This window comes from Triturus cristatus, chromosome 4_1, assembly GCF_964204655.1.
Source record: "Triturus cristatus chromosome 4_1, aTriCri1.1, whole genome shotgun sequence".
Lineage (NCBI taxonomy): Eukaryota > Metazoa > Chordata > Amphibia > Caudata > Salamandridae > Triturus > Triturus cristatus.
In genome coordinates, this window is record NC_140585.1 from 913,793,948 (window position 1) to 914,012,341 (window position 218,394).

At 46.8% G+C, this 218,394-nt stretch overlaps 1 protein-coding gene across 2 annotated transcripts; it reads left to right on the forward strand.

Moving 5' to 3' along the window:
* The first annotated feature begins 3,688 nt into the window (after window positions 1-3,688).
* On the forward strand, window positions 3,689-211,709 carry LOC146855790 (uncharacterized). 2 transcript variants are annotated; one of them, XM_085653699.1, is made up of 11 exons: window positions 3,689-3,932; window positions 9,018-9,107; window positions 17,417-17,514; window positions 26,524-26,684; window positions 27,444-27,542; window positions 45,394-45,552; window positions 76,592-76,776; window positions 83,978-84,096; window positions 125,737-125,826; window positions 138,264-138,384; window positions 209,817-211,709. In XM_085653699.1, exons 1-11 carry the CDS (start codon window positions 3,930-3,932, stop codon window positions 210,066-210,068), a joined length of 1,377 nt encoding a protein of 458 aa, XP_085509825.1. In that variant the 5' UTR covers window positions 3,689-3,929; the 3' UTR covers window positions 210,069-211,709. The 2 variants fall into 2 exon arrangements, with proteins under 2 accessions (XP_085509825.1, XP_085509826.1); XM_085653700.1 differs by having other exon boundaries at window positions 3,771-3,932; window positions 9,018-9,217.
* The last annotated feature ends 6,685 nt before the right edge of the window (window positions 211,710-218,394 follow it).

The window sequence follows — 218,394 nt, forward strand, 5'->3', positions numbered from 1 at the left end:
CAATTGGGCATACTATCCAGCATAATACCCAGGTAATTAAAACTCTCGACATATTCCAACTTCTGGTTGTTTAGGGCCAAGTTCTTTCTAAAGGATTTCTGAGGATTTATGGACATGTACTTTGTTTTGGATGAGTTAATTTCTAATCCCTTTTCCACACAGTAATTATTAAAAGTGTTTACTAGGTTTTGTAAACCTTGCGGGGTTTGCGAGATGAGAATTGTGTCATCGGCAAAAAGCAATGCGGTGACTACCTCATCTGCTAATTTCGGGGAGTCATGTTTACAATCTTTTAGATAATTAGGTATATTGTTAACATATAGAGAGAAGAGTGTGGGCGCCAGCACACACCCTTGGCGGACGCCCCGATCCACAGGGATCTCCTTTGAGATTTCTCCTCCCTTACCCCATCTAACTCTAGCATAGTTTCCTGTGTGGAGTCTAATTATTTCCTTGAGTAGCTCACTGGGGACTGCCATATCATTGAGAGTAGACCAAAGTAATTTACGGGGTACAGAGAGTTCTCTACAGTACCCTCCTACCAAGAATCCTACAAGATTATAGACCTCTGATATGACTTATTTACCAACAGGCAATTCCAATATGGTGGCCGAGTGCCAAAGTTCAGAAAGACTCCACAAGATACAGGCAACATCATTCATAGCCGCGAGCACCGACCCATGCCAGCTGAAGAGGCACATCCCTTCAAACACACACAGGACAGCACAACAGCAAAACTCCAAATGCTTCCCAATGCGGAACACTCGCCTCAACTCCATCCTCATCGAGATATCTGCACTCGATTATTGGCTGGCTTTATTCCCACCCAGGTTTTGTTATTGAATTTTCTATCCTGAATTAAGTTTTCAAAAGATATCTCACCCCTTTTTATGAGCAAATTTCACCTGGATGTATAACTGCTTTTTTTTTTTTTTTAAACAAACTCTCAGTAGTACATCACCTCACCGTGTATTTCTTTACACCGCAGTAATGAATTGCAATGTCATGTTTGCCGTGCCAGTGACAACCACTGTGTAAACACCAATGAAATTATTTTAAAGTATTCATTTGGGGATATTTGTAATTACTTTCATGGCCGTATACTTTCAGCCTTGAAATGGGCCATGGTGCTATCCCCACAAGTGCGAAATATGTGTTGGTTGATGCTTTCAATACGTTTGGTCGAGGATTATCAGGATCAATTACACGAGGTCTCCAACATTTTACTCGTACCACAGCAGTAGCAGTCTGTTTGCCCTGGGGTACCCTAGTCTCTTTATAACTCCAACGTGCCTTCGGGTAAATCCTCTCTATCAGTATCTCTCGCGTCAACTTTTTACCCAGACACAAAATTGCCTCCGACCCATCTCCTCCTACTCAACCACTGCTTTCAATGTTTTCAGGTGCAAGCGCGACTTTGCATTTAGGCTGAATTTTTTCTTTACATTCTGGGGTTTGCAGTCCCAATAAACTACACCTATCAGACTGTGAGGCAACCAAAAGTGAAATGGACGATTTACTCGTGCATGGACCTGGGAAAATTGACTGCTCTGCTTAGAAGTGCTGCCACCACGTGACTGTGCCATGCCCCTCGAGACTTCCCTCGTCATAAGTATACTGCAGGATCTTTAGCATCTAGTTGCAGGGCACAGAGTTCAAAGAGACATTATGTTGACAGGGGGCTTAAAAAATAATGATTTCTTAATTAAACAAATGAAATAACATTCAGGAAAGCGTAAAAAATAAAGAGCGAGGAGCTAGAATAAAAAGATAAAGGGAAAACGAAAGGGAAAGTGAGCTGAGAGGTGCGGGCGTAAAGAGGACAGAAATAGTGTGGAATTCAAAGTCTAACTATAAGGTTAGGCTCACCTGGAATCGCCAATTAATAGCAGCTTGAAAAGATGGTCATAGTCCTTCCAGGCCTCCATCCCAATTCCATTCTTCAGCTAAAGATGCCCCAGAGGCGGGGAGAAGTCCAGAAAAAAATGTAATGCTGCCAATAAGAAAGGGATGTCGTGCCAAAGATATACGCAAAAACGAACACAAAAATGGGAAGCCTGGCAGATCCGCCTCCAGCCGCAGAGGGTATTAGGGGGCGTAAACACGAGACCTGCAGTCTGCTCTCCCTCATGGGGGTCGCCCACTTTCAAGGAAGTGGGATGTCAGGATTGAGAACCGTGTGAAGAGTGCAAAGGCAGCAACCATGGAAGGATGATGGGACGCAATGACTGCCGACCACGAGAAATAGCCAATCTAACTGAGAAGCACACAAAGTTAAATATAATAAAGGATAGTTGGATGAGCTCTTTTAGTTTGCTGCACACGAAGACAACGGACCCGGAAAAAAGAATGAGTACGTTTGACAAAGAACAACGCTCCTCTCACCCAACAGCTGGCCTTCTCCGACAGAGGCATGCATGACCACCCACTGAGGTTGTAAATGGTAGCAAATCAACGCGCTCCACAGAAAACAGAACAGCTGTTGTTGATTTTAACACCGTCTTTTCAACATCATTGCAAACAAAATGTTAAAACAAACAGCATACGCAGGGGTAGATGGGGAGGGCATGCAGACATGGAAGGAGAATGTCGAATTGTGCTTTTAAAATGCTTCACATACCTGTGCTGATTAAATAAGAGGCCTGTTTTCCATCGTGCTCAAAATCAAAAGGCAGAGGGATCAGCTGTGCAACCAGAGAGCCTTATCATGCCTGTTTACAGAAAGTCAGAGCTCAGACAAGACCATAAAATGCAAGCAGCTATAGCACTGAGCAGGATCCCAAGAAAGAAATAGTCCCCCAAAGAGCATAAATACAATCAAAGTGTAATGATTCAGTACTTAGTCCCCGCTGCCTGGGAGAAATGAAAGAGAAAAAGGAGGGACAAAGAGGCAGGACTGACCACTAGCATGCAAGGATTTTTAAAGGACATGAAAACAAACAAATGGATGGCAGGGGGATGGCTTTAAGTCCACAAGAGAAGTTACAATAAGTCTCGAATGCTCGACCTACAAAAGGAACACTAAATGTATTCCCTCCAACCATTTTTAAGTTACAAATTGCTTTCTTTTAGCGGTCTCATTTAACTGAAATTGCATATCCTTCAACAGAAGTCAATTGGATGAATACATTCTCCTGAGTATTATTTTTTTTATCTCCTTTTTTCCTCTTCTAAAATGTTGGCATATATGCGGTTCTGTTGTGTCAAAAGTTTTGACCAATCTCTTGAGTGCTGATTTCATTACAACAGCTTCTTTGTGGGTTTCCATACTAGTTTCCCATTAACAGCTCTGCAGGCATAACACAGGCGAAATTGTAAAGGAATTTTATATAGACTCTGCGTTTGCCCTGGCAATAATACTACCTGTCTTAATCCTCATTCTACAGGAGGAACCACGCATTGTACTGTTTTCCATTGGATAGCGATACAGAGACAAAAGTCTAATGATTCAAAGTACCTTTCATCAAATGTGTACGGTAGTCTTCACTTTAGACGCATTTAATCAGAAACTTTTTAATGTATTTCTTGAGTCTACCGCGGTCACAGCTTTGTTTTTCAGACCAGAGAACCAATAATGTGTTAAAAGGGCAGTCTACCGTTCTTAGATGGCGGCCAGAAACGTCGCTTCAATATTTGTCCTTCTTCTCTTTCAAATGCATGTTTCGTTTTATGTTTTCACCTCCTTTTCACATTGGTCCAAGGATAGGAATACGTGAGGTGGTCACGTGCGTACCCCCTTGTTTCCATGGCAAAGACACCGTTGTTTGAACATAGAGCGGGATATAGAGAAGTGGAACGAAGCTTTCGGAGAGAACTGTGGGGCTACAGCCTTCTCAGCAAGGAATGCCACTACTGGGACAGTGGGCTAGGAAGTACAGCGCCCACCATAACCGCCGTGTTTACAGCCTCGGAGCGACTATTTGGTGACCATGGTAGGTAACTACTAGTCAAGTTTGTCGTAGTGAGTTGGGTTAGGGTCGGGAGAGCTAGAAGTGGGAGGGCTAACCCATTAGAAAGGAGAGCCGAGGTGGCTCTAATGTGATAGTTTTTAAACATTAATGTATTTATGTTTGTCTTCACGACAATACTGTTCGCGCACTAAGAGATTAGTCAGTTTGTGGTCTAGATTCTATATAGCAGGAGCAATGTTAAAGCCAACACAAGGTTTCCTGTAGAGTCACAACCTGAACTGACGAGCTTGAAGGTGCCTCGTATGTGATAATAAAAACACAGGATTCTCAGTTAAAGAACATATTTGCGTAGGATCACACAGTTTGGCATAGCAGGAAATCGAGAATTCCTATTTTCACATTGTGCAAATCTAGTACTAGTTGTGTGTCTCTTTTTCGCGCTTTTTTGCATCTTTAGTTCGTGGTGCCTGAAGTTTGGCTCAATTTTGGGCTCGAAGGTCCAAGATCTTGGCTCTCGAGCTGAGCCTGGCTCAAACCTTTAGTGGTTCGACTACCTTTGTGGAGAACTGTACAGCTGAAGAAAGTGAAGTTGGGGTTGATAGATGTGGTTGCAGGGAGGTATGGGACTTCATGAAACTTTACAGGGATTTAGGTGAGGAGAGCTTTAGTGGTTGTGCAGGGAGTTATGAAGGAGCATTGTAAAGTGTAGCCGAGGGTACTTATTTGTTTACGTTTTTATATAGTGCGTACCACTTTAGGGTGGCAATGTCCTGCCACGGGCTAGTACAAATTGATATTACATAGTCATGTTAGGAAGGTATACATGGAATAATGTAGTTAGTCTTGATCGCAAATAACACATGTACAAAGAAAACGTATTTAAATCAGACTTGTTTTCCTTAATTAGATAACTGGACTGTGTAGCTGTTTTCAATTTAAGGTTAGATCGAAATTCTTTCATACTTCCATTCAATGTGATGTATGAAGGGACGAACAAGCCTTAGTTTCTCCAGAGCCTTGGTGTGCCTTGTAGAATATTTGAGTGTGTTATTCTTGTTGGATATTAAGATTTCAAGCACTGATCCTTCTTCTCCAATTTCTATACACACGATGATGTGCTTGCAGTTTCTGCTTGAGGCATGAAGAGTGTTACAGTGCACAGCTGTTTCTCAATTTTGATCCTTATGGAAAGGTATTGTCTCATGCGGTGTATGAGTCTACATCCCTGTCCTGAGGGCCTGACAGCATGTGAGCCTGGTATCTTGACTTTTATTTTTTCCATGCCATCACTAATCTAGTGTGGGCACAGAGTCCGAGGTCTGTCCCTGACTCTGTGAAGTCCAGGCCATGTCCTGTGACCTGAAGGGGCAAACCAAGTGACTTTCAGGGGTGGTGACAGCAAACCGTGTTTTCTGAATCTTGAGTGTGACCAGACACTTTCCCCTGTGTTAATTAGAGAGAGTGACCTCCTAACCCCTCTCGTGTAAAGTTCAGCTAGTATGTGAAGCCCAAACCGTACGATGACGTCCTGTGTTCATGGTGGGTGTGTGTGCGTAAAACCTATCACACGGGTGGCAGTAGGGCTCATTGCATGTGCAAGTGAGTCTGACTACTGAAGCCAGTGGGATAAATTTTGTATGGCCATGTTGTTGCATGGCACAGGGTGGAGGCTAGGGGTAGCTCCTCCATAAAGTATAAGTTTATCGTCTGCATTCTTGCGCCTGCAGGGTTGAGATCCAGACACTGAAGTGAGGAGGATGGAGACAGGGCTACCTTTGGAAATTCCATGAAGATTTATTTAGCAAGGGGCTTCAGATTAATTCTTCCTGAGCATTGCAATTTAGTAGATGCTCTGGGTGAAGGAATGGGACTTCATTTTCTGTTGTTCAAGGTGAGGATGTTTCTAGGCTAGAAATGACCTTTTGTCTCTAATTGCTGCTTCAGGAAGGCTGTTGACCACCAGGTGCAGGAAAATAACACATCATTATGTCATTGTTGTCAAGGCACCTGCTAGATGTCCGCACCAGTGCTACCAGCTGTGAGAAGCATTACTTTACACAAAGACTGTGTCTGGAAGGGTACCCTGAGAAGGACACTTGAAAGAGAAACATCCCAAACTGGTTCTAAAACTAGACACAGTAGACACACATCCTAGAAAATGTCTATAAAAGTGGGATCACACTACCTCATTTTTTCCATTCCCAAGTTCTTTTTGAGCAAAGAAGGGAGTGCTCCACAGAGTACTCAAATAGCAGGGGGTCTGTCTGATGAGCCTAGAAGCCTGTCTGCTGAGAGAAGGAATGTGTGTATTTAGCCCTGCAGGAGGAGAGAATTGTTCAAGAGGAGAGGCATGTGTGCTTTCCCAGTGAGGTGAACCCCTGAGAAACAGATGTTCCAAGAAAGTGTGCCTGCAGAGGCTCCTTGCAGTGAAAGGGTCTCTCTGCACAGTTACTGGAGTGAGCTGTGTCATGTTTATCAGAAGCATACTTAATGGCAGCCCACTGCGGGTTTGATCATCTGTTGGTGCGATGCCAATTAGGAGTTCAGGACTGCATCCCCGCTAACTAAAGAGTTGCATCTGCCCAGGTGCTGCCACTGTGTAAGAGATCACATTCAGAAGATTCAACCTGGAGGCTGCAACTACTCCTACTAACACCCAGGGATTTGGTTTTACTGACAAAAGTTGGTTTTCTTCCTGATGTGTTTCATTCCTGTATCTATGTTTGGATAAGGCATTGGGGAATTCTGTTTAATCGGGGTTGAACTTTAGGAAGTGTTTGGATAGTTAAGTTTGAGTTAGTTCGTCAACATTTTTTCAGAATTGTAGAGTCTGTTTGAAAGGCTGCACTGACCTAAAAAAGATCAGGATGCAGGACTTTCCCTTGTCAAGTATCTTAAGAGTGTCATCAGTGACTGAAATCGTTGGAGTATCAGTTCTGCACCCTTCTCTCAAGCATAATTTCTTTTTTTGACTGCAGTCTCTAGTGTTTTGCCTAAAAAGGAAGTTCGTTTACCGGTTTAAAATTGCTGAGTTCCTCTATATCTGCTGAGGACGTTTTCAAATGGGGCTTAATTTGTCCTTTTTTTAATACAGCCATTGAATATTTCATCTTCTAGAGGTCATTGTATGAGTTTGGTCCTGTTTGCTATGTTTTCCGGTTACGGTGGCTGGGATGTGTCGTCATTTTGCAATGATGGAAGCACACATTTTTTATGGGTATTATTTCCCTAAGGTGCCAGTTGAGATCAATTCAAAAGATTATCATTTGAACAGCTCTTGTACGTCTGAGCTTGAGATACTATCCTAAATTAGTAGGATGTAATTTCTTATCTTTTGTGTCTTTTGGTGCAAGGATTTTCCAAATTGTTCTAATTTGTTTTAAAAAGTGTCCTGAACGGTTAGTTGGGGGAGGTTTAGTGATTTGTATTGACCATGTCAAATAATGTTTTTGGTATATTCTTGGCTTTATTCAGTTCTTGTTAGATGAAGAAACCTTTACCTTGAGAATTTGTTTTTATATGCCTTCCAGGCTAAATTCAGGGCATCTGAGTTGGGAAAAGATTGTTGTAAATGTTATGGGGTCTCAGACCACTGCGGTTGCAGGTAGCTGCAATGCTTCCAAGATGTTCTTTTGTTTGCTGGGACACTGCAGAGTGTTGACGTCTTTGAAAGCAAAATACTTTTTGATGGGTAACACAAAAGCTATAGAGTTACATATTATTGTGGGTCTGTTTATAGATTTGTAAATGGTACAGGTAAGTGTGTGATATCCCAAAGCATTGGAGGCCATTCAGGGAAGTTTGGGGTGTAGTGATTGGTAGGGTTGCACATAGATGCTGTGGGTGTATCAGGGACCTGTGGTGGGTGTAGGGATATAAAGAGCTGTTAATGGTGCAGTGAGTTGGGAGAGTAGGCGGGCTGTTGAGTAGGGAATGTTGAAGGGGTGATGGAGAGCATCACGTAGTGTAGAAGGCAGGGGAACCTTGGAGGAGAAGTGAACTGTAGAGATAGCAAGCTGGGACATTTTCGTGGACCGATAATTTTGAATAGCAAGAAGCCCTGAGGATGTAGAGCAAGTACTGGAGGCTTTACAGGTAGCTATAGGAACTCTATTATGACAGGACTCCCTGTTGCCAGTCGCATACTTTTCTGTTAGAAACCATTATTGTTTGAGTACGTTAATCCATTAACACCACCAAGGCTACAATTCCTGAAACACATTAAGTTGTCAACTGGAATACCTAAATGAAGGGATCTGGCAAACTTAGGGTTCTCTGCATGTGGCAGGAAGCTGTGGCCAGTGGTGTGCTCTGGTTAGACAGTGAAGAGAACTCTAGATGGCTTTTGGCTGATGAAGACTTACAGAAGACATGAGGCTTTTAGGAAGGTGCAACAGTTCTAGGGGCTCTATGGCTATAATGATGGGTGTGGATTGCACTTAGAGGATCAATAACATTCTCAGGGAGTTGTGGAGTAAGATGCATGGACCTCTATGGAACGTTGAGCCTTTTTGTAGGTTGTGTTAATAGAGTAGGTTGAAGGGTCCAGCCAAGGCATCTGGGTTAGTATTGAGGGCTGTAGATGTCACAGCGAGCCAGTGCTGTTTAATTGCAGGGAGCTGTAGATCTTGAAAAGAGACAAGGAACAGCGTTGGCCTGTGTGGTGATGGTGCAGACTTGGGTGTTTTGTGAGGAATGCAGAGGCCAGGATGATGGTGGCGTAATTTGTGCTATGTGGCTTTAAGTATGCATGCGTGAGTTGTTGGGGGACTGGTAGGGGTCCAACAATGGTTGCATCAAGACCTCCCAGAGCCTGTTGGGGTGCAGCACTGGATTTTTGATTTGGGGTTCTTGGACGACAGTAGCTGAGAGTGTTGCTGGAACGTGTGTGCTGCAGAGATGAGGGCAGAGATCTGTTTGCAAACATGATGGATAGACTTTTACTAGGCAGTTCTCTTTCCTGGCAGTAATTAGAGGGCTAAGACATCCTAATAATGTTGACGTTCTGAAATTATAAACAAGTAGTGTCTTGTTCTCTCTGACTCAGGCTTTTGAGCTTTCTGAAAATGTGCATTTTTTAAAGACCCCCTTTCTCTCTAATTGTAGGACAGTGGCGAAGAAAGCAGCCCTTGGGACAGCCCCCTGACTAGTGCACGGGATCCAGTAAAAAGGAAAGAGCACAGTGCCAAGAATGCTGTATGTATGCAAATGGATGACCTGGCAGCGGTATAATAAGCATTGTATTAATGCAGAGGAAAAATCAAAATCCTGATTATTTTTTCAATTTTACCAAAATCTGGAAAGGAGTGAGTGGAAACAAACACTTTGTGGTGGAAAATATTGTACCGCATAGGATATTTTATACTGTTGAGGCATTGTCTCCACTTTCACAATTTGAGTCTTTAATGGTCATATGGGGGAAGTTCTTTTCTATTGCACTGTCTGTTGCCAGTTTTAAATGGAGCAATCCAGTGCATGCTGTTTTTGTTTTAAATGGGAAAAGCGTATTGTGGTAAATGTGTGACAGTACTAATCCTATTCCTTTCAGGCTATTTTACTTCCTTTGGAAGAGACAAATCTTATCTTGACCAATAACTTCGAACTGCTAGTTAAATTGTTCAGTCTGTCCATTAAAGTAGGATCCAAAGCTCTACAAGTACTGGAGTATACCTGTACTCAGGGTGGTGGGGTTCCACCCTGAAACTTGCTATACACATTTGTCAAGATGGGTACAGCTCTTGTATGACTGGTATGAAACGGGTGATATGACAAAGCTGAGTAATTGTAGATAATGATCTAAACTAAGCCCCCTGAGCAAAAAAACTGGTTGAAGTCTGGCCCACTTAAGTGGTTGACTGGGCAGATAAGAGCCAAACATTGCCGATTTGCCCACCAGGATTCTGTAAGCATCATTCTAGTCTTCACAGCAGCTTTACTTAAAACAGCTTAATCAGGGAAGGCCCCACATATGCTTGGATTTGTAGGTCTCGCCTGGTGTTAGCAGCACGCAGCGCTGCACTCGCCATGCGAGGGCCTTTTGTAATCGATTCAAGATGTGCACGCGTTCGGAGGGACAAAAAAAGCACGCGCATGTGGACAGCCCTACGCCATCTTTGTTTACTTTAAATGGACTTGCAGGCTCTCGTCCACTTTTCCGGCATTTCTCGATACCAAGTACTTATTGTGTCTTGTCCCTACTTGAAAATCAGTGTCAGAGCCAGCCTTCTCCAGGTCCCAGGCTAAACGCACTGAAGCATAGAGATCCTGTGCATTAGGTTGTTTCCATTGCAGTGCCTCCCCGGCCACGGACTTTCTTTTGTTCTGCCTGGTGCTACACTACCTTCTTCCTGGCTTAGTGCGGCTACGGAGCATGGCCAGCGTCCGGCTTGGTGCAAAGGGTGAATTTCGGTCTGTGGAACAGGATAAGTTGATATTTAACCCCTTCAGGAAGCCATGTCCATGACTGGGGCTTCTGCATACAGAGCGAGAGTTCAGGCTGAAGAGATGTTTACTGTAATTATGACGGCTGTGTCTTTCGCCAGGCTTTGCTTAACTTTTATTCTTGTTTTTCTCTCTCTCTCTCTCTCTCTCTCTCTCTCTCTCTCTCTCTCTCCACAGTGCTTGTATCCGTGTCCCACCTTTCTGTTCCTTGCCTGTTCTTGCTTAACTTTTATTCTTGTTTCTCTCTCTCTCTCCACAGTGCTTGTATCAGTGTCCCACCTTTCTGTTCCTTGCGTGTTCTACCTTTTCTGCTGTACCATCCCCTGACTCTCCCCTCTCTTTGCCCCTAACCCTCTCTTCACCCACTAACCCTCTCTTCGCCCCTCACCTCAACTAACCCTCTCTTCGCGCTATTAGTGACAGTCATGTACTGTATGGCAGGCAGCCTTCGTAGCACCCTCACACAAGCCCCGTGGTATGGACAGCGCCTTGCTGTAATGACAGCTGCACTCTCGGCGCTCCACAAAGCGTCACTACCACAGTGTGCAGTGGAAGCCACAACACTCACTCGACAGTGTCTAGAGGCAGTGACCAAGTACACTGTGCAGTGGCAGCTACTCTGTCACAGTGTGCACTACCAACTTACAAACGCACTGCAGCCATCAAGGAGACCGCTAGTCACAAAGCACTGCGCTGCTGCTGGCTTCGAGGCACCTAGGCGTGTGCACATGATGTCACTCAGTCACACTCTTCCTCCCATTTTCTGCTCAATTGTCTTCTCTTCTTCTCCATTTCAATCTCTTCTCTCTCTATTCCTCCTGCCTCTTGTGGCCCCCCTCGGGTTCGTGTGTTTTCTCGTTCGTTTTTTTCTTTCTCACCATAATGGTTGTATCTGTGTACCACCTTTCTGCTAATTCTGTGTTCTCCCTTTTCTGTTCTACCATCTCCTCACCCAACCCTTTCTTCACCCCCTAAACCTCTCTTTGCCCCCTCACCCCACCTAACTCTCTCTTCATGCTATCTCCCCATCTTCCTTTCACATAAATCTGCCCTTCTCCTCCGTCCCCAAGCTGAAGACAGTAAACGGGGGGGTCCTCACTCCTCACCAGGCAGATGTCTGAAAATAACTAGCACAACAGTAGCCTCCCCACACGGCCTCCTGGCATCGCTAAACAATTATAACGTCCCAAAGGCCACGGCACTCCAACCAAAACGAATAGGTAAAAGACATTGTCATTTACAAAGCCAATAGCTCTAACTTTAACAAATACGAGACTTGGCACTGCTCGCACTGGAAATTCTGCACTTCGTGTCTGCAAATGTGGTCCTTTACTGTACTGTCTTACCCCTCATGCAGGCCGATCCAGCTGCGCTCTGGTGTGTCTGAAAACATGGGCATATGGGGAGTACAATTACAGGCGTTGGAAAATTTGGTAAAACCACATCCGTCGTTTTCAAAATGGAAAACCGTTCCGCTGGGCGTTCCCAAACAATAAATGGCTGGGAACGCTGTTCTGTCACCGACATAGGTCTATCATGGGGTCTTAATAAATGCCCTGCTAATGCTTGAATTGGTAGACATTATGCACATTAAAATGCATTACGACCATGGTGTTCTAGTAAAGAGCTAGTGCCTCATTTATAAGGCCCCTTGCGCCACCAGAACGTCACTATTTGTGACTTTCTGTGGCGCAGGAGCCTGCGTGATATTTATCAGGCAGCACTAAGCCACTTTTTTTGACTTAATGCTGCCTGATAAATACCAGTCTCTTTAACCCCTTCAGCGCTGCGCGGATTCCCCCGCGGTGCTGAAGGGTTCGAGCGCGGGCAGGGCCATGACGGAACGGTTCCGTCATGAGCACAGCTCAACCGATGCTCATGACGGAATCGTTCCGTCATGAGCATAGAAGGGGTTAAAGGGCCGTGCATTGGGTGTTGCTGGGGGTGTTTCCAGCAACATCCATGGCCTTTTGACACTGCCCTAGATTTACGAGAAATCGTACCACTGAGGTAGTGCCAAAAGCTTACGCCTCCCCAGAGGAGGCGTAAGGGAGGCACAACGAGGAGAAATATCTTTATTTCCCCTCGTTTTACCTTTTTCTATATGTGTTTCATTCTGCAGCACACAAATAAAGAGGAAAAAGCCTCTTGTGATTATTTTTGTACAGAAAGGTTTACCTTCCTGTACAAAAATAATCAGCCCTACAACGCAACCCTACAACGCAGGCACCCTTGCACCATGGTGCAAAGGTGCCTGCGTTGGCTCACAGCAGCTCATTGTGCGCCGGCGCAGAGGAAAAGGACAGGAATGCGCCGTATCTTATAGATACAGCGCATTCCTGCCCTTTTCTTTTGTCGTAGGGAAGTGCAAGGCCTGCTGCGCTGCCCTACGGCAAAACCTCATAAATGAGGCCCTTAGAGTTCATGACATCCTACCTCCAAATGAACGGAGTCAGGAACTTCCTAGGAATGAAAAAAATGTGGAAGATAAGGCGGGCTACGGGCATGCCTACGTGCAGTCTGCCAAAGTATATTCGGCAGAACAAGCAAGGATCCATACCATCATGCAAAGCAGCAGCAGTTCCACTCCATTAGCCCCCAGTATCTAATACTAGCCCGCCCCGGTTTGCAGGGCTTCTTATATGCGTTTTCTTCATACATACTTCAATAAAAACAAGCATTGAAAATGCATTAGGTCTCGTCTTTTATTAAGTTAAAGCCATTTGCTTTGCTAATGGTATTGTATAGCAAAGCAAACGGCTTTAACTTAATTAAAGGCGAGACCTATTGCATTTTTAATGCTTGTTTTAAACAGCCTTCAATATAATTTCAATTCTATTATGGAGGAAGCATTGACAGTTGGGTTTACCTGAAAGCCGGCAAGGCACCTGCAATCATAAGACATGGGGACTAATATTGTGCATGCTTCCCATTATCCCCCTTGTAACACTGGAACAATAGTAGAATATCCATGGAAAACGTAACCAGTAGGACAAGTTTAAACCAGTTGCCCTTTCCACTATCTTCCTTCTTTAAACATTATACTATGACAAAACCTAACATCCCCAACCCAGGCATTGCAATGAAACTGATCATTCTCATTGCCCATCATTTGAATTCTTCCTTCAGTCTTCACAGTCATCTCTGTTTGCCCCTGGTGGTGCCATCACACTGAAATCAATCCAAATGACATATGAAAGGGTGGGTGTACAGATGGGTGGTGTAATATCAACCTCTGTGACTTTAATAAAACCATGATTTTCTATCTTCTATAATGTGGAAAATCTGCATTTTGTTGCAAGCCATGGAGGTCAATACTATGTCTTTATAAAGTCTTCCTAAAACGTTTTGCACAGCTCTCTATATCGGTCTGAAATAGAACTTTTTATAGGTGGAATCACTTGACCAATCCGGACACTTGAAAATGTCCTGCAATTCTTCCCCCACTATAATTTTGCTTCTTTTTTTTTTTGTCAAACCATTTTTATTGCAGGACCAAGTACAACGTACAGTAATCAGGATGCATGTGAGTAATGCAGGTTTCCCGTCCTCCCCTTAACCGTTAATCCGTGCAGCATATACAGCCGTACTGCCCACATCCCGGAGGCCGGGCGGCGTCACATAGACATATGGCACATTGATACAACACTGTCAGGAACCAACTTCCGGTGGGGAGACCCGCTGCCCGCTTTTGATCACTGTCCCCCTGCACCCCCAGATACGCACAGAACTTACAATCTACTTCCAGAAAACCTTAAACTGGTAAACTCCCCCACTATAATTTTGCTTCTTGTAGAGAATGAGCATCACAATCATTAGATCAGCCTCTCTCAACCATTTAACCAAAGTGGATGAGGATGCAGGCTCATGAGGTTTTCGCAATGAAATCAAGAATTGTGTTATCCCAGATCCCCTTAAATTGTGTTACTCTCATATATATTCCTTCAAACACTTCATCACACAACTTCTAAAGGCCTGGAAATAATGGGTAAAAAAACTAGAAGCCATGTTTTTTTTTCTCCTAGTCAAAAAGAAAAGCAATTTCTCTCCCTCGTTCCCCGCATCACAGGTTAAGAACCACTGTCATGGACGACACCGCCCCCAAAAATCTCATGCACGCTCCATGTTTCCCAAAACTGTAACATCTTATTTGCATCCCACAGGGGAGTATATTTTGCAGCAGAATCAAACCGTGATGAGCAACTCAAAATGACAGTCACTTCCTGAGGATATATCCTCAGTCACACACATATGGCATATTTTCACAACATTTCCCCTAAATGAGGCTTATCTTTTGCTTTTCTGGGCCTTTGATGTGCTCAATTTACAACATGCCTCCTCAGCAGCTCTCCCCTTCCAAGTCTGTCCTATGCATTCCAGTTCCTCTGATTTCTACGTTTTCCTTCTCACTGTTACCTTTTTGTCTACACTTGCAGGAACCTACAGTATTGGGTCATAGTATCTGCTGCAGACCACTATCTCTAATCCTTTGCATTTACGCACCTCTCACCACTACTTCCATATGAATTAATGTGCATTAAAAGGTGCTACTTCTCTAACAATCTGTCAACTCTTTCCCCAACGTTTTTCTGCAAGACCTATAGCCTCATTCCCTCTAAAATCCTTCTTGATCAGCCATCTCAAAGCGCAACTGATTGAAAAAAAATCAAAAGAAATCTCACTTTTGTATAACATTTCCTTTTTCCTGTCCTTTGTCACCAAATGCCCCTCGATATCAAATTATCTTGGGGGGTTTCGAACCCTGGAGCTACAAAAAAAGCCCATACCTATTGATGCACAATGGGTGTTGGATACTTTCTAGTGTCATATCTATGCCATCTCTGTCATACAATCCTCATTTGTTCCTTCCCTGAAAACACAGCTCTGACCAACCTGTTCAATGCACAAACCTCCTCTCACAAACCTAGAATCATCATGGATGAAGAGATTCGCCCTATGGAAAGTTCTCTGCGATACAGGTTTTACTACATCTAATTCCAAGCTTTTGGGCAAAGCAAGGATGAATGCTTTCATGAACAAGATTTGTTCTATATGCCTTCAAAATCGTTTTATTTATATATGGAACACACACACACCATGGTCCATCCCAGACATGTGCTTTTAGTGGGTGTTCAATCAAACAAAGGTGTAATAAATAAATGAAATATAGCACTTTTTATTGTGAATGTCTGAATGTAACTAGAGATGTGAATTTTTGTCCTGTCGCTAATTAGAGGAAATTTAATTCACCCTCTGAAGCTTCAATTTATATAATGGAAAGAAAATTGGTATTAATGTACTAAGTTTTATACTCATGTTGATGTGTAATCTGTTTTTGAATTATTTTTTATGCCGTATGCGTTGTAAGGTTTGTGCTACACCTAAATTAACACTTAAAAAACAAACATACAATTAGTAAACAAAATGGTTGTTATTCCAGATCAGGAATGCACAGCTTGAGAAGGCTTCTCTCCTGATTGTTTCTGTGGTTTCTTGATTTCAAGGCACACAATCGTATGGCTCTGTGGCCCAGTGACCTAGACATTACATCTTTGTAGATGTTGTAGCAGGTTTGGAAGACAATGTGGGCTTTGAGGTTAATGCGTGCAGGTCTATTAGACTGTAAGGGATGCTGTCCTATTTCTTTAGCCCTCCCTTTCAGTCTATCAGCAGTGTCTAAGATGCTGTTTAGTGTGGTCAGTTGGTATCCGTAGACAATAGCGAGCAGGGAGTTGCCACTCTCTAGCTTTATTTGTTAATGTGAGTTTTTAAGTAGACTTGCTGTCTTCTGAATTCAAACAATATTGCATCACTGGAGAGTTGGGAAGAAGCTGGACATTTCTTTTTATTGTTGCTAAGAGCTGATAGTTTATTATTACAGTGTCCTTCCTTTGTAATTTGACAATCCGTTTGTTGCTATAGAAGGAGATGAGCACTTCTGAAGATTATTATGCTTTTCTCGTGGAGATAGGTTTTGAAGTGCATATCCAACTTACAAGTAGTTAGATGTGAAATAACCATTTTCAATTAAAGTAGAAGATATGCAAGTAAGTAGTTGCTTGCCTTAAATATTACAGCCCAGCTCAGTTGGGCTTCTGAGTTTCACCGAATTTGTAGTCTTCATACCATCCTTGCTTTTATGTTGTGATAAAGGGCGTTGAAGTAATTCTGTTTCAATCAAAGGCAAGTAATGTCTGCGGCTGTGAATTCTGGTTTGAGGAGTACTTTTTTATTCTGCAAATGCCCAAGAATTTGCAAAACACTGTTAAGATATAAAAATTCGCATGGGTTTCCAGGTAGAGTGACAGGTCTAGTATGACCCAAGACTCTACTTTCTTTTGTATTGTGCTTTCCTGACTCTCTGCAGAGGTTTTTACAGAAAGGAATGGGGGAGGGGCAATGAAACCAAGAAGAACCCCTGATGTGAGTTTTTTTTTTTTTTGTGTGTGTTCTTTTAGGCAATTGGCTTTAGTTCATCAATTTGCAGATGCTGCAGAGACTTGCTTTATTAACATACATTGTTCTTTTTATGCTGAAGCTAGTTAGAGCTGGCTCTCATTCACGTGTTTGTGATATCCGGCTCCTGATGTTTATAGAGTGTGGCACATTGTTTTTTTGTCAATATTGAGGAGTGTTGGTGGTAAAGGGGTTCTGTATTGGGGCGCATCACAAGTGACAGGAGCTGCGGAAGCTACCCGTTCTCCGTAGATGACTGATTGTGCGCTTGGATTGGAAAGAGGCAAACTAATTGCAAAAACATGCTCTCTTGTTGTTGACTTTGTATCTGGAGCAGCATTTATTGGTAAAGGTTATAAAACCCCTCTGATTAGTCAAGATTAATCGGCATGATGAAGTGGCACTATCATATCACTCTTCGCTGGTGCTGTTGCTGACTGATAGTAGGGCAGTTTCTTTTCATGTGAGTGCACTTTCTTGTCTTGTGTTTTCAATGTACAGCAGATTACTATTGCTCAGACCCCACCATTACCTACTTTAACACTACATCTGGAAAGTATGTAATCACACCTCGCTTATCGTCTGTGTGTTATTTACTATGTCAAAAGGGCCTTGTTCCTGAATTGCGCACAGACAACAAAGAAAATAAATTGGAACAGCCGAGAAGTCCTCAGGAAAATTCTGATTCTACTGTAAAAGGGATCGGGTAAGAAGATTTGCAAAATGTACCGCATTATATGTTCTTTGCCTGAGATTGTATTTTGGCAGATACTCAGACCATCCAGGGCTATTGGATTGGAATGTCAGTTTTTACTGTTTGAAAGCAAGGGGCTTGATGTACAAAAGTGGTGTGCCAATTTCAGGGCTTCGCGACCACAAAACACAGAATTACAATGTACAAAGTGTACTTTGTGATTGAGAAATGTTTTTCCAAAGCACACTTTGCACTCCCTTCAGAGTTAGAAGGTGGGATGGGCTTCAGTAGGGCATCCCGCTCCTCCTTCCAAGTTGCTGTATGATGTATCAGTGGTTTGCTACTGCTAATATTATTAAGTTCGTTCAGTACACAAATTGCTGTTGTGCTCTGTACTTATACAAGCAGCTATAATGTGTTCACCAGCAGAGAATACATTTTATGAGCTATCATTCTTTAATGCAGTGTGTTTCAAGTCCTATGCTTGGTGGCCATTATTTCCTCTGGGGTTCTTTAAAAAAAAAAAAGAAAACAAATCTCCAGCAGTTTGTTTTAACCCCTTCAGTGCCCATGACGAGCTGGACTCGTCATGGGCCGCGGTGGCGCTGTGCCCATGACGAGTCCAGCTCGTCATAGACCCCGCCCGCTAATACAACGGCCGGCACAGGGCGGGGAAAGGGGTGGGCACTGAAGGGGTTAATGCCTCCACAAATAAGTAAAAAGAAGAAATAATGGACGGAATTCTGATCAATGAAACATTCACCCCCAGTCGCAGACCTTGGTTTATTCAGTCTTTTTTTACTCACCACGCCACCCCAGTTTGGACCCAGCTATATGCAAATCAGTCTGACTCTACTCTTCATGGGGACGGTCCAGTCCAAACTGTCAAGCCATATCCTCCCTGTACCGGAAACAAGCATCCTGGAACCGGTTTCGGGGAATCACCTCTCATCAGCCAGGCTAGCTTGAATCCAGTGGCAAAATAAGCACAAGACACACGACTGGGCATACATACCCTTCCCACTTCGGGTGACAACAGCAAAAAAAACAGATGATGGACGGAATGTCGAACAATGCAAACATTCACCCAGTCACAGATCTGGGTTTAATTTGTAGATTTCTTGCTCAACACGCCACCCCAATTTGGACTCAGCCATATGCAAATCAGTCTTGACCCTTCTCCCCATGGGAACAGTCCAGTCCAACCTGGAGGGTTAGCATCTCAACACTTGGAGAGATGGGGCTGACCTCTTGGAACCACAGTCACCTCCTCCTGGCAAGGTGCTCCCTCAGTGGGCCTGATGGCCTGCAGAACAAAATACTGGACACGTGCCGGAGGTGCCTGCAGATGCATAGGGATGGCTCCTCCACCCCAAGGGAGATGGTAACTGGTTGTTGAAGCGCTGGACAGACCTCCTAGATTTTGGGGAGGCTGTTCAGCTTCTGGACAAGTTGGTCTCACAATTGTCAAGGTTACCAGCAGCCAGGTATGGTTTGCTGCCAATTTTGGAGCAGGTCCTCTGTTTTTGGTGTGTCCGCTCTTCTTTGGTTCCCAGGTATTCGAAACTGAAGCTCTGCTGTCAGGGGGACCCAGAAATACTGAATTTAGGGTTGTTAAGGGGAGTGTATGGCAGTAGCTAGTGGGCTACCTACCCCTGGGGTCACAACACCCCCTATGTGACTACTTCCTGCTAGGAGTGGGACTAATCTTGACTCAGAGTTCCTAGTTTCACCAAACCTAAGATGGTGAAAACCTTCTTCCATTGTCCTCTTCAGGTGGCCCTCCTTTGCGGTGTGCCTCACCTGTGGTGTGACACGCCTTTTGACTGTATAATTTCCCTCCTGCTCTGGTGTCAAATGGGCCTCAGGGCAGGGGGTAGCATTCCCCAGGTCTGGTGGGGAAGCCATGATCTAATTTCAAAGGTGGGAGAAGCTTTGAAGCCTCTGGTCTTGAGATGCTAATCTGTTAGCCATGCTGTTGGAGTAGGTGTGATCACCTAGTGCCAGACAGGCATTGTTTATGGCCTCCGAGAGCGCAGCTCTTCCCTGCAGGGATCAGAAACTCACCTGTCATGGCAGGCTGGATGATACCATTCAGCCAGCACACTCTGTGACTAGTAGGGTTTATGAGGGTACCTCTAAGGTGCCCTCTGGGTACATGTCATAAAAATCTGGTAGTGGCATCACTACGGATTTATTAAGACAAGATATTTGATACCAAACATCAGTATTTTCAGTGAATTTAGCTGGGTAACTTGTGATGACTAGTGCCCAGCACAGACCTTAAGATGGATTCCTTTTCACTTGCAATGCTTAGCAATAAAACTATAGAAAAAACACAGGTGTGTAACCCATAAACCAAACTGAGATCAGGGTAAGTACATTATAATTGCAACAATATCTCAGCAGGGATTATTGAGACTATTTATAATTGTATGTACAAGACATTACAATCAACAAACAAAGGACAAGAGGCTTCAAATAATTCAATTGATGCGCCCATAGGCGTCATATATTTCGAGAAGATCAGAAAAATATAAATTGGTAGTTAAAGCACTGTTAGGTCTAAGTACCGAGGCAACCCTAAAAGAAAAAGTGTACAAAGTGCTCGTGACAATGAAGTGACGGCGCAAGTGACAATGTGACAAAACCACAGCAAAAGGCGCAAGAGAATTTGTACAATATATGCAGGATAAAAGGTTCAAACATCAGATTATTCAATTGCTCATTTGATAGTTTTCAATATGTTAAAGAACCAGAAGGTCAAAAGGCGCCAAGGGAGTTTGGAGCTGGTGGGCAGAGGTCGACAGCGTTTCGATCCTATTTGATTAGGATCATCTTCAGGACCAGGGTCGCCTATTCGAGAAGTGCTGTGTAAATAAAGGGGGGTATCAGAGCGGTATGGAAACAGGGCATTGAATGAAATGCGAGCGGGAGGGAGGACCAACTGAAGCCTACCTGAGGACCGGAAGAGTGAGCTCTGGTGTGGAAGGGAATTCCAAGAGGACGTGAAGACTGGCCACGGAATGGTTCCAATTCAATTTGGACTGTTCATCAAGGGTGATATAACCTAAAAGGTCTCTGGGAGACAAGGGCAAAGGAACATAAACTAGCGTAAAGGGGAGGGGAGGGAAGGGAGGAGGAGGGAGGGAGGGTTTTAAGGAGACCTTTGACAACAACGGGAATGACTCAAAAAACTTACCGCTTGAAGGTGTGAAGCGGGGGAAGGCGCAAGGATGCGCTTCAGTTTAGTGCCTGGTGACGGGGGCAAGGAAAAGGGGAAGGTTAAAAAACAATCCCTACTGCGAGCGGGATGTCAGCGGGATACAGGGGGAGAAACTATCAGAAAGCTTACTGTTTGAGCGGGTCAAGGAATCGGGCGTCAGAATGAATCCACGGTAAGAGGTCCGCTGAACCGCCACAGTTATGTGCGGTCCACGATCAATGCCTGGAGAGAAAGTCACATAGCCTTCTACATAAGGCGCCGCACGCGTCATGGAAAGGATCGGAGGACAATGATAGGCTAATCAAGGCGGGGGGTGGGGCTGTAACTAGGGACGCTAGGGTATGTGCCAATGAGAGAGCTGTACTGGGTGACAGAAGACCTTGATAGGATCCTAGCGTGGGGGGGAGTGGGGTAACTAAGGACGCCTGGAGCCGGCTGCAAAAGGACGGAAAGGGAAAAGGTGCGCAGGCAGAGAGGGACTAAAGGGCAGTGTACGGCAACCTGTGTGAACCGTAGCAAGGCAATGTAAAGGCCTCGTTGTGGGGTATTAAATGAATCTTATCACTCGTATCAGAAGTGGGGCAACATTGAAAACAATTAACAAACCTATTAGCCAGAATATTAGAGGAAGGAAAAATGCATCGTTTAAGGAATGAAAGCAATGCACAGTATTGAGTTCAACAGGTATATATCACATGAATACGGAGTAATTAACAAAGCGTTAAATGATCCTGTGGAAACGGTTCGTCATGAAAACTGTAGTCTGAATATATACTACATGAACCACTTACATCAAGGGTTACGGAAGATATAACATGAGGGAGCAAGAGTCCATAGAGACTGTGTGGATCAGGTGGGGAACTGAATTGTGCTGTTCCACTCATCAATGGTGTTCAACCCCTGATTAACAGAATTGCAACGTGTGATCCATTTGCATTCACTTTTGTTCAGAAGCGATTGCAGATTGCCTCCTCGGGGAGGGAGTCGAGGTTGATCTATTATTTGCCACTTAATGTCAAGTGCATCATGGTTCTTTTCCAAGTAGTGTGTAACCAGAGGGGCTGTGGTGATCTTACAATGTATTCTGCTTTTATGCTGAATAATCCTTTGCTTTACCATCTGCGTCGTCTCTCCAATGTAGATGAGATGACATGGACATTCAATGGCGTAGATCACATTTTGTGACCGACAATTAGTCAACGTCTTCTGGGTATATGATTGGTTGTTGAATTTGAACTCCTTCGTGTTGACAGTAAGATCACAGACACTGCAGGACTGGCATTTGTAATGGCCCAGTACAGGTGGCAATCCCCATGTAGAGGTGATGGTGTTGGAATTTGTAGGTTTGATGGGCCAGGTGATAGCATAAACCAGGTGGTTAGATAGATTATTGCCTCGTTTGAAGGAGAAGAGAGGTGGCTCCTGGAATGATTTATTAGTTCTCAGAAGTGTCCAATTTCGTGAGATGATCTTCTTCACTTGGTTGCTGCTGGGACTGAATTTGGAAACAAACGGAATTCGAGAATTGGTTTTCTTGGGCTGCGGTGTAAGTAGAAGATCACGGTGGCAGTACCAAGCCCTTTTACGTGCACGTGAAACCAATCTGCGTGAATAACCTCTGTCGGTAAGTTTCTTGAACAGGACCTCAGATTCCCTGAAATAGTCCTTACGCCATTTGCAATTCCTGCGAATACGAAGGAATTGACCGTAAGGTAACCAATCTTTGAGTCCACGTGGATGGTAGCTAGAATAGTGTAGCAGAGTATTCCTCTCCGTGGGTTTTCGATAGAGTGATGTTCCAATCATTCCTTCCTCCGCATGTATATTCAGATCTAGGAAGGGAAGGTCATTGGTTTTATATTCAAAGGTGAATTTCAAATGGGGTTGAGAGTTGTTCAGCCATTCGACAAATGATGTTAAAGTCTCGGCACAACCGTTCCAGAGTAAGAGGACATCATCTATATATCGTCGCCATAGGGAGATTTGAGGTCTGAATGGATTGTTCGGACTGAGTATGAGGCATGTTTCTAGTTTGTGGACAAACAGGATGGCAAAGTTTGGGGCAAAGCAAGTGCCCATCGAGACACCTTTAATTTGGAGATAGAAATCGTCCTGGTACAGAAAATAGTTGTTCTCCAAAGCGATGTGCAAAAGGTCCATGATGAATTCTGTAGGAATGCGGGTCGGTCTTGGTCTGCTTTCCAATAGTTCGTGGATGGCTAGAAGGCCTTCATCGTGCGGGATATTCGTGTATAGGGATTCTATATCCAAGCCAGCCATCAGTTCGGTCTCAATATCATAAGGTCTGTCTTCAATGGTCTTGATCAAATCCATACTGTCTCGTATAAAGGTGTCAGTAAGGGGGACACATTCCTTAATCACAGCATCTATGTATTTGCCCTGGGGCTCCAGAATGGAACCGCAACCGGACACAATAGGTCTGCCTGGGGGGTTCTGGATGTCCTTGTGGATCTTGGGCAAAACGTAAATGACCGGTGTTCGTGGGTGTGCATTATTAAGAAAAGTAAGTTCTTTGGAAGAGATGATGTTTCTGGTTTGTGCTTGCTTGGTGATGTGATTAATTCTGTTTTTTAGATCCGGGAGGGGATCATGAGTGAGTTTTCGGTAATGGGCAGTATTTGCCAGTTGTCTTTTGATCTCCAAGTCGTATTTCTCGTTATCCATGACAACAATTCCACTGCCCTTGTCTGCTGGTTTGATGGTTAAATCAGATCTTTTCTTCAGGCTAACTAAAGCCTGTTTTTCGACAAGTGGGAGGTTGTAGGGAACATACTAAAACATTTTCTGTACATCTGCAATCTCAGTGAGCACTATTCGCTCGAAGGACAGTATTTTGGGAGGCATGGTATGCGAGGGTGGATTGAAAGTGGATGGAGGATGAAAAAGGATTGAGTTGGAGCGGATGGGGTCTGGTTTGTCCGCAAAAAATTGTCGTAGTCTGATTCGTCGGAAGAACTGTAGTAGATGTGCATGAAGTTCAAAGAAGTTGCTGCGTTCAGTGGGTACCAAACTTAAACCTCTACTGAGTAGTTTAATCTCATTTGCGGAGAGATTATGTTTAGAGAGGTTGAATATGGGAATCAAGTCCGAGTTGGTATTAGATACAGAGACGTTGGAGTCCGGGTCAATGGCAGGATCATTCAAAGAAATCGTGGGGGTGATTATTGTTGAGGCCCCCATCGGTAGAATTTGTTTCTTGTTTGTCTCTCTCCGGAGTATTGATTTTGGTAATTGTTGCGTGCACGTGGACGGTTCTGGCCGCGTCCGCGGCCTTGTTCTAAAAAAACGGGGGGTAGCAGGGATGGAAGCCTGTTTGTATTTCTAGAAGTACTGGGTTCCTCGTTTGAGTCAGATTCTTCGATTGAGGTGTTTGAGGAATCAGAAAAGGTGATGTGTTGATTGTTCCGGAATCTGCCCCAGTTGCGTGTTCTTGGCGGATTGTAGGGGGTGTTGTAGAACTCGTCCCTTCCACACCAGAGCTCACTCTTCCGCTCCTCAGGTAGGCTTCAGTTGGTCCTCCCTCCCGCTCGCATTTCATTCAATGCCCCGTTTCCATACCGCTCTGATACCCCCCTTTATTTACACAGCACTTCTCGAATAGGCGACCCTGGTCCTGAAGATGATCCTAATCAAATAGGATCGAAACGCCGTCGACCTCTGCCCACCAGCTCCAAGCTCCCTTGGCGCCTTTTGACCTCCTGGTTCTTTAACATATTGAAAACTATCAAATGAACAATTGAATAATCTGATGTTTGAACCTTTTATCCTTTATATATTGTACAAATTCTCTTGCGCCTTTTGCTGTGGTTTTGTCACGTTGTCACTTGCGCCGTCACTTCATTGTCACGAGCACTTTGTACACTTTTTCTCTTAGGGTTGCCTCGGTACTTAGACCTAACAGTGCTTTAACTACCAATTTGTATTTTTCTGATCTTCTCGAAATATATGACGCCTATGGGCGCATCAATTGAATTATTTGAAGCCTCTTGTCCTTTGTTTGTTGATTGTAATGTCTTGTACATACAATTATAAATAGTCTCAATAATCCCTGCTTAGATATTGTTGCAATTATATTATATAGCAATGAAACTAGACATTACAGATGTAATATAATGCACCCTGTCTTAGGGCTCTAAGGCCTGCGGTAGGGATGACTTGCATATAATACATGCATTGTACAGGTGCATGGCACACCGGGAGTGTGCCATGCTGTGTTTTCAGAATGGTTTGCACCATTTCACACATCCTGCATAGGCTGCATGCAGGTTTGGTGTGGGTCCCTCAGGGTGGCATAATATATGGTGCAGTCCTTGGGGACTCTCTTTAGTGCCCATGCCCTGGGTACCAGGGGTGCCATTTACAAGGGAGTTACAGGGGTGCTAAAGTCCTTGCCATTTGGGTTACAATTGAACATTTGTCTTGGTTTTAGAGAAATAGCACTGGCACTGAGGCCTGTTTAGCAGGGACTTAATGCACTACCAATCAACAGCATCTGTACCAGTGAGCAAAAAGTGACGTGACCATGCCAAAATGTGGCACTTTCCTACAACAGCCAGCCTTGCTACAGTGAAAATAGCCTCTGTAGCCTTTTCACTGTAAGGAAGTACGTAATTTTAAATTCCTACCTGTCCTATATCATGCACCATGCCTTATGGGCAGTAATACTTCCTTAGGGGCGATGTATTAACATTTAAATGGAAAGTTTAGACCTGTCCGAAGGGTTTATTTTGACAGGTCCAATTGCAGTTTAAAAGCTGCTTTAGTCAGGCTACAATGATAGGCCTGAAGCCATGTTTTGAAACTGTCACTGTACTGGTTGGTACAGTGGATGCTGCAGTCCACTTGTGATATTTAGCGTACAGGCCCCGGGTGCATTTTGCACCATATTTTAGGTAAGTTTCATATGCCAATTAGAGCCATACCAATTTCATGATCTTGAAAGGAGAAGAACAGACACTTTACCACAGGTTAACCGGATTCATTGTTCTACGGCCAGCAAAAACAATTAATGTAGAAATATGTGGGTACACCATGCAAAAGATGGTAGTGTCCTACAGTGTTGTTCTTTAAACGTTATGCACTTGATATAGCTTAATGTGAACCATCTTACTTTTTTAAAAGTTGTCGCCTCATTTTTCGTATTGGTGTTCTATTTTGCCTTTCAACCATATTGGAAATAGCTGCTTTTTGATATGGTAACAACTGAGCAGCTCCATACAGAAATGTACACTAATCTCAGTCTGTATTGGTTTTTGTTTCACTGTCAAGTTAAATAAACTGTTCTAAACAATGTTTCTGTGGTCGATAAATTTAGTGTACCTATTATACAAGAGTAGGATTTGTTTTCTGACATTCCAGGAAATTTGCTCATCGTGTGGTTGGCTATTCAATTCTTGAGACATGGGTGAATTTACTCTACATAATATGGCTTGCCTGATCTGTTTTGTGCAACAAGTTCATCATCACAATATTTAAAATTGCTTTATGATCTGGTGCTAGTCTGTGAACTCATTCACTGCTGCGATTTGTGTGTAAACTATTGGTCTGAAATTGATAGCTTACATTATTTTCAGCAAAAGAAATCCGAGAGACTGCAATTTCTACTGTTAACTAACACAAATCACCACCATTCTCCCTGTAATCTCTCAAGGGCAGCTAAGAGCACTTCAGTGGTTTTTTATAACAGAAGGCCTAATAATCATTTATTACAATTTACAAACGGTATACTTTTGTATAACTGCCTTATTCTGATTAAATGTTTTTCCACCCCCTAGGTCATGGGGTGAGTTTGAGCAAACTTGTAATAAGCCCTCGCCTCAGTCTGAAGAAGTGGTCCATCAGACCACTCCCAAATCACCCTCAAGAGTAACATCAGAATATAAAATACCTCCATTTGAAGACTTCAGGTTGGCGTTGAAAAGTACCCCTAAACAAGGTTTGTATTTGATTAGGAGATTAAGTTATATTGGGTTGTTTGCAAAGCGTGAGTTTGAAGTTCTTGCCCTCCCCTGAGAAAGTCTTTATGGAATTGTGTAGTTTTCATTGTGGGAATCTGCTCAGACCACCAACTTATGTCCCGTAGTCCTACTGCAGATGAAAGGCCTCTATGCTTTAGAAGTATAGTTTGTTTGCAAATATGCCCAATACAGCAGGCAACTTTTAAACATGGAGCAGAAAGCAGGTTTCTGTCAACCAACCTGCTATTGTTTCTTGTCACTGGAGAAACCCAAAGAAGTCCTTCATTTAAGAATAAACTCAGATAAGCATAATACTGCTGAGATATGCTCCTAACTTAGGATTCACTAGCTTTTCAAATGTAGCATAGCTGTATTTTGTAAAGAATTTAGGACAGATACATTGCATAATAAAATTAATTCGTTTTTTGTTCGTTTTTTGAACAAGTGTTTCTTCATGGTAGTTCTCGATTTTTTTAAGTGTGGTCACAATTTAAATTTCTGAGAAATGGTGTCAGTGTTGAGGACAGTATACTGGAATACAGCTGAACGGCATTCACTTGTGGTATGCTAGCAACAGCAAATAATTTGGGTTTATTTCACATAGTAACCTGGTAAAGTATGTGTCTACGTGCAACATGACTTGAAACTCATTACCCTTTTCCTACATTACCCAAGCCACGCAACCAATGTGGGTCTTTTTAATCTGCTTCTTATTTGTCATCTTTTCTCCATTTTAGTGGACTCTGATGAGGATTATTTAGAAAAGCCATTTCCTCTTCCTGTGAAAAACACAAAGGGAGCAGTTTACAAAGTCAAGTCTCCCAAAACGTCTTCAGGTAAGAAGTTGACTAAACTGACACCTCATTGCTAAGACACTGATATAACTTGGTAAGGTGGATTTGAGGTCCAGGTATTAGGTGTAAGCCACAGAACAAATATTTCTTCATGCTGAGCTGTCTCCAAGTCATCCGCCAACAGAGCTACAAATTCAAATTTTATTAAGCATTTTATCTCGTTGGGCTTAGGTTGTCATAAAAAAAAACACAAACCAGCTAGGTATTACAAGTCATATTTACATGTTGCTAAGGGTTCTTCTCCCCCCATCTCCTGGCTTCTTGTGAGAAATCATGTGATCTATACACAATAGCTTTCTCCTTTACTTACCTAGACTGCTTCTACCTGGCCATCGCCCCTGCACGATCTCTCTCTGAAGACTTGGCGCCTTCTTAATTGAGACAATTACAAACATTCATGGAGAAGTCAACTCTTTAGGGCAATGCTCCAATAACATCCCTCCAACTGTCAGTCAGTACTTTCTGAGTTGCCACAACTTTTTGACTGACACTGACGCCTGCTGATGTCAGTAAGACCCTGTGATGCCTTTAATTAGGCTTCACCTTGACTCCCGTCTGATACCATTTTTAAAGTTGCTTGTTCCTAGGCCTGTTCTAATTGCCCGTGCCATCAATGTTTACTTCTCAGGTTAAGTATGTTTCTGAATTCTGTAAGAAAAGTGTTATATTATCTCTCCGAAAAAAAGCGAACCTTGTCCAAAGTGACCTGAAAAACGACACGCCCATTCCTCTATAATCTACACTGAATTCAAGGAACAACATTTATCTAAATGGTTGGCTAACATTCTTGAAACATAGGGAAGCTTGCCTGGAAACAGGAAAGTTTCCACATAGGGGACAGTACGAAAGCAGTGTTATTAGCCACACTTTGCACCATGAGAGACCTTAATCTCCCTGTTGGTATCTTGATCCTCAACTGTGTACAGCATGTGATACGTTCAACCACACCATTCTTGTTGATTGTTTGACAGTCATGGGTTTATGAAGCCAATGACTCCACTAGTTTAAGTCCTTTACCAATGAATGCGTTCAGGTGGTCTTGCTAACCTTCTTCCCCACACCCCTCCCTAAAAATGTGTTCCAAAGAAAAAATGGTAGAACGTTATACCCCCAGGGCTTTGCTGTTTTACCTGTTCTTTTTGAAAGCTATGCCCAAACCTTGAGGGAGTTGATTGGGTTTTTTAGGCCATGTTCCAAGTGAGCAATATGCAATTGCTTTTGACGTTAAAATGCCCTAATTGATTCTTTTAGTAGATGCTGTATGCACCTATCTTATGCGGTGCCCAATCCTTTCTCCCCTCTTGGCCACAAAACCCAGAATGTTAGGTCTGCCTAGAGCAAACAATCTGCCTTCCAGGTTCCTCAGAGGTGATAAAACAGGGTTGCCTTTTTTCCAGTTCATATATTTCTTTCCAAAGAATTCATTTGATTTTTGTTGTTGTTGTGCTATGTGTATTTGTAAAGCACACCATCACCCGCAAGAATATCCTGGCGCCTTGTTTTAATGACACTCCGACTGCTCTGCCCTCAATCTAGATTTTCTTTATAGACAATCCAAAGATTCATGTCTGCATTATAGCAAGGAGCCTAGATATGAAACAATATAACCGAATATTTAAAAAATGGAAAAAACTAAAAGCTATGCAGGAAGCAAAATAATGATAGTGGGTTATAGTTGCTCTTCTTGATGCGTGTTGCTTTCCATTGGTAAATTGCTTGGCTCATTAGAGCCTCACCGTTGATAAAACATCTCCTGGTCTCTGTAGATTCTTTATGCATCACACCTCCAAATGTAATGACTTAGTGCTGTTACCAGCTCTTGCCATCAAAGTCACTTAGTCTATGAAAAAAAATGTGTATGGCATAGCTTCCGGCGAGGCCAGTATCTCAAACTCTTTGGGGAAATTATTGCTAACAGTAAGATGCTTTAAAAGTAAGTCACTTGATCTAACAGCTGTGATGTGGAACAAAATTACGTCAACCTCAGCTTGAGGCTCCACTGACCTGTAATGTAAGACTTTGGGGAATCCCTCTTTACCAAACACTACAAAACTAGATCTCAAAAAGATGAGGCTCAACGGGTTTCCTCTTTCAGATGGATCAACTTGATAGATTACCTTGAAAGTGATACTTGTAAAATATACTGAAGTCAAAGCTGTAAATGAAATGAAAGTTTAGAACTTCAGACAATGAAGGTCTAAGTGGATCCAGATGACAACTGCTTAGGTTTCACCTCGAAAACCTCAGCTGCCTCTTCCTAGATCCTTTCACAATAATTTTACACACTAACAATAATTCCTTAACATAATAGATCACATGTCTTAGACTGTTAACTTTCCTTCTTTTGGCAGTGAAGATTCTGCAAGGGTTTGTTTATGTCAGTTTTTTTTTCTCAATCCTATTACTTGAAATCTTTAGTAATGATTGATATTAGATACTGAAAATGTTGCAATTGACTGGGTCCTGGACAGCAATCGTCGCCTCCTTTGATTTTTTCAGGTGTGTTTTAGTTACCCCCCCCCCCCCACCCCTCCCCCCCAATTTGCGTGAAGCGTATGTTGCCATTTAATCTTATTTATCCTCAAATATGACTTTACTATCCTTACGATTTTATACTACACTTCTCAACAGACTGAAGTATGGTCCTGCTGGACAGATTTGTTTTTTATATGTACATTTTCACATTAATCATGCTAGATATGAGACCCAGCAAATTTGCTTGTTTGTTTTAACTGCCTTTGAAAGAACCTCAGCTAACTAAATTTCAAGAGATGCCCTTTGATTTTCCATGTGGAGTCCACCATTAAATTGCATTTCTCATCATGGCAATCACCCCCAACAAATCTCAAACTCTTAGGAGCCAAACCTACAATTCCAAACTCTTCAGGTCCCAATGAAACAGCTGCAACAACAAGACTGAAAGTGTGACCCTCATTCTATTTGGGAGCAGCTGGGGATCGCATCCTGAATCCTTCTGGATGAGTTTGGAGTCACCAGGATCATTGTTCACTGAAACTTCGTGTATCTGTTCTGATCCAATGGAATGACAAGTAGGAAGGCATAAGCTGAATCAGAGTATCAGCAGACATGAATTGCATTTCCCAAAGCATCCCTCCTTGCAAACTCCCAAGAACCAAATAGGCACTTTCTATTCTAGTGCATAGAGAGAGATCATCTCTTTGTCAGCCCATCATCTGAAATTCATTCATTCCATTGAGGTGGAGACTCCGTTTGTGTAAAGATGTTTAAAGCCAGTGTAAACATAAATCTAAATGAATTTCTCCTGTTAAGTTCAGTAACAAGATGATTTGCCCATTAAGTTCACTGAACCACGTCCAGGATCTGAATCTTCTGTGCATGTTGATATTGTTCATGACAGTTATTTTTGTCAGTCTTAAAATCAAGAGGAGAAAAGTCAACATAAATGTGTGCTACTGGTTGAAATGTTGCTATTTAAAATAAATAATTCAAAGCATAGCCCTACTGGTTGTTGTTTGCACCATGTTTTTTTATTATCATGGAGCGGAACAGTCTCTCCTATATAGTCTTATTGTACAGGGAGGGCTGTCATGGCCGTATTTTTGGGTAAGCACATTACAAGCCTGGAATTACAAGGCTGGCACAGCTGCTGCAAAGAAACATTCTGCAGTTACTACTTTGCTGCTGTGCCAATATCCAAATGGGCCTTACAACTCTGAGGTAAAAGACCATACTCTGGTAGAAAAATACTTGATAACCTGTTAGTGATAAATGCGACTCCATGGAAGTTATAGTGCTGTGAAGTAGAAACAATTACTGCACTTGCAAGTAAGTGATATTACCTTGAATTTAGAAGGTATGAAGTTGCCATAGGGGCTGGTGGAGGACAGCAAGCCCTCAACATGGCGAATGTATTGAAAATGTTCTCCTTACCTGCCGTATCCTTGAAAATATGACACAGAGTCTGGTTAAGCCCCTCGAGAGCTGCTCCCTGCTTCCTGAATGTGTCAGCACCAGTTTGGAGCCCTGACACGGCAGTAGAGATGATCTCGGACACCGAGCAGCACACGCCGGGCGGCAGTCTTCATCAGCAGTGGGTACGGCCCTGCCTGCTCGTCGGCCTCCCACCTGTGGGTATGTAATTCTTGTTGGTCTTTGTCTTGTCCGCTGGATGGAATAGTGCTTGTTGAAAGCCCTATGGCGGCAGCACAACTGGGATATCAGCTCCAAGCAACACACAAGGCAGCCAGAGGCCTTCACCCGCAAAAGGCTTGGTCGAGCCCACAGGTGGGCCCAGCACCCTTGGAGCGTGGAACATTGGCGGTTGCAACAAAGGGTCAGTGACGAACTGGTGATATGCTCCCCCCCCCCACTGCCTTTTTCGCTGCTCCCTCTCGAGAGGGTCCTATTTGAACAATATGACTCGACCTCATCTGTTGGACCAGCCTGAACATTGTTGAGTGAGAACCTAAACTCTCTAATGAGATTTGGACGCTGCATAACACTGCAATTATTTCTTCCAGTCTGTGTAACATAGTTTGCTCTTCCACATTAGGGTGGTGGAGACTAGTGGAGGTACTTCCCAGCTCCTCTTGTTAACATAAAGCTCCAGATCTAAGAGTCTGATGAAGTCACTCCTCGTGGTGATAGTGTTGGGGCAATCTCAGGATGCCACTGTCTATGCCGTAGACAAAATACTGACAAAATACTGATTGCTACAGGGGACACACATTCTACGTTGGAAACGAAAATTGACAATGTGCCCAGAGACCGTGTATTACTCTGGGAAGATCAGCGAAAGTCCAATGCAATGAAAACATGTTACATGACCTCCTCATTCTAATCACACCACTGAGCAAGCAGGTCTCTGACATCACTGAGAGAATCCGATTTCTTAAAGGAAGAGCTGAGGAGGCGGATAGCTGCAGACGACATATATGCACGTTGTGAGTGAATACAGATGGCCCTAATGTTACTCACTACATCTAAATGTGAATTCAGCAGGTGGTATCCCCGCTGGGCCTCTCTCCCTGCTTCGCGGTGGAATGAGCCCTCCGAGTGCCTGCAAAACGCCCTGCTCACCAGGAGCTTCACCTGGACTGATGTATTGCACAGATTCTAAATTTCTGATGGATACATCTGCCTGAGGATTCCTCACCTTTTGAATTAACCCATGCGGATTATTCCATGGAAAATCTTCTCCATAGCTCTCCCACGTCGACGAGGATGTCATAATGGAACGGCTCCGCACAGGACTCTGTGTGACGACATTGGAGTCATGAAGACCTCGTCGGCGTGCTGACGTCAGGTCCCTTTTATCAACACTGTTGACGAGTAAGGTTTTTTTTTTTCAGGGCTCTCCATTTCTGGTGTTTCACTGTTGCAGGTTCTTCCTGATATTGTAGCTGTGATATGGCTGCCCAGAAGAAGTCCGGTTTCAAACCTTGCAGGGAATGTGGGGGTCCTATGTCCAAGGCTGACCCCCATGAAGATTCTTTGGTGCCTCTCGTCGGACCACGACGTCGAGTGGTATTCTCCATACCAATGCATGAATCCGAAGGCCATGAACGAGGGGAGGCCAAACTGTTTATGGCCAGGGCGAAAAACAGAAGAGGGGCCTGAAAAGAACGAGGTCCAAGTCGCCGACTCCGCATACCTCGAAGTCGTCGAGGAAGCACAAAAAGAAGTGGTGTCATGGATCCATACGTCGTTCGTCTAAGGATAAGTCACCGAAATCAGGGTCCCCGGAACGTCGGTGTCACTGCAAGGATGAAGCCTCATTTTCCTCGTCGCCTCAGGTCATTCCGACACACTCTCTGGCTCCGAGAGTCTCTCCGGAGCCCAGAGAGGCGTCACCTTTGCCTCAGGCCTCTCCATCCCTGGCTCCTTTCTCACCAGCGCCACAACCGGAACCGGTCAAACTTTTTCCTCGAGCTGTCTCTGAACCGGTGGTACCAGATCCGTACCTACCCTTTCCGTCTCCTGGTACGGATCCTGTGCTTTTCTTGAATGCGATCTGCGGCATATTTGCCAGGGCAGCTAACCCTGCTGGTGCGCCTGTTGGCCCCATGAGACTGCTTTCATTCAACCTAGTGGGTTTGCCACCTCATTTTGCACAGGCACCATTCATGCCTTTCATACCGATGACCCCGGGAAGTTGGCCTCTCCCAACGCCAAAGGTTCACGACGCCAGTGCATTCCATTGAGGGAAGAGTGCAGTTGGAGTCTTCGCCGGAGCCGACTTGGCCTCACCCGGCGCCCTCAGCTAAGCCTGTGGAGCCTCCATTGATGCCGGTCCTGAAATTACCGGCGCTGCGCCTGGTGCAGCAATGCCAGTACCTAGGATGAGAGCCCGAAGGGAGGCGCAGAGACTGCTGGAGGAGGAAGAATTTCAGGAGCAGCAGGAAGAGGCTGAAGAGGGGTAAATTATTGACCCTATGCAGGAATTTGAGTGTTGGCAGTAGACTAGTGGTTTGTAAACATCTCCAGAGTGGGAGCTCTCTTAACCGAAAGGCCATCCATCGCAAGAGGTTTCCTCATACCATTCCATAAAAAGGAAGGCAGCTGAACTGCTAGACTTGCCTTTACCAACTGCAGAGAAAAAGTCAAATATTTTAACAGAGGTGCTTCATTCTCCTTCTTCTTCATCGGAACCTCTGCTTCCATTTAATGAGACTTTAACCAAGCCCATTTTAGAAGTTTGGCAGAAGCCAATGACTGCCCCTGCTGTGTCCAGATCAGTTGCAAGGAGATATAAGGTGGCGCCTTTGAGATCCAGCTTTCCTTTCCACACACTTGTTTCCTGAGGGCTTGGTAGTCCAGGCATCATGCTCTACAAATTGGTCTACAGGCTCTTTCCCAAGAGGGGATTGAGTATCTATGAGGATGGAGCAATTGGCTAAAAAGGTGTTTTCTTCAGCCAGAATGGCTCGGAAATCCACAAATGCAACGTGCCTGCTGGGTCGATATATCCATGCTCTGATGGATTCTGCAAAAGAGGTGACCCCCAAGCTTCTGTTGAACGTTCAGGGCCATTTTGCGGAGGTGCTATCGGACACGCAAGCTGCGGCCCGTCATCTTGGCTGGATACAGCAGACCTTGTTGCTAGAGTTATGGGTTCCTCATTGGCAACCAGGAGGCACGCCTGGCAAAGAGGGTCTCTGTTTTCATCAGATGTACAGGCCACCCTATTGGACTTGCCTTTTGATGTCTCTCGTCTCTTTGGTACCAAAGCAGACTCTGCGCTACAGTGGTTCAAGGATAGTAGAGCCACAGCGAGATCGTTGGGTCCACAGTCCCAGCCCAGAGGTTTTGGGTACCGCAGATTTTGCGGGTTTGGCAAGACTCCTTCCTTTCGGGTCAGGCAGCAGCAACAGCAGCAGCAGGCAAACCCTCTGTGTAGGTCGTACAGAGGAAAGGGTAGAGGTCGCCTACGAGGCACAGCTCAGCAGCAAGTCTCCTCCCCCACCTCCTCCTCCTCCTCCTCCTCCTGTTTCCCCAACTGGTACCACAGGGAAGCAGTTCTAAATCGTCCATCCTGGAGCATGTTGGCCACGTGGGAGGCTGGGTGTCCCAATTTCTACGAAATTGGAGATCTAGTACATCACATCTCTGGGTTTCAATCTCGTTGAAAATGGGTATGCCCTTCCCTTCTGGGAGTTTCCCCCTTCTTTCCCTCCTTGTCCGTGCTAGTGCTCAGAGGACCACCTGTTTCTTCCGTAGCAGGAGGTTCTGTCTTTGCTACAGAAGGGTGTGATGGAGGTTGTTCCGGAGCAGGAAAGGGGTCAGGGTTGCTCCTCCCGATACTTCCTGATCCCCAAGAAGAACAGACGATTGAGGCCGATCCTAGACCTCAGGATCTTGAATCTGTACCACAAGCAGAAGAAGTTTAAGATGTTGACCATGGCTCAGGTTCTTCTGGTGCTGCAGCAGGAAGACTGGGTGGTGTTGATCGATTTGCAGGATGCATAATTTCACACTCCCATCCTGAAGTCTCATCGGAAATATCTCCGTTTTACATGGGATCTTAACACTATCAGTTTGCAGTCCTTCCTTTCGGTCTTCCATCCGCACCACAAGTCTTCACAAAGGTGATGGCGGTGTTAGCACATCTCAGAAGTTCAGGGATTTCTGTTTTCCCCTGTCTGCACGACTGGCTGCTCAAGGCGAAGTCACCAGATATGGTGCTGCGTCACTTGCAAGTAACAACGTGTCTGTTGTTCGATTTGGGTTTTTCGATAAACAAACCCAAATCTCACCTGGTGCCCTCTCTGCGCATCCTGTTCATAGGGGCAGTACTGGACACTACTGTGAGTCGTGCTTTCCCGCCTCCACAGAGGATTCTAAACTTCCAGGCTCTGATTCCGGTTTTTCTAAATACAGCTGCTCTTCCAGTTCTGAAGGTCCTGCTCCTGCTCAGTCTGTTCGCTTTCTGCATACTGTTGGTCAACCATGCACGCTTGCACATGAGAGCACTCCAGTGGTGCCTCCGCAGGCAGTGGTTTCAACACAACGGAGATCTCAAGGAGGTGGTCCGACTCTCCAGAGACACTGCTGCGGAGCTGTCATGGTGGAGTGTTCCGGGCAACCTGTCTCAAGGGAAGCCGTTTCAACCTGCTTTTCAGGTGGCCACAGTGATAACCGATGCCTCCACGGGAGCTCATCTGGGGGATCTGGAGGTCAAAGGCCTTTGGTCTCCAAAAGAAAGATTGTTTCACATCAATCTTCTAGAATTGTGGGCGATACGTTTGGCTCTCAAGGCCTTTCTTCCATACCTTCGCGGTCAGTTGGTTCAGATCCTGACTCCCAACACTACTGCAATGTGGTACATCACAAACCGGGATGAGTAGGGTCATATTGTCTCTGCAGAAAGGCTCTTCGACTCTGGTTCTGGGCTCAGGACCATCAGATTTGCGCGATTGCAAATCATCTGGCCGGAGTGCTGAATTTGCTCGCGGACAGTCTCAGTCGTCAGTACTCAGCCGATCACGAGTGAAGTAGTCATCCGGAGGTGGTCCTTTATATTTTCAGGATGTGGGGGTTTCCTCGGTTGGACCGGTTTGCCACTCACGAGAACGCACACTGCCCATCGTTCTGCAGTCTCCAATATCCGATGCAGGGAGTGTTGGGGGACACATAGTTAGATTGGGGCTTACAGCTTCTTTACGCATTTCCTCCCATACCCTTGATTTCTCAGGTTCTGAGGAGGGTTCTCCAAGACTGGGCCCAAGTTATATTGATCGCCCCCGAATAGTCCAAGAAGGGTGTGGTACACAGACCTCCTTACCTCGCATTGCACCCTCCGCTCCGTCTCCCCCTCAGGGCAGACCTCCTCCAGCAGTCGCAGGGGCTGGTTCTACACCCCCACCTTCATGCCTGGCGTTTGAACGGGGCAACCTGAGCTCTTTCTCTCTCCCTCCAGATGTGGTGGATGTTATTTTATCGGCCAGAAGATACTCCACCAAATCTGTCTATTCTAGTAGGGGGCTAGGTTTGTAAAATGGTGTGGAGAGAGATCGATTGATCCCTTAAGAGCCCATTTGTCTGATATTCTCAGTTTCTCTCTATCCCTAGCATAGCCGGGTTGTGTAGTAGCAATGGTCAAGGGCTACTTGTCTGCTTTGTTGGCCTTTCTCTCCTCACCATTACCAGACCAACCCTCTTTACTTAAATCTCCCATAGTCCTGAGGTTCATTAAGGGCCTCACTAATAGGTTTCCTCGCACTCCCTTTAGCATGCCTCGTGGGATTTGAATTTAGTTTTAACTTTCCAGATGGGGTCTCCCTTTGATCCCTTACATAGTTGTCCCTTAAGATTCCTGGCATTTAAGACAATATTTCTGGTTGCAATTAATTCCGCCAGGATGGTTAGAGAGCGGCAGGCCCTTAGCTTCAATCCCCCATTTACCTCATTTCATGTGGATAAGAGGGTTTTTAGGACCAGAGCTGCTTTCCTGCCTAAGGTGGCCCCTCCATTCCACCTCGGGCAATCTATCACGTTACCCACATTCTATCCTCTCCCTCACCCTTCAAAGGAGGAGGAGAGACTTCACCGCCTGGACCCTAAGAGGACGGTCACCTTCTACCTGGACAGGACTAAAGACTTCAGGTTGGACGACCAACTCCTTATTGGTTACGTGGCCAAAATGAAGGGCAAGGCTGTCCTCAAGAGAACGCTTTCCATGTGGATCATCCTCTGCATCAAGATCTGCTACGCCTTGGCCAAGAAGGAGCCTCCTTAGGTATTCGAGCTCATTCCACCAGAGCTAAGTCTTCTTCTTCTGCTTTAGCTAGAGGTGTCCCTTTTGTGGACATCTGCAAGGTGGCAACTTAGGCCTCTTTTCACACTTTTGCGAAGCATTATTGCTTAGACTTGGAGGTGAGGAGGGACGGCCACTGTGCACTTTCTGTGCTGCAAGATTTTTTGGTATAAGTAGGGGGCACCCTTCTCCGAGAGAGGGGCTGCTTGGGGATTCAGTTCAAAAGGTGAGGAATCCACAGGTAGATGTATCCATCAAACAAACAAGTTACCTTCGGTAACGCTTTTTCTGGTGGATTAAGTATCAGCCTGTGGACTCCTCACTGACCCACCCGCCTCACCGTTGTCTGCCTGTTTATACCAAAAATAATTGACGTGATTCATGCATTTCATTATGATATATTGGAAAATGATGTGGTATTCGTTACTAGGAAATGTCTGTGTTTTAGAATATCCAGTTTCTTTCTTGAAAGAAGGCACAGAAAAAATGGGTGGAACTGACGTCGGCACACCAACAAGGTCTTCATATGGCTCTGATGACATCACGCGGAGTCGTGTGCAGAGCCGTTCCATTGTGTTGCCCTCGTTAACGTGGGAGAGCTATGGAGAAAAGTTTCCGTGGAATGCTGCGCATGGGGTATTTTAAAAGGTGAGGAATCCACAGGCAGATACTGTATCCACCAGGAAAAGCGTTACCGAAATAAAAGTAACTTGTCCTTTCGCGCTCATCATGAGATCTTACAAATAGCTTGGATGAAACCGCTGTAGAAAATCAATGCACCAGAGCAACAATTTTTTCTAATTATAGTATTATGGTACAACACCGCAGATCCTCCTTCTTACAAGCAAAGAAGAAATCGAGGGATGTAGGATTGAAATATTCTCTATTGTTCCAAGCGAAACTGAAAGCAATTGCCAACCAGTTCACATACTTTTTAGGTCTCGCGCCTAGCGTTGCACTGCGAAGCAGTGCTCGCGCAGCGAGAGTCCTTTTGTCCGGGGTTCAGAAATGGACCCTGGAATCGTACATGCTCGTGCGTGTGTTTTTTGTTTTGTCTTCTATTATTGGGCTTTTAGTGGCTGTATTTTTTTTTTAGACAGAGCATGCAATAGTCCAAAGGCGGGCGCATTGCTCCGCCCACGGCCTATTGGTGTCTGTTACGCGCACTAAAGCCTATCTGGTTTCAATTATCGTGCCCAGACGCGATAATTGAAAGCACATGGCTGTCTGTGGCGCGCGCGCACCATTGGCGGCTGCCTCTGCTTCCAAAAGCGATTGCTTTCGGTTTCGCGATCGCTTTACTTGTGGCTTTGCTTTCAGTTTTTCGATCACTTTACTTGTGGCTTTGTGGCTGCAGTACAGTTTGTTGCTTAATTGGGAGGAATGCGTGGCTAATCTTTACGCGGTTACTAGGTAAAATAAATGAAGGCGGTTACAAGGCAAAGTAAATGAAAATGCGCTGCAAATATTTACTTCGTTACAAGGTAAAATAAATGAAGGTGGTTACACAGTAAACATTTTTAAAATGCGCGGCAAATATTTACGCGGTTACAAGGTAAACAATGCGTGCCTAATAATTGCACTATACTTCTCTTTTTCTAATGTCGCGTCAGGCTTGCTGAAATAATTGACTGTATCTGCTTAGCTACAAAACAAGGACTCGTTGGGGCTAAGTCATACTTTCTGACTGGACTGAAAACGTGTGATTTTGGATAGAGTTCTTTCTCTTTCCATTACCCGATTCCCTTAAGTTGTGTGTGGTTGTGTGTGTTGTGTGGGTGTGTGTGTGTGGTTGTTTTTGTGTGGTGTTGTGTGTGTGGTTGTGTGTGTGGTTGTGGTGTGTGTGTGGTGGTTGTGTGTGTGGTGGTTGTGTGGTTGTGGTTGTGTGTGGTGTGGGTGTGGGTGTGGTTGTGTGTGGTTGTGTGGTTGTGTGATTACACATCACATAATTACACTGTATTCAATACAACCTAAATACACTCCACAGTACTACATAATTGCACATCACATAATTACTCTCTACTTAATGCAAGATAAATACACTCCACACAATACCACTCTGTGCCACATAATAACACAACACATAATTACACTGTACTCAATGCAACATAAATACACACCTTTCACTCAAGTTCGTGCTATATAAAACAAGCATTTACAATGCAACGGTCTCGGCATTGTTAAAGTTAGAGCTATTGGCATTGCTCATGACAATGCCGTTTCTTTAAATGTTTAAAAACAAAAACATAAACAAAAATAATGTCATGAGCAATGCCAATAGCTCTAACTTTACCAATGCCGAGACCATTGGTGGGGGGGTGGCGGGGGGGGGGGGGTGAATGCACCACATCAGCACAGAACAGCAAGGGGTGGAGGGAGTTTAGACGGACCAATGACGCTCGTCAGCACAGCTGGGGTGGGCACGACTGCACCGATCAGATGTCGTCCGCACAGCTGGGCTGGCTACAGGGAGAGAAGAGCGGCAGAGCTCACAGCACCGCGAAGGAGAGGAGGCTGCGCGAGGCCACACGGTGCCACACCGAGGCGCTATTGGGGGTTCTGAAGATAAGTTCCTGACCAAACCGAGCTCCTGGGGAGCAAGGGGTCAGTATGGATAAGGTGGCTGAGGCCACGCCCCCTGGAGGACAGGGTACCCATCCAACTTGGCAAGAGAGTGGGGTTACTGTGCAGGGCATTTGTGGAGGGCAGGGCACCAAACACAGCATGTTCTGGGGTGGGGGTACGAAACAGGGCAGCCCCCGTAGTGCGAGGCACCAAAAAGGCACCTGTGGAGGGTAGGCATGTATTGAAAATGGGGTGAGGGTACCAAACGGAGCATTAATCCTGCGCAGGGTACCACTGGGGCAGAGCCACTCGAGGAACGGAAGCGTGGGCACCAGCCCGAGCCTATGAGTGGGGACAGAATACCGAATCTGTGTGGTACCTGAGTCGCTGTTGGAGGGGGACAATTCTCTCTGGGGGCAGAGTGCCTCACTGCCTCCAGTGTGGGCGCAGTGCCTGCCTCGATTCTGTAAAGTCATCTCGTCATTTTGTGGGCAGTTAAAAGGAGGAGACACCTTTAAGAAGTGAAGAACCCCAGGGTGCGAAAACACGGAGTCCAGTGCGTATCACAATGATGAGGAACACGGCTACCGCACTCACAGTACAAACTAGTGTCCACATCGTGGTAAAGCAGCGGTTTGACTGGTGTCCAATCAAAGGAACCTTCACAAATAGATGACGGGCGGGCGGTGTTGGGCGCTTATTCGACTCCTACCCCAGACAAGTGCGCCCTCATTTCAGAAGCAACAATCTTTAAACTACGCTTTCTCCTCACAGGACCGAGGACACCCAGCTATAGCAGCGCGCACCAGCACAACACACAATAGCATACCATGCTATTCCCTAACACCTTGGAGCGCTACGAAGCCACCCAGCTAGCAGCAATGCACAAGAAAAAAGCGGGCAAACATACCATTAGTATAACACACAGTTGCACGCTGTACATATCATAACATAAAATATGACGGCTGAATAAATAAATAAACAACACTCAGCATTGTGTAATATAACGTTGCATACCGGAGCAATTAAAATCTGATTTGAAATCACTTTCGTTTTGTTAGGTCTCGTAAAATGAAATGGCAAGTGTTTTACTCGAGGACAGCGTTTGTCGAAGGACAGACCTGTGTATTTCTCTTCACGTACAAGGAATGCCTTTGAAGAGGGTGGCTAGAGTCTTTACACACTGATCAGAGCGGGCGTTGGCATCGGGCAGAAAGGCAGCGTCTTTTTCGGATTCGGGGGCGTGTTTTGCTGTTGTCTCCTCCTTGAGACTTCTCGCAAAAAACACGCCCCCCGATCCGAAAAGGACGGGGCCTGTTTGGAATGACTGACCTCTTCTCCAGTGGCTGGCCAGTATTTACGAGGCCAGCCAATGGAGAACAGGGGAGAAGAGGGGCGGGTTAAAGCCCCTCTTCTCCAAGTCATAAAATCTCCGACTTCCGGTTCTGCCTTTCGGCAGACCGGTAGTCCTCGACCTAAAAAAAACAACAACAAAAACAATTGCAATGCAATAGGTCTCACATTACTGAATCTTTGAGCTGCTATTGGTGTTGCATTACTATTAGCAATGCCAACAGCTCAAACTTTAATAATGCGAGACATATTGCATTGAAAATGCTTGTTTTTATAGAGCCCAACAAGGCCAGAAGTTGGGAGGAAGAATCCAAATCTGAAGGGGTGGGGGCCCTCCTCTACCTTGCTTGGTAGAGGCGTCTCTATAGCACCTAAGGTTACACCACAGACTGCCAAAAGGCATTATTTAATTTTTGGTTGTCTTCCCAAAAACAGTAGTATTGTAAAAGTTGTGACAACGAATCCTTTAGAAGATTTATCCATTGGGAAACGTCCTTTACAACGAAGGCCTAAGAACGACAAGCCTTTACAACGGATTTTGACGCAGGCATCACAACGCTGGATGTTTCAACGAATAAAGCATTACAAAGAAAATCTTTAAAAATGAAAAAGAATTGGCCGCATATCACTGATTTAATAGAGACCTCTTTGAGTGTTGTTGGCAGTGCACATTAGGGCTCAGAGCTGGGGAAGGGGCGGTTCCTTCATTCCTCCACTACAAGGTAGAAAAGAGACTTCTATTAAACTGGGTGGCATTCTTAGATCTCCGTCTTCCCAAAACGGTTATACAGCGTATTATCTGTGCTGCACAGATGCCCGTTCTCTTCAGAAAAACTAAAAGGGGCTGATTAGTGTGTAAATTGATACCATCGAGCTCCCTATCGAGTGATGCCCAAATATTATGCGAGTACGTTTTATGGCGAAGAACCAAGGAAATTGCACCGTAGGATTGATGCTGCTGAGATCTGTACATGAATGGATCAATACGCTTAAAAGCACCAGCATCCATGCGCTACCATTATGCAACAGACTTAGTGCCAGCTCTACTCGTTGCTACTTTTCAACTTCTTGAGTTCAATTAAATGATTACCATTAGTCTTGGTGGATAAAAAGCCCACAATTCATGGCACTTCGAGGCGCTGTAAGCCACGTGATAGAAGCATTGGTTGGGAAATATCATATAGCTCTTAATGCCTCCGCGCAGCCTGACTCCAAATACATTACTGTGCCAGAATCCAAACTTTTGCCGTGCTCTCACATGTGGCTTATGTTTGAACAGAAGTAGGAAAATAATATAATAATCTCATGCAGGCGACTTAGGGTGGCTCATCCGAAGGGGGTGTGGGGTACTTACCTGACGCTGGCTATCCTCAGCAGCACTGTCGAAATATTGTATAAACATGAACAGGAAAAAGAATGGCAGGAAAGCAAGGTAGAGGTGCCGAAAGCAGAGTTGAGTCAACGCTGCTTAAGGCTGTGGGGGGACGATGGGGGGAGGTGAGAGGTGCACCTTGTGTGGGTCTTAGAGCTCAGAGCTTTGCGTGGGGGGGGAGAAGGGGTGCGTCCCGTAAAGTATTCAGTTTTCCTCACAGCAGGAAACAAAACACTGCAGCCCTCAACATTCAGCATATGCTCTACTCGTTAAGAGCAGTTAACTGTTCACTAGTCAAGCACAGTGAAACAGAAAGCGGAGCCTTCAGTACGCATAAAAAAAAAGACAGGTATTATTATTATTAAAAACCATTCAGCATTTTACTGTTAGCGTTGTATAAGTATGGGTGATGTTGCAATTCGTGGTAATGGCAAATTCCATGAATACCTATGTGGTGGCGTGAAAAGTGTTTTGTAGAAAACACTGCCGTTGTGAGGGAACTGCCGTTGTAACGCAAGCGTACTAAAAGCCTTCATTGTAAAGGCGTTCATTATTCTGTCATGCATTTATTACCCTTATTAATATTTATCAGCCCCCAAGTCACTGATTTGTTAACTTTTGCCCGCATTTAATGGAGTCCCAGCTTAAGTGCCTCACTCTATAACTGGGAGCCTCATTATGGTTTTGTTTTTGTTTTTGAGCAGGGGTGGGCATGGAGCCACTCACTGGGTGCCTAGCTCTTTAACCTCCCTCACTTCTGCAGTCCATGCTGCTCTTGTGGGGTGTTCCAGTAGGTATTTACAACTCTTGATACATTTTTGTTGTATTCTCCTTTCTCTTATTTGTTTGGATGAAGGATGATTTTTAACTTGTTGGTTTGGGAGTTGGGGCGCAGCTAAGGGGTGATTTTGGTCAGGTGAGTACATGGTGATGAAGGGGTTAGGATGGCCTTCCATACTAGACCAGATAGGGAAGCCTCTGTGAGTATTGTTTGATGCCTTGCAGCATTATAGGTACCTATGTGCTTAACGTTATGCATCCACTGAATAAGAATGTTTGTGGCTTGAAACATCAGCTGCATGTGGGCAACATGAATAGCATAAAAGAGGGATAAAGAGTTAACTTGATTTTTGTATCAAGCCCTGCAGTTAGCTAAACAAAAGGTTCCCATTCCTGGAATTCCCCTGCTGAAGAGATGAAGTGGGGCCCTGTTTCGTTAGGCAGAAAGTCAGGCACTACAACAAGAGGAGAGGAGGGGATTGTGGAAGCACCCTACACCATTGCAATGGGATGAATTTCCATTGGCCCACACAACCGTGTGCTAAAGTGACTAGTCTCCCCGGAGTAGTTCTAAGGTTATAAGTGGATGGAATCTCTAGAGTTGTTTATATCTACACTCCTCTCCAGTATTTTGAGATGTGTGTAAGGGGGGGGGGGGGCACACTTCCCTCTCCACTTCTTTCTTGCATTAGCATAAGGCAAAACCTGTTTAAATATACCTTGTATTTAGTGTCTCGAAACACAACCCATGTTGCTGAAATTGTTTCACTGCCCGACTCTATGTGGTCTGTCGTAATGACTTGTATTTTCATTATTGTCTTCCGTTACTATGGTTAGCCAACATCAGTACTGGACAGTCCTGACCTGTCCGAAGTGGGCTTGGGGGTCCAACTGTGCTTTGGCAAATGATATCAGTTGCTGTTTTGCCATCCTCACATTGATTAGGTAGAGCAATTGGATGGTGTCCACTATTGTTATCGTAAGCATGACCTACTGTTATTACACCTAGTGAAAATGCATACATCTAAAATATAAAAACTCAGTACAGTTGTGTTTATAAAATAAAAAGATGAAGGTGGCGCTTGGGAATAATTTTGCACCATAGGACACAAAGCTGTCTAAATGTTTTAGAGGCCATCTGAATCTGTGGAATTTAATGATAACAGGGCAGTACAAATACATGTAGGTGTTCGATCTGCAGGTTATGAAAGGAACGGGGGGGGGGGTAACGCTTTTCAGGGGTTCTTATTGCTCTGAACTGGGTGGGTCGTCTCAGTCTTCCATGTAGTTTTAGACCAGGGTGGAAGGGCTGTATTGTGGAAGAAAAATTGCATGGTTACTACACTTGAAGTGACGGCTGTCTTGTGTTCCTAACCTTCTGAAAAGATGAGAGACACCGTTGGGGAAGGATGGCTGGTGAATCTAAATGAAGCTTAGTCACACGAGCAGCCCTTTAATCTTTGCTTCTGTTGCTGGTTTGAATCACCATGTAGGTCTGATGAAGCCTTGTTGCACTTGATTTTCAGTGGAAGATTTGTCTTTGTGGTCTAGTAATACCACTGAGAATGCTCAACGCAGCTCACAACTCAGAAAGAATGATCCCACAGAGGCAGGTTTGAAGGGTAAAGGCCAGATCACAGAGCAAATGCCTGTACATGTCAAACAGAGAAGCAGGAAAAACAGAGGTGAGTGATTTCTGTTCTGAAATTAAGTGACTAAACCAACCTAAATAAATAGACATTAAGTATCTTTTGTACCGTGACATGCTTGGGTTATCGTTCCTCCATTAGAAGGATCATTAGTAAATATTATTTTTTAAAGAAAAACTTGTATTTCTTTGCCATTCTTGAGCTGCCAGTTTTGTTTAGGCCCATTTTATGATTACTGGTGGAAGCACGTAAAAGCATTTCTGTTAGAAATATAGCATGCTGCTATGATATAATACATAATAACATTAAGGTTGTGTGAATTTCGTTCAAAATGATTCTTGGGAACAGCTGATCTACAGTGGGACACATGTACACACACACACACACCTGATTGCTGCCAAGGTGTACATTGCACAGAAGACTATACATTTAAGTAAAGCGATGTACGTGATTCTAATTTCTAGGAGAAGGACTGGATTACAGGGGTCTTTGGAGGGAAGGCATAGCTGTTATAGTTCAGCCGGAGAATGTGAGGTTTGAGGGTGATTTTAAATGCTTGGAAGTTTTGAAATGATGTACAGCTTGGGTCAGAGCATTCGATTGTAAAGGCCGTGTAAGTGGGGGCTGTCAACTGAGGCACAGCATGTGGATGGCTTATGCATTGCTGGGAGATTGTTGGATGCAGAGAGCAGTATGCACATCTGTGTGACTATCTGGTGACATACTGAGGATGGGAGGGTGTGCTGTAGAATGAGATGTCCAGACTGAGGAGTTTGTAAAGAACTTGGTATTCAGCTGCTAGATGCCCAAACTGAATGCAGTATTGATACATGAGGAGCTTATGGGAAAGACTAAATAGGGTCAGTGTTGCAAACCTTTTTTGTTAAATTACCAAGCCAAACCAGAGAATGTTACTTTATTCCCTCTTCCTTCTAACTGGGTGTTAGACCTACGTCTAAGGGGGTAGCTTGGCTCAGGTCACTTGGCTCATCACTCCATTTGGCTTTTCAGGCCTGCATCCCACTCAGCTCGCAATCCTGCGCCACATCACTCAAAAAGAACACTACACCGATTTTTGTAAAAGAGTTACTGTAAACTTTATAACATTTCTTTTCTGATCAAGGTTCAGCTTTCAATTTGACATTACAATTGGAACCAGTTCATTTCATTTGCATTAGAACCTCTCTCTATTGTCTAAGGTCAAACCTGTACGTTACGGTACTAGATAAACTTGTCTTACTCTACAAGAATCCTCAATTCCACATGACAACAATGTACCTTATACTTGCAGAGAAAATGACAATTCACTCCAAACAATACATTTCATACAGTAGTCTTGGAATCGCCCTTTGAGCTTCTCCCACCCCGGATAGGGAGACCTAGTCACATTTCTCCATGGCGTACTTCAAATTGCCTTTCAAAAGAGAATTTAGTCCCCTCAAAATATTCGATCCGAGGGTTTCCCTCACAGCTGTACCCCGGGGCTCTTATTCTGCCAAACCTATCCAATCCCCGCCTTCTTTCTTATTAATCAACCCACAACAGTTTCATGAGCATGGGATACAATCCCCAATTATCACTGGCTGAGAGATTTTCCCTCCCCACACTGAGCAACAGGACTGTATCCCCCAATAGTCAGATCCAGTAACTTTCTTCGTGCTAGTCGCCGAGTGCTGGTGTTCCCCAGGAACTGAACCCCCCCGGGATACCCTGCTTACTGTAATCGCGCTGACCGACCTGCGCGTAGTAGGGCACAATCCTGCACAGGAGGAACCAGTTCCCGGGTGGCCGTCCTTACAACCTCCGATGGGGAAATCCTGTCATACGGTTAGAGGGCGTCTCACTAGGCCCCTCCCCGCTGAAATACCTCACCCGGCGCTCACTCATAAAGCGGATGTCCTCTGTTGCCACGGCCTTCCCTCGACGCTTCCTGGCTTCTTACACTCGACAAGCGCTCCCGCCACTGCCGACTGCAGCGCGACTTGCGGGGGCGCGGCCCTGACTCTGTCAGGCTCTTTCACCGCTGCGCAACTCGTGGGGGGTGCGGCCTCATCACACGGCTGCTGGGAGGGGCGGCACTTCTCTGTTGGCCCGGCTCACGTGACCCGGGTGACAGCTTCAAAGCCAGTTACGATTCAGCTTCCTGGCCGCCGCTTCTCCAAGCAATTGATCGGCGCGATGACAGCTCTCCACACAGCTGACGCGCGCGATGGACGCAAGCCCCACCAGAGAGTCCCAGCACCCCACCAGCCTTCACTGATCCCTCAGGACTCCACCGGGGTCTCGCAGATAGGCCCACGCCTCGAATCCACAAAGGTGAGGAACTTGGATCGGCCAGTGCGGGCAGGCAGAGATTAAGGGGCTTGGCTCACAGCAGATCAGATGGGCAGAACCGCTAGCCCGGGGAGTATTTAGCACAACTCCCTGCCCTAAAGTCCACGATGGGGCGCTGTCGCTGACGCCACTGGGGGGAAGTTTTGGATTCCCAAATGACATCCAGGGAGGTCTATGCAGTCCCAACGGCAATTCCCGCACGGAGTCCCTCTTCAGGCCTCCAGGTTACGCTAGGGATCCTTAACCAGAACACAATGCCTCCCAGGGTCGATGGCTGAGTTCAGGGATTGGTCAAATGATAGAGGGTGATGTCAGCTGAGTCGGGGGTTCGCGCAGACCCTAGGGTCTGTCCTCTCCCAATCCCGCGCAACCACCTCACCACTCAGGTGCCTCACTCCTGACTACTCCACAGCCCAGCTTGATTCTAAAATGGCCGCCCCCCTGTCACCTCTATTTATCACCTTGGGCTGGACTTGCCAGAGGGGTCCAGAAGGTTCTGGAACCTCCCATGGCAGTCATGGCCCGGGTGCTGAGGTGACAGTTGGAGCCACCATTTTGTGAATCCTACCTTCCTCCTCTATCTACCTCAGTGGAGCACCTTGCGCCTTTTCCTCATGTGAGGAGGAAAAGGCGCCCAGAACCTCTACATCAGCACCCCAAAAAGTTTGGTAGACAGAAAAAATGAGAAGGGGACAAGGGATAAAAATAATAAAATGAGGAGGGAACTGCCAAAGGGCTGACAGGTCTAACACGCGTCCCCCCCCAGCTGAAAGTGGGGAGAGCTACCCAACCCCTTGGGAGTCCTCTTCACTAAGGCGGAAATACCTTGAGAGACCGTCAGCATTGGCGTGGTCCACTCCTGGGCGATGTTCCACCCTAAAGTCCATCCCCTGTAGGGAAATGGACCACCTCAACAGCTTGGGATTCTCGCCCCTCATTTGCATCAGCCACCTGAGGGGCCGGTGGTCGGTCTGAACCAGGAAGTGCGAGCCAAACAGGTATGGCCGCAGCTTCTTCAGAGCCCACACCACCGCAAAAGCTTCCCTCTCAATTGCACTCCACCTCTGTTCCTGGGGGAGTAGTCTCCTAGAAAGGAAAACCACCGGTTGGTCTAGACCCTCATCATTGAGTTGCGACAGCACTGCCCCAATACCGTGCTCCGACGCGTCTGTCTGGACAATGAACTCCTTGGCAAAGTCAGGGGCCCTGAGAACAGGTGCCGCACACATGGCCTTTTTCAAGGTGTCAAAAGCTTGTTGACATCCCTCGGTCCAGATCACCCGTCGAGGGTGCTTTTTGGAAGTGAGCTCAGTCAAGGGGGCCACGATGGTTCCGTATCCCTTGACAAAGCGTCGGTAGTAACCAGTGAGGCCCAAGAAGGCCCGGACCTCCGTCTGTGTCTTGGGGGGCTCCCAGGCCATGATGGTTTCGATCGTGGCCTGGAGGGGTTGCACCTTACCCCGACCCACCAAGTGACCGAGGTACACTACCGACCCCTACCCGATCTGGCACTTACTGGCTTTGATCGTCAGATCTGCCTGCTGCAAAGCCTGAAGTACAGCCTGAAGGTGACACAAATGGTCCTCCCAGCTGCGGCTGAAGACAGCAATGTCATCCAGGTACGCAACTGAAAAGGCTTCCATTCCAGAGAGGACCTGGTTCACCAATCGCTGGAACGTAGCAGGGGCGTTCTTGAGCCCAAAGGGCATCACACAGAACTGGTAGTGACCCTCGGGTGTGGAGAAGGCTGACCTTTCCTTGGCTCCATCCGTCAGGGAAATCTGCCAGTACCCAGATGTGAGGTCAAAGGTACTGAGATATTGGGCAGCTCCCAACCGGTCAATGAGCTCATCCGCCCTCGGGATAGGATGAGCATCCGTCTTCGTCACTGAATTCAGTCCCCTATAATCCACACAGAACCGGAGCTCTGGGGTAGTGCCCGGTGGGGCAGATTTGGGTACCAGTACCACCGGACTGGACCAGGGACTACTTGAAGGCTCAATCACTCCTAGCTCTAGCATCTTGGTAACTTCCTCATGGATGCTAGCCTTCACCTTATCTGACAGTCGGTAGGACTTGGACTTCACAGGTGGGTTGTCTCCTGTGTCCACATCATGGGTACACAGATGAGTCCTTCCCGGGATAAGGGAGAACAAGGACCCAAACTGCTCCAGAACCTGGCGACAGTCCTTCCGTTGTTCAGGAGTTAGTGACGGTGAAAGGATCACTCCCTCCACCGATCCATCCTTCTCTTGGGACGCAAACAGATCGGGAAGAGGTTCACTTTCCTCTTCCTCTGACCCATCAGTCACCATCATCAACGTGACCTCGGGTCTCTCTTGGTGAGGCTTGAGACGGTTGACATGGAGCACCCGATGGGGCTGCCTGGGGGTCTTAAGATCTACCACGTAGGTAACCTTGCCCTTTTTCTCAACCACCTCAAAGGGGCCTGACCAGCGATCCTGGAGGGCGCTAAGCTCTCCAGGTTCCATCACCCACACCTTCTGGCCAGGCTCCAGCTCCACCGGGTGAGCATTTCGATCATACCATTCCTTCATGACCGTTTGGCTGGCTTCTAGGTTTTCCGAAGCTTGCTTCCACAACCTAGCCATTTGGCTACGAAAGGCCAGCATGTAGCTCAACACATCCGGGGGAAGTTTTCTGGGAGTCTTTTCCCATCCATCCTTCACCAGGCTGAGGGGTCCACGCACAGGGTGCCCGTACAACAACTCGAAGGGGCTGAAGCCCACTCCCTTCTGTGGTACCTCCCTGTACGAGAACAGCAAACAAGGTAGGAGGACGTCCCATTTCCTCCGCAGGCTCTCGGGCAGACTCCGGATCATGCCCTTTAAGGTTTTGTTAAACCTTTCCACCAGACCATTAGTCTGGGGGTGATAAGGGGTGGAGAACCGGTAAGTAACTCCACACTCCTTCCACATAGCCCGCATGTATGCCGACATGAAGTTGGTACCTCTGTCCGACACCACTTCCTTGGGGAATCCCATCCGGGTAAAAATTCCCATAAGGGCCCGTACCACCGCAGGTGCAGTAATGGTCCTCAAAGGGATAGCCTCTGGGTACCGTGTGGCATGATCCACCAGAACCAGGATAAACCTGTGACCGGCCGACGTTGGTGGATCCAATGGCCCGACAATGTCGATGCCCACCCTTTCAAAGGGGGTACCAACGACAGGCAGTGGTTCCAGGGGAGCCTTCAGCTTCACCCCTGTTTTCCCACTAGCTTGGCAGGTTACACACGTCCTACAGAAAGTATCGGACGTAATCCTCATCTGAGGCCAGTAAAAATGAGGGACAAGTCGAGCAAAGGTCTTGTCTTGTCCCAAGTGTCCTGCCAAGGGTATTTCGTGAGCCAGTCCTAATAGGAAGGCTCGGTAACGCTGGGGAACTACCAAGGCCCGGGATGAACCATGCACCGGAGCCTTGGGTTCGCTATACAGGAGTCCATCTTCCCAATATATGTGGAAGTTCCCCGAATCGTTACCCGCTGCCTGGGCCTCGGCCTGCCGCCGTAAACCCTCAAGGGTAGGGCACTCCTTCTGGGCCCGACAAAACTCTTCCCTAGTAGGTCCTCCCTCCACCTGCCAGTCTGCAGGGGTAGGCAAGCCCTCCAGGGATGTTACATCCCCCTCCGTAGACTCCGGGACCACCTCAGTTGCCCCATCCACCTTTGGAGGGTCAGATGCCGGGGCAGGCTTTCCCCATCCCCGTCTACCCTTTCCGGCAGCTGGTTGGGCCTTTGTCCCAGGCTCCAACCTCTGTGAATCCCTTCTTCGGGTGGTCACGGACCGAGTGTGGGCACACGTCCACTCAGGGGTCCCCAACATTTCCATGTGGGCCCTGAACTCAACCTCCTTCCATGCCGAGTGTTCAAGGTCGTTTCCCAACAGGCAGTCGACCGGCATGGCAGGGCTGATCGCAACTCGTAGAAGACCCGCCACCCCTCCCCACTCAAAGGGAACCTGGGCCACCGGATAGTGACCCTCTCGGTTGTCAGCCATCACAACCGGGTGGACTACATTGGGGACCACCTGCTCCGGGGACACCAGCTGACTCCTTACCATAGTCATGCTGGCTCCTGTGTCCCTCAGAGCCTCCACCCTCTGGGCATTGATGGTGACCCATTGCCTGTACTTAGTAGTATTCGAGGGCATCTGGGTCTTAGGAACCATCTCACAATCCCCTAAGGACACTAAGGTTAGCCCTGCCCACTCACCTCCCTTATCTAGGGGCAACTCCTCCCCGAGCACTACACTCGCCAGCCCAGGGGTCTTTCCTCCAATGGGAGGGTGTGGTCTCTTGGGACACTTGGCATCCCCCTTATAGTGCCCAACCTCACCACACTCGTAACATCGGACAACCCTAGGCTGCTGACCACGGTCAGGATAAGGGGGTTTGTGGGGACCAACCTTAGGAGGGAATCCTACTCCCTTCCCTGGTGAACTCCTTTGGGGGCCTTTAGAGAACTCCCTCTTTTTGTCTTCCCCCCCTTTCTTCTGTGGGGCGCCCTGTCCAGCCCCTTGGAAATTCCCTCCAGTCCCTTTTGAGGATACCCGGGTACTTGCCCAGATATCTGCCTCCTCTGCAAGCTTCCTGGGATTAGTGAGCTTGCTGTCTACTAGGTGCTGACGCAGCTCTGGAAAACTTTTCTCGAGGAGATGCTCCTTTAAGATTAAATTGTACAGTCTCTCATAGTCCTTGACTTCACTACCCTGCACCCAGCCCTCTAGGGCCTTCCTGGCATAGTCCAAGAAGTCCACCCAATTCTGAGTGGACAACTTCTGACTGCCCCGGAACCTCTGCCTGAATTTTTCAGGGGTCAGCCCAAATTTCCTCACTAGGGCTACCTTCATAACGGGGTACCGGGTCTGGTCTGGCTGTTCTAGCGCTAACCAGGCATCCCTCCCCACCGGAGGCATATACCTATACAGGCCACCCCCCCACTGGGCTTCGGGGACCCCATGGGCTCTTAGAGAGACCTCATAGGCAGCCAGCCATTTTACAATATCATCCCCTATACCATAGCTAGCAACCACATCTTTGGGCAGGTAGGGCCTGGACTCTCTCGGGACTTCTCTCGGTATGCTGCCACCATTAGGACTGCTGGGGGTTCCAAGTTGAAGGGCTTTGAGCTCTAACTCTTTTAAGTGAAGCTCATGGAGGAACCTCCTCTCCTCCCTCTCCTTTTCCAACCGGGCCAGATCCATTCTAAGCTGTCTCTCTTCCCTCCGATCAACTAGGTCAGCAGAGGACAGGCTCCCCCCTGTGGCGCTACTTCCCACTCTTGATGGGGCCCTAGACCCAACGTCCATATTACCGCTCCCAGGGGGAAGAAGGACTTCCGGTTCTTCTAGGGGATCTAGTCCTGGTTCTTCCTCCCGTTTCCCGCTAGGGTGGGGCCATAACCCAGGCTCTTAAGCTTGCCTGGAGCTCTGTCTTCTTCGCCCCCTGCTTAAAGAATACCCCCCGTTCCTGGCAGAACTCCTTCAATTGGGCCACTGTATACTCCTCCAGCCTACCCAATTCGAATTCCATCCTGCCAGATGGGACCCCAACACAGTTAACAAGAACTTTACTCAAGAAAGGGAATATACACAGGACAATTTCAAAAATCCTCCAATTAGAAAACAATCTGGAGAAAACTCCAGTCAAAACAATCCAGTGTAGGTGGTGATGCACGCTAAATTGCCACTAAGCGGATGCAAGCACTGAATAAGTCATCCCACCGCTGAGCACCAATCTGTTAGACCTACGTCTAAGGGGGTAGCTTGGCTCAGGTCACTTGGCTCATCACTCCATTTGGCTTTTCAGGCCTGCATCCCACTCAGCTCGCAATCCTGCGCCACATCACTCAAAAAGAACACTACACCGATTTTTGTAAAAGAGTTACTGTAAACTTTATAACATTTCTTTTCTGATCAAGGTTCAGCTTTCAATTTGACATTACAATTGGAACCAGTTCATTTCATTTGCATTAGAACCTCTCTCTATTGTCTAAGGTCAAACCTGTACGTTACGGTACTAGATAAACTTGTCTTACTCTACAAGAATCCTCAATTCCACATGACAACAATGTACCTTATACTTGCAGAGAAAATGACAATTCACTCCAAACAATACATTTCATACAGTAGTCTTGGAATCGCCCTTTGAGCTTCTCCCACCCCGGATAGGGAGACCTAGTCACATTTCTCCATGGCGTACTTCAAATTGCCTTTCAAAAGAGAATTTAGTCCCCTCAAAATATTCGATCCGAGGGTTTCCCTCACAGCTGTACCCCGGGGCTCTTATTCTGCCAAACCTATCCAATCCCCGCCTTCTTTCTTATTAATCAACCCACAACAGTTTCATGAGCATGGGATACAATCCCCAATTATCACTGGCTGAGAGATTTTCCCTCCCCACACTGAGCAACAGGACTGTATCCCCCAATAGTCGGATCCAGTCACTTTCTTCGTGCTAGTCGCCGAGTGCTGGTGTTCCCCAGGAACTGAACCCCCCCGGGATACCCTGCTTACTGTAATCGCGCTGACCGACCTGCGCGTAGTAGGGCACAATCCTGCACAGGAGGAACCAGTTCCCGGGTGGCCGTCCTTACAACCTCCGATGGGGAAATCCTGTCATACGGTTAGAGGGCGTCTCACTAGGCCCCTCCCCGCTGAAATACCTCACCCGGCGCTCACTCATAAAGCGGATGTCCTCTGTTGCCACGGCCTTCCCTCGACGCTTCCTGGCTTCTTACACTCGACAAGCGCTCCCGCCACTGCCGACTGCAGCGCGACTTGCGGGGGCGCGGCCCTGACTCCGTCAGGCTCTTTCACCGCTGCACAACTCGTGGGGGGTGCGGCCTCATCACACGGCTGCTGGGAGGGGCGGCACTTCTCTGTTGGCCCGGCTCACGTGACCCGGGTGACAGCTTCAAAGCCAGTTACGATTCAGCTTCCTGGCCGCCGTTTCTCCAAGCAATTGATCGGCGCGATGACAGCTCTCCACACAGCTGACGCGCGCGATGGACGCAAGCCCCACCAGAGAGTCCCAGCACCCCACCAGCCTTCACTGATCCCTCAGGACTCCACCGGGGTCTCGCAGATAGGCCCACGCCTCGAATCCACAAAGGTGAGGAACTTGGATCGGCCAGTGCGGGCAGGCAGAGATTAAGGGGCTTGGCTCACAGCAGATCAGATGGGCAGAACCGCTAGCCCGGGGAGTATTTAGCACAACTCCCTGCCCTAAAGTCCACGATGGGGCGCTGTCGCTGACGCCACTGGGGGGAAGTTTTGGATTCCCAAATGACATCCAGGGAGGTCTAGGCAGTCCCAACGGCAATTCCCGCACGGAGTCCCTCTTCAGGCCTCCAGGTTACGCTAGGGATCCTTAACCAGAACACAATGTGTCCCAGGGTCGATGGCTGAGTTCAGGGATTGGTCAAATGATAGAGGGTGATGTCAGCTGAGTAGGGGGTTCGCGCAGACCCTAGGGTCTGTCCTCTCCCAATCCCGCGCAACCACCTAACCACTCAGGTGCCTCACTCCTGACTACTCCACAGCCCAGCTTGATTATAAAATGGCCGCCCCCCTGTCACCTCTATTTATCACCTTGGGCTGGACTTGCCAGAGGGGTCCAGAAGGTTCTGGAACCTCCCATGGCAGTCATGGCCCGGGTGCTGAGGTGACAGTTGGAGCCACCATTTTGTGAATCCTACCTTCCTCCTCTATCTACCTCAGTGGAGCACCTTGCGCCTTTTCCTCATGTGAGGAGGAAAAGGCGCCCAGAACCTCTACATCAGCACCCCAAAAAGTTTGGTAGACAGAAAAAATGAGAAGGGGACAAGGGATAAAAATAATAAAATGAGGAGGGAACTGCCAAAGGGCTGACAGGTCTAACACTGGGATATTGAGATATTTGGCTGTACGAAAAGGGAGGCAAGAGAAAATTATTTGGATGTTTAGTAGAGTTTGGCCACACTCCCGGAAGTGTAGGTAGAATATTCAATTCACATCTTGTCAGACATTAATCCCAAATTTCTGCCCATGTGGGATGGAAAGTACATTGAGGAGATTTGGATGTCATGGCCAGTAAGTACATTTTTATTATGCATGATTATTTAAAACCGTTGCATTCAGAACATTACAGGTTAAATTTCAGAAATATTGCATTGATAAAACTATAAAAAATAAAGTGCAAAGTTTAAAAATGCTTTTGTTTTGTGAATAAAAGACAAAATTGTTTCGAATGTGATAGCACCACTGGCACCGATTTACGAGCCTATTTAAAATCAGTTAAATAAACTTTCTAATTTTAAACCAGTAGAGTGAACCGGTACAGCATCTACAACACTCTATAGTGGATCTTAACTGTTGGCAGCAGGTTTTTTCAGTCTCAGTGCTGTTAGATCGAGAAATTTTGTAAGGCGACAGTTTAGCTGTACTAAAGTTGAATTGAAGCACAGCTTCACTGCTTGCCTACAGGACCTTACTCCATGCTGGATAAATAATGGTTTTAACAGTGTTTTCCGGATGTCCTTTAGCTTCTTGCATATACATATGATATGGAGCAAGGTCTCAGTGTCATACGCACACAGACGGCAAAACTGATCACCCCCTCGTCTTTCCCACGGTGGCAAAAACAGATTGATTGGGCCAACTCCCAGCCGTAGTCTTAGAAATTTTTCTTTGGTCACAAGCTTAGTTCCGACCTTGAGGTAGGGCTGAGGTTTAAGAATATCGTAGTTGTTGAGCACAACCCAACCATGAGCTCGCTTGGATGCCGCTTTCTTGTCCTTTATGACCGATATGAGCCTTGTCGATTTTGTTACTAGCTTTTAAAAAACAGAGTGGCCCATTGGAGTGTTCCACGCGTCTGTCTGACCGAGAGCCTGCAGGAGTTCTGAAGGTAGACGTTAGCTGGCAACTTTCCAGTGCGGGACAATTCAAGCCAGAGCTGTTTATTCAAAGACCCTATGTCCGCAGCTCTGATTTTGTGCCAGCTCTTTAAATAGGCTCCCTGCCTTTCTATTTCCTGTTTTTGAAGACCAAATTCCAGCCTTATTTGAGCTGGTGAAAGATATTTGGGGAGCTGGAATATCGCATGATACGAGGTTGCAATTATACAGTTGAGTAGAGCAGCGTCTCTTCCGGTCATAGATTCACTCCCATAGGTGATTGTTGGATGCAGTTTGGCTCGCAAGACTTTTAAAAAGGGATCAAGCATTAAGTCCGGCAGCAGTTTCTTCAGGGGTTTTAATGCCAAGCAGGTCATTACTCCCTTCCTTCGTAAGGATTCTAGCTGTGGCTTACAGGAATTGTTTTTATCTAAAAGCACGCCCAAATATTTATAGTTTGTTATTGGTCCACACCTTTGCCGGCCAGGTACCAGCTAGGATTTGACTTCTTGTGATGATTTACAGCCATAACATTTGATTTTTTTTCCGATGTGAGAAATTGTGGGTGACATCTAGCAGGTGCTGGAGTCCTATCCGAGTTCTGCTGATCAGCACTAAGTCATCTGCATAAAGTAGGTTTGTCAGTATCATGCCACCTAACTTCGGGGCGTGTGAGGAGCAAGCGTCCAGTTCTGCCGACAGATCCGCCAGGAAAAGGCTAAATAGCAGAGGGGCCAGGACGCATCCTTGCTTTAATCCCTTTGTAGTGGTGATTTTGCTCGAGAGATGGTTCCCCACGCCTAATTGAATTAGAATCCAGGTGTTGGTGTGCAGCTGTATGAGTTAGTCTAGGAGGGGTGGAGGTATCCCCCATTCTTTTAGCTTTTGCCAGAGGCTAGAACAGTCAACGTGATCGAAGGCTGCTGAGTAATCTATGAAGCAAAGGTATAGGGGATGGCCAGTAGGAAATAGGAGTAGGTGCAAGAAGTAATCATGCTACTGAGGAAACGAAAGTGGTGTAAAGAATGGAGTGGTTACCAGGACATATCCTTGTAGATTCAATATGTAAAGATGTAGGTAGAGAGTTTGATTAAAAATATGATTCTAGGGAGTTGGTAGATATGTAGTAGATGTATAAAGTCAGCGAAGTGCACCACACACAATATTGAGAGAAAAGAGGGTGGTAATACATAGTGTTGGAAGCTGATGTGAGAGCAAGGATGGTGAGAATGGAAGAGAGGTGATTGTGGTGGGCTAAGGTAATGAAGTTGGCAACACAACTTTTTACAGTCTGAGTGGAGTTAAGTGGAGTACATGAAATCATATGTGTAAAACTCTCCACCTAGTGTTCTTGTAGTCTCTATGTTATCGCCATTTAAGGGTAGACTTTTGACTTTTGGTGTTTATTTGCTTCAAAGCACAAATAGTTTATTTTTTTTTAGCAATATTTTGTTTGTTTCTAATCGAGCGTTTATGCTAATTCCCCTCCTTGTTCATCTGCAGTAGTTTATTTATTTGACGTGTTTTCTATTTTTTTCTCTGTTGTGAGTCAGCTCCAAGAACCCTTTCAAACTATTGCCATCTGACACACTTTTCTAATTAACAAACCAGTACACTGTGCAAAAATAAAAAATAAAAATTCTGTACTCTATTCCACTCCTCTCAGCCTGTTTCTTCAGGGTTCCCTTTCCTTTTTCAAAAGTCAATTTAAAACCCTTTTTAATTCCCCATAACATCTCTTTTGCTACTCTGCTCCATTGGAAGGTGTTTTCAACAGTTGCTATTGTTGGTTTCAGTTTTGTTTGCCCATGTCTGATGGCACTCTGCTTTCTAACTACTTTTGAATATGCAGAGGATAATTGCATGCATGTGCCAAATGCAATATTTGTGCTCCATTTTGGAAGGCAGTGACTGTTGAGCACTCTCTCAGTTGAAACTATAGAACTATAGCGTGAGTGAGTTGAAAGTCATTCAACAGCATGGTAATTAAGGAATCAATGCACTACTTCTTCTGAGCTTGTGTTTTCCACCTAGCCACTGGTCTTCCAGGGTCTTTTCCGGGACTTCAGCTTTTTTCAGTTGGAGCTTTTGCTGATACGGAGATGCAGGTGAAGACAGAAAACAAAACAATCAGCAGTGTTTGTTTAAAGTCTAACCCAATTGCACTGCGTCCTTGAGTGGTCTTTAAGTATGCAGATCACATGATAAGCAGGTTAACAGTTAAATGGCCTCAACATACCATTCACCAGCATTACTAGATTCAGCACCAGCACTCTGGACGCAGAGGAAACTTGAGAGACCGGAATGCATCCTGTTTCCGCAGAGACCCTCACTTGTTCAACAATTTGTCTCTGTTGTAGATGTAACTCAAGGTCTTTACACAAGGGTCTGGAACCACTCTAGCAGGTTAAGTCCCGTAGTATACAGCCATAGCCTAATAGCTCCCTTAGGGCTCCATCCTCCCTCCAACTGCCTTTGAGTGCGAGGCTTCATCGAGCTGACAGACACCAGCTTCCATACATTATCAGATTCTGACGGTTCCATGTCCAGCAGTCTAAGCATGCACAGTCAGTCAGTTCCTCACACAGATATCATGTCTCAATGTCGTCCTCTTTCCTTGCACACAGGATAACCCAGGTTTGCCACTGGAAAACATCATCCTATTTCTTCCCACACATATTTCAGACAGATGCATGAATCATTCAGGACTGGCAAGACAGTCTCTGTCCTCTTCTCAGTCTTACACAAGCAGCACACACACCAAGGACAGCACACTCAGGCAACACACAATACCATTTTCCCACATCAGCACCCAGCCAGACTAGCTTGCAAGCCAACATGACAAAGTGCCACATGAAAGAAAGCACCTGACTCTGCACACAGTGCCAAGAGGTCTGGATACTGCACAAACATCTCCTGTACCTAATGATGACAGCACACAGTATGTGCAGAATGAAATTCTGAAAACATTTTGTTGGACCTATGTCCTCGGTGTAGCTTGGCTCAGGTCAACAGGCTAACATCTCCACTTGGCCTTTCATGCTTGCATCCTACTCAGCTCACAATCTTGCGCAGCACCACCCAAAAGAAAATACACTACACTGTTCTTTTAAAAAAAAAAGGTTGAAAAGTTTATCTTCCCTTATCAAATGAATCAATTTAGTTTTTATCCTCTACATTCCAGTTTCACAACATTGCATTATGTTCTAAATGGTAATACTAGTCAACATCAGATTGGCAAATAATTCATCATCACAGGATAATGTAACCCAGCGCCTTAAATTCCAGCCCCAATTACAGTACCATGCATAACATGTACATCCCACTGGCAATCAAATGGTTATATATTCTGTACAAACTTCTTCAAGGCAGATGAGTACATTACAGCTAATTCAAGATCCTACAAGGTCTTTGGGATCAGATTGTTACTCTAGCAAGTTTCCTCCAGGGTATACACGATAAGGGCACCCCCAGCGCTATTCTCAAATCCCACAATGCGCTCGGAAACAGTTGGATGCACTAAGCTCTATACTTTGATGTACCAGGGATAGTCTTATGTAGGCTGACAGTTCTAGTCCTCTTGTTGAAAGTTTACCCCCAGGAGGCCCAGCTTACTCTATGCCTGGCTTCCTCCTCACGGGGTGCTCCACGGAGACAGGGGCCGAGTTCCTGGCTAATTTCTACCAAAACTTGACATTCAAGGGGGGGTTTCTCCTCGGGGAGGGGCGAAACCAGGGACCTTTTTCTTCCGCCCGCCTCCCCAGGATCTTTGCGACTTGCAGGCTTCCAAGTGGGTTGAGGCCCCGCTCCACAGCGTTCCCCCCCCCCCCCAGTCCTTCGGCCTCACCTCAGTAACGGTCTCTGGAGGAGTTCAACGCCGGGGGGAGGTCATCCTCAGCTCTTCGTTGTCCTCACACCCCCGACACCAGCACTTCGAGCCTCCGCTTCGGCTAGAGGCGCACCCGACGCCGCCAGGAGCAGCGCGGCTCTCGGGGGGCGCGGCCTCCTCACTCACCCAGGAACGGCGGGGGCGGCGCTCCAAAATCCACCCCCGTCACGTGACACTAGGCAGGCCGCTTCAGAGCTCGATACAGCCCTTGTTTCCTCAGCGCAGCCTCCTCACACCCCCGGCTGCGTTGCTGGCTCGCAAACTGGCACACTGGAGCCCCAGATCTCCCCACAAGGCCCCAAGAGACTTCAGGGATGCTCTACTAGATCCTGGTCCGCGGCAGTGAGTGTTCCCAACTAAGGTTCCAGACGGGGGGGGGGGGTGGTTAAAGTTAAACAGGCGATCTGCACACCCAGGCAGTCACATTGGTAAGCCAACTCCTGGGGACTACAACCAAGTCTCCTTCCTCTCTGTCAGGAAGATGATCAGTCGATAGTTCTGGAGTCCAGTATCCCAGGGGTCTACCAGGATGTAGGAGTGATAGTCCAGGAGGGTGTCTCGCTTCCCTGACTCTCTTCAGAGGTCTTGATTAAGTAGGAGCGCCCTGGGTAAAGGTGACCTCAGAGTCAGTGGCCAGGGACAGGGACAGGTCAAAAGGTCGAGGGTGGTATCGGCTGAGGAGGGAAGCATCGCAGAACCTCAGAACTATCAATTTCCCTCTCTAGCGCATCCACCTCCCCACTCAGATGCCTTACTCCTGTCTACCTCACAGCCCACCTATCATCCTAAAATGGCCGACCTACCTCACCCCTATTTATAACCTGGGCCCTGACTGACCAGAGTGGTCCAGAAGGTTCCGGAACCCCTCATGATAGTCTATGGCCCAGGTCATGGGTGACAGTTTAATCCACCATTTTGTGACAACACTAAATCCCTTCCTCCATTTTAGTGAGACACCTTGCGCCTCACCCTCAATTAGTGAGAATGGGGCGCCCAGAGCCTCTACGTCCACACCCAAAGAGTTTGGTAGGCAGAAAAAAATGAGAAGGGGGAAAGGGACAAAAATAATAAAATGAGGAGGGAACCGCCAAAGGGCTGACAGGTCTAACTTGCGTCCCCCCCAGCTGAAAGTGGGGAGAGCTACCCAACCCCTTGGGAGTCCTCTTCACTAAGGCGGAAATACCTGGAGAGACCGTCAGCATTGGCGTGGTCCACTCCTGGGCGATGTTCCACCCTAAAGTCCATCCCTTGTAGGGAAATGGACCACCTCAACAGCTTGGGATTCTCGCCCCTCATTTGCATCAGCCACCTGAGGGGGCGGTGGTCGGTCTGAACCAGGAAGTGCGAGCCAAACAGGTATGGCCGCAGCTTCTTCAGAGCCCACACCACCGCAAAAGCTTCCCGCTCAATTGCTCTCCACCTCTGTTCCCGGGGGAGTAGTCTCCTAGACAGGAAAACCACCGGTTGGTCTAGACCCTCGTCATTGAGTTGCGACAGCACTGCCCCGATACCGTGCTCCGACGCATCTGTCTGGACGATGAACTCCTTAGCGAAGTCAGGGGCCCTGAGAACAGGTGCCGCACACATGGCCTTTTTCAAGGTGTCGAAAGCTTGTTGACATCCCTCGGTCCAGATTACCCGTCGAGGGTGCTTTTTGGACGTGAGCTCAGTCAAGGGGGCCACGATGGTTCCGTATCCCTTGACAAAGCGTCGGTAGTAACCAGTGAGGCCCAAGAATGCCCGAACCTCTGTCTGAGTCTTGGGGGGTTCCCAGGCCATGATGGTTTCAATCTTGGCCTGGAGGGGCTGCACCTTGCCTCGACCCACCAAGTGACCGAGGTACACTACCGACCCCTGCCCGATCTGGCACTTACTGGCTTTGATCGTCAGACCTGCCTGCTGCAAAGCCTGAAGAACAGCCTGAAGGTGACACAAATGGTCCTCCCAGCTGCGGCTGAAGACGGCGATGTCATCCAGGTACGCAACTGAAAAGGCTTCCATTCCAGAGAGGACCTGGTTCACCAATTGCTGGAACGTAGCAGGGGCGTTCTTGAGCCCAAAGGGCATCACACAGAACTGGTAGTGACCCTCGGGTGTGGAGAAGGCTGACCTTTCCTTGGCTCCATCCGTCAAGGAAATCTGCCAGTACCCAGATGTAAGGTCAAAGGTACTGAGATATTGGGCAGCTCCCAACCGGTCAATTAGCTCATCCGCCCTCGGGATAGGATGAGCATCTGTCTTTGTCACCGAATTCAGTCCCCTGTAATCCACACAGAACCGGAGTTCTGGGGTAGTGCCCGGTGGGGCAGCTTTGGGTACCAGTACCACCGGACTGGACCAGGGACTTCCTGAAGGCTCAATTACTCCTAGCTCTAGCATCTTGGTAACTTCCTCATGGATGCTAGCCTTCACCTTATCCGACAGTCGGTAGGACTTGGACTTCACAGGTGGGCTGTCCCCTGTGTCCACATCATGGGTACACAGATGAGTCCTTCCCGGAATAAGGGAGAACAAGGAAGCAAACTGCTCCAGTACCTGGCGACAGTCCTTCCGTTGTTCAGGAGTTAGTGACGGTGAAAGGATCACTCCCTCCACCGATCCATCCTTCTCTCGGGACGCAAACAGATCGGGAAGAGGTTCACTTTCCTCTTCCTCTTCCTCTGACCCATCAGTCACCATCATTAACGTGACCTCGGGTCTCTCTTGGTGAGGCTTGAGGCGGTTGACATGGAGCACCCGATGGGGCTGCCTGGGGGTCTTTAGATCTACCACATAGGTGACTTTACCCTTCTTCTCAACCACCTCAAAGGGGCCCGACCAGCGATCCTGGAGGGCACTAAGCTCTCCAGGCTCCATCACCCACACCTTCTGGCCAGGCTCCAGCTCCACCGGGTGAGCGTTTCGGTCATACTATTCCTTCATGACCGTTTGGCTGGCTTCTAGGTTTTCAGAAGCTTTCTTCCACAACCTAGCCATTTGGCTACGAAAGGCCAGCATGTAGCTCACCACATCCGGGGGAAGTTTTCTGGAAGTCTTTTCCCATCCATCCTTCACCAGGCTGAGGGGTCCACGCACAGGGTGCCCATACAACAGCTCGAAGGGGCTGAAGCCCACTCCCTTCTGTGGTACCTCCCTGTAAGAAAACAGCAAACAAGGTAGGAGGACGTCCCATTTCCTCCGCAGGCTCTCGGGCAGACTCCGGATCATGCCCTTTAAGGTCTTATTAAACCTCTCCACCAGACCATTGGTCTGGGGGTGGTAAGGAGTGGAGAACTGGTAAGTGACTCCACACTCTTTCCACATAGCCCGCATATATGCCGACATGAAGTTGGTACCTCTGTCCGACACCACTTCCTTGGGGAATCCCATCCGGGTAAAAATTCCCATAAGGGCCCGTGCCACCGCAGGTGCAGTAATGGTCCTCAGAGGGATAGCCTCTGGGTACCGTGTGGCATGATCCACCAGAACCAGGATAAACCTGTGACCGGCCGACGTTGGTGGATCCAATGGCCCGACAATGTCGATGCCCACCCTTTCAAAGGGGGTACCAACGACAGGCAGTGGTTCCAGGGGAGCCTTCAGCTTCACCCCTGTTTTCCCACTAGCTTGGCAGGTTACACACGTCCTACAAAAAGTATCGGACGCAATTCTCATCTGAGGCCAGTAAAAATGAGGGACAAGTCGAGCAAAGGTCTTGTCTTGTCCCAAGTGTCCTGCCAAGGGTATTTCGTGAGCCAGTCCTAATAGGAAGGCTCGGTAACGCTGGGGAACTACCAAGGCCCGGGATGAACCATGCACCGGAGCCTTGGGTTCGCTATACAGGAGTCCATCTTCCCAGTATATGTGGAAGTTCCCCGAATCGTTACCCGCTGCCTGGGCTTCGGCCTGCCGCCGTAAACCCTCAAGGGTAGGGCACTCCTTCTGGGCCCGACAAAACTCTTCCCTAGTAGGTCCTCCCTCCACCTGCCAGTCTGCAGGGGTAGGTAAGCCCTCCAGGGACGTTACATCCCCCTCCGTAGACTCCGGGACTACTTCAGTTGCCCCATCCACCTTTGGAGGGTCAGATGCCGGGGCAGGCTTCCCCCGTCCCCGTCTACCCTTTCAGGCAGCTGGTTGGGCCTTTGTCCCAGGCTCCAACCTCTGTGAATCCCCTCTTCGGGCAGTCTCGGACCGAGTGTTGGCACACGTCCACTCAGGGGTCCCCAACATCTCCATGTGGGCCCTGAACTCAACCTCCTTCCACGCCGAGTGTTCAAGGTCGTTTCCCAACAGGCAGTCGACCGGCATGGCAGGGCTGATCGCAACTCGTAGAGGACCCGCAACCCCTCCCCACTGAAAGGGAACCTGGGCCACCGGATAGTGAACCTCTCGGTTGTCAGCCATCACAACCGGGTGGACTACATTGGGGACCACCTGCTCCGGGGACACCAGCTGACTCCTTACCATAGTCATGCTGGCTCCTGTGTCCCTCAGAGCCTCCACCCTCTGGGCATTGATGGTGACCCATTGTCTGTACTTAGTAGTATTCGAGGGCATCTGGGTCTTAGGAACCATCTCACAATCCCCTAAGGACACTAGGGTTAGCCCTGCCCACTCACCTCCCTTATCTAGGGGCAACTCCTCCCCGAGCACTACACTCGCCACCCCAGGGGTCTTTCCTCCAATGGGAGGGTGTGGTCTCTTGGGACACTTGGCATCCCCCTTATAATGCCCAACCTCACCACACTCATAGCATCGGACAACCCTAGGCTGCTGACCACGGTCAGGATAAGGGGGTTTGTGGGGGCCAACTTTAGGAGGGAATCCTACTCCCTTCCCTGGTGAACTCTTTTGGGAGCCTTTAGAGAACTCCCTCTTTTTGTCTCCCCCCTCCTTCTTCTGGGGGGCGCCCTGTCCAGCCCCTTGGAAATTCCCTCCAGTCCCTTTTGAGGATACCCGGGTACTTGCCCAGATATCCGCCTCCTCTGCAAGCTTCCTGGGATTAGTTAGCTTGCTGTCTACCAGGTGCTGACGCAGCTCTGGAAAACTTTTCTCTAGGAGGTGCTCCTTTAAAATTAAATTGTACAGTCCCTCATAGTCCTTGACATCACTGCCCTGCACCCAGCCCTCTAAGGCCTTCCTGGCATAGTCCAAGAAGTCCACCCAATTCTGGGTAGACAACTTCTGACTGCCCCGAAACCTCTGCCTGAATTTTTCAGGGGTCAGCCCAAATTTCCTCACTAGGGCTACCTTCATAACGGGGTACCTGGTCTGGTCTGGCTGTTCTAGCGCTAACAAGGCATCCCTCCCCACCGGAGGCATATACCTATACAGGCCACCCCCCCACTGAGCTTCGGGGACCCCATGGGCTCTTAGAGAAACCTCATAGGCAGCCAGCCATTTTACAATGTCATCCCCTATACCATAGCTAGCTACTACATCTTTGGGCAGGTAGGGCCTGGACTCTCTCGGGATCTCTCTCGGTATGCTGCCACCATTAGGACTGCTGGGGGTTCCAAGTTGAAGGGCTTTGAGCTCTAACTCTTTTAAGTAGAGCTCATGGAGGAACCTCCTCTCCTCCCTCTCCTTTTCCAACCGGGCCAGATCCATTCTAAGCTGCCTCTCCTCCCTTCGGTCAACCAGGTCAGCAGAGGACAAGCTCCCCCCTGAGGCGCTACTTCCCACCCTTGATGGGGCCCTGGACCCAACGTCCATATTACCGCTCCCAGGGGGAAGAAGGACTTCCGGTTCTTCTAGGAGATCTAGTCCTGGTTCTTCTTCCCGTTTCCCGCTAGGGTGGGCCATAACCCAGGCTCTTAAGCTTGCCTGGAGCTCTGTCTTCTTCGCCCCCTGCTTAAAGAATACCCCCCGTTCCTGGCAGAACTCCTTCAATTGGGCCACCGTATACTCCTCCAGCCTACCCAATTCGAATTCCATCCTACCAGATGGGACCCCACACAGTCAACAAGAACTTTACTCTGGAAGACTTTCCCAAAAAGGAAATATACACAGGACAATTTTAAAAACCTCCAATTAGGAAAACAATCTGGAGAAAACTCCAGCCAAAACAATCCAGTGTAGGTGGTGATGCGCGCAAAACTGCTACCAAGCGGATGCAAGCACTGAATAAGGATCCCACCGCTGAGCACCAACTTGTTGGACCTATGTCCTAGGGGTAGCTTGGCTCAGGTCAACAGGCTAACATCTCCACTTGGCCTTTCATGCTTGCATCCTACTCAGCTCACAATCTTGCGCAGCACCACCCAAAAGAAAATACACTACACTGTTCTTTTAAAAAAAAAAGGTAGAAAAGTTTATCTTCCCTTATCAAATGAATCAATTTAGTTTTTATCCTCTACATTCCAGTTTCACAACATTGCATTATGTTCTAAATGGTAATACTAGTCAACATCAGATTGGCAAATAATTCATCATCACAGGATAATGTAACCCAGCGCCTTAAATTCCAGCCCCAATTACAGTACCATGCATAACATGTACATCCCACTGGCAATCAAATGGTTATATATTCTGTACAAACTTCTTCAAGGCAGATGAGTACATTACAGCTAATTCAAGATCCTACAAGGTCTTTGGGATCAGATTGTTACTCTAGCAAGTTTCCTCCAGGGTATACACGATAAGGGCACCCCCAGCGCTATTCTCAAATCCCACAATGCGCTCGGAAACAGTTGGATGCACTAAGCTCTATACTTTGATGTACCAGGGATAGTCTTATGTAGGCTGACAGTTCTAGTCCTCTTGTTGAAAGTTTACCCCCAGGAGGCCCAGCTTACTCTATGCCTGGCTTCCTCCTCACGGGGTGCTCCACGGAGACAGGGGCCGAGTTCCTGGCTAATTTCTACCAAAACTTGACATTCAAGGGGGGGTTTCTCCTCGGGGAGGGGCGAAACCAGGGACCTTTTTCTTCCGCCCGCCTCCCCAGGATCTTTGCGACTTGCAGGCTTCCAAGTGGGTTGAGGCCCCGCTCCACAGCGTTCCCCCCCCCCCCAGTCCTTCGGCCTCACCTCAGTAACGGTCTCTGGAGGAGTTCAACGCCGGGGGGAGGTCATCCTCAGCTCTTCGTTGTCCTCACACCCCCGACACCAGCACTTCGAGCCTCCGCTTCGGCTAGAGGCGCACCCGACGCCGCCAGGAGCAGCGCGGCTCTCGGGGGGCGCGGCCTCCTCACTCACCCAGGAACGGCGGGGGCGGCGCTCCAAAATCCACCCCCGTCACGTGACACTAGGCAGGCCGCTTCAGAGCTCGATACAGCCCTTGTTTCCTCAGCGCAGCCTCCTCACACCCCCGGCTGCGTTGCTGGCTCGCAAACTGGCACACTGGAGCCCCAGATCTCCCCACAAGGCCCCAAGAGACTTCAGGGATGCTCTACTAGATCCTGGTCCGCGGCAGTGAGTGTTCCCAACTAAGGTTCCAGACGGGGGGGGGGGGGGGTTAAAGTTAAACAGGCGATCTGCACACCCAGGCAGTCACATTGGTAAGCCAACTCCTGGGGACTACAACCAAGTCTCCTTCCTCTCTGTCAGGAAGATGATCAGTCGATAGTTCTGGAGTCCAGTATCCCAGGGGTCTACCAGGATGTAGGAGTGATAGTCCAGGAGGGTGTCTCGCTTCCCTGACTCTCTTCAGAGGTCTTGATTAAGTAGGAGCGCCCTGGGTAAAGGTGACCTCAGAGTCAGTGGCCAGGGACAGGGACAGGTCAAAAGGTCGAGGGTGGTATCGGCTGAGGAGGGAAGCATCGCAGAACCTCAGAACTATCAATTTCCCTCTCTAGCGCATCCACCTCCCCACTCAGATGCCTTACTCCTGTCTACCTCACAGCCCACCTATCATCCTAAAATGGCCGACCTACCTCACCCCTATTTATAACCTGGGCCCTGACTGACCAGAGTGGTCCAGAAGGTTCCGGAACCCCTCATGATAGTCTATGGCCCAGGTCATGGGTGACAGTTTAATCCACCATTTTGTGACAACACTAAATCCCTTCCTCCATTTTAGTGAGACACCTTGCGCCTCACCCTCAATTAGTGAGAATGGGGCGCCCAGAGCCTCTACGTCCACACCCAAAGAGTTTGGTAGGCAGAAAAAATGAGAAGGAGGAAAGGGACAAAAATAATAAAATGAGGAGGGAACCGCCAAAGGGCTGACAGGTCTAACACATTTGAACAACAGTGCTTTTCAATACCAGACCACGTCCGGTGCCACAGTCAGGAGGTACCCACCTACCAAACCCTGTGCTTTACACCTTCTAAAACCGTAAACACCGACCTCAGCAAGCTGAAACACACACACACCAAGACAATCACTATTGCACTCTGCCTCCATTCCACTCCTCTGTCAGATCCTCCTATTTGTACAAAATGATAACTGGTCCCAGAGCATACCAGTGTGGCATACCTGTCAAAATTTCCCATTTGTACACAGTGACACCTATCCCCACAGCAGGCCTAGCTTAACTTGTGACATCAAAGCACATCATCAGTAGTTACTACACTTCCTCAAGCTTCTTCTTGCGACAGGGTACTCCTCTTCCCGCACCTTCGCAAAACCAAAAATTAAGGTACTACACTTCTCTAATTGCACACCAAAAACCAAATGCTCCATTTTACATACATTGGCAACACCAAGATCTCAGTGTGACCGGGTATACACACCTTCGTCACAATTGCACACTAATGTACCTAATTCCAAAATAGCATGCAGATGGGCTCACTGTCCCAAATTGCTGACTCTCACATATTTGTACACATGCAATCTCCCAATAGCTAAAACGCATCATGTCAAACCTTTTCTTTGCACAGTCTTTTCATTGAATTTTAATAAAGCAAGAAATCATCATTGCTACAGCATAAGCAAATCCAGAGAGCTACTCTAATATCATATTATTGACAGCACTTTGAAATCACGGGTTTCACATCTCATTGTATACTGTAAACAGTAAGGCCCCACCAAAAGTCCCATGTTTTGTGGTACTTTAATGGGCAGCACCATGCTTTAGATACCTTTTCTTTCGACTGCGGTGCAAATGTCTGATGACTGGGGGAAATTCAAAAGGTGAGAAATCTGCAGCTAGATGGTCAAAGGCAAGTAACTTGTTCATCTCTCCTTAGTCAGCTCCTCTTTCCATGTTTGTGCCAGGAGCAGGGCAGTATTGAAATCTAAACATAATTTTGGATTTCTGGTTATATAGATGCCTAGATATTTGACATTTGAAGGGATTCCCGGATTCCCTCAGTTTCACCTGAGCCAGATCCTCTGGCTGCCTCCCTGCGATTGGAACATTATGTGATTTTGCACAGTTAATTTTAAAGCCCGATCCATCCCTATAAGTTGTAATGTTTCTAGCAACCTAGATGTTGAGCACTCTAGTTCTGTAGGTACACATTGAGGTTGTTCTCATAGAGCGAGAGCCTAGTCCTCGTGGCCAGAGTGCCACTTAATATCCCACAGTCGGGCATCCCTTTTAACCCAGTCTTCCAGTGGCTCGACAACTAGCTCAAAGAGGAGCATGGAGAGAGAACATCCCCTGCCTTGTGCCCCGCCCTGAGGACAACACGAACCAGCGCCCATGGATCATATTATAATGTTGGATGTACTTCAGGAAGTGGGGCCCAAAGGTGATTTGCTCAAAGATCTGAAACATAAGGGCAAAGGAACTGAATTGAAGGCCTTTTCAAATCAATCCAGACCACAGCCACCACTCCTTTTAACACTGCCACCCTGGCCATGACCACCTACAGTCGGCGTATAGTGTTGGGTCCCTTTGATGCATCATAAAGCTGTTTTGGTTGCGGTAAATTTTGGATCTTATTAACCATTTCAATTTAGAGGCCAGGATTTTTAGCAGAGATTTGACCTGATTTGATCAATGAGATCGGGTGGTATTAAGGTTATTCCCCAGTTCAGGGATGATTACAATCGTGGCGCCCCGGAGTTCGTGTGGTAGTTGTCCTGATTCCTTTGTCTCTTCATATAGCACTTAGAAGTGTTTTATGCTGAACCCGTTAATATCTTGTGTTTTCCTGCTATTCATGTAGGTGATTGCTGCCTGAATATAGTCTACTGACAGCTGCATGTCCAACTCTCTTTTCTGCGACCTGTCTAACACCTTTATTATTAGGTCTGATGCTATTTGGTTGTACCTTTTGGCAGTAGGAGGGGTCTGTGCCACATAAACAATTGGCATAGTAAGTGGCAAAAGTCTCTGCCATGGAGGAGGCCCCCGTGAACCCCTCTCCATCTAGTTTGTGCACCTGTGGGATTATGCGGTGCCCCCAGTGTTGTGTGGTCAATATAACAACTTGCCTGCTTTATCTCCCCATCTATAAATCTGATTCTACGTTGATGTCAAAGTAGGAGGTTACCTCCTCTTGAAGCTTACTCCCCAGCTACCCCCGAAGTGCAACTCTACTGGGGAGTAGTCTGATAGACTATGCTGAAGTACCCTCACCTCCATAACTCCCATCGTATCTGCTGCTGGCATAAAAAGTAGTCTAGATGAAAAAATGAGGAGTGGGGAAAAATGTGTATTACCTCTCGGCAGGGTGCCATGTCCTCTAAACATTACAAAACCCCAGAGTGTTGGCCTGAGTTGCAATGGATGTCGAACTGGGCATTGCATTCCACTGAATGTATCAAGAACTAGGTTCATTACTGTGTTAAATTCACCATCCACTATCAATACTCCGGCTGAGTCTTACATCAGTTGTGTAGGACCCCTCCAGTGCCAGGGGTAAGCAGACAAGGCAGTTGGCCTGGCATGAACCTCTAATGAGCCAGTTAATGTAACAAAGTTACCAAGCGGGTCTGTGTGTACCCCAGATGGAATCCGTGGGAAGGATCACCGAAGAAGGATATCTATTCCCCTTTGCCCTTCTTGTATATCCCTCATGCTAAATGAAGCTACAGTTGTGTCTTCCCAAGAAGTTGAAATTGTTTCCTAGTAGGTGAGATTTTTCGGGGGGAACAAGAGAACGTTGAGGGACATTTATTTTTACATAATGAACTGCCACCCTCTTAAACCGGTTATTAAGCCCATTGATGTTCCAAGAGAGGATGCAGTGGTGTCACTGCTAGTTTGGGCCATAAAATGAGTATGTGTGGTGTAGCATGCAATGAGTATGCCATTGGCAAGAGTAAACAAAACTGTAACTCAGAATTCCCAGAGGGAGGGATGAATTGAGCGACCCCCCCCCCCCCAAAACTACTCCCTCCCCCCCCCACGCACCTCTGGCACATATCTGTCTTCCAGTAAAATAACTACTTCAACTAATAGCCCACTGTTTCAGAGAAACATAGATAGTTCTTGAAAAAGTAGGGTACTGGGTCAGTCAAGCAGCAGTCAGCCAAGAACGGTAAAGAGACCAATAACCCTGCGATCACTGCTCCCTTCTGGGCTTGATCAATATAATATCATTAAAGTATCAGAAAAGTATGTACAATATTGCCCCAGGGCCGCAGTTTACTGTGACTCCACAGGAGGCATGTTGGGCGTCAAGATTTTACGAGATCCTTCCTGACCTCCCTAGGAGTTCGGAAAGAAGGTGGGAGCAAGTGGTGTACAGGTTGGCTGCAGTTTTGGTAGTAGATTGCAGGGGCTCGGACAGAGCCTCAAAGCTATGCGCACTCCATCTTGGATGGTTAAGCTACGTCACTCCACATCAAACACATTAAGCTTTTGAATGAATGAACAATATTCCAGGCTATTTATTTTCTTTTTACCCAACTGTTTCTAAACTTAAACAATTGAAGAGTCTTTAAAATGGACTATAGCACTATGACCTTTGATCTTTAATTGATTTCCCTGCTGTTTACAGCATGTCAATAAAACATTGCAAACATTCCTTAAGAAAAAACCTGTCTTGAAAATGCATTCCTAAAAAGCTCTGGGAACACCTACGATCCTTCAATCTACATGACATGGGCGCTTAGTCCTAACTTAATGTCACCTGTGTTTTCACATGGATATAGTTCTTACTCCTTCTCAGTACCTTGGAGGCAAAAGGGCAAAGTGTATGCTACTGCCTCTTTTAATCTGAGAATTAAATCCAGAGAAGACTCTCCAGCATTGAACTCTGGGTGTAAGAAGCATCACTGATTCACCTGCTGCTTTGAACCCACCATTTGGTGTGGGCAAAGACCACTCACACCTTGTAGACCTCACACACATCTTGTGAGTCGTCTTTCTGATTGCTACCTGTACTCCAGTGGCCTTAAACCTGGCTTACACTCCCTTGATGTTCCTATTACAACTGCAACATACACTATGTTGTCTCTGGCTATCTATGTTTTTCTCATAAGCACCAACAGTTTAACTGCCAGAAACCGAAACGCTGAGATGAGGCCTAAAATAAAATCCATACACAATAGGGTTTTAAAGTGAAATGAGGCATTGCTTATCATTGTGAGGCCATGCTGACATCCTAAAGCTAAGGCTGTTCGTTTTTCTTAGCCAATTTAATGGTGTTTGGCCTCACTCCTTCACTGAGCAGACACTACTTCCTGGTATTTTTGAGGGTGGGTGTCCTAGTGTATCATGGTCACAAGCAATCATTCCCTCTCCAGACAGCCCTCCTCCTTTGTCAGAAATATCTCCCGACAGATGCTAGATTCCTGCTTCATCTCTGTTCAGGTCCTGTTTAACAACTGGTCACCAAAATGTTGTAGTTACATATTGAACATTCTAAAGCCTGCTCACTCAGCCCACGCATCAGAGACTCCTCATGCCACAACATCCCCACTTCCTTCTCATCCCCATAAAATACTCTCATGGTAGGAAGGGTTAAGCTATTCTTTCCCATCTGGTAGAAAAAAAATTAATTGGATGTTAGATATGGCAGAGGCAGGCTAGAAGTGTCAGCTCATCTAATAAGCCACTAAGCATTACTCCATAGCCGTGTATGCACCAGACTCCACGTCCGTTTCTGCACTCAGCAGTAGCAATGCAGCTTCACAATGAACTTGTGAAACCAAGGATCTTAATTTAAGTAATGTGAGGGATGCTTGAACAGATACCTTCTTATGAAGATCTGGGGCACCTGAATAACAAATGTTCTAGCTCCGCAAAATGCAAGATGCCTACTTCCCACATGCAAGTATTTACTGCCACATCAAGGTGAGATTGAAAAATGGAAAATTCGAACATTCAGTGATAAAAGGCGAATGTTCTTAAACGTGGATCTCATTGTCTCGGATTGAAGCCAGCACTGATCCTTTGAAGAAATTGCTTAGCCGTACTGGCAGTCCATCTCCCTCAGCAATGGATGCATATTTTTGATCTAGATTTATACTTTTCTTTTTAAACTTTATCACCATTTGCGTTTGCAAGTGAACATCTTTGAATGTTTCTGGTTTCTTGTTTTTCCCTAAACACAATGAAAAATTACAAAGAACATGAATCCTATCATTTACACAGCCCCAAAATTGCATATATCAATTTAAAGATACCAGTTCTGTATTGACAAGACAGGTTTAGCTATTTCCCCTTAAAAAGTGATAGCTACTGTTCTCAACAGGAGCTCCTTAATTCTGGAGGAGTTTGCACATTAAACACCATCCATTCCCCTAGATGTTCCTCCTCCACCGGCACTGACGAGTCATAGATACATCTCTTACTTTGGAGAACGCCCTATAGTGAGTCCCTGGACATGTTGGAGGGTTTGGAAATGTGTATTAAAGTTTTTGGGGAATGTGACGTGTGCATGTAGAGGTGAGGCATAGCAAGTAGAGGCAATATCCAGGAGTCCATTGGCTGTCCTTATAATAATTAGTAATGATTAAACTTTTGGTTATTTGGTTTTGGATTCTGATGCAGGGTTTAACTCTAGTAACTTGTGCACTATCTCTCTGGGCATCTCAAGAGTGTCTGCTTATGGTTCTCGGAGTCCATCCCTAAGTATTTTCTTATCTTTCTTCAAGGTCCCCTCTGGTCTGCTGACATGTCGTCTTCACACCTGTCACTGTGCACCTGTCCCCCTTGTCCTGGATTGTAAAGGTGCCTCATTCTTAGCCAGCTCTGTTCCCTGCAGCATTATGGCCAGACTGATTGTCAACCATAATTACAAGGTAGTGGACTGCCTCTCATTTTTGTCTCAGGAGAGATTTGTTCATTTTCCGTTGTTTCCTATGGATTGGGCCACTGTAGGTTGTGAACATTGGTCGGCGCCAATTGGTTTCTTCCCACAGGCATGTGTGCACCATGACGCTCTATGGCCATACCCACACGTTTTCCAGAGACACTAGTGTGTGACATTTTAAAAAAACCTGAGAGTCCCTTTTGTGCACTATACCATATTTCCTGGGTGTCTAACAGAGGAGCAATGGGCTGTATACTGTGCCACCCTAGACTTCACAGTTTCTAGAAGATTTGTAGTGTGCCTTAAAGTGAGCTTTCAGAAAATCTCAGCGTTTAGGGCTCTAATGGGGGAATATGCATTAGAAGATTAAAAGCTCAAAGCCAAGCACTGTAGAAAGCTGGACCCCAATGATGTGCAAGGTTAAGAGCACACTGGACAAAATAACTCTAACCCCAAGATACCAGATGATGTCTTGTAAATCATCAGTACGGCTGACTCTAATTAATTGATGGTGCACATCAGTGAGAAGCCTTTTCTAATGGATACATTTATTACTAAGGTTCTGATTTAGAAATTGTCAGACGGGTATTCCATCTCAAACATAACCGATGTCCTGACCACCTTTTCAGAAGTATATAATATGGCAGATTGTTACCCGTCCACAGAACTTTAAATAAAACCCTATGTCTTGAGTCAATTCTTAATAGATATCACAGTAAAGGGTACTTGAAAAGTAAGATATGAGAGGGAGGAAGAGGGAGAGAGGGAGAGCGAGAGGGAGGGAGCGAGAGAGAGAAAGACAAACAAATTAAGTAGTACAGATGAAGAGCCATTGATGAATATAAGGGGCCGGGACACCACGATTCAAAGTATCTCCGACATAGTAAAGGATGGGATTTGGGCTATTCAAGATTTATAATCAGAATAAATATTATGGGTGAGTTCAACACTATTGCATTCGGGTTTAGAGACCATGGGCCAGATGTACGACCGTTGTTTGCAATCTCAAACGGGGGATCGGCCCGTTTGTGACCACCAAAAAGGGTCCTGGCATGTACAAACGCTGTTTTGTGAGTCACTGACTCGCAAAATCGCATGTGCGACTCTCGCTATTAGGAAGGGGCGCCCCTTCCTAATAGCGAACCTCAATGCAATTACAATTGTTTTGTGGCTGCAAAACACTTGCAGTTTAACACCTACTTGAAGTAGGTGGTAAACCACTCCCTTTGTGAGTGTTTGTGAAGATACATTTTTAAGAGCAGGCAGTGGTCCCAGGGACCACTTCCTGCCCTTAAAACATGAAACTGAAAAGTTTCATTTTTCTGTTTAAAATGCATCACGTTTACCTTTAAGGAAAACGGGCTGCATTTAAAAAATAAAAATGCTTTATTAAGAAAGCAAGTCACAGACATGGTGATCAGCAGGCCACCATCTCTGGGCGTGCTAGCCATTCCCAATGGGGTCGCAAATTGCACTTGCCTCATGAATATTAATGAGGCATACAATTTGCAACCCCATTGGGAATCGCAAACAGTGTCTGAGACTCTGTTGTACAGTGAATGGTCGTACATCTGGCCACATATCTGTAGAAGGGCTGAGATTAGAAACAGTTGAGATATGCCATCTACAAGACCATTCTTTGGAGAAGAGAACACTAGAAACTTGAAGTGCATCTTTTTCTTTGTGTCTCAAAAATTACCAATTATTGTTATTTTAGATGTTAATCCTGTTAATAATTAATGTAACGTAGCAAGCACTACAAGAAGTCTCTCCATAACAGACCACAGTTATCTCTCCAGTACCTGAAATTGTTCAGCTTTTGAGTGTTGTGTAAGTTACAACTCAATTATAATCTTCCCTCCTTTTCCTCCATTACAGGCTCTTATTCAGAGATGCCTGCAGGACAGACCCAGATATTTGGCCCTTCAAGTATCGGCAGTGGGGATGGGTGTGAAGGCAGCAGCTTGAAGCAGTCTAAGGAGAAATCTGTTCTTATAAAGGAGGAACCAGAACTAAAGTTTGTTGGATATTCTGCACATGACCACGGAAAGAACCTGAAAGAGGTAAATGCAAAACCGCTACCTATTGGAGCTGCTCAGTCCACACTCTTTCGCAAATGTTGGATGAGATCAACCAGCCCTATTGGTGACTATTCCTTGGGTTTCTCTGTTTCTTTGGAATGTTTGAACCGGTAGTACCTTGCCACTCCTAAATACAGAAATTCTATTGCCAGGTTTAGACCATGCTTGGTTGCTTGCAAAAGGTAATAAATATCAAGTAAAGGATTCTAGCATTGCCAAGTCTGAACTGCATTGTGCCTTCCCCTAAAAGTCATCTTTTGCCTACAGGGCTTCAAGAAAAAGCTACATATGTAATCTTTCTTCATCTATCGACCAGCCATGGACTAAGTACTAGTCCTGCCCCCTTGATGTTCTCCATTATCCACCTCCTTTGAGTTTCCCCTAATGCACCTTATAATTGCACATAGAAGTCTATTGTGCTGCCTCGGACCGAGGACTATGGTCTAAACATACCCCTACTTTTAATTTCTATTAAACTGTACCTGGTGAACCGCATTGCGGAATTGCTTCTCTGGGGCTTGCAATCTTTAAGGCATACAGCCCCTTTAAAATATTTTTCAAATGATGAAATTATGTTCTACATACTCCTAGTCTATGGAGAAGCATAAATGTGCCAGAGAATGTGTTTTTCCAGAAGAACCATATTACCACTTTTGGGCTTGCCTTTAAGAAATCACTATAGTCTAGTCCTCAACTCAAATGCTTTCAAATGTAGTTATCCAGTACTACAACGCCAAGAAGGCAGAAGGTTACTGAACAAAAGCCCAGGACTCTATGGCCTATTGTGCTGATCTGGAGTAATGCAGGACAGTTAGTACATGTAAGTAACTTTGGTGTGCTCACTGGACCCGCACCACACCCTGCCCCTAATCCATGATGATGTGCAGTGTCTGCAGGGCTGAAAGTACATTTTTGCCATTTACAATGTTTGTGGTACACCTTATAAGCAGATGATTTTAGCAATAATAAGCTGTGTTCGTAAACCAATTCTTTCACATATTATGGTAAACGTTAATCTCTGTAAAATTAAATTTCACAAAACTGTGTTCTTACTTATTCCGGAAATGCTGATCAAAATAGGAAGTACATTGAATATTCCATCTAACAGTAGTTTTTAATAGATTGTGATGTTAATTTGTATGTCTCCTTTTCTTATTTTTAGGTCGAGCCTATGGCAGTGCGCATGCGCTGCATAGGAAATCTTCTTTGAATCACTTCAGCTTCAGTAGAAGCTTGTGCATGTGGTGCTCACACACTATTGGCCTTTGCGTCTGGCTTTAGCACGCAGTTGGCCAAAGGCGTGTGGATGACCCAGCTTTTAGGGAAATGTTCACTCCTAGAGCGTTTTGCTCTCGGGAGCCAGCAGAGGAGCGCAAGGGCCATCTTTTTTTTTTTTTTTTTGAAAGACCTTTATTGAGAGATACACAGTACACAGCTGACAGCCTACAACCCAAGGGGCCCGCCGCGGAGGTGATATTGTATGTGTAGCCAAATAACACAGCCCTGTGCCGTCAACCCGGGGGCACGGCGGCGTTAATAAACAAGTGTATCAAATTGTAGGGAAGAAGAACATAGGTCTCGGTTTCTCTTAAAACCACTTTTCAACATAGGCAGGTGCCCCAACAGGCATAAAGGTAAGGGCCATCTGTTTTTAATTAGCGTGGCTGCGCTTGTCTGTTTATACAGTGGCGTGGGAAGGCTCTCCTCACACTCAGCTGTTCGAGTGTTGGTTGGTGCAACACTCTAGGTCTAATTTTCACACGGCGGTGACAGATTTGTGTTTTATTTTCACTTGTCGATATCGCATTTCAGTTTTCTCGTTTTCTATGTCGGCTTTCACATCACTTATTTTTTCCACCATGCTGCTCAATACTGTTTCTTTAAGTTGCTGGTTGCGTCCCCTCCCCCGGTCATCCAGTTCATACGCTACTCTAATTGTATCCCTCCTGGGTTCCGCCCAAACTTTATGAACTGTACTTGCTGCACAGTGCTCCAACGCCTCTGCGGCATGTTCAGCACTATTTAAAATACTCTCTAAATAAGTGAAAGCAATTACCAAATATGTCAAATAAAGCACGTACGGTCACAGCATTTTCCATGTTGCCCCTTGAGGGGAAGTACACAATCTTGCCATTGCCTGTCTCGACAACATGTGCTTTAAATACCGGAAATGAACATGTCAACATGTGTGTGCCTTTCATACAGAGCATACATACAGTGTTTGTCTTCTTTCCTTTATGTAAAGTGCACACGTGTGTATTGGCCCTTGGTTCAGCAGTGAACCAAACCGAATAAAATCGGCGCTCTCTCCCAACACAAGTCTGGCCTCTTCGATGATGCTGCCTTCACAGTTTAGTGTGGCCTAACAGCTAAAGCGGTGGACCTCGGAGCTGAGAAACCGGGTTCTAGTATCGGTAGGGACGCTCAACATCATATGCAAATCACTGAATCGCCCCATGCCTAACAAAAATGAATGCATCACGAAAAATCTGTAATGCATCTGGTGCTCAGGTAAAGTGCTCTGATCCCTTCGGGTCTAGTTTGCGCTGTATTCGTCAGAGGTAGTAAGCGCTACATAAATTACAAAACAATATAAGCCCCCCCAACACCCCCGCACCCCAAATATCCCTTTAGGACACCAAAGCCAGATATTACAGGCTGAAGAGGTGGTTTTCACGAACGCCACATATCACCAATAGGAACGTCTCTGTTGGTTCTTTAGTTTTTTCTACCACCAGTTCTCATACAAAGAATACAGCGGCTTGAATTGAAACAGTTGGATTTGTTCTTGTAAATTGTATTTTGCGGCGAGCAATTTAACAAATTCCTATTTCACACTCCAGGCCAGGACGTGAAACTAGATAGAATGCGGTGTGCTTAGGAGAGCAGCAGTGCACGTTTCTTTCTTGCACACAAACACACACAAAGTATGCACAACAGCGGAGGTAGCAGTTCAAGCCCCCTCAAACAGAAAACGCACAGAAAAGGCAGTAGCCGTCCAGGATTTGCTCACATACCACAGCACATGCACCTGTTGTGCTCACATACCACAGCACATGCACCTGTTGTGCCAGGGATAGAGACAGACAGACACATACACACACACACGATGTAGCTACTATAGGTGCAGCAAGTGCAGTGACGCCATGACCCAGAGTACTTAGGGGCCCATTGACCCCTGATAACTGCTGTAGCAAGCAGGGGGCACGCTACAGGGCACTCTGCCCCGGGAGGACACGTTACATGCATCAGGTCTGTTTCTAGAGAGTACGCCACCTTACAGCCTCTCTCGGAGGACACGTTTCCTGTGCAGGGCACGCTTTACTTGCATGGGATTTTTATTAGGACAGGCTTCCTGTGCAACCACTGGTCAACACGAATCTCTGGACCGCTGTACACTGGAGGACACGCTCCCGTCTCTTAAGGACACGCACCGGGATTAGCGTGTCCCCGAAGGACATGTTGCACACCCACGGGATGTCTCCGGAGAGCTGCCTGTCTCTGAAGAAACCGCTCTCACTATAAGCCTGACCCAGTAGGGCACGCCGCGACTCCTCACGGGTGTGAGGTGAGGAACTGAGGGACTCTCCTTCCTGAGAGGTGTCAATGCGCCTGCCCCTGGGGTGTCTCACTGCCCTTAGGACAGTCTCCACGAGGGAGCCCGGGCTGCCATCTGCCGCCGGATAGTTGGTGTACTCTCTCCTGCCCGGGGTCCGTTGCCTGCTGCCCCCTCCTGGTGTGCTGTCTCCTGCGGATGCTCACTCAGGAACATGTCGGAAGAACCGGAGTGTGTGAGGAGAATGGGGCAGGTTGTCCAGAGAGTGTGAGGTAAACCGGAGCTCGGCGGGAACACTCTTAATTTGTAAGGGGGGTGGGCAACTTTTTTTTTTTTTATGCCAAGCTTGCTGAACACCAAGGCTGGCTGTTGGTATTGATTCCAACTCGTGCCTTTTTCTTCCACTATCCTCCTCTTCATGTCTCTTTATGTCTCTCCTGCATGTTCTTTTTCATCCTGGTTTTCTCCTTCATCACTGTTTTCCCATCTTTCTAATCGCCTTCTCTCGCCCTATTTTACATTTGTCTCTTATGCTTTTAGTTCAAAGTCTAATGATGAAATATAAACCCTGGTCCCCAAAAATGCGCGTCGGTGCCCCCCACCTGCATGCACCGGCACAAATTAAGTAGTGGGCCTCTGTCCTGTCTTGTATATCAGTAATGTTGAAATCACCAGTTTTGCCTGTGAACTGGACAGTGCAGTTGACATGTTACAAAAGAATCAACAAAAGTGACCGATAAGATTCCAAACCTTATGGTATTTGAAAAACACTGACTCCTCACCTGTACTGACCCTGCTCATGCTTTATGTTATTGTAAACCGTCCTAGCCAGTACAATTCAGTACTGTACGGAGCTTTACAATAATATCAACAGCACTAACTCGAACAATACGGTACACTGTATTTACTTCTTCGTGTTACTACCATCAATGCTGGCCTAAATTGTCAATCAATCAAGTTGTATTTCTAAAGTGCTACTTGTTTCCCAAGAGGTTATCCAGGCACTAGCTGCTGGTCTTAGTCGAAAAGCCAGGTCTTGAGTTCCTTCTTGATTTTTTGTTAAATTAACAGCGTGTAAATTGCTTTTGTTGTTACCCCCACTCCTCCCAGGCCCCTTAAGTGCCCCCCTTTAACAGATGGTGTCTTTCACATATACTCAATTGTCTACTATGCTCCTGGCCCCCTTCCCGCAGTGTTCACCATGCTCCCGCCCCGGCATACCTCCCACGTGCCTGCATGTCTGGCCTTTGTATATTTTTTGTGATTTGTTGGGTGACGCAAAACCCCACAAGGAGGCTTGTATAAGCAGCGTGCCAAGCGCGCTTTCACTTTTACAAAGGGTGCCCGCCGTCCCACGCAGCACTCGCGGGATGCCGGAACTTGTTTAGCCCCTCTTGTTTGTTGAGCAACGCCCTGAGGAAAATTAAGCCAAGGATATGTAAAGTATTTTGCTAAATTCCCCAAAGTTTTCAGAGTAAGTTCCACAGCACCTCACTCTGAATTCATACTCTCGGTCCACCCCAAAAAGTCCACCTCGACACTGGTGGCATTGACAATGTCCAGTTTGCTCCATTTTGTCTTATTTACGTCTTTGTACTGGAGTTCATAAACGAGATCTATCCAATCATAGCGGACGGCGTAAACTGGCGGTTTCCGTTTTACTTGGAGAAGGGATTACGCCCCTACTACACTGTGATTCAATAAATATAAAGTCCATTTAAGGCCAATGGGGGGATCTGGTTGAAATATGTCTCCAACTGTGAAGCAGTATTCATCAAGAGTGGTGTTCTCATGTACATGCCCAAGACAATATCAAGGCCCTGCGGAGGTGTAGGAAGAGTTGAAGTAACAGCTGTTTTCGCCAGCAGATTCATAATCAGGACACTCTCTCATTGTCAAATCATTCAAGGTTTATTGTCTATATAATGTGCTGCAAGGCTAAACACTTATGCGGTCCCAAAGGCGAGACCTATTGGCTATGCCAATGCTTGTTTTCCTTGTCTTTTTCCTTCTTTTACTTTCACCAAAACATATTTCCTCCATCTCATTACTTAATCTATTACCTGAATGTGTCAAGGCGCAAATAGAAACATCCTATAAACATTATTTTCTTCTGACTTACAACCTCTTGACCCTCCCACTCCCCCCCGAAGTCACCTTACAGTACTGTTGTCCTTATTGCCCTAATGTGAAGACCAAAGAAAGTCCAATCATATGCATTATTATGTCCTTACGGTATACGGAGTTTAAACCAGGTTTGTATTAAACAATGCAATGATTTTGCCCAAAAACCTTAAGCAAGTACACTAGTTCACCCTCCTGTTCCCCAAGGAGATGTCAGAAAAACAACCGTCAAAATAAATGACTTTTAACAGCCTAAAATTCACATACACCTACCCTACCACTCCCAACTCGTCACCTGTGTTTCCCCTTACCCAGACTTTCAGAGACCATAAATTACACTACAGAGACGTTTCAAAACATTTCTGAATCTACTATGCTGCTTGCCAGCCCACTATACTCCTGACTACCAAGGAAGTACATGCAAACGTGCTCTATTGCTGATATCACCACAGTAATTTCATACTCCCTACCATAACAAAGCAAAACTCATCAATACTGCACATTGTAGCCTTATTCTCCTGCACTCAACAGAGTAACCTACTTCATAGAACTACTGTGATTAATCTAGAATAAACACAACTATGATAGACAGAGAACAATACTCTGGCCAAGCAATGAATAACTGACCACTCAGCATAGAAGACCATGAGTCATTTTGAACAACCATCTACACTCAAGGCTCTCTAAAGAGCTCACAAGATCGAATACAATTTATAACCACACTTATCTACACAAAGCACATCTAAACTAAAAGTTGAGCATTCTCTTAAGTACCAAATAAACATCCCACACAATCGATTGATGGCCTTCCCATTTCCGCACTAACAGGTGCCAGGTGTGAGGCAGAACTACGTTCTCACCCCACATACTGACATAGAAGAATGTGCATAGAATTTGTCTCTGATCCTTTCTACAAATTTGGGGAACCATTATTAAGGCATAGTGACCTATTAATCTGTCACTGGCCTTTAATGACAGTGCTAGCTGTGTTGCCTGCAAGAGGTGGCACTATTATCAGAAGAGCAGATAGATGAACTTTATGCTTGCATATTCCTCACAAGTTGCATTTTATGATCTGATTGGTTCAGCATTAATCTTTGATCTCATGGTCTTGCATTACAAGTAATCAAATTATTTGAAAGAATTGGGGGAACTTTTCTTTACGGTCAAATTGCCAATTTAGAGGACAGTTCATATTACTGAAAACTTGAAGGTGAGTAACAAGAGAGTTCTCAGCTCAATCCTATGTTATGTGGCTTTGAGTTGCTTATTGTACTTAATTGCGGTGCTGAACAATATTCCTCTAACCCAAATTGAGCTCCTATGTTTTCAAACCTCTACATAGTAAGGGAACTGGTAATCTGAAAGAATGGATGGTTTATTATTCTGTATCATATTTGTCTAGTTTATTTTGACTGCAATTTCTGTCTTTTGTGCCAATGTTTCAGGACTTATTCTTCTCCTTTAGATCTCATATCTGTTTATTTGTCTTGCCCTTGACAGCTTAGTCATATGAACTATGCCATCAATTTGGAACCAGTTTACACAGAGCCAAAAACTGTGTTTGAGAAACCTGCTGAAGTTAGAATTGTAACAGATCTTGTGAGTTACAAGGATGATCGGTAAGAACTTTTGTTTTTCCTCTATAATGAGATCTTTTTGGTGACTCTTGCAGTGATAGGCTTATTTCAGACTTCTAAAATACCACTAAAGTGAAGAACCCTAGGACAGGATCTGAGATGTACAGCTTTTTCTGGAGGGTTAGAACAGCCCTGTCCACTTGGTTGACAGATCCAGTAATTTATACCTTTAACTTAACCCATGCCTGAACATGGGAACTTGAGCAAAGGCTCAAGGGCGGCCCACATAGAGCAATGTTTATCATAAACGGATAGATGGGCATCTCTCTTTACAGCTTTCTTAGCCCTTTAACCAGTAGAATGTTCATTGAATTTTGAAAATAAATATTTTTATTATTGTATTTAAAACCGTGCAACAGAATGACAAAACTGAAAATATGCTGCGTTTGTGGGAGACCACTTTCACCCTTTTGTATACTGCTATTTTGATTAGGTACCCTACATTCTGACAAGTGTCACTGCTGGTCGACACTTGCAAATGTATAAGTTTGTTACACTTACATTTTTCATCTTCATGTGGCCTGACTCATTGTTCCCCTTCCTATAGCCATAATCAGATAAACTCCTCTATGTGAAGCCAAAAGCGTGTAACTCCCTCGACGCATACTTAGTGCTGAATTACACTAATCATGTCTACAGGATATGGGGAAGTATATGAATTACACTAATCATGTCTACAGGATATGGGGAAGTATATGAGGTTTAGCTTCACCTAGGGGAACACATTTATGGATGTATCTGGAGATTAGTAGACATTTAAAAGTCTCCTTTACCCTATGCATTCTCACTTTAAGGAAAGCCTATTGAAAGTTTCATGTCTATTTGAGGGAGAGAGGTATGCCACTGCCTCAGAAGTTGCTTGTCATCTACCCATCACGGACAGACTCTCTTTGTTGTTTCCTCCATTCCATCCTTTATCTATAGAATGACTCCATCTATTAAATGTGTGTATAGAAAAGCATCCGCTGCATTGTTAGATCACAGGCCCATCATCTTCTTCTGCGTGAAAAAACTGGAGCTCTTTCCAGTGGATGGGGAGTAGTTGATCTACAGACATTCTCCTTTACAATATGAAGTACACAGATTCCTTCAGTTAGAATCTCCTGCTTGGTTCTTCCGATTAGGATTTCCTTCTGCAATGCAAGGGCATGCCTGGTAGACTTGCCCTTCTGTATCTTCAGATTTTTTTATTTTTTTTATTTGCCTGCTAGCTTTAGTAAGGCCACTGCTTATCAACCTTTCTCTTCAGTTTCCCCTTCAGTTGAGCATCTTGACAGCATTCTTCCACTCTTTCTCTGCCCCTTTCTCTCACCGTCTCCGATCTCTCTTTCTGTCTTTCTCTCTGGTTACTTCATTTTATGACTCCCTTAGTAGAAGTTCTTTCTAATCACAGCCAGCTGTCTCAGAACATCATTATTACCTGTATGTGGTAATTACCAGACTTACAATTACAACTGACTTCTTTGGTGTGCAAAACGAAAAACGTTGGTGACTTTTTCTTATTGATGGTGACGATTTTTTTTTAAAACGTATTTTATTGATCAAGAACACGTATCATGCAGGTCTCTGTAACCCAGAGAGTACTGCCAAATCATTGTCACATTACAGAATCTTGACATTTATCCTTTATACTAAAATAATGCAGGGCATTTCAAACCAAATGTAGCCCTACTAATTCTATAGTTCCCCCCCCAACACCCGGATCTCCCCCCCCGACCGCTAACCTGCCCATGACTGTCAATGGAATAAAATCCTCTCCACCCATTCGCACAGCTGATCCACCGCCTACATTGTTTTGCTCAGGGGACCATCAACCACAGACCACTCACACCCGCTGTTCGTCCCGCCCAACCGCCGGTGGTTCCAGAAATATCCCTCTGTAGTCTGCCCAGCGCTTCCAGATTTTATAGTGCTTACGGGGGCACCCCCTAGCCTCAAACACTGGGAGCTCTAGACCCATGTTAAAGTCCAGGCCCCTCTTCCAAACATTGACTGATGGGGCAGCCGGCGCCTTCCATGACCTGGCCACATCTCTTTTGGCCAGTGTCAGCCCTAATAACAACAAATGCCTCTTATATATGTTACCCGCAACGCCGTCCATCACATGTAGAAGGACCAATCTAGGGTCCGAGGGTATGTCCCAACCCAGCACTTCCGCAAGGCACCCAAGGACCCCCCCCCCCCAGAAGCAGAAGAGGCCCTGGCAAGACCACACCGTGTGTAGGAAAGTTCCCTCAGCATGGCCACAGCGGAGACACTCCGGGGAGGCGATCAGACCCGCCCGCCAAAGCCGCTGCCTAGTATAATATACCCTGTGAAAAAATTTAAATTGTATCAGGCGGAGGCGCATCGCAACTGCCGCCCCACGGGGTGACGCCAGCGTCTCCATCCAGTCTGTTTCGTCCAATGGGCCTACGTCCTCCACCCACCGGTCCCTAAGAGTGTGCAGGGTTGGGGCCCCATGAATGATCAAGGCCTGATATATCCGATAAATCTTGCGCTCCTGGAGGTCCCCCATAAAGACCTTGGCATCCAGCGGGTTAAACTCGGCTATTATATCTAAGCCCTCTAAATATGTATGAGTGATAGCGTGCCAGAACTGTAGATACTTAAGAAACTGCGATGTGGGCATGCCGCAGGCACCGCAAGGACTTTAATGTTGCGCCCTGCACAACGTCCCCAAGCGTGGATATACCGATGCGGTCCCAGCCCACGAAGCCCGACAACGCAGCCAATTGGGGCAGGCGACCATTATGCCACAATGGGGTCTCCAACGTGAGCCTATTCCACCAGCCCATCCGCCTCAGAGCCTGTCTCCAGATTTGAAAAATAACACGGGTCACCGACGGCACCACCGAGTGCAGGGGGGCCGCGTATAAGATCGTGTGCAAGGTATATGGATCCATGAGCCGTCGCTCGACCGCATACACCAGATCGCTCCTATCCCCATACCACCACTCGTTTAGGATAAGGAGATGGGACGCTTGATAGTAGGAGAGCATGTCCAGCGCGGCCAAGCCGCCACTATACACTGAGAGGAAGCAGGTTCGCAGCGCCACCCGCACCCCGCCTCCCTCCCAGAGAAATTGTCCCAGGGTTGTGTTTACTCTACGGAACCAGCCGGGTGATATAGCATACGGATGGTTCTGCAGCTGATACAGCAGACGGGGGAGCGCAACCATCTTGAAGATGGCCGAGCGACAATATATAGTCAGTGGCATGCAAGCCCATAGCTTTACGTCCTCTCGCACCCTGTCCCAAATGGGGACCACATTTCTCTCCCATGCAATGGCAGGAATGTCCGACAGGAAAACCCCCAGATATTTGAGCCCCCCGACTGCCAGCTGATCCGAAGTGCACCAATCCCTCCGATGAACCTCACCCCCCAGGACCCACAGTGCAGATTTCTGCGGGTTCATGTGAAGACCCGAGGTCTCCCCGAATATCTGCATAATCCGCAGCAGCCTCAGCCCCGTCCGATCGATGTCAGTCAGGAAGAAGAAATAGTTGTCCGCATAGAGTGCTATGCGGTCTGACAGTCCCACGGACCACTCAAACCACGCTGCCAATGGCTCAATCGCCAGCGCAAATAAATACGGGGACAGGGGGCAGCCCTGGCGCGTGCCCCGACTCACCAAAAACTGGGCAGAAATCGCACCTGCCACCCGTACAGAAGCTGTTAAGTCCGTATATAGCAACATCAAATAAGAGAGGAATCTTGGCCCAAGGTTCAGGCGTCTCAACAGGGCAAAGAGGTACTGCCAACTTAAGGAATCGAAGGCACGATCCATGTCCGCCAATAAGACCGCCGCCGGAGCTCCCAATTTTTGCACGGCTGCGATCGCCACGTGCGCCCGTCGAATGTTATGGCGTGTCACTCTGTTTGGTATGAATCCAGCCTGGTCCGGATGGATCAGGGATGTAATATGGGGTAGCAAGCGATTCGCCAAAATCTTCACCTCCACGTTAAGGAGGGCTATAGGACGATATGATGCAGGAAGCTCGGGGGGCCTACCAGGCTTGTGGAACACCACTATTTCTGCGTGTCGCCAATTGCGCGGGAGTACCCCCCCCCCCCCCCCCACCCACGCTCGCGAGCCTCCTCAAGGGCCGCACTATAGTGTGGACCAAGCTGCAGGAAATGCTTTAGAAAGAATTCACTAGGGAATCCGTTCGGGCCCGGTGCTTTACCCGGATTGAGACCACCCAGCGCCTCTCCCAGCTCTACAACCGATAGTGGGAGCTCTAACTCCTCCCGTACCACATCCGAGAGAGCCCGAGGAGGAATGTCCGCAAGGAACCGCTCAATCTTCTCTACCGGTAGGACATCCTGCAGGCCATAGAGGTCCGCATAATATACCGCGAAGCTCTCCGCCAGCGCACTAGGATCAAAAATGGGCTCCCCCGCAGCATCCACCAGCCCCGGAAGCACCCGCGAGGGGTTCATGCCCTGACAAAGCCTATGGAGCATCCGGCCCGACTTATCCCCCCATTGGTAAACCCGACTACGAGTTGCCAGCCATGCTTGTCGCGCTTCCTCCATTAACATAGAGGCATAATTCTGTTGCGCAAATAGGAGCTGGCGACGGGCCGGACCTCCACCCTCCTCAGTGCTCCGGCTCTCAAGGGCTGCTATCTCGTCCTCCGCCTGGGCGGCCCTCTCCCCCTTGCGTCGGCGCGCCATGGCACAATACGAGATATCTACCCCGCGAAGCGTCGATTTAAGCGCCTCCCACACAGATGCGGCCCCGGGGACCGAACCCACATTAATGGATAGGTACTGATCCAACGCCTCCAGCATATGCAACCCATATTATTCCTGTTGCCGGTGCCACACCGACAAGCGCCACCTGAACGGCTGTCGCGAGTGCCCCAGCCGCAGCACCGCTGCAACCGGAGAGTGGTCTGAAAGGCCCCGCGGGAGAATCTCGGCCTCTATGGCCCTGCAAGACAGGTCTCTGGACAGAAAAATGTAGTCTAACCGGGAAAACGATCCATGTACTGCAGAAACATATGTGTACGCACGCTGCGCGCCGTGAAGGCGCCGCCAGACATCCACCCAGTCTAGGCCCTCCACCAAGGCACTCAGCTTGGTACGGGCCGAACTATCGGGCACTCCCGCCTCCCTCCACCGATCCTTGGAACCCTCCATCACCTCATTCCAATTCCCGCCGACCACACATGCAACTTCTGAGAATTCGGTCCAGACGGCGGTGATCTCCTCCACTAGTGCCCAGGACATCGGGGGTGGGGCATACACACTTCCAAACACCACCCAGTCTCTCCCTATTTGCCCCTTAACAAAGACATATCGTCCCTGGGCATCTGTCCCACACCCTAGCATGTATGTACGGGACCCGCTTATGCACTAGGATAGCTACCCCCCGAGACCTCCGTGTGAAACCCGCATGAAAGACCTGGGTATACCCGTACCTCTGGAGGCAAGGGGTCTTCGTGCCTAAAAGGTGCGTCTCCTGCAAGAGCAGTACGTCCGCAGCCACTCGCTTGGCGTATCGCAAGAGTGCCCCCCGCTTAATTTTATCTAGGGCCCTCCTCACATTCCAACTTACTACCTTAACGGTACCCAGCTGCGCAGTATCTTGTGCCTTATCTCGTGTTTCAGACTTACCATGGGAAATGTGCGGTAAACAAAAACCATATAAACCTCCAACACCCCTTGACCCTCCCTCCCTCCAACCCCATACCTCAAAAACATTGAAGCACCTGTTGCGGTGGAAATCGCCTCCAGGCTCCAACTGGGAGCACTAGGACGTCCCATCCAATGGATCCCCCCCACCGCCCAAAACTTCCAGTGCGCTACGTTACCCACGCAGCAGAATTCCCGTACCCCCCCGATCCCATCCCCCAAAAATGCACATGCCGCAGAGACCAGTCACCATGTAGACCTATCGGATATTAACCCCTCAGCTGCCCCTCCCGCTTGTGGAGCCGGCCCCAGATGCCGAGCCATGTGATCTGGAGCGCCTTCGGGATCTAGAACGCCTGGGATGCTTCCCTTTCGTCTTTTAACTGTCCTGCGCAGCGTTAGTGGCCTCGTTGTTGGACCCCCAGCCCGGGGGGCGACTGTGGCCAAAGGCCTACATTTTCATACGTCCATTTAAAGACCTCCTCAGGTGAGTCAAAAACATTTGTTCGAGACCTGTAGACCACCCGCAGCCTGGCCGGGTACAGAAGGGCGTACGGAAGCTTCAGAGCTCGAAGCCGGGCCTTTGCCGCCAAAAAGGACTAGCGCTGTTGCTGCACAAGGCGGGTGTAGTCCGGGAATATAAGGATGCGTGTGTTCTCGAACAGCAGAGGCTCCTTCACCGTGGCCTGCTTCAGGATTACATCCCGGTTGTGATAGTTCAATATTTTGGCGATCACCGGCCGAGGACGAGATCCCGGCGACGGCTTCTGCGCAAGTGCCCTGTGTGCTCGCTCCACCACAAAACAGCGGGAGAGTGCATCCGACGGCGACCAACTCTCCAGCCATCCCGACAAGGACCGCTCCATGTCCTCCCCCCTCACAGCCCTCCGGAAAGCCCACAAAACGCAGATTGTTCCGTCGGGCCCTCCCCTCTGTATCTTCCACCCGCTCCGCCAGGCCCTTCTGCACCACCTCCAACGCCTTGACTCGCTTCTTAAGTGACCCCACGTCGTCCTCCACTCCAGAGACCCTTGTCTCGGCCTCCGTGATGCGATCCACTGCATTCCGCAGGTCCTGGCGGAGTAGCATGACATCCGCTCCCACGGCCCCAATCTTGGCGTCGAGCATGTCTCTTGACTGCGTGATTGCAGCCATCAGTTCTGCATTACTGGGGCCAACGGGCTGCGACGTGCTCAGGGCTGCTGCGGCCGCCCCATGGCCCGTAAATTTGTCTATCGGTCCCTGTTTGGCCTGGCCACCTTCCTTGCCATCTCTAGTCATCATGCGTCGCGTGATGCAGCCCACACCGTCTTGATCGCACTCTCTGCCGCCGCAAGGGCCGTCCCCCCCTGTAACAACACACTTGGCCGCCCCTCGTCGCAGCTCTCCTCCAACACCACTGCTTGATCACCCCGGCGTGCAGGCAGGCCAATGAATATCCCCCTCCAATCGCCGATGCTCTGTCCGGGGGCCACCAGGCCGCGCCACCCCTATCGCGCCATCGGGTAGGGGGAGGGGGGAGTCTGTCCGCCACAGCCCGATCTAGCGTCCTTCAGCCGGCCCTCTCAGCTCCCAGCCCGGGTAGCCCCCTCCGCGGTGCTGCAATCGCCTGGGTGCCCCGTGGTCTGCCTCGACCACCGATCTCTCACCTCAGAGCGACGCCAGCAGGGAGGTAGGGCAGGGCGCCCCGTCCGCTCCAGTGGTTATAGTCTCAAGGGGGGGGGGGCACCTCCACTCCCCCTGCACCGCACCGGACCCAAGCAAAGCGGCCAAGGCCTCACCGCCACTCTCCTCCGGGGCCCCGGATGCGACGCCTCCGATTCCGCCGGCGCGTCCCCTCCTCTTCTGGGCACCGTCGGGGACAGGGGGAACGGGGAAGGATATTAACCCCTTCTGCGGCACTCACCAGAACACCTTCGTCCCACTCGGACAGCCGCTGCCACTCTCCACTGACATGGGAGGCACCTGGTCGCCTCGCTCTCCCTGACCCTGCACGTAGCTCCACAGAGGCCACCCACGATGTCGGCCGCGCCGCCGCCACGCAAGGGCGCTGCCTCCTCTGCTTCAATAGGCCGCACTAGGCTGCAGGATGTCTGCCCCGATACCGTTGGTGTCCGAGCCCCGTTTCGTTCGCCAGGCCGCTGGGCAGGAGGGCACCGGTCTGCAGCTCCTCCGGCCAGCTGGATTTCGGCACGGGATCGGGTGGGCAGGATTACGGGAAGGATTTTGTTGCCGGGCGGTGCGGAGCGAGCTCAACGCACGTCCACCATGTTGGCTTGCCAAGCCACGCCCGATGCTAACGATTTTAATGAAATACTTATGATTGGTAATCACTGCATTAAAGACAACCATCAACTGTCAACCAATGTCAACAGCATCTATTTTGGAATTCATCCTGATATGGGTGAAGAAAATAGGTTTCACAGTTGGTTGTAACACCCATTTAGGAAGCTGCCCAGAAATATAAAGTAATAATTTGGTTGAAAACTCTAGCTGTGTTGGTTGGGTGTAATTGAACCTTCTTGGGAATGCACGTCACACCACAGTACATGGCATTACAGTTGTCAAATACAGGCCACAACGTTATTAGGAGTGAACTCTGCAGAAACTCTTACGTTTTGAGAAACAGTGGTCCCAAGGACAACCATAGTGCTTGCTATTGGCACGAAGGGCTAAAAACCTTCTAATGTTGAAGAGTGATGTGGTCTAGAGGAGGCTTTTGATTAGAACGCACAATGTAGGTGGGCATGTGCATCACTGCTATACCAAGCAGAATGATCACTATCCGATCTCTGTCTTTCATTTTTATTCTAGAAGTGTGAATGTAAAATCTCAATAGTGTAAATAATTTAGCTAGCTAGATTATAACGTTATCTTCTACATGGGCCATCTCTAAAGATGAGGTCCAGCCCATGCAGTTGTTGGTTGTGAGCATTTGCCTTGCTAATTGGTTGGTTATTTATTCCCTTGATCACTGCAGATCTAGAAGAAGGTTTAAATCGATGAGTACAGCTAGATTTGTGAGTTTTTGTTTGAGGCCTGGGGCTGTGTGTGGACCAAGGAAGAACTCCACGCTTTCCTTGCTGCCTTCCAGTAACAATGTCTGTTTTTTAGACTTGTTTCTCCAATATTAAATCTTTCATAGATTCACTTGCTTGAATCTTCCCCATCTTGGATGTGGGAGTCCACCAGTAATTATAATAAGGAGTGTAAAGTGAAGCATTGAACAGTAAATCTTAAATAAGTGACATTTTCAACCAATTCACAGAGTTTGAGAAAGAACCACAACTCCAGCGGAGAACAGCTACTGAATCACATTTCCCATCAAGGGCCACTATACATCAGATTTCTTACTGCACGTCATGTGAAGGGAGTAACCCTGAGCTCTGCTCAGTCCTTCAGTGTGACAACTGGTTTTTGTCTCTCTCTTTTTTTTTTTTTTTACCTTTGGCTGAACTCCAACTGCTATTTAACAGAAGGTGACATCTTGACTGTTAAATACTGACTGAAAACATAATGTCAGAAAAATCTAAATAAGCTCTTTTTAGACCTTGCAAATCCTGTGGAAAACTCTGGCTGAGTTCCCACATAAGGAATGCCTATTTCCTCTGCACCATGACATAAACCTCAGAAATGCAAGTAGTGCTGCACATTTCCTGCCAAAACCCTTTAAGAGAGGGAGGCCAGTCTTCTTTTGTGGCTGTAGAAGAAGGCCGAAATGAAAAATGCAGTATTTGGGACTGCAGTATGTAATGCCATCTCACCTCAGAAAAGCCCAAGAAATGGAGAATTAAGAAAAATACTCTTCAGTGAAGCTCTCTGAAAAGGTCCACAAGAGTAAGGACAACGATCAGCATGAGCCCTTTTACATTGGCTAAAAATTCTAGAGGAAAAGATCCTCCACTCTCTGTGTCAATGAAGAAAGCAAAAATCTGGTCTGAGCCTTCAACTCCCATCAGTGAATTTTATCTTTGACTTTTATGTCAACAATGACAATAACAACCATGACTTTGTTGTCCATGTCTGTATCGACAATGACATCGGCGTTGACAGACATCACCAGTATGTTGACGAGTAGATTGCAGCTGCTGACTTCAACATCCAAACCTGAGGCCTACTTTAAGCATTATTTAACGCATAGACTCTCACCGTCAACGTTAGGCCCATGGATCTGGTTACCATTAGACCAGACTTCACCAAGTAAGGTCACAACTTTACCTCCAGTGTGTCTCCTAGAAGTTGATGGTTCAGATGACGATGAAGTTCCTTTTGCCGCTGCGTACAGCCCTTCTCAACTGCATGTTAAATGCCAGGACATAGAGGATGAGGATGATTATGATACTAGCTAAGAGGACTGTGCTTTCAAGGATAAGCCTCAGACATAGGTTAGTTATGACATGTTTCAAGTACTTACATAGTTATGAAGACATTTATGGTGAACAATCTTATTGGGAAACTGTGCTGCAATTTCCCATGTGTCTGGTGACGGACCTTCATCAGATGTGTAATGACTAAAGTAAGAGATTCCAAAAATCAGACAATCCCCCTCTGCAGGCACAGCAGACACCTCCCTCTTTTGTACCACTTTGTTCGCCATAAGTTGGCAGGGTATGCTCAGACGTGAGTCCCTTGCTCACTTTGCCACTGGATTCAAGCAAGCCTGGCTGAAGATGGCTGAAATGCCAGAAACCGGTCCTAGGAAGCTTGTTTCCGGTTCAGGGAAGGCATGGCTTGGCAGTTCGGGCTGGACTGTTCCCATGAGGCACAGGGTCAGACTGATTTGCATATGGCCATGTCTGAACTGGGGTGGCAGAGTGGGCTAAAGAACGGTGATGGATCAAACCCAGATCTGTTGACTGGGTGTGAGTGTTCGATTTGTTCTGATGCTCCGTCCATCACCACCCTCTTTTGTACAGCAGACACCTATGCCTCAAAATACTTCCTCCCCACGTTCACCTTGATTGCAAGGTAAAGGGAAATGCCCTTTTATGCAGCAGCAACAAACTGCACAGCTCAGAATATTGTAACCCATCACCGTCCATGATGACCATGTAGACTATGATGATAATTCAGAGGAGAGGGAGATTGTTTGTGATCAGCCGACTGCCACAAGAGAAGAATGGGATGAATATATAGCACCACTCTCGGTCCCTCCAACACCATCTGGTGCCATTTCCCCTCCAGAAAATATAGGGGCCTGCCATGTGCTTCTGGGAATGGATTTATCTTCCTGTACCAATAAGGCAAACTGGCTGCCTCCTTTACAACTTTAAGGAGACGCCTAGAAAGTTGGTAAAGTTCATTCCTGTTGTGGATTACATCTGGGCAGTGGATTTAAAATTATTGAAAAACCCTGCTACAGTAGGGGCAGTGGTGCTCACCTTGACAAATAATGCAAAGCCCTTTAGGATTCCCTAGCCTGCCTTATTTGTCCCCAAAGCCAGACTCTGTGGTCATGCAAGCAGCACAGAGACGCCCAAGAAACTCTATCACCCCTTGCTCTGCTCCTCCCGATAAGGAGGGTAGGCATCTGGACAATATTGGAAATGGCTGCTATTACTAATATAATTTCCAATGCTTTGACAATTCTGGGAAGATATGTTATCAAATGTAGTATGAGCTGTTGGAGTGAACAAACTTCTCCTGAAAGTAATTGATACGGCAATGGATATAGTCTTAATGGGATTTCAAGCTCTCTTAAGATGACAAGGCTAGTTGAAGGCGACTTCTTTCGGACCACAAGTTTAAAAAATATTAGGCATGCCATATGACAGAGCCTCTGTTCAAGAAACACATTGGCAACTTCCTTCAATCAATAAAATCTGATACAGAGACAGTAAGGTCTTTAGGGGTATTATAGCAACGTCATTTGTGGCTGTTTCATTATTCATTTAAAGGAGGCTATTGGTCATACATATTTCAACCCTTCCAGCAGTCTCAGCAAGGTTACCACCAGCAGTATTCACAGCAGCCAATACTGTGCTCGACTGGCCACAGTCTTTTCAAGGCTGGCTTCCAGAAAAAATAAATGACAATGACAGGACGATGATAGCAATTAAGTAGACACCGGTGACGCCAATCCTCCTCCCCTTGCTCAATCCCCAACATCCTCAACTTTATCTGGGGGCGAAAGCCTTTCCATCTTTTAAAGCAACTAGAGCTTCATCTCTTCAGATCTGTGGGTTTCCGTCCAATCTATTATGGCCACACACTCAAATTTATTCAAAAGCCTCCTTAAAATCCACCTCGCAGGAGGCCACACCAGTATTGTCTGTTAAAGGAGGAAAATCAGTCGCTCCTGTGCAAGCAAGCCATAGAGGAGGTCCCTGCACTCCTGGAAACTCGAGGATCTAGTTTCTTCCTCATCAAATAGAAATTGGGCAAATGAAGGCAGGTGTTGGATTTGAGAAGGCTCAACAAGTATCTGAAGAAACAATTGTTCCGTATGGTCACGTGGCAGGAGATTCTACAATTTTTAAACTAGGAGGACTTCATGACATCTCTAGATTTTCAGGACACTTATTTCCATATCCCTTTTCATGTAAAAAAAAACGGTAGGATCCTAAGGTTCGAGGTGACCAGATGCCATTATCAATTCATGGTCCTTCCTTTTGATTTAAAGTCTGCTTCTCGAATATTCACCAAATATATGGCGCTGGTAGCAGCATATTTAAGAAGGAACGGCACCATGTTTTCCTCACAAAAGGACCATAATTCCAGTAAGTGGAGTACATGGGAATCTATTTCAAGTTTTTGAGGGCCTGGGACTAAAAATGAACAAAGAGAAATCATGTTCCCATTCATCCAGAAAGATAACATTTCTGGGAGCAGTTCTCAATTCGATCTCATGCAACACCTTCCCCAAAAAAGAAAGGATTCAAAGGATGACGAGTCTAGCATCATCCATCTCGAGAAAAAGGCCACTTGAACAAGTCTTTCCTAGGGATGATTTTATTTAATTTATTTTATTTGAAGAGTTGTATATAGCGCTGGCTAGACCCGGAGGTATCAGAGCGCTTTACATGAGGACAAGTGAGTTACAAGTTACAAATTACATCAGTTACAGGGTTACACAGTACAACAACATAAAAAACAATGATACACGGTCGGGGGGAGGGGGGGGAGGAAAGGAGACCCAGCGGAGAGACGAGGAAAAGAATGTCCAATGTCCGGCTGGGTAGGTGACGACCGAGGGGGTGAACCAAAGCCGATCTCCTCTATAGCAGTCTAAGCAGGTCCACCGGGCATCAGCCATATTGCTGGTTCTGCGTGGTCAGGGTAATAATCACGGTTCCTCTGAAGATTTTGAATATTAAACACGGGCGATTGGAGAGATAAGAACCGCAATCCGATCTAACCCCAGGTTATCCCCCAGGGACATCCAAGGCTGGCTTCTCCGGTGATTACTCCTCCTCCACTGTCATACCTGGAGAGTTATTGTGTGGTTGTGAGAGGAGTAGCAATGCACTGCAGCAAGACTGACTACGAATCATTTGCCACACTATGGCAGCAGGGTTAAGACAATGTGGTCAATCTCCGCGCAGCGCATTCGCCATTTTAAAGTCCGGCATTGTAGATTCAGACCTCCCCCGGCGCCATGAGGCTGCCACCCAGTACAGCGCAGTTCTTCCTCCAATGTAACCCCCAGTGTCCCCGCAGCTCCGGCACACAGTGAAGGGTGGTTAGTTACGTTGTCTCCACCGGGGCCTCTGAGTCCTCTTAAATGGCGTGGGTGCCGTCCATTATATCACCTCCTCACAGTCCCATGTTGCCGCGCTATCATAAGGATGAGGGGATCTCGTGGGGGTAGGTTATTTGATTGTATGCTCTTTTTTAGTTCCGCATCCAAAACACAGATCACATAGAAGACTTCTGAGGCAAGGTGATGTGATGATATAAGAGGGATGTGTTCTCGCGTCCCTCTTATATCAAACAGGCATCTCTACAGGAGGTAGTTAGAAAAGCAGTGCATTTAAATGCAAGGATTCTTCCATGACGTTATCAAGATCACGCCATAATTGAAATTAGCCCATGACCTGGTGGATGCAAAAAGACAACATTCTTCAAGCCTGAAATTTGTCTGCACACATCCTCACCTCATGGATGCAGATGACCACAGGAGCTCATCTGCAGGGTATCGATGTATTCAGCAAGTGGTCACTCCAGGAAACGAAGATGCACATAAAACTGCTGGACCTGAGAGCAGTAGCTCTAAGCCATCAGGCTTTTCTCAAAAGAATAAAGAAGTCTCTGATACTGGTGCGTACAGACAATACAACCACTATGTTATACCTGAAGTTACCAGGAGGGACAAAATCGCAAAAATCGCATTTGCTCTCTAAGGAAGCCCTAAAGATCTGGAAATGGGTCATACAGATTCAAATTACTCTGAAGGTGGAACATGTTCCAGCCATAGACTATCAGTGAGCAGATAATTTAAGCAGAACATCAAGAGTGCCACAAATGGGAACTGAGCCAACATCTTTTGTCAGGGATTTTACATAAATGGGGAAAACAAAACCTTGAGTTGTATGCGACATCGCTCAACTGCAAATGTCTCTATTATGCCAGCAGCTACCCTCACAAGGGGGATGCCTTCCAAATGGTGTGGACAGGGATATTTGCCTATGTCTTCCCTCTTCTGCTGTTGATACCCAGGCTGCTCAACAAAATGAAACGGGAACCATGTCAAGGTATTCTGGTGGCTCCCGTATGGTACACAGAGCTCCTCCTCATATCAGAACAGTGTCATGTTCCGCTCAGACCAGTGCCAGAAATGCTCTCAATGAACAAGGGCCAGGTTGTTCACCCAACACTGGATTCTCTCAATTTATTTGCTTCCCTCCTGAATACTATGAGTTCCAAAGACATTTTAGCCAAGGCAAGAGCTGAGTCTACAAACAAAACATGCAAGACGAAATTGACTTGTTTGCATGTTGTGCTACAATAAACACCAACATTCTTGTCTAACCCCAAAAAGGTTTTACCATACCTACTTAGTCTGGCACGTCTGGTCTCACATAATTAAGTCAATGGCCAACTTGCAGTAGTTTTCAGATTTAATAAATCTTCCAACCAAAAATCACTATGGTCAAATAGATGAAACAAGGATTTTTAGGGGGTGTTCTCTTTTAGAGTTTCCCCATAATAAAAAAAAAAACTATTTCTTGGCAACTGAACACAGCTTGTTGATGAGAAGTCAGTTTGAACCAATTCATAGGGCTGTTTGAAGCATATTTCTTGCAAAATTACTCTATTGCTAGCCCTCCCTCTGCCAGGAGGAAATTGGAAAGCCATTAAGTTTATGCACATTCCACATGGAGCGTGACATAGTCTTCTGTTTGGTGGAATTTCATTACCCGATCTATGCAAGTCTGCTACATTAAAAAAATAGGCATACATTCACTAGGCAATACTGTCTAGATGCCTCAACTAAAAAAGATGCAGCAGTGGGTCAAGCCGTTTTGCATCTATTCCAATGGGGAAACAGCCTTCACTATGAGGCAGTTACCATGCATCCATTACAACGCATATGCCTTTACCACGCAAAATTGTACAATAGATATGCCTTTACCACGCATGCCTTTACAATGAAAATGTAAGTATAAAGCATATTTATTTTGAGATATGTGTGTGTGTATCTCGTCATGGCAAGGTGCCGTCATCATATCCATCTACAAAAAAGGTGAGAGAACTACATACTCATCTACAAAAATGGTGAGCGAGCTATTCCCTCAAATTATAGACCTATAAGCTTACTTGACTACTCGCAAAGAATCTTTTGCAGACCGGTTTTATATGAGCTAAATGAGTGGATACAACAAAGCTTCTCCCCTCTATATGGTCTTGCTGTCAGAAAATTCAAAGAGAATCTGCAACAGCAAGAAACGCACGTACCATACTAGAATAAGTGTCGTATAAAAAGTACCGTGCGAGATCTATAACTGTTGAAGGGTCTTTTATGTGCAATGATTACTGTCCTGAAGATGGTCTGATGGATTGATGCCACTCAAGACCGAAACGTCGACTCCGTCATCTATTTTCACAATATTGGTTATACACAGTTGATTATCTTCTCAAGAATGAGATATATCTCTGTTTAAATGTATTGGAATAGATATTTTTTTCATGAAATGTGGATATGATTTGATCCTCCGTTCATGACCTATTGCTCAACCAACGGTTTTCATGTACTCCTTTTAACTTGATTAATACATAAAAACATTTTGTGTTTATTTCACAAAAAAGACTTCCCGTGTTTTGCTCTTTACATTATATGATTGAATGAGACGATTGATATCGTAGATTGGTGTCAACTTTGAAATACACCTGTTGATTAATTTTCTTTGAATTATATAACTAGATAGTTTGTCTGAAACAAAATCCCTTGTTGGCACTCTGACCTTTCCAGACAGGGATTAGAGGTAGGTTTTGAGTAGAGCCTCTACTCATGGGAGTCCCAGGGGCTTAGAGCCAAAAGGTAGCCAGGTCCTCCGAGGTTGGTGAGGTTGTTGGCCACAAGAGATGCCGGGTTGGAGCAGGAGCAGGTTCGAGGGTCGACAGGCCGGTAGGGCTGGGGCCAAAGCAGTTGGTGTCTTCCTCTTTTTAGCAGCTGCAGGGCACGTCTTCTTTCTTCTTGCTCTTCTTAGTAGTTTTGAATCTGGAATCTGCGGAAGGAAGGTTCAGGGTGCCCCTAAATACTAGAGTTAAGGGCGTTACAGGTAGGTGAAGGGCAGGGACCAATGGTTCTCTGTCCTGGGGTGGGTACACCCCCTATCCTGCCTCTCTCCTGTGGGAGGGGGGCAGTAGCCTGGTCCTGATAGGGTAGGGCTCCCCATCTTCAAGATGGCGAGAGCCCTGAGATGTGCTTCACCTCGCCTCCCCCACCTGAGGGGTGGGGTTGGCAGGCTGGCACATCCCCTGTCCTTATTTGGGGTTTCCGGCCAAAGCTTCCCGCCAGAGTGGGGGGTTGCAGGGGCCTGGGGAAGCTCACAGAGGCGGCATGCCTTTGAAGCTTCCCCCTGCCCATCCTGGGGGAGGAGATTTAGCACCTTGCCCAGGATGTGCATTGTTGCAGGCCCAGGAGAGCAGGGGCTCTCCTACCCAGGGGTCCAGCAACATGTCTGCTGGGTGGCAGCCTAGGCAGCCTCAGAGCAGACGTGGATTGTAGGTTAGGTTTAAGGGGGCACCTCTAAGATGCCCTCTGGGGTGCTGGGTACATTAAATCCCACACTGCTATCAGTGTGGGTTTAATGTGCTGAGAAGTTTGATACAAAACTTGTCAGTCTTTAGTGTTGCCATTATGGTGCTGTGGAGCTCGTGTTTGACGAGCTCTCAGCACCATGTACTCTTAAATGGCAGCACTGTACTTACAGTGCTCAGGAAGGGACCTGGGCACTGTAGGGGCACAGGGCTCCTGCTCCCGTGCCCACACCATTGGCATAAGGCACCCAGATAGAGGGGTGACTGATGTATGCCATGGCAGTGTAGGTGATGGGCATGGCACACAGGGATGTGTGTCAGGTCGACTTTGTTTTTGTCTTGCACCCAAACACTCAGCCTGCAAAGGCAGTGTGTGTGTGTAAGGGTACAGGCCTCTAAGGGTGGCACAAGGAGTGCTGCAGCCCTTAGAGGCCTTCCCTGGTCACAAGGCCTTGGGTACCATTTACCAGGGGCTGACATGTGGCCAGGGTTTGGCAATTTGGGTTTGGTTTGTTTTAGGGAAGGAACATAGGCCCTGGGCACCTGATTGGCAGGAGTCCAGGGCACACTCAGTCAAAGTACATTCAGCAATTCAGCAACAAGTGGGGGCATACCATGCAAGAAAGATGGGGGGTGGGTGAGGGTATTTGGGTGGCAAGGGTATTTTTAGGGTTTTGGGGTTGGTAGGCGTATATTTGGATGGCAAAGCTGTTTTGGGGGTTTAGGGTGGGTTAGGGTATTTGGGTGGCAAAGTTATCTCTAGCGTTTACAGTGGATAAGGGTTTTTTTGTTGTTAAGGGTATTTTTAGGATTTATGGGGTTATTAGGACGGCGGGCACGCTTTAGTCCGCCCCCCACCCTAGCAGTAACGGGACCGCCCACATGCCAAGCGGCAGTCCCGCAACCCAATTATGATGCGACTGCCACCGCGGCGGTCGCATCTGGCATTTTACATTGTGGCGGGTGCTGCTGGCTGCAGCACCTGCCGGTGTTTTTCTGATGGATACATCTGCCAGTGGATTCCTCACCTTGTGAATATCCCCTGCGCCAGCATTCCACGGAACTTTTTTTCCCCCAGCACTCCACGCCGACGACGTCATAATACATCGGCTCCGCTCGCGACTCCGTATGACGACACCGGAGCCATAAAAGAACCACGTCAGCGTGATGACGTCAGTTCCCTTTTTTCCACGCCGTCGACACGCAACGGTTTTTCCAGTACTCTCCTGTTACTTTGTAGCTGTTGGGTGTTACTGTTAGGGAAATCTGTAATGTCTTCGACGAGGAAGTGGGGCTTTAAGCCCTGTAGGGAATGTGGGGGCCACAAGTCTATGACGAACCCCCATGAGGACTGCTCGTGGTGCCTTTCATCCGACCACGACGTCGAGGATTGTGTATGCTGTAGGAGGATGAATCCGAAGGCATTGAAGGAAAGGAAGGCTAAGCTGTTTATGGCCAAGATCGGTAAGGAGAAGAGAGGGAGAAAGAAGGAAAGATCGAGGCCAGAGTCGTCGACTTCGAGGTCATCGAAGTCGAAGAAACATCACAAAAAAAGGAAATATTCTTCACGACGCCGGTCTTCAAAGAAAAGGAGGTCGAGATCGGCTTCGCCTCGACGACGTCGAAGTAAGGACTTGTCACCTTCTCCTTCTCCTTCTAAGTCTCCGGGAGGATCTCCTTCGCCGAAGCGGACTCGATCGCGGGCGCAGTCCCCGGCGCAGTCACCGGCGCCGTCTCCGGCGTCGTCTCCGGCGCCAGTGGAGTCGCCTGTTTCTGATGGTGAGCAGGAACAGAGGAAGGAGCCTTCTTCTGGGCCTGAAGATTCTACGGCTCCAGTAGAGGACACTGCGGCGCCGCTGCCAGGTACTCCGCAGAGGGATACAGGTTCAGTACCTTATCCACAGTTCCCGGCTCCAGGTACTGATTCTTCGCATTTTTTAAATGCAATGTATGGAATCTTTAATTGGGCGGCCTTCCCATCCGGTGCACCGACTGGTCCCGTGGTTCCCATGGCGCATACGTTAGGGGTGCCGCAGCATTACGCTCAGGCCCCCTTTATGCCCTTTCTGCCGATGGCGCCTTCGTGGCAGTTTCCGGCGCCGTCTGGGGATCCATCGCGACTTCGGCTGGATCGTCCTGCTTCGGAGCCTTCCTCGACGCCGTTGCCGACTCCATCGGCGCCGCATACGGCGCCGCCGACTCCTTCTATGGCGCCGCCGACTCAAACTCCTCTGGCTCCACCGACGAAGTCGACGACGCCGGCTCCCAGGATTCGATCAAGAAGGGAGGCCCAAAGGGTATTGGAAGAAGGAAGGTACAGAGCGAAGGTAGAAGAAGGTGAAGTGGACACATCCTCTGATGAATTTGAGGGGATACAAGAGGCTAGTGGCCTGGATACGACCCCTGAGTGGGAACATACTTCGGCTAGATCCTCTCTACCGCAGGAGCTTACACCTTACCATACAGTGATTAAAAAGGCCACAGAACTGTTAGATTTGCAGTTACCTACTGCAGAATATAAGTCTAACCTGTTGACGGAGGTGCTGCACTCTCCTACTTCAACTACAGAGCCTTTACTACCTTTTAATGAGGCAATTTTGGAGCCTGTTTTGGAGGTATGGCGAAAACCACTTTCTTCTCCGGCGGTTTCCAGAAAGGTGGCGAGAAGATACAGGGTGGCGCCTGGGGATCCGTATTTTCTATCTAAGCACCCGTCTCCAGAGAGCCTGGTTGTACAGGCATCCTGCTCAAAGCACGCTTCGGTGGCTTTCCCTCAGTCTCCTGCAGATAGAGAGTCCAAAAAGTAGACCAGGCGGCTAAGAAGACTTTCTCTTCAGGAAGTATGGCACTAAAGTCTTCCAATGCCACGTGCTTGTTGGGTCGTTACATGCATGCCTTAATGGACTCAATGAAATCTTTAGCCCCTAAGCTGCCTGAGGGTGATAAGGCGTCCTTCATGGAGGTAGTTACAGACACTCAGGCTGCTGCCAGACAGGTGATCCAATCAGGGCTCTATACGGCAGATTCGGTGGCGAGGATAAAGGGCTCATCCATAGCCACAAGAAGGCAGGCTTGGCTCAGTTCGTCTGGATTCTCCACGGATGTTCAGGCCACATTAGTGGATTTGCCGTTTGATGGGCAGAGGTTATTTGGAGAGAAGGCTGACTCTGCCCTACAAAGATTTAAAGACAGCAGGTTAACGGCTAAGTCTTTGGGTCTGCAAGCACCTGCTAAGGGATCTGGTTTTTAAAAATTTAGGGGTTTCGGAAGATCATCCTTTCGCTCCTTCCGACAGCCTCAGCAGCAGCAACAGCAACAGCAGCAGCAGCAACAGCAGAATCCCCTCTATAGGTCCTATAGAGGGAGACAAAGGGGTCGGAGAGGTTCTGGACGCAACTCCTCTTCTTCCTCCTCCTCTGCTCCCAATGAGGCTTCAGGGAAGCAGCCCTAGATCCCCCATCTCGGATCATGTAAGACCTGTGGGGGGTCGGGTGTCCTACTTTCTGTGGGGTTGAAAATCTGTTACAACAGACCTTTGGGTTTTGAACCTCGTGCAGACTGGGTACGCCCTTCCCTTTCGGGAGTTTCCCCCCCCCCCCCTTACCCTCCTTGCCAAGGTTACTGCTCAGAGGACCATCTGCTTCTCCTGCAGAAGGAGGTTCTAGCTTTGCTTCAAAAGGGTGCAATAGAGGTGGTTCCGGAGCAGGAAAGGGGTCAGGGATGCTACGCCCGGTATTTCCTGATTCCCAATAAGGATGGCAGATTGCGTCCGATACTGGACCTCAGAATCTTGAACTTTTACCTGAGACAGGAGAAATTCAAGATGCTGACCCTTGCGCAGGTTCTTCAAGCGTTGCAGCAAGGAGACTGGATGGTGTCACTCGACTTGCAGGACGCGTACTTCCATGTCCCGATCCTGAAGTCGCACAGGAAGTATCTCCGTTTTACGGTTGGGTCGCAACACTATCAGTTTGCGGTCCTCCAATTTGGTCTTACTACCGCACCTCGAGTCTTCACAAAGGTGATGGCAGTGGTGGCTGCTCATCTCAGGAGGTCGGGGATTCCAGTTTTCCCCTACCTGGACAACTGGCTTCTGAAGGCAGAGTCCCCAGAGATGGTGCAGCGTCATCTGCAGGTAACATCTCAGCTGTTATTCGACTTGGGTTTTTCGATCAATGTGCCCAAATCTCACCTGGTGCCCTCTCAACGCAACCTGTTCATAGGGGCGGTACTGGACACTACTGTGTGTCGAGCATTTCCTCCTCCACAAAGAATTTTCGACATTCAGGAGATGATCCCTTTATTCCACAATGGAGCGGTTGTTCCAGTTCTGAAGGTCCTTCGCCTGCTCGGTCTGTTCGCTTCCTGCATTCTGTTGGTCAACCATGCACGCTGGCACATGAGGGCGCTCCAGTGGTGCCTCCGCAAGCAGTGGTATCGGCACAACGGGGATCTCAGGGAGTCGATCAGGATCTCCAGAGAAGCTGCAGCGGATCTATCTTGGTTGAGCGTGGGGGGCAATCTGTTGCAAGGAAAGCCCTTCCATCTGCCTCCGTCGGTGGCCACAGTGATAACGGATGCCTCCACCCTAGGGTGGGGTGCTCATCTGGGGGATCTGGAGATCAAGGGTCTTTGGTCTCCGGAGGAAAGGTTGCTTCAAGTCAACCTTCTGGAATTGCGGGCGATTCGTTTGGCGCTCAAGGCCTTTCTCCCTTCCCTTCGCGGTCAGTCTGTTCAAGTCCTGACCGACAACACTACCGCGATGTGGTATGTCAACAAGCAGGGAGGAGTGGGGTCTCTTTGTCTATGCAGAGATGCCCTGCGTCTATGGTCCTGGGCTCAGGACCATCAGATTTGTCTGATGGCAAATCATCTGGCCGGGGTGTTGAACGTACGTGCGGACAGTCTCAGTCAGCAGTTCTCCACCGATCACGAGTGGAGGCTCCATCCGGAGGTGGTTCGTCACGTCTTTCGGACGTGGGGGACACCTCGGGTGGACCTGTTTGCCACCCGCGAGAACGCGCACTGCCTGTCATTTTGCAGTCTCCAGTTTCCGATGCAGGGGGCGTTGGGGGATGCGTTTCAGTTGAGTTGTGGGTTCACGACTCCTTTATGCGTTTCCTCCCATACCCTTGATTCCTCGGGTATGGAGGAAGTTCGCCAAGACCGGGCCCAAGTTATTTTGGTCGCCCCGGATTGGCCAAGAAGGGTGTGGTATACAGATCTTCTCCACCTCTCCTCGTGCCCTCCGCTCCGTCTCCCTCTGGGGCAGACCTCCTCTCGCAGTCGGAGGGGCAGGTTCTACACCCTCACCTCCAGAGCTTACACCTTCATGCCTGGAGATTGAACGGGGCAACCTGAGTTCCTTCTCTCTTCCGCCTGATGTGGTGGACGTTATTTTATCGGCTAGGCGACACTCCACCAAGTCCATTTACTCCTACAGGTGGTCGAAATTTGTTAAATGGTGTGGGGAGAGATCTATTGACCCTTTAAAAGCCCATCTTTCTAATGTGCTCCAGTTTGCTCTTTCCTTGGCTCAGCAGGGCTGTTTGGGGCCACGGTCAATGGCTATCTTTTGGCCTTATCGGCTTTTCTATGTCTTCCTGATCAACCGTCACTATTTAAATCTCCGGTTGTTCTGAGGTTTATCAAGGGACTTACAAACATGTTTCCTCCCACTCCATTTGTAATGCCACAGTGGGACCTTAATCTTGTTTTAACCTTTCTGATGGGGTCCCCATTTGAGCCTCTGCACAGCTGTCCTTTAAGGCTGTTGTCCTTTAAGACGGTATTTCTTGTAGCCATAACCTCGGCAAGGAGGGTGAGTGAGCTTCAAGCTCTAAGTTCCAAACCTCCTTTTCTTACATTACATGCTGAAAGGATGGTTCTCAGGACCAGGGCTGCTTTCCTGCCAAAAGTTGTTACTCCTTTTCATTTGGGGCAGTCCATTACTCTCCCTGTTTTTTATCCACCTCCTTATCCCTCCAAGGAGGAGGAAAGACTCCATCGCCTGGATCCAAAGAGGGCTGTGAGTTTTTATCTGGACAGGACTAAAGACTTTCGTCTAGATGATCAACTCTTCATTGGCCATGTTGGTCATTCGAAGGGAAGAGCGGTGCACAAGTGCACGCTATCGAGATGGATCATTCTTGCCATCAAGATCTGCTACGCCCTGGCTGGTAAGACTCCTCCTGAGGGTATTAGAGCTCATTCAACTAGAGCGAAATAATCTACATCTGCTTTGGCCCGGGGTGTTCCTGTGGCTGATATTTGTAAAGACAGGACTTGGGCCTCCCTCCATACTTTCGCAAAGCATTATTGCTTGGACTCTGAGATGAGGAGGGAGGGCCACTTCGCGCGCTCTGTCTTGCAAGACTTTCTGGTATAGGAAGGTGGACACCCTCCTCCAGGAGTGGGGACTGCTGTGGGAATCTATTCACAAGGTGAGGAATCCACTGGCAGATGTATCCATCAGAAGAACAAGTTACTTACCTTCGGTAACGCTTTTTCTGGTGGATACAGTATCTGCCTGTGGATTCCTCACTGGCCCACCCGCCTCCCCATTTGTCCACCTTTGTATACCATGTAAGAGGTCTTGTTTGAAATGTTTTTATACTTTCTTGTACATTTGTAGGAAATGCTTGTTTATTTAGCATTCCTTTTCTTTGTATGCTATGTATATGTGGTTGTATATTGTATACTGTGTGTACTTTGAGTCTGTCGTTGGTCCACCTGTCGTTGGTCCACCTGTTCGCCTGGTTGCAAGGGTATTTTTAGAGTTTAGGGTAGGTAAGGGTATTTGGCAGACAAGGTATTTTTAGTGTTTTAGAGTTTAGGGTGGGTAGAGGTATATGAGTGGCTAGGGTATTTTTAGGGTGGGTGAGGGTATTTGGGTGGCAAGGGTATTTTTAGGGTAGGGTGGGTATAGTTTAGAGGTTGGGGGTCTCTCCAATCCTCCTAGTTCTTCGCAGCTGGGACCATTGTGGCATAGGTGCGCGATTGGGCGAGGAACCTGGTTAAATTCCAGGAACACTTTCCAGTCCTGAAACGTGAGGAAGCACGTAGTCTGGTGAAAGAAGCGGTCTTCAACGCTAATTAACGTCCATAGTAGTGGTTTGATCCCGTGCCAACGTGTAAAATGGTATAATTCAATGCATTTTGGCGTCAAACTGCCTTGGTCACGGGTGAGTCAGTCTTGTTACTAGCACCATTTAAAAGAACAATACGTGAAAACAGCAAAGGGGTAAGGACACTCATAATATATTACAAAGCTGTCGGCCATGTTTGAACATGTAAGATCAGGTAGATTCATGTGGCAAATATTTCACGTGTCCTCAAATTTAATAATAAGAACCAAACATCAATCTTTTAGTGCAAGTCCAAGACATCATATCGCACATGGTGAGACTCTGAGAGTTTTTTATATTTTCGCTCTTTTTTTATGTATATACATTATACATATGCGCAGCCCCGAATGGGGATAATTAGCGTATCTCCATAACATAATTGCACGTCCCATTATGTTATGGACATATGCTTACTTTTCCAGTCCGGGGCTGGGCATATGTTTAAGGTATAAATAACAAAATTAAAAATGTAAAAAAACACAAGACACACTCTTTCCGAGGCAACACCTGTCCGCTGTATAACCTTCATTCGGCATCCCCCCGGGCTAACACAGTGTGAACTTAGAGCTATCTCTGCCTCTTTATTGTGCAGCGGAATTTCAGTTTCCGCGTTTTTGGATACTTGGAACTACAGGTACTATCGAATGGTCGTACAAGAGTCAAGAAGACATTAGTCCTTCAGACTCCACTTCCTTTGTTCTTATCCAGATAACTCTGTTCATAGACACCTGAGTGCACCCCTGGTGTGTGTACATTACCTTGGAATATCATTTCAGGTATTATGGTATCTGTATTTTGAGTACATCACCGCTATAGACATTCCGCAAATACTCCCCTCGTTTGCTTGCCGTTTCTTTTTGCCTTGTTTTACTCACAACGCCCTGAAATAGGTGGTCCGTAGCTTGGTTTTTCACTGAAACGAGCATCAGCGCTGTTACACCCTGGATGTAAACTAGGCGAAATGCTTATAAATTCAGTGAAAGATTACTGGCAGGTAAAATAATTTTTTTTAAAGTACAAACTGTGGTGTATTAACTAAATGTAATGCCTTTCTTTTGTCCAGTTGGATAATCATATTGCACTAGCAAACCATTAGGCAATTCATCCTGTATTCAATTACATGATTTGGTATGTTAAAGGGTTGTGCTTTTAATGGAGTATAGTGTGAATGAGGTAGGGTAAATGAAGTATGATAGATCACAGTAGGAACATGTTCTTTTAGCATGAGTGGAGTATCGGTGTCCTGTAATACATTTATTTGTATTTGAAGTACCTCCAAAAATGTTTTGTCAAATGGAATCTGTGACGTGTACTGTCTAGATATAAACTATGATAATGTACCTATGCCTCATAAAATATAAAAAAACAAAGTGTTACTTGAAAAGAAAATTTCTCTAATAGTAAAAGAATTTTTTATGAATGTCTGATTCATGAATACATATTATTGAACGAAATAGGAAGAATCATACCAATGCTATTGTTTTGAGTTGACAGTTTTGATTGTCATTGCTGTGAATAAACAACAACATTGCCAAGGACGGTACAAGGTGTAACAGAGTTCCCAAAGCAACCGCCTCAGGGTCCAGACTACAAAACCAAGAACACAAACAGAACGTGCCAGAAATAACCATGAGTAAATAATATGGGATAGATCCTGACCTGGAGTTGAGTTCACAGAAGAGTGAGTTTCTGAGATCTAAAACAGAAATGGGTTAAGGTCCGCTAGTTTTCAGACTGTTGACTGCTGGGCCATTAAGGTAATTCCACATTCAGTGGAGGTTGAAATCGCTGAATTCCATGATTTGTTCTTTGAATGTGATGCTATCTCCCAGCAGATGGTAGATCATATGCAATTTACACAGTGGATTGTTGTTACTCAAAATATCAATGCATAAGTATTCGCATGAGGATAGTTCAATGGTATGTGACTGTTTCAATTAGAGATTATTTTGGTGTATGCAAGCAGTATCTCCTCCTGGTCTGTTGGGTCTATCTAGTCTTATTATGTTGTGGTTAGGTGGGACTAGTAAGTCAAGGGTTGGAGTGGAGGCGTGATTTAGCCATGTTTCAGTCTGGATAAGTAAGTCCAGCTAGTATTCAAGAATGAAGTCTGCGATGTCCACTGCATATCTCACTACCGATCTGCAGTAGAGTAGCATGCATTTCAGGTGTGGTTTGAGGTCAGTAGAAGTAGACTGAGTGATGGACACTTGCTTAGGGTTAGACTTGTTTACAGCTCTGTAGTTGAGCATTGATTCTCTGTGTGAGTTTGAAAGAATTGTTTGGAATTGGTGCAAATCAACTTTAACAGAGTATGTAGAAATATATGAGAGGAGGAGAGGGTGAATGTCACTATCAGAAAGAGGATTATTTAGTCTGATGGGCAATTGTAAGCGTTCGGGTAGGGTATCGTTCTCCATCTCAGGTGGGGACACGCTGAGATTGTTGAGTTCTCATTAGCTGTGGTGTGTGATCGTGGTCTAGTGAGGAAATTAGTATCTAGGTGGTAGTTGTGTCTATACTTCATAGGAATTTTGTTGAGCAATCGATTATGTGCCAACTCTGAGGTGATGCTTATCAGGCTTTTAGATCTTTCTTAAGTAGTTGTGAGTCATATGTAATCTCGGCAAGTCGGGATTCTAGTGAGGTGTGAGAACAAGTTCCCTGGGCATTGAGATGGTGGTGGTCGAACCTGTGGTGTTAGTGCTGCTGGCCTGGTAAAATCAGTTAGCGGAGGTCGGATTATAAAAAGCATAAGACATTAGGAGGGGATGTGAAGAATTTGTGAGCTTCTTGGGTGGCGCTGGGGTCTTATGTGGTATGCTAATGGTTGGATTTCCGTTATTGATTATCAAGGGTGACATTGTTTGGTCCAAGGGAAGTGTCGAGATAATCTGGGAGATAAGATTGTTTCTGTGGCTGTGCGTCTCTATGATCCCTGCTCTAGAGTTGTAGTAGATTCATGGATAGGGACACTAAACCTGCAGGTGGTGGTGAAGAAGGGGGTAAGGATGGAGCGCTTAATGCGGGTAGAGCTTGATGGGACACTACTGGGGGTTCCTGTGGGACACCTGACAAGTCAAAACAACCATGGGAGGGAGCATATTCATTACTAGCTATGGAATTTCCTATGATAGCGAAGGATTCGTCAACAAGTTCTAGGTTGTGTTCTGAAGATTGGATGAGGATAATTCCATTATTCTATAGGGAGATGGTTGTTTCAGCTTTGCAAGCGAGAGAGGAGGCTACCGAGAGTCTAATCCCATTTGGGATTTTTCTAGTTGTAGTGATCCGGAGCAGAGAGAGCATGGTTTTCTCCATTGTGCTCTTACTTTAGTGTAAAATAGGGAGTAAGGTTCAGAAAATAGTGTTTCTGTGTGAGATTTGAAAACTCTGTTTTAGGCCCCTTTGATGCATTTTAGTTACATTGGAGGATATGTAATTCTAAAGGAATTGCAGCCTACCTGATCCAATATATTGTTGGGTGATTTTGGTCTTCATTTTTGAGCGAACAAAATAAAACCAAGTAAGTGGAAGGGGTTTGGTGGGCCAGATTTATTTTTGCAAATACAAGCCTCTTAATTTCCCTGAGACAGAGATAATACTACCCGATTAAGACCATGGTCATACTGAAAAACAATCCTGTTTTACCAAGCCCAGATTAAGGGGTTTATAAACGTCCTAATGGGAAAACTATTACATTTACTACAGGCTCCAAGGTAACAGGGATTGCAAAACATGTTCTCTAACTAACATTGAGGTGTGAGTAAAATGTAATTACTGCCTGTGCTTAATATGTTGTGGAGGACCCAGTGGAATAGGAAAGTGGAAGATGTTTAAGTTATTAAGTGTATTATACTCTAACCATTACAAAATGGCCGCTCTGTTATATGATACTTAAGATAGGGCGTTGAGTCCTTTCCTTTCATTAAAACTTCATGTCACCAGTCCTACCTTAATTTCTATGCCAAGGAGAGATGTGTGCCATCTTGTGAGTGAGCTCTCCTATCTGGGGATAGATACCTTGACAAAATGGATGGATTACCATCCTCCATTTAGATCAACATGAATCCTAATGCACCAAACTACCAAGGAGCGATAGGTGAATGTCAAAGAGCTCATGCGGCATAAGGAAAACATGGCATTGACATCATTAGTGTCAGTTATGCAAGCAGGGTGACATTGAGGGATCCAGAGCAGGCGTCAGCAACCAAAACATGGAGAGTGAAGGCGCAGTTGGGTTCCTGCAACAAAGAACTGACAGCTCCGCAACCAGTAACATTATAGTCCCTGCAAACCATGTTGGGGGTTGGTAATGCTGCCAAGGAGGTGGGTCCAGTGACACCACAGAGACGACTCTGGTGGTGGAGGCGGCCTGTAACATGTAAAATGGTAAGCATGCAGACTGGCTCCTGCTGCAGTGCAAAGCAGGTGGCCAGACCTGCAACAGTTCTGAGCCCCGCACCGTGTAACTGCAGAGTCTGGTGAACCCATTGAAAGTAGGGTCAAATCGTGGAAAAGCCGCAAGAGCAGCAAACAAGATCACTGCCAGAGTTGGGCTTGGAGGGTGCAATACCTCTGTTCAGTGTCCACATCACGTGAAGCATCGTACCATGAAGCAGCAGTGGCTGGTTACCCCTTAAGAGCGGGGGTCATACCCTGGGAAGCTCACTAGGCGATTAAGAAACTACCAGAGCTGGCTTGTAGGGCACACTCACCCTGATTCTCAGGCCTCACCACGAAATGCCGGTCACAGGAGTAAGCAGTCTTCAGGCAGGCAGCAGGTGAGGTGCAGAGGGCGAGCTAATCACTGTGCTTGGTTGTGGTTGGGTTACAGCCAGAGGGGGGCCTCTAGCGGGTACTCACCCAGTATCATTGACCTCGCTGCAGAACGCTGGCTGCGACCACAAGCAGACCTCAGGCCGGGAGCAGGTGAGGGCAGCAAGCAGGTCTATCATTGTGCATTTCGAGTCGTAAGGTTTCATGAAATAAATGTGTCCGAGAAATAATCCAGTTCCAACAGTAAGAGAGCCAGAGTTGTCCTCATTGTGTATGTGACTTGTTGTGTGGTGGATGGTGGGGTATAAACGGGGATATATACTGATTGGCGATCTCCAACCCAGAAGCTTCTCTCCTAAAGCTCCAGCTCATGGCCATCTTTCATTCAATATTGCAGAAAAACAAGTTACTTACCTCTACACTGAGATTCTCCTTGTTGGAAATCCTCCACTCCCACACCGGAAAGGGTTGGTGGTAACGGGGTCTTTCCAGGACATACAGTGGTAGCTTGGCTCGAGTGGTCAGGAATCAGGCACCGTGCTAAGCATACGACATACCCATACAATAACCATGCGTGCATCCGTTCCAAAAACGACTCTACACCGTAAAAATTATGAAAATATCTGTTTATCTTCTTTTTCTCTTAGTTGCTGATTAGATAAATAATACACAAACACAATATACAAAGCTTTTTAAATAGTGCAGGTCAAATAAATACTGTCTTAATGATTCAATAAATAGGGGTGATCATAAATAATGAAGGCATAAATATAAGTGCAATACATACAGGCAATTAAATATTCTGAGGCAATAAATACTGCAAACCAATAAATATTGTGCGACAATAAATACTGTGGAACAATAAATACAGTGAAGCAATAAATAGGTTAAATACAATAAATACAGTGCCCTCGATAAATAATTAAAAGCTGACAGTGACACTTATAGAATCAGATTACATTTAAATTTCTATGGGCTGATTTGGCCCAGGCACAGCTTGTGGGGATGTGGAAGGCTTGAGGGTGTCTACTCCCTGGCTTGGACAAGGCTGAGGCCTAAACTGAGGTAGATCAAGGGGGAAATACCAGAGATCTGGCTCTCTCACTCTACACAACCCCTCTGAATTAGTCTCAGCTCACCCCTGGCACAGTCCAGCTGGTTCCAGCACCTCTCTAACCCCTAGAGTAGTCTCTTAGGATTCCACAGGGCCTTTGGCGCCCTCTATTCCACTTACTGCCCTTTTTCTGAAGCTCCGACGCCGCTGGAGTCGTGTCGACGCCGTGAGGCGGTTCCGGTTCGATGTCGGCGGCCTCGGCACAATGTCAGTTCTTGACGACGCCGGCAGGCGGTTCCGGATCGATGTCGGCGGCCTCGGCTCGATCTCGACCTCCGATTCGATGGCGTCGGGCAGTCTTGGCTCGATGTCGACTTCGGGCGGCTCCGGTCCGATGGCGACCTCAGTTTCGATGACGTCGGCCGGCCTTGGCTCGATGTCGACTTCCGGCAGCTCCGGAGTGCGATCCTCACTCCCGACCTCCGGTGCTCCTCTCCTCAGGTTCCGGCGACTCCGGAGTGCGACCTCACTCCCGACCTCCGGTGCCCCTCTCCTCAGGTTCCGGCGACTCCGGAGTGCGATCTCCACTCCCGACCTCCGGCACACTTCACCTCGGTCTCCGGCGACTCCGGAGGGCGGACTTCACTCCCCCGTCGACGCCGCTCACTCGACCTCGGGTGTCAAGAATTCCTGTCATACAAGGGAAACACGCCCTTATGTAAACAGGAGAGCTGTTACATAACTCAAGGGAAACACGCCCTTATGTAAACAGGAGAGCTGTTACATAACTCAAGGGAAACACGCCCTTATGTAAACAGGAGAGCTGTTACATAACTCAAGGGAAACACGCCCTTATGTAAACAGGAGAGCTGTTACATAACTCAAGGGAAACACGCCCTTATGTAAACAGGAGAGCTGTTACATAACTCAAGGGAAACACGCCCTATAAAGGGAGGAATCGGGAGGTACAAGGCTGTCGGATATTGTGTTTACACCGACGTACCTGCTTCGGGAAGAGCAACCTGCTTCGTGAAGAGCAGTGTTCCGGAGTGGTGCTCCAGTAAGGCAAGAACGGAGGTAGGTCGAGTCGTTACTCCCTGGGCCGTGTCTTGCCCCATCGTCACCTGTGAAGGACCCGGAAGCTCTACCGGTCAACCATTGAGCTTCGCTTTTTGACTCGGCTGAGTCCAAGCGCAGTGGCGCTTTTGCTGGTTGGAGTCGTAACTCCCAGCCCGACCAGAGACACAGGGACTGCCAGCTGTAACGCACACCAGGAGGTGTTTGCCGCGTTACAGACTCGGAAGTCCACAGGATCGATCGAGCGGCTGCTCTCGGTTCAGTCTTCTTGCTTGTGATTGGGGTATCGGTGACGCATCACCAGGAGGTGACTCCGCGTCCCGGTGCAGTCTGAGGAAGAGGTTGAGCGGCTGCTCCCTTCAGGTAGAGACCCTGGCTGGGTGTTTCCCTGACTCCTCGATTCTCCCCAACACTCTTCGTGCCCCTCACAGCCTACCGATTGGCATTGTCGGCCATTTCATTTCTGCCCTCTGTTGGCATACGCCGGGATCGGCGTATATGCAGAGGACGGTTAGGACCATCCGTGCTGTGGGCTGGTAACGTACTTAGCCTGGAGGATTCCAGTGACTATAACTTTTGTTTGTTCTTTGTATTTTATTTGCCTTCATTAAAAGAACTAACCCTTCACAAGTGGTTGCGTCCTCATTGTCGTGTCTGTTAAACGATCCTGAGACGTTCAGGGCGTTACATCGGGTGACTTCCTCCTCGACCTCTGGTACTTCTCCGACCTCCGTCGGCGCCCTCTCTCGACCTCTGGCGGCTCCGGGTACGACGTCTGCTTTTCCAGTCAGCGCCGCTTCTCCACCTCGGGCTCCAGGTCTCCAGGCTACTCGACGTCGGACTCCAGGGAAACCAGTTTCCAGGTCAGGATCTTGCTGTTCTTGGATTCTAAGGCCTGTTCCAGCTGTCCAGGTCCTTAAGATGGTTTTTCTTGCTTCTTCCCACACAGGGCTCCAGGCTGGGCTCAGTCAGTAGGGACTAGTATCAAGGGTGGGTTTATGGACCCCACTCCAGGCACAAGTTTCCACCCCTGCTGCCTCACTCCTTCCTCCTTCAGGTTTCTGCTGCTCACTCTTCACCAGTCAGGTGCCAACTGCCAGCTCCAACTGCCAACTCTCTGTCTTAGCTTCCCAACATTCTAAACCGCCTCCAACTGTCACAGGGTTCTGGAATGTTCTGGAAGGTGCTAGTAGGTTCCAGTGGGTGCTGGTGATGTCACAGGTGGCCACCATTTTGTGCTCCAGGCCCTCAGACAGAAGTTCCAGGGGTAGATAAAATGGCTCCCTGAATCTGCAGCAACACTAAAAAGTCTGGTGGTTCCCAAAAAGGAAAAATTCAAACAGGGTTTGAGGCAAAAGTGGGACAAAATAAATAATGATGAGGAGGGACCACCCAAAGGGCTGACAGGTCTAACACGCGTCCCCCCCAGCTGAAAGTGGGGAGAGCTACCCAACCCCTTTGGAGTTCTCATCACTAAGGCGGAAATACCTTGAGAGACCGTCTGCATTGGCGTGGTCCACTCCAGGCCGATGTTCCACCTGAAAGTCCATTCCCTGTAGGGAAATAGACCACCTCAACAACTTGGGATTCTCCCCCTTCATCTGCATCAGCCAACGAAGGGGTCTGTGGTCGGTCTGAACCAGGAAGTGCGAGCCAAACAGGTATGGCCGCAACTTCTTCAGAGCCCATACCACTGCAAAGGCTTCACGCTCTATTGCACTCCACTTCTGTTCCCTGGGAAGTAGTCTCCGGGATAGGAAGACCACGGGTTGATCCAGACCCTCTTCATTGAGTTGCGATAACACTGCCCCAATGCCATGTTCTGATGCATCTGTCTGGACAATGAACTCCTTGGAAAAGTCTGGGGCCCTTAAGACCGGGGCCTCGCACATGGCTTTCTTCAATCTCACAAAGGCCGGCTGACAAGCCTCCGTCCAGACTACCCGTCGAGGTTGTTTCTTGGACGTGAGCTCCGTGAGGGGGGCTACGATGGTACCGTACCCCTTCACGAAGCGGCGGTAGTATCCCGTGAGGCCCAGAAAAGCTCGGACCTCAGTCTGTGTCTTGGGGGGTTCCCAGGCCATGATGGCCTCGATCTTCGCCTGGAGGGGTTGCACCGCTCCCCTACCCACCAAGTGTCCAAGGTACACTACCGACCCCTGCCCGATCTGGCACTTGCTGGCCTTGATCGTCAATCCAGCTTGTCTCAGGGCCTGGAGAACAGCTTGCAGGTGACGCAAGTGATCCTCCCAGCTGTTACTGAAGACGGCTATGTCATCCAGATAAGCAGCAGAGAAACTCTCCATTCCGGTGAGGATCTGGTTCACCAGGCGCTGAAACGTGGCAGGTGCGTTCTTGAGCCCAAAGGGCATCACACAGAACTGGTAGTGGCCATTGGGCGTGGAGAAGGCTGACCTTTCCCTTGCTCCATCAGTCAAAGAGATCTGCCAGTACCCAGAAGTAAGGTCAAAGGTACTTAGATATTGGGCAGCTCCCAGCCGGTCAATCAATTCATCCGCCCTAGGGATCGGATGAGCATCAGTTTTGGTCACTGAATTCAGTCCCCGGTAGTCCACACAGAACCTCAGTTCTGGTTGGGCACCCGGTGGTGCAGCTTTTGGTACTAACACCACCGGAGTAGACCAGGGGCTGCTAGAAGGTTCGATCACTCCTAGCTCCAGCATCTTAGTGACTTCACTGTTAATGCTGGCCTTCACCTTGTCTGACATCCGGTAGATCTTGGACTTCACAGGTGGGCTGTCTCCTGTGTCCACGTCATGGACGCACAGGTGAGTCCTACCCGGGACAAGGGAGAACAACGAAGAGTACTGCCCCAGGACCTGGCGACAGTCCTCCTGCTGTTCAGGAGTTAGAGATGGGGAGAGAATCACTCCCTCCACCGACCCATCCTTCTCTTGAGACGCAAACAAATCGGGGAGAGGCTCGCTTTCCACGTCCTCTCCTCCGTCAGTCACCATCATCAAGATGACTTCGGGCCTCTCGTGGTGGGGTTTGAGGCGGTTGGCGTGCAGCACCCGTAGGGGCTGACGAGGGGTCTTCAGGTCCACCAAGTAGGTAGCCTTACCCTTCTTCTCCAACACCTCAAAGGGTCCTGACCAGCGATCCTGGAGGGCGCTAAGCTCTCCTGGTTCGATCACCCACACCTTCTGGCCAGGCTCCAACTCCACTGGGTGAGCGTTGTGGTCATACCACGCCTTCATCACTGCTTGGCTGGCTTCCAAGTTGTCAGAAGCTTGCTTCCACAACTTAGCCATTTGGCTCCGGAAGGCCAGCATGTAGCTCACCACATCCTGGGGAAGCTTCCTGGGAGTTCTTTCCCATCCGTCTCTCACCAGGTTGAGAGGTCCACGTACAGGGTGCCCATACAGAAGCTCGAAGGGGCTGAAGCCCACTCCCTTCTGTGGCACTTCCCTGTAAGAAAAGAGTAGACAGGGTAGGAGGACGTCCCATTTCCTCCGCAGGCTTTCAGGCAGACTTCTGATCATGCCCTTCAAGGTTTTGTTAAACCTCTCCACCAGACCATTGGTCTGGGGGTGGTAAGGAGTGGTGAACCGGTATGTCACTCCACACTCCTTCCACATCGCCCGCATGTACGCTGACATGAAGTTGGTCCCCCTGTCGGACACAACTTCCTTGGGAAAACCCACTCGGGTAAAGATTCCCATCAGGGCCCTAGCCACAACAGGTGCTGTTATGGTCCTCAGAGGTATTGCCTCTGGGTACCGTGTGGCATGATCCACCAGAACCAGGATAAACCTGTGACCAGCTGTAGTAGGTGGATCTAACGGACCCACAATGTCGATGCCCACCCTTTCAAAGGGGGTGCTAACGACAGGAAGTGGTTCCAGGGGAGCTTTTAGCTTCACCCCTGTTTTCCCACTGGCTTGGCAAGACACACATGTCCGGCAGTAGGTATCGGACGGCACTTTCATCTGAGGCCAATAAAAGTGTGGGACAAGACGGGCGAAGGTCTTGTCTTGCCCCAGGTGTCCTGCCAATGGGATCTCGTGAGCCAACTCCAGAAGGAAGGCTCGATAACGTTGAGGGACTACCAAGGCTCGTGACGATCCGTGTAGGGGTGCCTTGGGTTCACTGTAGAGGAGGCCATCCTCCCAGTAAACACTGTAGTTCCCTTCAACGTTCCCTGCTGCCTGGGCTTCGGCCTGTCGCCTCAGCCCCTCAAGGGTAGGGCACTCCCTCTGGCCCTGGCAGAATTCCTCCCTGGACGGGCCTCCCTCCACGTGCCACTCGGCCGGGATGGGTAGGTCCTCCAGTTTGGTAACGTCCCCCTCCGCAGACTCCTGGTCCACCACCTCCGGTGGCCTATCCGTCCTACGGGGTGTGGACGCCGAGGCAGGCTCCTCCTGTCCTCGGTTCTTCCCTTGACTGGCAGCTGGCTGGGCCTTTGTTCCAGGCTCCAGCCGAAACGAACTCCCTCTCCGGGTAGTCGCGGACCTTGTGCTCACACAGGCCCAGTCAGGTGTACCCAGCATCTCAGTGTGAGTCCGGTATTCCACCTCCTTCCAAGCGTTGTGCTCCATGTCATTCCCCAGCAGACAATCAACTGGCACGGCAGGGCTTACGGCAACTCGAAGTGAACCTGCAACCCCCCCCCCCATTCAAAGGGAACCTCGGCCACCGGATAGTGGCCTGTTCTGCCGTCAGCCATCGCGGCTGGGTGGAGTACATCGGGAATTACCTGCTCTGGAGACACCAGTTGGCTACGCACCATAGTCATACTGGCTCCTGTGTATCTCAGAGCCTCCCCTCTTTGGCCGTTGATGGTGACCCACTGCCCATACTTTACAGTATTTGCGGGCACCTGGATCTTAGGAACCATCTCCCGTTCTCCCAGGGACACTGAAGTGACACCCGCCCACTCCCTTCCCTTAGTTAAGGGCATCTCCTCCCCGAGCACTGCACTAGCTACTCCGGGGGTCTTTCCTCCAATGGGAGGGGGTGGTCGTTTCAGGCACTTCGGATCTCCCTTATAGTGTCCAACGCCACCGCACTCGTAGCAATGGACAACCCTTGGCTGCTGACTCTGGCCAGGATTAGGGTTTCGGGGTGGGTTAGCCCTAGGGGTGAATCCTGTTCCCTTCCCTTGGAAGTTATTTTGGGGGCCTTTGGAGAACTCCTTTCTCTTTTCCCCTCCCTCTTTCTTCTGGGGGGCGCCCTGTCCGGCCTTTTGAGTATCCCCTCCAGTCCCCCTTGTGGACACCCGGGTACTAGCCCAAATGTCCGCCTCCTCAGCAAGCTTCCGGGGACTGGTCAGCTTGCTATCCACCAGGTGTTGACGCAGTTCAGGGAAACATTTCTCGAGCAGGTGTTCCTTCAGTACTAGATCAAACAACCCCTCGTAGTTCCTCACTTCACTGCCCTGAATCCAACCCTCTAGTGCCTTCTTTGCATAGTCCAGGAAGTCCACCCAATTCTGTGTGCCCAGTTTGTGACTACCCCTGAACTTCTGTCTGTACTTTTCGGGTGTTAGTCCAAACTTTCTTATGAGCGCCAGTTTCATGGTGGGGTAGTGGGTCTGCTCATCCTCCTCGAGGGCCAATAATGCATCCCTACCAGCTGGAGGCATGTATCTGTACAATCCCCCTCCCCAGTACTTCTCTGGAACCCCATGGGCCCTTAACGAGACCTCATAGGCCTCTAGCCACTTGGCGATATCGTCACCCACCCCATAGCTAGCTACTATGTCCTTTGGCAGGTAGGGTTTGGGTTCCCTGGTGTACTCTCGTTCTTCGCTGCCACCGTTAGGTACAGGGTGTGCCCCGATTCTCAGGATCTGAAGATCTATCTCTTTCAGCCTTATCTCATGAGCCATCCTCTGTTCCTCCTTCTCTTTCTCCGGCCTTGCTAAGTCCCATGTGAGCTGTCTTTTCTCCCTCCGGTCTGTTAACTCCACTTCAGACAAGCCACCGCTAGAGGCACTGCTGCCCTTCCTGGAAAGTGTCCTGGGCCCCGCTGACAGGTTCCCCACCTCAGGTTGGTACAAACCAGCTCTCTCACTGTCGGGCTCTCTATCCCTGTCCTCCTCCTCAGCCTTGCTTTCTCGTCGTGCCTCCCCCCAAGCCCTTAAGCTGGTTTGGAGTGCACCCTTCTTTGCTCCTGGGGGACAATACACCCCCTCCCGCTGACAAAACTCCCTGAGTTGGGCCACAGTGTAAGTTTCTAAATTCTCCAGTACAAACTCCATCTTGCCCACTCAGGTCAGAGGACAGTTATTTGCAGTAACAATGCAGGGGGGTACCTTATATAATACCTCCTCCCACCACCAGAGTAAATTTGGAAAAAAACAAAAACCCACAATTAGGAAGGCCGCTTTGAGAAAACTCCCGGTGTAGGCCTATGGACTACCCACAGTTATTGTTGAGTATACGTAGGCACAGCTCTATCCCACCGCTGCCACCAATTAATGTTGGAAATCCTCCACTCCCACACCGGAAAGGGTTGGTGGTAACGGGGTCTTTCCAGGACATACAGTGGTAGCTTGGCTCGAGTGGTCAGGAATCAGGCACCGTGCTAAGCATACGACATACCCATACAATAACCATGCGTGCATCCGTTCCAAAAACGACTCTACACCGTAAAAATTATGAAAATATCTGTTTATCTTCTTTTTCTCTTAGTTGCTGATTAGATAAATAATACACAATCACAATATACAAAGCTTTTTAAATAGTGCAGGTCAAATAAATACTGTCTTAATGATTCAATAAATAGGGGTGATCATAAATAATGAAGGCATAAATATAAGTGCAATACATACAGGCAATTAAATATTCTGAGGCAATAAATACTGCAAACCAATAAATATTGTGCGACAATAAATACTGTGGAACAATAAATATAGTGAAGCAATAAATAGGTTAAATACAATAAATACAGTGCCCTCGATAAATAATTAAAAGCTGACAGTGACACTTATAGAATCAGATCACATTTAAATTTCTATGGGCTGATTTGGCCCAGGCACAGCTTGTGGGGATGTGGAAGGCTTGAGGGTGTCTACTCCCTGGCTTGGACAAGGCTGAGGCCTAAACTGAGGTAGATCAAGGGGGAAATACCAGAGACCTGGCTCTCTCACTCTACACAACCCCTCTGAATTAGTCTCAGCTCACCCCTGGCACAGTCCAGCTGGTTCCAGCACCTCTCTAACCCCTAGAGTAGTCTCTTAGGATTCCACAGGGCCTTTGGCGCCCTCTATTCCACTTACTGCCCTTTTTCTGAAGCTCCGACGCCGCTGGAGTCGTGTCGACGCCGTGAGGCGGTTCCGGTTCGATGTCGGCGGCCTCGGCACAATGTCAGTTCTTGACGACGCCGGCAGGCGGTTCCGGATCGATGTCGGCGGCCTCGGCTCGATCTCGACCTCCGATTCGATGGCGTCGGGCAGTCTTGGCTCGATGTCGACTTCGGGCGGCTCCGGTCCGATGGCGACCTCAGTTTCGATGACGTCGGCCGGCCTTGGCTCGATGTCGACTTCCGGCGGCTCCGGAGTGCGATCCTCACTCCCGACCTCCGGTGCTCCTCTCCTCAGGTTCCGGCGACTCCGGAGTGCGACCTCACTCCCGACCTCCGGTGCCCCTCTCCTCAGGTTCCGGCGACTCCGGAGTGCGATCTCCACTCCCGACCTCCGGCACACTTCACCTCGGTCTCCGGCGACTCCGGAGGGCGGACTTCACTCCCCGTCGACGCCGCTCACTCGACCTCGGGTGACTTCCTCCTCGACCTCTGGTACTTCTCCGACCTCCGTCGGCGCCCTCTCTCGACCTCTGGCGGCTCCGGGTACGACGTCTGCTTTTCCAGTCAGCGCCGCTTCTCCACCTCGGGCTCCAGGTCTCCAGGCTACTCGACGTCGGACTCCAGGGAAACCAGTTTCCAGGTCAGGATCTTGCTGTTCTTGGATTCTAAGGCCTGTTCCTGCTGTCCAGGTCCTTAAGATGGTTTTTCTTGCTTCTTCCCACACAGGGCTCCAGGCTGGGCTCAGTCAGTAGGGACTAGTATCAAGGGTGGGTTTATGGACCCCACTCCAGGCACAAGTTTCCACCCCTGCTGCCTCACTCCTTCCTCCTTCAGGTTTCTGCTGCTCACTCTTCACCAGTCAGGTGCCAACTGCCAGCTCCAACTGCCAACTCTCTGTCTTAGCTTCCCAACATTCTAAACCGCCTCCAACTGTCACAGGGTTCTGGAATGTTCTGGAAGGTGCTAGTAGGTTCCAGTGGGTGCTGGTGATGTCACAGGTGGCCACCATTTTGTGCTCCAGGCCCTCAGACAGAAGTTCCAGGGGTAGATAAAATGGCTCCCTGAATCTGCAGCAACACTAAAAAGTCTGGTGGTTCCCAAAAAGGAAAAATTCAAACAGGGTTTGAGGCAAAAGTGGGACAAAATAAATAATGATGAGGAGGGACCACCCAAAGGGCTGACAGGTCTAACACTCCTCTATTGATCTCTTAAATAGATTCAAATGACACTCTCCATCCTCTCATTATAGGAGCTCACCACATAGGAGACCTAATTTATATTACGTTTACACTTGTGCTGAGAAGGTTAACGTATGGTGGTCCTTGAGGGGAAGAGTGCTTTGCTTTACACTGCCTATTATAATTACCACGGGACTCCCGCCTTGACGACCGGGAATATTAAAAGATGTGAAACTATGAAAGGTAACAAATCTGGCGAACCAGAGTGTACAGGTTATTACCTTGTTTTTTTTCTCCACCCTGTAATGTAAGATGTACACACATTCTGTTAATTAGTCCAGCCCCCTAATAAAACTACATTCTGAGATTAAAATTGATCATCTGCATGTATCAACAATAGCAGGACTTTATTTCTAAACACTTGTTTAGAGGTAGTGTACATACGTGTATGATAGCTGGGATCCTATGAGCACTACAAAGGTACCTTGACTTGGATGCCCAAAGTTTAATTTCATAGGTGCAGTTGTTAGAAAAGGATTAGACACCCTTGACCTGGGTGATGTGTGAAATTCTCCATAAGTTCTCACAAACTCTTATGCAATATGTTGTGACGGGTCATGTTGAAGGTTGTTTGGATGGCAATGATCATCTTTGCACTGAAGTTGTCAGCCTGAAGGAAAACCCGGACATAATCACTGATTCTTTGTGCGATCTTGGTCCTTTTTGTGGGACTCAGTCTAGGAGCTGTAGCGTACAAGGACATAGATTCAGGGGGACTGTTTGGGGTGTGCTTGGCTTGGTATTTGTGTCTGGAGGTCTGCTAAGTCTATATTCATTCTTCACGTCATCCCAATTTCACTAAGAGGTTTTAACTCATCCATTTTAGATCAGGAACTTCAATATAAATTTTGACGAGTTTACAAAAAAAGTATTAAATCTTCACGCATAGAAGTACTCCTTGAAAGGGTGCAAATGTACTACTTTTTAAATTCACAAACATTGGCAGTAGTGGGCCTGGGAAGCTCTGCCAGTGTCATGTTTCCATACATACATAATACTGGCAATCAAACACTGAAAATGTGATAGGATGATTACTTACAGATAATCTGACTACTGGCAATCACCCTGGATCTTATTTCAAGCCATCGTTTTTTGTCCACTGTGACACACCAGGCAGAGGACCCGGTTTAGGGTTTGGTGGATAAAGTAAATGCAGACATTGTTGTGGACGACTTTACATACCCCACCCTTCCCTTACTTTTCCTGCCTAATTTAGAGATGTCTGCCGACCCTGCGGACATCTCTCTATATTGGCAGGAACTTCCATCTTCCAGGTTTCTTTCAATGTAGGAAATATTTGACAGACAGAGCTGTCAAACATTACGGCTGTCTGTCAGAATTTTACAGTTTTTTATTTTTCAGTTTTTTTTATAAAAAAAGAAAATCTAATGACCCCCACGCCCTGGGAGTGTTATCCAGTGGTAATGGGGTCATTGTAATGTTACTGTCTGTAAAAATCCATCTAACTGTCCATTCTAAATAGAGTGGACATTTGGATGGCTACCCTCTGCCACTATTCTACCAGCCATTGAGATGGAGTACCCTGTCCACTGAACGCTAAAGCAGCCCTAGTGGTGCACCTAATGCAAATCTGTATTCACCCTGTGACTCTCGAGCCTAACCATCTCAACCATTCACCCTGTGGCCCGCTTCTTTTTAGTTGGGAAATTTGAGATTCACACCCGGCGAATCTCACTAAATAAGCTATATGGTGGCGTATATTTGAATGTTCTACATACGCTTGCAAATCTCTTCATAACCCCATTTAGTTTAAAGATCATTTTCTGTGCAGTAGGTGTTTTCAGGAGAGAGGCTGTTGCATCACTTTCCGATACATGTCAATTAACCTGATTCAGGTGGGACATTCCACTTTTTAAAGCCAAGAATGGCTTTATTTTAGCTGTCTTCTGCCTGAAATTGTCTCTCCTTCAATAGAATTCAATGGGGAAATGCATTCTCCCAATTATTTTATTTAAATCTCCTACTTTACTCTTCCAAATGTTGGCATGCATGTTTTTCTTTAGTTCAGGCTAAGCACTGAAGAAGGAATATTTTCAGGAGTTCAGTGATTAGATCTCCCAAAAGAAAGGAGTTTTAGTAGGTTAGCTCTGGTGTCAGAGCGGTCAAATAATTGGCATTGGTTGCTTTGGTCTTTGTTTTATACTTCACAATTCAGTGCTGTTTCTATGTCTATTCAAGGTATTGTGTACGTCTGGTATTTTTCAGCCACATGTATCAGTTTGACTATGGGCATAAGCATTACTACCAAGCTCGGATGGAAGTGGATGAGGCCTTCATGATCAAGCTAGCAGACAGGTAACCAAACTTTTCTCTCTATGATGTGTTTCCTGAAAATGTTATCAGTCATCTTTATCATTCAGACTTCCAGAAGTAAAATGGCCACTGCGTCATTCAGTAAGAGAGCACAGGCACATGCATGGTGATACTTTTTGTTTGTGCTCATGCTACATAGCATCAACAAAAAGCACTGGCAAAGCCAAGAGGTTAATAAGGCAAGACCTATTGGCTTTGCCAATACTTGTTACTTCAAAGCGTTCATCAAATGTGCCTGTTTTCTGAGTACTCTGCTTTATGTTCAGTGAATTCTTTCAATTTATCCAGTACACAGAGCTCCAAACAGCGGCTTCAGTTTTGAGATATTTTAATCCAAGCCATTTACCTGCCATCTATTTTCTTTTAGCATTTATTTAGCAAGCTCTTGTGACATAATAGCATTCTATAAAGTAGAGTGACACAGAGATTAGACAATATGGGCAATTGTGATGACACTTGTGTTGTGTTGTCTCATAAAGCCATTTACTGCCTGATATGTTGATTCCCTGTTTAATGTACGTTATAACAAGGACCACCTTATAAGCCCACCTGGACAGGCATAAGTATTATATATATGTACAAAGTGCTGTGGGCATAAGACTCAATGTAATCACTCCAATGAATAGAGACAAATTCTCCGTTAAAACACAAACAAGAAAGGTCTGAAAAGGGTTTCTTTTACTGATATATATTCCCTCAACAGATCTCAGTACTCCTACAAGTACTCATTGTATACAAAGTGCAAACAACGTAGTGCTCAAGTGAGTTTGACAGCGCATAAAAGTGAACACAAGACACTGTATAATCCCAGCCCATCCAAAATATGGAGGCGATTATTGCACATTCATAATAATTATATTAGAAAAGTGAGCCAGGAATGAGATGTCGATGTTTTGACCCAAGTTGAATAAATTGGTCTCCTTTTTGTTTCTAACAATTGATGATGCAATGGATTAAAAAATGTGTGATTTCATAAAATTTTATAGATAATCAGCGGTGAGTGGTCACTTTTGTAGAGGTTCATTACCCATACGAACAAATTAGAGCGAGTAACTGACGTATGAATTGCTCGGTTTCTGTCTCCATCTCTCACAGGTCCTAAGCCAAACAACTTAGTCCTGACAAGACCCTTTTGTTCAACTTGGGTCAAAATGTGTGTCTTGATGTTGTGATTTGTTGTAAATGGAGAAACTGATATTTTGAGATGACTGAGAAGTCCAGATGCTAAAGCGTTCAGAGTAAACCAACATCAAAGAGGCCACCTTCCTTATTGCAACACCTGTAAGGGACATTTTGTTTTTACTAGAATAATCTGCTCCTGTTTCTCCTGTATGATCCCAAAATATGGTTGTCTGGTGCCTCCCATGTAGAAGTATAAATCTGATTGCATAATTATTTGCTAGTTCTTGAGTCGTGGTTAATGTCAGGGCGATAAATTGTGCTTTGTTTTATTTTTCAAATGTGAATGATGTCTAGACCCTAAACTCTATCGGATTTTCAGAAGGTTTTAGTTGTCACCTCCCACTATGCCTTAGTTAAAACAGGTCAGAAGAAAATTGTTTTCAGATTTAAAACCTTTCCTGAATTGTGTTCAGTTTTCACCAATGTGTGATTCTGAAGTTCAGTAATTTGTTATTTAACAATATATCTGTTTTTCTTGCCAGAATTAGAGCTAACATCGCATAGGCTCCAACACTGGCTGCTGTTGTAGATCTTAATTTATATTCAGTAGAACCTTTGTTCTCTAGACAAACAGTGGTCTCAATTTAGGTGGAAACAACAGGCACTTGTAACATTAAGACTAAATAACTAGTACGAGGCCCTATTGGGAGTAGTTTAGCATAAATTTCCCTGAAGGTTTTTCAGTGTAACATTTTTGCCATAGGCAGTATGAGGTTTCTGGGAACTGAAAGAATGGAAATGGAAATCTATTTTATAAACTGACTATCAAAGCTGTAGAGGCTTTAGTTTCTTTCTTTGGTTCCATGACCATATTCACTGATTTTTGCAGAGTTGCATGTTACGTTTATTATGGCTCATTTTAAACAACTTCCTTTTACAAAGCATTTTTAAATCACACAATCATTTACAACGCAGCACTTATTTCACATGTGTTGTAATTGAAAATGTGATGTACAAAAAGGGGTTGAAAATGATCCCTAATAAATGTGTAACTAGGTGTTGTTTTGCAGAATTCCATTTCTCATTGTGCCTAATTAACTTAAATACACTAGATGTCAGTAACAGTAAATTAATGACAAAGCAGAGGTTACTGATTCTGAAAGCCACATGTTCTAAACAGGGGTGTGGAATTTAATAAAATATCTACTTGTCCATTGGTCATTTTGCTTCATAAATCTACTTGTCCTTTAACAAAATCCACTTGTCCCTTTTGTGCAATGTAAGGCGGCGACAAATTATGGCAGCAATCTCATTATATAAGAGCACTGAAATAACCTCTCTGGTCATGCAAGGGCTCCTTCCATAGAAGGGTTTGAATACTAGCAATTCACTTATGTTGCCACATTTCCACAGATCTATATACTGGAGATGAAGGTAATGGTAAGCAACAGTTCCAAGGTTGGAATGCCCTTTTGAGTCTGTGCAAGCCTACTAACTTGCTTGTTTTAAGGGTTTTCACCAACTCTTCTCTAATCTTTTCCCATACTGAGAAAGGTTGGAAATCTCCTCCTGACAATGCCAAGGACAAAATACACATGAAAACATATTGCACTTGACTCCAAACTATGTCCCAGGCGTCGGGCTATAGGAATTCCACATCCCTGTCTAAAGAAATATTGTAAGCAACACATTTAACACAATTTCTCAATAGTGCAAAATCCTTAAATGTAACTAAATAAAAATGGCAGTGTTGGAAAACCACACTCCCACACTGAAAGGGTGGTGGTGGTGGTCTTCCGGACACACTGTGGTAGCTTGGCTCGAGTGGTCAGGAAACAGGCACCGTGCTAGGCATACGACATACCCAAACAATAACCATGCGTGCATCCGTTCCAAAAACGACTCTACACCGTAAAAATTATGAAAATAACTTTCTTTATCTGCTTTTTCTCTTAGTTGCTGATTGGAGAAAATAAATAACAATCACAATATACAAACTTTTTAGAAAGTGCAGGACAAATAAATACTGGCTTAATGATTCAATAAATAGGGGTGATCATAAATACTGACGGCATAAATAAAAGTGCAATACAGACAGGCAATAAATACTGTAACCAATAAATATTGTGCATCAATAAATACTGTGGACCAATAAATACAGTGGAACAATAAATAGGTTAAATACAATAAATACAATGCCCCTAATAAATACTTAAAAGCTGACAGTGACACTCATGGAATCAGATCACTTTTGAATTCTTAAGGGCTGATTTGGCCCAGGCACAGCTTGTGGGGATGTGGAAGGCTTGGGGGTGTCTACTCCCTGGCTTGGACAAGGCTGAGGCCTAAACTGAGGTAGATAAAGGGGGGAAATACCAGAGACCTGGCTCTCTCTCTCCACACAACTTCTCTAGATTAGTCCCAGTTCACCCCTGGCACAGTCAGGTTGGTTCCAGCACCTCCCTAGCCCCTTAGAGCAGTCTCTCAGGTCTCCACAGGGCCTTAGGCACCCTCTACTCCACTTACTGCCCTTTTTCTGATGCTCCGACGCCGCTGGAGTCGGGTCGACGCCGTGAGGCGGTTCCAGCTCGATGTCGGCGGCCTCGGCACAATGTCAGTTCTTTGACGACGCCGGCGGCGGCTCCGGTCTCGACGTCAGCGGCCTCGGTTCGATCTCGGCCTCCGATTCGATGGCGTCGGGCAGTCTTACTCGATGTCGACTTCGGGCGGCTCCGGTCCGATGGCGACCTCGGCTTCGATGACGTCGGCCGGCCTTGCCTCGATGTCGACTTCCGGCGGCTCCGGAGTGCGATCCTCACTCCCGACCTCCGGTGCTCCTCACAGGTTTCCGGCGACTCCGGAGTGCGACCTCCACTCCCGACCTCCGGCACGATTCTCACAGGTTCCGGCGACTCCGGAGTGCGATCCTCACTCCCGACCTCCGTTACCCTTCACCTCGGTCTCCGACGACTCCGGAGGGCGGACTTCACTCCTCCGATGACGCCGCTCACTCGACCTCGGGTGACTTCCTCCTCGACCTCTGGTATTCCTCACGACCTCTGACGGCGCCCTCTCTCGACCTCTGGCGGCTCCGGGTACGACGTCTGCTTCTCCAGTCAGCGCCGCTTCTCCACCTCAGGCTCCAGGTCTCAGGCTACTCGACGTCGGACTCCAGGGAAACCAGTTTCCAGGTCAGGATCTTGCTGTTCTCTGTTTCTAAGGCCTGTTCCTGCTGTCCAGGTCCTTAGGATGGTTTTTCTGGCTTCTTCCCACACAGGGCTCCAGGCTGGGCTCAGTCAGTAGGGACTAGTATCAAGGGTGGGTTTATGGACCCCACTCCAGGCACAAGTTTCCACCCCTGCTGCCTCACTCCTTCCTCCTTCAAGTTTCTGCTGCTCACTCCTCACCAGTCAGGTGCCAACTGCCAGCTCCAACTGCCAACTCTCTGTCTTAGCTTCCCAACATTCTAAACCGCCTCCAACTGTCACAGGGTTCTGGAATGTTCTGGAAGGTGCTAGCAGGTTCCAGTGGATGCTGGTGATGTCACAGGTGGCCACCATTTTGTGCTCCAGGCCCTCAGACAGAAGTTTCAGGGGTAGCTAAAATGGCTCCCTGAATCTGCAGCAACACGAAAAAGTCTGGTGGTTCCCAAAAAGGAAAAATTCAAATAGGGTTTGAGGCAAAAGTGGGACAAAATAAATAATGATGAGGAGGGACCACCCAAAGGGCTGACAGGTCTAACACGCGTCCCCCCCAGCTGAAAGTGGGGAGAGCTACCCAACCCCTTGGGAGTTCTCATCACTAAGGCGGAAATACCTGGAGAGACCGTCTGCATTGGCGTGGTCCACTCCAGGCCGATGTTCCACCTGAAAGTCCATTCCCTGTAGGGAAATAGACCACCTCAACAACTTGGGATTCTCCCCCTTCATTTGCATCAGCCAACGAAGGGGTCTGTGGTCGGTCTGAACCAGGAAGTGCGAGCCAAACAGGTATGGCCGCAACTTCTTCAGAGCCCATACCACTGCAAAGGCTTCACGCTCTATTGCACTCCACTTCTGTTCCCTGGGAAGTAGTCTCCGGGATAGGAAGACCACGGGTTGATCCAGACCCTCTTCGTTGAGTTGCGATAACACTGCCCCAATGCCATGTTCTGATGCATCTGTCTGGACAATGAACTCCTTGGAAAAGTCTGGGGCCCTTAAGACCGGGGCCTCGCACATGGCTTTCTTCAATCTCACAAAGGCCTGCTGACAAGCCTCCGTCCAGACTACCCGTCGAGGTTGTTTCTTGGACGTGAGCTCCGTGAGGGGGGCTACGATGGTACCGTACCCCTTCACGAAGCGGCGGTAGTATCCCGTGAGGCCCAAAAATGCTCGGACCTCAGTCTGTGTCTTGGGGGGTTCCCAGGCCATGATGGCCTCGATCTTCGCCTGGAGGGGTTGCACCGCTCCCCTACCCACCAAGTGTCCAAGGTACACTACCGACCCCTGCCCGATCTGGCACTTGCTGGCCTTGATCGTCAATCCAGCTTGTCTCAGGGCCTGGAGAACAGCTTGCAGGTGACGCAAGTGATCCTCCCAGCTGTTACTGAAGACGGCTATGTCATCCAGATAAGCAGCAGAGAAACTCTCCATTCCGGTGAGGATCTGGTTTACCAGGCGCTGAAACGTGGCAGGTGCGTTCTTGAGCCCAAAGGGCATCACACAGAACTGGTAGTGGCCATTGGGCGTGGAGAAGGCTGACCTTTCCCTTGCTCCATCAGTCAAAGAGATCTGCCAGTACCCAGAAGTAAGGTCAAAGGTACTTAGATATTGGGCAGCTCCCAGCCGGTCAATCAATTCATCCGCCCTAGGGATCGGATGAGCATCAGTTTTGGTCACTGAATTCAGTCCCCGATAGTCCACACAGAACCTCAGTTCTGGTTGGGCACCCGGTGGTGCAGCTTTTGGTACTAACACCACCGGACTGGACCAGGGGCTGCTAGAAGGTTCGACCACTCCTAGCTCCAGCATCTTAGTGACTTCACTATGAATGCTGGCCTTCACCTTGTCGGACATCCGGTAGATCTTGGACTTCACAGGTGGGCTGTCTCCTGTGTCCACGTCATGGATGCACAGGTGAGTCCTACCCGGGACAAGGGAGAACAATGAGGAGTACTGCCCCAGGACCTGGCGACAGTCCTCCTGCTGTTCAGGAGTTAGAGATGGGGAGAGAATCACTCCCTCCACCGACCCATCCTTCTCTTGAGACGCAAACAGATCAGGGAGAGGCTCGCTTTCCACGTCCTCTCCTCCGTCAGTCACCATCATCAAGATGACTTCGGGCCTCTCGTGGTGGGGTTTGAGGCGGTTGGCATGCAGCACCCGCAGGGGCTGACGAGGGGTCTTCAGGTCCACCAAGTAGGTAGCCTTACCCTTCTTCTCCAACACCTCAAAGGGTCCTGACCAGCGATCCTGGAGGGCACTAAGCTCTCCCGGTTCGATCACCCACACCTTCTGGCCAGGCTCCAACTCCACCGGGTGAGCGTTGTGGTCATACCACGCCTTCATCACTGCTTGGCTGGCTTCCAAGTTGTCAGAAGCTTGCTTCCACAACTTAGCCATTTGGCTCCGGAAGGCCAGCATGTAGCTCACCACATCCTGGGGAAGCTTTCTGGGAGTTCTTTCCCATCCGTCTCTCACCAGGTTGAGAGGTCCACGTACAGGGTGCCCATACAGAAGCTCGAAGGGGCTGAAGCCCACTCCCTTCTGTGGCACTTCCCTGTAGGAAAAAAGTAAACAGGGTAGGAGGACGTCCCATTTCCTCCGCAGGCTTTCAGGCAGACTTCTGATCATGCCCTTCAAGGTTTTGTTAAACCTCTCCACCAGACCATTTGTCTGGGGGTGGTAAGGAGTGGTGAACCGGTATGTCACTCCACACTCCTTCCACATGGCCCGCATGTACGCTGACATGAAGTTGGTCCCCCTGTCGGACACAACTTCCTTGGGAAAACCCACTCGGGTAAAGATTCCCATCAGGGCCCTAGCCACAACAGGTGCTGTTATGGTCCTCAGAGGTATTGCCTCTGGGTACCGTGTGGCATGATCCACCAGAACCAGGATAAACCTGTGACCAGCTGTAGTCGGTGGATCTAACGGACCCACAATGTCGATGCCCACCCTTTCAAAGGGGGTGCTAACGACAGGAAGTGGTTCCAGGGGAGCTTTCAGCTTCAACCCTGTTTTCCCACTGGCTTGGCAAGACACACATGTCCGGCAGTAGGTATCGGACGACACTTTCATCTGAGGCCAATAAAAGTGTGGGACAAGACGGGCGAAGGTCTTGTCTTGCCCCAGGTGTCCTGCCAATGGTATCTCGTGAGCCAACTCCAGAAGGAAGGCTCGATAACGTTGAGGAACTACCAAGGCTCGTGACGATCCATGTAGGGGTGCCTTGGGTTCACTGTAGAGGAGGCCATCCTCCCAGTAAACACTGTAGTTCCCTTCAACGTTCCCTGCTGCCTGGGCTTCGGCCTGTCGCCTCAGCCCCTCAAGGGTAGGGCACTCCCTCTGGCCCTGGCAGAATTCCTCCCTGGACGGGCCTCCCTCCACGTGCCACTCGGCCGGGATGGGTAGGTCCTCCAGTTTGGTAACGTCCCCCACCGCAGACTCCTGGTCCACCACCTCCGGTGGCCTATCCGTCCTACGGGGTGGGGACGCCGAGGCAGGCTCCTCCTGTCCTCGGTTCTTCCCTTGACTGGCAGCTGGCTGGGCCCTTGTTCCAGGCTCCAGCCGAAATGAACTCCCTCTTCGGGTAGTCGCGGACCTTGTGCTAACACAGGCCCAATCAGGTGTACCCAGCATCTCGGTGTGAGTCCGGTATTCCACCTCCTTCCAAGCGTTGTGCTCCATGTCATTCCCCAGCAGACAATCGACTGGCACGGCAGGGCTTACGGCAACTCGAAGTGAACCTGCAACCCCCCCCCATTCAAAGGGAACCTCGGCCACTGGATAGTGGCCTGTTCTGCCGTCAGCCATCGCGGCTGGGTGGAGTACATCGGGAATTACCTGCTCTGGAGACACCAGTTGGCTACGCACCATAGTCATACTGGCTCCTGTGTCTCTCAGAGCCTCCCCTCTTTGGCCGTTGATGGTGACCCACTGCCCATACTTTGCGGTATTTGCGGGCACCTGGATCTTAGGAACCATCTCCCGTTCTCCCAGGGACACTAAAGTGACACCCGCCCACTCCCTTCCCTTAGTTAAGGGCATCTCCTCCCCGAGCACTACACTAGCTACTCCGGGGGTCTTTCCTCCAATGGGAGGGGGTGGTCGTTTCAGGCACTTCGGATCTCCTTTATAGTGTCCAACGCCACCGCACTCATAGCAATGGACAACCCTTGGCTGCTGACTCTGGCCAGGATTAGGGTTTCTGGGCGGGTTAGCCTTAGGGGTGAATCCTGTTCCCTTCCCTTGGAAGTTATTTTGGGGGCCTTTGGAGAACTCCTTTTTCTTTTCCCCTCCCTCTTTCTTCTGGGGGGCGCCCTGTCCGGCCTTTTGAGTATCCCCTCCAGTCCCCCTTGTGGACACCCGGGTACTAGCCCAAATGTCCGCCTCCTCAGCAAGCTTCCGGGGACTGGTCAGCTTGCTATCCACCAGGTGTTGCCGCAGTTCAGGGAAACATTTCTCGAGCAGGTGTTCCTTCAGTACCAGGTCAAACAACCCCTCGTAGTTCCTCACTTCACTGCCCTGAATCCAACCTTCCAGTGCCTTCTTTGCATAGTCCAGGAAGTCCACCCAATTCTGCGTGCCCAGTTTGTGACTACCCCTGAACTTCTGTCTGTACTTTTCAGGTGTTAGTCCAAACTTTCTGATGAGCGCCAGTTTCATGGTGGGGTAGTGGGTCTGCTCATCCTCCTCGAGGGCCAATAAAGCATCCCTACCAGCTGGAGGCATGTACTTGTACAATCCCCCTCCCCAGTACTTCTCTGGAACCCCATGGGCCCTCAACGAGACCTCATAGGCCGCTAGCCACTTGGCGATGTCGTCGCCCACTCCATAGCTAGCTACTATGTCTTTTGGCAGGTATGGTTTAGGTTCCCTGGTGATCCCTTGGGTTTGGCTGCCACCATTAGGAACAGGTTGTGCCCCGATTCTCAAGATCTGAAGATCTATTTCTTTCAGTCGCAATTCATGGGCCATCCTCTGCTCCTCCTTCTCCTTCTCCAGCCTTGCTAAGTCCCATGTGAGCTGTCTTTTCTCCCTCCGGTCTGTTAACTCCACCTCAGACAAGCCACCGCTAGAGGCACTGCTGCCCTTCCTAGAAATGGTTCTGGGCCCTGCTGACAGGTTCCCCACCTCAGGTTGGTACATCTCAGCCCCCTCGGGGTCAGGCTCTCCATCCCTGTCTTCCTCCTCAGCCTTGCTTTCTCGGCGTGCCTCCCCCCAAGCCCTTAAGCTGGTTTGGAGTGCACCCTTCTTTGCTCCTGGGGGACAGTACACCCCCTCCCGCTGGCAAAACTCCCTGAGTTGGGCCACAGTGTACGTTTCTAGATTTTCTAGTACAAACTCCATCTTGCCCACTCAGGTTAGAGGACAGGTTTTGTGCAGTAACTATGCAGGGGGGTACCTTTAATAATACCTCCTCCCACCACCAGAGTAAATTTGGAAAAAACAAAAACCCACAATTAGGAAGGCCGCTTTGAGAAAACTCCCGGTGTAGGCCTATGGACTACCCACAGTTATTGTTGAGTATACGTAGGCACAGCTCTATCCCACCGCTGAACACCAATTTATGTTGGAAAACCACACTCCCACACTGAAAGGGTGGTGGCGGTCTTCCGGACACACTGTGGTAGCTTGGCTCGAGTGGTCAGGAAACAGGCACCGTGCTAAGCATACGACATACCCAAACAATAACCATGCGTGCATCCGTTCCAAAAACGACTCTACACCGTAAAAATTATGAAAATAACTTTCTTTATCTGCTTTTTCTCTTAGTTGCTGATTGGAGAAAATAAATAACAATCACAATATACAAACTTTTTAGAAAGTGCAGGACAAATAAATACTGGCTTAATGATTCAATAAATAGGGGTGATCATAAATACTGACGGCATAAATAAAAGTGCAATACAGACAGGCAATTAAATATTCTGAGGCAATAAATACTGTAACCAATAAATATTGTGCATCAATAAATACTGTGGACCAATAAATACAGTGGAACAATAAATAGGTTAAATACAATAAATACAATGCCCCTAATAAATACTTAAAAGCTGACAGTGACACTCATGGAATCAGATCACTTTTGAATTCTTAAGGGCTGATTTGGCCCAGGCACAGCTTGTGGGGATGTGGAAGGCTTGGGGGTGTCTACTCCCTGGCTTGGACAAGGCTGAGGCCTAAACTGAGGTAGATAAAGGGGGGAAATACCAGAGACCTGGCTCTCTCTCTCCACACAACTTCTCTAGATTAGTCCCAGTTCACCCCTGGCACAGTCAGGTTGGTTCCAGCACCTCCCTAGCCCCTTAGAGCAGTCTCTCAGGTCTCCACAGGGCCTTAGGCACCCTCTACTCCACTTACTGCCCTTTTTCTGATGCTCCGACGCCGCTGGAGTCGGGTCGACGCCGTGAGGCGGTTCCAGCTCGATGTCGGCGGCCTCGGCACAATGTCAGTTCTTTGACGACGCCGGCGGCGGCTCCGGTCTCGACGTCAGCGGCCTCGGTTCGATCTCGGCCTCCGATTCGATGGCGTCGGGCAGTCTTACTCGATGTCGACTTCGGGCGGCTCCGGTCCGATGGCGACCTCGGCTTCGATGACGTCGGCCGGCCTTGCCTCGATGTCGACTTCCGGCGGCTCCGGAGTGCGATCCTCACTCCCGACCTCCGGTGCTCCTCACAGGTTTCCGGCGACTCCGGAGTGCGACCTCCACTCCCGACCTCCGGCACGATTCTCACAGGTTCCGGCGACTCCGGAGTGCGATCCTCACTCCCGACCTCCGTTACCCTTCACCTCGGTCTCCGACGACTCCGGAGGGCGGACTTCACTCCTCCGATGACGCCGCTCACTCGACCTCGGGTGACTTCCTCCTCGACCTCTGGTATTCCTCACGACCTCTGACGGCGCCCTCTCTCGACCTCTGGCGGCTCCGGGTACGACGTCTGCTTCTCCAGTCAGCGCCGCTTCTCCACCTCAGGCTCCAGGTCTCAGGCTACTCGACGTCGGACTCCAGGGAAACCAGTTTCCAGGTCAGGATCTTGCTGTTCTCTGTTTCTAAGGCCTGTTCCTGCTGTCCAGGTCCTTAGGATGGTTTTTCTGGCTTCTTCCCACACAGGGCTCCAGGCTGGGCTCAGTCAGTAGGGACTAGTATCAAGGGTGGGTTTATGGACCCCACTCCAGGCACAAGTTTCCACCCCTGCTGCCTCACTCCTTCCTCCTTCAAGTTTCTGCTGCTCACTCCTCACCAGTCAGGTGCCAACTGCCAGCTCCAACTGCCAACTCTCTGTCTTAGCTCCCAACATTCTAAACCGCCTCCAACTGTCACAGGGTTCTGGAATGTTCTGGAAGGTGCTAGCAGGTTCCAGTGGATGCTGGTGATGTCACAGGTGGCCACCATTTTGTGCTCCAGGCCCTCAGACAGAAGTTTCAGGGGTAGCTAAAATGGCTCCCTGAATCTGCAGCAACACGAAAAAGTCTGGTGGTTCCCAAAAAGGAAAAATTCAAATAGGGTTTGAGGCAAAAGTGGGACAAAATAAATAATGATGAGGAGGGACCACCCAAAGGGCTGACAGGTCTAACAGGCAGTGAGTAGTGTATATTAAAACTCTTAATGTTAAGGTGCAGTCAAGGAAATAAGGCAATGCAATGGTTCGGTATAACACTATCCTGTGATTGTAGATTATGAAAAGCACTGTCCTGTTTCCTTAGCAGTGTTTTAGTTTAATATAAATAAATATGTACTAAGCATTCCAGCACAAAGACAATATGTGACTAAAATTGTTGACAATAAAACAAAATGTATGTCAATATAGAAGAATTTAATTCATTTGAAAGAAAATCGTGATCTTCGTTCTATCTAAAAGATTCATTTTAAACATATAGAATAATGTATTTCTTTTACTGTTTAAAATATAAAAAAAACATTAAAAGCTGCTGTGTTCTTTCTGAAAGCATTGTCATTGTTGTTTACATTGAAATGTATTTAAATGCAATGCAACTATTTGCAATGTAAAAAACATGTTGTAATTGAAAGCATTTACTTTGGTTTTTATTGTAATGATTGATATCCCCTGTGTCACATATCCTTTTTCACAGCTCAGAGAAGTTGATTCGCCGATGTTGGAGGGAAGTTTTTGGTCTACTTGGGATCCTTGCTAATCTGGTGACTGTTTTTCTTATTGAGTTAATCACCTTTCTAGGCAAATCCATATTCCAGGTAAGTTTGTGACTCCATTATCCAAATTAAGTAGATTTGTAGTAACTGGGGGTAATGATGGCATTGGTACACCAAATACGTTTTATCTTCTGGCCATAGAGGGCTCCTGGAACACCAAGCGTGTTCGGCATCTCATTCACAAACCTATTTCTTTATTTTTGAGTTTTATATGTCAGTTTTGTTGTGTGCATAAATTACAACTGCTAGAAGTCTCATCAATTCATGAGACAGATGTGTAACGTTTAATCTCTATTTCATACTATCACATTAATTAGTCTTTGGCGGGGTGGTTAAAAATTCTGATCTGAATGTGACACACTATATAAAAAAAAAAGTCTTCATCAGATACGTTTAATCACTGATGATTTTTCAGTCTTTTAATTGGGGATCCATGCTAACCTAGTGTGCACTTAGTCTCTTAATCAATTTGTATGATTTGTTTTCATATAGTTTTTTTCGTCCATTTTGTGTACTCATTGAGTAAAGGTCCCTGCTGCCTAACTGACATTGAAATTGGGACTAGGGAATGTCTCTCATCATCATCATCAATCTTTATTTCGACAAATAGTCATAAAAGTAACCATACAATTATCAATACAGATACAATACAATAGGTAAAAATATACGGCACAGTGTCAGAGTGTAGGATAAGTAAAAATCAATAATAAAATGGATATACCAGTTGATACAACAGGTAGTTGACATCGCCCTTGGAACATGCCAATATTAATAGTCGATGCAAGGTGACTCCATACAATCTAAAATATTGAAGTCCATTCTCAAGGCATCTAGCGTACTAGTGTGGGGGTATGGTTACGGGTAGGATTATCACAAGTCCTTCTTATCCTCCACATGGCTGAGAGAAAGGATGAAACAGCAAAGACTATTATAATAGTTAAGTCTGTTTTAAAAACTCGGTAGGCGTGCATACAATGCGTGAACCCCAGATTTTTACAAACGGGCACAATCCAACACTTTCTAATCTTATTATATGCAGGACAAAAAAATAATATATGCAACTCAGTTTCCTGGTCTGCATCGCAACCAGGACAATTTTTTGGAGCGAACGGAGACCATTTACTTGTAAAGGCTCTTATAGGTAAAGAGCCGTATCGCCACTGCAAATACAATTTCCTTGCAAGGTGAGGTCTGATATCATTCAGAATACCCTAAAAATGGTAAAAATCTTTAAACATTAAAAAGGTTTGTGTTAGAATTGAAGATTGAGATTTTTGGATTAAAACAGTAAATTTAGATTCATAATACAGATTAGCGAGATGCTTTCGTGAGACAGTAGTACATGCTGTCACCGGGTCGGTCCACAGCTGTGAAAGGCCTATTTTCACCAATTCCTCCTTAACGTACCTCAGCCAGGGATGTTTCCCTGCGTTGGGTAATCCCAGGACTTCCGTAATTTCTTTCCTATAGTCCTGGAGCTCTGGAGTAATCCAGATCCTCCGCCAGAATGTTAAAGGTTTGAGACCCAGTTCTTCATCTATGGATCTGAGACCCAAATCGAGTCTCAAAGGCAATAGAGGAGTACTGAGAGGGAGGGCCAAGAGATGCCTTAGAAATTTACTTTCTGTAACTGTAATCTCTGAGCGGCAATTACAACCCCAAAGTTCTCCTCCATAAACAGCTCCGCCCCTTGCCTGTGATTTATATATTTCAAGGGGTGGACCAGTTGGTTTAACACATGATTTATTTAGGAGTTTTATGATCCCCCCCTGCTGCTTGAGCTAATTTCAGTTGGGCTTTGATTTGATGAGGCGCCTAAGTCATTGTTTCATTTAAAATGAGCCCCAGGTACTCAAAGGTCTGGACCCTTTCCAGGGTAATTCTCCCTATACTTGGGTTAGAACGTGTCATTGTTGGTGGATTAAAAATCATGTATTTAGTTTTGAGGGTGTTTATTTCTAAACCCCGATCAACACAAAACATCTCAAAATCATCCAACACTCGTTGTAAACCCATAGGTGACTTCGAAAGTAATAAAGTGTCGTCTGCGAACATAATCGCAGAGACCCGGGAGCCTGCAAGTTTAGGGGCATCGCTGTTAATAACCTTGTTCAGATGTGCAAAGACTCCGTTGACATAGAGGCAGAATAGAGTGGGAGCCAAGACACACCCCTGTCTGACTCCCCTGTCAACGGGGAATCTAGATGTTAATACTCCGTTATTCCCACACGTGACTTGTGCGAAGTTTCCCTTATGCAATCGAATTATCATATTCAATAAGGGTTCAGGAATGCCCAGTTGTTGTAAGACAGACCACTATTTGGCCCTGGGAACCAGGTCGAACGCCGCACGTAAATCCACAAAAACAGTGTACAACGAGCCACCCTCGACTTTAACAGTTTTCCAAAATAGCATGGTCAAGCGGAACATCTGGTCGATAGTAGACACGTTCTTCCTGAACCCTGCCTGGTAAGGACTCAGGATGGAGAATTCTTCTGCCCGGTCCCTGAGGGGTACGTCAATAAGGCTGATAGGCCTATAGTTGGTCGGGAGTAAAGGCGAGCCTTTCTTGAAAATTGGGACTATCTCGGCTCCCAGCCACGTACTAGGTATCGCCATACCCTTCTGGACTGCATTAAATAAAGCTGTTCGATAGGGAGCCCAAATCTTAGGTTCATGTTTAAAGAGGTCACCAGGGAGTTTATCCAGCCCAGGTGCTTTACCGGCTGGAAGTTTGGATAATATAACAAGAACTTCTTGCTCCCTGAACTCATCCCCATATTGATCAATAGCAGATTTAAACAGTGGTACCCCCTGCTCCTTTTCATTGGTAGAATGATCGGCACCATATAGGGAGGAAAAGTGGTCTTCCCAAACAATGGCAGCAATATTAGGTGCAATCGCCAATGAAGGATCAGACGACCCCGTGTTAACAATTTGCCAGAACTTCCGTGAGTCTTTTGTTTTTAATGCTAAAATCAAATTATCCCAGTTATCGTTGTCCCACTCCATCTTGGCATGATGAATTAATTGCTTATATTCTAATCTTTTTTGTCTTATTAGCGCCTTAGTGTTGTTGGACTTCACAGCCTTGAGGAGTTCTGTTTTTGACTTCCTACAGGCAGTATTATACCAAGTAGGTTTATGCCACTCCTTCTCACTTCGGACGCTATAGGATTAAAAACATCAGCCAAAATGGTAATTAATTCCTGATTTAAGACCTCAAATTTTTTAAATGTTTCAGGAGTGGGGCAATAAAGTTGTAAAGAAACGACCGCTTTCAATACCGAGATTACCTGCTCATAGAGTTCTGCCAATGACGGTGGATGGATAACTAATTTTTCTCACCTAACCCTACGCCTATTGGTAGATGGATGGTACCTATCATCTGGGTCTTTGTTTAAGTTGGATAAGGCATCGGAATTGCCTGGGGCTAGAAATTCTAGGATTAATGGGTTATGGTCACTATCAGCCCTAGTCTCTATCCTAAAATCAATGACCTTATCCCATGCACAACTCTCTACAAGTATATAGTCAAGACGTGACTCTTGGCCAGGCTTGTTGAAAGTGCACTTAGCAGGGACATCTGTTTTAAAACGGCCATTACATGCCCTGATTGAATGCTTCAAAGTTAGGGCCATAATTTGGACAGCCAGAGGCGTCCATGACCTAGGTGAAGGGCACACTGCTGGAGGGATTGCCCAGTAATGGTCCTCCTCTGCGATATCAGTATCCATCAAACCCGAAAGCGAATGTAGAGAGTGCTTCAATAGTACCGGATTCAGACGTAATACTCACAGGTCTTGAGTACACATTAATCAAGGCAACCCTAAATTCATTCGGCCATTCTAGGATCACACACTGTAGATCCTCTGATGTCGTATTCAAGACCTTGGCTCGACAACCCAAATGGGTGCGAACCCAGATTATTAAGCCCCCAGACGGTCTGCCCTTGCCCCCCCATCTGGCCGGAACTGAGAATGAAGCAAATCCGCTCCGATGGTATTCCTCCCTAGCCCAAGTTTCCTGGAAAAGGCAAATATCATTCATATCTATGAACAAGCCCCACTCGGGACACATTATTTTATTTCCTATTCCAGCTAGATTCCACGAAAGAATTGTCAGTGGAGCCGAAATAGGTCCAGATTCGACAATTGGTTCCACATTAGCCTCTATAATCGTTATGTTCTCCACCACCCGTCCACCTTCTGTAACCCCACTTCGATCATCAGGAAAGTTAATATCAAACAAGACTTCTGGCTGAATACTCTGGACGGTAGGTATTCCCCCTAATCCACCCTTGATCATGCTTGTGAGTGGTTGGTCAATCTGAGTAATTTTGTTAGTACTAGTAAGACTCGTCCTCTGGTGACCCAATGAGTTAGGATTACTGGGTAGTCAATCCACCTCATTTAGGCAACTGAATCGATTGTAATCCAAATAATTCAGTGTCCTGGTGGGATAATATAAGTTATTCCTATTCCCTCTAGTATGACTTCTGCAAACCCACCCTTGTCCAACCTTCTTCCCATCCCTTCTCAGAAAGACTAGCTTGGGGTGGATAGAAAAAAGGTACTGGAAGAGTCCGGATTAAGGACTCCTCCTCATGGGACGGGCCGCTAAGAATATAGGAAACTATCCCTGGGTCTCTGAAGTTAACCAAAATACAATCGCCACTAATATTTTTCTTAGTTGGTCCCAACCATGAGACCCTTCTAACCATCAGAATTTCGCTATAAGTCTGTAGGGGGAGGGGTCTATGCTTGTTTAGCCAACTCGCAACTTTATTTTTTAGAGAAGCAAATGACTCAGCTCTTGAATTGGTGAGTTCAGGGCCTCCAGCTAGGACAACTACCAGAGGGGCGGCTTCCGGAGGTAGATTTACTATCTGATCCTTCCTCAATCTATTCACCTCCGGGTTTTCTCTCTCAGTATTGGAAGTAGGCTTTTTCGCCGTTAGCCCGGGACAGGAGGAGGGGGAAAGATTAATATTCCTTTCTGGGATGGCCTGAGCTTGGGAGGAGGCGTTATCCAAGACTGAAGAAGATGTTAAAAAAAGAGAGTTAGGCAAATGTGTGTCTCTTGGATTAACGTCTCTCCTCCTATCTATACCACCCTCACTTTGTAGAGGATCTGTCCTGTGCTCAGATGCCCTTTCTATATTTGACAGTCTAAGAACTGTTTGATCAAGTCTGTCAATCAAGGGCTTCAAAAGAGATTTCAAGATACTTTCAAGGTGTAGGGTTTGAGGATCAGGCCTTGCCTGCATGTTATCACTATTTAAGGTGATGGAGGGCTGTACTACAGAGGGACTCTGAGCAAGAGAGTTAATAGGATCGTTAGATACAGAAGAAATCGACTTAACTTTTGGCCGCCCTTCAGTTTTGATATCAATTACAGAATTGGATAGCCTTGCCTTCTTTGCACCCCCACCCTGTATGGACCGCTTTCTTTTTGGAAGAGCCCCCTCCCTATCACCTCGTGATTGAAGAGAATTAGCCACTACTCCATTAGCGGGCGCTACAATATCATTAGGGGGAGGCACAATAGTAGTGTCAATAGAGGGCAATGGGAGATCTATGGTTTGGCCGGAACGGCAGCCAAAATCAGGTAACCTATTTAGTTCTTAAGAGTCTCGATTAGGTACAGAGTTAGGAACAGTAGTGGACCTATCAGGTGTTCTTACATTTGCTATATGGCCAAGAGACTATCTTTTGGCATTATCAATGCCCTGCGAGAGACGGCGTTCCAAGATAGTAATCTGGGTTCGATATTAGAGAATTAGCTCTAAGCAAAAAACAGTCCAGAGTGCCCGCCATCATTGTGCTGGACGAGTGAGCTTTGCTTCTAGTCTCCCTGGCCGTCATTCTCGACATGTATAGCAATAGAGAAGACCTTTAATTGGCTGACAAAATAACAATACAGACAAGTACCTCGCATGGAATAAGACCAAGAGGAATGGCCCGGTCCGGTCTTGCACGGTCTGTAACGGGCTAGAACGGGCCCGCCCTTGGCCCGGGCTTAGCCCGGGCGCGTCCCGCACTGCGTCAGTGCGGTAACAATATATACGTCCAGGCAGGGGGCGGGGTCTCGGAGGAAGAGGCTGCAGCTGCGATGTAATGGGCTGCTGGTCCTCGCAGTCCTTCGTGTTCAGATGGCCCCAAAAACAACACCAGCAACAAGGCTCCCACGAGCGGCTCCCGCGAAGCGGGGGCCGCGAGCCGTAGATAGTGTCCAGGCAGGGGGCGGGGTCTCGGAGGAAGAGGCTGCAGCTGCGATGTAATGGGCTGCTGGTCCTCGCAGTCCTTCGTGTTCAGATGGCCCCAAAAACAACACCAGCAGCAAGGCTCCCACGGCACCATGTCTCTATATCTTAAAGTAAAATTATTATTTCAAAGCCCTGGCATGTGCTACCTTTCTAGTATTTTGCCCTATTCCTCCCCCTCCTGTCTTCCCTCCTCCATCTTTCATAACCACAAGATCATACTAATTTCCCCCTTCTCTTCCTTATGTTAGAATTATTATTTAACAACTATTTCTTATCCTATTTAGAAAGAGAGGGGGAACACTAGGCGCTAATTAAACGTCCAGTGACTCGTGCTCCCAAGTACACTATTCATAGCAAAGAGGGGAGTCACTGTTCCTATTTCAGAGAAGAAGGGAAGAAAGAAATGAAAAGAAAGGCACTCATGTCGTGTACTACTCTGTGTGGGGGACAGTGTGTCCTCATCTTGATGCCCTCACACACCCCGAAGGATGTCATGCTTCATCATTGGGCTGTGCTCCTCGTCGGTCCGGCGCTGCAATGCCCTACGGGTTCCCCGAAGGGTCTCTTTATCGGAGATCTTTTGATGAAGTCGTATCGGTGCTTCGGGGGTCAGTGGCAGTGAAGTCCTAATACGTGCTTTAAAAAATGGCTGGAGGGAGGGTGAGAAATTTTATTAAGGTGATCCCTCTGTCATTGCTAAAAACAAATTGAAAGGTGCTGCTATAAGGGATAGTATGTCCCTTTGTAGCTAACTAAATTGTATATCCCTGATGGATATATTTTCCGGTCAACATGTTTCGCGCTTCTCTACGGTCTCAGGAGGAGATCCAGAGCGCTTCGTCAGAACCAAACAGATTATGGGAAGAAAAAAGTTGCCAATGGCCTAATTTGATCCAGTGCCACTGGAAAGATATGGAGAGTAGTATCTCTGGAACGACAAGAATGAAAGAAAGCTACAGGTTGATATTAAAATAGTTATTAAGGGATGGGTTCAGTTCACACTATAGTGTTTTGCTGGGTCTTCTATTGGTGGGCCAGGTGCTCGTGACCTACAGCATAATCCTTATTGCAAACGGTCGGAGTGTCTACAGGTGAACTAAAAGTGCTTAATTGTAGGATTAGAAAATTAAAAAGATGCGTCAAGTGACCAAAGAAAAATAGTGGATGATATAGTGCCGTGGTTCTATGGTAACAGTACTTCTCATTGGTATTGGTTCCATATATATACATATGTCGGGGTTTTGTGGACTTGAAAGTGTTATTTATAAAGTTTTTTGTATCATGATAAGTAATAAACCTCTGTTGTCTAGGTAGATAATACCGCTAGGCCCCACCATTGATGGCAAACTTTGAATCACTGCGCCAAATATATATAGGTAACTACAAATCTCACCCCTTAAAAACTGAGAAATGCCTCATGAGATCGGGTAAAGGTCACTCGAGATCTGTGGAAAAGATGATGATAAAAACATTTTGCAGAGCTCTGTAGGTGCTGTCAGAATGCCAGATAAAGATTATGATAGAGCCCAATAGATCTAGGGCCAGGCAGGGGCATTGTGGACAAGCCCCGCACTCTGGCCCGTCTCGCCCAGGTTAGTACTCACTGTTCCTCGATGTCGCTGGAGCCGTTGCACCTGTGCGCCTCTCGCCGTCTTCACTGATGTATGGACTATGCCGGTATCCCCTTTTATAAGAGTTTGGCGTTCCCATGAGGCTCAGGGTCAGACTGATTTGCATATGGCCATGTCTGAACTGGGGTGGCAGAGTGGGCTAAAGAACGGCGATGGATCAAACCCAGATCTGTTGACTGGGTGTGAGTGTTTGATTGGTTCTGATGCTCCGTCCATCACCACCCCCTTTTGTACCGCTTTGTTCGCCATAAGTTGGCAGGGTATGCTCAGACGTGAGTCCCTTGCGCACTTTGCCACTGGATTCAAGCAAGCCTGGCTGAAGACGGCTGAAATGCCAGAAACCGGTCCTAGGAAGCTTGTTTCCGGTCCAGGGAAGGCATGGCTTGGCAGTTCGGGCTGGACTGTTCCCATGAGGCACAGGGTCAGACTGATTTGCATATGGCCATGTCTGAACTGGGGTGGCAGAGTGGGCTAAAGAACGGCGATGGATCAAACCCAGTTCTGTTGACTGGGTGTGAGTGTTTGATTGGTTCTGATGCTCCGTCCATCACCACCCCCTTTTGTACCGCTTTGTTCCCTGTTACGCGGGTAATTGCCTAATTACGGAAGTAATTGGCAAATAATACGTGCGAAAAACAGGCGAACATCTTGGAGTGGTGTCCCTGGTATTTATTTATATTGTGGTTTTACCAGGGTCTCGTGGGAAAGGTTTTGGAGAGAGGAGGGTGTGTTTTAAGAGCCCTGAAAGTTGGTTACAAGTGTGTATCATGGTCAGGACTTAAAAGTGTTTGATCAAATATAACGCTGCACTGGTTTTGGTGAGGAAGTATGTTTTCCCCAGTCGCCATATTGGAGTGGTTTACTGTTGTTTAAAACAGGAGGAAAAGAACATGTAACTGCTGTGATGTTCTTTTTAAGAACCGATCATATCACGCCTTGTTATATTCAGGTTACAGAATTGGTATTTTCTCAGTAACCTTCTTTTTTATTATTTGTGTGTTTTTTTTTTTTTTTTGTTTTTTTTTTTTGAAACCGTTTATTACAAAGTTCAAAGAATATACAAAGATGGGCCTACAACCTTCAGGCCGGCCGCTAGCAAACATGAGGAGCATAAGATACACACAGTAGAACGCAGGCTGCGGCAAAGGGAAACGTACAGGAGTTAGCCGCGTTGATGGCCACAACATCCGGACCCCACATGACGGTTTCATTTTAACATAAATAACAACAAACAAAATCAAACCACAAGGCAACCCACGATCGAAAACAGCAGCATGTGCTCCCCTAGAGGGGGGACCCTACCAATCCATAGGAGTATCAAGGGGGGGGAGAAGGTCAGAACAGGGACTGGGTGGACTCAGTGCCCGGTACCGGAGAGCTAAACCGGCTAAGGGGACGGGGCAGGCGATGGATCGGGCAATAGCGGCGGGGCACAGATTCCCCCGCGGTAGGCGTTCCAGGGGCCCCATACTTTCACCCATGTCCCAGGCTTACCTCTCGCTACATACACCACCTTTTCCCGAAACATGCACCAGTCCATATTTTCCTTCCAGGCCGAAACAGTCGGGGACCTCTGGGAACCCCACAGTTGAGCAATATCGCGCTTGGCCACCATATATCCCAGAGTCACCCACCACGTCTGTGGCGCCGAATAGTCAGTTGGTTCCCACACGTTCAACAGGCATCTCCTCGCTTCGGGCAGCAGCGGCACACGCGTAACCACCCGCAGGACCTCATGCACACCACGCCAGAATCGCTCCACCTCTGGGCATTCCCACAAAATATGAAGAAAGGTCCCCAAAGAACCACACCCACGCTTACACAACCCGTCCACAGCATAGCCCATACGCAATAGCCTTGGCCCCGTTATGTAGACCCTATGGAGTATCTTGAGCTGGACGAAGCGAAGGCGGGCCGGTATGGCCACCTCTTTCGGGGAGGCCACCGCAGAGACCCAGTCCTCGTCGTCCAGCTCCAATCCATCGGCAACCCAAGCCTCGCGAAGATCAAGCAGCAATCCCGAGCGGTCATTAATCAGTTTTTTATAGATTAACGAGATCGTGCTTTCGGGTACATGTCCATCCAGCACTCTATCCTCCAGAGGGGAGTACTCCGGGATGGAGGTGACGTCCGGGAAGGCGGAGCGTAGTGCATGACGGATCTGCATATACCGAAAGTACTCCCTGTCTTGCAACTGGAATTCCGTCTGCAGCATCTCGAACGTTTTGAATCCCCCCCTCGTCCAGAGATCCCCCACCCTGCTGATGCCTATCATGTCCCACTTCTCGAAGCCCTTCGAGGTCCACAGGGAGCCCAACTGCTCAGATGCGTACAGTGGTGATGCCCGGGTCAAACGATCCTTCCACCCCATCGCTACATTAGCCGCGTGCCACACTCGTACCATGACACGCGTGGGGCCCGTCAGACGTGCGTCGAGCGAGCTGGAGTAGAGCGCTCGATTATAGTCACCACCCGGCAGTAGCATCTTATCCATTTCAAAGGCCGGGTGTAGGGCGGGCCCGTATAGGCCGTGATTAATCGCAGCCAGCTGGGAGGCCCAATAATACCGTTTAATATCCGGGAGGGCAACCCCCCCGTCATACCACGGGAGCGTCAGCTTCGCCAGGGCGATACGTGGTCTCCCGTCCCAGAACAGGCGGCGTTGCAAACTCTCCACCTCGCGGAAGTAGCGCGCCGGGACGAGGTCCATTGTATTCTGCAGAGCGTACAGGAAACGCGGCAGCGACATCATCTTAAACAATGCTGCCCGGCCGAGCGGCGAGAGCGGCAGACGCCGCCAACGCGCGACATCCTCCTTCAGGCGCTGGAGGGGGGGAAGCAGGTTTCGATCATACCGGGCCTCCGCGTCCAGGGTGATGAAGATACCCAGGTACCTAAATCCCTGCGGGGCGATCTGGGTAGGACAGCCCCGCGGAAGGATAGGAGCCTCCCCAGAGAGAACATACACGCACGATTTAGCCCAGTTGATGACAAGGCCGGAGTTACGACCAAATGATTGCAATACATCAACCAGTACTATCAGTGATTTACGTGGGGAAGCCAGGTACAGGAGAATATCGTCAGCGTATAGAGACACGCGGTCCTCATACTCGGGGGTCCAGCGGAGACCACGAATAGAAGGTTCCCACCGCAGCCACTCCGCCAGGGGCTCCAAGGCAAGCGCAAAAAGGAGCGGCGATAACGGGCAGCCCTGCCGCGTGCCCCTGCCCAACTCAAACGGAGCCGACACTCTACCGTTCACAACCACCTGCGCCAGTGGGCCAGAGTACAACAATTTAACCCAGCTGATAAACCCTGGGCCAAACCCAAATTTCGCGAGCGTCGCCCAAATATATGGCCATTCAAGTGTGTCAAACGCCATAGTGGCGTCCAAGGATGCCAAGATGGCCGGCTCCCGTATGAACGGGACACGTGCGAGCACCCCATGCAAACGCCGCAGGTTAAGCGCTGTGTTACGATGGGGAATAAAGCCGGACTGGTCCTGGTGGACCAAGTCACACACCACGCCGACCAGCCGATTGGCCAAAACCTTGGCGAGAATTTTGGGCTCCGCATTCAATAACGAAATGGGTCGATAGGATGTGACCCGGTCCCGTGGCCTCCCTTCCTTGTGGATAACCACGATGGTAGCCAGACGCTGGTCTAGCGGGAGGGAACCCACCGAGTGGGCCGCAAGGAACATAGAACGGAGATGCGGCGCCAGCGTATCCGGTCGCAGCTTATACAACTCGATGGGAAGACCATTAGGACCCATGGCCTTGCCGGAAGCGACCGAGCGTATGGCGAGGGCAATTTCTTCGGAGGTTGGAGCGGCGTCCAACAACACTCTGTCCTCCTCCGAAAGGGAAGGCAGCGCGATATCTCTGAGCAGGGCATGGGAATCCTCTTCAGAGCGGGAAGACACTGGGGAATACACCCCAAGGAAATGGTCCGCGAAGCAGGAGACAATTTCCTCCGGTTCAGTGACACACACACCATTCGTTTTCTCAATCAACGGGACAACTCGACTCGCTCTCTCTTTTTTATCCAGCCACGCAATCAATTTACCAGCCTTATCACCCACATCATACAGTCTCCCCTGTTGCTCTCTACTGAGGCCCCTGGCCGCCTCCGTGACTAGGGCCTTATAGGCCGCTTGCTTGAGTTGGAGAACATGTAATTTGTCATCCGTCACCCCACATTCTAGATCACCCTCCAACTCGGTTATCTCAGCTTCAACACGGGTCACCTCCTCCCGCTCGCGCCTCCGGGAGTGGGAAATGAGGGACAGGGCCTCTCCTCGGAGTACTGTCTTGAACGCCTCCCACAGTGAGACCGCCGATGACACAGACCCCACATTCTCGTCAAAATAGCGCTTAAGGGATTTAATCAGCTCTGCGCGAATAGTGGGGTCACGCAGGTACCAGGGATTGATCGGGACCACTCTACCCTCTCCCCTCGGCAAAATATCAAAGTGCAACAGGAGCGGGGAGTGGTCCGAAATACCCCGCGCCAAATGGCGCACCTCTCCCACCCTCCCCACATAAGCCGCTGGGACCAGGACATAATCTAGCCGTGAGAGACTACCATGAGCCCCTGAATGGAAGGTGTACTGTAGCTGCGTGGGATGTTTTAAATGCCAACAATCCACCAGCCCCAGGGTATCCAAGAGGCCAGATAACCACGCTTGGGCCCGGGGGAGATCCCTAGGGGGGTGACGATCCACAGTTCCGGAAACTACAGCATTAAAATCCCCCCCCACCACTAGAATCCCCTCCGGGAGGCCAAGGAAGAGGCGCCCCAGGTCCGCAAAGGTGGTCGTCTGCAGCCCCGGTGGGACATATACTGACACAAAAACGACCACTCTGCCCTCCAGTCTGCCCACCAAAACCGTGTAACGTCCCCTATCGTCATGGCGCACCTCATCAATCTCCAACAGGAGCGAGTTTTTAACCATAATACCCACACCCCTTGAACCAGACGTGAAGCCAGAATGGGCCACAAGGCGGTAGCCCCGTCGATTCAGAGCGCAAAAGGAGTTGCCAATGAGGTGCGTCTCCTGCAGAAAAACTATATCGGGCGAAATTCGCTTCAAGAACTGCAGGACCACACCTCGTTTTATCCTGTCCCCCAGTCCATTAACATTGCAGGACAACAAACTCAGTCCCCTACCCCCCATCGTAAACAGAAGTCATCACTCGTCCCCCAGAGAGCACTGTAGAGATAACACAATAATACGTTTGCCTTGTGGTGTAAACGAACAACACCCCACCCCAACCCACCCCCTCCAACAAAACTCCCTCCTCCCTGCACCCCTGCATGAGCCCGGACAGCCCCCCCAACTTGCAGTGTGCCTGTCGCCCCTATAGAATGAAACTAGCTAGACCCCCTAGAGGAGGAAAGAGTACCCCTTCTGGACCCCACACAACCTCCATGGGAGGGGAATGTACAAAGACAGACGCTTGATCGAAAGTAGCATCGTATTCGTCCAGAGTGAGGCCCAATATTGACCCCAGGGTAAAAGTTCACCTCCATATTTTCCAGCTTAACCGGCCCATGTAGTCTGGATGCTTGCAGGATCGCGTCTCTGTCCCGAAAGTTAAAAATCCGGGCAATGAGAGGTCGCGGAGGGGCTCCGACCTTCGGCCTTCCCCCGGGAACCCTGTGGGCCCTCTCCACAGCAAAAAATTTACTCAGTCCCCGAGGCTGGAGATGGGTAGCGACCAGGTCCTCCACAAATAGATCCGCCGCCGCTTCCTCCCGTCCCTCGGGTACTCCGATGATGCGGATGTTATTCCTCCGGGCCCGACTCTCGGAATCCTCAAGGCGCCGATCCATAAGTGCGCTCGCCTGACTGAGCCGGCGTACCTCCAGTTGTAGTGCCGCCACCTCAGTCGTAAGGCCCGATGCGGTTTGGGCCAAAGAATCCACTCGATCGTTGGTCTTGGAAAGATCGGCCCTCACCAGGCCAACATCCACAAGGACCGCGTCGATCTTCTGTGCCAGGGTGTCGAACCGCTGGCCCACCGAGGCCTTCATCTCGGAAATGGCGCCCATGACGTCGTGGAGAGTCAGATCCGTGGGCAAGTCCGAGGCATCAGAAGGGCCCTCAGGGGACTTGTGCGGTCCGCCGGGAGATCCCCTCTGGAGGGTATAGCGGTCCATGCTGTTGGCCTGATGGACGGTGCCACGCCGGGTCGACTTGGTCTTTGACCGATCTCCATCCTGTTTCGTGGCCATCGCCGCTGGTCCCACAATCGCACCAGCAACGCCATAGAGGGGAGGCAATCAGGGCCACGAGCTCCGGGGGGGCCACCCCAGATCGGCGGGGTGGGTCACAGCCGGCAGGCAGGCAGGGTCCCCCAGCGTGGCCACACCAACACAAAAGGCTCCGCGATCTCACTTGCAGAGACGGTGCGAAAGCGAAAGTGCAGGGTACGCGACTCGCCAGGCCCGGCCCGCCGTTGTTGTTCACTTTGCCACTGGGTCACCCCCCAACGCAAATCCGGGGTTCGGCGAGAAGAAGGCCGCAAACTTCAATCGGTGCTCACTCCGGCACCCGAGGTCCGATTCGAGATCGGAAAACGGGTACCACCTCAGCTCGGGCTCACCAACACAGCCCCCTCAATCGAGGCAGGATGAATTCAGGATAAATGTAGGAGGTTGCGGAGGTCCTCGGGAGCCTCGCACCTACGCGCCATCTTGGTTGCGCGCTAGGCTCCTCCCCTCTATTTGTGTGTTAATGACGGTATTGTTAGTAGGGGGAGAAGAAAAAATATTTAAAATATATACTTACGTTATTTAACTCATGGTGTTTATTCAGATTCAAGAATCTTATTCTTAGGGTTTTCCGTCTGTGTGTTTCCTGCCGGGGAGGGTCTTACTTCCTTGAGGTGAAAAGTCAGAGTTAGTATGTGGCATTATTTATCATTGGTGTTATTTAGGCAGGTCATCATTTGTGTTATGGAGACTGTGTGTTTATAATCTTTTTCACAGTACCTCGATCCAGGGTATATCATCGTTGAGGCCCCGGATGTTAGTCTGGAGGCGATTAACCCATCTTTGCTCTCTCTGGAATAGTGTTCTATTATTCCATTGGGGATTGGACTCTATGATGGTCCACGTGACCTGATCTGGTGTGTGCCCCTTTTCTATGTAATGTCTACTCATTTTGGTAGTGTTTCTGTTCAACGGATTTTGCTTCTATGTCCGTTGACCCTTATTTTCACAGGTCTGGTAGTCATTCCTATATATAGGAGGTGGCAGGGACATTTTACCATGTATACACAGTTCTTTGTGTTACGGTTCGTGTGTCTTTTGTGTGTCCATTCTTGAATATTGAGTTGTAGTGTCTTGATGTGGGCGGTGAGAGGGCATACGTGGAGGTGCACATGAGACTGGTTAGTGCTCATAATCAATACAGCAAAACGTCCATCGGATGCACTCCTCATAAAAATAACCGTTGCAGAGAAACAACCATCAGCATCTCAGCGTGGAAGACACGATTAGCAGAAATAAACACTGAAATGAACGACCATAAAGAATACCTTTTACAGAAGAAAATAAACAAACTACAAAAGGATATAAAGAACTTCGCGAGGGACAAAAAATACCCCTACAGGAAAGAGGATTATGTGAACATCAGCAATGACACCTTTTCTGACGATGACTCCACTACCGCAACTAGATCAAAGAGGTCCAGCAGCAACTCTAGCAATGGAAGCTAGAAGAACAACCAAGCGGGTCCGGATTACTATCTACACCCCCAGTATTCAACTACCCAATGCCGGGATATTGAACAGTACCCCCACCCTGGTACCCAGGCTACCATGGACCACCACCACCTCACTCATTTCATCAACATCAACAACCCCCTCCTTTTTGGAGCAGAGGCAGGGGCAGAGGCAGGTGAAAAAACAACAAAAGGCAAGTACAATGGTCGGACAACGAGGACCAACGCAGAACACGGAACCAGAGAAGAAAAGCTAGTGGTCAACCTGCCTGATAGGACCCTAACAACGACAGAGGAATCTGTTTTACAAAGAGGTCTAGGTTTCGTCCCAACTCCAAAGGAAGACTCATTTAGACTCCCGGGCGAACAACATGCCTTCTTTTGAAAACTACGTCTTAGATCTTACTTCCAAACAGAAGACTGTAATCAGGTGGACACCGAGACAACAGACACAGGCCTACGCAATCCCACTAGATTTACGCCAACCACAGTGATGACGGCCAGCGAAATACTGACCTATGGAAAAAGCGGTACTCCGGAACATCAACCGCCTACAACCGAAAAAGACTTACGACAACCTACCAACGAGAGAGAGAGAAAAGCTCTGAAAGAACTAAATGAAGATCCCGAGATCATCATAAAACCCGCGAATAAAGGCAGAGCTATTGTCGTCCTCAACAAAGAAGACTATAACCGAGAATGTAACCGTCAACTGGCTAATACCAGATATTTGTAAAGAAAATCAAGCACAATGATTGCTTGAAACACTGCGTGCACTACAAGTTAAGTTTGTGCGAACTTTATCAACAATTTGTATACAAGAATGTTCTATCAAATCCAAGCGTATTTGAACAAATAATCATGACAAGGTAGTTCAAGCAAATGTTATCTTTGTTGAAATATATCCAATCAGGTGATCAAAAACATATCAATGGTTACAAGGATAATGCATAGTACATTTTTATACATAATCCATTTTCAATGTTCTTCAGTGAAAATACAATATTGTAGAAATGCAGATCAAAGATGTGCAGCCCAATGCATTTCAGGACCCATCGTCCCTTCTTCGGGGGCCACAGGAATGAACAAAAGATGATAATCTCATAATAATTGTAATGCGCTACACAATTAAACTTGTAAAGCTACTAAAATCAAAAGACACCCACAAACTATCTGAAAGAGCCAAAAATACAGGGATGACATGCCATAGTTATAGAAAGGAGACACTCATGCCTCATTTTACACTGTGTGTATGTGAATCATGAACAACCTAACCAATTGCCACCACCAGTGCTGTAAATAACATGCACCAAAAGTAGCGAAAACCCGGAGTGCCAGTGAATGTGAATGAAAAATGCATCAAGATGCAAAATACCCAAAGTGTAACAAACGTATAACTCCTGCTAATAAACACTTACTAGAATGCACAGCCGAGACCTTGCTGTGGAAAACACTGAAGAAACCGAGGGGAATCCATAGATAGCTAAAAATAATTACATGATAATAGTGAACAATACCGTAAAAAAAGCAAAACGTGTAAAAGACAGCACCCCACGAAGTGGATAGGAAGATTACCTCTCTAGATGCACAAATCAAGAACAAAGTCTGGAGCTGCGTAAAACAAGCGAAAATGCAATGTCCATGAAATAGACCGATGAAAGTGACACCGACAACAAATGACGAAGAAACCAAACACCGCCCACCAATAAACAAGTAATGAAACATCCTATACGATCCACCACGTTGTGTATTAATCGTGCAAACAACGAAGTGCCAAGTGAGTTTAAAGAGCGGAGATCCCGCGGAAACTACTACAAAAGTCACGTGATCGGGGTGAACCATATGGCGGCCATCTTAGAGTGCTATATACTAATGTTAATTCACCGCAGTACATAAAAAAATAATACGGACAACAAAATACCAAATACGTTAAAATGCCGGTGTTCTACGATAACTACTAAAAAAGTCACATGGTTTTAATGAGAAATGCTTTCTGCATTTATCGTGAATAATGAAAGGTACGGCAGCCATCTTAGAGTGGGGCATAGCAGTGGTAATGACCTGAATCAAGTTACGGGCTCTGAGTGAAGAGCGAGAAATCGTTCTGATGAAGGCGTGCACAGTAATCAATAGAAACGTATGAAACAAGATATAAAACAATATTGTATTGACAATAAAACATAAATCCCACTCATGAACTGTACATACAGAAATGATAAAGTTGTTACAATGCTACGTGAAACAAATCTGAAATCGACGACTGAAATGTGATCTGGTGCTGTACAAACATGATCATATGCGACATTGATTGTTTCTTTAAATTACAAGCTGTGACCATGTTAGATGAAAACAGAGTAACGGTTACATTCCATAACTGAGAATTGCACATAGTTGCATGTAAAATGTTACTTACCTCTTAGAACCCATCAACAGAAGGAGGTTAATCACAAATATACAGAATTCGTTGAGCAAATAATAACAAAAGACAGTACAACGACAGAACACACTGAGGGTGTTTACGTGCCCATGAGCACTTTTGTGACAAAATGAATGGTGCGTATGTAAGTGCCTGATGGTGAAAAAAGTGTAGCTTGTACGAAGGTCAAAAAATGTCTGAATGTAGTTGAAATTTATAAAAAAAACAACTTCAATCCAATTTGTCGTTCAGCCCCCAAGGCGTCATGGTATTGAATTTTTTTATCCAAAAGACTTCCTTTTGTGACAACATTCGGTTGGGATCAATACCTTCTTTTATTCGTGGTTTTTCCAAGATTAAAAATCGAACTTGGGTGATATTATGACCATGCTCTAGCCAATGAACTACTAAATTAGAATTAGTGTTTTTAGTTCTGATCATGCTCTTGTGCTCTCCAATGCGTATTTTGATTTTCCTCTCTGTTTTGCCGCTATATAGATATCCACAGGGGCATTTAATACAATAAATCACGTTTGAGGTGTTGCAATCAGATGAGTGTCTCAGGTTAACCTTTTCTCCTGTTCTGGGGTGTGTGATGAAGTTCTGTTGTATCAGGTTGTTGCAGTTGATACGATTACTGCATTTCTTCATTCCTGTGTGCTTGGTAATACTGAGTTGGTTCTTTTTGGCAAGTAATTATTTGAGATTTGACTTCTGGTGTATGCGAACAAGAGAGGTTGATTGATTGAATGAATTGCCAAAATCAGGTTCTCGCTGTAACAATTCCCATCTGCGCGTAATGATCTTCTTAATGCTTTTCGATTTGGTTGAAAATTTCGATACAAAATCCATCCGGTTAGTGGGAGTTTTTTGTTTGATCTTGAACAGGTCATTACGGTCAATCTTAAGGATATGATTTGCAGCTTGTTGTATGATGTGTGCAGTGTAACCTCGTTGTAAAAATCTGTTTTTGATGCGGGATAGATCCTGTTCAAATTTATCAGTGGTAGATGATATTCTTTTGGCACGAAGCATTTGTCAATAAGGTAAGTTCTGCACTAGATGTGGAGAGTGAAAGCTTTGAAACAGCAGGGTGCTGTTGTGGTCAGTAGGTTTAACAAACATGCTCGTGTTGAAAGTTAAGTGGTCCTTCTCCACTAAAACATCTAGAAATGGTAACTGGGTGTTGCTGATGTTGTGCGTAAACTGGATACGATGGTTCTTGGTGTTAAGTTGTGCGATTTGATGTTTTAATGAGGCTTCGGAATGTGACCATATTAAAAAAAAATATCGTCAATATACCGACCATACATAAATGTTGGCTCCACGCAGGATCTTCAAGAATATGCTCTTGCTCGAATGCGGCCATGTAGATGTTCGCGTATGTGGGTGCCCCCCCAAAATCCATGGATGTCCCACTAATTTGAAGAAAAAATTCATCCTGCCACCTGAAATACCTGTGCTGCAAACAAAATTGCAGTAATTCCATCAAAAACACTTTCTCTGCACCAATTTTCGGCTGCTTAAAGAGAGCCCATTCGATGGCATCAAGACCTTCTTGTAAGGGAATTGAGGTGTACAACGATGTAACATCTATTGTACACAAGATACATTGCTGAATGTTGGTCATGTCAAGATTGTGAATTCGTGATAAGAAGTCTGTAGTGTCTCTTATGTAAGATTTCATTGTACAAACAATAGGTTGTAAGAATTGGTTGATGTAGGTGCCCAATGGTTCGAAAATAGACTCACACCCAGACACAATGGGTCTGAAGGGTGGGTCTGTTGGGTATTTATGAATTTTAGGCAACATATAAATATGTGGCCATTTGGGAAATTGTTTGATAATAAAACTTTGTTTTTGTTGTGATCCAATCCATATCTAATGCGTGGTCCTAAATTTTTGTAAGAACTCGTGTGATGTCTAAAGTGGGATCATGATCCAATTTTAAATATGTTGTTTCATCGGCTAAATGGTCTTGTACTTTTCGGTTATAGTATATTGAATCCATGAATACAAGAGCACCGCCTTTGTCAGCCGACTGGAATAGCAAGTTTGGGTTGTTAGCTAGTTGCGTCAAAATGTTTCTTTCAAATGTGGACAGATTGCGGCTTCTGCATTGTTGATACTCCAGGTTGTTGAGGTCATGTTTTACTAAAGATTGAAATAAATCAAGCATTTTGTGTGATACTGGTACTCTTGGGTTTGAATTCCACAAACTCATGATATTTGGTGGTAGGATTGATCAAAACATTATCAAAAAAATGACGTAGTCGAATAGATCGCATAAAGCGATACAATGCCAATTCAGTTTAATGAATGGTCGTGTTGTATGTGGGAACAAATGTGGTACCTTTTATTCAAAATTTGTAACTGTTGTGTAGTCAATTTTTGCGAGGAAGTATTTATGACATTGTTTTCTGGCTCCGTAGATTTTGCCGAGCTTTTTTCTTTGTTCTTTTTCCTCTGCGGATTTTTGAGGACCTCCACTGGCTTTTGATGTTGTTGGATCTGGTGGTTGTGTGGGTTGTTGACCTTTGGATAAAAAAGATTCAGTGGAACTCATTGCACGAGTGTCACTAGTCTCAATTTCTGTACGACTGGTGGTTACAGCTTCTCCCCTTGATGCTTCCATATTCAAGGGTGGTCTGGTAGGTTGTATGTCACGGTCGGAAACGATGCTTTCTTCAGATGAAGAATGAGGATTTTTGTTAGGTCTCCACTGAGAATACATGTCTGCCCATGTATATACTTCATTTAGACGATAATCAATGGTATCCCTCTTGAATTTAAGCAATTTGCGTTCTTGCAGTTCTTTACCATAATTGTTGAGTTTAATATTGATTTGTTCCAAGGTACTGGACCAATCGTCTGTGGGCATGCGTTTGTATAGATCCTGTTGAACATTGTAAATCTCTTCTTCAAGTTCTCTAATAGTATTGGAGAGTTACTCCACTATTAGCAAAATCAGATCTAAAGACCACTTGTTGAGCACAGCTACCATCTATCCATGAACGGTTTGTTAAACTGTAAGCGGAAAAGCATAGGTTTTATTGCTAATCGCAGACCTCTTGGTATTCTTTTATGTTTATGATATTGAATCAGTGTTGATGCATGGAGACTTTGGTTGAATTCTCTACGACAAATGAATTCCAAATGTTTTAGTTGTTGAGTGATGGACCCTTCCTGGGTGTCGAATGTTTTGGTAGCTTTAATCCGAGCATAGATTTCAGTGGCTTCTTCAGACGTATAAGCTTTAGTATCTGCACGGTTGTCGGTTGTGCTTGCAATGCTTTCAAATGAGTCATGATATTGGAGTGTGTGGGTGCAACCGTATTGGAAGGCAGTTAAAGTGGACTTAATGAAAATAGAGGTAGACGGTGCACACCAAAATGTGAGATGAATCACATTGGGCTGCACATCTTTGATCTGCATTTCTACAATATTGTATTTTCACTGAAGAACATTGAAAATGGATTATGTATAAAAATGTACTATCCATTATCCTTGTAACCATTGATATGTTTTTGATCACCTGATTAGATATATTTCAACAAAGATAAAATTTGCTTAAACTACCTTGTCATGATTATTTGTTCGAATACACTTGGATTTCGATAGAAAATTCTTGTATAAAAATAGTTGATAAAGTTTGCACAAACTTACCTTGTAGTGCATGTAGTGTTTCAAGAAATCATTGTGCTTGATTTTCTTTACATGTATTTCTTATGTGATGGGCAGCCCACAGTTCACTGCGTAGCACACTTTCATTTTTTAGTTTTTTCAAACTTTAGGATTAGTACGGTGAATTGATTCATCTTACATTTTGGTGTGTACCGTCTACCTCTATTTTCATTAATACCAGATATTACCAGAAGATAGACACAGACCCCTCGGATTCCCTCACAAGACACATTAGTATGTTAGTGAACGAAGCACTATCAAATGGCTGGGTGACGAAGAATGAAGCAGAATATTTAGTGAACACAAAACCCACTATCCCCTAGTTCTACGTCTTACCCAAATTTCAGAAGAACATAATGCCATCACCGGAAAGACCAATAGTGTCAGGGATAAACTCGATCCTCGAACCATTGAGTCAGTATTGTGATAATTTTTTACGACCCTTGGTCCAGAAAACACTGTCCTACTTGAAGGACACTAAGGAGACCATCAACCTTATTTAAAACATTATAGGGTCTGAAGAAATCACCTTACTGTTCACGCTAGACGTCGAAGCCCTATACACCAACATCCCACAGGAGGGCACGATAAGAGTAATGAAGAAACCTTAAGGAACAATGATTCTTCCACACCACTACCTATCAACTTCATCCTAGAATGCACAGAAATGGCTCTAAAAAACAACTTCCTCAAACTCCAAGACCAATTCTACCAACAGATCCATGGGACATGTATGGGCAGCACTTTTGCGCCTAGCCTAGCATGCCTATACATGGCCCATTTTTAAGCCCAACACATCCAAACAGAAACCAACCCCTTCAAAGCAGAAATAAAGGAATGGAAACGGTACATAGACAATGTACTTTTACTATGGACAGGCACAGAGGAACGCTGCAAAAAGTTCCACTCCTGGATCAACCAACAGGACCCATTCCTCCTTTTCACCCTATCAACATCATCTGAGGAAATGCCTTTCTTGGACCTATTGATCCTTCTGGAAGATGGAGTAATCCCCACAAAAACTTACCGGAAATTACGGACCGCAACAGCTTACTACCATACAATAGCCACTATCCTAAAGCCCCGAGACAAAACCTCCCTTATGGCCAATTCCTGAGGCTGAGAAGAAATTGTAGCACAACCCAAGATTATGAAATCCAGGCAGAAGACCTGAGCAGGAATCTTGAGAGAAGGAACTACCCACAAGAAAATCATTAAAACAGCAAAAAAACGAGCACGCAACAACCATCGTGAAGCACTTCTAGAAACACACCAAAAAAACAGAGATGAAGTTATCACATGTGTAACTACTTACACACCCCAATCTAACCAAATAAAAAATATTCTGTTGAAACATTGGAATATTGTGAACACATGTGAAATGCACCTGGAGCGTCCAAGATTTGCATTTAAGCGCACACAGTAGTTGAAAGACCTTACAGTCCACGCAAGAAACATTTAGAGGACTAAAAGACACTGTGGGGCTTACAGACAGTCAAAGGGCACTATCCATGTGGTACTTGCAACGTATGCCCTCTCACCGCCCACACCAAGACACTACAACTCAATAATCAGGATTGGACACAAAATAGACACACAAACTGTAACACAAAGGACTGTGTATACATGGTAAAATGTCCCTGCCATCTCCTATATATAGGAATGACTACCAGACCTGTGAAAATAAGGGTCAACGAACATAGAAGCAACATCCATTGCAACAGAAACACTACTAAAATGAGTAGACATTACATAGAAAAGGGGCAAACACCAGATGAGGTCACATGGACCATCATAGAGTCCAATCCCCATGGAATACTAGAACACTGTTCCAGAGAGAACAAAGATGGGTCCATCGCCTTCAGACTAACATCCGGGGCCTCAACGATGATATACCCTGGATCGAGGTACTGTGAAAAAGATATAAACACACAGTCTCGATAACACAAATGATGACCTGCCTAAATAACACCAATGATAAATAATACCACATACTAACTCTGACTTTTCACCTCAAGGAAGTAAGACCCTCGCCGACAGGGAAGCCACAGACGGAAAACCCTAAGATTAAGATTCTTGAATCTGAATGAACACCATGAGTCGAGTAACGTACAACGTGGTATAATATATATTTTAAATATTTTTCCTTCTCCCCCTAATAACAATACTGTCATTAACACACAAATAATAAAAAAGAAGGTCACTGAGAAAATAACAATTCTGTAACCCGAATATAACAAGGCGTGATATGATCTGGTTTTAAAAAGAACAGCACAGCAGTTACATGTTCTTTTCCCTCCTGTTTTAAACAACAGTACACCACTCCAAAATGGCGACTAGGGAAGACATACTCCCTCACCAAAAGCAGTACAGCGTTATATCTGATCAAACACTTTTAAGTCCTGACCATGATACACACTTGTAACCAACTTTCAGGGCACTTAAAACACACCCTCCTCTCTCCAAAACCTTTCCCACGAGACCCTGGTAAAACCACGATATAAATAAATACCGGGGACACCACTCCAAGATGTCACCCATTTTTCGCACGTATTATTTGCCAATTACTTCCAAAATTAGGCAATTATCCGCGTAACAGGGAACGCCAAACTCCTATAAAAGGGGATACCAGCATAGTCCATTCATCGGCGGAGAGGGCGAGAGGCGCACAGGTGCAACAGCCCCAGCGACATCGAGGAACAGTGAGTACTAACCTGGGGGAGACAGGCCAGAGTGCGGGGCTTGTCCACAATGCCCTTGCCTGGCCTTGGATGTATTGGGCTCTATCATAATCTTTATCTGTTTATCTGGCATTCTGACAGCACCCAACAGAGGTCTGCAAAATGTTTTTATCATCATCTTTTCACAGATCTCAAGTGACCTCTACCCGATATCATGAGGCATTTCTCAGTTTTTAAGGGGTGAGATTTGTATATATATATATATATATATATATATATATATATATATATATTGTAAACAATGTGCCTTGCGCATAGAAGGTCACTCGACATCGCCTTACTAAAATGCAGCCTGCTTACTCAGTCCATCTTTAATAGTTTGGTGCCGACGCGTTTCGGGATGTCAAATCCCTTCTTCATGGGCAGCAGGCAAGTAATGAAAAGCGCACCACGTTTCACTTTCCTTGATTTTATTCATCTGTTGGTATGCACGCCCCCCAGTGGGCGTAGACGGTTGCCTTGTGGAACATTGATTCCTGTGGTGCGATAAAAGTACATCCTTTAGTAAGGTCATTAATCTTGCTTGCAATTTAAAAAACATTATGAACCTTCGTAGGTAATGAGACCAAGACCACAGGCTTAATTAGCATGTTGCGGTGTACTGTTCAAGTTAAGGAAGACCCAAACTGCAGTCTCGTAGGCTGGTTTACTTTCTCCCCAGCCTGCGATGGTGCTCCTCCCCACGGCTGGCTGCCGTGTAAAATTTTGTAAACAATGTGCCTTGCGCATAGGAGGTCACTCGACATCGCCTTAGTAAAATGCAGCCTGCTTACTCAGTCCATCTTTAATAGTTTGGTGCCGACGCGTTTCGGGATGTCGAATCCCTTCTTCATGGGCAGCAGGCAAGTAATGAAAAGCGCACCACGTTTCACTTTCCTTGATTTTATTCATCTGTTGGTATGCACGCCCCCAGTGGGCGTAGACGGTTGCCGTATGGAACATTGATTCCTGTGGTGCGATAAAAGTACATCCTTTAGTAAGGTCATTAATCTTGCTTGCAATTTAAAAAACATTATGAATCTTCGTAGGTAATGAGACCAAGACCACAGGCTTAATTAGCATGTTGCGGTGTACTGTTCAAGTTAAGGAAGACCCAAACTGCAGTCTCGTAGGCTGGTTTACTTTCTCCCCAGCCTGCGACGGTGCTCCTCCCCACGGCTGGCTGCCGTGTAAAGTTTGGAAACAATGTGCCTTGCGCATAGGAGGTCACTCGACATCGCCTTAGTAAAATGCAGCCTGCTTACTCAGGCCATCTTTAATAGTTTGGTGCCGACGCGTTTCGGGATGTCAAATCCCTTCTTCATGGGCAGCAGGCAAGTAATGAAAAGCGCACCACGTTTCACTTTCCTTGATTTTATTCATCTGTTGGTATGCACGCCCCCAGTGGGCGTAGACGGTTGCCTTATGGAACATTGATTCCTGTGGTGCGGTAAAAGTACATCCTTTAGTAAGGTCATTAATCTTGCTTGCAATTTAAAAAACATTATGAACCTTCGTAGGTAATGAGACCAAGACCATATATATAATATTTTTTGCCGATATTGCCCAAAGACGCGATCGATATTTTTCATGAATGCGTCACTGAGGACATAAAAAAATTACACCGCCAAGTTAACTACAAAAAAAGTAAGATGGAATATAACAAGGTACAATATCAAAATCTGATGAACAAATTGGGCAAAGGTCTTGAAATTATTATCAAAAAATCAGATAAGGGCGGGAATATAGTGCTGTGGCCGAGAAAAGAATATGTACAAGAAGCTATGCGACAGCTGAATAATGAGTGTTGTTATGAAAAAACTACAATAAGGGTGTATAATAAAGCAAAAGACTCTATATAAAAAAGGAATTGCAACATTGGAAACGAGAAGGCCTGATTACTACAAGGGAATATCAATACATGTTCAACGAACACCCTGTCCTTCCTTTCTTATATCTGCTACCCAAAGTCCACAAAGATGTTATTCCAATCCCGAGCCGCCCCATAATTTCAGCGATTAAGAGCATTAACTGAACATGTGGGGGAATATGTGGACTATTTTTTACAAGATCTGGTGAAATCGTTACCTTCATATGTTAAGGATACAGGTGACTTTTTAAATAAACTCCAGGATATTGTATGGGCAGACAATCTGATTTTAATGACTATGGACATAGAGTCCCTTTTTACCAGTATTGAACATTCATTGGGTATAATTGCTGTTGAGCATTTCTTGGATTCTAGGCCGTGCGACTATCACATGCTCAACAAAATGTTAGTTGCCCTGATTACGTGGTGTCTGAACAATAACTATTTCTCATTTGGGAAAGATATCTATAGGCAGATACAGGGTGTTGCGATGGGGGCCTGCTTCTCCCCTAGCTATGCGTGTTTGCGCGTGGGCTATTGGGAGGAGCGGGTCCTCAAGGTGTAGCACCATGAATTCTTCACAAACAAGATTGTTCATTGGTTACGTTACATCTATGATGTTTTTATTATATGGAATGACGGTATTGAAAGTGCTGAGGAATTTGTTAAAACAATCAATAATAATTGCTTTAATTTACATTTTACATCTCATATCAGTCAAAGCAAAATAGAATTCTTAGATGTATGTAAATGTAAATGTAAATGTTGTAGACTTGTAAAGCGCACAGCTGCCCCAGCAACGGGGCGTCCCGGCGCTGTAGACCACTGGGGAACCCGTCCTGGCTATCCCTGTGAGATGGTCCCTTTCTGGGAATCTCCAAGGTGAAACCAGGCATCCCCGGCGTCTGTGGGGGGCTGTTGTAGAGATGAGGCAAGCTTAATGCCCAGAGTTGCCGAGTGTGTTCCTGGTTAGAGTAGGTACCGAGGCGAGAATTATCGAGTCCGTTTTGACCCTGGTCCACGACCCTGCCGCGTCGGGAATTGAACCCTGGTCCCTGGCCGATTCTCTGCTTACGGGTCTGCCGCCTCTAACTAGTGAGCCACACCTCCCATTATATCAATGAAGGAAGGTTGGCCACTAATGCATATAGAAAACCAACAGCAGGAAATGCAACACTACACGCAACTTGTGCACACCCCAAGCACTTGATTAGTAGTATCCCGTATGGGGAAATCTTAAAACGAATTTGCAGCACAGTAGATGATTTTGAAAGCTGCAAAAAAGAAGCCCTCATTAGATTAAGAAAGAGAGGAACAGTGAGTACTAACCTGGGGGAGACAGGCCAGAGTGCGGGGCTTGTCCACAATGCCCTTGCCTGGCCTTGGATGTATTGGGCTCTATCATAATCTTTATCTGTTTATCTGGCATTCTGACAGCACCCAACAGAGGTCTGCAAAATGTTTTTATCATCATCTTTTCCACAGATCTCAAGTGACCTCTACCCGATATCATGAGGCATTTCTCAGTTTTTAAGGGGTGAGATTTGTATATATATATATATATATATATATATATATATTGTAAACAATGTGCCTTGCGCATAGAAGGTCACTCGACATCGCCTTACTAAAATGCAGCCTGCTTACTCAGTCCATCTTTAATAGTTTGGTGCCGACGCGTTTCGGGATGTCAAATCCCTTCTTCATGGGCAGCAGGCAAGTAATGAAAAGCGCACCACGTTTCACTTTCCTTGATTTTATTCATCTGTTGGTATGCACGCCCCCAGTGGGCGTAGACGGTTGCCGTATGGAACATTGATTCCTGTGGTGCGATAAAAGTACATCCTTTAGTAAGGTCATTAATCTTGCTTGCAATTTAAAAAACATTATGAATCTTCGTAGGTAATGAGACCAAGACCACAGGCTTAATTAGCATGTTGCGGTGTACTGTTCAAGTTAAGGAAGACCCAAACTGCAGTCTCGTAGGCTGGTTTACTTTCTCCCCAGCCTGCGACGGTGCTCCTCCCCACGGCTGGCTGCCGTGTAAAGTTTGGAAACAATGTGCCTTGCGCATAGGAGGTCACTCGACATCGCCTTAGTAAAATGCAGCCTGCTTACTCAGGCCATCTTTAATAGTTTGGTGCCGACGCGTTTCGGGATGTCAAATCCCTTCTTCATGGGCAGCAGGCAAGTAATGAAAAGCGCACCACGTTTCACTTTCCTTGATTTTATTCATCTGTTGGTATGCACGCCCCCAGTGGGCGTAGACTGTTGCCTTATGGAACATTGATTCCTGTGGTGCGGTAAAAGTACATCCTTTAGTAAGGTCATTAATCTTGCTTGCAATTTAAAAAACATTATGAACCTTCGTAGGTAATGAGACCAAGACCATATATATAATATTTTTTGCCGATATTGCCCAAAGACGCGATCGATATTTTTCATGAATGCGTCACTGAGGACATAAAAAAATTACACCGCCAAGTTAACTAAAAAAAAAGTAAAATGGAATATAACAAGGTACAATATCAAAATCTGATGAACAAATTGGGCAAAGGTCTTGAAATTATTATCAAAAAATCAGATAAGGGCGGGAATATAGTGCTGTGGCCGAGAAAAGAATATGTACAAGAAGCTATGCGACAGCTGAATAATGAGTGTTGTTATGAAAAAACTACAATAAGGGAGTATAATAAAGCAAAAGACTCTATATAAAAAAGGAATTGCAACATTGGAAACGAGAAGGCCTGATTACTACAAGGGAATATCAATACATGTTCAACGAACACCCTGTCCTTCCTTTCTTATATCTGCTACCCAAAGTCCACAAAGATGTTATTCCAATCCCGAGCCGCCCCATAATTTCAGCGATTAAGAGCATTAACTGAACATGTGGGGGAATATGTGGACTATTTTTTACAAGATCTGGTGAAATCGTTACCTTCATATGTTAAGGATACAGGTGACTTTTTAAATAAACTCCAGGATATTGTATGGGCAGACAATCTGATTTTAATGACTATGGACATAGAGTCCCTTTTTACCAGTATTGAACATTCATTGGGTATAATTGCTGTTGAGCATTTCTTGGATTCTAGGCCGTGCGACTATCACATGCACAACAAAATGTTAGTTGCCCTGATTACGTGGTGTCTGAACAATAACTATTTCTCATTTGGGAAAGATATCTATAGGCAGATACAGGGTGTTGCGATGGGGGCCTGCTTCTCCCCTAGCTACACGTGTTTGCGCGTGGGCTATTGGGAGGAGCGGGTCCTCAAGGTGTAGCACCATGAATTCTTCACAAACAAGATTGTTCATTGGTTACGTTACATCTATGATGTTTTTATTATATGGAATGACGGTATTGAAAGTGCTGAGGAATTTGTTAAAACAATCAATAATAATTGCTTTAATTTACATTTTACATCTCATATCAGTCAAAGCAAAATAGAATTCTTAGATGTATGTGTTGGAAACAGCCCCACTCCCACTCCGCAGGGTGGTGGTGGACCTTCCCAGCACAATGGGGTAGCTTGGCTCGAGTGGTCAGGAAACAGGCGCAGTGCTAAGCATACAATATACCCATACAATAACCATGCGTGCATCCGTTCCAAAAACGACTCTACACCGTAAAAATTATGAAAATATTCTTCTTTACCTTTTTCTCTTAGTTGCTGATTGGGAAAATAAATAACAATCACAATATACAAATTCTTAAATAGAGCAGGTCAAATAAATATTTGCTGTTTGCTGAAATAAATAGGGGTGATCATAAATAACAGGGCATAAATACAAGTGCAATATATACAGACAATTAAATACTTTGAGGTAATAAATACTGTACCAATAAATACTGTACCAATAAATACTGTACACCAACAAGTCCTGTGGACCTATAAATATAGTGCAGCAATAAATAGGTAAAAACTCAATCAATACAGTACCCCCAATAAATAATTAAAAGTATACAGCAACCCTCATGTAATCAGTTGACTTCTCAATTCTTAAGGGCTGATTTGGCCCAGGCACAGCTTGTAGGGTTGTGGAAGGCTTGAGGGGGGAGGCTACTCCCTGGCTGGGACAAGGCTGAGGCCTAAACTGAGGTAGATCAAAGGGGGGAATACCAATGCCCTGGCTTCCCGTCTCCACACAACCTCTCTAGGTCAGTCCCAGTTCACCCCAGGCACAGTCAGGTGGGTTTCAGCACCTCCCTAGCCCCTTAGAGCAGTCTCTCAGGTCTCCACAGGGCCTTAGGCGCCCTCTACTCCACTTACTGCCCTTTTTCTGTTGTTCCGACGCCGCTGGAGTCGTGTCGACGCCGTGAGGCGGTTCCGGTTCGGTCTCGGCGGCCTCGGCACAATGTCAGTTCTTTGTCGACGCCGGAAGGCGGTTCCGGTCCGATGTCGGCGGCCTCGGTTCGATCTCTACCTCCGATTTGACGGCGTCGGGCAGTCTCTTCACGATGTCGACTTCGGGCGGCTCCGGTCCGATGGCGCTCTCGGCTCCGATGACGTCGGCCGGCCTGGCCTCGATGTCGACTTCCGGCGACTCCGGGGTGCGATCCTCACCCCCGACCTCCGGTGCTCCTCCTCACAGGTTCCGGGCGACTCCGGAGTGCGATCCTCACTCCCGACCTCCGGTGCTCCTCTACCTCGGTCTCCGACGACTCCGGAGGGCGGACTTCACGCCTCCGATGACGCCGCTCGCTCGACCTCGGTTCACTTCCTCCTCGACCTCTGGTATTCCTCTCGACCCCCGTCGGCGCCCTCTCACGACCTCAGGCGGCTCCGGGTACGACGTCTGCTACTTCAGTCAGCGCCGCTTCTCCACCTCGGGCTCCAGGTCTTCAGGCTACTCGACGCCGGACTCCAGGGAAACCAGTTTCCAGGTCAGGATCTTGCTGCTCTCTTGGTTCTAAGGCCTGTTCCTGCTGTCCAGGTCCTTAGGATGGTTTTCTTCTGTCTTCTTCCCACACAGGGCTATAGGCTGGGATCCATCAGTAGGGACAAGTATCAAGGGTGGGTTTATGGACCCCACTCCAGGCACAAGTTTCCACCCCTGCTGCTTCACTCCTTCCTCCTTCACTGCTGTGCTCCTCTCTCTTCACCAGTCAGGTGCCAACTGCCAGCTCCAACTGCCAACTGCCTCTCTTATCCTCCCAACATTCTAAACCGCCTCCAACGGTCACAGGGTTCTGGAAGCTCCTGGAATGTTCTGGAAGGTGCTGGTAGGTTCCAGTGGATGCTGGTGATGTCATGGGAGGCCACCATTTTGTGCTTCAGGCCCTCAGACAGAAGGTTCAGGGGTAGCTAAAATGGCTCCCTGAATCTGTAGCAACACGAAAAAGTCTGGTGGTTCCCAAAAAGGAAAAATTCAAACAGGGTTTGAGGCAAAAGTGGGACAAAATAAATAATGATGAGGAGGGACCACCCAAAGGGCTGACAGGTCTAACACGCGTCCCCCCCAGCTGAAAGTGGGGAGAGCTACCCAACCCCTTGGGAGTTCTCATCACTAAGGCGGAAATACCTTGAGAGACCGTCTGCATTGGCGTGGTCCACTCCAGGCCGATGTTCCACCTGAAAGTCCATCCCCTGTAGGGAAATAGACCACCTCAACAACTTGGGATTCTCCCCCTTCATTTGCATCAGCCAACGAAGGGGTCGGTGGTCGGTCTGAACCAGGAAGTGCGAGCCAAACAGGTATGGCCGCAACTTCTTCAGAGCCCATACCACTGCAAAGGCTTCACGCTCTATTGCACTCCACTTCTGTTCCCTGGGAAGTAGTCTCCTGGATAGGAAGACCACGGGTTGATCCAGACCCTCTTCGTTGAGTTGCGATAACACTGCCCCAATGCCATGTTCTGATGCATCTGTCTGGACAATGAACTTCTTGGAAAAGTCTGGGGCCCTTAAGACCGGGGCCTCGCACATGGCTTTCTTCAATTTCTCAAAGGCTTGCTGACAAGCCTCCGTCCAGACTACCCGTCGAGGTTGTTTCTTGGACGTGAGCTCCGTGAGAGGGGCTACGATGGTACCGTACCCCTTCACGAAGCGGCGATAGTATCCCGTGAGGCCCAAAAATGCTCGGACCTCAGTCTGTGTCTTGGGGGGTTCCCAGGCCATGATGGCCTCGATCTTCGCCTGGAGGGGTTGCACCGTTCCCCTACCCACCAAGTGTCCAAGGTACACTACCGACCCCTGCCCGATCTGGCACTTGCTGGCCTTGATCGTCAATCCAGCTTGTCTCAGGGCCTGGAGAACAGCTTGCAGGTGACGCAAGTGATCCTCCCAGCTGTTACTGAAGACGGCTATGTCATCCAGATAAGCAGCAGAGAAACTCTCCATTCCGGTGAGGATCTGGTTTACCAGGCGCTGAAACGTGGCAGGTGCGTTCTTGAGCCCAAAGGGCATCACACAGAACTGGTAGTGGCCATTGGGTGTGGAGAAGGCTGACCTTTCCCTTGCTCCATCAGTCAACGAGATCTGCCAGTACCCTGAAGTAAGGTCAAAGGTACTTAGATATTGGGCAGCTCCCAGCCGGTCAATCAATTCATCCGCCCTAGGGATCGGATGTGCATCAGTCTTTGTCACTGAATTCAGTCCCCGGTAGTCCACACAGAACCTCAGTTCTGGTTGGGCACCCGGTGGTGCAGCTTTCGGTACTAGCACCACCGGACTGGACCAGGGGCTGCTAGAAGGTTCAATCACTCCTAGCTCCAGCATCTTAGTGACCTCACTATGAATGCTGGCCTTCACCTTGTCTGACATCCGGTAGATCTTGGACTTCACAGGTGGGCTGTCTCCTGTGTCCACGTCATGGACGCACAGGTGAGTCCTACCCGGGACAAGGGAGAACAACGAGGAGTACTGCCCCAGGACCTGGCGACAGTCCTCCTGCTGTTCAGGAGTTAGAGATGGGGAGAGAATCACTCCCTCCACCGACCCATCCTTTTCTTGAGACGCAAACAGATCAGGGAGAGGCTCGCTTTCCACGTCCTCTCCTCCGTCAGTCACCATCATCAAGATGACTTCGGGCCTCTCGTGGTGGGGTTTGAGGCGGTTGGCATGCAGCACCCGCAGGGGCTGACGAGGGGTCTTCAGGTCCACCAAGTAGGTAGCCTTACCCTTCTTCTCCAACACCTCAAAGGGTCCTGACCAGCGATCCTGGAGGGCACTAAGCTCTCCTGGTTCGATCACCCACACCTTCTGGCCAGGCTCCAACTCCACCGGGTGAGCGTTGTGGTCATACCACGCCTTCATCACTGCTTGGCTGGCTTCCAGGTTGTCAGAAGCTTGCTTCCACAACTTAGCCATTTGGCTCCGGAAGGCCAGCATGTAGCTCACCACATCCTGGGGAAGCTTTCTGGGAGTTCTTTCCCATCCGTCTCTCACCAGGTTGAGAGGTCCACGTACAGGGTGCCCATACAGAAGCTCGAAGGGGCTGAAGCCCACTCCCTTCTGTGGCACTTCCCTGTAAGAAAAAAGTAAACAGGGTAGGAGGACGTCCCATTTCCTCCGCAGGCTTTCAGGCAGACTTCTGATCATGCCCTTCAAGGTTTTGTTAAACCTCTCCACCAGACCATTGGTCTGGGGGTGGTAAGGAGTGGTGAACCGGTATGTCACTCCACACTCCTTCCACATTGCCCGCATATACGCTGACATGAAGTTGGTCCCCCTGTCGGACACAACTTCCTTGGGAAAACCCACTCGGGTAAAGATTCCCATCAGGGCCCTAGCCACAACAGGTGCTGTTATGGTCCTCAGAGGTATTGCCTCTGGGTACCGTGTGGCATGATCCACCAGGACCAGGATAAACCTGTGACCAGCTGATGTTGGTGGATCTAACGGACCCACAATGTCGATGCCCACCCTTTCAAAGGGGGTGCTGACGACAGGAAGTGGTTCCAGGGGAGCTTTCAGCTTCACCCCTGTTTTCCCACTGGCTTGGCAAGACACACATGTCCGGCAGTAGGTATCGGACGACACTTTCATCTGAGGCCAATAAAAGTGTGGGACAAGACGGGCGAAGGTCTTGTCTTGCCCCAGGTGTCCTGCCAATGGTATCTCGTGAGCCAACTCTAAAAGGAAGGCTCGATAACGTTGAGGGACTACCAAGGCTCGTGACGATCCATGTAGGGGTGCCTTGGGTTCACTGTAGAGGAGGCCATCCTCCCAGTAAACACTGTAGTTCCCTTCAACGTTCCCTGCTGCCTGGGCTTCGGCCTGTCGCCTCAGCCCCTCAAGGGTAGGGCACTCCCTCTGGCCCTGGCAGAATTCCTCCCTGGACGGGCCTCCCTCCACGTGCCACTCGGCCGGGATGGGTAGGTCCTCCAGGTTGGTAACGTCCCCCTCCGCAGACTCCTGGTCCACCACCTCCGGTGGCCTATCCGTCCTACGGGGTGGAGACGCCGAGGCAGGCTCCTCCTGTCCTCGGTTCTTCCCTTGACTGGCAGCTGGCTGGGCCTTTGTTCCAGGCTCCAGCCGGAATGAACTCCCTCTTCGGGTAGTCACGGACCTTGTGCTAACACAGGCCCAGTCAGGTGTACCCAGCATCTCGGTATGAGTCCGGTATTCCACCTCCTTCCAAGCGTTGTGCTCCATGTCATTGCCCAGCAGACAATCGACTGGCACGGCAGGGCTTACGGCAACTCGAAGTGAACCTGCAACCCCCCCCCATTCAAAGGGAACCTCAGCCACGGGATAGTGGCCGGTTCTGCCGTCAGCCATCGCGGCTGGGTGGAGTACATCGGGAATGACTTGCTCTGGAGACACCAGTTGGCTACGTACCATAGTCATACTGGCTCCTGTGTCTCTCAGAGCCTCCCCTCTTTGGCCATTGATGGTGATCCACTGCCCATACTTTGCAGTATTTGCGGGCACCTGGATCTTAGGAACCATCTCCCGTTCTCCCAGGGACACTAAAGTGACACCCGCCCACTCCCTTCCCTTAGTTAAGGGCATCTCCTCCCCGAGCACTACACTAGCTACTCCGGGGGGCTTTCCTCCAGTGGGAGGGGGTGAGCGTTTCTGACACTTCGGATCTCCTTTATAGTGTCCAACGCCACCGCACTCGTAGCAATGGACAACCCTTGGCTGCTGACTCTGGCCAGGATTAGGGTTTCTGGGTGGGTTAGCCTTAGAGGTGAATCCTGTTCCCTTCCCTTGGAAGTTATTTTGGGGGCCTTTGGAGAACTCCTTTTTCTTTTCCCCTCCTTCTTTCTTCTGGGGGGCGCCCTGTCCGGCCTTTTGAGTATCCCCTCCAGTCCCCCTTGTGGACACCCGGGTACTAGCCCAAATGTCCGCCTCCTCAGCAAGCTTCCGGGGACTGGTCAGCTTGCTATCCACCAGGTGTTGCCGCAGTTCAGGGAAACATTTCTCGAGTAGGTGTTCCTTCAACACTAGGTCAAACAGCTCCTCGTAGTTCCTTACTTCACTGCCCTGAATCCAACCTTCCAGTGCCTTCTTTGCATAGTCCAGGAAGTCCACCCAATTCTGTGTGCCCAGTTTGTGACTACCCCTGAACTTCTGTCTGTACTTTTCCGGAGTAAGTCCAAACTTCCTGATGAGCGCCAGTTTCATGGTGGGGTAGTGGGTTTGCTCATCCTCTTCGAGGGCCAATAAAGCATCCCTACCAGCTGGAGGCATGTATTTATACAGTCCCCCTCCCCAATACTTCGCTGGAACCCCATGGGCCCTCAATGAGACCTCATAGGCTGCTAGCCACTTGGCGATGTCGTCACCTGCCCCATAGCTCGCTACAATGTCCTTTGGCAGGTAAGGTTTGGATTCCCTGGTGGACTCTTGGTTTTGGCTGCCACCATTGGGAACAGGTTGTGCCCCGATTCGCAAAATCTGAAGATCTATTTCTTTCAGGCGCAATTCATGGGCCATCCTCTGCTCCTCCTTTTCCTTCTCCAGCTTTGCTAAGTCCCATGTGAGCTGTCTTTTCTCTCTCCGATCTGCTAACTCCACGCTGGATAAGCCCCCACTAGAGACAGTGCTGCCCTTCCTAGAAAGTGTCCTGGGCCCTGCTGACAGGTTCCCCACCTCAGGTTGGTACATCTCAGCCCCCTCGGGGTTAGGCTCTCCATCCCTGTCTTCCTCCTCAGCCTTGCTTTCTCGGCGTGCCTCCCCCCAAGCCCTTAAGCTGGTTTGGAGTGCACCCTTCTTTGCTCCTGGGGGACAGTACACCCCCTCCCGCTGGCAAAACTCCCTGAGTTGGGCCACAGTGTACGTTTCTAAATCTTCCAGTACAAACTCCATCTTGCCCACTCAGGTTAGAGGACAGGTTTTGTGCAGTAACAATGCAGGGGGGTACCTTTAATAATACCTCCTCCCACCACCAGAGTAAATTTGGAAAAAACAAAAACCCACAATTAGGAAGGCCGCTTTGAGAAAACTCCCGGTGTAGGCCTATGGACTACCCACAGTTATTGTTGAGTATATGTAGGCACAGCTCTATCCCACCGCTGAACACCAATTTATGTTGGAAACAGCCCCACTCCCACTCCGCAGGGTGGTGGTGGACCTTCCCAGCACAATGGGGTAGCTTGGCTCGAGTGGTCAGGAAACAGGCGCAGTGCTAAGCATACAATATACCCATACAATAACCATGCGTGCATCCGTTCCAAAAACGACTCTACACCGTAAAAATTATGAAAATATTCTTCTTTACCTTTTTCTCTTAGTTGCTGATTGGGAAAATAAATAACAATCACAATATACAAATTCTTAAATAGAGCAGGTCAAATAAATATTTGCTGTTTGCTGAAATAAATAGGGGTGATCATAAATAACAGGGCATAAATACAAGTGCAATATATACAGACAATTAAATACTTTGAGGTAATAAATACTGTACCAATAAATACTGTACCAATAAATACTGTACACCAACAAGTCCTGTGGACCTATAAATATAGTGCAGCAATAAATAGGTAAAAACTCAATCAATACAGTACCCCCAATAAATAATTAAAAGTATACAGCAACCCTCATGTAATCAGTTGACTTCTCAATTCTTAAGGGCTGATTTGGCCCAGGCACAGCTTGTAGGGTTGTGGAAGGCTTGAGGGGGGAGGCTACTCCCTGGCTGGGACAAGGCTGAGGCCTAAACTGAGGTAGATCAAAGGGGGGAATACCAATGCCCTGGCTTCCCGTCTCCACACAACCTCTCTAGGTCAGTCCCAGTTCACCCCAGGCACAGTCAGGTGGGTTTCAGCACCTCCCTAGCCCCTTAGAGCAGTCTCTCAGGTCTCCACAGGGCCTTAGGCGCCCTCTACTCCACTTACTGCCCTTTTTCTGTTGTTCCGACGCCGCTGGAGTCGTGTCGACGCCGTGAGGCGGTTCCGGTTCGGTCTCGGCGGCCTCGGCACAATGTCAGTTCTTTGTCGACGCCGGAAGGCGGTTCCGGTCCGATGTCGGCGGCCTCGGTTCGATCTCTACCTCCGATTTGACGGCGTCGGGCAGTCTCTTCACGATGTCGACTTCGGGCGGCTCCGGTCCGATGGCGCTCTCGGCTCCGATGACGTCGGCCGGCCTGGCCTCGATGTCGACTTCCGGCGACTCCGGGGTGCGATCCTCACCCCCGACCTCCGGTGCTCCTCCTCACAGGTTCCGGGCGACTCCGGAGTGCGATCCTCACTCCCGACCTCCGGTGCTCCTCTACCTCGGTCTCCGACGACTCCGGAGGGCGGACTTCACGCCTCCGATGACGCCGCTCGCTCGACCTCGGTTCACTTCCTCCTCGACCTCTGGTATTCCTCTCGACCCCCGTCGGCGCCCTCTCACGACCTCAGGCGGCTCCGGGTACGACGTCTGCTACTTCAGTCAGCGCCGCTTCTCCACCTCGGGCTCCAGGTCTTCAGGCTACTCGACGCCGGACTCCAGGGAAACCAGTTTCCAGGTCAGGATCTTGCTGCTCTCTTGGTTCTAAGGCCTGTTCCTGCTGTCCAGGTCCTTAGGATGGTTTTCTTCTGTCTTCTTCCCACACAGGGCTATAGGCTGGGATCCATCAGTAGGGACAAGTATCAAGGGTGGGTTTATGGACCCCACTCCAGGCACAAGTTTCCACCCCTGCTGCTTCACTCCTTCCTCCTTCACTGCTGTGCTCCTCTCTCTTCACCAGTCAGGTGCCAACTGCCAGCTCCAACTGCCAACTGCCTCTCTTATCCTCCCAACATTCTAAACCGCCTCCAACGGTCACAGGGTTCTGGAAGCTCCTGGAATGTTCTGGAAGGTGCTGGTAGGTTCCAGTGGATGCTGGTGATGTCATGGGAGGCCACCATTTTGTGCTTCAGGCCCTCAGACAGAAGGTTCAGGGGTAGCTAAAATGGCTCCCTGAATCTGTAGCAACACGAAAAAGTCTGGTGGTTCCCAAAAAGGAAAAATTCAAACAGGGTTTGAGGCAAAAGTGGGACAAAATAAATAATGATGAGGAGGGACCACCCAAAGGGCTGACAGGTCTAACAGTATGTAAATGTAAATGTTGTAGACTTGTAAAGCGCACAGCTGCCCCAGCAACGGGGCGTCCCGGCGCTGTAGACCACTGGGGAACCCGTCCTGGCTATCCCTGTGAGATGGTCCCTTTCTGGGAATCTCCAAGGTGAAACCAGGCATCCCCGGCGTCTGTGGGGGGCTGTTGTAGAGATGAGGCAAGCTTAATGCCCAGAGTTGCCGAGTGTGTTCCTGGTTAGAGTAGGTACCGAGGCGAGAATTATCGAGTCCGTTTTGACCCTGGTCCACGACCCTGCCGCGTCGGGAATTGAACCCTGGTCCCTGGCCGATTCTCTGCTTACGGGTCTGCCGCCTCTAACTAGTGAGCCACACCTCCCATTATATCAATGAAGGAAGGTTGGCCACTAATGCATATAGAAAACCAACAGCAGGAAATGCAACACTACACGCAACTTGTGCACACCCCAAGCACTTGATTAGTAGTATCCCGTATGGGGAAATCTTAAAACGAATTTGCAGCACAGTAGATGATTTTGAAAGCTGCAAAAAAGAAGCCCTCATTAGATTAAGAAAGAGAGGATACACTAATAAGACATTGATTGAAGCAGTGATTAAAGCTGATAACAGATCGAGAGCATCACTGCTGCCAAAAGAAGATATGAGTGAGACAGCTCCCGCAGACATAACTGAGGACACACCAAGACTAATAACATAATATAGTCGCCAAGAGAGAAAATTGAGGTCAATAATTAATAAAAACTGGCCCATAGTCTTGACTGACAGTGTCCTTAATAGTGGACTCCCAACTAAACCAACAATCACGTTTAGAAAAACACAATCTATGGGAGCTAAATTGACAAGAAATAGTCCAGAGACAGGCAAAAATGAGACTTGGTTAAAACCAAGACAAGGCTTCTTTAAATGTACAGTATGCCGAGTGTGTACATTTGCAGTAAATACTACAAAATATAGGAGTCCAGTCTGAGAACATGAGGCAATCATCAAAGGTAATTAAAATTGCCGAACCGATTACGCGGTATATGTTCTCACGTGCACTTGTGGGCTTAGATATGTGGGAAGTACTAAGCTACTGGTACACGTGATAGTGATCCGGCCTATCCAGTTGCACGACACTTTAAAGAAGCCCACAACAATGATATTAAGTGTTTATCATATTTTGTTATTGATTCCATTCCAGCCTCACGAAGAGAGGGCAATCGGGAAAAATTGCTAAGACAACGAGAAACGATAGCAAATTCCCAAATGGTCTGAGCAACACAGAAGACATGCATACTTTTTTATAAATCTGGGTCTTTTTTCAATGAATTAATTACATGTGAATTTTTTAAGAACTATTTTAAGATTTTAATCAAGCTATAACAGTGCAAGCTTGTGAAGTCTTAATCACATATGATTATCAATGGAAGGTTTCTTAGACAATGGTCATTTCTAGATTTGATGAAGCTCTTTAAATTAAATATACCCTCCAGGCTTGTTGGGTAAATAAGCACTTTCAGGAATAACACTCGTCCCCTGTTAAACTGAAAAGCAAATAGGCATTTACAGCTTGCCTCTCTTTTAAAACACTTTTTAAACACCGTTTACATTAAATGTATATTAATATTATAGGAAATAATATCAGATTCCTTATTTTTGGGTTATTTATTAATTTATATAATTTGCACTAGGCACTTTAGATTATAAATAACACATAATAATTTTTTGCACAGTCATTTTTTTGAAACACATATGTATGTATAAAATGTCCATGTAATAAATTCATGCGTCTAAAGGAATTTAAGATATTTTCTGGTTTGAAGTACAAGAGCATTTAGGCGGTCACTTTACAAATTTCGTAAATTAAATATAAAAAACAGCAGTGTATTGTGCAGTTATTTATTAGCCAAGTACATTGTGGCAGCACAGGCATTTATGCCGTAAACTGTTTGTCTGCACAAATTTGCACACATGTTTTTGATATTTAAATTTTTATTTATTGTTGTGTGATAACGTGTATATTTTAAATTATTTATACATATTTATTTAATTTTAAATAATTAAAATATTTATGTATTTATTCTTGAAACACACAATATTTAAAACGTGAGCCCACATATATATTCTAATATTATAATATATGTGTTCTATTCAGGAGCTCTCAAATATTTGCAAAACGAAAAATATGTTAAAATTCCTTTTAAATCATACAGATGCATATGGAAAACGAAATCAGTTTACAATTCATAGTGTTTCTTCACTGTTCATTATCACGTGGTTTTGGATTGAGAACAAAAGTATATAAAAAATATGGCGTACTGCAGTCTCCTTATGTGAGCAAGGGCACTGGATGCCCGAAACGCGTAAAATGGAATGAGGAGTAAAAAATAAAGAAATATTGACATTGGATCTGTCCTGGTGGTCCGTCTTTCTTCAGTTCGCCGAAAGGAAGTGCTGGGAGGTGTATCGCATGTGTGTATATATAAATATATATATATATATATATATATATATATATATATATATATATATATATATATATATATATATATATATATATATATATAGAAGCGAGGCTGAAGAAGCAAGGGGAATAAGTGTGTAAAACATATAAAGGGGGCAGAGTGGAAATACTCTGACCCTCTAGATCTGCTTAGGGGGTCCCAGAAGGACCCCCTGGGGCCCCCTTTTTTTTTTTTTATTAAAACAAAACGGCGAAGAGCCGTTGTGTTCATTGAGAGTTTTTGGTACTTATAAGTACCTATACAGAGTCTAAAGTTGTTGAGGAAGACTCTGTTTCCTTCATCAGTAAAGTGTACTCCATCTCTCCTATACATCTCTTGCATATGAAAGCGCAGATTGTTATTGAAAATGGACCCCATTCTATAGTCTCGGAGAAAAGCAGAAACAGATTTATTCACATGTTTCCTAGCTTTCTCAATTTGTGGACAAAAATGATCTGACCAGTTCCATTTCTGCCTTTGGCATATGTTAGAATACACAAAGGCAGTTTAGGGGAAAAATGAAATCGGTTCTGCAAAGGTGTCCTTTATGAGCATTTCCAGACCTACCCCAGTCAAAGTGCCTAGGTAATTGCCACCACAGTGCACTATTATGAGGTCAGGGTGTTGGATATGCATGAAGGATTTCACCAATGACATCAATTGGTGCCACTTTAACCCTCTGTCCAATCCATTTAATGTCTACATTTGGCAAACCTAGGTCTTTGTGAATGCCTTTGTTTTCTACATACCTTTGGCTCCAGAAAATATAGCTGTGTCCCACAATCCACACTCTAAGCATCTTGAAAGGAGGTCTGGATGCACTCAGATGGTCTCTGTAAATGAAATGGCAGTTTGGAAAGTAAGATTTTTCTAAAATGGTGGCTAAGATGCAGTTTTGAAAAAAGACAAGAAATCATTGGTTGTTTGACAACCTTCTACACTGAAAGGTAGGGTGTATATTTCTGTTTTTTAAACGCATGTTTCTTATTGGTTAACAAAAACTGATTGAAAGGAACATTATATATGATAAGCTGATATGTTGAAAAGTCAAGCACACTTGTTGTCTTGATTAGCAACATTGTGTGCTGAACTTGTGACCTGTGTGCTCAGTACAGTGTTCCATGACCTGTTTCTATGGTAACAGGCAGAAGGCAGATTGGGGGAAGGGTTCAAATGTATGTCCTTTGGAAAGGGTTGAAATGTTTAACCAATAGAAATGTGTGTTTGTTTTGAATTTATGTGGGAAGGAATGTGATTTGATGTTTACATGTATATGAGTGGAAAATGAGAGGGAAACTTTGCCATTCTTTGGTTTTGCTGAGAGGTGCACAGTGCAGAGATTCTGTATAAGAAACTCTGGTGTGTGACTGATATCTGGTGTGTGACTGATATACTTCTTAATCTACAAAACAACTTGAAAGGTGAGTTATTTAATTGTGAGGGGATGTATGTAGACTATTTTGATTTTAATCTGACTAATGTATTTCTTCTGCTAAAGTGTAGGGAGTACTTTTTTTGTCTACAATCTTATTGACAGCGTGTGTGCATGTAGAAACCATTCTGTGATAAGCATTTGTGTTTTTCATGTGTTTGCAGACAGATAACTGTGCTGTTTTAATATTTTGGTAGAATTAGAAACCAGTCATTGTTTATGAATTTGTGAAATGAGTTATGTTTCTACACTAAAATGTAGTACTCCTTCTAGATAAAGAAATGTGTTTTGGTATAGTGCAAGGGATAGTGTTGTTTGTCTAGAATCACACTGTGAGTCTGTGTGCATTTGAGTAAGGATTGTGAGAGAACCATTTGGTAACATCGTGTATTTGCTGACAGATAACTGTTTTTAAACCGGTCTTGTTGTCAAGTTTCAGTAGCATTAGAAGGCAGTTTTTGCTTATGCTTTGATTAAATGAGTCAGGCTTTGACACTAAAGTGCTGTACTTTAATATGTAGATTGTGTGTAGTCCCCTTACCTCTTCCACTGTAGTGAATGAGTTTTGGTACACTCCTAGGGATAGTGGTTGTTGTCTAGAATCACATTGTGAGTCTGTGTGCATTTGTGTAACCACTGTGAGAGAAGCGTTTGAGTAGTTCATTTCTTTGAATATGCATAACTGCTTAAAACATTTCCGGTTCTAAAGTTTAGGTAGAATTAAAAGGTAGTCATTCCTTATGTATTCACCGAGGAACTGTCCTTGCAATACTGTAAACATTCAGTTAATATTCAAGTAGTAATGGAGTGAGGCAGGCCTTTGCACATGCATTGATTCAAATGCTTATCTACTATGCATGCAGTTCTCTAACCATCTACATAGTTCTCTTTCATACCTTTAATTCCAGTCAGTATCCAAACACTTCAAGCAAACACCCTGTCACTCCTCATGTACTCCCCTTGTGACCCGTTCAGCACCATGTACTAATCCATTCACTGTGCAAAAACCCAAACACTTATAAATTTTCCCAGGCACTCTCTTTGCAGTACTTTAATCATTCAGTCAGTGTCTAAGTACTCATGGTGTGAGCCAGGCCTTTCAACATGGACTGCTTTAAACCCTATACAGTATGCATACAGGCTTCTAGTCACCTACACACTTGTCTTTCACTTCTTTAATTAACTAGTCAATATCTATATATTTCAATAAACATCTTGTCAGTCATCTTGCACTCATCCAGTGACTGATTCAGCACCATGTACTATTCTCTTCACTGCGCCAGAACTGAAAATGTTAGTTTTACTCCGGCACTGTCCTAGCAGTAGTCTGATGATTTAGTTAGTTTCCAAGTACTCATGTTGTGAACCATGCATTACCACATAGACTGCTTCAAATGTCTGTGCAGTATGCATGCAGTCTTCTAACATACTATACACTTGTCTTTAACACCTTCAGTTCCCCAGTCAGTATATATACACTCCAGCAAACACCCTGTCACTTCACTTGCACTTCTCTAGTGACCCATTCAGTACCATGTACTAATCCATTCACTGCGCCAAAACCCAAACACTTATAAATTCACCCATGCACTCTCCTTGCAGTACTGTAATCATTCAGTCACTACCCAAGTACTCATTCAGCGACCCAGGCCTTAGCACATGGACTGCTTCAAACGCCTATTCACTATGCATGCAGTCCTCTAACCACCTACACACTTGTCTTTCACACCTTCAATTCCCTAGTCAGTATCCATACAGTCCAGCAAACATCCTGTCAGTCCCTTTGCACTCCTCTAGTGACCCATTCAGTACCAAGTACTAATCCATTTACTGCGCTAAAAGCCAACCACTTATAAATTCACCAAGGCACTCTCCTTGCTGTACTCTAATCATTCAGTCAGTACCCAAGTACTCATGCAGTGAGCCAGACCTTAGCACATGGACTGCTTCAAACGCCTAATCTCTATGCATGCAGTCCTCTAACCACCTACACACTTGTGTTTCACACCTTCAATTCCCCAGTCAGTATTCATACACTTCTAGCAAACACCCAGTGTGTCTCCTTATATTACTGTAATCATTCAGTCAGTTAGCATGTAGTCTTTTAGTGAGGTAGTCTTTAGGGCATGAACTGCTTCAAAGTAGTATGCACTATGCATGTAGTGTTTTAACCATTGTCACACTTGTGCTTTAGGGCTATAGTTTCTTAGACAGTTTTTATATAAAATGTGTTTCTACAGTAATAGAATAGTATAAATTTGAAAGTTATTAATATACATTTATTTGTGATTCTTTTTTACAGATACTGTTTTTCAACGTTAAAATAGAGAAATCATACCAGAAAAAAAAAGAAAAAGAGAAGAACAGAGACAGGAGGATTACTTGAAGAAACATCAACCACAAGTATTGAATGTACAAGATAATGTGGCTAAAAGGAAAAAATCTTCTGGTAAGATTACAAAGCAATTTATTAAAAATGTCTGTAGGACTAAACAGAATGTACATAATGCTGGAACTACTGAGAATTTTTCAAGTAAGAAAAAAATTCAAAATAAGAGGAAAAGTAAAAAAGCAAATGGTCAGTCAAAGGAGATAAAGTATGGTAAAAGAAGGCATAATCAGTATAAGGAATTATGCAAAAAAATATTTTACAAGAGAGTAGTGCATAATTTGCTGAAAGATGTGAAGAAATATAAAAAGAGAGCTTTATTTTATAAATAGAAGAAGCATATTGAAAACATTGTGGAAAAGGCTTTTGAAGTAAAAAGGAAACTATTCATTTTAGTATTAAACAGAATTCGATCACTAGATAAACCAATCCATGTAATGAAGGCCAAAAGTAGGAGGAAAAGAGTTATTAATAAAAAAAATGTTTGTGATTTTTTTTGGGAGCATGGAAGCACAGTACCAGTTAAGAGCCTTTTTTTAACGAAGAGAGTTATTCACTGAGCAAAAAATAATTGTATGCAGTTGACACCAGTGGTAGAGGTTATGAGGTTAGTGACGGTTGTCCAATTGAGAAAGAGGAAATGGTTGAAAGAAATGGAGAAGAAGTGATAGCTGATGAAGTTTTAGGGAGACATGCTAAAAACCCTGTGTACACTTGGGATTGCAGTAGTATTTGCAGTGTACGATAGGAATCTATTGAAAAATTATGTAGTTTTTTACGAGCCTATACTATAAAAAGTGTAAAACAAAAGATTAAGCTGTTGCAAGGACTAGACCCATGCAGAGTGAGAAAACATACTGGTTTGCAAGGTCATTCTCTGGCTTGTCTTTCTAGGAAAGTTTGTCAGTGTTTTTTACCATTTCAGAATGCTGGCAGTACATCATTCTCAAATGTGGAAGTTAGTGAGAAGGTTGTATTATGCAAAAAGTCCAGCACTAAAGTTAAATGAGTTGAACAGTGCTCTTTTGCGTGGGTCAGTATCCGATGTGAAGCAGGTCTGTGATGATATTGAGTTTTGTTACTTTGGTCCTCGGCAAGAGAGTGAAGAAACTGACACATTAGTAGAACAAAATGTTGAAGACAATGTACAACCCGTAATTACAGAAAAATTTGAGGATGAAATCACAAAGTTTAAGGTAATTTCAGGTGAAAGACCAAATGTTTCTTGTATTTGTTGTCGGCGAAGTCACTTTAAAAATCAGACTAGGGATGTCAATCTGTATTTAAAAAGTGAAATAGAAGATAATGATAAGTGGATGGAATTTGCAACTTATTTGTTGGTAGAGGATTGTTTTGATTTGGGATCTGAGCAGCGTATTTGCAAATATTGTTATAACAAATTAGATGAGAATAAAATGCCTGCTAGAGCTGTTCATAATAATCTATAGTTGGTTGCTATTCCACCAGAGCTGATAGATTTAAATACGTATGAGTCTATTCTCATACAATGTGTTCACCCGTTTCAGGCTATTGTTCGTATGGAGCCCAAAACAGGTAAATTTACCTCCATCAGAGTTGCAAAGAGGATTGAAAGGAAATGTTGTGTATTTACCGTTAGATTTAAGGAAATATATTGAAACTATTGGTGTAGACCATGCAGAAAATGAGCCACTAGTCATTCTAGTTAATGGTGTTCCTACTAAGAATAAGAAAATTTGGCTAGAGTTAGTGGATGTTAGAAAAGTGCAAAAGGCATCATTGTATCTGTTAAAAAATAATGAGTACTATAAAAATGTGTTTGTAGGAGAAAAAGAAATAGATTTAGCAGAAGATACTGAAACATTAAGTGTACAAATAGAAAAAGTGGACATGTCCATATGTGAAGAAATCTATGAAGATTACAGTGTACATCCACTTCATTCCAAAGAGGTGATGGGGAATACAATTGAGTTGTTTCAAATGAAAAAAGCAACAGGAAGTCCCATGAGTGTATGGGAAGAGAGCTTGGAAGCTCGTTGTTTCCCGCAGTTGTTTCCAACAGGAAAAGGTGGACGATATGATGAACGTCCTGTGCAGATTCCTACATCTGAATATCGGACAACAAGATTATATGCAGAAGATCCAAGATTTTGACAATGTATCCCGTGATATGTTTCATCTTCTGTTTGAAAGTGACTTGTCTGGACTTTCATATGCAGTAAATAACATTTTAAAAACTGGAATGCATCTTCAAAATATAACTGCAAAGGATTTTATGGATAAAGTGCATCAGAGAGATGATCATTTAGAATCTCAGTTGATTAATCTGATGGCATGTCAGCGTGGGACTAATGAATATTGTTACCGTCGACATGGAGAACTGAAATGTATGCTACGGAACTTGGGAACTCCTACATGGTTTGTTACACTAAGCTGTGCTGAGTATGCTTGGGATGATTTACTTGAATTTCTTCGAGAGGCAAATTCCAATATAAAAAATATTGAATACAAGACACCTGGAGAATTGTGCTCTTTGGATCCTGTCAATGTATGCAGATATTTCAATCATAGATTTGAAGCTATGATATCTTTCATCTGCAATAAAAAGAATCCTCCTCTTGGAGAAGTTGTGGATTTCTTTTGGAGAAAGGAGTATCAAGCAAGAGGTGCTCCTCACATACATATGTTGATATGGATCAAGGACGCCCCCAAATTTGGAACAGATTCAGATGAAACTGTTTTGTCTTTCATTGAAGATTATGCTACATGTGCTCTTCCCAATAGCAGAGAAGATAAAAACTTAAAACAACAAGTCTTACGATTTCAAAGCCACAGGTGTGGAAAATACTGTCGACGAAAGTACAAGTCAAAGGATAAGTTCTATACCAAATGTCATTTTGGATTTCCACGTCCTGTATTATCCAAAGGAAGAGTGAACATTTTTATGTCAGCTATGCGACATACCATCACAAGAAAGTCTCCGAAAAACACCTACAACTTAAGAAGAAGCGAAGAATCGAAATACATAAATGACTACAATCCAGTTATTTTATCCATGTAGAACGCTAACATGGATATTCAGTATGTTGCGGACAATTCCATTGCTGTTGCTCGATATGTAACGTCTTACATTACTAAATCAGAAAAGACTGAATTGAAAGAAATGTGGGAAGAGATTTCTCACGAGAAGACTCTAAGTAAGAAATTATACAAACGTTTCAAACTTGAAGGCTGTCGGCGGGTCCAGAGACGAAGGACTCGGCGTCTCATGGAGCCAATTACTGAGTAACCTTTCATGTTCAGAAAATCTCACCAATCGTAGTGAATTTTCGTGACTGTACCTAACCTTTGGATCTTAAATCGTGATTTGTGGACTTAATTATGTCACAGTTTTTGGTGGAATATTTACCTTAAACTTGGGATCTACTGAAGAATTCCCTTCCTTCTCTTCTTTACAAATTTTGATATCGGAGAAGAACTGGTGTAGAAGTGCCAAGCAATTCAAGCTGGGATTGTGGCACTCCAAGGATCTGTACTAGATTGGATTACTTTCCAATTTTCCCTGAGGAAGCCGCTGTCGGGCGAAACGCGTTGGCTGTATTGCTGCTGCTGTTCAACTTGCAACAATAAAAGAACCTATTTTGTATTAGTGAAAAAACTTAGACTCTAATACATTATATACAATCTTTACATTTTGAAGTTTTGCCTCTCTGTGTATAATCTTTATGTGTAAGAAATTATACAGTTTCAGTTTGAAGATGTTATCGCATCGTGAAATTGGAGCATATGAATGTTCAGATCGGTTATCATCAGCAAGTCTATATTCCAAAAGTAGAAGAATCATTTGGGTGAGTCTAGGTCTTGCAGGAATGCGAAATCGGGTACTGAAATCTGTTCAAGAAATTGAATATTTAGCAGAAAATGAACCAGAAAGTACAGATATTTTGAAAACGAATATGTTGGACACATACTACCCAAATAGAAGTCATCATCTTGAGAACATGTGTCTCTATGAAGTGCTGCAAAACTACACTTTTAAACGGAATACTACAGAGAACATCAACAATGGAAAATATGCAGTGATTGGTTCCGAAAGATGTCTGGTGAAACAAAGGAAAGGAAATTTAATTAATCACAGGAAACTGAGTTGCGACACTGCTGACAAAAGGGAATTTTATTATTTAGCCCTTTTGCAAATTTTCAAACCATGGCGTTCAGAACTGGAATTACTTGGAGATTTTCCCAGCTGTGAAGATTCATTTAATGCTTCTAAGATTATGTCAAAATGTTGACTGATGAAATTGATCAAGAAGCTACAATTGCAGCCTAGATTGCTAGAGACAGTTCTCAAGACAGTCAAAGTTCTGCTGCACTGAGTCAAGATCCACTAGGACAACCAATTGTTGAAAATGAAGCAGCGATTGCAATGAATGAGGTGGAAACAGCAATGTATCAAGCTCAAGAAGATGCAATACAGTTAGCAAACTTGGAAGAACAACTAAATGTTGAACAGAAACAAATATATCAGCAAGTGAAAGAGCAGATTAACCATGGATTACTTCATGAAAAGAGAGGGTGCTCATGTACATCATTTCAACCTATCCGAAAATATGTGAGTGGTCAAGCTGGAACAGGAAAAAGTTTCGTAATTAAAGTAATAACATGTTATCTGCACAAAACAACTGATTCGCATTTGTCTTGTGTTGTCATTGCTCCAACTGGGTTGGCAGCACATAACATTGAAGGAATTACTTTACATTGTTTACTAATGCTGCCAGTAGAGCATGAGAACAAATTGGAATACCACAAGCTATCTGGAGAAGCTTGTTGTGAAGTTTCAAGAGTCCTGAAGAAAATTAAACTTCTCATTATTGATGAGGTGAGCATGGTCTCAAACTTGATGCTTGCCTTTGTGCATTTAAGAATGCAGCAAATACTTAAAACAGAGTATGACGTGTTATTTGGAGGAAAACGCGTCATAGTTTTTGGAGATCTACTGCAACTGACTCCGGTAAAAGGACAACCGGTATTTAAAACACTAGCCCATGAAGATATCAGAAAGTCTCTTGGCAGTGTTGGTAATGTGAACATTTGGACTCATTTTGAATACAAAGAACTGACAACAAATATGCGCCAGGCAAATTATGCTGAATATGGAAGTATTCTTCAAGATATAAGAATTGGAATTCTTTCAAAACAAGGCAAACAAGCTTTGGAGAGTCGATTACTTTGCAATGTCTTCCCAAATGAAAATGCAGTTCCTGCAAAAGTGTACGTGGAAATTGCTAAAAATAAATCAGTGATTTGTTTAATGCCAACACTGCGCGAGTGTTCCATATTCAACGAAGAACTATTGAAACTGGAAAATGAAGAAATTGTAAAAATGGAAGCCATCGATAAAATACAGCATGAAGGAATCACTATTATTTTGACGAGAAAGTTGAGATCAAAACTGGATTGTTTAGAAAAAAAAAATCTAAAACTGCTGGTTTAGAAAAGACACTTTATGCGTGTGTAAACTGTCGGGTAATTTTAAGGCGTAATTTGGATGTAGAGAAAGGTTTAGTTAATGGTGCAAAGGGTGAAGTGGTGGATTTTGTGAATTATCAGAAAAAAGAAGGAATTGAATTTTTAAAAATTAAATTTGATCAGATTGATGAAGTTAAAGAAATTGGTCGTTGTTCAGTTCGTTTTTTGCTTGTTAAAGATTTATATGTCCGTAGGAAACAATTTCCATTTTCTCTGGCATATGCAGTGACTATTCATAAATCTCAAGGATTAAGTGTAGACAGGGCATTGGTGAACATTGTATCTACCGTATTTAAAGAGGGTATGGCATATGTTGCTTTGTCACGAGTCAGAACATTATCTGGTTTATTTTTGATTGATTTTGGTGAGACGAAAATTAGTGCAGATGCAAACTGTGTAAAAGAGTATAATAGGTTAAGAAGGGTGTATGCTCCCAATTTAGGTCAATATCCTGTATTTGAAAAGCGTGTGGTTGGTCGAAAAAGAAGGTTTGAGAATATCTGTACTGAAGATGTCAAGTAGGGAAAAGAACAAGATAATGTTGTGATTGCAGGTAAAAAGAAATTGCACACTGTTGAAGAGATTGTTGGTTATCACTTTGAAAATAGTTCAGGTGTCAACTGCTATGCTAATGTAGTGGTCAATGTTGTTTTTTATCTGGAAGGTTTGCGAGAACAAATGCAGAATCGGCAAAAAAGATTTTGTTCTCTGTTGCATTCTGTTTATGAAAAATTGACAACAGATACAAGTAAAATACAATCTGTTTCAGATGTTCGTAGTGTTTTGGATAAGTGTGCTGGTTCTACATAATTTTCACAAAATATCCAACAAGATGCTCAGGAATTTTTAATGTATATGCTTACCATTTTTGAAAAGGTAGGTGTAGAAATAGAAAATATTTTTGGCCTTTCTTACAAATGGGAACATGATTGTGAAAATTGCATGTATACATGTAGCACCAATGTAGACACTGAGAGATTTCTGTATTTAACATTACCAGACTGTAAATCAGTGTCTTTCAATAAATTAGTTAAAGGTGCAAATCAAGGGGGCGTGGCCTGCTGAGCAGCGAGATGGCCGCTCTTTGAGTGCACTCCGCCGGCCGGAACGTAATCCTGAACTAATCCTTCACACCGGGGTGAGACAGAGCTGCCCCAACCGGTGGAAAACGTGCAGGTGGCTGCGAGGCATCGGCGGAGGTGCGACATTCCCGCCTTACATCGTACTGAAGGAGATCGGGACCCGCGCAACTTGTGGGCGGTCCTGGCTGCGGCGCCTGGTGGAGCTTGGCCGGGGGAGAGCGAAGACTCGAGCCCGCGGCGAGTACTGGCGGCGAGGCACAAGGTGGTGAGGTGACGTGCTCCTGTAGGACCCCTACCTGGAAGGCACCGGCCGACGGATCCTGAGAGTGCTGAGGTGCTGTGGTGGACCTTGTGCTGCCAAAGTGATATGCAGAGAGGTACCGGGTGGATGTGTGGCAGACCGGAGCTCGTAGCGGTGGCCGCCGTCGCGAGCGGCGCCAGATAAGGGGGTGATCCTGGTGCAAGCTGTCTGGGAGGCATCTCCATTGAGCCCCTACAGGCTGGGGAGTCTTCGTGTTGTTGGAGCTGGCCCCCCTGCGTGTGCTGGATTGGATTGGCAGATATTGGAGGTGGGGCGGCCGCCATTTTGGAGACGATTGCCGCGGCCGGAGTGAGGTGGTGCGGAAGCTGCTGTGCTGCGAGGCGCTGGCCCGCGGATCCATGGTGGCCGCGGGCGCCCTGTAAGTGACGACTGGAGCCCTTGCGGTGGCGGTGGGCGCGCGCCTGGGGCCGTGGTTGCTGGGTCGTGCCTGCTCTGTCTGAACGTCTCGAGGGAAGTGCTACGTTGGGGCACTGACGAAGCTGCTGGGAGCCTGGGCGAAGACACCGCTGTGTAGGAGGAGGTCGGGGGCGAGCACGTGAATGGGTGCTGCTGTGGTCAGGCAAGTTGTCTAGTGGATACGGGTGGGAGCTGCGGGGTCCCCCCCACCCCCTGCGCTTCAGGAGGTTCGGCTGACATCTGCCGGAGTCCCGGATGCGGGCTGGTTCCGTATGGAGCTGGTCTAGGATACCCTGGTGGAGACACTGGTGACGGTCGGGGGGGCCTGAGAGTGTGGACCTGCTGCCGGGAGCCCTGTGTGGTGGTCGCCTCCATATTTGAGCTCAATCGCAGCAGGTGGTGTGAGGGTGTCCGGCTGGGGCGCCTCGTTCTTGGAGGGGGCTGGGGGCTGCTGCTGGTGGTTCACGGCGAGACCCGGTGGCGCTCTCTTCATCATGGGTAAACATGATTCTAAACAGCCGAAGCTGACCTTTGACCATAAGCGCTCCACGCGTCATGTGGAGTCTGAGCCGGGGACCCTGGCGGCGGAGGGGAGCGACCTGGCGGCTGACGATCATGGTGAAGATTTACGCACACTGATGCTTGAGATGCGTTCTAGCCTACGAAACATTGACACTAAACTAGACAACCTCACCAGTCAGTTAGACTCTCTGAAAACGCAGGTGGCGACGCATGAGACTAGGTTGGACACGCTTGAGGCTCGCCAATCGGAGTTTCATGAGTTCCAGGTTGAAACGAAGGACCAGCTCCTGCATATAGACAAACTGTTGGGCATAATTCGTGCTAAGAATGAGGATTTAGAAGCGCGGTCCCGGCACAATAACCTACGCGTCACTGGTGTCCCAGAGACCACTGCCATATCTAAAATGGAAACCTATGTCACTGATCTCCTACACAAATTATTTGACCCTAGCCTCTCAGCGGTTTTTGTGGTGGAGAGGGCACACAGGTCGCTGGGTCAGAGGCCCCCTGTTGGAGCGCCACCCCGGCCCATAATTGCGAGGCTCTTCAACTACCAAGATCGTGATTTAATCCTTAGACTGGCGAGGGAAAAAGGGACCATCACACACAAGGGAAATAACATCTCCTTCTACCCTGACTTCACCCCTGCTGTCCAGGCTGCCCGCCGGGAGTTTCTGCCGGCAAAGCGGATTCTTCTGCAGGCGCAGATCCCGTACTCGCTCCTCTATCCGGCTAAGTTAAAAGTGTCCTTTGAGGGGTCTGCGCACATATTCACTGACGCTAAGGAGGCGATGAAGTTTGCCAAACATGTGGGGCACAAATCTACGAAACGGCCCAGGGGTGGGGCGGAGGTGGGGGATGGCAGGCTCAGTGACATTGAGTGAGCGTGGGTCCCCATTATTGCATCTTGTGGGAAAAGGCTTCTGTTTGTTTATGGACTTCCAACCGTTTTAGAGGGTGGGGTATTTGTGTAGCCCAGTATTTGACCGTTGCCATCTGCTTTCATGGGTAGAACTTACTTATTAGGTTTTGGGCGGCTCGTATCCCTTGCAGATCTTCCGGCCACCCTGTTCTACACGGGGGAGTAGCCGGCACAGCCACACCCCCTTGGGAATGTTCCCTTGTTTAATTAATGTCTCTTTGGGGATAGTATAGGGATGGCTATTCTACGACCCGGTTGGGGGGTTGGAGTGGGTGGGGGTTGGATGGTTGGGTTTTTTTTTTTTATTTTGTTGTTTGCTGCCAGCATTTATTGTATGCTATCTGTGTGGTGTCCTGTGCGCACGGTCTGGTCACTGTCAACATGTCTTACTGCACTTTACATAAGGTGTGTGGGGAATGCCCAAGGTTGATAAAACGTTGAACTGTCTTACCTGGAATGTTCGGGGGCTCAACGATCATAGGAAGGCTAGGTTGGTACATGCATATTTGGTGCGGCACTGTGTGGATGTCTGCTTATTGCAGGAAACTCATTTGAACACCGCCCCGGCCCCAAGACTGCGACACACTAGATGGGGGCACGTATATTCTGCTATCTACTCCAACTATGCCCGGGGGGTGGCGATACTGATCCGTCGAGGGTTGGTTTGGCGGGTGGGCTCTGTTCAATGTGACCCGGAGGGCAGATATGTTTTGGTTCAGGGCATTGTGCGTGGCGTATCGGTGGTCTTTGTGGCGATTTATGGTCCTAATGTTGATTCCCCTGTTTTTTTCCATAAGGTATGGGGGCAGGTGAAAGCCACTGGATGCAGTACAATTATATGGGGAGGTGATTTCAACGCCGTACTTGATGACAAAGCAGACAGAAGGGGGGTGGCTCGTGCACTGAATCCGCTGGCGAGTTCCGCGTTGCGGGAGATACTGTTGGACGGCGCACTGGTTGATGTGTGGCGGGGTAGACATGTAGATCTAAGGGAGGGCACCTGTATATCGGCTCATAGCGGTGCGTGGTCCCGCCTTGACTTCTGGCTGGTGTCGCGGGACGTCGCACTGTGGACGACGCAGGTGGAGCACATGCTCCGATCGTTATCCGACCATGCGCCCTGCATGTTGAAATTGCTAATCCCTGGTGATCCGTGCCCGGCGTTCTCGTGGCGGCTCCCGCCTCACGCGTTACTTGATGAGGCATTCAATGAGGAGATAAGAACGGATATCACTGACTATTTCGAGCGCAATGTGGGATCGGTGGATACTGAGGCGACTCTGTGGGAGGCCTTCAAAGTCGTCATTAGAGGCCAGTGTATAGCCAGGCAGGCGGGTGTGCTGAAGGCGATACGGGGCAACCTGACAACGCTGGAAACTGATATTCGAAAGCTCGAACGTGCATTCTTTGATGCTGGTGGGTCGGAGGTGGCGGGAATGTTGAAAACAAAACTATTGGCATACGACGAGGAGGCGATGCGGGAGGTTAAATTTCTCGGGAAATATGCGGAAGCTAGACGTTATGGCGAGGGTGGGAGGCCGGGGAAGGTCTTGGCAAACATGATCCGGTTACCGCGTCCCGCAACATATATTCATGAACTGCGCACGGCGGCTGGCGAGCTGCTTCATACCAAGGGTGACATTGTAGGTGCATTCTCTGATTTCTACTCTCAATTATATACCAACACCCAGGATGCGTGTCCGGAGGGTCTTGAATCCTTCCTGGATTCTATTGCGTTGGTATGGTTCAACAATAAACACAGGGTATGGTTCAATAATCAACACAGGGAATACATGGACCTCCCGATTAGATGCTGGAGATGTGGCACAGGTTATTAAGAGTCTGACGACAGCGTTCTATAAGGCGTACGTGGATGAGCTGTCGCCCAGGTTGCTGGCGATGTACGAGGAAGCATTAGAAAGGGGGGTGTTGCCTGCTACTATGCGCGAGGCACTGATCATTACCTTGCTGAAGCCAGATAAACCTGCTGACGATCTAAACTCCTATCGGCCCCTATCTTTAATTAATGTGGATGTGAAGATCCTTGCCAAACTCCTCGCGAACCGGGTGCAGCCAATGTTGCCGTTGATTGCACTCCCAGACCAATCAGGTTTTATACCGAGTAGAGCTACCTCCCACAATCTGCGTACGATCTTCGCCGCATTGCATTATCTACACCCCGAGGTCAGGGCTGCGGTGGTGTTTTTGGATGCCACTAAGGCCTTTGATACACTTGAATGGCCCTATTTATTCCATATATTGGAAAGGATGGGTTTCAGCGCGCTGCTGCTTAGGAAAATTCGCTTGCTCTACACTTTGCCTACAGCCAGAGTGCGGGTAAATGGCCTGGTGTCCGAACCGTTCTCCATCTTGCGAGGTACAAGGCAGGGGTGTCCTCTCTCCCCGCTGCTGTTCGCTATCGCTATGGAGACGTTGGCGGCCAGGATTAGACAACATCATACAGCAAGAGGTATAGGCTTCAGTTCTACAAATCTTCTAATATCGCTCTACGCGGACGATGTGACCCTTTATCTTATTAACCCCGCGGAAAACTTGGATCCCATCTTGCGGGAGTTTGTCCGCTTTGAGGGCCTCGCGGGCATATCCATCAACTGGTCTAAATCGGTACTTTTTCCCCTCACGGACAACACCGCGGAGGTGTCCTCCGAATACCCCCTGCGCTGGGAGCCAGACGAGGTCAAGTATTTGGGGATCTGGATCAGCCGGAACCTTCAGGAGATCTGGAATCTTAACTTTGGTAGGGCGATGATGTGGCTTAGCGAGAAAGTGAAGCTATGGGCTGCTCTGCCCCTGTCTCTGACTGGGCGGATTGCGTTGACAAAAATGATAGTACTACCCAAATTCCTCTATTTATTTGTCAATATACCTATACCGCTTACGTCGCACTTCTTTGCCTCTCTACGGTCCTGCCTGGTGGCGCTTGTGTGGGCAGGCGGACAGGCCAGGGTAGCATGGGACACGCTAGCGTTGCCATTGCGGCAGGGGGGTCTGGGTGCCCCGGATATGAAGCTGTATGCCCTATGTGCTCAGGCTCAGTTCCTGCATTTTTGGACCCACCCTACTCCCTTTCAGCCCCACGTGGCAGTGGAGCGTGATGTGGTGGTGCCCCTTCCACTGGGCGTGGCGATATGTGCCAAGGCAAGGCGCCCTAGAGCAGACGTTGACACGGCTGGGATGTTGCAATGGGTGTGGGAGGAGTTGCGGAGGAGGGCGAAGGTTCCATTGCTGTATGCCCCATCGCTCCCTCTGTTGCATAACCCGATGCTGCCCTGTCTTGTTGATGGGGTGGCCGGACACCTAGTTGAGAAGCTGCATCTTCGCACCTTGGCGGACCTCTTCCCTGATGGCAAGTTCATGCCTCCCCGGCGCCGGAGGTGGGTGGTACGGTGCCCTTTGCCGAATTAATCTGAAAGAAACACGTTAGTTAGATTCCTCACCTTAGAATATCCCCAGGCGTCAGACTGGATCCGGAAGATTTTTCGTCAGCAATACCCCTTGCGCGTCGCTAGGCGTCGTCTGCGGCTCAACGTCCGTCGTCGGCGTCGTGCGCCGGAATGACGTCGTCGGAGTACTTAGACGCCGCCCTCACGCGCTGACGTCAGTTCTTCTTTTTTCCGCGCCAGTAAGCGCAGATCCGGGAGAGCTACCCCTTTAGTCACTTTTTGACTAACTTTTTCGATCCTTTTTGATCTTGTCTCGACTCCGGTGCCGGTAGGATGCCTGGTTTTAAAGCCTGTGCTGACTGCAACCGCTTGATGTCGGTTACGGACCATCACCGCCGGTGCCTTTACTGCTTGGGCATCGACCACGACGCGGAGTCGTATTCGGACTGCAAGGCCCTGACCTCGAAGGCTAGACGGGAGCGGTCCCGTAAGCTTCTCGAGCTTCGCCACTCGGCTCCGCGCCCCTCTCGATCCCGGTCCAGGAGGAGGTCCAAGGATCGGTCGCGGAGCCGCAGCCGACGTGATCATCGATCGTCTGGCTCCAAGTCTTCAGGTAAGTCGAAGCACTCGAAGAAGTCCAAGAGGCGACACCGCTTTTCGGACTCCCCTCGCCGGTCGCGCGACTCGGCCGAGGGTCAGGGTGGTTCCACCCCCGTGGCTCCATCGGAGCCGCAGGCGCCGCGCAAGTCCCCATACCCGCCGGTCCCTGGGACTGACGCGACGCCGGCGGAAGTCAGTGCCTTCCTCTCGGCCAGGAGGAACCTGGCTCCGCCGTCGACGCCCGCTGGCGCGCCTTCGGGCCCCGCGGACCCGACTGGGCAACCTTGCATGCCGGCGGCTCCGGCCCCGGCGCCGTCGACGGCTCCGGCCTCGACGCCGTCGACGGCTCCGGCCTCGACGCCGCAAGTGCCTGAGGGACCCGTTCCCGAGTCCCCGCCGACACCGGTTCCACCTCAGACGCCGGCTCCGCTCGGCGTCGAGCCCCAGTTCAGCCCAGCTCCGATCCTTCCTCCTGCATAACAGGAATCGGATGATGGGGGCGACTGGGAGGGATCCGAGGATCCTATGGCCGTTCAGGCTCAGGTGTCACAGGACTGGGCAGATGAACTGGGGGAGGCCAGTGGTCTGGATACCTCTCCAGACACTGGATTCATCTCTCCTCCGACTGTGGCTTCGGAGGAGGGTGCTGCTTTCTCTGTAGTGCTGCGCAAAGCGGCCGCAGCTCTTGGGCTCGAGCTACCTGCCGTGGCTGTGAGGACTAACGTCCTCACTGAGGTGCTTCAGTCTGCAGTAAGCTCCACTGAGCCACTGCTGCAATTCAATGAGGCCCTCATTGACGTTCTGCAGGGCACCTGGTCCAAGCCCTCCACAGTTCCTCCTGTGGACAGGAACGTCGCCGGGCGCCACCGCCCTGCTCCGGGCGACCCCAGTTTTCTGTCCCAACACCCTACCCCCTGGTTATCCAGGCCTCTACCTCCCAATCCTCCTTACCGACCGCTCCCCGGACCGGGATTCCAAGAGGCTGGAACAGTTTGGCAAAAAGCTGTTCTCCTCCCTTAGTTTGGGCCTGCGGTCTTTGAACACCGCCTGTCTCTTGGACCGTTATTCCCACTCTCTGTGGGATACGGTGGAGGACGTGCTGCCCCTGTGTCCGGAGGAGGTCCAGACACGACTTACCCAGGCTCTGGCCGATTGGAGGGATGCAGCGCGACATGCTATCCGATGTGGGCTTGACACTACGGACTCGCTGGGTAGGGCGATTTCTACCACAGTGGCGCTTAGACGTCACGCCTGGCTGCGGTCCACGTCCTTTTCGGGCGATGTCCAGAGCACTCTCATGGACATGCCCTTTGATGGCACTCGCCTTTTTGGCGAGAAAGCGGGCAGTGCGCTGAATCGCTTTAAGGACTCCCGGGCTACGGCCAAGTCCTTGGGCCTCTCGGCCCCTCGGTCGCAAACTTCCGCCTTTCGCCCCTTTCGTGGCCAAGGAAGGGGTGCCTCCTCACGTACGCCTAGCCACCAGCCGCAGAACCAACCTGCGCGCGGACGTGGTTTCCGCCGAGGCGGTTCTGGAGGACGACGCGGTCAGCCCACATCCACCTCGGCAGCATCCGCCTCAAAGCCTTCCTAGTCCGAGCTTTCAGGCCCATTCCACGCCAGTGGGCGGCAGAGTTCGCCATCACCTGCTCCACTGGCGGTCCATCACATCGGACAGGTGGGTGCTGCAAATCGTCCGAAGGGGCTACTCCCTCCCCTTCGAGACGACCCCTCCAGCCATGCCACCGCAGCACCACCGTATCTCGGGGGATCATTTGAATCTTCTCCACGAGGAAGTTTCGGCCCTCTTGGCCAAGGGGGCCGTCGAGCGCGTTCCGAGCCCAGAAGTAGGTCGTGGTTGTTATTCCCACTACTTTCTGGTTCCCAAGAAGGGCAAAGGGGGCTTACGCCCTATCTTGGATCTCCGGAACGTCAATGCCTTCCTCCGGAAGGAAAGGTTCAAGATGTTAACTTTGGCTCAGGTTCTAGCTGCCCTAGACCCTGGAGACTGGATGGTAGCGTTGGACTTGCAGGACGCATATTTCCACATCCCCGTCCTGCCGGCCCACCGGCGTTACCTGCGGTTCACGGTGGGTCAAGAGCACTTTCAGTTTACCGTGCTCCCCTTCGGCCTCACCAGTGCCCCTCGGGTGTTCACGAAAGTGATGGCAGTGGTCGCAGCTCATCTGCGCAGATCAGGGGTTCCAGTCTTCCCCTATCTCGACGACTGGTTGTTGAAGGCGGGCTCGCCCCAGGCAGTCGTCTCCCACCTCCAGACTACGGCGGATCTCCTGCATTTGCTGGGATTTTCCATCAACGTGCCGAAGTCACACCTGAGTCCCTCTCAGAAGCTCCTCTTCATCTGAGCGGTTCTCGATTCGGCGCAGTTCCGGGTCTATCCACCGGAACAGCGGGTCCGGAATATTCAGGCCCTGATTCCCATCTTTCGGCCTCTATCCTGGGTTTCGGTCAGGCTAGTGTTGCGGCTTCTGGGGCTGATGGCCTCCTGCATCCTACTAGTGCATCACGCCAGGCGGCGCATGCGGGCTCTGCAGTGGGACCTCAAGTTTCAGTGGGCCCAGCATCACGGCAACCTGTCCGACCATGTCTTGATCTCGGAGGGCACTGCACACCAGTTGCAGTGGTGGCTCACGGACCGCGATTGGGTCAAGGGCAAGAGCCTCTCCCTTCCCCAACCGGAGCATGTCGTAGTGACGGATGCGTCCCTCCTGGGATGGGGTGGCCATATGGGAGAGGCGGAGATCAGAGGCCTCTGGTCTCCGGCGGAGTCTCGTCTCCACATCAACCTGTTGGAGTTGAGAGCGATCCGACTTGCACTGAAAGCCTTCCTTCCCTCTGTCAGGGGAAGTGTCGTGCAGGTGTTCACGGACAACACCACCGCCATGTGGTATTGCAACAAACAGGGCGGGGTGGGGTCGTGGACCCTTTGTCAGGAGGCTCTGCGCCTCTGGACATGGCTGGAACACCAGGGCGTCACCCTGGTGGTTCAACATCTGGCGGGCTCTCTGAACGCCAGAGCAGACGAACTCAGCCGCTGGTGAATGATGGATCACGAATGGCGTCTGAACTCCGAAGTGGCGCAAGGTCTCTTTCAGCAGTGGGGAGAGCCTTGGTTAGATCTATTCGCCACCGACGAGAACGCGCAATGTGAGCAGTTCTGCGCGTTGGAATTTCCAAGGCGGCACTCGCTCGGCGACGCTTTTCGTCACGAGTGGAGTTGCGGTCTGTTGTACGCCTTTCCGCCTATACCACTTCTGCCCAGAGTGCTGAAGAAGATCAGGCACGACCGGGCCCAAGTCATCTTGGTGGCTCCGGATTGGGCACGAAGGTACTGGTATCCCGAGCTACTCAGTATGTTGACCGATCCTCCGATACGTCTGCCCCTTCGGGAGGATCTTCTGTCGCAGCAGCAGGGGTCGGTCCTCCACCCAAACCTGTCCAGCCTCCACCTCCATGCGTGGAGATTGAGCGGCGGCAGTTGATGCCATTTGACTTGCCTCCTGAAGTCTGTGATATCATTCTGGCAGCCAGGCGTCCCTCCACAAAGACGGTATACGCCTGCCGGTGGAACAAATTTGTGGCATGGTGCACAGCAAAGGCTGTGGATCCCCTTTCCGCCCCTCTTTCTGAGGTTCTGCTCTTTCTTCTTTCTTTGGCCCGGCAGGGCTCTGCCCTGGGCACCTTGAAAGGTTATCTTGCTGCCATCTCTGCCTTCTTGCGGCTTCCTGATCAGCCTTCTCTTTTCAAGTCCCCTGTAGTTACACGCTTTCTAAAAGGCATTACTCACATGTTCCCTCCTGTCCCTTTTGTAATGCCTCAGTGGGACTTGAATCTTGTTCTCACATTTCTAATGTGCGCTCCCTTTGAGCCTCTTCATAATTGTCCTCTTCGTCTGCTGACGCTTAAGACTGCTTTTCTGGTAGCCATCACCTCGGCTAGACGGGTGAGTAAGCTCCAGGCTTTATCCTCAAAGCCTCCTTTTCTCTCTGTTCATCCGGACAAGGTTGTCCTTCGGCCTCGTCCCTCCTTTCTTCCGAAAGTGGTGACCCCCTTTCATCTTGGGCAGTCTGTCACCTTGCCCACCTTCTTTCCGCCTCCGCATCCTTCCAAAGAGGAAGAGAGGCTCCATCGTCTGGACCCAAAACGTGCGCTCTCCTTTTATCTGGACCGCACAAAGCAGTTCCGGGTGGACGACCAACTTTTCGTTGGATACGTGGGTGCTAAGAAGGGGAAAGCTGTGCACAAACAGACCATCTCTCGGTGGGTCGTTTTGTGTATCAAAATTTGTTATTCCTTGGCAAAAAAGGACCCTCCTGTTGGGCTGCGCGCCCATTCTACTCGGGCCACGGCGGCTACTACTACTTTGGGACGGGGTGTCCCTTTGCAGGACATCTGTCAGGCGGCAACGTGGGCTTCGCTACACACGTTTGCCAGGCATTATTGCCTTGACAGCCAAGTCCGGAGGGATGGCTTCTTTGGCCGTTCTGTCCTCCAGGACTTTCTGGTGTGATCTTGGTTCGCAGACCCACCACCGGGGATGGTATTGCTTGGGTATCTATTCTAAGGTGAGGAATCTAACTAACGTGTTTCTTTCAGATGACCAGTGTCGGTCTTTGCATGGCTCTGCGTTCCTGGTGCGGAAAGCTATGTACAAGAACTGACGTCAGCGCGCGAGGGCGGCATCTAAGTACTCCGACGTCATTCCGGCGCACGACGCCGACGACGGACGCGGAGCCGCAGACGACGCCTAGCGACGCGCAAGGGGTATTGCTGACGAAAAATCTTCCGGATCCAGTCTGACGCCTGGGGATATTCTAAGGTGAGGAATCTAACTAACTAATGTTTCTTACAGATACATCGTTACCGAAGGTAAGTAACTTGTTCTTTTTGTATCATAAACTACGTGCGGCCTGCCGGGCACTGTCTAGGGAGTTCCCTGACGCGCCGCCAGTCTTTACGGCATTGGAGGCGGTGGTGGGCTCCCCGTCCCCCCGTAAACTGGTTACTCGTATTTATCGCCATATGCAAAGCATGGCACCGGTGGTGCCACCTAGATCCATGCTGTATTGGAACGAGGAGCTCCAGCCTGTGATATCTGAGGAACAGTGGGATTTCTGTTGTGGGCAGCTTACTGAGCTATCGCCGAACTACAAGTTGCGTCTAATACATTTTAAATACCTACATAGATTCTACAGAACCCCCATCAGCCTGAAAAGAATGGGGCTTAGAGAGACGGATGAATGTTGGCGATGTGGGTCTGCCTCAGCTTCTTTCTTACATATAACATGGTCCTGCCCGGAATTGGAGGGCTATTGGTCTCAGATTTTTGTATTGGTAAACCAGATTGTGGGTCGCTCAGACGTCCCTTCCCCTTTGCTTGGGCTACTAGGATATGTCAGAGAAACTCCGCCACCGTCGCGCAAGCTCCATGCGTTGCTTTTACTGTTTGCTAAGAGACAGGTGGCGATCCACTGGGGTGGGCGGCGGGTGCCCACAGTGAAAGGCTGGCTGGCTGATGTAACGTATTGGTGCACGCAGCTTACCACGTTCTGGGAGTTGCTGCCGGCTGCATCCAGGCCTAGAGACATCTGGGATCCGTTTGTGAGTTGGGCTCGGGAACATCAGAGCAGGGACTCGGAGGGTGATATTTTGAGTGAATGATCGGAGGTGGGTGGCGGTCGGGGACCGCCGCATCCTTTTCTTATAACACCACGGAGGCAATGCCTGTAGCGCTGGCACGACTTCGGATGCTGCCCGTGTCTTCCTTCACGGTTGCTCTTTAGGTGTACTGTGGCTGTGTGTTGTGGCCCTCCTGAGTTTCTGTACCCAGTCTAATCGCTTGTAATTCCTATATTGCTATTGACATGTTGACCTTGCAATATGTTCCTTTCTGTATGACACCTACTAGCATACTGTATGTAATGCACTCATGATACTGACTGGCAGGTTTGTTGGTTGTATTTTGTATATTGCCAAATGTTCAATAAAAAATAAAAAAATTTTTAAAAAAGGTGCAAATCAAAACATGGAGTGTAGCCAATGTAAATCAGAAATGTTATCCACATTATTCCTAACAATATATGGAAAATACATCATTTTAATGATACAACGTTGTACAGCTGACGGAAGAAAATTGGCTACTTTAATAAAGCAATTTGTAGCAGCACCACTATCAATATCAGGAAGGACTTTTGTAGCAATTGCTATAATTTTCCATGATGGTCCTTCCACCACATCTGGACATTATACTGCCTATCTAAAATGTGACAAAGTCTGGACACTTTGTAATGATTCTCAGTTGGTTTTTAAACAACGTTTGCCTAGAGAATTACAAAATTCCTACCTAATATTTTTAAAGTCAAAGTTTTAGGAAGATAATTCATTCTCTGAGGAATTTATTATTATAATTTAATAGGACTACCATTGGACAATTCACATAAAGAAGGAGTGCAAAAATACCATTTGGCCTCAAGGAAAGGTATATTTTTGAATTATGGACTTTTTGGTGGTCATTGATTCGGTGAATATTTTAAAGCGGCAATATTTACAGTTTTTATAAGTTAAAGTTATAAAATGTTGTAAGCCGTAAGCATTTCATATATGTGTGATATGTATTTTCTGGTATTTTACTGAGAATAGCATGTTGTTTTTTTTTTTTGCCCGCTGTTAAGTGATGAGTACGATTGAAAACACTATTTCTAGTGAAATTCAATCTATTCTGAGAACAGCAAAAAAGGCAAACAAATTACTTTGTGGAAGTTATGCTGTGTTGTAAAAAATGTATTATTACATGTTATAATTTTTTTTTTCTTTTCTTTCACAGATCCAAATTTAAAAATAAGCAATTTTATATCAATTTAGATTGCAATGAAAATCTGAAAAAATGTATACCATTTTTTATTCCTATTACTGTGAAGGTAAGTTTAACTAAGTCTCAATATGCAGACTGAGGAGGTCTGCAAGAATCTACAAAGTTGAAACACGTTTCTTAAAACACTCTGTTTATACCTATGTAGTTTTGAAATCTGACCATAATCAGATATCATGTGACCTGCAAAAAAAGAGATTTGAGGGGTTCATAATATTTCCCATTGTACCTATTGAAGGACCGCAATCATTTCAATCATTCTTCTTTGAACATCTTTGCAGACAAAACTCAGTGCTTACCTTCTATCATTCGCAAGGAATTTTAAAACCAGAAATATGTCACTTTTTGTAACCTAGTTATTGCGCAAGACATTCTTTCATATTTACAAAGAGAGGAAAAGCACTCTGTGTACTTTTTCGACTTCATGTAAATTCAACCTCATCTTGGTGTAGGAAAGCACAACCAGGAGAATTGTTTTCATTTCTCCACATTTTTATATCTTCAATGCATGCTAAAATGTTCAGCATACATTGAAGGAGATAAATGCATTTTCTCATTGTTTTTGTGCAGGAAGGTGTGTCTTCCTGCAGAAAAACAAACAGCGCATGACACAGATATCCTAGCACTATGGTGCAAGGGTGCCTGTGTCACCACATGACTGCAGTTTAAGCAGCCGTGCTGAGAGAAGCATAGATTTGCAACATATTTATGTACATATGTTGCATCCCTGTGCTTCGGAAGTACTACAGCACACTGCAGTTAAAGAGGTTACTGTGTGATGCTGCAGCACTTCCTCATAGTTCTGCACTTATACATTCACCATACGCTACTAATGCATTCATTCAGTCAATTACGTACTACACATACATTCATCTAACCTTTTACACACTAACAAAGAAATGTAGCTCTTTTTTTAAACCAGGAAAGTTAGTTCTTAGAAGAACTTTTTTTTTTCTTCTTTCTTCTTTTATATTTTTTTGGGGGGTTTTCCAACAATTTTTGGATTTTTTGGGATTTTCTGGAAAAAAAACAGGAGGAACCAAACAATGAACTTCAGGGAACAAAAAAAAAAAAACCTAGCAATGGTGACTTTCTTGCTGGCGGCAGATCAGATCGATCGACTGCTCACCATAGCACAAAGTCACATTGCATTTAGTGCAGAGCGCTTTTAAAAATTGAAATTGAGGACGGATGTCCAAGTTTTGGGCTGACGGATGCACTCTTGAAGTGCTCGGCTGCGATGAGGTGGAAGGCGCAGGAGCAGGAGTGTCTCTCATCCGTCGGCATTCTTCTCGTGCAAGATTGTTAGGATGAAGGGTCCTTAGGTGCTTCATCATACTAGCCGTCCCGCACAAGTATTTCTTGTTAGGATCCCCTCGAGACAGCACTCTTTTGCAAATCTTGCACGTGACCAAGGTGGCATTGGTCTTCGTTTGCCCCTCGGGAAAAGTAAAACATTTCCACACCACTGAAGAAAAACGTGGTGTACATGCTAGCTCCTCCAAAAATTCATCCTCAGATGTATGAGGAGATGCAGGTGATGCCTGCTGCCGTGAAGCCATTTTTAGTAGAAAAAAGTTAGAGCTAAGTGTAAACTTAGTCTAAAAAATCTTCTTCTCTGCAAAGAGATGCTCCTCCAAAGAAGGTCAAAGAAGAATGATTGAATTGGGTGGGGTCTTTCAATAGTTAGAACAGGAAGTGTAATGAACCAATCAAATCTCTTTTTTTGCTGGTCACATGGGATCCGCGCACCCTGCGCATAGGCAGCACGCACCCAGCGCGCATCCGCGAAATTGAATTAAAAAGAAATATAGGATTAGATGTAAAAATATATTACTTTTAAGACTAGTTTAGAGTTTGTCTTCAATTAATATTCACATGAAATACATATATATGTTTTTTTAAATGTTAAATATTTAGCGGGATCCGCGCACCTACCGCGTCATAGACGCACATGAGGCATCGCGGAAGCACGTAAACGTCGCGTTGCGTACATCGAACGTGTCGCGTATAGGCTGAGAGTCGCGTACCGGTCGCATTGCGATCGCGAACTAAACACGTACCCAACGCATACCATGCGCGGATGCTATCGCGTAGGGATTGAGAACGGTGCACATAGGGTGCGCGGATCCAAAAACATGGGAAAATAAAGTTTTGAACATACAGTTAAAAAAATATTTTAAAAAATATAAAAAAATATGTTTGAAAACCCCAATAAAAACAAATATTTTTAATTTTGAAAAGATTTAAATGAAAAAATAGGTAAAAAAAAATTGTGTTAAAAAGAATTTCAAAAAAACATAATTATTGAAATTGACACACTGAAATTGAAAAATAGAGAAATCCAATGAAAAACATTAAACATGATATCTTTTGAGATAAGTTATAGATAGGAATTAGCATTTAAAACACCTTTGAAATTCACTGAAAAAACCATAGGTTTCATGCACGTTATAGTTAGGAATTGGCATTTAAAATACCTTTGAAATTCACTGAAAAAACCAAAGGTTTTAGGGGCGTTATAGTTAGGAATTGGCATTTAAAAAACCTTAGAAATTCACTGAAAAAACCATAGGTTTCAGGAGCGTTCTAGTTAGCTGGACATTTCCCTCGTACAAAACCCTAGAAATTCCCCCGTTATAGTTAGTTCAGCTAACTATAACTCGCGCCCCTGCAATGCACTGCTGATGACTTCACATATTACATCACTCATGACATGGTCAGTGACATCACTGATGACATCACTGATGACATCTGAATCCTTTGGTTTTTTCAGTGAATATATATATATATATATATATTTGGCACAGTGATTCAAGGTTTGCCATAAATGGTGGAGCCTAGCGGTATTATCTACCTAGACAACAGAGGTCCATTACCTATCACGATACAAGAACCTTTATAAATAACACTTTCAAGTCCACAAAACCCAGGCATGAATACGGGTATGTGACATATGTATATATATTAATGGAACCAATACCAATAAGAAGTACTGTTACCATACAACTACGGCATTATATCATCCACTATTTTTCTTTGTTCACATGATGCATCTTTTTAATTTTCTAATCCTACAATTAAGCACCTTTATTTCACCTATAGACACTCTGACAGTTTGGAATAAGGATTATGCAGTAAGTCACGAGCACCTGGCACCCCAATGGAAGACCCAGCAAAATACTATAAAGTGAACTGAACCCATCCCTTAATAACTATTTTAATATCAACCTGTACCTTTCTTTCACTCTTGTCGTTTCAGAGATACTACTCTCCCTATCTGTTCAGCGGCACTGGCTCAAATTAGATCATTGGCAACTTTTTTCTTCCCATAATCTGTTTGGTCCTGACGAAGCACTCTGGATCTCCTCCTGATACCGTAGAGAAGCGCGAAACGGAAACTATATCCATCAGGGATATACAATTTAGTGAGCTACAAAGGGACATAATATCCCTATAGAAGCACCTTTCACTTTGTTTTCAGCAATGACAGAGGGATCATATTAATAACATTTCTCACAATCCCTCCAGCCATTTTTTAAAGCGTGTATTAGGACTTCACTGCCCCTGACCCCCACGCACCGATACTGCTTCATCAAAAGATCTCCAATAAAGAGACCCTTCGGGGGACTCGTAGGGCATTGCAGCGCACGCCCGACGAGGAGCACAGCTCAATGATGAAGCATGACATCCTTTGTGGTGTGTGAGGGCATCAAGATGAGGACACACTGTCCCCATACATAGAGTAGTACACGACGTGAGTGTCTTCACTTCTTTCTTCCCTTCTTCTCTGAAATAGGAACAGTGACTCCCCTCTTTGCTAATATCTACTTCTTGTGTCTGCTGTTTCTCTTTATCTCAGTGGCTTCTGCCATACTTTGTTTGTATAACAGAATGTAGTGGTCTCAGAAAATGATTTCTAAAGAAAACAAATACATTTTTGTGGTTTGTCGTAGGTAGAGTATGTAGGACGCTAAGTGGTGTCTACTTTAAGCCCACAATGCCTGGGTAAAAGACTACTGTCTTCAGATTATTTTGTTCTGCCATGGGTATGGAGTTGTTCTCTACAGGCCTTAGTGGCAGTCAGCTTGGCCAGATCACCTATGTGCGTTTAGTTCATTATCTACAAAACTTTCATGAGCGAATTATAATTGTTGACTAATGTCTTGGGACAAGTGCTTCTTGGAAACTGTGTGTCATTTGATCTGAATGAAAGGTTAGTAGACCTCACTTCTCATAAGGTCCAGGCCTAACACTGTCTGGGCAGACCTATCCAACATAGAATTTACATCTACAGTTAGTGAATTGCCTATTTCTACAAATGATTTACATGGTGACTCTGAGGTTTACTGTTTGCCTAACACTAAGCTTTGTCCTGAGGATCCATCAAATCTTAATATCTGGGCTCGCCCTATAGCTCAAAATAATGAAGAAACTAAACCTCAATCATAATCATCTGATTGTTAAGGTATTGGCATGAAAATACAGTGAAATGCTACATCTAGCTGTTGTTTTGCAAATTGCCGGTGCAATATTACTGCACCAAATTTGCAATTAACTCAGAATAAGTCCCGAAGCTGTTTATGAAGGGACTTCCATCATGCTTATCAGCAAAACAGATCACACAAAATACCCATCCGAAATCTTCAGAAAGAAGAGCTCAGTTGAGATGTACCTTGCAGATGACATTCTCTACCTGCTGGACAGAGAACGTTACACACTGAAGAGGCTTTCGAGCCAAGATCTCCACCCTCAGTTCTCTGATACCATGAACATTTTATCCATTGAGGTTTTACTTTCTGCTCTCCAATAGAATTGCTAGGATGTCAGAGATGGCACCCAGACAAATGGCAGTGCTACAAGGCATACTAAAAAGAACTGGTAAACTAAACTATTGGCAAAACAACATACAAGGACCTGGAACTAATTTGGAATGCAGTAAACAAGGAAACTCTCCTTTGCCCCTAATACACAATAGAGTAAAATCGAAAATGTACTGAAGTAAGGGAACGTATTGGCACCACAGTTTTTTAAAATGTATTTAAGACTGACCTCTGAGATCTTTGAGTCATGTTGCATGTTATCTTGTAATGCTTTGTCTTCTTTAGACTCATCTGAAAGACTCTAGGGCTAGTTAAAGCATTGTGAGACCCTTGAGAGTCTGCACGTCTAACTTTAGAGTGTACACTAATCTATCATTAGAGAGTTTGTTATGAATTGCTCAGCCTTTCTAGCTGTAGACACCAATCTACCTCATGTTGTATACAACTGTTCTTTCCCTTGGGCAAAACTAGTCAAGTGTCAGTCCCTCACTGGTTCCCATAATACGATACATATTACTTTTTTTTAAAATTCAATATTCTGTCCTCATTTGACACTCAGAAAAGCAGATAAGTCACAAATGGGGGATTCCAGTGTTGCAACCCAAGTTATTTAAATTAGCCTAGGATTCTGCAAGTGCAAAATCGTTTGCAGTTCGAAAGGAGACTAGGGGTGGTTTGGTGAGAGATGAGCATTGTACTCCACTCAAATTGTTGCCAGAGCAGCCCTCATCCTACCTATTTCCAGCCAGACAAACGCATTTGCAGGGTGCCACATCAGCCCGAATGTTAAGCATAACACCCAGAGGGTTCGCCCAGAAAGGACCAGGTCTGTATTTTGGAGGGCAGAGGTTGATAGCCTTGCTTGTAATTGTTGCTAGACTTTGATAGATTGAGAAAAGGAGATCGAGATTAAATGTGGAAATGTTTGACAAGCAAAAGCACCCTTTGTAATTTATTGAAGTTTTCCATTTGTAAATACACAAAAAGCTATCTATTAAAGTTAGTAAAATAATTAAAATTCTAAATTTACAACGTGTCTATGGCTGTTAGGAATGTGTGTGCAAAGGTTACAAAATTGGGGTATCATGGTGGACAGTAGGTGAGAAATTGTGAAGATTAAATGGGCCTTTTTTCAGATTTTCTGCTGCAACTTTATAAGTATAATTAGTGAATCGAGAGTAACCAAGGTGTGCATATGTAATACGGAGATCAGTAAGTACGCCAAAACCATGCATGTCTCCTATAAGCATTAATTTTGTACATCAATCACTATATCCTCCATCCGTTCAATTTTAAACGGGGCTCAATGGCCAAAGTGTCCTTGTAACACAACTAAATCTGCAACACATTTTAAAAATACAAAAACATTTTGTAATATTTAAAATGATTAGTTGTTGCATTCCGTGCAACTATGAAAATCTATCTAACACGGGCATTCACAGCCAAACCTTGATATTTCTTTTTGCTCACATTAACGCACATAGCTTATCTTCATAAAAAGGCCTCATGCAATTTTGATTGATTTTTTTTTTAGATTTTCACAGGAAGCCTATTTTTATAACTCAATTAGAACATATTTAATCAACATACATTTAAAATAGTAGAAAATTAGTTGGGGGGGGGGGGTTCCTGCCTTCTTAAAGACGCGTGTTGGTGTGACAAGTCTATTACCTCACTTGTAGATATAGCATGTTGAGAATATCTACTGTAACAAATGGTAGATTGATCCAACTTTGATAAAGGGATATACAATTTATCTACATATATCACAATAAATATGGGTAAATGTAGGTTATAATAATATACATAGGAGACATTTTTATGGTAGTAACCTGACCATGCCGCAGGCCAGCAAATCATTTTCTTATTTTCCCATAACCCTGTTTTACACACTTTTGTCTATACAGATGCTGGCAGTGGGAATGATGACGGCAGTAGGAGATCACATTATTAAGCCCTTCTTAGTGGCTTTGTTTAATAATATACTTCAACCTGTCTTGATTTTCCTGTTGAACATCTTGACCAGTCTGCGGGATCTGACCTACCCATTCATCGATGTTCTGAATGGTGTCTGCCTTCAGATTGCCATGATACTTCAAGCCTTCCGGTTGGTGGAAGTCCATACCAATCCGAGGCAACCTTATGACCTGAAGGTATAAAGCAGAAGAACGTTTTTTAATCTTGATCTTTCAGACTTTGACTTTGGATTGCACAGACTGATCCTTGAGAATGTCTTCATGCAGACTATGGACTGTACCGCACAACTTATTTCACTCAGTGTTATATTTATCAGATTCAAAATATCATGAGCAACTTGTATATATTTGTGCTTGCGGTTTTCTAAATGCAATATACATTTTACTTTTCTAGGTTTCTCTTTTTATGGTGTGAAGTGGCTTTCAAACTCTGGTGTTTTTGAGTTTGGTGACACAGTTATTCATTTTGTCTGCTAAAATAAAGTACCTTGTCATGCTCTGACAGACATGGCCTGGGTGATCTACTCTTGGGAACTGTTCAAAGTTGATGCTGTGGTTTTTAAAATGCAGCACAGTAATAAGATCAAATTTCTGAAAATGTTTCATCTCTGTTCATTATTTAATAGATAGAATTGTTAAGTGCTGGCCTATTGAGTTCATTGAACTGAAGGTCTTAAACAATTGTTAAAAATCTGGAGCATAGAAATGCATTTTAATCTCTTGAATGCACAATAGAAGGCCAAATTGAAACAAATGATAAATGATTATCAGTAAAAAAGATGTGTTTTGTGTACTTACAAGAGCATTGGTCAGCAAGGCAAAACTTTTACTAAATTGAAACGAAAGTAATATGAATTACCCTGTGAAGTACGTTTTCCTGGTCTTACTCAGCAGACGCTTAGATTATAAAATGCTACTTTATGGCAATTGATTTCCTAATGGGACATCAAAGCAAATCGGTTTTAGCTCTCCCAGCTTTCTGATATCCGTAAAGATGGTATTGTCTGTCTTCAGTAGTACAGGGAAGAATGCTTCAAAGACTAGGCAAATAGTCATTAGCTTCATTGTGTTGACTTGACTTAGGTGAAATAGATGTGTTGTGTTGCTGGTGTAGGTTGCCTTAACTTTATGGATGCATCTGCCACTCCCACCTCCTGTAAAAGCTGAGGATGTATGAAGCATCTCACCATTAGAGTCTGCATTTTCCTCGCTAGATGGTTTTTGTAAATTGCATGTTGATTTTGTCTACCCCCTTACTCTAATATCTGGTTTCATTTTACTGGTGACTGTCTTGCAGTGACCTGGTGGAGTTGGGCATTTGGTACAGTAAATTTTTGGCACTAATAAAGTGCACTGCCTGGAAAAAATAAGTCGACATCAAAACCAGTAGAGAGGCTGTTGTAATGAAATGGTGATGCCAATCTGCGTACCCCAATGAATTAAGCTTCTTCATCTGCCACGGTAATACACGTCAACCATCCAAAGGATATTTTATACTGTTTAATCATGGCTGCCACAAAGGATATTGATATTTGCAAGTCTTCCACTTTAGAGAAAACCTTAACTTGTGATACAGATTAACCATGCTTTGCAGAAGTCGTGTTCTCATCATGACAGCAACCACCAAAAGCCGTGGGTAAAAACATGTGCTTTTAAAAAATAAAAAAAATGAAAATTGAAGATTTCTAAACTACAGTTAGTTATTGCCTGGACAAACAAGATGAAACAAATGTTTGTGCTAGCATGTAGGAATTATGCATGTTGTACCGTTGCTGTGTGATCTTATCTTTGTAGAGTGGAATAAATTGATTCCATCATCTCCAATTTGAATCATTGTGTCCATATGCGTTTGCTCAAGTGCCTTTGATCTAGAAGAGCCTCCTTTTATTTTCTGTACCATTTTTTTCCTACAGGGAAATGCCTTGATTGTAAACTTTTGAGTGATGCTTAGCGGAAGCTTTCAAGATTAGGTTACTCATGTCAACAAAATGTTTTCTACTTCGAGTGGTAGGAGTTGCAGGTATTCTTTTGACCTGAAAATACAACTAGGAGTAATATCAAAGGGGTTTAAGCCTTCATGTTTCAGAATAGATCTCGCATTTTAGCAATCGTCCTGCACTTTATTCCATGCAATATGAACGAGGAAGTGGGGTTGTAATGAGTTAGTGCTTTGTGGATTGCTGCCTTAACGGGGCCTAAACAGCTGCTAAAGATTAGATCTTCTTTATTTGAGGCCTACTGAGAGCCTGTCTCTGATTTCATATTTCATCTTTCTTAGTCAAATGAAGATGCCTGAAAAGGATACACCAAAGATTTTGTTGAGCTTCGCACTTGAAACCGGAAAGAGTGGCATTCACATTTCCCCCCCCCTCAAACCTTGGCCAGTGCCTTACTTGCCTTTCATTAGAGAAACCCTAAACCAAATAACTTCATAGTAATTGCCCCCTTGTATTTTGACCACGTTCTGAGCTTCCGAATCTTCCTTATCTGAAATTAGCTCCTTCATCCTACACATTGCACTTCTGTCATACCTGCTCAACGTTGGACTTAGTGCACAAACATGGCAGAGGACCAGATCCTTTATCAAGCAGGTGCCACAGTTTGTTTTTGCTTTCTGAGGGAAGGGTGAGAACTGGGAATACCAAAGGGCTGTGCTGGCCTTGTCCCACCCTTCTCTACACCACCTTAAATGGAAAATCTTGACCAATCTGTTAATTTCACTACTGGGATATCAGGATGAAAACCCTACCCCTACCCTAGATCCCCAAATATAGTCTTAAGTAAATGGGCACGTTACTCGCACTGTAGCTCTGGGGGAAAGGACAATGGGATATCTGATAGCTGGATTGTCTGCATTTGTCACCACTTCTGTATTCAGCGATGATGAGCAAAACATTAGGCACATTACAACAGCTTATAAGGCAATGGCATGTATTAAATATATAGTAAGAAATTAACTTACCCACGATTCCATATTAGCTGAACAGTTGAAGGTCTGTCATGCACACGTTTTTAGGTCTCGCCTGGCGTAGACTGCGCAGACATGCGCAGTCTCGCTGGTGAGATTTAATGATTTAGAAGAGATTTTTCTAGTGGGCTTTAAGCCCCGCCCTTCTTTTCCATTGGCTGGCGTCACCGTTTATGCTAAACGGTGGCCAGCCATTGGAAAAGAGTGTCTAGTGACGTACACTTTTCTCTTTTAGAGCCGTCCCAGTTGGACTTGCTCGGTTCCTTTACGTTTGTGGTAAAAGCTTTTGTTATCTTTATGGGGCCATGTGTTTCAAACATATGGCCCCATAAAGACAAGAAAGCTTTCATAAAGGACGAAAGTGAAAGCGGACTGGGGAGCAGTGGGGGCTCTGCAGGCGCCTGTGTGGGAGGGAGGGCGGGTCATCGGAGGGACAGATCACTTGTTTTCGTCAGTGGGTGGTCTTTCTTCTTGTGCCCTTTTTTCGCAGAAAACATTCCTGTGCTATGTGTACATGGGGTGACATTTGCAGCCTTTGCAGTCTTTTGTTTCTAATGCCAATAGCGTCTCTTCCTCTGTACTCTGGCAGTTTCTATGTACGTTCATCGTTCCTACCTCCGTTGACAGGGTTGCGTCACTTCCGGTTATGCTGAGTTTGCCGGCGCCATTTTGTGTAAGAAGCGGTGATGCTGTTGAGTCCTCCTGGAGGTTTTAGGTCACAGAGGCCCAAGGCTCCGGACAGTAGAATGCCTGCCTCACCCCTCCGAGTGGCCGTGGATTGCTCCAGTAACCAGAGTCGGAGCATGGAGGCCCACAGCATCCTCAGGTAAAGGAGAAAGGCAAAACCACTCTTTGGAACATAACATCGGAGCTCGTGCCTGACGCAGTGTCTGTCTCTGGAGCCCTAGAACTTTTCAGCACTGTATGAGCCGAGCTGTTCCCACCGAGCCGAGGCTCCATTAGTTCAGAACAATGACCCGTGCCCTACACCGAAGAGTGTGTGTGGTAATTAATATGGCCGCCATTAACATGGGCCTTAATATGCGGAGCGCTTTCCAGGCAGCGACAGCACGGAATGGAAATAACCCACTAATCACCCTGGAGGCGCCGCTTTAGCACTTCTTTTATGCCTACCTCCCACCTCCACTGTCACCCCAAACACGACAAAAAAAAAAAAAAGAAAGAAGTTTAATAGAAAAGCAATTTTCATTTGAGTTGCAGTATGCGGAAACATATATTTGTTCATGGTTTTGTAAAGCGCTGCGTGGACTGCAGCTTCATTGCGCTATCGTTTTCTAACCCTCCACCCCCCCTGCATTTGTTAACGGTTTTGTAAAGCGCTGTGTGGACTGCAGCTTCATTGCGCTTTCGATGTTTTCTAACCCTCCTCCCCTCTTTGCAACAGTTATTCCACGTGTTACCTGTGCAGCGTGTAGTTATCAGTGTATAAAGCGCACACACCGGCCCTGCAGCTCAACAGTTTGAAGAGTTCCAACACCACGCCCATGTGAACATTGGAACTCTCCACCCCCTCAACTAAAGGTGCAGGGCCTCCCTTCCTCCCTGCACTTACCAGTGCTCGGGCTCAGGTGTGCAGGGGACGCTCGCGCAGCGCGCAAGTTCCAGCTCTGCAGATACTACAAGCCGTGGACTCGTCCATGAAATGAGAGGGCTGTGGGCAACAAGTGGGGGTGGGGGTTGGGCAGGTGTGTGCCCCTGACTGCACAAAAGCCTGAGGGCAATGAGACTGGTGAGAGTACACCCCCCCCCCCCCCCCCCCCAAGTCCAGGGGACCTACCCCTTCTGGCAGTGGCGTAATAAAACTTGAGCCCCCCCCCCCTTTTTAGGTCTCGCCTAAGCCAGCGCTTTAGCGCTGCTCTCGCGAGAGCTTTTGTAAAAGGGGGATCTGGAAGTGCCAACTAGTGCTTTTCAGGCCTCCAAATACAGTGCATGTGCGCCGGGCGCGCGCACCATTTGGCAGCCTGAAAAGCACTGCCTGATCACTTTTGCGGTTGCTTTGATGTCCTCAGTGAGCCGCGCGTCCACTGAGGACATCAAAGCGGCCGCGCACACCATTTGCCACCCCCTTCCTGCTTGTTCTTTCTAATAAGCTTTCCCGCGTGCGCGCTTGTATGTTTTTTAAACTTTGAGCGCGAGGCGCGCGTGCTTCTTCCTCTAGTTTTCCCCTTGTCTCACTACTTGAACCTCATGCTTCCAATTTTCCTGTATGTTTGCTGTCCCCAAAGTTGCTTGTTTTCACTGTTAGTCATTCCACTTTCCCCTGAGTCTGCTTGCTTTCCAGCCTCCCTTGTTTGACTGCTTTCCCCAGAGTCTTCCGTTTCTGGTCCTTAGCCTGCCCTTTTACCGCAGTGTCTGTTTTGCCCTTGAGTCTTTCCATATTTCCCTCGAATCAGCCCACGTATGATCTTTCTCCCCTCAGTGTTGCCTCGCTCCACGGCAGTCTCTCTGCTCTCATCTGTCACCGCCGGTCTGTTCTTTCTCTCCAGTGTTGCTGCTCTTCATGCATGTCTCTACCCTTACCACCCTCATTCTCTTCTCTCCACCTCCCCTGCGGATCTCCGCTATCCTCTGCCACCCTGCTTCTGTTCTTTTTCTCAGTTTCAACGCTGTCCCTGCTGGTCCCTAACAGTTGTTAATTCATCTTTATTTATTTATTTTTAAGGCGCTCTACAAACAGATTGGTCTCTAGGCGCCGGTGGTGACAGGTGTCATAACCATCACTCCTGCAGACCAGTTCTCATCAGAGTTGCTGCTCTTCTCAGAATATACCTTTTATGTGCGTCACATATTACACAGGAAAAGCAGTGCCCGGTCACAACGACCAGGCTCACCACTTTGCTTCGATTACACTAATTTACTATGCGTGCTTTTCGCTTTCACCACTGGGGGACTTTCTGCAAAGGGGTAATTTTGGTGTACCATTCCTGTAATGTTCTCTTTTCATCATGCTACAACATGCACTGTGTCTCAGTGTTTCCATATAAAGAAATTGTTATTGAGAACGTGTTATTTTGAAATCATCACAGACCTGAGAAGGCTTGTTAAAGCATTTGTCTAAAATGAAGAAAATCTGGATCCAATATGTTCGCGAATTAGAGATAAATGTTCTTCAAGAATGTAATTGGCCGTACTTGTGCTTCTTATGTGGCAGCTGCACATGAAACAAGCATTGGCATAGCCAATAGGTCTCGCTCTTTGTTAAGATGGCCGCATTTTCTGTATTCTTTTTTCTACACCTTGTCTGTTGTCCTACCTCTATTTTTTGTACTTGCATGTAGAGACGCGAGCAGTCGGAAGCACTTTGTTAATTTAAATATACCGCGCGTACACCTGGGTTTTAAGCAGTAGCGGGGGCACGTCCTCTTCATTTTCAAGGTGAGTTTTATTTAGACAAAGATCATGGGATACTGATTTCATGAGGCACTGGCGTTTTAGTTAGTGACGAGCTAACATTTAAAAAGCTTTTGGCATGCGTCTGTGAAAGCCATGACCCCCCCCACCCCCCCCCCCCCCCCACCCCCTCTAGGGATTCTAAACACAGGCTTGCTGTCCGCGAGGCGCTCTCTGCCACCACCCCCTGCAGTGTGCTCTCACTACCCCCTCCCTTCTCCACCTCCCTCCTCGTCAGTCACCGGGCTACAGCTTGTTAGTAGTGCATTTGAAGCGCACCTATAACAAGCATTGGCATAGCCAATAGGTCTCGCCTTTGGGACCTTATAAGTGTTTGGCCATGCAACAGTTATAGGATATTGTGCTGCATAACTAAATACTTATAAGGTCCCAAAAGCGAGACCTATTGGCTTTGCCAATGCTTGTTTACAAAGTGCATCCAACGGGGCACCCCACGCCCGGACCCTGTCAGGGGCTCCAAGGTTTGCTTGTGCACACTGCCAGGGGGAGGGAAAGGCGGGGGGACTGGAGCTGCCCCCCCCCCCTCAGAACTGCTGGGGCTATTGTTACTCGAATACTTCTGGACCCCTTTTTAGCAGAAGGCCACAGAACATATGGAAGACTGAGGAACCCCTCTTCACATTGTGCAGGGGAGTTGGACATCATTTTGTGTTACGCCATTACCCGAGTCAAGTGTCGTAGCAAAGCCCCTAAGGACACTAAATAAAGCTCAGGAATCTGTCCCCCCCTTCTCTGGTTTGGTAGTAAAAACCGTTAGCAATGTAAACAATTGGGGTCGAGTGGGCCCCTCACATCCTTGCGCCACTGCACCTTCCGCACTATTCACAGATAAGACCGTTGGAAGAAGGCGTTGTCTTTACATTGTCCCCATTCATTTCTGTCTCACCCGACCCTCTGTCCCTCTCACCTTTGCCACTTTATCTTGACCTCACCCCATTGTACCTTTGCCTCATCCCTTCCAATCTCTCACCATCGCACCGCCCTTCACATTAACCAAAGTGTATGCTACTGCCTCGCTTCTCTTATATGTAGATTCACTGCCTTCTACCTCAATCACATATCTCATAAGTGCCTCATACCTCTACCTCATTCTCCCTCTCATCTCTGCCTCATTTTTCTTCCTCTCATCTCAGCCTCAATCTCCCCCCGATCTCGCCTCTGCCTCAATCTCCCTCTCACCTCTGGCTCATTCCATCTCACACAGTGCTCAACACTGAGCAGTACAAGTACCAGAACTCATAGGAAGAACAAGCATTAAAAATGCAATAGGTCTCGCCTTTTATTAAGTTAAAGCCATTTGCTTTGCTACACAATACCATTAGCAAAGCAAATGGCTTTAACTTAATCAAAGGCGAGGCCTATTCCATTTTCAATGCTTGTTTATTAATGTCTTTCTCACTAGCACCTTTATCTTGAGCACACCTCTGTTAACAAATGGAGATGCTTCTCCGGAAGAGAAGCTTTTTGCTGAAATTGTAATACACAACATTTTTAGGTTTCCTAATCCCTTGTGCTTGTCTTTTTCTCCAGTGTACAGTTTTTTTAATGCCTAGAGCTTTAGCATTTGTATGGGTCTTCAAGTAATAGAAGCATGACTGTTATTGTGCTTGCCAGTATTATGGGTTTCCTTGTTAATCCTTTAACACACTGATCATTGTTCTGTTTTGGAGGTCTTATGCGGAATCATCTACTGCATAAATCAGATATCATGTACAGTTATCCATTTAAAGTTCTCTAGTGCACTTCCAGAGACTGTGCCCAACTTACTTCCTTTTATCACTTTTTCTTACTTTTAAACATAAATAGATCTTGTTCAGCGAAGTCCTCCAATCAGTTTCATTTCCAAATATGCTCATGCTATCTATGCACATTCATTTCCTCATCGGCCGATTTGTGTACCATGATTTAAATCAGGTTCAAGAAACAGGGCAAAGTTCATGTAGTCAAGATGGTGGACACATTTCCCGTAGAACCTACCAAGTCTCACCTGAGTTTACCTGCACTTCTTGTTGGAAACCTTTTGTCTTGCTGGATTCCCACGAGTCTTTGTCAGCAGGGAGTGCGCTTATGCGAGACAGGAGATATTAAAGTTTTCTAAAATGCATGTGT

What these genes read in the sequence shown, in the direction of transcription:
- LOC146855790 (XM_085653699.1), top strand. An exon ending in TCTACTGTAAAAGGGATCGG is followed by an intron (nt 17,515 to 26,523) that starts GTAAGAAGATTT and finishes TCCACCCCCTAG; the next exon opens with GTCATGGGGTGAGTTTGAGC. An exon ending in GAAAAGTACCCCTAAACAAG is followed by an intron (nt 26,685 to 27,443) that starts GTTTGTATTTGA and finishes TCTCCATTTTAG; the next exon opens with TGGACTCTGATGAGGATTAT.